Source organism: Leptidea sinapis, chromosome 6 (genome assembly GCF_905404315.1).
Source record: "Leptidea sinapis chromosome 6, ilLepSina1.1, whole genome shotgun sequence".
NCBI lineage: Eukaryota > Metazoa > Arthropoda > Insecta > Lepidoptera > Pieridae > Leptidea > Leptidea sinapis.
The window spans coordinates 8,872,982-9,083,480 of record NC_066270.1 but is presented as its reverse complement, the minus strand read 5'-3'; the positions used below and the strand labels follow the sequence as shown (position 1 = coordinate 9,083,480).

At 35.0% G+C, this 210,499-nt stretch overlaps 9 protein-coding genes across 17 annotated transcripts; 5 read left to right on the top strand and 4 right to left on the bottom strand.

Moving 5' to 3' along the window:
- Nucleotides 1-5,250: 5,250 nt before the first annotated feature.
- LOC126964985 (zinc finger protein 287-like) lies at nucleotides 5,251-30,441 on the bottom strand. 6 transcript variants are annotated; one of them, XM_050808366.1, is made up of 20 exons: nucleotides 30,239-30,441; nucleotides 29,941-30,066; nucleotides 28,879-29,008; nucleotides 27,981-28,081; nucleotides 27,324-27,402; nucleotides 25,400-25,500; nucleotides 22,726-22,801; nucleotides 21,248-21,327; nucleotides 20,838-20,937; nucleotides 19,830-19,933; nucleotides 17,297-17,491; nucleotides 15,720-15,814; nucleotides 12,796-12,930; nucleotides 11,602-11,688; nucleotides 10,364-10,466; nucleotides 9,135-9,244; nucleotides 7,231-7,342; nucleotides 6,793-6,891; nucleotides 6,525-6,641; nucleotides 5,251-5,414 (listed from the first exon to the last, which is right to left on the bottom strand). In XM_050808366.1, the coding sequence occupies exons 1-20, from the start codon at nucleotides 30,353-30,355 to the stop codon at nucleotides 5,271-5,273; spliced, it is 2,211 nt and encodes a 736-aa protein (XP_050664323.1). In that variant the 5' UTR covers nucleotides 30,356-30,441; the 3' UTR covers nucleotides 5,251-5,270. The 6 variants fall into 6 exon arrangements, with proteins under 6 accessions (XP_050664323.1, XP_050664320.1, XP_050664321.1 ...); XM_050808363.1 differs by having other exon boundaries at nucleotides 21,248-21,351; nucleotides 30,239-30,440; XM_050808364.1 differs by having other exon boundaries at nucleotides 19,830-19,930; nucleotides 21,248-21,351; nucleotides 30,239-30,440.
- Nucleotides 30,442-30,634: 193 nt separating this feature from the next.
- Nucleotides 30,635-31,287, top strand: LOC126965128 (NADH dehydrogenase [ubiquinone] 1 beta subcomplex subunit 11, mitochondrial). The gene has a single exon (XM_050808595.1). It carries the CDS (start codon nucleotides 30,765-30,767, stop codon nucleotides 31,200-31,202), a length of 438 nt encoding a protein of 145 aa, XP_050664552.1. The 5' UTR covers nucleotides 30,635-30,764; the 3' UTR covers nucleotides 31,203-31,287.
- A 4,874-nt stretch (nucleotides 31,288-36,161) lies between these two features.
- LOC126965089 (uncharacterized) lies at nucleotides 36,162-42,327 on the bottom strand. Its single transcript, XM_050808552.1, has 5 exons — nucleotides 42,117-42,327; nucleotides 41,353-41,580; nucleotides 39,334-39,466; nucleotides 38,782-38,942; nucleotides 36,162-37,988 (listed from the first exon to the last, which is right to left on the bottom strand). Exons 1-5 carry the CDS (start codon nucleotides 42,219-42,221, stop codon nucleotides 37,767-37,769), a joined length of 849 nt encoding a protein of 282 aa, XP_050664509.1. The 5' UTR covers nucleotides 42,222-42,327; the 3' UTR covers nucleotides 36,162-37,766.
- A 5,820-nt stretch (nucleotides 42,328-48,147) lies between these two features.
- LOC126965118 (uncharacterized) lies at nucleotides 48,148-54,900 on the bottom strand. The gene is made up of 3 exons (XM_050808584.1): nucleotides 54,772-54,900; nucleotides 54,274-54,702; nucleotides 48,148-49,340 (listed from the first exon to the last, which is right to left on the bottom strand). Exons 1-3 carry the CDS (start codon nucleotides 54,796-54,798, stop codon nucleotides 49,251-49,253), a joined length of 546 nt encoding a protein of 181 aa, XP_050664541.1. The 5' UTR covers nucleotides 54,799-54,900; the 3' UTR covers nucleotides 48,148-49,250.
- A 3,360-nt stretch (nucleotides 54,901-58,260) lies between these two features.
- Nucleotides 58,261-106,356, top strand: LOC126964993 (sodium-coupled monocarboxylate transporter 1-like). The gene is made up of 13 exons (XM_050808385.1): nucleotides 58,261-58,538; nucleotides 70,982-71,268; nucleotides 72,270-72,435; nucleotides 74,161-74,272; nucleotides 85,781-85,848; nucleotides 88,117-88,271; nucleotides 91,966-92,209; nucleotides 93,407-93,522; nucleotides 94,841-94,940; nucleotides 96,358-96,528; nucleotides 97,413-97,567; nucleotides 102,476-102,674; nucleotides 103,528-106,356. The coding sequence occupies exons 1-13, from the start codon at nucleotides 58,503-58,505 to the stop codon at nucleotides 103,804-103,806; spliced, it is 2,088 nt and encodes a 695-aa protein (XP_050664342.1). The 5' UTR covers nucleotides 58,261-58,502; the 3' UTR covers nucleotides 103,807-106,356.
- Nucleotides 106,357-113,124: 6,768 nt separating this feature from the next.
- LOC126965038 (Golgi reassembly-stacking protein 2) lies at nucleotides 113,125-123,722 on the bottom strand. Its single transcript, XM_050808466.1, has 5 exons — nucleotides 123,556-123,722; nucleotides 123,187-123,471; nucleotides 122,785-123,102; nucleotides 121,880-122,129; nucleotides 113,125-114,223 (listed from the first exon to the last, which is right to left on the bottom strand). Exons 1-5 carry the CDS (start codon nucleotides 123,616-123,618, stop codon nucleotides 113,838-113,840), a joined length of 1,302 nt encoding a protein of 433 aa, XP_050664423.1. The 5' UTR covers nucleotides 123,619-123,722; the 3' UTR covers nucleotides 113,125-113,837.
- A 390-nt stretch (nucleotides 123,723-124,112) lies between these two features.
- Nucleotides 124,113-132,438, top strand: LOC126965024 (hyccin). The gene is made up of 8 exons (XM_050808447.1): nucleotides 124,113-124,386; nucleotides 124,475-124,697; nucleotides 126,265-126,430; nucleotides 126,797-126,891; nucleotides 127,218-127,435; nucleotides 129,033-129,280; nucleotides 130,077-130,193; nucleotides 131,449-132,438. The coding sequence occupies exons 2-8, from the start codon at nucleotides 124,506-124,508 to the stop codon at nucleotides 131,934-131,936; spliced, it is 1,524 nt and encodes a 507-aa protein (XP_050664404.1). The 5' UTR covers nucleotides 124,113-124,386; nucleotides 124,475-124,505; the 3' UTR covers nucleotides 131,937-132,438.
- An 8,541-nt stretch (nucleotides 132,439-140,979) lies between these two features.
- On the top strand, nucleotides 140,980-202,064 carry LOC126965029 (4-aminobutyrate aminotransferase, mitochondrial). 2 transcript variants are annotated; one of them, XM_050808453.1, is made up of 10 exons: nucleotides 140,980-141,199; nucleotides 142,173-142,282; nucleotides 147,334-147,501; nucleotides 148,717-148,995; nucleotides 150,928-151,088; nucleotides 153,857-154,007; nucleotides 158,123-158,280; nucleotides 170,657-170,925; nucleotides 172,690-172,826; nucleotides 202,055-202,064. In XM_050808453.1, exons 1-9 carry the CDS (start codon nucleotides 141,139-141,141, stop codon nucleotides 172,812-172,814), a joined length of 1,482 nt encoding a protein of 493 aa, XP_050664410.1. In that variant the 5' UTR covers nucleotides 140,980-141,138; the 3' UTR covers nucleotides 172,815-172,826; nucleotides 202,055-202,064. The 2 variants fall into 2 exon arrangements, with proteins under 2 accessions (XP_050664410.1, XP_050664409.1); XM_050808452.1 differs by lacking the exon at nucleotides 202,055-202,064 and having other exon boundaries at nucleotides 140,981-141,199; nucleotides 172,690-173,612.
- Nucleotides 179,823-198,120, top strand: LOC126965088 (dnaJ homolog subfamily B member 6). 3 transcript variants are annotated; one of them, XM_050808548.1, is made up of 7 exons: nucleotides 179,823-180,157; nucleotides 181,431-181,526; nucleotides 182,744-182,853; nucleotides 183,484-183,621; nucleotides 185,238-185,426; nucleotides 190,494-190,749; nucleotides 193,903-198,120. In XM_050808548.1, the coding sequence occupies exons 2-7, from the start codon at nucleotides 181,462-181,464 to the stop codon at nucleotides 194,000-194,002; spliced, it is 858 nt and encodes a 285-aa protein (XP_050664505.1). In that variant the 5' UTR covers nucleotides 179,823-180,157; nucleotides 181,431-181,461; the 3' UTR covers nucleotides 194,003-198,120. The 3 variants fall into 3 exon arrangements, with proteins under 3 accessions (XP_050664505.1, XP_050664508.1, XP_050664507.1); XM_050808550.1 differs by lacking the exon at nucleotides 179,823-180,157 and adding an exon at nucleotides 180,334-180,371; XM_050808551.1 differs by lacking the exon at nucleotides 183,484-183,621 and having other exon boundaries at nucleotides 179,825-180,157.
- Nucleotides 202,065-210,499: the final 8,435 nt, after the last annotated feature.

Sequence of the window (210,499 nt, the reverse complement as noted above, 5' to 3'; positions counted from 1 at the left end):
CTACGATCTATAATGCTACGTTACAAGTTAGGTATTAGACATTTGTATTAATTGATATTATTGGTTGTAGGTACAGCTACAGGAGTCCCCTTCAAGTGAAACGCACCGGCAACTTGATGAGTCGGCCTGTCCTTGACATTTTGATAGGCTGGGACGTCAAGTTGTTCGTAGGATCCGGTAACGTGGTATTTTGGGTATTGGTGGTATGTTTGTTAGGTATGGTATCGATAAGGTTTTGGGTAGCTTGTACAGGTAAAGGTAATGAATATAATGTATTGTTTACTTCAGTTTCATTTATTAAATATGCAGGTTTTAAACGGTCGATCGATATGTTTGTTTGTCGACCTGGTAACTGAATGGTATAAACTTTACCGCTTCGTTTGATAACACGGTACGGTCCTTCATATGGTGTTTGTAATGGTGGTTTTACTGAATCTATTCACTATCTATTCACATTACTGCATGTATGTAAGTCTTGATGAACAAATATGTGTTTGTTATTACGATGTGAAGTAGGTGAGTGTGGTTTATTAGCTGCGATATGGGTACGTAATTTATCAACGTAGGTATGATCCAATGAGATAGATGATGTTTGTATGTTTATGTCGAAGAAATCACTTGGTAGACGAATGTTATAGCCGTATGTTAGTTCGGCGGCGCTAACGCCTGTGTCCGATCGTAGAACTGCGCGCAGGCCTAATAATACGGTTGGTAGTTCATTGACCCATGCACAGGTGTTCGTTAACCTTGAACGAAGGGCTGTCTTCAAGCAACGATGAAAGCGTTCTACCTTTCCGTTACTCTTTGGGTTATAGCTAGTACTTCGTATCCGTTTAACTCCCATAGTTTTCATGAGGTTTGTAAACAGAGAGCTTTCGAATTGTCGACCTTGATCGCTTGTTAGTGTCGCTGGGCATCCAAATCTTGAGATCCAGTGATTGTATATGATATCTGCAATTGACTCGGCTGTAATATTGTCGCTAGGGATTGCCTCAGGCCAACCAGTGTGTCTGTCGATCATTGTTATCAGATAACGATGTCCTTGAGCAGAGGTAGGTAGAGGCCCAACAATATCTATGCTGAAAACGATCGCTTGCGTCAAAACATTGAATTTTGCTGACTGTGTGGCGTTGTATTTTACTTTTCTGACAATTTATACAAGATTTACTCCACTTCCCGATGTCGATATTCATTGATGGCCAAAAGAATTTTTGAGATATTAATTTACGTGATGTTCGTATTCCTGGGTGAGTTATATTATGTACACTATTAAAAATTTGTTTGCGGAATTCTGTAGGTATGTAAGGACGTACATGAGTTGTTGATGTTTCGCAATATAATTCTAGGTTCGTGTTAGGTACATTTATTTTCTTGAAGGTTAAGTTTGGTTGTTGAATGAGTTGTGTTATGCTGCTGTCACTCTCTTGTGCATTTGCTATCTAGTAGTAATGTAGTGTAGTCGATCGTAGGTGATGAGGTTATTGTATCTATGCGACTTAATGCGTCGGCAATAATATTGTATTTCCACGCACCGATATTCGACACATCAGTGTCGAATATCGGTGTCGAATATCGGTTGTGAATTCACTGATGAATAATAATTGGCGCGTTCGGCGTGGCGTTTCGCTTGCAGTATGTGTTTTATTCATAGCGAATGTGAGGGGTAACCGAGTGGTTGCCAATTATTTTCGATGTATTGTTGTAGGACTGCACCTACTGCATTGTCAGACGCATCGCAGAATATTGCGATAGGGGCATCATGTGATGGGTGAGCGAGTAAGGTAGCTTTGGATATACTATTCTTGCACTCTTCGAATGATTGTGATGCTTCGTCGGTCCATTCAATTATTGTTTTATCACGTTTCTTGACATGGTGTAGGTAAGCGTTTAGCGGAGCTTGTATTGATGCAGCATTCGGTATGTGGTCACGATAGAAATTAAACATGCCTAGAAATCGTCTTAAACCTTCTATAGTTTTCGGTTTTGAATATTTGGTAATGGCTTTAATCTTCTCTTCTGGTGGCTGTATACCGTTTTTTTGATACGATGTATCCAAGAAATTTGACTTCCGTTTTGCCTAAGTTACACTTCGCGGGGTTGATAGTGATACCGTTTTCTTCCAATCTTCTGAGACCTAAGAACAGTAGGTGATCGCGATGCTCAGTCTCGCTTGCTGAGGCTATGAGCAAATCGTCGATGAATGGGAAAACGTAGTCTAATCCACGGAGCACTTCGTGAATAAATCGCTGAAATGTTTGTCCCGCATTCTTCAAACCAGGACACATGCGAGGAAATTCGAATAAACCCATTGGTGTGATGATAGCTGTTTTCTCTATGTCCTGTTCCCTGGTCTTCAATTGTTGGTAAGCGCGGTTGAGGTCGATTGTGGAGAATATTGTTTTGCCAGACAGATGATGGGTGAAGTCCTTGACTCTCGGCACTGGATAACGGTCGGGTTTGGTTATGCTGTTCAATCGTCTATAATCACCGCATACCCGTATATTGCGTGGTACGGGGCGTGTATATCGATACTTCGTATTGTGGGTGAGGTCGTTGACATTATTGGCGCGTTAATTTTAAGACTTGTGACAGCATCAATTAATCTTCGATTTTTTAAATCTACGATAAGTTGATGGTGGTTGCGAAAATCGGCACCTAATATTGGTTTCGTGACGTCAGCTACAATAAACTTCCACTTGTATGGTCGACGGAGGTTGAGATCGAGTTCTAATGTTTTCTCACCATAAGTTGAAATTGTTGTATTGTTTGCAGCGTACAATTTAAATGGTAGAGGCGTTGCTTTCAGGCCTAGTTTTCTTGGTAGGACGGATATATTAGCACCGGTATCTACTAAGAATGACATCTTTGTTTTCTTGTCTGTGACAAAAAGGCGGTATGAAGTGTGAAGGACGCCGGGTTCCGCCGCAGCTAACGTCCGTTCTAGTTTCCCGATGGCTCTTTCTTGAAGCTGCAGGGCGTAGTACAACGTCGTGCTTCACTACCAAATCGGCGATGGTAATAATAATGGTAATAATAATAATAATAATAACAGTAAAGTGTTGGTGAGCTATTGTGTGTGCGGGAACGGTGTTGTGACGAAGTTTTATTGCGAGATGACGAGCGAAATCGGTGGCGATCATAGTGTTGAGATGGCCTTGACTTGAGTTCGGCGACTTCTAGTGATAGTTTTCGTATCTCGTTAATAAGGAATTGTGAGTGATCTACCTGATTTGACGTCGATGATTCTGGACCTGGCTGGCTGGAGACGGCTGCTACCTCCTGGATTTGCTCCATCATCGTGTCAGCAAGCAACGCTAGTTCCTCCAGCGTGGACTTCGCGCTGAATGACTCGCTGACGGCGAGCACGGAGCGGACGTGGGCTGGCAGCAGCTTACTCCACATCATGCGGAGGGTGGAGTCGGTAACCTTGCAAGGTTACGCATGCAGTAGCTGTAAAGGCTTCTGGTCTCCGAGCTCCATCCCGGCGAGTAGCTTCTGGAACTTGCGGCTGTCGGATTCTTCATACACCGATATGAGACTTTCCTTGATTGCTGAATATTGTTTGTCTCACGGTATGTTAAATAGGATGTCGGAGATTTGTTCGATATCAGCCTTTTCTCATTGGACGAGCACCATCTGTGTCAGCTGGGCTTGACTCCTCTTGAGATCATTGGTGGCGGCTTCAAAGCTGTGATACCACAATCGCGGATTTTCCCGCCAAAATGGTGGTATGCGCATCGACAATGAAGTGGTAGATTTCTGTCACGGTGGGCGCTGGGAGTGGCTGAGCCTAGTCTTCGAGCAGAGATTCGTCGAACAGGAATTCGTCGTTTCGGCGAGCTGGTGAATCTGTTCTTCGATGTGTAGCCGGGCAGAGGTTCGGTGTTCTTCTGTTCTGGCTTCCTTATTATTTTTATCGACTATCCATCGCGCTTTTTTTAAAGTTGTCGAAAAGCCGATTCTATTCATGAAGCCATTAGATTAATAGAATTTCCTAGTTTAGGTCAAAATATGAGTTAACCTAATTATGGATACTGCAGATCAAGTTCATAAGCGAACCTATGCTAGGTGGAAATGAAAACGTACTTAATTAAATAAAAAACTTTTTAAAGGATTAAAATACGTGTATTTGTAATTTTGTTTTAACATTAGCATTTTGCGTAAAAGTTACATTTTTATTATTATTTTAGTTAACCTGACGTTTCAAGACCTTTCCAGACCTCGTTTTCAGTGGGACTGAAACCGGTTCCCCCTGTTCTGCGTTCTGTTTATCGATAAGATGACATAGAAGGAGTTCTTCTCTTTTTTTTGACTAAGTGAAGGCGTTGAGTAGTTTTGTTGCATCCCTTTAACTGAAATGATTTGTAAAAAGATGATTCTCATTAAAGCTCAACCCCTTCCGAAGTGGCGGTAAATACAAAAAGAAAAGAAAACTTTTGACATTCATAAGTGTCATATCCTTGACCTACATGATTAAAGAGATAATGATTTGATTTATTATCTTGATGACAAAGCTGACCAAAAAATATGTTGTGGATGACTTGACGCAAGTGATGGCCAACATATAGTACAGCAGTATCACTGCGATCTAAAACCTATCATTTGAATTCAATGAAACAATGGTCGCAGACAAAAATAATAATCAACCAGAAAAATATCTAATCCGACGGTGGGGGTGGGATGCTCAAAATTCATATTCCACACACAGTCAAAGAGTAACCAGGTTTCTACCGCTGTCATATTCCAGATTGCTGGTCGGCGTTTCTAGGCACTTATATATACAGCCTAGCAGCGCTGCCTCGCGTTAGTTTTCCGTGCGAAATCATTACGATGGGTCGAGTCGCTTGTTCTCCTGTGACTCTCCCACAACTACGGGCGTGCATATCATATAGGAAATAAGCAGTGGCTACCTCACTATGAACCTAAATAAATTTAGCACTAGTGTTAAACTTAATTTAGTTTAATTTGGTTCCGTTATTTTATGACCAAAGTTCTATTTAACACCCACTCATAAATTTTTTCCTTACGCTAGATACCAAATACCTACGGTAAGTAATCTTTTCATATCCAAAGCTCAAATACGACTAGTTAGATCCACAGTGCCTTACCAGTAAACCAATGCACGCCCCTGCCCACAACTTAAAGCTGTTAGTTTCCTTTTACAATACCCATAGACATAATATAGCCTGGGACATCCCTTTCCTTTTTAGGCCGTGTGAATGCACAGGTTGCAACAATAAAACAAATATGTTATATTTATCTTTATATTTTCATATTGAAAAGACACTATCTGGTAAAGCCATGTATTGTATTAAGGCAATTGGTATTGATGGATCTTCATGACTTGTAGTTCCATGACATTCCTCTTTGGTTCTCTTTACAACAGCCTTCTTCTTTTTAATATTCTGATGGACCTGTCAATTCAATAATGTAAAATTAATATTAATACAATAACCATTAAGCCATTTCAAATTCAATCTTAACACATTCCCGGCTAACCTCAGAACGAAAAACTACTGCGATGCGGCATGGGACATGTTTTTAGCAACACTTGCGGCTATTCGCAAATACCAAGCCAACCCTGAAGCCTATCTCTCCTACGTAGGTCAACAAGTAATAGTATCATAAGTGTTTTAATAAAATATATTAATCATGGAAGATTCCTTGTTTTATTTTTCCATTTGAAATTAATAAAAGTTTGAATATATTAGTGATGTTCAAAAACGCTATGAGGTATTTATTACTTTCATTTAAAAACATAAGATCATGCTGTACAGCACAGTATTACTGCAGTAATTATTTTCATCATCAATATACAATTAAAAACGTATACCGTGTACAAAAAAAATGCAATTTATTCACGTAATTCTTCTGTAAATGAGTACGCTATCTTAGATTTAATTATTAGGTTAAAATGTTGAAATAAAGATGTGTTTTAATGGTAAATTTGAAGCATGGTTTCAATTTATCGAAAAACTCATTATAGTCATCAATTATAATTAAGTCACAACACTATCGCAATACTAAACTCTGCATTCAACTCGCGCGTTATCTGTACTATAATCGCATCTTATTCTAAATAATAACTAAAGTTTGCAAAATATTTGGCGGTATAAAAGAGAAATAAAAAAAGCGCAGATCCTTTATTTTTAAAAATAAACTTTATATTTATTTAAGTTTCATTCAATAACCAGACCGGTACAAGTTACTGGTATCGATTTACCTGTTCATACCTGGAAACCCATGAGTTGTGACAGGAAAAAAATAGGCAACCTAACTTTTGTATATACCATGGACTGCATACTTTCAATTGGTATAGAATTTGTCCATTAAACAAACCGGTCAATAGTTAAAAAAATTAATTAATAATTAATCGTATCCTTGACTGAAATTTGCTAGGCAACATATGCAATATACTTATTGACATATTAAATTTCATTAAAAAATATGTTTCATCCAATAACCAGCTCGGTGAAGGTCGTTTTATATCGGGATCTTAGGACTATATGGAACCTGCGTTATACCTGTCTGTGATGTTTGTAGAGGTTCGACTGTTGAGAGAATGTTGTGGGACAGTATTCACATATGAAAGGCCGTTCACCAGTGTGGGTGCGTATGTGAGATTCTAACTGCACCTTCGTCTGAAACAAAGTATCATTCAATGATTATGAAGAGAACATTGTTTAATGAACACAATATAAGAAATAATAAATAGATTTAATTGCCAGGCGTTGATGGTGTTGCTAGAGGTGGTTCAAGAAAGATAAGCGTTAGTCTATGGTTATATCTCACCGGAAAACCCTTGCCACAGTAATGGCATATTTTATTATTCGGTCTGCCCTTGTGTACATTTCGTATGTGTTGATCCAACCCCACCCGGCTCTTCGATGGCTGAAACAATAGTAAAATTTTAATCCAGAATGTTTAATAAGACCAGACATAATTATGACGTCACCAAGATGGCGGCCTGTCCCCATCTAATCGTGCGGGAATATCACTAACTACCTAGTTACTATGATCGGTCGTGCAGCTCCGGAAGTAATTAAAAAGTATTTCCGGTCTTTATGGAGGAAGCAGGAATCTTGATGGTGTTCTCGTTTCTTGATAGCCGCTAAAAGTCTTCAATTGGGGTGTTTTCAGTGCTATAAAATTCCGTCAATACAAACAAATCACCATTCACACAGCTCTGTTCGTTCAATGCTAAAACAACTCTTACATAACAATATTTACTTTGTGACAAATGTAGCACTGGTATGTAGTCCTGTTCAGATGTTTATCCTCGATATGGTCTCTTAGTTTTGTCTTATCCGCGAACCGGCGTTTGCAGTGGTCGCATATAAATCTGAAAATTATAATACATTAATTATGAGGTCATAATAGGTACTTTGATATGCTTTTTATATGTCATTTATCAAGATCAATCTAGGATAAATCGATGCAAGATGACCACCCCAGGTTATTACGTCAATACCGCGCCGAGTTTTATTTTTATCTTCGAGTATTAAGGAGATTCGCAATTAAGTTAGGACATCATTCCCACTATCTGGATGTGTGGCGATCCTCCACAGTGCGGTTTTCAAGGAGCTTTCTTCCACGTACTACAAAGCTTTGGAATGAGCTTCCTTGTGCGGTGTTTACGACATGGGTACCTTCAAAAAAGCGCGTACACCTTCCTTAAAGGCCGGCAACGCTCCTGTGGTTCCTCTGGTGTTGCAAGAGATTGTGGGCGGCGGTGGTCATTTCAACACCAGGTGACCCGTACGCTTTATTGTCCTCCTATTCCTCCAAAGAAAAGAGGAGATTTGTAATGCATAACTATCCAAGCTAGGAAGTCGCAAGCTAGCAAGAAATAAGGATATTATGTGCCTCCCTGGGGCTTAAAAAGAACAGGGAAGTCCCAGGCCAAAGGGCGTCGCAACCACTTTTAGTAAACGTATAAAAGAATGGACGCACGCTTGCCTTTCTTTTGGAATGATTGTCAAAATTACAAGTGTCATAAATAACCCCTCCAAAGTTAATGGGTGGGAGGTGAAACACGCGGATGAGAGTTAACAGCTTTGACACACAGTTGGGTGGACGATCTCGTCAGCCTAGCGAAACTCTCTAAGAATAAAGCGATTCACTCGATTGTATGAAACGTGCAGTCATTGATAGATTGACAGATGACGATTATAATCTTCTTTAAAACGGAGATCTGTTCGTTTTCAAAGCTATCCGGATAATACTTCGCCGCCAATCGCCATAATGCACTGACTACTATTTCAAACATAAGTCAAATCACTGCACGTTTCATACTAAACTAAATTTCAATTTTTACTTAGGCCGCCACGCCTCTTATTACGTAGTATTTACATCCTCTTTGGATCTCGTAAAGAGAAGACTTTTAAGAATGATGCTGTAAAGGTGAAACCCGTCTGTCTCATTTCCTTTGACTTTAAAAAATTCATATCTGTTTTAATTTTACACAATTAGTACAAAATCATAAGGTACGTGTTTCACGTTCAAGCCATCTACCTGAGCCCCGGTTAGTATATTCACGGTAGAGTGTTATAAGCATGCTAGCAATGAATGTGTTAAACTAGACTCAACATGAATTATTTAGAGAAATTGCTAGAGATATCGCGCGAGTTGAATGCAGAATTCAGGAATGCGATAGTGCTGTGACCTAATTACAACTGATGACCATACAAAATATATACATCATAATTTAAACAATGCTTCAAGTTTACAATCTCACACTAGATTAAAACGATGAAATCAATAATTTATTAGTTATTTCATCATTTTAACCTAATACCTAATTAAATGCCAAATGTTTGTTCTGCCTTTCATCGACACACGTCATGTCTAATATATTTTTCGCCATTTCTCGGGCTTGGCTCGTTTTTGGAACTTAACCTGATGGACTCGGATCAGTCATTATTAAAATAAAAATAAAATAACACAGGATCGCAACTTTAGTATTAACGCGATAACACGGTAAGCGCCGACTACGGCACAGCACTACAACTACAGGTACGCGAGACGAAGCTTGCGGAAATCGGGGGGAGATGCCCCCGCTCTTTATAGGAATGCATTCAACTCGCGCGCTAGTTGTAGATAGATGATAAATTTAAATAGCGCGCTGATAATACCTCAATTGGTCTGGCGTGACGTGTTTCAAGCTGTTCCTGAGATGCCTTTGTAGCGAGGACACAGACGAAAATCCGATGCCACACGCAGAGCAGTACCCACCCGAACCTTCCTAAACATCCAAATATCACCAATAATCATAAAAAAATACCTATAGATACATATACATTAACTTATTCAGATAACATTAAAACATTCAACATTCAAATTAACACCTTATTTCGTGGCAGTAATGTACAAAGTCTATTATTGTATACGCTCATTAGAAGTAGTAACACTACGTCACGCGCGAGACGGACGCGAACACGAGGCAAGAACATTTTGTCTGAGCAATTGAAATGTTATTATTTAGCAAAATGATTAAAAACGAAAAGATTATTTAAAGATTACACAATTTTGTTAATTTAAGGGGGCCACCGAAATACGAAAATCGGAATACTGGGTCTCGAAATCTCGAGCGATTGCCAATTCCGTGTAATCTGGACGGCAAAGCCAAATTGGTTTCGAAGAAGCTGGGCGTCATTAATAGAGCACGGCAATACTTCAAGCCGGCCCACATTCTAGCGCTCTATAAAGCGCAGGTCCGGCCACACATGGAGTATTGCTGTCATCTCTGGTCTAGCGCACCCCAGTATCAGCTCGATCCATTTGACCGCGTGCAACGCAGAGCAGCTCGAATTGTCGGGGACCCAGTGCTCTGTGAACGGCTGGATGCCTTGGCGTTGCGTAGAGCTGTTTAACCTGATTCCTGCCGCCGAATTCCACCTTCGCACGACACGCCACAAGTTAGGATATCATCCCCACCATCTGGATGTGTGGCGGTCCTCCACAGTGTGGTTTTCAAGGATCTTTCTTTCTCGTACTACAAAGCTGTGGAATGAGCTTGTGCGGTGTTTCCGGGATGATACGACATGGGTACCTTCACAAAAAGCGCGTACACTTTCCTTAAAGGCCGGCAACGCTCTTGTGATTCCTCTGGTGTTGCAAGAGAATGTGGGCAGCGGTGATCACTTAACACCAGGTGACCCGTACGCTCGTTTGTCCTCCTATTCCATTAAAAAAAAATCCTAACCAGGAGATCATAAAAAATATGCTAACCACATGACCGGCCTTGCCCGTATCATATATTACTATACAATCGTCTCTCCTTGGATGTATTCAATACGGAAAGTGATATTAAGCATGCCAGAAAGATAACAATATTACAAAAATATTCAACAGAACCACTCACATTAGTTGTGTGCTTCTCCAGATGTCGCTTAAGACTGTTCTTCCACCTGAACACCTTCTTGCATACATTACAAGGAAATTCATTTTTGTATTCGTGTACAACTCTAAAATAAGATCAAATATGTAAGTTTCATTAATAGAACATATTTTAAAAATGTACAAATGCAGTAATGAAACCATTAAAACTGTTTCTTAAGTTATATTCATACATTCATTCTTCTGACTGAACTCAAGCAAAAGCGTGTCACAGATTGGATAGCAAAGGACTGCAATACAGACTGTAATGCAGTCCTTTGCTATCCTTCGCTGATAAACTCTGCGCTTATTAGCTGTGGCTGTGACGTCATCAAGACATATCTTGCTAAGTAATATTATGAAATACTAGCTGCTGCTCGCGACGTCGTCAGACGTTTGGACGCTTTAAAGCAGCAAAAATATATCTATGCCTGCATCTAGTGTGACAATATGTAGTCTATATGTTGTCTTGACCTCTTGTTAAAATTGCATATTTGAATTAAATTTAATCAGTAGTTCGCCCGCTGCCGGACCGCACCATAGTATCGCGCACTCGGTTGGTCGTCGTTGTAACTATTAAAAATATTTGTCCAAATGATGTACCGTGAACGGCAAAGTTTATCCACTTTAAATAACAGAATCCATACAAGTTTTTATTTGGATAAAATAATTAATTTAAAACTATCAAATGTGCATTAAAATATATTATTGTTCACTATTTTGGCGATAATGGCTTACACATAAAAGAAAATTAGTTTCTGTAGCGGTCTTCTTTGTAGAACTATTTAAATTAAACATTTCCATTATACATTATACGTCGTACAAAAGCCCGCAGATGGTTGATTCTTCCCTTAGCCTGTCAAAAATACTTTAAATAGCTATGTATTCAACTCGTATCGTCATTTCAAAGTGATATCTACAATATACTTGCTAAATTTAATAATAATATGTTTGTATTTTCCTTTTGGATGTAATTTAGGACTGTGGGAGAAAGAGATTCCACTATAGTTTACAAAAAAATGCAACCTCGTTAAAAATTGCCGTTGAAAGTAAACCTATATGTTGAGCAATGCACGCACACTAACATAGAGCGACATACAAACCGCGAGTATAAGATGTTGCTTGTCTGTGTAACTTAAATAATAAACCTGGCCTGTCTTCATCGCTTGTCCAGCAGCCATAGACTCTATCTAGACGCATAAATTATCTATGGTTCTTACTTACATTCTATGGTTCATAAGTCCAGCTCGATGACTGAATGTTTTATCACAATCGCTACACTGCATTCTGGTCTTGTGCGTCTCCAACGATCTAAAAAATTAATTATTGAATAAATAACCGTAAATATATATATATAGCGGTAGTACAAAGTACATACACACTCTGCCAAAACTTCAGCTGTATAATAAATAAACTGTCAGACATTGGAATCACAATAGCTAATCAGTGGTTCCCGTAGGTTACTATTGGTTACGAAGGCCGGCAGAGGTCATTTGAAGCCTCTAGTCCTTCAAAAAATAACAAATTAATATCAGCGTAATAAATTTAATATATATTATGCTTTACTTAATAAAAATGTAATGCAACACCAGGGTTGGGTTTCGAACTCACGAGGCGCCTTAGAACAGTCGGCCAACCTGACTTGAAAGTAGTAGTGCAAATTAATTATTCAACTCCGCGTCCGGCTGTGTTGCGCCATGCAATTGATGGACGAAAGAATTGGGGGTGATGTTATAAAACTTTCACTTTATCAGCGCGCGTATTACAACGCCGAACACCACTTCCGCGCTAAGCCGGCCACGATCTACTTGTAGTTCACATATTACCTATATGAGAGATTATGGTTACTGCAATTCCAATTTTTATGTTATTTAATTAAAAAAAAAAACATTTTCCTTCATCATTCTCCAATCTCAATTGCGCTCCAAAATGTTAAAAAAAAATATAAGAATTCTTAGTCGATTTTCAACTGTTCCAGATTTAGTATTTTAGTTGAGAATGATCAGTTAGGACGAACAATTTTATGGGTAAATTGTTTCTGGTAATAACAATACTATTAAATTACTCTTGCAATTTACTTTTCCAGTGTGGGGCTCCTTTGCACAGGTTGCCGGCTAGATTATAGATTGTGGTACAACGGCGCTTATTTCTGCCACTAAGCAGTAATGTGTAAGCATTATTGTGTTTCGATCTGAAGGGCGCCGTAGCTAGTGAATTTACTGGACAAATGAGACTTAATTTGCAATTGAAGTGCCGCTCAGAATTTTTGGGTTTTTCGAGTATCCTGAGTACGGCACTGCATTGTAATGGGCAAGGTCTCGTCCCTTATTTTCATAAAAAAAAAAATCGAAGAAACAGACAAAGTCGAACGCTTTTTATTTGCTCACGTCCAACATGTATATTTATGGAGATACTTACACAGACACGTCGGCGCATTTCCCTGTTTCACTTTCAGTTTCGCGTGGATCTGGCAAATGTGTGTGAGTGGTGTCGTGATGTTCACAGATAGTGTCAACATCCAGTGACCGCTCCTGACAAACACCGCAGTCGTATCTAATAAAAAGTGAAATCAAATCACAAAATCACTTTATTCATGTAGGTCACGGAAATGACACTTGTGAATGTCAAAAAAGTATTTTTCTTATTAAATCTACCGCTACTTCGTAAAGGGTTGAGCTTATGAGAAGAAGTAGCAAGAAACTCATTGCTACTCTTTTATATCAAGATTTACATTTCCATCGATTTACAAATCATTTCAATTACAATATAATATGTAAAATGATGCAACAAACATACTCAAACGTCAAATAGTCAATGCCTTACACGAGTAAGTAAAAAAAGTACTGTACTTTGGTTCAACTGGATTATCAGTGTTTTGTTAGATTCTGTACCCAAAAGGTGAACCGGTACTATCTGTGTTTATCAGTGTGCAGCCGTATCTTATAAACCGCCGATATTTTTGCAGCCGATATTAATATATAAAGTTTGTTCCCTGTTAAAAACAAACCGAAATCTTTTATATTAGAAAAACAAAAGTGTTCAGAGGCTTAAAAATAATAATAATCAGAAAATAAACAGCTTCAATATATAAAAAATCAAAAATATCCTATTTAATATAATAAAAAAAAATCTTTCAAAACTCCCATTACAATTCAATATTTTTAGTTCCTTCTCTTTATGTACTATTTTGAGACGGTCCCTTTTAAGACCTATAACAAATGGATAGCTTATCTGACTACAATTTTATTAGACTGTTATTTCTTTATGTACTAACTTTGTAAGTTTTAATTGTTCGCTTTTCCTAATAAGAACAAAAAAAGGAACCGTGTTGTCTACGGCTGCTGTCAACGGGTCGACTTGGTAGGTACTTTTAAAACCTATAACAAGGAGTTCTTATCCGCATATAAGAACTCATTGTTCTATGGTTGGCCGAAAAGCTAAGGTTAAAGAAAAATAAATGATTCAAAATAGAATAGTAACGCAAATATGAAGACAATTGAAGAACGAGTCAGATAAGAGAATGAAGTAAAGTGAGAACGTTCGGCCTTCGGCCTAAAATTTATAATTAACTAGCTCACCCTACAGACGTTCTGTACATAATAATAAACAAAATAATGTTTTTTATGAATTTGTCAAAAAAATTTCATAACATCAAGAATTCGTAAAAAATGCTCCCTGTTGTTATGTTTCACAGCGGAACTGTCAAACCATGCGTCAATAAATTCTCTCACAGAAATATGTCCATACAAAACAAATAATGGAAATCACAATAATTATGTGTCCCAAATCGAAATAAAAACTATCCTATCTCTCAAGTTGGACTAAACTGCACTCCATGAAGTAATCCCCATTAAAATCCGTTCATTAGTTTAGGAGTCCATCGCGGACAAACAACTTGTCACGTAATTTATATATATTAAGATATGTTCAGTAGAAAGTGAAACAATAAGAATATAAAAGTAACAGAATTTAATAGATTGTTTTAATTTTACAAACAATACATTTCTACAACGATCCCGCGTGTCAGGGAGTACTCACTCGCTACAGTACCTACTGAAAATCAGTGTTGGAATTGGGATGATCCTTATTTCAATTCCAAAAATGCTGAGTGGGTGTCCTTTTCATGACATCCTATTTTTAATCTGTATATAACTTTACTATGTATATAATATATTTTGTGTTTTCATGAATTAATGCATACTTCTATATACTTTACTTTAACTTTGTGCTGCAGAAGAGAGCTATTCACGCTATTTGTAACATAGGTCCTAAAAAAATCATTGAAAGCAAAATTAAAAGAATCTTGACAATGTTCTTTATATTCATAATAAGAAACTGTGACAATCATAATGTTAACACGAATAACAAACATAAACTTTTTTTTGCCTACTACTCGGTTAAGTCGAGTTAGTAAGTCTTTTTATGCTGATACAATGTTCGCAGAAAATGTACAAAACAAATGTGTTACAAAATTTAAATTTTTGTGTGGGAAATAACATAAATGATTTTCTTAATGACACCACAGACTGGGAATGTAGCAGACACCCTCAGGCTCTGTAATTATAAATGTTTATTGTACGATCCAAATTTTTATATATTAAAAAAGCCCGCTGAGTTTCTTGCGCCCGTTCTCCTCAAGGTCTGAGGCAGTATATTTTGAATGGGTTTTGACGTTCAATAAGTGATTTTGAATCCTATTCTAAATATTTGAAATTTAATTTTGAGCCTGTATATAACTATTTCCGCTAAAACAACAATTAAGAGGTTCTGAGCGGCACTACAATTATTGTGCTCGTCACCATAAGACAAAATATATTAAGTCTCATTTGCCCAGTATTTTCACTAGCTACGGCGCCCGAGACCGAAACACAATAATGCTCACACATTACTGCTTCACGGCAGAAATAGACGCCGTTGTGGTACCCATAATCTAGCCGGCATTCTGTGCAAAGGAGTCTCCCACTAGTAAGTGATGCAATTATGTAATAACATCATTAACATTCATTTACATACACTAGCTGACCCAGCAAACAATCGCGATACAAAAGTAACTGTTGATGTATTTTTTAATACTCATAATCAAACAAATTTAAAAAAAAAATGTCAAAAAAATAAAAAATAAATTTCGTGGACCACCCTTAACATTTAGGGGGATGAAAAATAGATGTTGTCCGATTCTCAGACCTTCCGAATATGCACTCAAAATTTCTTGAGAATCGGCCAAGCCGTTTCGGGGGAGTTCAAAGTTTAACACCATGACACGAGAATTTTATATATTAGATTAAAACGACGTTGATTTTGCTATTACATACAGACAAACAAGAACTTAAACTATAGTTTACCTTGTCATAATATGTCCTTTGTAGTGCGACGTTGACATTTCCAATGGTGGAGTTACTGTATTGCAAATCTTGTCGAGTTTATATTTGTCTATGTCCTGTAGAGATACATAAACAGCTTTATTACCTACTATAAATAAGCAAACTATATAGAAACACATATAATTACTAGCTGAACCGACAGACGCTGTTCTGTACATAATAAATAAAACACTGTTTTTTTATGAATCTGTCAATAATATTTTATAACATCAATAATTATTTCGTAAAATTCACGGAGCGTTCCCTGTTGTTATAATGAAATTGTTTTACAGCAGAACTGTCAAACTGTGCATCAATAAATTCTCTCATAGAAAATATAAAATATTGGAAATAAAAATAATTATAGATCCGAAATCGAAATAAAAACTATCTCCCATCTCTCAAATTTGGACTAAACTGCACTAAATAAAGTAATTAATCCCCATTAAAATCTGTTCATTAGTTTAAGTTCACTGGAAACAAACATCAGGATACCGGATTTACATGATATTTTGAGATAACGTTGCAGGACTTATGGGTTCCGAAAACACCAGTAGGTATAGTTCCGAAAATATTTTTAGATCATTTAGACAGTCACGATCACTAATATAAGTACCTATATACTTTATAGTATTTGAAAAAGTCTATACTGTGTGGCTTAATAGTATATTACGAACCTAGGGAGAAAAGTAGGTCATTCGCACCCGCGGAATATTGACAATCACTGGTGGCAATGTCCTACTTATCTCAAGTGGTGCGTATACGATTTTTTTCCCACCTGGATGAAAAGCTCGCTTTTAGTCCCTGTTACGAGGGACAAAAGTCGTCTTGCCGGGAGAGAATCGGCCACTTAGGTCCCCCGTACCGGGGACTAAGAGACAGCTTTTCATCGAGGTGGGGAAAAAAGCATTGTTTATCGTACTATCGTATCGCTAAAAAAACACAGTTTCTTTGGTTCCACAAACAACTAAATCTAGGTTACAACAAAAGAGAAACGAATTCGAATGAACATATCTAATATTCGATTTAAATCAATTCAACATTGGAAGCAAAGATGGCGAAAGTTGAAGAATTCTGGGAGTGTGAAATTAATAATTATATTGTTTTACCAGAACCAATAAGATTGTAAAGGGGAAGATCTCGAAAAAACGCCTTTTTGGGTTCGTGACTCTGGATGTCGATAGACTTAGATCGGGAGCATCGAAAAGAAATTGGCTAAAGAGGATAGTTTGAAAGTAAAAACTAACTATGAATAACAGATTTTTATGGTAACATTATTAACTAACAGTTACTAACTTCATGCGATGGTAAGTGATAGGCACTGAGGTTCCTTTGTAATATAACACTTAATAACAAAAACTTAGTTTACAAAAACCGACTTCCAAAAACTGAAAAGTATCAAATAACTAAAAATTTATCTATAACTATATTGGACATAACTATGGATAGATAAGATCTTGTCATTGAGCTGTGAAAGCAATGTATCCGTTAAGTTAAATTAAGGATAGATAGGTTATTGAAAACGGCCGTAAATTAAACTGAAATATTCGTAGACTTACCGATGAATGTTTGCTAATCATGTGTGCCTTATACGACGAAAATGATAAAAACCCGATAGTACAACTGTCACACTTGTAATCAGAGTTTATATAGATTTCATCTTGAGTCTGTTTCTTTCTCTTTTCCAACACTGCTCCTTGTGACATTACTTTCGATACAATTTGTTTATGAACTGACTTTGGAATATCATGCCGCTGGAAAGAAATACAATGACCAAACAAATATTTAATTGATGAACATACAATCCAAAGCACGCCACTGCTAGCCAATGTTCTGACAAAATTGACTCGCAATACGATCAGGCCTGTCTCATTTCCCGTGTAGGTATCGAAATCGTAAGCATGTGCGGCGGCCTCTATAGAGTACGCCAGTAGAGTTGAGACGTACTAGGCAAAATGCAATACTAGGTACGACGGTGACTGTGACTCAAAAGTAACAGCGACAAATACCTGTCACAAAATACTAGCTGTTATTTTAATACTATCTGTGATAATATACTAGCTACTGTAGTGAGGCGTATATTTTTCGTTGTTTAGTGTTACTTGTTAGCGCCATCTATACGTATTACATAGTACTTTCTCTTGTGGTAACTTCGAATTTCAAAAGTTCTGTTCAGGTAAAGCTGTACAGACCTATTAATTATTTTTATAGTTTTGATGTTATAAAAATAATCATTATACTTTCGTATTCAATATGTTTCAATACTACCTATGCTTAAAAAGTAATCCTTACCTAGTACACAATTAAAATGTGCCCTTATCATACGAATAATTCAACAATAAAGTAGAAATAAACAACATAAAAATATATTATTCAGTAGGTACTATCAAATTACCAATATAGGTTTTTTCTTTCGAAGAGGTGAGCCGTATTTTCCTGCTCGTAGGCACAATATAACTGTGAATAAATACGATTACGAAAAATGATATCAGAGACAGGGTCTTCCATTTGAAATTTACTTCAATATTTTAATTAGGTACCTATCTATCTTATCTTAACAATAGTATGTTAAATAAATATATGAAAGTGATGTATCTATTATTTACAAATGTGTCTAAAAGAAAAATATTCAGTAAACAATAAAAGTAAACAGGGTTTTTCTTATCCCACATATTTTAAAAGAATAGTTGAACCATAACTATTTTATTACCTATTGAATTAAAAATAATATAACAGACCTACAAATCAAACAATTATAGCTGTATCAAAATACTGTTAAAAAAATACCTACTAAATACTCCTAATTATTTGTTCAATAACAGGTATTACTCAAATATCAGTTGCTACTAAAATACTAGCTGTTATTAAATACTTGTTCAGTAACAGTTGTTACTAAAATACTAGTTGTTATCAAATACTTGTTCAGTAACAGGTGTTACTCAAATAACAGTCGTTACTAAAATACTAGGTGTTATAAAATACTAGTTGTTACAAAATACTAGGTGTTACAAAATACTCCTAATACTTGTCACTGTTATTTTTGATATCTTGTCACAGTGACAACCGGTGATATTTTAATACCAGTTACAAATACCTGTGACGATAAATACGTCTCACCCCTATACGCCAGCCAGTAGGGAGTCACGAGCGAGCAGTGACACACGCGCGCTTTTTATTGTCACCTACTTCACAGTCCCGACCGATATTTGAAAAATGAAGATACATAAATAAAGCAATGCATATCAAAGGTTATTGCGATCGAATTTTATTTTTTTAAGCTTCCTAACGACGCTGAAACAATCTTATTTAAAGTGATTATTATTATAATGAAATTACTATTCATGATACCTATTTAATTCGTATATACTAAGTAGGTTTGACTATGTCGTGGTTTTCCAACGCATACCTACATTACTATCTGCAGCTAATATAATAATGGTTTGACAACGAAAGAAAATTGATTTTAAATTACGATTACATACTCGTATTTATATTATAGAAAAAACTGTGCTATTTTTATAACATGACCCTATACTAGGTAGGTAGACATTTAGGGAAAGAAGTCAACCCTAATGTCGTCAGAAGATGTAAGAGTCACGCGATAGAAAGAGAGGCAACTTCTAGGTGAATAAAAATGTAGGTTAATAGCGCTGTGCGTTCTGAATTACACTTTATTGTATGACCGCAAGAGTCCCTATTTCATAAATTGATTTTGAGGAGTGAGACTTCCGTATTTGTACTAATTTATATTCTTAAACAGAAAAGGAGGTTCTATGAAAATCTGACCAAAGAATATAAATTAGTACAAAATACTAGGTTTATCAATTGATAAATGTTACAAAAACGGAGAATAGGGCGGGGCATAACTGTTTATTCTGTAAAATATTTAATCGATTCAGTTGCCCGAAACTAACTATAATATTTAAACGATTGTAATATTGACAGTCGTATTTTTCCTGACCTGGCCAAGTATATTCCTTTCCTTATAGTATATTCCTTTGTTTAAATCAGGGAGCACTTCAGAACCTTGTTATTTTAGAACTATATCTATTTATCCGACGTTTAGTAAAATAAACTGTGTGTAATATTTACCTTAAATTCAATATTTTTGTTCAGTTTCCTCCTGTGCTTTCTGTCTCTGTTGCAAATCTGTTGTTCTGTGATGCGAGTCTTTCTCTTTTTCGAAACGTGTTCTTCTTGAAATAAAAATCTATGTTACACAGATAAAAATATCATCATTTTACATAAGCTTTAAACATTCAGAAGTTGTAGACATAAACTGTGGCGGAAACAGTTTATAATTTTTTTTTAAGTTATAACTAGAAATAATATAGCTACCATAAGCCAATTGTTACTTTTATAGGATTAAATAATGATATTAATTATTATCTAATGTACAAACTCAATATTCTAATCTACATATGTATTGAAAAATTGTAATGGATCAGTCATTATTAAAATAAAAGTAATACGGAATCACAACTTTAGTATTAGGGTTTGCACACAAAACTGCGATGCGACGCGATGCGAATTCTCTACGCAGAAAATTACGACACGAATTGCTGCGATGCGATTTCGTGCGGCAAGGCGTCTCCCAGGGTGACCATTCCATCGACGTACGTTAACCGTACTAAACGTATTTTAAATTGAAAACTAGGTCGTGACATGGATCGTAAAAAGAAGTGTGCACTTTTATTATTGCTTAGGAGATACACGAAAAAGAAACAAAGAAGATTTTGAGTTCATCCATTTATTACTATTATGAATCCCGATGGAAACTATTCTCTTCAAAAATATAAAGCTTTGAAAAGAGACGAAAAAAAAATTTTCGAATAAATGGAAAATGGCGTCAACACGTTTGACGCAACATCCCAGGAATGCGCGATGCGAATCAATTCGCAAGTTCTTGCGATGCGTAGAGGGAGCTCGCAGATTTTTTTATTAAGCCCTTAACGCGATAACGCGTAAGCGACTACTACGGCACAGCACTACACTCTAGGCGCGATAGGCGTGCCGTGCGGACAGCGGGGGGAGGGGCTCCCGCTCTTTACCTCAGGCCCCGACTGCATTCAACTTTTATAATACGACTATAGATATTACCTTCAGTATCATATTTCCCTATTATTTTCCCATTTTTTCTACCTTTTTGTGCCTTTTTATGTGAACCTGGTTTATCCCGATGTTTCTTATTGCTATATGCCTAAAAAAAGGAGAATTTTACTGTGTGTAAAAAAACATGTATAATAATAAAATAACCCTCGCTTCTGGGATTAATTACACAAATTGAATATATAAACAAAATTGATGAACGATGTGGGACTAAAAAACACGACCTCTCGCGATCCGTGCGAGTACTCTACCAATGAGCCAACCGTTCGAGTGACGTGTCATTAATATATTTTGTATATGTCTTGTTCAACTCTCAGGTTGTCTCAGATGAAGCCATAATTTGTGTATGTACTTAAATGTTACACATGCTTAGCAAGATTGAATTAAAATGAATTACTCACGCTGTCATGACAATAATTTTGTGACTTAATGTATCCAGTTTCAGTAGATTCTGTTTCGTTGGTCATCAAAATATCAGTTTCTGTAAATATATCATCTTTAATATCTGGAACAACGAATTACATTAACTTTTTGTAATAACTTTGTACTTATCTATACTAATATTATAAAGAGGAAAGATTTGATTGTTTGTTTGTTTGCATTGAATAGGCTCCGCAACTACTGAACCGATTTGAATAATTCTTTCGCTGTTGGGAATCTACTTTATCACCGAGTGTTATAGGCTATATTACATTTTCAAAAAAATAGGGATCTCTACTAAAAGTCCAGTAATGTAACCCAAAAACGTACGCGAACGACGACGCGGGATATCAGCTATCTATATGACGACCTGTATAGCCGAGTGGTTAGCGATCCTACCTACTAAGCTAGCGGTCCCGGGTTCGAATCCCGGTAGGTGCAAGCATTTATATGATGAATATGGATGTTTGTTTCCGAGTCATGGATGTTTAAATGTATTTATGTATGTTTATATGTATTTATGTATGTTTAAGTAAGTGTATTGTATTAAATATATCGTTGTCTTGCAACCCATAACACAGGCTATTTATGCTTAATTTGGGGCAAGATAATTTGTGTAAAAAGTGTATCAATATATATAAAAGAGAATGTATGTTTGTATGTTCCCTAATAACTCCTAAACTATTCGACCGATCTCAATGATATCTTTTATAATAGATTCGTTGAAGCTCAAGGAAGGTTTACATATATAGTTTGTCGTGTCACGATCCCACCCTCGCATTTACCATATCTCTCGAACAGCTGTATAGGCTTATTACCTCTCTACCTTTTTTTATTTACTTAAAGAGTATTCTTTCAGATCTGGTCTCATTATATAAAGTTTAAATGCCGCTTTAAGTCTACATCTCTATATATATATTTAGAAATCTTATGTTCGTTTGTACAAAATCGCTAATGTCCTCAAGTTATTTTACCGATGATTTCAAATTATCAGACAATGTATTCATATCGGAGCACGTTTTCATTAAAAAAATTACGTTCTGAATTATGTAGTAGTATTTATATAGGTGCAAATAATGTTTGCTGACTATGTATTTATAATGTTAATTGTTTTACAATTTATGCATTTTTTTCTGGGACTACACAGTATGCGCATTCAGCCAACACAATTTTTAATTACATATTAATTGCAATATTGTTCTTGACTCAGTCTGATTTATCATTTATTTAAAATTTAGCTGTTGGGAATAAATTTGATAAATTAACCCAATTTTTTTTTTATGTAATAGGAGGACAAACGAGCGTACGGGTCACCTGTTGTTAAGTGATCACCGCCGCCCACAATCTCTTGCAACACCAGAGGAATCACAGGAGCGTTATTATATTATTAATTATAAACAACATGTCTTTAAATGCACTTTATTTAACTGTTAAGTAAAGTATTATAAATTCTCCTCACCTTCATGGCACAGTTTCGTAATATTTTCACCGCCATTTCCAATACCACCTCTATCACTGTATTCATTTCTTAAATTCTGAAAAAATATCATTGAATAATTTATGGCATAATGAATAATTATTTAGCAATAAATCCTAATTCCATTCTTCATTGAGTTTTCTTATTTTGGCGCTCAAACATTGTACAATATTTTGCGATATTAAAATGGAGTGGGGTGATAAAGAGAACCGAATCGCTGTGATTGCATTAAACAAAGAAGGTATGGAGCCAAATGCAATTTTTAAAACTCCATACGCTTGGTATTAGTAAAATGTTTGTGGACCGGGATATTCATAGGTACAATGAGACCTCTTCTGTTTGTGACAGAAAAAGATCTGGCCGTCCACGTAGTGTTCTTACGAAAAAGGGAAAAAATTCGAAGAAATCCTGTCCGAAAGCAAAAGATCTTATCTCGGGAGATGAAGATAGCACCAAGAACCATGTCGCGTATTTTAAAAGATGACTTCGGACTTACAGCTTATAAGAGACGTACTGGTCATTTCTTAACTGATTATTTGAAAGAGAATAGGGCGGTAAAATCGAAAGAACTACTGAAGCTGTACGCAAAGGAAGGTTACAGAATTTTTTCGTTAACGGATGAGATTTTTTTTACAATTGAGCAACAATATATCAAATAAAATGATCGTATTTATGCTCAAAGCTTTAAGGAAGCTTCCCAATTAGTCGACAGAGTGCAACGTGGCACTATCCAACTTCAGTAATGGTTTGGTGGGGTATCAACTATGAAGGAGTGACTGAGCCATACTTTTGTGAAAATGGTATCAAAACATCGGCGCAAGTGTATCAACATAGCATTCTTGAGAAGGTTGTGAAGCCCCTTAACTTCTTAAGTCTTCTTTCAGTAAAATAGCCTAATCTTACTTGGTACTTTCCCTTCATGTCCCATAAATTTGGGACACCTGAATACTGATGTCAAATACGATACGAATTCAACGTGCTAGTACGACAGAAAAAACATTGGAGTTTTTCAAGTTTGTATTGAATACAATCAAAAATTGTATCTACGGTTCAATAGTTTAAACTTCGCGATACAAACAGCACGGTTTTTTATGTCCATAACAAATATATTATAAGCTTTCTGCTGCACGTGCGTAAATAAGGGTATTCTTCGATTTTTTTTAATATATTCTCAAACCACCGTAAAGATTCGATAGCCAACTGATATTTTTATTTCCTCAAATTCCACTTTATTTAAAAAAAGATATTTTAACTTAGATTAAGGATTAAGGCGTAGTCGCAAAGTGCGGCAAGTTTTACTACGCCCAAATGGACGCACTCGAGACAGTCTCGAACAATGTGTGACATTGACGTGCCACATGTCCTGTTAAACTTTGCTAAAAATTGAAACTCAAATGGTGATTTTTAAAGTTTACGTCATAATATCAGTTAGACGTCACTAAGATAAAGTTTAGTCCTCTCTTTATGAGTGTGGACTTGTTGAAGGATCTCCTAATCACATCATTTTCTCTTGCCCTCGACTGTCTTCTTCTCTTTATGATCTCCTTCCACCGGATAACCCTCGCCCCACTGATTTCAAATCCTTACTTTCCTTTGTCTATTCCCCTTTTATTTATATTTGATGTTCATTCATTAACCAAAATAATATAAAACTTTAGTTTATTTCTCTTTTAACCAACTAACCCTTTGTATATATTGTGTGTGTCTTTTTTGTCTTAGATACAACAACAGTGTTCTTTGCGGTAAATAATCTCAGCAGTAACAAATTTCTAAGTTTCTGAAGACCTTGTTTATTCACTTGGAAAGTATGAGAGTGATATTGAAAGAAGAGTGAATGCAGGAAACATGGTGAATGGAGCTTTGCACTCCTTTATGAACAGGCAGAAGGTGTCTAATAAGGCTCGTTTGGCTGTGCATGAGGGGGTGTTGGTTAAAACACTCATTTGCGGAAGTGAAAGTTGGGTATGGCAGAAGAAACATGAAAGCAGAATAAATGCAGTTGAGATGAGAGCGTTGAGAAGTATGATAGGAGTTAAACTGAGTGACAGGATAAGAAATAGTGAGATAAGGAAACGTTGTGGTCTGAAAGATGTTGTGACAAAAATTGAGAAAGGTATGCTGAGATGGTTTCGACATGTCGAGAGAATGAATGAAGAACGATTGACGAAAAAAGTGTATAAGACCAGTGTGAATGAAAGTGTTGGAAGGGGTAGACCTAGGCGGACGTTTCAAGATCTAATTAGAGACGTCTTGGAAAAAGGCCAGGTCAAGAGTACCCTACACCGGAGAGCATGTAAGAAAGGAATAATGAAAATGGACGAAGCGAAACTAGTATGTAAGGATCGTAGCAAGTTGAATGAAGTGGTCTCTGCCTACCCCTACGGGAAAGAGACGTGATTTTATGTACATACATGTATGTATTGTTTATTCACGAAGCCATATATAGCAGAGTTTGAAATTTGAATTTGAATTTGATACGCCATCAAGCCAAACAATAATAATAATAAGTTTAGTCCCCATATCAACGCGCGGGGATTCTATTATGCTTTATGTAAGATTTTAAATGTAAACAACAGAAATCAAGCTGTAGGTTTTAGATTACTTGTATCCGTCTATACACCGTTCAATGGCTTTCTCAATAAAATTCTCAACTTACATACTCCGGTTTGACATCACATGTTACTGTTTGTATCTCTCCTCTAAACAAATTTTCATCAGATCCGTACAGTTGAGATGCTTTATCTTCTGAATATGTGCCTGAAAAAGATGCGATTTGTTATTAATGTGTAATGTGTAACTAATTCTAGTAGGCTTCATAAGATACATAATAGCTTTAAGGGTAAATGTATACACTTCTATAATAAAGTCCCAGCCACTGTTCAGGCATTACCTATAAATAAATTTAAATGTTTTATAAAAAAAATGGCTCTGTCGTAAATCCTATTACTCGACTGCTGGATATCTAAATGATCGGACAGCCTGGGACTGTGATTATTTTATAGCGATAGAAATGACTGTACAATATTGTATATTTTTATTGAAAAAAGAGCAAAAAAAGAATGCTGGGAGAGTTTCTTGCGCCGCTAATTCTCTCTCAGAGCGCCATTTGTTTCCGGAGCGGTAGTAGTATCTAGTAGTTCTTAGAAATGACATCAAAAATAATTCTAAAGGAATCAATTTTGAGAAAATAAATGCCTTTTATGTGTACACATAGACACATGATTGCCCAGACTCTCACATTATGGGATTCCATGAGTAACATTGGTTTATTTTCAAATTTAAATGTTGTTATACAATATTCGATATAAATATTTTACTTATTGAATATTGCCCATTCCCCAATTTGCCTCACACCGGAGAGTATCTAAGACAATGACGTTCTATACCTATAGAGAATACAAGTCGTATAAAACAAAGCCAAAATATGGAAATTGTCACAAATTATATTAATCTACACATTGCGGCATTTACTCCAGTTGTTTAAAATATTCTTGTTCAATAAGAAGCAATGTAAAACATTTCATAAGTTCAGGTTACATATGTTGAATTTAGAACCCTATTCGGACAGTGACAGTTGACACACGACTAACGGCCGTTCCCAATATACTATCTATAGATAGAGAAAAATTACTACAATCTACTGTCAGTAATTACAGCTGTCAATAATCTGAAGCTGTTCCAATTTACCCGATAAGTCATTCTTATCGCCTTATATTGGGGCGCGTGAATTGCAATTTCCATACAAACTTCTATCGCTGGTAATAAGTCATCCCATTGAGAGACAGCGTGCGGATAAGGTGAGTTACCGTCGATAAGTTTATTGGAACAGAAAAGTCAACGATAGTTATGATTTTTATCTCAAGATAAACTGAATATTGGGAACGGCCGTAAGAAGAAAAGTGTGCTTACATTGTCTTTAAGCACACTTTTGCCGTTCCGCTAGTGGACTGCGAGTGATATCTCCTTATATGTATAGAACCTCATTGATATAAAGACTAAATAGATTTAAATCTTAATTGTCAGACATGCTGTGCATTGCCAGTAGAGCAGATGGCTGTTTATACAAGGGTGCTTCTTCTTCAGGTACCATTAACTTCCTGTTTGCTCACGTTGCCATGGCAATGGCATGAGACCACCGTGTATTATGCTGTTATGAAGTTACTTAGTCAAAAAGAAGTAAGTTACTTGTGTAAGGCATTAAATATACAATGTTTGAGTATTTTTGTTGCACCACTTTACATATTAAATTTGATATGTTTTGTAAAACGATGAATTTATAACTGTTGAATTAAGTTTGAGTGCAGGCAATAAGTTTCTTGCCACTCACTTCTTCTCATTAAAGCTCAACTTTTTCCAAGAAGTTGTGGCAAAGGCAAAAAAAAACTTTTGACATTTCCTTGACCTACCAAAGTGATTTTGATTTGATTGGCGCGCAATTGGCTGCGAATCGCATTCCTCTACACCTTTGATCGTTTTGTGATATTGTCAATGTTATGGTACCCATATCATATTAACTATCCCGGATAAAAACACAATATGCTTATAGTAATAAAAACTCTAAGACCAACAGTTGAACTCACCATCAACATTTTGTTTGTCACCAATATATCTACTGATAAAACAAGTTGTATGTTCGTCCTCATTTGTGTCTTTAATATTCTGCAATAAGAATAGGTTATTATTAAAATGTGTTTTACACATTTACATATTTCTAAGATCATTTATACCTCTATTTTAAGCAATGCATACACACTAACACATACTGTCATACAAATCGCGAGTGTAGGATGTAGCTTGTCATGCAAAATAAACTAATATTCCTGGCCTGTTTTTATCAAGACGAGCTGGACGTTCAGCTAATGGTAATTGATACGCCCTGCCCATTACAATGCAGTGCCGCTCAGGATTCTTGAAAAACCCAAATATTCTAAGCGGCACTACAATTGCGCTCGTCATCTTGAGACATAAGATGTTAAGTCTCATTTGCCAAGTAATTTCACTAGCTACAACACCCTCAGACCGAAACAATAATGTTTACACATTACTGATTCACGGTAGAAATAGATCATCCTGGCAAAGGAGCCTTCCACTGGTTGGTTTTCTAACAGCAAGAGACTCTATGCATAAATTATCTAAGCTAAATATATTTTTGTCTGTCACACATACCTAATTTGAGGCTAGACAATTTATGTGATAGTGTCCTAACTATTATTATTATATATGAATAATCTACTTACATACTCCGACTTGACATCATAAACAACAGTTGGAACTTCTTCTTTATTTATGTCATTATCAGATTCCGATTGTTGAGACTCTTTGTCATCCAAGTTTGTCACTAAGTATTAAAAATAATTAACTATTATTTAAATTGCTATACAAAACCACTTATGAGACTAATAATTTAAATATGAATATCAGTATATTATCATAATAGTATAAATTTCATGCATAATAAAATATTGAATAATTATAATAGAATCCAGGGATTCCCAAACTATTTTGGGCACGAGACTCCATTTCCAAAATGAACTGTTATTACAAAGTTCAAACCCTCCCACAACTTAAAAAATCCTAGTTTTTATTCTATATTTATGTGCTCAGTTTTTCATCTTTTACAAACATGTGCACAGTTTTTGACATGTTCAGTTTTTTTAAATTACAACAATGATACTTCCTACTAAAATATTAATTAACAAGTTTGTTCATGTAACACAACTTATATGTATATGTATCTTGAAAGTTTTAAATATGAACTTGAACTTGAATGTGTAGCAGGAATGTGTAAACATTATTGTGTTTCGGTCTGACGGTTGCCGTAGCTAGTGAAATCACTGGGCAATTGAGGGTTATCATCTTATATCTCAAGTTGACGAGCACAATTATAGTAATGTTTCAGATTTTTTGAGTTATTCAAGAATCCTTAGTGGCATTGACATGGGCAGGGGGTATCAATAACTATCAGCTGAATGTCCGGATCGCCTCCTCCATCCGATTTGTTTAATTAATAGTGATTGATTTTTATTTAGATGTCACCCCCAAAATCAGAGTTCGAAATAGTGTCAACCCCAAAGGGTTCAGGATAGCAAACACTTTGGGAATCCCTGCTGTAAGCAATAATAATATGTTAATTACCATCTTTGTATTCAATCTTAATTTCATCGTGTTCATCATGAGTATCGGGTAATATCAGAACTGGCTTATTATGACAAACTTTTAATCTTGGTGGACGAGATACATCACTCAGGAGATAGTCTCGGAGACTCTGTAATTTAGTATTCATCTTCATATATTTAGTCATAGTTCGAATATAAAACATTGGATACATATGAGAGCGTCTTGGTGATTGTAATTTAGTATTCATGTATAAATATTACTAGTGAATGATGAGGGTCACTGTTTTTTATCAAACATTGTGCTACAAATACTCTTTTCTTCCATAGCTTTCTTTCGCAGATGTTAATTATCCCAAAGTTGTACTTAGACTGGCCATAAATACTGTTTCAATAAAAAAAAAATAAGTTTGAATTTGGAACCTGTCATTCAATCAATCTGTGTATTATATTCTTGTGATATTAAAATTGAGTGGGATGGTGAAAGTGTTATACAAACTAGATATATAGCCAAATGCAACTTTTCAAATACTTCATCTGCTTGGTATCAAAACTTATTAATAAATACAAGTGAATACAGAAGAAATCTTACACACCACATAGTTGGTATTCATACTAAGAATACAGGTTGTTGTCTACAAATATTGCTTGAAACTGAAGCCCATGAATGCTAGAGCTCCCCAAGGCTGTGTGCCATCTCATACACTGTATCTTATGCATGTTCCACACCTCCAACATCCATTGCTATGCAGATGATAGTACTGGTGATGCTGGGATTGGGGTTATAAATACTTCAAACCCACCCACATACCAGAGGCTCTACAAAGCCCAGTTCTGGCCATTTATGGAGATGCACTCATTTCTGGTTTGGTGGACCCTACTGGTTTCACTGGGACTTTTAATATAAATTGCAGAAGAACTTTACTTCAGTAGAGGAGGAACGAAGCCCAGAGTCAATCTACCACAACTACAACCTAGCTTACTTAATCTGTAAGCCAGTGAGGTCAATACAGTTACAGTCACAATGCTGACATGGTTATCTAAAGAATCAAAGAAACTGCCTTTATATAAAAAATAAACTCACCTCTATGGTGTAGGTCTGTAATATTCTATATGAATCTTTCACTTGTTCACGAAATCTTAATGACTTCTTAATAATAGCTTCACATTCCCAACAAATTTCTGGAGCCAAACAATTCAAATTTGCTAGCTGAAAAATAAAAAATAAAATTAGAATATAACTGCTCTTAACTATACTTTGTGTGTAATAAAATTAATCTAATAAAAGTCACCGATTTTAAGGTTTAAAGTTCAATGAGTGGATAGGTCGTAAAGTACGGTAATTAAAAAAATATAACAATGTGAAAAATAACTATCCTTACAGGAACCTCTCTCAAAACGTCAATAAAAAATTTCTTTAACTCCCCATCATGAAGCACTTTTAAGGTACGGCCTACACACAAACAACTAATACACAATAAACTTTCTCGTTCTTCCATATTGTGAAAAGAACATTGGTATGACAAATCAATGACTTTGTTTATTTACGGTAAAAACTAAAAATAATAACAGTTTCACAAGAATAGCGATAAGCGACCGAGATTTGTTTTGGGATGTTTTATATAGTCTGTGGTTATCAACAATCACTATTTTTTTTAATTGCCACTACTTTTTGGCTTGCACGTTCCGTACATCCGCTCGCTTCAAGTTTTATTATAATATGCCAAGTTTGCAGCCCGTGGACTTTGAATCCGTGCAAATATATAAATTAAAAAAAAAAATCGTTTCGTAATTTTCATAGATGGTTCTTCACATTGAATGATTGGAGAAATAAACTATATTTCTTAGTACGAATTAAAAATTATTATATAATAACAAATTAACAAGAATCTAATCTAGTAGTCGACAATGGCAAGTTTGATTAAATTTCGGAATATGACTGTAATACAGAAGTCAGTTTGGAATCACTTGATGAAGGTGAACCGAACAATAACAACATCCAAGAAAAATAGCGACACTGCTACTGTCGCGCCTTCAGCCAATACTAGTACAGAAAACAAGAACTGGGTGAGTTATGGGTTTGATTATAAGGATCAACAAGAAGATACTAATGTACATCATGCTTCCTATTTCTTCTCAATCACATTGTGCTTAGTATTTGGTGGTTTCGCATGGGCATATGCTCCTGATGTTCATATGAGAGACTGGGCTCAGCGTGAAGCATACCTAGAATTATACCGTCGCGAGAAAGCAGGCCTGCCAGTCATTGATCCAAACTATGTCAATCCGAAGACTATGAAGCTTCCATCAGACAGCTCACTAGGTGAATGTGAAATTATCATTTAATTTAAACTAAAACTACACCAATTGTTGTTAATTGTAGTATCTTTTTAAATATGTACAATATAAATAAATGAATTTGTTAGTATTATTTATTATTTTAAAAAATTATGGTTATTTATTATTATTACTAACTTAGTCCAAGAAAAATTGTTACTAACTTAATAACTAATACTTACGGATGTATAGTGTCTGAAATAAAATGATCAATAATAATAATAATTTCGAAAGGTTAGCTATTAGTCTGTGCGACTATAGTGTTTCCCACACTATAGCTCATCATGAATTCTTGCAGCATTTACTACCTTTAGTATCTGCTTGACATAAGTATTGTAAATATCACATTGGAAGTTGGGTGTTTTTTCCAATGATGGTGTTACATTTATGCATTATTTGGCCATAATCACAGAGGTGATGCAGAGATGTTTCATAGGCAAGACAATATCTGCAAGTTTTTTCAAATTTGATACCAACCAGACTGAGGTGCGTATTTAGCCAACAGTGCAACAGTATTCTTAGTTTTTTTATGCATAGGTTTTTTTTTGTTCAGTGATAGGGATATGTTTGCGTTCCTGCTTTTGATTGCAATGTTTGGAATGGTTTGATAATATTAGTTCCTGTGCGTGACAAATTGTGCTCTTAGGCAGCCCACATATAGGTTCAGGACCATGATAAAATGTTTTAAATTGATGCATAATAAAAGTCAAAATGTATGAGTACTTTTGTATTGCACTAATTCCCTTAGATTGTATTTTAAATATTTTCTCAATTTTTCATTGAATAATTTCTCATATTTAACTCAACACTACATCTACAGAAATGTGGAGGTAACTTTGACATTTATAAATGGGATTTTTGACCTACATTAGTAAATAAATTTTGTTGTAATTTGGTATGTCTGGGTATAGCAAATGAAGGTCTATAAACTCAGCCTACCCTGTTTATAGACATGTCATACATATAACAAACTGTATACATTATTGAAGAAATAATGTACATTATTGCAATAATAAACATTATTGTGTTTCGGTCTGAAGAGAGCCATAGCTAGTGAAATTACTGGGCAAATGAGACTTAACATCTTAGGTTTCAAGTTGATGAGCGCAATTGTAGTGCCATTTAGTTTTTTTGGGATTTTCAAGAATCTTGAGCGGCATTGAATGGGTAGGGTGTATCAATTACCATCAGCAGATTGTCCTGCTTGTCTCATCCCTTATTTTCATAAAAAAAATGTGGAACCAGGCATTCTTATACTTGAGTAATCATTGGGTGATAGAGTTGTATTGCTAGATTATCACTACACAAGTAGGATTTTTGTATGGAAGAGGAGGACGAACATGTGTATGGTTCACCTGATTTTAGCGAACTCCGTCACCCACATTGTCTTACATTCCACAGTTTGGTTGTACAGCAGAAAGTTCCTTCAAAATACTGTGGAAGACTCATTCCAATGGTAAGGAAGTTCTGGCAAAAATGTGGTTGTGAAATGCCTCTTCATCATTCATAATGCATGCGATGGAATTCGGCTGCTAGTATGAACCAGAATAACTTATCTAAAACTCCCCTTGATATAAGTGTTAGAGATCGAAATCTCTATGGAACACCAAAGAACTAAGCCAATTGGGCACGATTTGATGGTAGTAGTACTGGGGAACCCCACTCAGAATTTTTTAGTTTATAGTTGCAGGTAGTGGCATGAATTGATACCAGTGGGAGGCTCCTTTGCACAGGATGCCGGCTAGATTATGGCTACAACAACGGCGCCTATTTCTGCCGTGAAGCAGAAGTGTGTAAATAGCACTGTGTTTCAGTCTGAAGGGCGCCGTAGCTAGTGAAATTACTGGGCAAATGAGACTTGATATCTTATGTCTCAAGGTGAGGAACGCAATTGTAGTGTCTCTCAGAATTATTGGGTTTTTCAAGAATCCTGAGTGGCACTACATTGCAATGTGCGTATCAATTATCATCAGCTGAACGTCCTGCTCGTCTGGTCCCTTATTTTCATAAAAAAAAGTGAAGTATTGTCTGGTCTTACTGAGCACATCAAGCTTCTCAGAGGCCAGTATGTCCTCCTCAGCGAAGTGAACATGTCTACAGGAACGCCAGTTGATCAATGACCAACAAGTACGTCTTTCGCCATGCTCAATCAGCTGGTGATCTTCTAGTTGGTGCTCAGACCCTATGCCCGTGAACGCTGCGGAACAAGGCTGTGTATTATCTCCAACACTGTTTCTATATATCTACATATCATTGTTATGCTGTAAGCCTCCAACATGTATTGATATGCAGATTGCAGTATTGAATATGCTGTCGTATACATGGGCCAAGCAGGTCCCTCGGGAAATCGTTAACCAGTGCCGGAAGAAACATATCTTCTATCGGGGCCTCTCATAGGAGTCGTGGAATAGCAGAACATTTTTGAATTTAAGACGAAGACTCAAGTTGAGTTTTTGTAGAATAACGCGCAAACGTGTTACAAAAAAAAACTCCAAACTCATTTATTACGGGAAGTGTTCCGATAACCTGTTTGACTTCATTCCTGCCTCCTTTCCACCCACTCAATTCCACCTTCTCACGACACCACAAACCTGGATACCATACTCACCACTTGGATGTGTGGAGTTATCCACAGTACGGTTTTCAAGGAACCATAGGTAGTGCGATAGGTTGAACCGGTGACTCTTACCACGGAGCCCTCAGTTCAACGTCGCCCTCGACATGCCTTCGGATTTTGAATTAATATGTACATTACATATATATTCGACGCTTTATAAGGTTGGCAACGCTGTTCTGTGGGCTGACGATATGACTAAAGAAGCGCGTACACGCAGATGTGCATTGGTTTTCTAGCAATATATATAGATCTAACTTGTCGTAGTTGAGCTTGAAATATGCAATCTGGAGATTGCTTACGGTAGGTATTTAGTATCTAGTGTAAGGAAAAATTGTATGAGTTGGAGTTCAAAAGAAATTTGGTTATAAAATAATAGAACATAATTAAACTAAATTAACTTTAACACTATATTTATTTAGGTTCATAACAATGTATGCACTGCCTAATTGCCTATATGATATGCACGCCCTTGCGCGTACACCTCCCTAAAAGGGCGGCAATACTCCTAGATTCCTCTGGCGTTGCAGGAGCGTGTTAATATGTTGTGAACCGTACAATGTATCAACTCGAACTTTGATAGCGTGCAACGCAGGGCTGCTAGAATAGTCGGGATCCATTTCTTTGTGAATAGCTCAACCAGCTAAAGGAGAGGTCGAGAGACGCACTAAATAACTAAACTAAGTAAATGTCTTTGCTATGTATCTGAAACCGATCCGATACTGACCAAACCGGTGTACCGAGCGAAAAAATGTCTTTTCTCTCACTCGCTCATACTCTACAAAATCAACCTATTCTTGTCTCGTGTAAACAACATATGGGCTTGAGCCACGGTCAGGTAGTAAATAGTAACCATCCATTCTGTCTTTAGTCGTATTTACTCTTTTTGTATCTCAATAACTTCGTAGTGGTATTAAATAAAATGATGTATTATACCATTTTGTATACTGTATGAACTGCGCATTTTTTTAAAATATCAGGCCACTTACGTTTTCATACTTTTTTTTTACATGAAACACTTATCAAATTTCATGTCAAAAACTCAAGTTCTTATTTTGTTTTTGAAAAAGTATCATAGATATTTATATTATTTAATGTATTTCTAGTAGTATAGTCTTATCAGGAATAAGATGACACCAAAAACGCCACAAATTTCATTACTTTGTGGGCGTTGTGCACATGAAAGTAAAAAAAACATATTTTGGGTATCACTTGGAATTATTTTTTTCTGAGCTGGAGAGCTGTCCCGTGCGGGGTTCAAGGATTATCCATTATTTCTGGAACACCTGTATATTATGATTGTAACACAATTTTATAAAAAAGAAAAAGCCCGCTGAGTTTCTTGCATCCGTTCTCAGGTATGAGGCATAAATATTCGAAAGGCTGGTACTTTTTGTCGTTTCATAAGTGATTTCAAATACTATTTTTAACTGACTTCAAAAAAGGAGGAGGTTCTCATTTCGTCGGTTTTTTTATGTTTGTTCCTCCGAACTTTCGACTGTGTGAAACGATTTTAAGTTGATTTTTTATTTGAAAGGTGGTGCTACAATTTTGTCCGTGTCCCGTTGCAATTTGGTCCAGATCTAACAATGGCATCCACGAGAAAACCATAAGAGTCTTAAATTTGCTATAAGTATGTGCGCGAGAAATGAACGAATAACTCAATATCGCGCCAACCGATTTCGATGATTCTTTTGTATATAGGAAAGTTTGGTTAGATTAAACAAATTATTATTTAGTTTACTTCAGATTCACTAAAAATAAAAAATAATTAAAAAAAAAACACCGACTTCAGAAACACTATTCCAACCAATAGATATAAATATAATATGCACGAAAAAGTATCAAAATAATTGCGTATTTTTTATACATTCTAATTCTAGTTACTATTATTGTTATTTTTAAAGTCTGTGTCAGCCAAGGTAGGTTTGTAACTACATACATAGTTATAGGTAAGATGTGCTTGTGTCGCACGCGCGACGCAAGGAGGTGAGAGGCGAAAGCGGGTCCGTGGCGGGAGGACACCGATTCCAAAAATAACAATAATCGTAACTAGAATTATATTAATTAATTAGATTATTTTTATACTTTTTAGTGCTATATCTATTATTTTGGAATAGTGTTTTTGAAGTCGCTTGTTTTTTTGTGAATAAAAATATTTAAATTTGATCTATGCGTGCTTAACTTCTGGTTGGCCTGTAGGTATTTTGTTTTAAGTAGTTTAATGGTTTTAATAGGTATAATAAAAAAAAACTAGAAGGTAGGAAAGGAAGGAAGGAAACTATTAGTTTTCATTATTTATGATAAGTATATACTTTTTTACAAGCAGAATACCATAAATGAATAATAACCAATTAAGTTGATACAAAATTTACTCAAAAATATAAAAATACAAATATCGAAACAGAACTCAAAAGTAAACACGACAAAATGTTTGAAATACCGAACAAAAAATCGCTGGTTTCATGGTACAGTATATTATGTAATAATATACTCCACCTGGTATTTTCTTCCCGTGACAGTTGGGTCACGTGATTGGGCTAAGAATACGTCATCAGTTGCGATGCGGTTCTCGAACAATTTTCAAGTGAAACAACGCTATAAATGAGCCACGCGACTAGCGATGAACTATATTTATAAAGGTCAGTGAATGAAATGGTGAGCTGTTAGTATGACACGTCTTGTCAATGCGATGTCTTACCACTGTGTGTGATTGAATTACCCCAGAAAAATGTGTTTTTGAAGTGAAAACTTCTTGGGTATGTGTATAAAATGTTAAACTCGCGTCAGGACACGTGACATGATCGAAAATTCGTAAGACGGTCGTTGAAATAATGGATGAAAGTTGATTTTTCTGAGAGATAAACTTTTTAAGGTAAAATAATTGTAATAGATCTGAATTGTTAAAATTTTGAATGTAATTTAAATTGTCAATTTTGTGTACGATAGTGCAACAAATTAATATTGTATTTAACCACATTAATGCTAGTACTTTTATATTAATAAATAAAGCAATTCGTGCAAAATTATTCCCTTACCATTCCAAATTATTCAAAACTGCACAACGTTAATGTTCAAGTTTTCACTTCTGCCGGCACTCCAACCCGTATTTTTTTCTCTTAATTAAGCAATTATAAACCAACAATTCAATACGTAAGTTGATTTAAATCTAAATAGATGAATCACACGACTTACTAATTAGTTAAGCTAGTTAGTAATTTATTTTATTTTCATTAATTCAACGAGGACGTAACTAAATTTACTGAAAAGGACAATCAATAGTAACACGTATCTTGGTGACGTAGTCTTAGGCTGTTGTGGGAAGAGACTACCAGGCGGTGTATATACATGATGGTTGGTTTCATGCCTCCTCTCCACTATCGGCGATGATCGTTACTTGTATAATCGTCTGTCATCGGCAAGTAAATCGTTGATCATCGTGTAAGCATCCACACGATCGTCCGTGATCATTTATTGAGCAGCAGTCCTTCAAGATGGACGTGTGGAGTTTATAGCTGCTGCTACCAATCAATTAATTTCAGTATACAATATTTATGTTTGGGATTCCATATTTCTGGGTAGTTCTGATAAAGTTCTATGAATTTAAATGTTTCTTCATTTGACCAATCAGTAGTCACTGTATCGCACTTGCGCTATGTAAATAAAAGGAAAAGAAAACAACGCGACGAGGCGAAGTACGCATGGCTTCGCTTACTGTCCAGTGTCTTCCAGTGAAAAAATGACAGGCGATCGTGTGGGCACGCGCACGCAACTACACGCGAATTCCCTTTGATGCGTGCCCGAAAAACCGACGATCACTATGACGATGATCGGCGACTAGAAGCGAATAAGCCCTCCATTCGATCGTGCTCGCGTCTAATCGCCGATTGTGAAGAGGTGCCATCAGATTTCATAAATGTTAGATTATTCTAGATTCTAAACAGACGATAGTTGAGATCTTATTCTGATTTAACATGAACTATTCGTCCTCCTGTCAGGATGGCATAGGCATCTTCGGCTGTGGTTGCAACTAACGCATTAACACAACATCCAAGATTGATTTCTCCAGCTGCTTCTATCTTGTTATCCGCTATCTTCCAACGGCGAACTATACCGTCCCAGCCTCCAGTCCACGCAAATGTGTCAATTGCTGACAGAGACGTTACTATCATGTCGCTTGCCTAAAAACAAATAGATATGAATAATGATTTACATAAAACATCCCACAAAAGTTTCGGCAGGGAGTACGACCCTTTATTAGGCTCTTCTCCTACCGCCGGCGATGATATATCCGAATTCAATAGAATAGAACTCGACGCTGTTACGAAATTTATAAAAAGAATATCTGAAGAATGTGTATCGTAATCGATTCTAATCCAAATGAATGTCTTACAACATAATGCGCGCACAAACAATCGAATAAACTTTCAAATATATCAAATTTAAAATAAATCTTTTTGCTTTTTTCTGCTTATGTCTCCACTCCACGAGTTATAATTTAGCGGAAACCTTTAATGTACAAATTTAGAAATTCTATGATTTTATTATATCTATGAAAAATCACGGACGAGTAAAAAAAGAAGGACTCCGCGCCGTGATATTATCAAGTGAAGCATCGTTATGCTAGTGTGTGTGCGGTTACGGGGGATACTAGTTACACAATTTTTTCTCCTTTAAATAAACATATATGACCACAAAATAATACTTTTATAGTATTGTTTCTACAGTTTTTCACAACGCACGACGGCATTTTAAAAATATTTTATTGAGACGCAAATTGATCTGTCACAGACGATGACAATTCTCATAATGGCCGCCTAGTAGTAGTGTAAGTGTGTGCGTGGGGCTATGTATTTACACGTTAACCGGCTTGTTTTGGTGCTACACTGTTATGTAAGGTGACACGGAGTCCTTAGTTTTTTACTAGTCCGTGTGAAAAATGGGTAATTATACCAATGACCATGTATTAATTACCTTAATTTCATGAAGCTTCTTAAATCTTGATTCAAAAGATAAATCGTGTAATTGCAAGTTATAACCACCTCTGGCCACCGTCAGAAGATATGGCTGTAGCAGGGCTAACGGAGCTCGTCCTTCCATTACATGCCGAGTGACGAAACGATCTTTTGATTCTTCTGTGGTTTAAAAAAAACTATCATTTAATCTCATGTCAAAAACACAGCATGAACCAGAGGGAGGCTCCTTTGCACAGGATGCCGGCTAGATTATGGGTAGGTACCACAACGGCGCCTATTTCTGCCGTGCAGCAATAATGTGTAAGCATTGGTATTGTGTTTCGGTCTGAAGGGCGCCGTAGCTAGTGAAATTACTGGGCAAATAAGACTGAACAACTTATGTCTCAAGGTGACGAGCGCAAGAGTAGTGTCGCTCAGCATTTTTGAGTTTTTCAAGAATCGTGAGTGGCACTGCATTGAAATGGGCAGTGCGTATCAATTACCATCAGCTGAACATCCTGCTCGTCTCGTCCCTTATTTCCATTAAGAAAAAAAAAAATTTCATACACACCAGGTTTAATTTCCGTTACGGTAACGTAAAGGTCTCGAGCAGTGAACATATAGGGTAGGTTCACTTTGATATCTTTTACTTCTTCTAATACACTGTAAGCGGCTTTTGGCTCATTATTCTCAAAAACAAACACCTATAAAATAATAATATTATAATTAAATAAATTATGTTTAACTACACACAAGAAATGCGTCTACTCACATGCGATTCTTACGTTCATAATGTTTAATTTTTTTTTTATCAAGCATTATCGAAGTGTTCATAATGTATAGTATATTAGTACCTCATCCTCATTTCGGTTCTAATGAATTTTATACATAACATTTTAGAAGTGACTATTAAAATTTAGCGCCTTTCGCTTTTTTAATAGCAAATTTTTGCTCATCAAAATTTGCTACTAAAAAGAAACATGTTCTACACAATTTGCTGCTGATATTTATGATTTATTTATGTATTTTTTTATTTAAAGACCTTTTATTTAAAAGCCATCGTACAAAACTCACAAAGATATCTAATGCATAATACATAATTAGCATTTATATAATTAATATTTTTCTTTCTTTATAAATCCTTATTTTCCATTGATTGAATTAGTTATTAAAACATAAATAAATAAGTTGAGTTGCCCATAAATTGGATCAACATGGTAATTCAAAAAATTTGTAGACCCTTATAAAAGCTTTCGTGTAAATCAGTTGGCAAACGATTTAGTAAATATATATTTATATATATATAAATAAAAATTTGAAATCGGAAACTACGTAAGTACTGTTTCGCAGCCATTTATTGAGTTGAATATTTTGTTGGGTTGAGTTAGTAAATTCTGTTATGAATATCAAAAGAATAACTAAGTACCACAAAACAGGTAAAAGAGATCTGTTTAAACTGATCTCTGGTTACTATAACATAAAAGATTTTCCTAATGATACCATATCCTGATAATGGAGCGTCTCCAGGCTCTTTTATTACAATATTTTATTGCAACGAAAATTTAGCAAAAAAGAAGGGGCCCGCTGAGTTTCTTGTCCACGTTCTTCTAAGGCATGAGGAAAGTATGTATATATTTTCGATTATATAGATTATTATATAGATTTTGACGTTTAATAACTGATCTAGTCTTAGGTTATTAAGCATTTAAATTTCGGTGGTACATGTGAAAAGTGAAAACAACTAACAACGTACAAAAGTATCTAAATGTCAATCAAACAAAATTAAGAAGATCACTAAAACACATCCAGGGTAAATATGTAGTATGAGATACTTGTACTTTTTAAAGTTTTTGTCGCCAATGTTACGTTTGGAGGTTTTTCTTGAAATAGCTATTTTTTTATCGATGACAATGATAGCGATATAATATCTGGGATAGAAGAAAATCATAAAAGTGACAATTCAGCATGATAATAAAAATATAATTTTAATAAAAGTAAATAAATAAATCTATTGCAAAAATACGATTAACTATTTGTTTTTGTTTAATTTCCATAATGTAATCGAATGACAACTACACGTTACTACCTAAAACCAATACATCGATGTAATTCAATAAAATGCATAAGAGGCACGGCCTAGTAAAAAAAGAAGGACTCCGCGGACACCTTTATGCTAATGTGTGTGCGGTTAAAGGGTATACCAGTTACACAATTTTTTCTCCCTTAGATAATCATATATCGACAAATACTTTTATATTGTTGTTTTTACACTTTATCACAATGCGCAACGGCATTTTTAAAATATTTTAATACGACGCAAACTGATCTGTCACTGACGATGGCAAATCTCACAATGGCGGCCGATCGGCTTTTATTAGTGTAAGTGTATGCGTAGGGCTATGTATTTACACGTTTACCGGCTTGTTTTGGTGCCTCACTGTTATGTAAGGTGACACGGAGTCCTTATTTTTTTACTCGTCCGTGATAAGAGGTTTAAAAAATTGAAATATTATTCGTTTTCGTACGAGAAAGCGAAATGGAAACAAAAACTTTTTTTTACACTGTACCTTGTGCTTAGTTTATTACTTACGTTTCCTGCTTCATCTCCTGAATATAAATTTTTTCCATGGATAAATAAAGATTCAATATCTGAACCAGATGTTGGAATCTCTTTGATTTTTTCACCATTCGTATTCCATACTCTTATGTTGCCATCATTTGAAGCGGAGAAGACGCTAGAATCATTTGCAGCTAGTGCAAATATTTGAACTTCGTGAGCTGCCCATTTTGTGGCTGGAGATAAATCCGGGTTAAAAGACTTGTAAAGAAAAAAATGAAGCTCATGTTAACTATTCAATGGCTTAAATAATAATAAAAATTAAATTAAATAAAAAGCCTTTTATTTTTCGCATTATGAAAGTAAAATTACAAATTTTTTTTAGATTGTTTACATTTAGATTTTAGTTGGTATAGTAATGCGTATAATATAAGTTAAATTACTTGAAAAAATAAATTATATATTATAATATTTAAAAAGGTACCTATAATTTAACATGCAGGCATGCAAGAACTCCTCTTATGTGAGGGTGAAGGTTTCTTCTAGACTTTTAATCGGATTTAATTTGATCTTCCAGTTTTAACCAGCTATTTTTATTATTTCGTTACCCCAACGACAATGGGTTAAATATTTTAATATAGGTAATAAATTTTTTAAAATATCTACTTAATCGCGATTGGATAGAAATGAGGCATACAAATATATTGTACAATTACGTGATAATATCAGATACTTAGTTATAAATCTTTAATTTTTAACACTTCAACATGTTATATGAAAAATATCTGATAACTTACGGCAATAAATCCATTTTCTGTGCCCACAAACAATTTATTGCTCCACGCAGCGACGCATGGCTCGCTATCACCATAATTAGTTTCGGCATTTATTTTAAGAGTCATAGTTATAATTATTCTTATTTAACTGTAATATAATCACGATTAAAACATATAAAAAGTATCGTGAAACTAGCAACGACTCGGACGAAATACAGTGAGAGATTAAGACCAAAATAAACTTGTTTATGAACGTTTGTTATTTTTGGAAACATATTTAGAGTTATTCTAGATCAATCTAGCTCTGTCTAAACTGAAATCATGCGTTGTGATGGCAATGTGTGGACTAAAATAATATTTTAGGCGGCAATATTCATTCATATTATATTATTATAGATATTAGATGTGTGCGTTGATAGGTTCTAATAGTTACTTTACTTGTTATATAACGTCACTAGCTGACCCGGCAAACGTTTTTTCCATATAAATTATTTTAAGTGGTCGACCATTTTTTCTCCGACTTACTTAACAAATCCGACTTCTTCGAAAAAGGCTTTTCATTCTTCGGATTAATATATTAAAATAAATACAAATTCAAATATTGTTATTCAAAGTAGGATTTAATATCATTTATTGAATGTCAAAGACTACCACTATGATACTCAAATAACCGTAGTTTTCTATTGGTAACAGAATTTTCAATGAATTATAAACGCTTTTATAATAAAAGTTTTCATTTGTATAGATCTTTTGCTTGCTAGTCGATAAGAGATGGCGCTAGTTGTATTCATTAGTAACAATCACACTTCTTTTATATTTTGTATAATCCACACATAGTTTTATAAATTATAGCCTATTTGTTATTCTAGTGTGTAAGCTATATTATTGTAAAGTTTCATCAAAATCTATTCAGTATATTTTGCGTTAAAGAAGTTCAAACATACATCCAGACATACAAACTTTCACATTTATAATATTAGTAGGATTTATATTGCAATGATTAGAATATTAGTGAAGTAACAATGTCGCAACTAAAAATTTGCCGGACTATAATCGCTTTTTATATTCCATGCGTGTATTGTATCGTAATATAATACAGCCGTCATACAAGATATAGGTCAGACGTGATTTACAATACAAATTATACCTCCGACAACCGCGGTTGGCGCGAAAACACAATGCTGAATGCACATCTACAATTATTTTTGTGAGGATGGTTCATGGTACCCGTGAAAGTGAAAATGCAGATACAGTAGAATAATGATGCCGTGGGATAGCTCATAATATCTTTGTGTTCGCATTACATCATAACGGAACTCAATGTGTTTGTTACAAACATTTGTACAACTTATTATACTCGTGGTTCGACATAATTTACTAAATGTGTGCTTAATGTACTTACTAAAATATAGTATATCTTAATCCGGCTTTAGATAAGTCTCATGAGACATGAGATTGTTTTAAGTACATTATTATATATTTAATTTTAATTTAAAAAGAAAACCATTCGTTACCACTATACATATAAGCTTTAATCGTCGGTAGCTGTTATGAAAATATCGTTCATATTTAAATTGTTCAAGTTTCCACTTTCTGTCTTTTAAAATTAAATTTCCGATTATACTTTCTTTCCAATTATAAGTGGAATAGTCAAATAGCAAGATTTTACTGTTCCTAGACTTAACATTTAGTAATAGATTATTGTATACTATCGTAGGTAGGAAACATTTTGAACGGAAACATACGGAAAAAAAGATGGGAAAAAATTATGTTGATTTCGTACAATTTTAAAAGATGTGCTAAAATACTTTGGAAATTAAACATTCTTCCTTCGCCAATCAAATACAACAGTTATTTGCCAAATTTGCCTTTATAATTAGATCAACATTGAGCCCCTATAGGACGTAGAACTTAAACCGCCGTTGTTTTGAGATATGAGATATAAATACATAAGTAGCTGCCAACTGGTAGGGTTATGGAATTGACCCCTGTATGGGGTATTTTCGTGGATGAAATAGTTTATAGTTAGTTAGTTTTATAACTAGGTACATGCCGGGACACATAATTATGATAAAAATAAAAATAGAGAAGTATGGGTCATCAAGTCGTGAGTGAATATCGGCCTGCTTTATCTGACCTGCGTAATGTTAAAATAGATTGGAAGAGAAGAGAATTCAACGTGCAGAAGAAGAAGGGACGTCTACCTAGTTTTCAGAGCAAACAGCGCAAATGGCGCACCCCAGTATCAGCCTACCGCGTGCAACGCAAAGCAGCGCGAATTGTCGGGGACCCAGTACTCTTTGAACGGCTGGATCACTTGGCGTTGCGTAGAGACGTCGCTTCATTGTGTGTCTTCTACCGCATTTATCACGGGGAGTGTTCCGAAGAGCTGTTTTACCTAATTCCTGCCGCCGAATTCCACGTTCGCACGACACGCCACAAGTTAGGATATCATCCTCACCATCTGGATGTGTGGCGGTCCTCCACAGTGCGGTTTACAAGGAGCTTTCTTCCACGTACTACAAAGCTGTGGAATGAACTTCCTTGTGCGGTGTTTCCGGGACGATACGACATGGGTACCTTCAAAAAAAGCGCGTACACCTTCCTTAAAGGCCGGCAACGCTCCTGTGATTCCTCTGGTGTTGCAAGAGAGTATGGGCGGCGGTGATCACTTAACAACAGGTGACCCGTACGCTCGTTTGTCCTCCTATTCCATAAAAAAAAAAACAGGTCTTGATAGACCGACAGGCAGACAACGAAGTGTTAATTATTAATCTCAACATCCGTTCCAAATTTATTTTTCTACATTTAGCTTTGATAATAGACAAACGATTTTATACATTGACTAGAATCTCGCTAAAAAATTAACGCCTTGCTGTTTTTAACAGCAATCTGTTGCAAATGAATGTTCGATTCCATGTTTCACATCTCTATTTATTCTAACACAGTCAGTGATAATATAACCACTCAAGAGCTGTAATAATTTTTAAAAGTATCTACTTATATCAGCAGCGGTGGATTTCCACTAGGGGCAGTTGGGGCAAGTGCCCAGGGCGGCAAAATTTTGAAACCAAAAAAATACTTTTTTAGTCTTATCAAGATTGCACAATATAATTAATTAATTATTTTAATTAATAATTTTTGGTTTAATTGATAATTCAAGAATTTCAATTTATCCATTATTTGTAAATTATATTTTTTGCACGTTTAGTAAAAAATAATAATAAAACGATTTAATCAATTTATTTCCTAGCAGACAAATATTTATTCATGTTTTTAGAATATATAGCATATATTAAAGATTCAGCAATAAATTAGTTATTTTAGTTTTAAAAAATAAAGTATAATATGAACTATAAGTTTACGTAAAATTCCAGTATTGGGGCAGATTTTTTTTAATCAGCCCAGGGGCGGCGTTAAGTTTAAATCCGGCCCTGCTTATATGAATAGTTTTTTAGTTTATTTATCATAATGTAAATACAGGAATGCAAATATTATCTTGTTATATCAGTAATATTATTAAAAGTCTCTTGTCAGATCCGCCTCTTATTACGTAGTATTTACATCCTCTTTGCCATTTTGAATAAATGCTCTTAACGGCGTATAACAATAGGGGCAAATACATTCCGTAGAGAAAATCGTGACAGACGTACCGATAGTCAGCAAACTCCATAGAAATCTAAATACCTTCCATAGATAATGAATACGTCTAGATAGTCTCTCGCTGTTTGACAACCGACAAAATCAGGCCAGGAATATTAGAAGTGTGCGTGAAAAGCTACGTTTTACACTCGCGATTTGTATGACACTTTGTGTTAGTGTACATGAATTGCTCAAATTAGAGGTTAGTTCTAAAGTCTATTTTTTTCGACGTTTTCACAGCTGTCATAGTCTATCTAGACGTATATATGATCTATAAAAATACTGCTGCACGCATTTAAATAAGAAATGTCGAAAGCACAATACAATCGCTGTGAGTGTGCCTCAGATAATTCTCTAGGAACACAGATGTTCACATGTGATATTTATATTTTGTTTAATGTTTTTGTTTTATTTATTATCGAGATAGTAGATACAACTAAAAGTCGTTAACCTGATCTTTCCAACAATTCTTATTAGATGGAGCGGTTGAAAAAATAGAAGAAATGTAACCGTAAGAATAATAAAAACGTGAATTAAATGAATCGTTAATGTATACAAAAACTACTATAACAAATTATGTACTCTTCTTTCCTCGAGAATCACACTATCCTTGGTGAAAACTGCATGGCAATCGGTGCAAGTACGTTTTAAGTTTATCGCGAACAGACAAACAGACAGATGCGGCAGAGGACTTTGTCTTAAAGTGAATATGACTTATAAAATATTGCATAAGAACTGGGTATACTAAATTTAATTTACAGGTTTCATTTTTAGCGTGTCTCTAACTGCTCTCTCCGTGTGAGCTATTTATTAGCACTGTACTTTGTAGTATGTTACGAAATATCAACAATACTGAAATATTTACCTTGTCCCCGCGACCTTTATATAATTTACGTTTCAGTAACGGCTCTCTACAATTTACATTTGTGCACCTTCTCGAAAAGTGCTTTCGTGTCAGATGGGCCGAAACTACGTCATTTATTATTTACAAATACACAGATATACAGGTAGGGAAGTTACACTAAAATGCATTTCTTAACTACTGCCTTTTATTTAATTACTTTCGTTTTAATTGTTCTCGTAGTTATAGTAAATAAAGTACTAGGTGTGCATAACTTACGAGAAAGTTCGTTCCCCCTACACATGTACATCGAAGCAATCGGAGTATGTTTACTGCCTTTGTACACCTGAGTAGAATATACTCACTAGACAAATATATTATTTATCTCGAAGTGACTAAAGAATTGTAACGTTAATTCTGATGAGTTTGATGAAATGATGGGTGATGACTGTCAGTTCCATGCTCATGTTGCGTTGTTAATGACACAATGAGTTAAGCTATGAAAAATGCATGAAAAAGTAAATATACCTACGGTCGTCTTATCGATGGAAATCGACTTAATATTATGCACTTAAGTCTTTACTGGAGAGGGCTATGCTCGGAGTTTCCCTGCGAGATCGTATTAGAAAGAGGAGCGAGGAGATCCGTAGGAGTACCAAAGTCACCGACAAAGGACAAATGAGTGCGAGACTGAAGTGTCAGTGGGCAGGGCACATAGTTCGACGGACAGATGGCCGTTGGCGTAGTAAAGTCCTCGAATGGCGACCACGTACCGGAAGACGCAATGTTGGTAGGCCCCCCACAAAATAGACCGACGATTTGGTCAAGATCGCCGGAATACGTTGGATGAGGGCAGCGTAGGACCGATCGTCGTGGAAATCTTTGGGGGAGGCCTTTGTCCAGCAGTGGACGTCTTCCGGCTGATGTTGGTGATGATGAAATATTTACATCTCTGCATAAAACAGAGAAAACATGTCTTTAATATTTATTCCTTATTGGTGTATTAAAGCACTTTGGGTGTGTGATCGAAAATGGCCACTCCTTGAAGGTACTGGAAAAACTTGGGTTAAAACTATTCAACTAATATAATATAGAATAGACATATTACTAGAATTGGCCCAACTTTCTTTTTATTTTTAAATATTTTCACGTCTGTACGAAGTATTTCTCCCAAATAAAAATATGCCATATCCTCCAAAAAAAAAATCTCGTGTCATCGTGTTAAACTTTGAAATCCTCCGAAACAGCTTGACCGATTCTCATGAAATTTTGAGTGCATATTAGGTAGGTCTGAGAATCGGACAACATCTATTTTTCATCCCCCTAAATGTTAAGGGTGGTCAACACGATTTTTTTTTTTGATTTTTTTGACTTTTTTTTTAAATTGTTTGATTATGAGTCAGCATTAAAAAATACATACAACTTCAAATTTTCACCCGTCTACGATCAACAGTTACTTTTGTATCGCGATTTTAATATCGGCAATACAACGTTTGCTGGGTCAGCTAGTATGTATATATAAAATGTGGGATATAATATTGTTCAATATGCAGAAATAAAAAATAAATATATTTATTATAACTTTTAATGATACGTATAAAAATTATTTACAAATCCACATCAATTTGATGTAAATAACAATAAAATAAAGATGCAATGCTGGTCACTATTACGCTCAATAAATCCATCTATTTAAACATAATTGAGGTGAAAATTTATTGAAGTAGGCGTTACGTTGTGGAAATCCATAATTATTCAAATGAGTTGATTTTTCTTTAGTGTTAATTCCGCCAATATTTGTCTTTAAACAATTCGACACGCGTTTCGCATCCTCACGACATGTTGGGTCGCCAAAATCTGGCACGAGACTAGGTCTTTGAGCCTAGTGTAGAGGCGAAACACGTGTCGAATTGTTTAAAGATATATATTGGCGGAATTAACACTAAAGAAAAATGAAATCATTTGAATAATTGAGGTGTTCTAAATCTTCACAGTTTGTTTACAGTAAGCCAGTGCCTGTAGATGTCTACGCAATGTTGACATAAATGTTTGACAACATTTCATTGTTATAAATTCGCAGTTAAAATCCGCAGTGTTGTTAAAGTCTTGAAAACTCGAAACTACATCTCTAAGAAAAAAGCGATTCACTCGATTGTATGAAATGCAGTCATTGATAGATTGACAGATGACGGCTATAATCTTGAAAAAAACGGAGATAGCCGAAATCCACTAGGTTTTAAGTTCGTTTTCAAACTTAGCCGGATTATACTTCGTCGCCGATCGCCATACTGCAATAAGTACTAATTCAAACTTATGTCAAATCACTGCTCGTTTCATACTAAACTAAATTTCAATTTTAATTTAGGCAATCCCGCCTCTCATTACGTAGTATTTACATCCTCTTTGCCAAATGTTATTAAAAAAGAAAAAGGTTGGGAATCGTGATACACCGTAAAATTACGCATATGAATTTAGTTTATTTTTGTATAGTTTCTGTTTTCTGTCCGACTGTCTGCAACGGTTTACGTCTTTTTGAATTAAGGCAGTTTGTTGGGTTGTTTTTTAGATCTACGGTGTACCTTCATGTGGACGATAAGGCCTTTATTAGACCAAGCACGCATCTTTAAGTAATTTTTGGTTATAACTCGATTATACTATTCGTGTTTAGGTAATTAAGGGGCACCGTATGATGATGAAGGGGCTGATGCTGGGGCTCCATATTGAGGCGCGGGTGGAACTGCGTCGGGGTAACCTTCCTGTTTCTGAAAATTAAAAAGAAATTAACATTGATGACGAGATGACACAAACTATGTGGTCTTTAAAACCTTATTTAAAAAAACAAAACTATTGGTAAAATAAAGTAGCCGATTGATATTCGAATTCGAATATTTTTATGCAAAATAGGATATGAAATCACTCATTGCACGTCAAAATCTGCCATACATTTGAAAATTTATTTATTTACTTACGTACCTAACGTTTATCAATTTGTTTTTGCATTCATTTTTCAAATACAAAGTAGCTACATATCAAAATACATTTTTATTTTTTTTATGACAATAAGGGACGAGACGAGCAGGACGTTCAGCTGACCGTTACAATGCAGTGCCGCTCAGGATACTTGAGACATAAGATGTTAAGTCTCGTTTGCCCAGTAATTTCACTAGCTACGGCGCCCTTCAGACCGAAACATAATAATGATTGCACATAACTGCTTCACGGCATAAATATGTAGGTTACGTTGTGGTACCCATAATCTAGCCGGCATCCTGTGCAAAGGAGCCTCCCACTGGTAAAACAAGTAACATATCTATGTTTTGAAATTGATTACGAATTAACGATAAAACCCCAGCACATGAAAATTCTGAAGAGCCAGAATAATCGAAGCATCTTATGCCCGCTTAGTTTGGAACATAACGCATTAGTAGAGAATTCTCTACATGAGGCAGGAATCCTAGTTTTTGTGAAGAAATATAAGATGAATTCAGAATGTAACACGGTAGCACGGACGAGTAAAAAAAGAAGGACTCCGTGTCACCTTACATATTAGTGAGGCACCAAAACAAGCCGGAAAACGTGTGAATACATAGCCCCACGCATACACTTACACTAATACAAGCCGATCGGCCGCCATTATTAGATTTGCCATCGTCTGTGACAAATCAGTTTGCGTCGCAATAAAATATTTTAAAAATGCCGTCGTGCGCTATGAAAAAGTGTAAAAACAATACTATAAAAGTATTAGTGGATATATCTTATATCTTTAAACGAGCAATTCTTGTATATATATATATATATATATATATATATATATATATAATCTGAATCTCGGAAACGGCTCCAACGATTTTCATAAAATTAAGTATGCAGGGGATTTCGGGGGTGATAAATCGATCTAGCTAGGTTTCAATTTAAAAAAAAAATGGTTTTATCCATGTTTGAATGAGAAACAGCTACAATAACATTAGAATACAAAGGTAAATTTCGCCACTATATACAAGACTATTATAGCTCAGATGGGACATTGGGTGATCCGGAAAGCAGAAGACCCCGGTTCGAATCCAGATGTCCTATTAGTTTTTTTTTTGTTCAAGTTTTGTACATTCTTAAAAATCCGAGCAAGGCTCGGTCGTCCGGATATTGATTATTTAAGTGAGGAAAAATTGTGTAACTGGTACACCCCGTAACCGCACACACACTAGCATAAAGGTGCTACACTTGCTATTAATATCACGGCGCGGAGTCCTTCTTTTTTTACTAGTCCGTGCACGGTAGATATGATTTCACAATTCATGAGACGTATGTGGCTATCATTATGTTGAAAGACAACATGTAACAATCAACGTTTAGTAGAATGTGCCTCCATTAAATGGAGATTATTATGCATACATGTTATTATTATTTAAAACCCCACATTGTTATGAAACCGACTATTTGAACTGAGAACAATTTGGAGTTTCCTAAATATACTTTGATTGTCTATGGCTCGTCGTAGTTTTTGAAATCGACGTACGTTTATTAAAGAGTTTTTATTTAAATTTAGAATAACTACGAATAACTGTTCGTCAATAATTTTAAAATACGTAGAGTGATTAAGCTTATTTATTAAATCCTAGATGGCTGATGTTTTGTACCAATTAAAAAAAATGTTTGAGTCTCGGGACGTCCGACGGAAGTGATAACTTAAAGTAATCTAAGTTAATTAAACTATTTTGGATTTAACTTGAAAAAAAGAATTTGGCTGCATGGGCTTAAACCCTTATCATCATAATGCTTACATATTACTGCTTCACGGTAGATATAGGCGCCGTTGTGGTACCCATAATCTAGCAGGCATCCTTGAGGACTTGAAGACGGACGGATATAATATTAATTCTGAACGGTTATAGAGGCTGAGATGTATTTTTATAAGCACGTAAGGAATTTTCTAGAAACTGTTACATTCATAATGTTAACACGAGGAACAAACATAAACTTGTTATGCCTACTACTCGGTTGGGTCGAGCTAGTAAGTCTTTTATTGGGCGATGTATATGCTTCTACAATATAATCCCAGAAAATGTACAAAACAAATGTGTTACGAAATTTAAAAGAATTGTTAAGAAACGTTTGTGTGGGAAAAGTTACTATAGCATTAACGATTTTCTTAATGCCACTACAGACTGGGAATGGAGCGAACACCTTCAGGCTCTTTAATTATAAATGTTTATTGTATGATATCACATTGTAATCCATATTTTTATATCAAAAAAAAAACCCGCTGAGTTTCTTGCGCCCATTCTTCTCAGGTCTGAGGCAGTCTTTTTTTGAATGGGTGGTAGTTTTTGACGTTCAATAAGTGATTTTTAATAAATGTAATTTGAATTTGATTTTGAGATTTACAAAGCATACTTAGACTTTTCTCACACTTTACTCACGTAAAAGTTGGTTGAGTGTACGCTTAGCATGATCTTTGATTTCGTTTTTACAGTCATTTTACAGCTGAAATTATGCTGATCGTGAAGGTCGCGTTTTATCACACTTATATACTTTATAGACTTAGATTTAGAATACTTATTTGAGATCTATCTCAGCCTTACACTTTAATTCATACAATCTCTTTCAGCTTATTCAGCCAATTTGAAAATCCTATATCATCAGTAAATCTTTGTAGGTACTTATATTAATAGTATTGAGATATCTGTTTTTTGTTTCAAATAATAGTTTCGTACTAATATTTAAATAAAATTTCCATTCTAGAATAATGCATAGTAGAATATTACATTCTAGAATAATCAAGTGCATTCTTGAGGAGTACAATTTAATAAATGGTCGCATTGAGTTGGACGTGTTTCATGACTATTTATATAGTTTTAAACTAAAGATTTGGGAGCATTTAAGAATTTAGTTTATGTTATTGTTATGAGTTATTATAAATGTAACGTCATTTAGTATTAGTATTTTTTAAGTGTTTTGGCAATGCTATGTACACCGTAATTGTTCCACATATCAGACACCTTAACCTGTATGTTTAAAACTAGTTTGTAAGGATAATATGTGTAAAGTGGTTGTACTGAATAAATAAATAAAAAAAACATATATAAGTGTTGTACCAGCTAATAGAACCATATATAACACATGTTGCAAGAAGTGACTAAGGTGTTCGCAGTTGGTTTCGGTTCCGGAAAACCATGAAAATTTGAACAAAATGATGCGCGATTGGCGATCAAATGGCCGCCATGTTAAATGTTTGCTGTGATATAAATAGTACAAGGTCCGGTACAAAATATTCTATTTTTAATAGGTTCTTGCGGAGGATCTACATTAAACTAGAAATATGCTAAAATATCAAGCGGAATTTATTTTGCCGCCATTTTTCCTCGCTCCGCTCAGATTCAATCGGATTTGTTAGAACTTTAAGTATATGACCAGTGTAAAAAGAATAGTATATAATTTTTATATGTTCAAACATTAAATATGTTAAAAAAAGAAAAAATATCATAAGTATCCTATTTTTTTCTACTTTTGACCACTACGTATACTAAATAGACCGAACGTGTCTAATAATATAAATTAAATTAAATCACTTCATATAGGTGTTAATTTTTTTTAAGCAAAAGGCTTATTATTGTAGAAAAATCGTGAATTTGTGTATATATCGGGTAGGTCTGAGAATCGGCCAACATCTATTTTTCATGCCCCAAGGGTCACCTACCCCTAAATATTTTTTTTTACATTTTTTTTAATTTTTCTTTTCTGAATCAGCATTCAAAATACATGTAACTTCAAATTTTCACCCGATCACACAAACAACACCTATTTTATATTTGTATCGCGATTTTAATATTATTTTATTCCATCTACAGATACGCAATAGAGTTACAAGATGGCAATGGACTATACTGATTATTGCAGTACTATAAATTTTATGTACGATATATTTGGTAGGTCTGAGAATAGGTCGTCATCTATTTTTTATACCCAAAAAATTTTAATAATTTTTTTTACTACTTTATATGGCAATACAACGTTTGCTGAGTCAACTAGTTTAACTATAGATTTCTGAGTTGATTAATTAGTTACTTTATAAAATTATTCTCAAATTTATCACCAGCTTTTTGGATAAAAACGGTATAGGTACGAATACAACGAAAACAATATTTTTTGCCCGAAACTGAAGTAAAGTAAACGCAAAGCACTTCCACACTTTACTAAATAATGTCTACTACTCTTCAAATCGGTCACTAAACTAGGTGACAATAATTTTAGGTCAATACTTTTAAGCCAATTTTCAATATAATTCAAGATATATATATAACTACTAGCTGACACGACAGACGTTGTTCTGTAGATAATTAAAAAATACTGTTTTATAGGAATTTGCCAATAATATTTCAAAACATCAAGAATTATTTCGTAAAGAATGCTCCCTGTTGTTATCATGAGATTGTTTCACAGCAGAACTGTCAAACCGTGCGTCACTGAAGCCCTCATAGAAAATATGTCAATACAAAACAAACATTGAAAATAAAAATAATTATGGGTTATAATTCGAAATAAAAACTATCCTATCTCTCAAGTTGGATCAAACTGCACTCCATGAAGTAATCCCCATTAAAATCCGTTCATTAGTATAGGAGTCCATCGAGGACAAACAACGTGTCACGTAATTTATATATAACTATTTTTATTATATTATTATAACTATTTACGCACCTGTGTTTTATATCTGATGAAATATACTTCCGGCTTAGAGGGTTGCGTGGGCGCTGGAGTTGGAATCACAATATCAGGTTGTTCATCAGGCTTCTTCACCAGCACGTATACAAGAGTCTTTTCTTCATTCTGCGGCTGAACTGGGATAACCGGAGCTGTGGGTGTTGGTGGCGTAGGTGCCTTGATGAAGACTATCTTGTAATGTTTCTGCGGAGGTGGCACATAGATCTGCTTGGCTGGAGCTGGTGGTTCATTGTCTGGCGGCGGCACGTGTACATAGACGTGTTTATGAACAATCGGTTGCTGTGGAGGTCCGTACTGCGGCGCTGGGACTCCGTACGAGGTAGCCGGAGGACCGTAAGACCTGGGAGGTTCCGGGCGTGCCACTGTACTTCCGACAACCGCGATTAACATCAATGACCGCAACATCTGCAGAAAAGTTTAAGAAAATTATGTTTGTTCGACGTCCACCTCGTGTCAAGTACAACGCTCACATACCATTTTATCACACATCCTCATGTACATGTGTTCGCGATATGTCCAGTGTGTAGTTGCCACCGAGTATATAAGGTAAGCGCATTACATCCGGGGGTGGTGGGGACACTTTCGATGCTTCTCATCATTTGCGCAACTCTTGGCTGTTGACGCGAGGTGCCCTCCCATAAAATACTCTGCAACAACACACATAATTAATTCATATCTATTGAAATTTTCGGAATCGGAATGCAAAGTGGCTACCTATACTAATTATCAGTCGCTGTGTTAAGCTTATAGGTATGGCGGCTTAGTGAGTGGTTTTAATTAATGATAATGCAACAACTTTTACAATTAGAAATATATTTTATAATGTCAAAAAAGATTAAAACGAAATATACCGGCTTCTGGCCACGATCTTGTCCGCGTTCAATAAATAATTCTAAATCTTAGAACTATTAATAAAAAGTTGTAGAAAATTACATCACTTTTAGCTATGAAATCAAATACATTCTCTGTGACAAAAAATGAAACGTCAAACGAAATGAATGTCAAATGTTTTTTTTAGATTTACCACGACTTTGGAAAAAATTGAGCTTTAATGAGAAGAAGTGGCAAGAGAGTCATTGTCACTCTTTTAAATGAACATTTACAGTTTCATCGATTTACAAATAATTTCAATTACAGTACATGTACAGTAGATACATCAATCCAAACACACATGATAAATAAATAAAGGTATTCTGGTCACAGGATCATTCAGCCACGTAGTGGGAGGCTCCTTTGCACAGGATGCCGGCTCGATTATGGGTACCACAACGGCGCCTATTTATGCCGCGAAGCAGTAATGTGTTAACATTACTGTGTTTCGGACTGAAGGGCGCCGTAGCTAGTGAAATTACTAATGAAAATTAACATCTTATGTCTCAAGGTGACGAGCGCAATTGTAGTGCCGTTCAGAATTTTTGGGTTTTTCAAGAATCCTGAGCGGCACTGAATTGCAATGGGCAGAACGTATCAATTACCATCAGCTGAACGTGCAGTTCGTCTCGTCCCTTATTTTCCTTAAAAAAAGTAGCGCCCGTTCATGAGCATGGTGCATAAATTAGCCATCGCCACCCTCGACCAAATTATAGGGAAAGTAACGACCCGCCCCACGTCGCTACCACAAGCAGTAACATTTAGGCGAGCATGACGAATCCTGTCACGAGAACTCAACCAAATAACAAAAAATTATGTTCATCTATATATGTCCCTATTAGAACACGGAGTAATTACCATTCACAGGGATTCTTTATCGATATAATATAAGCTGGTATGAAAATCTGAATCTTAATCTCATTTGAGTGTGTGACATGTATCTCGAAGGCATCGACCATGCAACCAAATTCCTGAGAGCGAATCCGAGGAATGGAGGACTGAGGGAAAAATAAAAAAAAGGGTAGAAATTTTCCTTCTAGCTTGCTCTTGTTCTAGTAGGAAGCATAATTATAGTGCTCGAAGCAGATACTTAAGTACTTCCTAGTAAAATTCCCCTAAATTTGAACATTCATAACACGCTAATTAAATTTGAAAACAAAAATTATGAACGATGCGGGGACTCGAATCGGCGACCTCTCGCGTTCCGTGCGATCGCTCTTCCACTGAGCCAACCGTTCGGAAGACGTATAATTGATAAATCTTGTATGTCTGGTTCAACTGCCACAACCAGAGAGTTTCCAGAAGTGTCACTTTAAAAAAAATAACCAAATTCATATTATGTCGGAGAACAGTCTTTTCGTATAAAGTATGCATAAATTTTGTAATAAAATCTCTATGACCCTACTATTTGTATCCGGCACGTTTTGATAACAATAAAAAGATTACATTAAAAAAAATAAGTTATTCAAATGTTTTTATCCAGCTATTAGAAATTCTTTTTTCTTTCTTGTTGAAAGTGACCGGAATTGAACTTTAGAAAGGGCTGTAGTCTTTCATCTCTAAACTTAACGCTAGAACATACACAATATCTTTAGCCAATAATCTAATCCGGCAGTGACAGATTGTTACACCTTCAAAAAAAAAGAAATGAACGAAAGATTAGATAGCTTAAAAACAGATGAAGAAGAGTCCCACTGTTGCTAGATACACACACAAAATTTCTTTCTATCTAGGATTAAGAAGAAGTCCTAAAACTTCTACAGCAACGAGATTATGTCATTACCTCCAAAATGGCAACAAGTCATCGAATAAATTAACACATATTATAACAGTGTAATTAAAAGTATAAAAAAAATAAAAAAAATCATAGTTTGAATTTTCATATAAAATGCGAAAAACTCTTTCCCCTTGGTATTGATAAGATTTAATTTTTTGACAAAGATCACAGACGTATCGACTTTTTTATTTTATTATTTATTTATTTATTAAGATTCACCAGTTGTAGTTACAACAACAGTGGTATAACATATTCGAAAATATGTGTGAAATAGTTATTAAGCGTCAAAACAACCATTCTATGATCTAACGAAAGTAAAGAAATGAACAAAGTCAACCAAACAAGTCGACAATTATACTAAAAAAGTCAAGATTTTTTTTATAATTATTTGTATGGACCACTAGATAGGGAGATAAGCTTATTAGCTAACAGCTACATTGCTTCGTTTAGTCACAAATACTAATTATTTTTTTATGTAAGAAACGGACAAGCAATTTTACGGGTAACCTGATGTTAAGTGATCACTGCCGCCCACATCTCTTGAGCGTTGCCGACGTTTCAGAAATTTTAACGCGCTTTTTTTGAAGGTACCCATGTCGAATCGTCGTGGAAACACCGAACAAGGAAGCTCATTCTACAACTTGGATGAACGTAGAAGAAAGGTCCTGAAAAACCGCACTGTGGTGAAACGCCACACATCCAAATGGTGGGGATGATATCCTAAAGTGTGGGGCGAAAGTAGAATTCAGCGGCAGGAATCACTTCAAACAGCTCTTCGGAACACCCTCCGTGATAAATGCGGTAGAAGACATAGATATTGTGAAGCAACGTCTCTACGTAACACGAAATTGTCTAACCGTTCTATAAAGTTTATTTCCACCAACAAACAAATGCAAAATGGGAATACGGAACCGTAAGACTTGAAAAATAAATTCTAGAAATTACTACAATATCCGCTTCTCGTAAACATTCGAAATTCAAAGAGTTATCATGATGTCGAAGCCGATTGATTCTACGCACGACCAATTGTTGCTGATATCACGGGTTTATTACGCTTAGATTCTTTGAATTGCATATATTGTTAGTTAAGGTTATTATAGTGTTACTAGATTGCAGCAAAAACTCAATAAGTAATAATAATTGATGTAGAATAACGGTCGCTCTTATTTAGCTCGCTCGTGTTTAAAGACATTATATAACCTACATCCATTGTGTCATTTTTAGTGTTATAATCACCGATTTAAATTATTGCAGATGTTTTAATATATAAATACATTTACATAAATACTTATACGTGTTAGAGTCAAATCGTAAAGTTTTAATTGGTTTGTTTGTTTTGTTAGATCTCAATGAATTAAAAAATGTGTGGTAAATTAACTGTTCCATGTCATTCATAGTCTTAATTACTTTTTATTGGTGCACGGGACTTTGTGTAGCGTACTTCCGAGGCTGTGTAGGGCCTGCAGTCTGTCGGAGCTTTAACACAACAGAACATCTTCCGTGTTAGGACATGTAAAGGAAATCAGATACGTTTTTTTTTTTTTCAAATAAACAAGTTATGGCACTGTTTGGATTAAGGATGGTGACAAATATGGTAAGTAATAGATTAGTTACTATTGACTATTTGATTAATTATTATTGCATAATTCACCATTAATAATTGATAGAAATATTATATTTGTATAGGAGATCATATTTTACAGCACAGTTTATTTTTACTACTATTTTACACACTTTTTATTAGCTTCACCTGTATGTATGTTTGTTTGTAACCGACTCATTTGGGCGCGATTTTGACCCACTTTTTGGCCAGATTTCGTTCAAACTTCGTAGATTTATCGATGACATTACAGTAATTTGATAAAATTATCCCATTTACAATTTGCAAAAGAGTTTTGCTAATTTATATAATTTTTTTCGGAAATTTTCGAATAGGTACCAAAGAGAATTTTTAATTTAACAATACAAATTATATTTAATAAAAAAACATAATAATCACGCTTTTATAAATAAACCACACTAAAAAGTAGGAAATATTTTCTATTTTTTAGTTCGATTTTTTATAAAATGTTTAGTTTCTTTTTAACTACTATTTATTTTTACAATTAAATATTAAGTAATGAATATCAAATCTTGTCAAAATAAAACGTGGATTTCTAAAAGCATGGACCAGGTAGACTTGGAATGCACGGCATTGCCTCCACAAGGAAGTGCTAAAAAAGGAGGGGTACTACATTCTTTTTCTGATATTTTCAGACCCTAATAGTTTTGGTCCAGGTGAAGCCATAGAGCTGTTCTTTAGACTTATCAAACATTCTAACGGCCGTTCCCAATATACTATCTACAGATAGAGATAAATTACTACCTTCTACTGTCACTTATTAGCTGTCAATAATCTGAACCTGTCCCAATACATCCGATAAGTCATTCTTACCGCCTTATATTGGGACGCGTGAATTGAAATTTCCATACAAACTTCTATCGCTGGTAAGCTATACGACATTGACCGACAGCGTGCGGATAAGGTGAGTTACCGTCGATAAGTTTATTGGGACAGAAAAGTCAGCGATAGTTACGATTTTTATCTCAAGTAAGAGATAGACTGAATATTGGGAACGGCTGTAAGTGTATAATCTAACCATCATGGTTTTAAATTGATTGTCATCTAAAATAAGTCGCTTTCAGAACTAAATCACTGACCGATGATCAAAAATGACTTCAGGGTGCTTTCTGCAGTCGAAGAAAAGTAAAGTTTTAAACATTTCTTTGGTTGTTTTAGTGTTTAAGGTTGTGAGATCTTAAGTACAGCCAGTTTCAATCCTGATCCTATAAACTCTACATCTTGGTAAATAGTTTACTTAGTCTTGTTCGTGGGTGGTGCTAAAATATTATTACATAACATTTAAGTCTATCGTCAATTGTGCAACTAAGGATACTTAAGTTCTTAGGTCACGTCTCTAGAAATGAGAACTCGATGGAGAGACTGGTAGTTCAGGGCCAGGTGGAAGGCAAGAGAGCACGCGGTCGATTGCCAAGACCCCATCACAAAGGCTACTGAGTCCACCATGGTCCAGTGTACTCGCAACGCCTCTAACCGTCAGAAATGGAAGCACATCGCCAGGAGAGCTACCCTCAGAAAAGATATCGACCCACCGAACACTCCAACGTGTACCTCGTGAGCGTAACCACGACCACTCTGACAAGAGTGCCCGACTAAGAAGAGGAAGAAGAAGAACATTTAAGTTCACAAGGAATTAGTTTGTGTGATAATCATGACACGACCTAGCCATCCTTCTCTAACAAGTTGTAGAATTTGTAACAATAGTGGTTATGATCTACAATCAGTAAAATGATTATGAACTGTAAAATTAGCAACAACTTATGAATCGGTATAATATATTCAATTTGTTTGTTTAACAAGAAACTTCTAATGAATTATGTAATTGCTTTTATCCAACAGCTGTTGATCTTTTAATTCTATCCATACTTAACATTAATATGTTATGTATATATAATATAATTATTATGTTAATATAGCTGAACTTTGTATTGCCATACAATGTAATTTAAAAAAAATCAATAGTTTAAATTTTTACGGTATAAAAAATAGATGCAACCGACTGTTTCTCAGACCTACCAAATATATCGTACTATAAGTATTGTATTCGATTGCCATCTTGCAACCCGCCGATCTGTTCATGGAACGGAATAATATAAAAAATTCCCGATTAAAAAACCAGGGGTTGTTCGTAGAAAGGTGAAAATTTTAAATTGTATGTATTTTTTAATGCTGAATCATAAAAACATTACGTCCAAAAAAATAAAAAAATAGGGGTGGACATTATTAACATTATTAACCCTTAACATTTAGGGGGATGAAATATAGATGTTGTCCGATTCTCCACCCTAGCCGATATGCACGCTAAGATTCACGAAAATCGGACGAGCCGTTTCGGAGGGTTTCAATTACGTACACCATGACACGAGAATTTTATATATTAAATAAAAATAAATGGTACATACGGAATGGCTATTAGATATTATATGTGCCGACGTAAGATCAAGAAGTCTGGGAGAAATTGGAGTGAATTTTTATCGAAATTCATCCCACAACCCGTTCCAACGGAGACCAGAATGATATCAACAACGAATGGATAGGTTTTCGGAAAAACGTTAGCACGGATGGCAACTAATGAGTTTATAATCTTGTAATATAATATGAGAATTAAAAAAACATAATTTAATATGTTGGAGAATTCTCCTCTTTCTTCTTTCTCTTCTTCTTGCACTAGCCACCATCGGGGAAGATAGAAAACAATTGGAAAACAGTTCTTTTACTTTAATGAAATTAAATACTATTAATTACTGTACTATTAATTATAATAAAAATAATTTATGCAAATACTCAATTTTGTAACCCTCGCTATTTTTATTCAAATTTAGGCTCAATATAAAGACGCTTAAAGAAGTGGCAATAAAAGTATAAACTTTCGCACATCATATGTATATAAAGAAGGCGTAATCGCTAAGCCTTAATTATTCATTATTATTGGTGAAAGCCTACTGAGAAATATTTTTATAGCGATCAAATAATGAATAACACTGTTTATATAATAAATAATAAAATAAAACTTAACTAATGTAATAAAATTTATTAATTACAAATAGTAAATATCATTAAAAACGCTGTCGGAGGTAAGGTGCCCATGAAGGTGGCAACGTTACCTCTTTGTATGGCCAAACTTATCCTTTGACAGAGATACGTACCAGATCTTGGGTAACCTATTAAATCGGTTAGACGCCTGGATAATTCTGTTATGAGTTTTTGTGCCGATGAAACCCAAGGACCCATCGTCTCCACCCCAAAGAGAACAAATATGTATCCGATCCGAAGCGGAGGAAATATGCATCACCATTTCCTCCGCTTTAGGCTTTCGGCAGTTTCCGCCGCTGCACCTGCCACTCTAGATGAATGTTCAATATGAGAGGGCGCTAGCGTGTCCAAATCGCATCCCACACCAGCGGCTTTCCACGACTCCAAGGAATCAACGTCATGCCATCAGGCCTTTTACCATCGTCACGTGAAATAATATATCTACTTAGCAATAATGTTAGTTATTCAGCATTCTGGTTGAATCATTGGCGTTGGTTTAATTTATCTTCTCCAATATAGCTGTGACTATAGTCTTCGATCGTTTAAAACATTAGCCGAGAATGTTATGGTGAGATCTTTGATGATTGTTTCCACGCCCGACTAATCAATCTATTTTGATACGACTTTTTTAATTGGCTAATTTTGAACTTCGTTCGAACAATCGTTCGAGAATCGAATTAATAGACTATTTTTCGTTGTTAAGTTTTAAGAAGATTTTATGAAGAGTTAAGTAGTCCTAGATATGATTCATATGAAATAACTAAGCCTAACTAATAATTGGATATAGGTCCAACTTAAACACGTAGGCACTCAGGTCATTCTGTAAGTTTCTGGATTTTCGTAAGTAATGCCACATATTTTTGATTATGATATATTTAAAATAAATAACATAACTTGTAAATAAAAAAAATTAACAAAAAATCACCCGACTTCAAAAACACTATTCCAAAACAATAGATATAATATGCACTAAAAAGTATAAAAATAATTGCGTATTTTTATACAATCTAATTAATTAATCTAATTCTAATTACGATTATTGTAATTTTTGGAATCGGTGTCCTTCCGCCGCGACCCGCTCTCGCCTCTCACCTCCTCACAACTCAAGCACATCTCACCTATAACTATGTATGTAGTTTCAAACCTATCTTGGATGATACCGACTCCAAAAATTTATAGAATTATACCTATATATAAATTTTAATATAAATAAAAAAGAATTATCAAAATCGGTTGACCCAGTCGAAAGTTTTGAGGTAACAAACATAAAAAAAACATACCGACGAATTGAGAATCTCCTCCTTTTTTGAACTAAGACTAGGTTAAAAAACCTAGTCTCGCAACTGAACTGAATTGCGAGACTAGGTAGGTACTACCGTAATAAGTTGTGACATCCGTATAATACCAAGTCAGTCAATTTATTCAGTCTCAATTTAGGGTCCTTCTATCATAAGTTACTAGATTTTACATATCAGTAGGGATTACTTAATTAACTAACCTAGCATTATCTTTTAGTGACCATATCAATTTAAAAAACCATTTCGGCCTTACAAATAAACTTGGTATAAAGTTATAACTGATGATAAACAAAGAAAATGCAAAATGTTTACATTATTGTTGACAACACTGTCAATACAATGATAATTCTGAAGTTTTCCGAATGACAAGCTGCCTTGCAAATAAACGCGGGAAACGTTATACGTCCGAACAAATCATTCGTAAGCAAAATGTCTATTTATAAACATTTTACATATTTTTGGTTTATGCTTTATGCCAATTTTATTTTTAAGGCCGTTTATGTTTAAAATAAATAGATTATCTTGGCTCGCGCATGACAAAATATCTTTTTTACGCGCTTTTATTAGCTTCAACTGTATGTATGTTTGTTTGTAACCGACTCATTTGGGTGCGATTTTGACCCACTTTAAACGGCCACGTTCAAACCTCGTAGATTTATCGATAAGCGATGACAATACATTAATTTGATAAAATTATTATATTTTTTACTATGTTGTATTGAAAAAATAAATATTATAATTGTTCAACATATTATGCATATATTTGGGCCAGGATTAGGTGAATTGCTATGAAATTACATTCTTATATAGGTAGGTAGGTAGGTATATACCTAATTTTATTCGATAATTATCATCATTAGGTAGTAATGCTCATTAAGCATAATATTACTTAAATTACATGAAAATATAAATTATATACTAAAATATTTAAAAAGTTACATATAATTTAACGTGCAAGGCATGCAAGAACCCCTCCTGACTTTTCCATATGTCTTTATTTTGGCAACTGTCTGCAAGTTTTTACCAGCAATTTTTTATTATATCTCAACGAAAATGGGTTAAATATTTTACTAGGCGGTAAAAATTTAAAAATATCTACTTAATCTACGACGATCGGTCCTGCGCTGCCCTCATCCAACGTTCCGGCGATCTTGACCAGATCGTCAGTCCATCTTGTGGGGGCCTACCAACACTACCAACACTGCGTCTTCCGGTGCATGGACGCCATTCGAGGACTTTCCTGCCCCAACGGCCATCTGTCAACATATCCTGAAGATGCCTCGTGTAGAGTAGAAACTCTTGTCTAATTGATTAAAGACAAAACTTAGCGGAATTTACTTATGGATTTCCGCAAAATATTAATAAAAGCCTAATTCAATCAATTTTACCCATGTGTGGGTAATGTAGGTAGGTAATGTGGTGGTAATTTTAGTGGGTAGAAACAGAAGAAACTTTTATTTGTTCTAAATGAAATGTTACCTTGGGCTTGTTAGGTACAAAAAATGACAGTAATACTGATTACTAATGCCTAATTTTTCATATATTATATTATCTAATTGCTTTCAAGTTCTCAGAAGCCAACACATCATCCAATTAATATGTTTATTGTAAGGAATGCGGTATGACCCATAGCTGAGTCGAAACCTCATGAGTTCTTGTTGATCGCTTCATCACGTATTTGTGTCCGGACATTACCGCCTCAAAGAAGATTTAATGAGGACCAAACCGGATTTTACCGCTTTTATTGTATCGTACTCATATCGCAATAGTACCATAACGTACGCTAACGTCCATAGAGTACGCATTATAGTAATTGGCCATCGTATGGAATGGTTTCATTATTTAATCGTTCTTAAATCATTATACATTGGAACATTATTAGAGATATTAACTCCTATTAAAACAATTTATTATATATTCGTCTTAAACTTTTCATTTCTAATAAACTTTGTGTAACTTTATACCTGAGAATAAACCTAAACCGAGAATATGCAAAATGTTTATGGAGGGCAAGGAGAATGACCTGTGTATATGAAAAAGTGTCTGTCAAAATGCGTTAAATTAGGGTGGCGCTACAGTAGCATCAGGGTAATTCTTAAAAGAAGCGCCAAATATAAAATAATACTAATCACTCTAGCTACACGTTTTATCATAATAACTCTTTAAGGTTATATTGACTACATTATTTTGTACAGCGTAAGTTGTTGAAATTTTCAATAATTAACTACTTTAGACGACAATACTATTATTTTTTTAACTCGACATACTTCAATTCATTTACAATTGCTACATTCACCATATTTCCAATACCCTGTGCCTACACTAGCGCCGTAGTGGAAGCTTTTTGAACTATTATTTACTACATAAGCTGCACACTTTTTCAACTTTTCTTTCAATCAATCAACTTTTCATTCAAGAAATTAGAACATACATAAAAAAAATACCGATCGAATTGATAACCTCCTCCTTTTTGAAGTCGGTTAAAAAATACTTAATTTGGCGGACCTTTGAAGTTGACATCTACCTACCAGCATCATTCTGTTAAATCAATAAAACAGGTGATTTATTAAAAAAAAACTAGCTCGTACAAAAGGTCGGTTAATTCATACAGGAAATTGAACGTTTAAGAACAATTAATCAATCGACCACTTCAGCAGGCAATTGAAAAATCACTTAAACAAGCTCTCCATTGACACTGCAATCAAACTAGATACCCAAGTGTTGGTACAAGTATGTCCGGTTGGTGTAATCCACTACTCTAGATGTGGATGCTAAGTGCTGATATAATCTTAATATAAATAAATTACGTGACACGTTGTTTGTCCGCGATGGACTCCTAAACTAATGAACGGATTTTAATGGGGATTACTTCATGGAGCGCAGTTTAGGTCAACTTGAGAGATAGGATTAGGATAGGATATTTTTATTTCCAATATTTGTTGTGTATGGACATATGTTCTATGAGAGAATTTATTGACGCACGGTGTGACAGTTCTGTTGTGAAATAATTTCGTTATAGTTAACAACAGGGAGCAATGACGTTCTATACATAATATAGAACGTGATTAGTTACTGACAGGGAGCATATTTTAAAAAATAATTCTTGGTGTTATGAAATATTACTGACAAGTTCATAAAAAACCGTATTTTATTTATTACACACACAGAACAACGTCTGTAGGGTCAGCTAGTATATACAGGATGTCCCAAAGTTATGGGACATGAAGGGAAAGTACCTTAAATATCGAAGATAGGCTATTTTACTGAATGAAAACTTTATGTTATTTTTAAAAGTTAGTAATTCTGTATTAAAACCTTTTCTAAAAATTACTTGCCTCGTCTGGGAATCGAACCGAATTAATGCAGAAGTACTAACTTTTAAAAATAACATAAAGTCTTCTTTCAGTAAAATAGCCTATCTTCGATATTTAAGGTACTTTCCCTCAATGTCCCATAACTTTGGGACACCCTGTATATATAATACTGATGTTTCAAAAAGATACACCAACGGGTATCATATTACTAACACCCCGTTGTCCGTTCTTTCATCCTTTAAAGTGAAAGTCAAGTACTTAATCTTTATTGAAATAGAATAAAACATAAATGTTTTTACTAGCTGATACCCGCAACTTTGTCCGCGTACACACATGACTAAGCACGTACCTAGTACTTATAAAAATCTTTATTTTTAAAAACTTTATTGACTTCATATTGAATGAAGATTTATCAATTTATATAAAAAATATCCGGACAACCGAGCCTTGCTCGGATTTTTAAGAATGTACAAACTTGAATTTAAAAAAAAACTAATAGGACATCTGGATTCGAACCGGGTCTTCTGCTTTCCGGATCACCCAATGTCCTTTGTATTCTAAAGTTATTGTAGCTGTTTCTCATTAAAACGGATAAAACTACATTTTTTTAAATTGAAACCTAGCTAGATCGATTTATCGCCCCCGAAACCCCCTATATACTAAATTTTATGAAAATCGTTGGAGCCGATTCCGAGATTCCAATTATATATATATATATACAAGAATTGCTCATTTAAAGATATAAGATAAACTGATAGATAGTTCACAACTATAGTTTCTACCAAGAATATTTAGCTAAAATGAACTTTCTTTTATACCTCCTGAGAGGGTTGGAAAGATATAAAAATTCTAAATAGTTATTAATTTTACACTATTCTTTCAATTTGATTTCTGCACAACACATCAAAGGAAAATCGAAATTGTTGTTTTTATTTAATTCCAAGCGTTTTAATATTTATTCACCTTTTAAACCTTCTCTGGACTTCCACAAGTAATTCAAGACCAACATTAGCTTCAGTCCAGCCGTTCTCGAGTTTTAGCTTGACTAACGAACAGCAATTTATTTTTATATATAGACTAGCTGACCCAGCAAACGTTGTATTGCCGATATTAAAATCGCGAGACAAAAGTAACTGTTGATCGTAGATGAGTGAACATTTGAAGTTGTGTGTATTTTTTAATGCTGACTAATCAAACAAATTAAAAAAAAAATGGCGTGGAATAAATAGATGTTGTCCGATTCTCAGACCTACCTTATGAAATTTTGAGTGTATATTGACACTCAAAATTTCATGAGAATCGGTGAAACCGTTTCGAAGTAGTTAAACTGCACACACCGCGACATGAGAATTTTAAATATTAGATAATCTACTACCATGCTCAAGCTACCATTTTCAGATAAAGTGGATAGAGCTCTGAATCAGAATTTAATATCTATACTAATATTATAAAGCTGCAGTGTTGTTTTGTTTGTTTGTTTGAACGCGCTAATCTCTGGTACTACTGGTCCGATTTGAATGATTCTTTCAGTGTTGGGTAGTCCATTTATCGAGGAAGGCTATAGGCTATGTTTTTTTTTTCAAAATTAGGGATCCGTAATAAAAATTGCTATTTTGTAACACAAGGTGTAAAATCGAAAACCTATTTTTGCGTGCGCTGCAAAAACTATTGACAATAGAACAAAATGATGTACAGGCTATAATATAGGCAATATTTTATTACTTATAAAACTATCGCGTGAATTATACTTTATATGGCAAAACAACGTTTGCCGGGTCAGTTAGTAATAATATAAAATGTTAGGTGGCCTGGGCAGAACCAGACAAGAAACATGCATCCTTCTTTACTATACTACAGTAAGCGTTCTTTGTCAAAGAAGCTTTAATATATTTTTATAATATATATATATGTATGAGCTATTAAAAAAATTTAATGTATCGTAAAAAGTAAATTAACATCTAAGGCCTATTATAATGTGAAAGATTATTTGAATGATGAAGATAGTTGGAAGTAATGTTCTAAATTTTGTTAATGAATATTGTTATACTCATTTGAATGCTATTGTAACTTTTGTACTTCATCCTGACTTGCACTAAATAACTTATAAAGTTTTACAGTGAATAAAGATTTTTTTGACTTTGACTTGACGAAAAGGGCCCTATTGCTACGTGAAAACTCGCAGCATAAACGCTTTTTGCTGCGAGCGTGAGGCAAAGTGATTTAAATTTCAAACCCCACATGACCAAACATCCGGGAATTACTCCGCGTGAAAAAAAGGAACAATGCGATCCGGTGCGTTCCGAAACTCATTTAAGCCTAGCGTATTATCTCATTGTTACAAACATTTATATGTTACTTATCGAAAATTAGATTTATAAATACTATTGCCTTTGTAAAGACTTAATACTTAAAATAAATACTAGTAATGATGTTTATAATAAACACTATTCTTTCTATTGTTAAATATTATCAAAATTTTCTCTTACCCTATAACACTTTTCTCGCTAGTCGAGGCGAAAAGTTGTTATTTAGACGAGAGCAAATTTTTTTTTGTCTCCTGCCTTTAAATCACTCACTACCTCAGTGGTCTATATTACTACTACTTCACCAATTCGTTATTTAGAGTCAGCACTCACAGCAAAAAATAACTTTGCTCACTTGTTGAACAAATAACTATTTTGAATTTGTGTTCAGTGAGACCTAGTAAAAATCCAAGATGGCCGACATGCGTAATATAATGTTTCCTGTACAAAAATATTTCAAAGTTATATATTGTACGGTGGCACGGAACCCAACGTGTCGGGCCGCATTTGATTGGCTCTTTAAATAATTTTATGAAGATTATTAGACTCCTTACAACAGGTTCATTGACTTGCCATCTACTAGCAACGCACTCTGTTATTGATGTGCCTTCATTTAAAGAACTCAAGGAGCTTCAAATCAAATCATTTTTTTTATTGCAAGTCTTACAAAAGGTGTTATATTAGATAGGTAGACAATATGTGACTACTTTTAAAGAAACAGCAATGTTTAATTTTAAATTAAAATTTTAAACAAAATAATATTTAGAATTAAGAACTTTAGTTAACGCCGAATCAAATTATAGAAGGACTAGTGGACCCGACAGACATTGTCCTGTTCGCAGGTCTTAAATTTGAAAAATCGGTCCAGCCGTTAGGAGGAGTTCACTAACATACACATGAGCAGGAGAATTATATTATATTGATGGAATTGAGAATCTAGACCAATCTCAAATTCACTGGAACACATAAGAATATTATCAAAATCGGTCCAGCCGTTTAGGAGGAGTTCAGTTACAACAGTCGTCGTATAATATATATAATATAATATTGACACACTTCTTACACAAATTTTCTTGCCCCAAGTTAAGCTTATATAGCCTGTGTTATGGGTTACAATATACTTAGTTAAACATACATAAATTCATATAAACATACATAAATACATTTAAATATCCATGACTCGGAAACAAACATCCATATTCAACATATGCGCCTACCGGGATTCGAACCCGGGACCTCTAGCTTAGTAGGTAGGATCGCTAACCACTCGGCTATACAGGTCGTCGATATATTAAGACTAGCTGACCCAGCAAAAGTAACTGTTGATCGTAGATGGGTGAAAATTTGAAGTTGTATGTATTTTTTAATGCTGACTTATAATCAAAAATATTTAAAAAAAAAATCAAAATGATAAAAATTGGCGTGGACATCCCTTTACATTTAGGGGGATGAAAATTAGATGTTGTCCAATTCTCAGACCTACCCATATGTACTCAAAATTTCATGAGAATCGGTCAAGCCGTTTCGAAGTAGTTTGACTACAAACACCGCGACGTGAGAATTTTATATATTAGATATGAGTGTTTTAAAGTAGTTTTAAAAATTTGTTTTGTTTGTAAAGTGAGGCAAAATTCAAGCTCTTGAAATCTATTTTTATTGCAAAATCATAGGTCCGTAAGGGACTTTACACCCGATATTTAGCTCCTAACCGTTAACGCCTAAAACGCCACAAGCTGTGGGGTCCTTTCACGCTTGATAATCCTCCTCTTACATAAAAAAGCCCGTGCGCTCGTCACATTGAGACAGATGACAAGTCTCATTTGCCCAGTAATATCACTAGCTACGGCGGCCGTCAGACCGAAACACAGTAATGCTTACACATTACCGCTTCAAGGCAGAAATAGGCGCCGTTGTGGTACCCATAATCTAGCCGGCATCCGCGGCAAGGAGCCTCCCACTGGTAATAATAATAATAAAAAAGCCTTTTTATTTTATATCCTTGTACTTTTCAGAATTTGTAATTTGTGTTAGTTAATATCTTACTTAATATCTAGATGTTAGTGCGTGTAACTTATTTGTATGTTTTATTTTTGGATATGAACCCCTCCTCGGGTGAACACCTCCTCCAACTTTTACCACGAGTCTCTGTCTTTACCCATTATTTGCCAGTCTTTCCCGGCTATTTCTATTATTTCATCAGCCTACCTTCTTTCCGGTCTGCCAACTCGTAGTTTTCCTGTAGGTCCCTTCCACTGCGTGGTTCTGAGTGTCCACCTTCTGTCTTTATAGCGAGTTGCGTGACCAGCCCATTGCTATTTCAATTTAAGGGCTTGATCTTGGTTTTCTCTCTAATTTCTTCAGTTCAGACTTTGTTATTTTCCCTATTTTTAATATACTGGCTCTTTGTGTTGTCCTGATCCTCTGTTTTGCTCGTCGTACTAATAATACTTATAAAATTTTATTTTTAGGTACAATGGATACCACTACTAATGTTATTAGTACCGCCCGCGTCACCAAGTTTACTACCAACACCTAACACAACTCAAACATCGACTTTAATTATTAGCAATGGCACAAATTCATCAGAATTGTTTCATTGGGAAGACTACACAGTCCTTGGTGCTATGCTGCTAATATCGTGTGCTATTGGAGTGTTCTATGGCTACTGTGGGGAGAAGCAAACGACCGGAGATGATTTTCTTCTGGGTGGTTCGTCAATGGGAACATTTCCTATGGCTTTGAGTTTAGGAGCAAGGTAAGACGTTGGTAGAACTATGATACAATCCTGGTAAATTAAGTCACAGATTTTACCGCAATAATAATATTATGTAATACCTTTATTTATTTACAGTGTGATGTGGATTGATGCATCTATTTAATTAATTGATTAATCAATAACTCTTGTGTTTTCATTTTTTAATTTACTTTTGACTTTTTTGACTACCTCGTGTAAGGCATTGAAGGTATTCAACGTTTGAGTATTTTTTACTTAACATAAATTCTAATTGAAATAATTTGTAAAACGATGAATTGTAAATGTTGATTTAAAAGTGTTGCAATGAGTTCCTTGCTACCTCTTCTCATTAAAACTCTACCTTTTCCGAAATAGTGATAATTGGTAAAAAGAAAAAAAACGAGTATTATCGACGCATATTGATTGACAATAGTTTTCTCCACTAGAGCCTATAAAATCTTAAAATTATGTGGAATATAAAATTTGTATGTTATCAATATTACTCATCAAAATCGTAAGTATCTATAGTAACACAGTTGAAAAGATTCTTATAATCTTAGTTTTCTGCTTAAAACCTTAAGTATATAAGGCCTAAATACCTTTTTGAAGATAAAGAAATCATGAAAGATGTCAAAAGTGGTTTGTATGAGCGGTTTTGCATTGGTAGTATTTACATCCTCTTTGGCAATGGACAGTTGGAGTGAAATATATTTTTATGTAGAATAAATTTTTCAGCAAGAAATTACATGCGACAATAAGAGAAAAAACCTATTATTTTAAGAAAGCATAGTTTGAGTAGTTTATGAACACTGAATCATAGATTATTATTCAATAGTAGGTATTTATTTTTATTGCGAAATAGGTCACAGACTAGAATCATTGCAAGTCGTGTGATAGTCTTAACAAATTTGTTTCGCGACCACCAGTCAATTGGCCAACACGATATTGCAGTTATTGATATTGAAATGGCAACCCATTACAAAATGTTATTTAATATATTTAATAATGTGCATTCCTTGCAGTTTTATAACAGCTATCGAGCTCTTGGGAAATCCAGCGGAGATGTATATGGCTGGCGCACAGTTTTGGATGATATGTTTTGCCTTTGTATTGGTTGTTCCTGTCACAAGTCAACTATTTCTACCTGTTTTCATGAGGCTACGGTTGACATCCTGTTATGAATACTTGGTAAATCTATATATTGAAATAACCGTTAATTACTACATGCATATGAATACATACAGTACATACACCAAAATAACATTTTTGTCTGTCTGTCTAATCTCTAAAATGCCTGGACCAATTTTGGCGTAACTTTTATTGGCAGGTAGCTTTGGTAGTAGATTATAATTTAGCCGTTTATTAAAAAAAAATAAAGTAATGTTGCAATTTTCTAGAAACTCTAAAAATAATTCATATGGCAAATCAACTTTTGCCAAGTTAGTATAAAATGAAATCAAATTGGGTCATAATAGCCTAAACACATGGTCGGATTTGGTGGGCGCCTCGCACCAATTGGTACGGCGTCGTACTCGGTATGGTCCGGATGGTATAAATAATAATTTGTGCGATGGATAATATGACATACCATCGAATATGGTCCGCTACGTCCCATCCAATGAATCTGTATTTATGTAATGTTCAAGAATTTAATGGATAACAATAAATTATATAAGAGACTGAGGATTTTTCTAGGATTTATTGCTCTGCAAGATTCTAAAGTAAAGTTTGAAGACTTAGCCCCATTATAGATAGTCTTTTTAGTCCCGTTAAAAACTAAAAACTTTTTTGATTTTTCGTTAAAGATGTCAAGTACAGCAACAATAAGGTTTACGTTTACTGCGATTTTTAATTAACTGTAGAAATCATATTCAAAGATGTCTGCGACTGATTTATTATACCAAAATTTAAATACTAATATTATTTATGAGAAAAGTGTCGAGACGCTCACCTAATATATCCTGCCCATTACAATGGAGTGTCGCTCAGGATTGAACCTAAAATACTAAGGCTGACATCCATAGAGCGGTGACTTATCTGAGTGTCATAAAACGCAAACGTGACTTTGTCTGTCTCAGCTCAAGCTCAGCAAAATTTCAGCTATAAAAACAAAATTAAAGATTTTGCTAAACTTACACTCGGCAAGTTTTACGTAAGTAAAGTCTGAGCGAAGTCTAAATGCGCTCTGATCTCAGCCGAAGTGGCGTATCCATTATGCATATCACTTTCAGACAAAAGATGTTAAATCTGAATTTCTCAGTAACTCAACTAATGTTTGCAACATGACTGCTTCACGAGAGTATATGGCACCGTATTGCACCTATCTAGCCCACATCCTCCCATAAAATAGTTATAATATACTTGTTTTTACCAAACTGTACGTCAATCCCCAAATTTAACCTATCTTTACTTTTTGAGAAGCCTTTAATTTGAGTCACTGTTGATCAGATTTGCATTCCCCTCAACACCAGGGGAAGTAGATCAACTACATACAGCGTGTCTATCCGTGTGTTTATGCAATGTCGCCATTGAAACACCACGCTGCATAAAATTTACCAGTGGGAGACTGCTTTGCACAGGATGCCGGCTAGAATCTAGATTATGGGTACCACAACAGCCTCTATTTCTGCAGTGAAGCAGTAATGTGTAAGCATAATTGTGTTTCGGTATGAAGGGCGCCGTATCTAATGAAATTACTGGGCAAATGACACTTAACATCTTATTTCTCAAGGTGACGAGTGCAATTGTAATGCCACTCAGAATTTTTGGGGTTTTTCAAGAATCTTGAGCGGCACTGCATTGTAATGGACAGGGCAATTACCATCAGCTGAACGTCCAGCTCGTCTCGTCCCTTATTTTAATAAAAAAATGTTTTGGTAAGTTGTTTCGATATTAATTTGATCGCTTTTTCAGGAATTACGCTTCTGCAAGTCCATGCGCGTTTATGCAAGTGTTTTGTACATGCTGCAAATGATACTGTACACGGCGGTGGCTGTGTATGCACCAGCTCTAGCGTTGTCCGACGGTAATTGAACAATATCATTATAATTCATCATCATCAGCCGGAAGACGTCCACTGCTGGACGAAGGCCTCCTCCAAAGATTTTGGAAGAGGAGATTTTACAGAGCTTCCTGAACGCTGCCCATCCGAGTTGGATTCGACGAGTGACCTCTTTCCCGAAATTGATTTAAAAAATATTTATTTATTGGAAAAAAATTACAAAGTTTTGCAATATCGCTAATATATCGAGGAGTACAAATATCCGAATGCATATAATCCGATGTCTCGTTACAACATAAGCATGCTGACCTTTCTAAGGATTGTGGGTATGCCCGCGCCCCGCGCCCTGGAAGTACAGACAACGGGAATGTACAAAAATTTACATTTATAAATTGCTTCATAAATAAGTATTTGCCCTGTACTTTTCCCGGGGCGTAAAAAGAATAGGGGAGTCCCAGGCCCATAGGTGTCGTAAGAGGCGACTAAGGGCTTTTTAGAAGTGGGAGAGTCACGCTGCCGTCTCTTGACGTCAGCACAATCGGGCCAGACTTGTCCGGGTTCATTACCACACTCGCACAGAATACCGGCGTGAAGTAGCGGCCTAGTGCCGCTATGTTTCGCATAGGTTAGTGTCGAGGACCGGTGGCCATTTCAACCCCCCCCCCCCCCCCCTCCATCCGAATATGACAGCGGTACTAAAAAAGATTTTACCCCAGGAGGGTACCGGCTCTACCAGAGTTGGAGAATCCCTCCCCGGGCACTCTAGCTCGGGCTGCCCTTCGTATTCTGGGGAGGGCACAGAACCGCGCAGGACCAAGGACAAACGAGGCAGTATCACCACGGCACCCCGCTCCACACTCAACGTGGACTTTTGCAATATCAGGGGAATTCACTCCAATTTAAACGCCGTCCACCACCACCTTGAGACGGCGCAGCCGGCCTTGTGTTTCCTTACTGAGACGCAGATATCTCGACCTAGCGATACGTCATATTTAACGTACCCCGCGTACAAAATTGAGCACAATTTTTTGCCTCATGCCGGGGTATGTGTGTACGTTAGGGAGGATATCTGCTGTCGCCGTCTCGGCAATTTTGAGGGTAGGAACCTGTCCACTCCCTGGCTCCGCGTAGATTTAGAGGACCGCGTCCGCATCTATGCGTATGTCTACAGGTCCCATAGTGGTAACGCAGAAACCGATCATCTCATGGGCTGCGTTCAAGCGGCAATTGACGACGTACTTGCACAGATCCCGTCCGCTGAAATAGTAGTCTTGAGTGATTTCAACGGGCACAATGCCGAATGGCTTGGATCACGTACCACATACTACGCAGGGTGGTGTGTGCATAATTTTGCATTGGCGTATGGTCTGTCCCAATTGGTTGAGTCGCCAACGCGGCTCCCGGATGTGGATAACCACATGCCGTCCTTATTGGATTTTCTGCTGACTACACATCCTGATGGTTACCAGGTCTTACGCCCCTCTCGGAACGTCCGATCATTGCCTGGTCAGGAGTGTAGTGCCTATCCGACGCCAACGTAGCAGACCACCAGCGACCCGCCGCGTTTGGCACTACAAGTCAGCAGATTGGGACAGGATGCGTTCCTTTTTTGCATCCTACCCTTGGGGCAGGGTTTGTTTCCCTTCGGATGATCCTAGTACCTGCACCGTTGCAGTAGCCGATGTGATACTACAGGGTATGGATATTTTTATACCAAACTCTGTAGTACCCATCGGTGGCAGATCACAGCCCTGGTTCGATGCGTCAGTTAAAGCAGCATCTGACTGCAAAAAACAGGCGTATCGAACTTGGGTTGCGGCGCTGGGCACAAAGGATCCGAACTGCACAGTTCTTAAGAGGAAATACAACCGTGCCTCCGGATTTTTTAAGCGGCAAATCGCCCGTGCAAAGTCAAAACACGTCGTCAAAATCGGCGAGCAGCTTTCCGGTTACCCGACCGGAACACGCAAGTTCTGGTCGTTGTTGAAAGCTGCTCTTGGTAACTTCAGCCAGCCGTCCATGCCGCCGTTGCACATGAGGAATGACACCCTGTCCCATACGGCAAAAGAGAAAGCCGATCTCTTGTGCACTCTTTTCGCCTCCAACTCGACTCTTGACGACAACGGAAAAACACCGCCGACCATCCAGCGGTGTCAGAGCTCTATGCCTGAAGTACAGTTCAGACAGAAAACTGTTAGGCGAGCTCTGTTTTCGTTGGACGTCAGGAAGTCGAGCGGGCCGGATGGCATTTCTCCAATCGTGCTTAGAACGTGTGCCCCTGAGTTGACGCCGGTGCTAACGCGTTTATTCCGGTACTCTTATTCTAAAGGCGTAGTCCCTGACTCATGGAAGTCTGCCCTTGTCCATCCGATCCAAAAAAAGGAGACAGTTCGGATCCGGCAAACTACAGGCCTATTGCTATTACCTCCCTGCTCTCCAAAATCATGGAGAGCATAATAAGCCGTCGGCTCTTGGTATAACTAGAGGGTAACCAGTTGATCAACGACCGACAATACGGGTTTCGCCATGGTCGGTCGGCAGGTGATCTTCTGGTATACCTGACACATAGATGGGCTGTGGCTATTGAAAGCAAGGGGGAAGGCCTGGCAGTTAGCCTGGATATAGCGAAGGCCTTTGATCGTGTATGGCACAAGGCGCTCCTCTCCAAACTTCCATCATTTGGGCTTCCCGAGAGCTTGTGCAAGTGGACCTCCAGCTTCCTCACTGGGCGTAGCATACAGGTCGTTGTCGACGGATATTGCTCGAACCCGAAGCCCGTGAATTCTGGAGTGCCCCAAGGCTGTGTGCTGTCTCTCACGCTGTTTCTTCTGCATATCAATGATATGTTGGACACCTCCAACATTCATTGCTATGCAGACGACAGCACTGGTGATGCCATATACACGGGCCATGCAGGTCTCTCTCGGGAAATCGTCGACCAGTGCCGGGAGAAACTTGTTTCTTCTATCGAGTCCTCTCTTGAGAAGGTCGCGGAATGGGGAATATTGAACCTTGTCCAATTTAACCCCCAGAAGACTCAAGTTTGCGCGTTTACCACTAAAAAAACCCCATTTGTCGTAAGGGATAAAAAAAACATAGGAGTGTTGTTATGAAATTCAGTACAACATTACAACACTCTTTTGGATGATGTAATGGTTATTAGAACATTGGGTGTTTTAATGTTGGCAATAAGCTAACTGTTTCAGAATCTTTAATAGAGGATTTAAAGCATGGGTTTAGATAAATAATATTTCATTACATCAAGAATTATTTCGTAAAATATGCTCCCTGTTGTTGTCATGAAATTGTTTCACAGCAGAACTGTCAAACCGTGTGTCAATAATTTATCTGATAGAAAATATGTCCATACAAAACAAATATTGGAAATTATAATAATTATGGGTCCCAAATAGAAATAAAAACTATTCTCTCAATTGGACTAAAGTGAACTCCATGAAGTAATTGCCATTAAAACCGTTCATTAGTTTACGAGTTCACTGGAAACAAACATCAGGACGCTGGAATTATATATATACTAGCTAACTCGACAGACGTTGTACTGCACATCATAAATAAAATACTGTTTTTTATGTATTTGTCAATAATTTTTCATAACATCAAGAATTATTTCGTAACGTATGCTCCTTGTGGTTATAATGAAATTGTTTCACAGCAGAACTGTCAAACCGTGCGTCCTTAAATTCTCTCACAGAAAATATGTCCATACAAAACAAATATTGGAAATAAAAATAATTATGGGTCCCAAATCGAAATAAAAAGGATCCTATCTCTCAAGTTGGACCTAACTGCACTCCATGAAGTAATCCCCATTTAAATCCGTTCATTAGTTTAGGAGTCCATCGCGGACAAACAACGTGTCACGTAGTTTATATATGATTAAGATTTACACAGTCCCTATATAAGAATACCAATATCCTAAGAATTTGTATTTGCCTGCCCGTCTGTTCAGTCTAATCTTCTAAACGACCTATATTAACGGGATTTATAGATAGCTCATGTTATAAGAATTAACATAGAAATAAAACGGTATGTACTTAAGGTGATTGATTACAAAAAGCCATACAGCCTACTTCAATATTAAAATATTAGTGATAAAATGCATTTATTTTATAACAAATTATTGTGAATTGTAAGTAATTTGATAATAAAATCATGTAATAAATGTATTTTCGTCTTACTTAGGGACACATTTAATTATTCCAAAAATGTAAATGTATTTGCAGCGGCTTAAAACCTCTTTATTTTTATAAAAAAAATGTATCACCGGTTAAATTGTAAAAGCTCTGTTTGCTCTCATATCATTTGCATTAAGTTACTAACTTAACTTTGTAGGGATAATACTAGCACTAGAGTACAATATTATTATGCATGTGTGTGTTATTGTTTCGGTTTATGGCCCTAAGAATGATCTAATAAGGCTTTCTTTACAAGCAAGTGTGTTGAAAATATTTGTTATTTACTTATTTAATAAATTCCGCCAACAAGTAAAATAAAAAAGAAAATTTTAACAAAAAACCCACCGACTTCAAAACCACTATTCCAAAACAATAGATATAATATGCACTAAAAAGTATTAAAATAATTGCGTATTTTTATACAATCTTATTCTAGTTACGATTATTGTTATTTTTGGAATCGGTGTCCTTCCGCCGCGATATGGTTGTATAATAATACGCAATTATTTATATACTTGTTAGTGCATATAATATCTATTGTATTGGAATTTTTTTGAAGAAGGTGTTTTTTTTTTAATTTTTTTTTTAGTTTTTGATTTTTAGTGAATTTGAAGTACACCGTTCTCCGTAATCAGAACCTAACCAAACTATCTTTGAAGTATATACTTTCCAATAAAAAAAAGAATAATCGAGATCAGTTGGCGTAATATTGAGTTTTTCGTAAATTTATCATCCACTTTGCTATACGTATGTACAGCAAATTTAAGACTTTTATGGTTTTCTCATGGATGTCAGATCTGGACCAAATTACAATGGGACCACACGGGAAGCACAAGCTTTCAAATAAAAAAAGTATTATCAAAATGGGTTCACCCAGTCGAAAGTTTTGAGTTAACAAACATAAAAAAAACATACCGACGAATTGAGAACCTCCTCCTGTTTTGAAGTTGGTTAAAAAACAATGACATTCATAATATCGTAAGTGATGCCTCAAATATAGGCGAAAATGATATGGTATTCAATTAAATTAAGCCACAAAATAAAAAAATAACTGTAATAAATTAAATATTGACGAACATAATCATAATATAAATTAACACAAAAATAGATCAAGGTCATCCCACTGTTGAAAGAACCGTTATTATATATTTTTTAAAATTGTGTATGTTACTGTAATGAATTTAATTTAAGAAGGCAAAGATGAAAGGTGATTTGAAGGTACATAATATTATAATTACTCTACGGCGCGTTACGAAACAAGTGTGTGTGCGGCAATTATTCATATATTTAAGTTCTATGTAATTATTTTAATAGGCTCGTAATAATTATGCAATATTAATTTCTCTTTAACTATGTCATACTTTAATAACTATCATTATCCAGTCTTTTTGATAACGTATTGTATTGCCGGACATTGAGTTAATTTCATGTTGTGTTTTATGTACGAGTGCTACTAATAGCCTAAAGTTTAGGCCCTAAACACATGACCGGATCTGGTACGACCGTGGGCGCCTTATACTAATTGGTCCGCCGTCGTACTCGGTATGATCTGGATGGTTATAATATAATCAGTAGTAAAATTTTATGCGATGGACAATGCGACATACCACCGAATATGGTCGGCCGGACCAAATCCGAACATGTGTTTAGGCTATTACTACAGACGGTTTAACTTGTTTGTAACACGAGTTGTGCCCAGCTGTAGTCAACTCGCTTAGTCTATGCTAAGCGTTTGTAGGAATAACACGCATGATTGCTGGGTTTTGTTTAAAATATGCTTTTTTGTGTATTGATATGCCGGTTTAAAAAAAATAATTTACAAAAAACAACCGACTTCAAAAACAATAGATATAATATGCACTAAAAAGTATGAAAAAAATTGCGTATTTTTATACAATCTAATTCTAGTTACGATTATTGTCATTTTTGGAATCGGTGTCCTTCCGCCGCGACTCGCTCTCGCCATCGCCTCCTCACAACTCAAGCACATCTCACCTATAACTATGTATGTAGTTACAAACCTATCTTGGATGACACCGACTCCAAAAATTACAATAAACGTAACTAGAATTAGATTAATTAATTAGATTGTATAAAAATACGCAATTATTTTTATACTTTTTAGTGCATATTATATCTATTGATTTGAAATAGTGTTTTTGAAGTCGGAGAAAACCATAACTTTTTATGATAATTTACGAATATCTCAATATCACGCCAACCGATTTACATAATTCTGTTTTTATGGGAAAGGACACTTCAAAGATAGTTTGGTGAGAGTTTGGTTAGGTTCTGATTACGGAATCCATGACAAAATAACGAAACTCTTCAATTCTTAGGATCAACGATACTCGGCCGAATCTTTTTTATGCTATCCGGATATTTAAGTCATCTACCATAACATTGTTATGGTCAAGTAATTGTCGTAGTCGGGTATGATGATCAATTCAGGGACTCCTTAACGACTTACAGTAAGAGTGCAATGTGTGGCAGAATTTCTAACTGTCTATTATCAAATTGCAAAGCGTTTACGTTCATTACTGCATTCAAAAATTTAGACTACTACTAGATATGTGTAGATACACATATTTAGGCAAATTGCTAGTAAGTGCATATCAAAATCACTAAATATCAAATAATAAAACAAAAATAACAAAAACACTATTTCAAAACAATAGATATAATATGCACTAAAAAGTATAAAAATAATTGCGTATTTTTATACAATCTAATTAATTATTCTAACTCTACTTACGATTATTGTAATTTTTGGAGTCGGTGTCATCCTAGATGGGTTTGTAACTACATACATAGTTATAGGTGAGATGTGCTTGAGTCGTGAGGAGGCAAGAGTCGAGAGTGGGTCGCGGCGAAAGGAGACCGATTCCAAAAATAACAATAATCGATAATCGAATAGATTAATTAATTAGATTGTAAATAACTCTGAAAACACAAGCTAATGTCAAGCTCAAGATTGCACGACAAGGCATCTCACTTTAAAAAAAAATAGTATCATTTGTAGTCAAAAAAGACTAAGGGTGAAATCTTTAGGGCGTACTTAGACTTTGCTCAGACTTTACTTACGTAAAACTCAGCTGAATGTAAGCTTAGCATAAACAAAGATAACGGTTTTATTGTCATTTGACAGCTGAAATTATGCAGAGCTTAAGCTAAGACAACAAGCGCTAAGGCGTTTCCCAAGAGAAGCGGTCGCGTATTAGGTTTGGTATAAATTAAATTTTTATATTTAAACCCCAACATTGAGGCATATCACTTAAAAATAACAAATAATTGAGTCAAGACTCGTCAAATATGTGTCCAGTAGTTATTTTATACGAGTAGGAATGAAGTTTTTTATGTAGTTAATCTGGTTAAAATGACTTTCTGATACCACATGTTGGGAATTTTTGGAGCGACCGCCCTCACTACTCAATATTTATTAATAAATTATAAATTAAATAATGAAAATTCACTTTTTTTTATGGAATAGGAGGGCAAACGAGCGTACGGGTCACCTGTTGTTAAGTGATCACCGCCGCCCATAATCTCTTGCGACGGAGCGTTGCCGGCCTTTAAGGAAGATGTACGCGCTTTTTTTGAAGGTACCCATGTCGTATCGTCCCGGAAACACCGCACAAGGAAGTTCATTTCACAGTGGAAGAAAGCTCCTTGAAAACCGCACTGTGGAAGACCGCCACACATCCAGATGGTGGGGATGATATCCTAACTTGTGGCGTGTCGTGCGAAGGTGGAATTCGGCGGCAGGAATCAGGTTAAACAGCTCTTCGGAACACTCCCCGTGATAAATGCGGTAGAAGACACACAATGAAGCATCATCTCTACGCAACACCAATTGATCCAGCCGTTCACTTTAAATTGTTTGATATTACATTGTGACGAAATTTTATTAAAAAAAAGAAGCCCGAAATCTCAATTTTGCGCCCGTTCGTCTCTAATCCAAGTCATTAATTTTAGAATTGGTGCTAATTTTTACCGTTTGATAAGAAGTGTTATTAAATCATTTTTTGAATAAATATATTTAAATCAGAATAACAAAGACATATAGACGTGCAAATATATTACTTATGCGCCATATACTGATGACATAATATAAAAGTTTGTAACCCACACAGAATACCAATTCATTTATAATGGGAACAACTGGTATCTACATTATCATTCGAACAATGTAATTGGACACAATAATCGTATCGTAAAAACTATGACCCAATCCAATTATTTTATAGATATTTCATAACTATTGCTACAGATTATGAAGACTATAATTAAAAATCACTTAGCATTTGGCACAAGCGTGGCATTGTCGTGTAGGCACAATTAATATAGTCTTGCAACCACGGACTAGTAAAAAAATAAGGACTCCGTGACACCTTACATAACAGTGTAGCACCAAAACAAAGCCGATTAACGTGTAAACACATAGCCCTACGCACACACTTACACTACTACAGGCCGATAGGCGGCCATTATGTAAATTGTCATCGTCTGTGACAGATCAGTTTGCGTCACAATAAAATATTTTAAAAATGCCGTCGTGCGTTGGGAAAAAGTGTAAGAATGATACTAAGTAAGTATTTGTGGCCATATATGATTATTTAAGGGAGAAAAAATTGTGTAACTAGTATCCCCCGTAACCGCACACTCACTAGCATAACGGTGCTTCACTTGCTAATATCACGGCGCGGAGTCCTTCTTTTTTTACTCGTCCGTGCTTGCAACGTGATATAATATAATGTACCTAGTAAAGTCAAAGAAAATATTTAGTGCTCAATACGTAGCTTCCTTTTGAATGACCTGCTCGAATTTTCGGTGCTTTGTGAACAGCTGGATCACTTGGCGTTCAAGTCAAATTAAATCAAAAATATTTGTATTACATACGTAAATATTACACTTGAAATATGTAATTTTTTTTCATTCGTTTCAAACTCTAAGGTTGCTCTTTTCAAAACAGATTAGGTATTACAAGTTCGTATTTTTAATGCAATTTACAAATCATTTCAATTACAAAATTAAAAATTATAAACAATTATAAACGTTGCGTAGAGACGTCGCTTTATTGTGTGTCTTCTACCGCATTTATTCCACCTTCGCATGACACGCCACAAATAAGGGTATGATCCCTACCATCTGGATGAATGGCGTTCCTCCACAGTGTGGTTCTTAAGAAACTTTATTTCACGTACAAACAAGCCGTGGAATGAGCTTAGTGCGGTATTTCCAGGACAATACGACGACGAAGCGCGTACACCTGTCTAAAAGGCCGGTAACGCTCCTGTGATTCCTCTGTGTTGCTAGAGAATGTTGGGCGGCGGTGATCACTTCATATCAGGTGTGCACGCTCGTTTGTCCTCTCTTCCATAAAAAAGAATTTATAAAATGTAAATATAGTTACAGATAAAGTATATCTGGGTCAATTTTTAAGGTTCTATTCTGAAATGATAAAAGGAGGCATTTTTGCGTGGGTTTTCAGAGTAAATCTAAATAAGAAGGTATCTAACATTATTTATACGTCTACACAGACTATGACAGCTGTGAAAAGATCGAAAAAATAGACTTTAAAACTAACCTCTATTTTGAACAATTCACGCACACTAACACAAAGTGTCATACAAATCGCGAGTGTAAGACGTAGCGTGTCACGCACACTAAACTAATATTCCTAACCTTCATTTGTCGGTTGTCAAACAGCAAGAGAATATAGATTTCTATGGGGTTTGCTGACTCTCGTTACGTCTGTCACGATTTTCTCTACTGAATGATTTTGCCCCTATTGTTATACGTCATTGAGAGCATACATTCAAAATGGCAAAGAGGATGTAAATACTACTTAAAAAGCGGCGGGACTGCCTTAGTAAAAATTGAAATTTAGTTTAGTATGAATCGTGCATAGATTTGACATAAGTTTTAAGTAGTAGTAATTACGGTATGGCGATTGGCGACGATGTATTATCCGACTAAGTTTGAAAGCGAACAGTTGCTTATAACGTAGTGGATTTCGGTCTGTCAATCTATCAATGACTGCACGTTTCATACAATCGATGGAATCGCATTTTTCTTAGAGAGTTTCGCTAGGCTGCAAAATGGATTGAAACCGTGGGGAAAACCCCTTTTTGAATGTTACACACTTTTTAAATGTAGAATATTTTAGCTGTTGTTAGAAATAGTATAACTCTGAAATCTCGCACCAAATAGGTTTTATTTTAACTTCCTTATCCCTTGTTACTTGATCATTGCGTGTGCTCGACCATGTTATCGTGTCTTCCTTTCACCACCTACTTATCCTGAGAATAACAAAGTTATACGAGAGTAATTTTATAATAAATAAATAACTGAGTTATTCTTCAGATAAAATTAAAATGGTGTCAAATTCTTTGTGTCAGCTGAGCGCACAGAGTACATTTTAACTGAGCGACCATTCATTGCGTACATTGATTGACAATTCAGAGAAAATATTATTAAACATGCAGTGTTTGTGATGAATATTATCGGACAGAAAGTGATAGTGAAGATTATAATTACATTATGAAACGTCCGAGGTGATTTGGAGAAAGAAATTAACATTTATGACGCAAGTTCAAAGTGACGATCTTAGACACTGGCCTGTATAAATACCACTGGACAGGCTGTTCCATATGTTTCACAGCAAATTTTTTGTGCCTATTTGAAGCACCACTCGCGAGCGTCCAGAGAACTAATTTTAACGTATAATACAAATGGCTGCGAAGGAACGTACAATACTCTGAAGTATTTTTGCATTTTGAATTAATTTCGTTTGTTTTCCGTGTTACTTATACTTCAAGAATCAACGTAGTAAAGTACACATTTTTTTTTGTAAATAGTTTCCCACCATCTATCGATATTTGCTGAGGTTGGCATCACTAGTTTTAGTTCCGCAGACTCTCGCTACATGACCAACAGCGCCAAAATGGCGAATATCAAACAGGCACAAAAGCACTTTAACAGCCGCCAGTCCAGTGGTATATAGTAGAGGTCAGTGAGCTTAGATCACTTATACGTCTAGACAGTCTATGACAGTTGTGAAAACGTCGAAAAAATTGAGTTTAGAACTAACCTCTATGTCTCTCAAAACACACACGTGTATGAAGTGAAACTTTGTAATGATAAATAAGTCATTGTTATAAATAAATAAATTTTAAATTTTCTTTCTACAAGTATCTTAATTAATTTTAGATTTACTAATTTGAAACTTTTAATGATATATTAGTTATTTTTATTAATAAATTTAAATTTTCTTTATATATTTTAATTATTTCTATATTTATTTTTCATTAATGAGTTCTTAGTTTTGTTTTAGTGACTGGGCTGAATACATATCTGGCGGTTACGTTGGTCTACGTAGTATGCATTTTTTACGCGTCTCAAGTAAGTACAGAAAAAAGAAAAAACAAAATTTTTATAACACGTGACCGTATTTTGGCTTTTAACATGTTTAGTTAGTTCTGTAGATGTTCATTTTATGACAATTCTGTTCCTGTTCCAACCACATGTTATATTTGCCTTAGTGGCGTGTTGAACTTAGAGTTGCCAACCTTACTATATAATATAGTATACTACTGTATTAGAGACCCGACTACTATATTTACAGCAAGCTCTCAGCCATGCTTTATAATAGGGTAAACAAGGAAATATGTATCCATTCAAAACAACTTTATGAATGTAAAACAATGCTAGTAAGTTGGATAAATTCACTCACTCATACAGAAACTGAAGAACTTTTAACACAATCATATTAATTTAACAGTAACATCAAACATTTCATTATAGACATACTTATACAAGATTCATTCATTTGATCACAAACACACATTGACTCACACACACTTTATAATACCTCTCACACCTTACTTATCACTCACAACACACCCAATGCACACACCTTACACACCTTATTTCTTACTATACATACTTTTTAGATATACTTCTTAGTAGTTAGAGTTTGATTGTCTGTAAATCTATGGAAGAGTCTTCTAACACTGGCGCTATAGTGCTTAAAAGGAGGCTCCAATCATGAATATTGATTTATGTACATATTTGCTAAAAAAAATAAACATTTTGTATTTGTATTTTGTATATTTCTAAAAGAAGTATACAGCAGGTGAAACTACCATATTTCTATCTCTTCCACAAAAGCCATTAACGAAGAGTTGAAGTTGAATATTTTTTATTTCTAAAATGAATAACATTGGAAATTATAATAATGGTACCTACTACTCACGGACTAGTAAAAAAAGAAAGACTCCACGCCGTGATATAAGCAAGTGAAGCACCTTTATGCTAGTGTGTGTGAAGTTACGGGGTATACCAGTTACACAATTTTTTCTCCCTTAAATAATCATATATCCACAAATACTTTTATATTATTGTTTTTACACTTTTTCACAACGCGCGACGGCATTTTTTAAATAATTTATTGCAACGCAAACTGATCTGTCACAGACGCTGGTAAATCTCATAATGACGGCCGATCGGCTTGTATTAGTGCCTCACTGTAATGTAAGGTGGCACGGAGTCCTTATTTTTTTACTCGTCCGTGCTACTACTATACAACTACAGTTGAAGAATGGCGACTATAAGTAATAATTTCACAAATATTTTAAAAATAAAATCATTTCTTCTCTCAATTCGGGCAACATCCGCCTATATTTTCTGATAAGTAACAAATGGCAAGATAGAGCCAGTCCAAAATTAATGAAAGCTGAGCTGCATAATTGAATTTTGTAATTTAAATTTAAACTGCAAAAATAGCTACGCGGAATTATTTAAAAATAAAAATTTAATAAATAAAGAGGTAAAGTATCAAAAATATTCTTTTAATAAATATAGTAGGTACCTATTTTGTAACCTACTATATTTTTTTTCTTTCGCTATCTATTTTTTTTAACTACTTATTTTTGACGGCCAAAGAGTTGGCAACCCTAGTTGTGCTATGATGGAATTTGGAAATTGAATGGAATCAAGTCAAGTAGCTCTACGGAACACTCCCAGTAATAGATACGAATAATTCGTCAATCCGATGTTTGCTAATTGTATGTTGGTCAAGCGGCGGGATATAATTATTATATTACAAACGCTTCTACTGTTAAGGTGATTAAGAGTGAACTTCGCGTTTAATTCTCAGTTAATTTTCTATATATTTTTTTTTGTTCATTGCTATCTCCATAGAGTAAAAATAAAAAAGATAGACGCGCGGCGTATTATAAATATTATTTTGATATGAAACAATTTTTTTAGTATTTTTATATGTATACCGAAAAGTTATTAACTTTATCATCATCATCATCAGCCGGAAGACGTCCACTGCTGGACAAAGGCCTCCCCCAAAGATTTCCACGACGATTGGTCCTGCGCTGCCCGCATCCTACGTATTCAGGCGATTTTGGCCATATCGTGAGTCCATTCTACCAAAACCAAGTCTTCCGGTATGTGGTCGCCATTCGAGGACTTTTCTGCCCCAGCGGCCATCTGTCCGTCGAACTATGTGCCCTGCCCACTGCCACTTAAGTGTCGCAATAATTTCGGCTATGTCGGTGAATTTGGCTCTCCTACTACTTTATATTGCATACTAAATTAAATTCAATATGTTTAATTTATCCTAAGCTGACTGTGTATATTATTATATTTTTATTTAAGGGTGGTATGAAAGCAGTTATTATGACGGACTCGTTTCAAACGGCTGTATTACTCGGGTCATTAGCAACAATCCTTGCATTGGGCGCCGCCCAAGTAGGTGGGTTCGATGCAGTCTGGGACAACGCTAGAAAAACAGATCGACTGCACTTCTTCAAGTAAGTATAGCACATAGTACAATATAAGTAACAATAATGGTTTAAGCTTACTCATCACTTAATCAGCACCTTTTCATAAACGGTGTAACGGAAAGGCCTAAGTGCAGAACTGCAGAGGTGAGAGGATGTCTGGCTGAGGATGAAATGATCACTCAGGTAAATTCAATTTTAAATTAAAATATTTTTATTCAAAATAGGATTTCAAATCCCTTCTTGAAAGGTCTAAAACTACCTTCCATTCAAAATAGAGTGCCTCAGACCTGAGAAGAACGGACGCTAGAAACTCACTGGGCCCTTTTTTTATAAAAATACTAGCCGACCCAACGTCGTATATATAACGCCATATAACATATTAAAAAAAAAAAACAATTATTAAAATTTTGATGCAACCGATTCTCAGACCTACCAAATATATTATCGTACTACAATTATTGTATTCGATTGCCATCTTGCAATCCTATATCGGTTTGGTGGATGGAACAGAATAATATAAAAATCGTGATATAAAAATAGTTGTAGATTGTAGAAAGGCGAAAATTTAAATTTGTATGTATTTTTCAATACTGAATCACAATAAAATAAAAATAAAAAGAATTGTCAAAAAAATAATAAAATAATTTTTGGGGTGGCCTACCCTTAACATTTAGGGGGATGAAAATTAGCCGATTCTCAGACCTACTAAATATGCATATAAAATTTGGTAAAAATAATTTCGCATGAATTGCTTTATTTATCAGTATAAAAGTACTAGCATTTATGTAGTTAAATAAAGTATTCATTTATTGCGTTATCGTACACAAAAATGACAATTTATGGTACATAATTATATTTTTTTAATAAATTTATTTTATTATATATAGTTTATAATCATAAAAGACTCAAGTCCCTCTGTCTTACGAATTTTCAATCAGGTCACCTGACGCGAGTTTATCATTTTATACCCATCCCAAGAAAAGTGCTCACCGCCGCTAAAGAAGTTTTGGCTTCAAAAAGGAATGGCTCTGTTGACCTATATCTTATACTAATCTGCATATTATTTAAAATCTAAACGATCGCCACCAGAGTATTGATTTTGAATGTCTTCAGCAGTAACTCGTGTGAAATATTATATTACGGATTGAAAAAGGCCAAAACAGAATACCGGGTTAGTTTCATTTGCTGTTTCTTCTCTTTCAGTGCGTCATTAGTTCGGTGTTATTAAAACGAATTGTATAGGAATCACTTTTAAGTAGTAATTCCACCTTCACACGACACGCCACAAGTTAATATATCATCCCCACCATCTGGATGTGTGGCGGTCCTCCACAGTGCGGTTTTCAAGGAGCTTTCTTCCTCGTACTACGAAGCTGTGGAATGAGCTTCCTTGTGCGGTGTTTCCGGGACAATACGACTTGGGTACATTCAAAAAAAGCGCGTACACCTTCCTTAAAGGCCGGCAACGCTCTTGTGATTCCTACGTGTTGCAAGAGAATGTGGGCGGCGGTGATCACTTAACACCAGGTGACCCGTACGCTCGTTTGTCCTCCTATTCCATAAAAAAAAAACATTTTTAAGTAAATAAATTATTTGTACCTATGACTTTTATTAGTTTATTGGGCGTGACCGCTACTACTTCGGCAGCTTCGACTTAAATCTATTAAATATATTAATAAATTTGGAGCCGTTTCCCCTTCGGTTATACTGCGTAAACGACTGAACCAATCGGAATAATACTTATACCAAAAGATGCAGCATTTTTCGGAGAATACTTTAGTATATAATTTATGGTGATTACTTATCCGGAACTTATATTTTTCACTCAGAAATACCTATACATTCGTAATACAAATAATTCAATAAAATTAGATTACATATGACAATTCAAACAATGAGCGGGCGCGGGCATTTAATTTACTCCTATTTGCAAAATAATATTTGCCGATTCGTGTACTAGTGTAAAAATGCTACATATCTTTGTTAGTCTGTATAAATACAACCCGGAAAACGATAATATATTGTTAAGTTACAATTTATATATAAAGAAAGTACCTATGTGAGTTACTTCTTTTATTTTTTTTGAAAAGTCAGCCTTTTTTCATACAATTTTATTTTCCAGCAATAAGAAATAGATCTGTCCTGTTAATTTTAAATGATATTTGCCTTAGATAATTTATACGTATAGGTAGAGACCTCTTGCTACTAGACAATCGATGAAAACAGGCCAGGTTTATTACTTTAGTGTGCGTGACAAGCTACCTCTTACACTCGCGATTTGTATATCATCTTGTGTTAGTGTGCGTGCATTGCTCAAAATAGATATTAACAGACAACCTTAAATTTTTTTTTCAACGTTTTCACAGCTGTCCATTTAGACGTATAACGACCGTATTCAATAACGTATCTCTAGTTACGGATACATTGGTGTCACCGTTTCATGACAAGATCATATCTATCCATAGTTATATCTAATATAGTTATAGTCCAATGCTTTATGTCTATAGGTTATTGAAATGTAAGTAAGCGTAAAAGGATAGATTTGTCTACCTGTAGTAAGTTAAACTAAGGGTAGATCGGTTTTTGAAAACGGCCGTTAATGATCAAATATATTTGCAATTCGTTGTCTTATTATAATCATTTGTTTTTTTATTTTTGTAAAGACTATGTATCGTTTACTACTCGGCTGTATTGAGGTCATAGTTATTTATGCAACTGTTTTGTAATAAGGGGTATTAAAACACGAATGTGGATTCGGCTGCGCCTCGTGTGATAATAGTATCTCATGAGTGTTTTAATACCTAATTATCAACGCATACAATATTTTATCTACACCCAGAATATGAATCCTCTAAAAGATTCTGGAACAGTTAGCTTACTGCTAACATTTAACATATTATTTCATTTGTGTAATTTGCATTGTAAAAAAAAAGTCAAAATTATATTTTTATTAGTTAACTTTTACATGTATGAATAACTCTTAAGTATAATGTAATTTTGTTTGTCATAAGTAAAGGTTAAAGAGCGGTGACTCCCAACACAGCGATAAGCTTAACGGGAGACACCTGCCCCTAGTTTTTAAGTACTTTTTGTTAAAGAAATAAACAATTTATTATTATTATTTATTATTATTAAAACACCAGTCCTAGTAGTAACCTAATATCATTCATTACTGATTATAATATACAAATAAACTAAGTATTAATGTATCAATTATTTATTTTAGTATAGTAATTTACATTTTGTATTGTGCAATAATTAAAATACACTCGAATATTCAGCGTTTAAAATGATTCGCTCATTTTTTGTAAACAAAACAATAAAAATATCGAAGAAAAATGGCGGGGATTCGAATAACCTCCTTTTTTTTATGGCGCGCGATGTCCTGTAGTGTGGAACGCGCATAGGTAAACGAAAATGTTCTTTTTTTGAAATTCATACAGATACCACGCATCGAGCAATAAGAATGTGGCTGTCTGTTGAAACTCTTTGCGCATGAAGGGATCGAAAAAAAAACATAGGAGTGTTGTTATGAAATTCAGTACAACATTACAACACTCGTTTGGATGATGTAATGGAACTAGAACATTGGGTGTTTTAATGTTGGCAATAAGCTAACTGTTTCAGAATCTTTAATAGAGGACTTAAAGCATTGGTGTAGATAAAAGTATAAACAGCACCATCAAAGAAAACGCAAACTAACAACTATGATTATTTTTAGAATGGACCCGGACCCCACCGTGCGTCACTCCTTCTGGTCAGTGGTTGTAGGTGGGACCATGTACTGGATCAGCATGTTCTGTGCCAACCAGGCCTCCATACAGAAGTATCTGTCAGTAGAGAGGTTGAGCCAAGCTCGCGTCGCGCTCTGGATCGCCGCCGTCGGTCTGATCGGCGTCTACTCCGTCAATTTCATCACCGGTGCCGTACTTGCAGCGCATTATCAAGGCTGCGATCCTATCGAGGTATTTATCTCAAATACAAAATATTTAGACCAAGGGAAAGCGTTATGAGGCGCCGTTTGCAGTGCCTGATTACCCACGAGCAAGAGTAGCGATTGCTAGGGGCCCCACGTGAAAGGGGATCCGCATATTCAAACCCAATCTCTTTCAATCAATCTCTGCCTAAAGTGAGTTTTGAGTTTGAGTGAAACTTATTAAGATGTGGTATATTCAAATTACTCGGTAACTGAATATTTCCAATATAAATAAAGGGGCACAGGGCCCATTGAAAAAACTAGCTACGGGCCCCGCGCTTGCCTAATCCGGCGCAGCCTAGATGTGTAGCGTTTATACACAGTTCGATTTTCAAGGAACTATCTTCGACGTAAAACCAAATTGAGGAATGAACTACCGGGTTGTTATGTATCCGGTCACGCTCCTGTGATGCCTCCGGTGTTGCAAAAGCGGCGCGATCACCAACCTTCAGATGATCTGTACGCTGTTTTGAACTCGAAACGTCCATGCGGACATTATAGATTTACTTGAAGCTACTCAATTTGTTTCAAATTTAATTCAATATTTTACATGACATGCCTGTATTATATTTTGATAGATTGGTTATATTTATCACGGAGTCAGAGAATTTGTTCGGGTTGCTTCCAGCTTCCCAATTTCAATTTCACGTCAAAATCTGAAATTCCCCCCGGATCATATTCTGGCATTCTACAGCCGCGCGTTTTGTGCAGAACTTCTTGCCTCGTATAGCGTTCTCTTGTACTCAATTACCGTTTGTAGTATATTATCGAATCCATACGACTTACGAACCTTCAAGACTAAAGCATACTCCAACTTAGATATACCAGTGGGAGGCACCTTTGCACAGGATGCCGGCTAGATTATGGGTACTACAACGGCGCCTATTTCTGCCGTGAAGCAGTGTAAGTATTACTTACTGTATTTCGATCTGAAGGGTGCCGTAGCTAATGAGATTACTGGGCAAATGAGACTTAACATCTTATGTCTCAAGGTGACGAGCGCAGCTGTAGTGTCATTCAGAATTTTTGGGGTTTCAAGAATCCTGAGCGGCACTCCATTGTAATGGGCAGGGCGTATCAATTACCATCAGCTGAACGTCCTGCTCGTCTTGCCCCTTATTATCTAATAATTATATTTTCCAGCAATAAATGACTTACCTGATGAATCTTGAATGCTTCATTTTAGGCTGGTCTCATAAACGCCTCCGACCGCCTCCTCCCACTGTATGTTGTTAGAGAATTTGGACAATACCGAGGAGTTCCTGGCTTCTTCGTCGCAGGCATCTTCGCTGCCAGTCTTGGGTATGATCGTAATACACACACAAGGCTGAAATCTAAACAGCGCACTTAGACTTTACATAGGTACGTAAAACTTAGCTGAGTGTAAGGCATAAAAAAGGCATATAAGGCATTTATTTTCTCAAAATTGATTCCTTTAGAATTCTATTTGATGTCATTTCTAATATATTCATAATTCAGCTTTTTTTTTTTGCGCTCTTTTCAATTATTTTATTTTTATTTATTTATACTATTAATCATTTACAGAATGAATCTTAAAAGCTAACATAGTCCCGCAAAACTGTTTGGACAGTTTGTCTGCAGGATCAAGTCTCTTGTAATAGATTAATGCTTATTAGAACTTAAAAATATACAATATTGTACAGTCATTTCTATCTCTATAAAACAAAGTCCCACGCTGTCCGATCACTTAGATATTCAGCTGTGGAGTATTAGGATTTACGACAAAGCAATTTTTTAATAAAACACTAGCTGACCCAGCAAACGTTGCATTGCCGATATTAAAATCGCGATACAAAAGTAACTGTTGATCGTAGATGGGTGAAAATTTGAAGTTGTATGTATTTTTTAATGCTGACTCATAATCAAACAAATTGAAAAAAAAAAATGTCAAAAAAAATTAAAAAACAAAATTTCGTGTGGACAAATTAACATTTAGGGAGATGAAAAATAGATGTTGTCTGATTCTCAGACCTACCCAATATGCACTCAAAATTTCATGAGAAGCAGTCAAGCCGTTTCGGAAGAGTTCAAAGTTTAACACCATGACACGAGAATTTTATATATTAGAAAGAATTTAAATTTAATCTTAGCGTAATCCTTAATTTCGTTTTTATAGTCATTTGACAGCTGAAATTATACTCAGCTTAAGCTAAGACAGTCCAATGCAAAAGTCAAGTTCGCGTTTATCACACTCAGCTAAGTTTTACGTAAGTAAAGTCTGAGCAAAGTCTTAGTACGCTTTATAGATCTAAGTATTATTTACGTTATATTTTGTTTGAACACACCATTGCACTTTTTTTACAGAAATTACAATCCAGAGCGTATGAAGTCACTGTAATAACTGAATCGGATTCCTTGTTAGACCTAGAATTAAAGTAATAACCAGAAATGACCAGCCAACATACCGGTTCCAATTTGAGGATCGCGTCCCACAAATTAGGATCTCAATTTATACATCATTTAGTATTTATCTACAATCGACGACAGAGTTAGAGGTTTTATTACATGAACACATTTCGCAACGATAATATTGATTAACATTTAAAATACTTGCAAATTTATTTCAAAATTAATAATGATGCCATTGTTTGTTTAACAGGACAGTTGCATCAGCGCTAAATTCATTAGCCGCTGTCGCATGTCAAGATTTAGCAAATGGACTTTTAGGTTGGACATTGCCTGAAGATAAAGGAGCTATTGTAAGTAAATGCTATTTTTGTGTTAAAACCAGTTTCCACTACACCGATCTGTGTACGAAAATTGAGCTGAGATCTTTATTTTAATGAAAATAAGGGACGAGACGAGCAGGACGTTCATCTGATGGTAATTGATACGCCCTGCCCATTAAAATGCAGTGCTATATTCTGAGCGGCACTACAACTGCGCTCGTCACCTTGAGACATAAGATGTTAAGTCTCATTTGCCCAGTAATATCATTAACTCTTCAGACCGAAACATAATAATGCTTACACATTACTGCTTCACAGCAGAAATAGGCGCCGTTGTGGTACCCATAATCTAGCCGGCATCTTGTGCATAGGTGCCTCCCACTGGTTAAATTTAAAGAATAAATTCGCCGTACCTGACCTTTTTTTCAATTAGGTACTGTCAGGCGGTTTTTATTTACAATGAAGCTAAATGTATCCATCTTTAGTCAACGCGTCACCTACGTTTGGTGTCGACACAGAGGTCATGTAATATCGCAACAGTTGGCTCGAGTTCAGGACCATATAGATTACTTATTTCAAATTTTTAAACAGAATCCTCATACAAATTAAATTTAAAACTAAAATTATGAACGATGCGGGGCTCCAACTGCGACCCTGAGCTCTCCCTCTGAGCGCTGTTACCAACTGAGCGAACTTCTTAGTGAGTGTAATCGATTGATAATGTAAACAGATCGATTTAAAACTCTTTTTATTGAAAAGAGCGCAAAAAAAGAATGCTGGGAGAGTTTCTTGCGCCGTTTCTTCTCTCTCTCCATTTGTTTCTGAAGCGGTAGTAGTATCTAATAGTTATTAGAAATGACATCAAAAAGAATTCTAAAGGATCAATTTTGATAAAATAAATGCCTTTTATGCCTTTATTAACTCAATTCATTTCAACTGTCAGATTACCACGTAAACAAAAACTAGGTGAATAAATTCCCGGGGACCTACCCCTATTTTTAACCGACTTCAAAAAGGAGGAGGTTCTCAATTCGATCGGTATTTGTTTTACAGTTTGGCCCAGTTTTTTTCATTTTATGAACATTTTAATGAAAATTTTTGTTTCCGTGGATGATGTAATTGTAGTTTGTGTACAGTTTTTTTAGGAGTTCTCATTCAGGTTGATTATATATTATTATTATTAACTGACACAAAGGTAAAAAATAAAAAAAAACTTAGATTAAAAAAACCGACTTCAAAAATAAAAATGTATAATATAACTTTAAAAAAAATATTTAATACACATCTTATGCAAAACTTTACCTACCTTTAATATTAATAAAATAGGTATTATTTATATATTATGCTACCTATTGATAGGTTTTAAGACGGTGCCAAGCCAAATGTAATAGTAGGCATTTACACTCGCATCTCCGTATCTCATAACAATTATTAAATCATGTTTCAGATTGCGAAATGGGTTTGCTTGGCTTGTGGGGCCATATCGTTTGCTCTAGTGTTCTTGGTAGAGCGACTTGGCCCAGTTCTACAACTGGCGTTATCGTTCAACGGCATGACTGGAGGTGTTTCATTGGGGCTCTTCAGTCTAGGAATGCTGTTCCCTTGGGCCAACTCCAAGGTTAGTATCAGTCATGGTGGGAGGATGTAGCCGTTTGCATGTTATAGTCACGTATTGCGGTCCAATTTGACAGGAGACTAATGGACACTAAATAAAGTATACTATGTTTATGGTTGTAATAGATTGATATGGAAGAGCGGTGTCTTCTGTCATAGGTGTTACTCCCATAACAGAAAATCATAGGTTGGTACCATTTTTGTTACTACTATAAATATTTTTCCTTTTTAAATGACTGAAGTCTTAAACATTATTGGAATAGTAGAAGAGTCCCTGAGAGAAGTGTAGCACATTCAAGGAAATTACACTTCACAAGCTACTTACTGCTTTTAAAAGCGATTTCTATTGATTAGATATTATAGAATCTATAAAGATCGGTCATTATAACTTTACTCCATACATCCATAATATTGATTTTTGCGATTTCAGTAACCGACCTATAATAATGTTTTGGTGATCTCTCTTATTTATCGTTTCGTGGTTGGACGTGTGTAGTACGGATGCACTAGGAATACATTTGGTGGTGCTAGTTTTTGACGTTGAATAAGTGATTATAAATCCTATTTTAAATAAAAATATTTGAATTTGAATCCATTTATGGAATTATTATAGGTATTGTAGCGTGGTATTTGTATGAATTATACACATTAGCGTTTTCTACACTATAATATGGATTCGGACACGGCACAGAAAAAACTAGTTTTCTGTTCTATGGATTCGGATAATATTATGGACCTGACAGAGGTTTTTATTATTTTATGAATAAGTAAAACATTATATATATATTAGTTTTTTATTCTTTCGGATATTATGCTGATGCTGCATCGTGGTTCCATATAATTACACATTTGCTCTTTATTATTCGCTTTCCTCTGGTTTGCTTACAGGGTGCCACGGCGGGTGGGGTGTTTGGATTATTGGTGGTGGTGGCGGCCGGGGGAGGAGCACAGGTCGCTCAGCTCCCCTTGCCCAGACTGCCGGCTTCCATCGACTCGTGCCCAGCTTCCTACAATCTCACATCTGACATATCAGCTATATCAAGGTAAAACAACAGAGTGGGGATGGATACTTACGTGTAAAACCACAGAGCAGATATGGATACTTACGTGTAAAACAACAGAGTAGAGAGGTATACATACGTGTAACACCACAGAGCAGGTATGGATACTTACGTGTAAAACCACAGAGTAGAGAGGGATACTTACGTGTAAAACCACAGAATAGGGATGGATACTTACGTATAAAACCACAGAGTAGAGATGGATACTTACGTGCAAAACCACAGAATAGGGATGGATACTTACGTGTAAAACCACAGAATAGGGATGGATACTTACGTGTAAAACCACAGAGTAGGGATGGATACTTACGTGTAAAACCACAGAGTAGAGATGGATACTTACGTGCAAAACCACAGAATAGAGAGGGATACTTACGTATAAAACCACAGAATAGGGATGGATACTTACGTATAAAACCACAGAGTAGAGATGGATACTTACGTGCAAAACCACAGAATAGGGATGGATACTTACGTGTAAAACCACAGAATAGGGATGGATACTTACGTGTAAAACCACAGAGTAGGGATGGATACTTACGTGTAAAACCACAGAGTAGAGATGGATACTTACGTGCAAAACCACAGAATAGGGATGGATACTTACGTGTAAAACCACAGAATAGGGATGGATACTTACGTGTAAAACCACAGAGTAGGGATGGATACTTACGTGTAAAACCACAGAGTAGGGATGGATACTTACGTATAAAACAACAGAGTAGAGATGGATACTTATGTGTAAAACCACAGAGTAAAAAGGCATAAAAGGCATTTATTTTCTCAAAATTGATTCCTTTAGAATTCTTTTTGATGTCATTTCTTATACTACTAGATACTACTACCGCTTTGGAAACAAATGGCGCTCTGAGAGAGAAGAAGCGGCGCAAGAAACTCTCCCAGCATTCTTTTCTTTGCGCTCTTTTCAATAAAAATATACAATATTGTACAGTCATTTCTATCGCTATAAAATAATCACAATCTAGTCCCAGGCTGTCCGATCATTTAGATATTCAACAGTGGAGTAATAGGACAGAGCCATTTTTTTATAAAACATTTAAATTTATTTATAGATAATGCCTGAACAGTGGCTGGGACTTTATTGTAGAAGTGTATACATTTACCCTTAAAGCTATTATGTATCTTATGAAGCCTACTAGAATTAGTTACAAGCAATCCCTTATTTCTAGTATTATAATAATGAAAATCACTATTAAGAGCAAAAAGGTGACGATTTTTGTGAACATATATTAAATTTTCATAAATGTACTGACAATGAACAGTCATAATATTTATTTCTTTAAATTTTTCTTTGAGAGACTGTCTATAACCAAGCTGATATATAGCACGAACAGCTCTCTTTTGCAGTGCAAACACTATATCAATGTCAGCAGCATGACCCCATATTAATATACCGTACGTCATGATGCTGTGAAAATAACTAAAGTACACTAATCTAGCGGTCGCAACATTCGTGTACTCTCTAATCTTTCTAACTGCATATGCCGCAGAGCTGAGTCTATCTGCTAGATGGGTAATATGTGGACCCCACTGAAGCTTTTTATCTAACGTGATACCCAAGAAGACCGTAGTGTCCACAAGTTCCAATCTCTGGTCATTTAAAAGTACGTTGGTTTGTACCTCCGCTGTGTTTGGTGCAATAAACCGTAAACACTGTGTTTTTTTACTGTTTAAGTGCAGATTATTCGTCTCAAACCAACGCACTATCTTTGAGAGTGCATTGCTTACCTCGTCATCAATATCTGCACGTCGCTTCACCTTAAAAATAAGTGAAGTATCATCAGCAAACAATACAATCTCATGGCTATCATCTACCACAAACGGTAGATCGTTAATATATATAAGAAACAAGAAAGGACAGAGAATAGAACCCTGTGGAACACCTATTTCCACAGGTTTACCCGAAGACCGTTTGCCATTTACATCGACTATCTGAACTCTTTCGCTTAAATATGATTTTAACAGATTTAGGGCTCTATTTGTCACTCCATAATGCTTTAGTTTTAGGAGTAAAGTGTCATGGTGGACGCAGTCAAATGCTTTTGACAAATCACAAAAAATGCCCAATGCATCCTGTGACTCTTCCCAGGCGTCAAAGATGTGCTCAATGAGTCTAGTACCCGCATTAATTGTTGATAAGCCCCTAGTGAAACCAAACTGATTTTTGTTCATTAATTTACAAAAATACATTTGTAGCTGTTGAAGTAGAGATGGATACTTACGTGTAAAACCACAGAATAGGGATGGACACTTACGTGTACGGTAATGATAAGAAGAAGGCGACCAAAGACAATTTACAAATTTTTAAAAAGTACTTAAAATGCACTATGGCACGGAAAATTAGAATGCTGGTCACCGTATTTCTTTTAGTTGTACCTAAGTATCCATTCCTACTCTGTGGCTTAGACGTAAGTATCCATCCCTACCCTGTGGTATGTGTGATGTGTCATCAAGTATTATGATCGTCTGAGGCGTTAATGAGTGAAGGCATAACAAACAAACAAACAAACATACCAAAAATACTTAATATATAATATTAAATATTTTGAGTTCTGTTTTTCACTGTTATTATTTGAAGGTACGCGTATAGTAACCAGCCCAGGCCCAATAAAAAAAAATGTTGTACGTGTGTGTGTACCAACATATTGGGAATTAAAGATAAAAAGAAATTATTGGCGTAGGTATAGTAGTAAATCAAACATCATTGCCGACTGACGTAACGAACGTTATTTAGATTTGACGTACTAAAAAACTACGTTTAAAAAAACCGACTTCAAAAATTGAATTTATTTAAAACACCTCTTATGCAAACCTTTAATATTAATTAATAAATAAAAATTTATATGTTTTAGTTATTTATATGTAGTTGTTTCGATTTTACCACCATGTTCTTTTTTAAATTATCCGTTTAGAAATGACCAGTACTTGTCTTATAGGCTGCAAGTCCTAGGTCATCTTTTAAAATACGCGACATGGTTCTAGGCTTGTTCTAGGTGCTATCTTCATCTACCGAGATAAAATCTTTTGCTTTTGGACAGGATTTTTTCGAATTCTTTCCCTTACTGCTTTGACCACCTTTCGTTCGAACAATACGTGGACGGCCAGATCTTTCTTTTAATATTTATTTTCTTTCTTATATTTTATGTCACAAACAAAGGAGGTCTCATTGTACCTATTAATAGCCCGGCACACAAACATTTTACTAATACCAAGCGTATGGAGAGTTTTAAAAATTTCACCCCACTCCATTTTAATATCGCAAAATAATGTCACAATAATATGTCTACAGTGATATTGTACAATGTATTGGCGCCAAAATGAGAAAAGTCAATGAACAATCATAAAAAAAAAATGACAGTTTCCAAATTCAAATGTAATATTGTGTTTATTTTTAATTGTAATTTGTAACAGTACTTATGGCCAGACTAAGTATATGTGTCACTTTTGTAATCACTAAGGAGTATTTGAACAATAAATTAAATTACATAACGTAACGTGATCCAGGTATAAATTGTCGGGTTATATTATAATGAATATTAACAACTTCGATTGCACCACAGAGCCTTTTCGGATCCAAATCGACAATTAACCTCCGAGTTAAACGTCGGTTTCTTAAGAGCACTTGATACTGCCAACAGTGATGTAACTACATAGTTATATTATATATATACATAGGTATATAGAACAAAATATAATAATTAATTGCATTTAATATTTTATTGCTCGTCCTAGTTTAAATGTTTTAAAAAGTTGAATATTAAATTTGCCTTTCTGTAAATATCGGCTCATCGTCGTTAGTTTCGTAAAGTTATCTTCCGTAGTCGGAACCTTTGTAGGTCTACTCCAAAGACTATTCACTATCACACATTTGTTGAAACGATCACGCAATTCAGCGGATACTTTAACTAGAAATAAACGAAATTTCGCTATCGAAACCTTATTAGATTAGAAATTTTCTTTCCTAGTGGGTTTCCGATATGAAGGAAAGTAATGAGTTTCAATAAGGTGCATGTGTGTGTGTATATATGTTTTTATAGAGATAGGAAAATACGTAGTCAGTGCCTTGATGCTGTGGCTCGGTATCTGACTCAGAATTGCCTCTTCTGACGTCAGCCTCTGTTTCCCCCGCGGTACCACTGTTAGACATCGCTTCACGCTCTTCCTTGGTGATATAGTTAGTCTCAGAGTCCTATCCTTGCATAGCATTACAGCAGCATTGCAGCATTTCTGTCAAGTATAAGCTTCACGTGCCCCACGCTGCCTTTGATGACAGTATCGCTCTTACAAAAGGTCTCTGGCAGATTTGGTTGTTCTAGAACAATCTTCCAAGTCATGCGTAAGGAGTTGAAACGAGCATGCGAAAAACACGTGCTCTGAGTCTTTGTTGGCTCCAGGGCAGGATGGGCACTCTGTAGACACATAATGAAATGGAAACAGTACAGATAAGTACGAAAGTATCCATGTCCAGTGAGCATTTTAGTAAGATAGTAACTCATCTTACCATACTTGTGGTTCAGCCACTTCTATAGGTAGAAGCGCAGCATCTCCAGACACAAACACATTGGTGCGATTTTTCTTCGAGCGCGTTGGGCTCTAATGGAAACTTCATATTATGTGAGCACAAATGTGACGCCTGTAATGCCCTCCTCCTTGTTTTCTCCTCCTATGTTAGGCATTAGTCTTGCTAAAGGCGCTTAAACTAACGTCGCTTACGTGTTCAGCTTACTGTTATAATGGAGTCGAGCATCGGTGGTGGTGGGAGCTTCACTCCTGTGGTGTATTTGTCGTGTGCGCGGGCGCGTATTTGTCGTCGATTAGTTAGTAAACTGAACATTTCAATTTGGGTTCTAAATGATATTCTTTTTGCAGAGAAAACCATGATGAAGCTGTGTTCTGGCTCTTCAGGATATCATACTTATGGTACTCGGGTTTGGGCTGCTTAGTGACACTAGTGGTTGGCATGTTGGTCTCCGTGATAACCGGGGTGACAGACCCCGCGCAAGTGCCCATTGACATGATCTCACCACCTGTGATCTCGTTTCTCAATTCGTTACCAACGAAGGTCAAGGTAAGATGTGATTATCCTAACGCTTTTATGCGTAATTTTATATGTAGGCAGAGGCTTCGATGCTCTATTGCATGTCAATAGTGAATTATTGAGGACAGTAAAATATTCCTACGTTAGTAATGGTGCCTCCGTACTTAGAGGTTACATTATTTTATTTGTACATCCGCTTTAATCATAATATGAGATCCTACTAGAGTTATATGATAGACTGCCATGGATGGTCTTTTGAGAAGACCAGAGGTATCTAAGGAGGATCCGGTTTTGATATGACTATACAAACCAACCAAGATTGTGTAGGGTAATATAATATTCTATAATACATACATAGAAAAAAATACTTCTATGTAGTATACATACACAAGAAGATTGGAATAACAATTTTGAATTGCGTGGGCAGGCAGAGAATGAGCATGCATGGTGAATATGCCTTGCAAACGCAGATGTATTAATACATGGCATACATTAAATTATTAATAATGATGACAATGTTTTATAGGTCACTTTAAACAATATCGGTGTTAGTTTGATTAAAACAACGTTCACGGCTTACAAAACAGTGCACGGGTCTTCTCGCTTGCTCGCAGACTAAACCAAAGAGAATTTAAATACTAGACTAAACGGCGTCGGAACCGAAACTCAGTGAGCAGAAATTTAAGACCACAGAGCTTGTCTAGTAGTAGGATACATAGAAGTCTAGTAGTGTGCATAGAAACGGATAATTCGATTACACTCGCTTGCTCTGAAACATTACTATGCTGCCGGGAATACAAAATAGATGCATGGTTCATTATTCACAACCCTGAACTTGTTTACATATTAGTAATATTGGTTAACAACACAATTTGTGATGCAGAAAGCATTGCGTGTGCCAACACGAATGGGGATAGAAAGGCGGCGAAGTTCGAGCGTGCGACCTCCGACCATCGCTGACGACAAGGACACGAGGAGACGACGGCGCCTCTCCGAGCTCGCTGGCGGAGTGTTCTACAGCGACGCACAAGCCCTCACTCACGGACACGACAATCCTGCGCTTGATAACGACGCCAAAGAACCAGGAGATCATAGCCGACGCACTAGTTTTAAGCTAGAACCGCTGTCGGGGTCCCAGTTTATACGCACCTCTACTTGCTAAATGTTTTAGGTTAGAAAAGCTGTTACACTAGACAACAATTTAATTTATTTTTAACACATTTGTCATGATTTTGTATGAGAAGCATAAAATTGTTTCGCGCATAATTGACTTGGTGAAAAATATTTTTTCTAATACTAGGACTAGATAAGTATTAAATAATGTAAAAGTGTTCTTTTATACCATGAATTTACTGATTAATAGAACTTCAGTTACTCTGAATAGGTAGGATTTTGAATTGCTTTAATTTCAGATAAACTTATATTCTACCAAACTGAAATTAAACACCAGGTTATTTTTTAATGCTTTTACCGATTCGAATGAAATTTAAGTGCTTAAGTATTTATACAAATCTAGGTAATACAGAGCTAGGTTTTTTTAACTTAATTATGCATATTATATTATTAAAATAACAATAATTCTTAGCTTTAAGTAGAAAGGTTAAATCAGATAATATTATTTTGCGTACCTATTGATTTTCTCAATATTAATATGTAGCTATGTCAAATAGAGACTTATAATTCTTTATGTAAGACATTTGCAATAATTTCCAAAATGTTGTCTGATAATCTAGAATTCTAGATTCAATTTTTTTTTAATAATATTAATACTTATTTTTTACACGCTTTTTATTAGCTTCACCTGTATGTATGTTTGTTTGAAACCGACTCATTTGGGCGCGATTTTGATCCAATTTAAACGGCCAGATTTCATTCAAACTTCGTAGATTTATCGAGGACCGTTGACAATACATTAATTTGATAAATTTATTCCATTTTTCAATTTGCAAAATAAGATTTTTGTTAATTTATATAATTTTTTCATCTATTGTCGATAAGGCAGAAATTGATGTTCATTTTAAATTTCAACCATTATCTTTAAAGCCAAAGCGTGTTTTTTAGTTTTTTTTTAAACTATTTTTATTACTAATTCGTTTAGGGCTTGCCTACCTGCACAATGTCACAATATGTAGGTACCTACACGCAAGCCGGTCAACCTAACTAAGAACCCAGGGGGCCTACTCCTAAAATCGATATTCGATAAATCGTCGCATTAGTCGTGTCGAATCCTACTCTTAGTTACATCGTAATCAATGTCGAAACGATGATTGAACGAACGAAACATTATTCGATATTATCGGCTACCCCTACTCTTAGTTGAAAATGTCAGAGACGAATATTCGAATTTCACAAATAATCAAACGTCACATTTACGTTAATCTCAACGACACCTTCTAGGCTGTCTGTGCTATTATCGTTTCAAGTTGTATAGATATATTTGCCATACAATATACATACTTAATAAATATTATTGAAATAATTATATGTTTTTTACTATTCAACAGGATTTTTTTACTACTAAGTCTTTTTGATGATCGTTTATTGCGTAGAAATAATGCAAATGGCCGCCTGTGAAATAGGAAGTCGACGAGAAGGGTTGAGTTACTTTTTTTTATTATCCGCAAGTTTTGTATTATTTATTCAATTTAAAATGGTCATATTATATTAATTACATATTTTTTTAACATTTACATTATGTGTAAATGATACCAAATTGGTAATGCAGAGTCTGGCATGGTCCTTAGCGCCTTGACTATGTTTTGACTTTTGGATACTTAACAGCGACATAGCACAGATAATATTTAGGTTTAAACATATTTCATTCACACTAACATCGTAAAAAAATAAAAATATTAGTCTATCAGTATTATTGTATCGTTGTCGATTTCGCAAGTAGATCTCCTGAGTCGAGAAGCGACCATTCTCCCTCTCCGCATTCCCCACCCCGCCGTCGTCATGTTAGTAACGTTAGCATCTTAGCACACTGAGCACCCATAGATTATTATTCATTATTATACTGTTCTGTATCTGAACAAAACATAATTAATATTTGTAATTATTCAATATTTTTACTTGTATGGAATACACTAAAATGAGATATAAAAAAGTTCGTTACTAGTTCCGGTAACGAAAAGTACTATTAATTTTAAGGACACAACAATCGGGATAATATTCTAAATTTGTTTCTTGAATTTGTAACATTATTTTGTATGCGTCCTTGATATTTTTGACTTAACGCCCGGTATTGGCCAAAAACTTTTTTCAAGAGCTCCACCGAGCATCAAGCAGTATTTTGTGATTTTATGCTCACCTTTCAATAAAAATTGAACGATAATTAAGTGCGAGGTTAAATTCTATTTTTACTAGCCCAGTTGATTTAAACGGCTTTTGTTGATTTTGTCTTGCTGACCGTACTTCCTAGAACTGTCATTCGAGCCAGGTCGCGAGTTAAGTTGACGGACTTTTAGGTAATCATGATATCCTACGCTTTAATTTTTAATTATGATTATTTTAGGACCTTGTTATAATCTCCATTCTTATTACAATTAATATTTAAAAATGTTTAAGGTTTAAATGGTTGTGCTATTGCTACTGCAGTCTTCTTTACTTTTTAAATTATAATAATTTCTAATAAAGCATGAATAAATATATATATTTTATGGATTATTATCTATCGACTTCATGTCTGAAATAAATGATTTATTATTATATCTTTTTCTCGTTTAATTTAAGACTTATTAAATCCCAAACATTTTATTCATAAATAATACATAATACTTACCAAAATAAGTGAATTTCTAACCTACAAATAGCCGTTATTATTTTAAAATACCTATATCGTTATTCTTAAATAAATACATTGGTATCATAAGTAGGTATTTTTTAAGAGATTTCCCTCGACCCTAGTTTTTGCCTTAATTTTCTATTTGTGGCTTTTTTTGCTGTGTTGTTCCCGCATTTTTTAGGGTTCCGTACCACAATAGGAAAAACGGAATCTTTAAAGGATCAGTATGGTGCCCGTCAGTCCGTCCATCTGTCAGCCAAGGCCCTTTAACAGCCTACCGTAACTCTTAGAAAAAAGCGATTGGCTTGTATGAAACGTGCAGTCATGGAAAGATTGACAGATGACGGCTATAATCTTGTAAAAACGGATAAAGCTGAAATCCACTACGTTATAAGCAACTGTTCGCTTTCAAACTTACCCGGATTATACTTCGTCGCCAATCGCCATACTGTAATTACTATTATTTCAAACTTATGTCAAATGACTGCACGTTTTATACTAAACTAAATTTGTTTAATATTAATTATTATATTAATTATATGTATAGTTGAAATTAAAACTATATACAAAAATCAAACTTCTAATATAACAAAAAGATACGGCCGGTTTTCCACAACAATCATATATTTCGACATTCTGAAGGGAATCAAAATTTGTAGGATATATTCTGTTGACATAAAAGAATGAAATTTGGCAAGTAATAACGACTTATAGGTCCTATTAATTACTCATAGGAAAATGTCTGAAAACTATACAATTGTAATTAAATCATAAAAACCATGATCTTCATGCAAGGAACGACGATCCAACACTTTTTTATTTTTATGATGTTATAGTTTTCGATTTATGACCAAGAATGGAAGAAAACCTATTTCTCCTGTACTTAATAATACCTACCGATTCGTAATTGTCGTTTTTTTTTAAATCATCCTCCCGTCCTATTCTTTACCGCCCTTTATTTTTTTCTCATGTCCCACATAGTACCTACATCTTTTTTACCAACAATTATTTTTGTTTCTCTCATGTGATCCATCACAATTCAACCTTACACTTATTGTATCTTTTGTTTTATATTGGGAAATTCATATTGCGCAAATTAAATTTGAAAACAAAGCTTATGAACGATGCGAGACTCGAACCCGCGACCTCTCACATTCACTGCGAGCGCTCTTCCACTGAGCCAACCGTTCGAGTGATTTCATGTTCATAAATCTTGATATGTCTTGTTCAACTCCAGGTTGTGACTTCATCTACAGGATCTACTTTACAGTTGATCCTGCTCAACCCCAATATTTGTATTTGTCGGCGTTACGCCAGGGTTTCCTTGAATTGTCCATCATGAAGAAATACAACACTAAGCATTTCTCGGTTTATTGAAGCACAACTGCTAGAATAGATATGAACCGTCTTTACATAAAACAACCGGATTTATAGCTTCCGTACAATAGATGAAACAGAGTAGATACAACTTATTTTAAAACACAAATACAATTAGGTATTGTAAAATAATTCCTAAATACAGCTCAATAAATGTATTAGTGAATTTATATAACTTCAAATGATTTATATAATAGTTTGTTCATTTAATTTGAACAAACATTACGAAGTAAGAAGATGGCGCTGCAAGCAAATTTCGAAATACAATTAAGAAACACTTAATGCAAAAAATAATAAAGTTTGCTACAGAATAACGATATTAATTCTAATACAATTTAATTTGAACATTTTCACATTCAATTAAGTATTTTAACAATAAATGAAACATGAAATATCTACAATCAATTCAAATAGTCAAAACAGTGTCTATTAAATTAGTTAGACCTTAATAAATAACAGTTTTATGTTTACAAATAGCTATGTGTATTTAAATCTTATATATTTCAGATATATCTATAATAATATATTAATTTTAACGAATAACTAAAACATAAATATCAATAGTTGCAAACAATTGACGGTAGGTGGCGATTTGCGCCCATATATACATATTGTATTAGCATATTGTTTTCAGATTTGAAATTGTGCTATTCAGAATACTTCTATTCAAACATACACCTAGGTATGACTGTTGGTAAAAGCTCAGAATGGTGATCCATAAGGTTATCATGGCAAAATAGGTACTAACAAGAGTTGAATACTGTACCTTATACTTGTTCTTTAAAATTTATTTGAGCAGCTGAATTTCTCGTCTATTTGGTGTGCAATTGAGCGAATAATGATTCTAACCGTTCTCAAGCGTAGCACCTATATATACCTAAATAACAACTAAAATCGATTTATCGCACTTTTGAATTGACACTCAGGGCACTCGCAGAAAATCCGCATATTATTCAATTGATAAATAATGTAACTACATTCAAAGATTTTTACGCTCAGTATTTTTACAGTTTTACCCACGTTTTAACTATCTATATCGTAATTTGTACCTAATTGGTAACTGTAAAAGTAGGTAGTTTTTTATTTTAAATTTCGTAATTGACTATCTAATAATGTTAGTTAATATATATAAATATATATTGTCATGTGTATATAATATGTATTATATGCAGCTTAAACCAGTTTGTTAGAATTAGGCAAAGTTATCAACGTTACCCGACGGATAACCCACGGGAATGTATCTCATAAATCGGGACACTGAAATAACTGAAATTTTAACATATTTTTTTATTTTTTTATTTATGTAATAGGTACACACAACAGATTAACAACAAATACATAATAAACAAAAAAAACTATCGGCTACATACAAGATAGGCTGCAACTCCACGAGGGTGTGTACTCAGCATGTTTAGCATAAATTAATAACTATGAAAATACAACAATAATAGCGATTTTAAAACTAGCTTTAGGTGATGTAGTATTACAAAAGAAAAAGACAGAGAAAATTTATATTTGGACAAATAGAAGTGAATAATTATGGTAATAATATTAAGATTAAAAAAAATAAACTAATTAAGGAATCTATATAAACTAGATTTCCATTTACAAACAGATGAACTGTGGATGTCAGGTACTTCACTGATTTCAAGTAGTAGTGCATTGTATTGACGACAAATTCTATAGATAGGGTTATGGAAGGACACGTTATTATTGCAGAACGGAATGATAAAAGGCTGATCATGTCTTGAAGACCGATTGGGAACCCTTAGATGAATATCCGACAAGAGGGTAGTAGAAATTGTGCCATCGAGTATTTTGTATAAAGTCGTTACGCCATGCAATTTGCGACGACTCTCGAGGCTCAGTAACTTGAAGTGAGATAGCCGTTCCTCATATGTAGTTAGCTCCCTTTTTAGACCAAACCTAATCGTCAATACGCGAAGAAGACGTCTTTGAATAGACTCAAGCATATCAGTATATGTATTATATTGAGGTGACCAGACAATGGAGGCGTACTCGATTTGGCTCAGGATTAGCGACTTATAGAGTAACAGTAAACTATTTGGTGACTTGAATTCTTTTGTAGCTCTACATATGAAGCCAGATAGCTTATAACATTTCTTGGCTATTGCTTCATATTGATATTTAAAAGTTAGTTTCGAGTCAAAAGCAACACCTAGATCCCGTAAAACAAACTTCCGCTCAAGTGGCATATTATCAATTTTATAGTCAAACAAAATTGGGTTTTTAATAAGAGTGAAAGATATTATGGAGCATTTTTTTATATTCAAACTCATACTATTAGCACTACACCAATCAAGTAGAGTATCAAGATCCAATTGTAGGTCAATACAGTCACTAACAGTTTTAATTCGACTAAAAATTTTAAGGTCATCCGCATAAAGTAGGGAAACATTTCTTAGCCTAGGGATCAGATCATTAATATATATAATAAACATCAATGGGCCGAGATGGGATCCCTGAGGGACGCCGGGTATGATAGAGACTCGTCGTGAGTAGAATCCCTTTAGAGAGCTACTAATTGACTACGATTGGATATATAAGATTTTATCCAACGTAAGAGGCAGCCATGCACACCCATAGTCTCCAATTTACAGGTCAATATTCTATGATTTACTCTATCAAAAGCCTTTTGAAAGTCAGTATAGATAGAGTCAACTTGACCATGATCGTTGAAAGCTCTACAAATAAAGTCTGTATACTCCATCAAGTTACTGGCAGTTGACCTTCCTTTTAAGAAAACGTGTTGCTTCTGAGTGATATGCGGGATAAAGTGGTGGTATAGGTGGTCGTAAACTAAGGACTCTAATATTTTGGCAAAACTGGATAAGATGCTTATAGGCCTATAATTAGTACAGTCGCTAGGGTCACCCGATTTGTGTATTGGTATGATATGTGCTTCTTTCCAAACATGAGGAAAAACACCAGTTTGTAAAGATTTGTTAAAAATCAAGTAAAGAGGGTCTATGAGAGCCTCTGAGCAATGCTTAATAAAGTAGGGAGGAATGCCATCAGGCCCAGCTCCTTTGTTGGGATCCAATGCATTGAGTTTCTTTAAAATATCCTCTTTAGATATGTGCACTGAAAATGGAGGATAATTAAGGCTGACTTGATAAAGAATCGTTCATGTGCCTATCTGGTTCAAATACTGATGAAAAATACTCGGATTTCATTAAAGTTACAAACAATCGGCATAAGCCGTGTGCTTAACTTTAAAAAAAGAGGCTTTTATTTTCTCAAAATTCCTTTAGAACTCTTTTTGATGTCACTTCAAACACTACCACCGCTTCGGGAACAAATGGCGCTCTGAGAGAAAGCGCAAGAAACTCTCACAGCATTCCTTTTTGCGCCCTTTTTAATAAAATATATAATAATGTACTGTCATTGTTATTGCAATAAAATACTCATAATCTGGTCCCAGCCTGTTCGATCACTTAGATATTCAGCTGTAGAGTAGTAGGATTTACGAAAGAGACATTTTTTTTAAACCTTTTAATTTATTTATAGATAATGCCTGAACAGAAGCTGGGACTTTATTTTAAAATATATACATTTTCTCTTAAATCTGTTATGTCTCTTATGAAGCCTACTAGAATTAGTTATCAAAAGTAGTTACTTTTACTATGTTAATAAAAACTTTTTTTTAGTCTGCTTTTTTTTTAATGAACAGATACTCAACTAGCTGTTTAGACTCTGGAATTATGTTTCATTAATTCCATCGAAATGTAATGACGAAATTGGTGTTAAACTACTTTTTGGTTATTTATTTGAAGTATTGTAATGATACAAGCTACCTAGAATTATGAATTAATCTGAAAATGCCAGTGAAACAGGTTATTTACCAAGGTGCCCGTTTTTTTTTTGCAAAAGAGTGTATTTCATGGCCCGACTAGCCACATACCTACTTTATAAGATCGGAGAAGTCTTTTTGCATAACCTACGTAAGGTTCAGTTTTTATCTGTTGGTTTTCATGACATTATAAAGAAAAAAAGCGACCAGTTCGAGTCGGACTCTCCTATGAAGGGTTCCGTAGCAGCAAGTAACATAATAGTAATATTCAGTTTAGAAAAAATGATATTAGAAACCTCAATATCATTTTGAACACCTATCCATAGATACCCCACACGTACGGGTCTCATGAACAAATATTTTGAGTTTCAGTTCTAAGTATGGGGAACCACCAAAAATTTTTTTTTGTGTGAAAATTTTAATGCGGTTCATAGAATACATCTTTTTAACAACTTTCAACAGTATAGTTCTCATAGTTTCGAAAAAATTGTGACTGTGACATACGGACGGACATACAAATAATGATACCTATATAAACGATGCAATAATAAAACAGGAAAGGCATCGAATTTACGACATCCAAACACCCGTGATGTACGTAGTATTTTCATGTCGAAATTGAGTTTGCAAAATAATCATGGGACCTTCAAAAAAAGCGCGTACACCTTCCTTAAAGGCCGGCAACGCTCCTGTGATTCCTCTGGTGTTGCAAGAGATTGTGGGCGGCGGTGATCACTTAACAACAGGTGACCCGTACGCTCGCTCGTCCTCCTATTCCATAAAAAAAAAATTAAAAATAAATCTTAATGTGTTATCCTTAGATACGAAATTGGAGTCTGTGTCCCTAGAGCCTAGAGGCTATCGATCTACGCACTTATCCTCTTAATTGGACCATTAATACGAGTCGAGTATTGTATTTTGATCTATTAAATAATTAAATTTTCTAACCAAAAATTATGAACGATGCGGGACTCATACCCGCGACCTCTCTGGTTCCGTCCGAACGCTCTTACCAACTGAGTCAACCATTCGAGTGACGCATGGATCATAAATCTTGGCATGTCTTATTCAACTCTCAGGTTTTTTTATGGAAATAAGGGACGAGACGAGCAGGTCATTCAGCGGATGGTAATTGATACGCCCTGCCCAATGCAGTGCCGCTCAGGATTCTTGAAAAATCCAAAAATTCTGAGCGGCACTACAATTGCGCTCGTCTTGAGACATAAGAATGTTAAATCTCATTTGCCCAGTAATTTCACTAGCATACTGCAAACATAACTGCTTCACGGCAGAAATAGGCTGTTGTGCAAAGGAGCCTCCCACTGGTAATTGTTAGTTGTTGCTCAATATGGTTATAAATTCAATTTGTATCATATATATATAATCACAGAAATGAGCGATATCATTTTAAAAATAACAAATTGTCTATTAAATACTAAGCTTTTTTTTTTTCAATGAAACTGAAAAAGGTGAGACAATATGAGTAAAAATAATAAATAAACTAATTATAAGTCACTTTAATTTATTATTAACAAACAAAATAGAATTTCTTTAATAATATAAATGCTAAGACCTATCATACATCATTATAATACAATTTTTGTATTGCAATATATTTTATTATATTCAACATGATAGAATAGATAATTTGAAATTCTGTGCTTCGCTTACAGTTTATTATGTAGATTATTAGATAATTTATATGTGTAGATAGAGCCTCGCTTGCTGAGAGACAACCGATGAAAACAGGCCAAGTTTATTACTTTAGTGTGCGTGACAGGCTACTCAAGCTACTCTTGCACTCGCGACTTGTATGTCACTTTGTGTTGGCACTTGACGATGGCAGATGTCATAATGGCGGCTGATCGGCTTATATTAGTGTAAGTGTGTGCGTGGAGCTATGTATTTACACGTTAACTGGCTTGTTTTGATGCTTCACTGTTATGTAGGTGACACGGAGTCCTTATTTTTTACTAGTCCGTGGTATAGACAGAGCTTCTTGCTGCTAGACAACCGATGAAAACAGGCCAGGTTTATTACTTTAGTGTGCGTGACAAGCTACGTCTTACACTCGCGATTCGTATGTCACTTTGTGTTAGTGTGCGTGCATTCCCCAAAATAGAGGTTAACTCTCAATCTCAATTTTTTTAAACTATTCACAGCTGTCACAGTCTATCTAAACATATAAATGATCTAAGTTATTATAAGTGATTATTATCTAAGACAGAAGATCCTGTTTCTGTTGCATCTGCTGTTGATGAATCTCTTGCATAGTGGAGACAGGTAGGGTGGCACTAACGTTGATAGGTGGCATGCCTGGCAGGGAGACAGGAGTTACAACTGGCAGGCCACTTGAGAATGGCGGGGGGTTGATTTGTGTTTGATTGAAGCTACTCATATCGAATGTTGGCACTAAATTTTCTTGAGACTGTGGGTATGACGGCGCAGTTGGGACGTGGGGCTGGGTATAACTGGGCATTATTGGTATATAAGGCTGTGGCTGGTTCATGGGAATACCAGGCAAGTTAGGCAGTGGAGCAGGTGGCTGCATCGTAGACACTGATGGGATACTGCCCAGGTTCGTTAGAGTTGCATCGGCAAAATCTGGAAATTTAAATTATTCTATACTAGCTGACCCGACAGAAGTTGTTCTGTTCATTATAAAATAAAATCTTAAGTTTAAACGCAGCAGTCGAATAATATTGCAGTTTCTGATTCAGAAGTTTATAGGTTGAATATATAAATTGTGCATTTTAGTTGTTCTGTTCATTATAAAATAAACTCTTTCAGGTAGAATTTGGTAAAATCTGTACTTAGCTGACCTCTTCTCGGCAAAAAGAATATTCCTACCAAATTTCAAGTCTCTAGGTATTATGGTTCCAGAGATATCGTGATGAGTGACTATATACGAGGAAATCTCTTATATATAGATTAAACTAGCTGACCCAGCAAACGTTGTATTGCCGATATTAAAATCGCGATACAAAAGTAACTGTTGATCGTAGATGGGTGAAAATTTGAAGTTGGATGTATTTTTTAATGCTGACTCATAATCAAACAAATTAAAAAAAATGTCAAAAAAAATAAAAAAATCGTGTGGACCACCCTTAACCTTTAGGGGAATGAAAAATAGATGTTGGCCGATTCTCAGACCTCAGACCGGGAACGAACATTGTGACACGAGAATTTTATATATAAGATTATACTAAATATTGTTATTCTGTCATTTTAGCTAATTAGGCAAATGCTTTTTGGTAAAAGGCCTCAGTTGCGAAAAAAGAGCATCACAATTTACATACGGTCGCCTGGAGGTCGTCTCCTGGCGCTAGTGCGTGAGGGCGTGAGTCCATTGAGCGCCTTGTTGTGCAGGGCAAAGTGGAGGACACCATAGGGCGCCCATCCGATGGACCGACTAAATTAAGCCTGCTGTGGGCGGTCCATTGAACGAGTGCACCAGACTGTCTTCCAGCAGGGAAAAGTGGCGAATGCCCGTGGGGCGAATTACATCTGCCCCAAAAGATTTCACATCGTGATGACCACGACCGCTCTGTCAAGAGACGACGAAGAAGAAGAGGTCGTTATTCGACCATACTACATAAAAAAAAATAAGAATCTTAAGTTTAAACGCAGCAGTCGAATAATATTGCAGTTTCTGATTCAGAAGTTTATAGGTTAAATATATAAATTGTGCATTTTAGTGCGAATTTTAGAAGAAAGTCAGTTCACTTGTGCATATTTTAAATTAAGATAATTTATATACGCTTGATCAGTGTTAGGTACTCGTATACTCATTCAAAAACTCACTGGATGCCAATCTTGTAATTTCTAAAATTCTGATGATTTAAAACGGTTTAGTGGATCTAAAATATGGAATGGCGTTTGATATAGTCTTTTTTTTATGATAATAAGGGACGAGACGAGCAGGACGTTCAGCTGATGGTAATTGGTACGCCCTGTCCATTACAATGCAGTGCCGCTCAGGATTCTTGAAAAACTCAAAAATTCTGAGCGGCACCACAATTGCGCTCGTCACCTTGAGACTAAGATGTTAAGTCTCATTTGCCCAGTAATTTCACTAGCTACGGCGCCCTTCAGACCGAAACGCAGTAATGGTTTACACATTACTTTTACGTGATGCTTCACGGCAGCAATAGGCGCCGTTGAAGTACCCATAGTCTTTAATCGACTTCAAAAAAGAGAAGGTTCTCAATTAGATCGGTATTTTTTTATGTATGTACACCGATTACGCTGAGATTTATAATATTAATTAGATGCGAAATGTTTGCCATATGGTCCCATAAATATTTGACATAGTTTGGCCCGGTACTTTTCATTATATGAACATTTTTTATGAAAATTTTTGTTTACGTGGATGATATAATTACAGTTTGTGTGCTGCTTTTTTAAGTTTTCATTTACCTTGATTGTATATTCTTATTAACCCGTGCCCTGATAAGTGGGGATTAGGCTACCTGTCATTCATAGCTCACAAGAACGCTTCACGATATTTCACTATCTCACAAGAACGTGAAATACGGTTTCTACGTTAAACTACATTAATTTAATGATTTTGTTTTTTGCCTATGTATCTACGTTTATTACTTCATTCAGTTTGTTAATAACTTATGTCACACGTGAATGTTTGATATAAAAAATTTAACAAAAAAAACAACCGCCTTCAAAAACACAATTCCAAAACAATAGATATAATGTGCACTAAAAAGTATAAAAATAATTGCGTATTTAAATACAATCTTATAAATTCATCTTATTGTAATTACGATTATTGTAATTTTTGGAATCGGTGTCCTTCCGCTGCAACCCGCTCTCGTCTCTCACCTCCTCACAACTCAAGCACATCTCACCTATAACTATGTATGTAGTAACAAACCTATCTTGGATGACACCGACTCCAAAAATTACAATAATCGTAACTAGAATACGATTTGAGGTAACAAACATAAAAAAAAATACCGACTAATTGAGAACCTCCTCCTTTTTTGAAGTCGGTTAAAAAGCCGAGCCACTTAAAGTATAATTAAGAAAATATTAAGATATGAATGTTAATGTGAACATATTTGAAATATTATATGTTTTAATAAACTATTATCATCACGGAGCATTAAAATTGTAATTATTATGACGAGTAGGTACTCACGATATATCTAATATATAAAATTCTCGTGTCATGGTGTTAAACTATGAACTCCTCCGAAACGACTTGACCGATTCTCATGAAATTTTGAGTGCATATTGGGTAGGTCTGAGAATCGGACATCTATTTTTCATTACACGAATTTTTTTTTTACTTTATTGACATTTTTTTTTTAAATTTTGATTATGAGTCAGCATTAAAAAATACAAACAAATTCAAATTTTCACCCATCTACGATCAACAGTTACTTTTGTATCGCGATTTTAATATCGGCAATACCCTCACTGGCCGCCTAGACAGGCTATGGCATTGTCTAAAATTTGTATATTATTTTTTTTATAAAACGGATACTTTCTGATTATATAGAACAAGAAAAAAAAATTAAGTTGTAGCTTCTAAATATTAATTGAAGGAGGCGTTATTTTGCGGAAATCCATAATCCTCCAAAGTGTTAATTCCACCGCAGGAGACAGTCACGTGTCGAATTGTTTGAAGACGAATATTGGCGAAAATAACACTCAAGAAAACTCAAAACATTTGCTTCTAAATATAATTGCATATGCATACATTATGAGTAGTGATGGGCCGAACATGGGTTTCACCGAATACGAACATTCGGCCGAATATTCGGTTCGGTAAAAGTTTTACCGAATACATTTATTTTCCTTCAATTAAGACCTGATTATAATATATTATTCTAAAGAGTTTACACAGCAGCATAATCCCAAAACAGCTAGATAGTCGATACCTATATTTTGCACTAAGTTATTATCTTTTTACCAACCTACTTTAATTGAAAATAAAGCTTCAGTGACGACAAAAACAGAAAGCTATACTCTAAAATACTTACCTCATTACACTGTACACTCAAATCATGATAATACACGGGTCAATAACAGTAAAAAGTTTGAGTATCACTTTGCCGAATATTAGGTGATTCAGCCGAATATTCGGTAAAGCTGCCGAATATGCCGAATACCGAATATAAAACGAATATTCGGCCCATCTCTAATTATGAGCGCCAATAAATCACATAATAATTTTGTTAGGTAACATTTAATTACAATACTGTAATTGAGATTACATTTATTTACTTATAACTTTTTACTAGAAACAATTATATTTTTTTAGTAATTTGTGTAGCCACCAACAAACCATTAAGAAGTAATTAGTTTATCGATGTCTGATTGTAATATTAGTTTGTTATCACAATTGTCGTTCATAATTATTTACTTATCAAGTAGAAAAAGAAAAAAAGATAGCTACGGAAGAAGCAACATAAATTTAAAAGAATTTTGTACCGCTAGTAAGCAGTAATCAATAGAATGCCGAAACGTATCTAAAGAACGATAAAAAAAATTAAAAGTAATACTGTCCTTCGCTTTTATCACAAATCGGTTTGCATGTGCCTGCCTTCAATTGTCAGCTTAGTACTTTTTCCCAAATGCACATTAAATTCCACCAAAGTAATTATGGCTTAAACTCTCCTCTACAGCTAATGTTACAATTATATAATTGTATTTTTAATATAGATGAAAACACTGATATCTTCTTTTCAAACTTTCTTAATTTTAAAAAACAAATTTATATTGCTCTCCAAAATTTATAGATTTTAGATTTTAAAATATCACATGTATTTTTTATAGTAATGTTGTGCCTACCTATAATTTAAATACATTTAAACTATTTTATTATATTTGTTTAATTCTTAGTGCATAAGTTAATAAATTGTATTTAGTTGGTAAAATTTATTGAATTAGGCGCCACCTTGCGGAAATCCATAATTATACAAATGATTTAAGTTTTCTTTAGTGTTAATTCCGCCAATATTTGTTTTTTAAAACAATTCGCCACGTGTTTCGCCTCTACACGAGGCATAAAGGCATAAAAAGGCATAAAAGGCATTAATTTTCTCAAAATTGATTCCTTTAGAATTCTTTTTGATGTCATTTCTTATACTACTAGATACTACTACCGCTTCGGAAACAAATGGCGCTCTGAGAGAGAAGAAGCGGCGCAAGAAACTCTCCCAGCATTCTTTTTTTTTGCGCTCTTTTCAATAAAAAAATCAGGCATCCTCAGGACTCAAGACTCAATGAGTCTCGTGCCAGATTTTGGCGAGACAACACGTCCTGAGGATGCCTCGTGTAGAGGCGAAACACGTGTCGAATTGTTTTAAAAATCAAATATTGGCGGAATTAGCACTAAAGAAAACTTAAATCATTTGTATAATTTAGTTGGTAAGCCTTTATGAATAAATAAAAAAAAAAAAGTTAGTAAACATGTTATATAACTAGTAGTATGACTTGAGGGAAGGAGAAGTGGAACAAAAAGGCCACAGAATGGTATCCTAGGAATGGCAAAAGAAACAGGGGAAGACCCCGCCAAAGATGGGAGGACGACCGGGGCTAATTGGCAGGAGTGACCTGGAGCCCGGTTGCCTAACATAGAACTGAGTGGAAAAGGTTGGAGGAGTTCTATGACAATTGGCAATCAGCAGAAGACTACCTGGATTTTATATAAGTTAGATATAAGAAATTGTATTCATTATTGTTGAATAAAAGGCTTTAATATTTATAATGGTGAAATGAAATTTTCCTTACTTGCAAAATATGGACAATTAGGCAAATTATACCTCATTTGAATAAAAGGCCGTTGCATTTTTTTTTATAAAAATAAGGGACGAGACGCACAGGACGTGCAATGCAGTGCCACTCAGATTTCTAGAAAACCATAAAAATTCTGAGCGGCACTATAATTGCACCGGTCACCTGGAGATAAGATGTTAAGTCTCATTTGCCCAGTAATTTCACTAGCTACGGCGCCCTTCAGACCGAAATACAAAAATGTTTACATATTATTGCTTCACGGCGAAATAGGCACCGTTGTGGTAGCCATAATCTACCCGGAATCCTGTGCAAAGGAGCCTCCCACTGGTTAACGTGTTGCAACAAATTTCACACATACAATACATGAAAGGTTTAAGGATCGCTGCCTTAACGGAAAACATATCTGATTACATTCTCTGCAGTAGTAGTATAAGAACTCTGAAATACACAAATAAAATTTCTCTCTTCTCTTGCAACTGAGCTAACCGTACGAATGACGTATCGTATAGTCCGAGACAAGTTTATTGTAAAGATATTAACGTTTTTAATAATATTTTACAGTATTTCAAATTAATTTTAATCTACCTGTGGCAACTGATGTGTAAAACTGAATTCTTATCATAATAAATTTGCATATCGTCGGCGAACTTAAGTTTTTTTTTCAGTGGGAAGAATATTTAATATGGCTGCAATAATTGTCCATAAAACATTGTTTTTGATAACTATTTTCGCTACTAAAAGGATACGTTTTCAATGACCAACTTTTTTTACCAACAAGAGTTAGATCTCTAAAGAACAAATCAAATTGAATTCACTATATTCGTTAGTCAAGGAAATGACTGTTATGAATGTCTTAAATTATTAATTAGTTTTACCATTTAACCAATTCGGAAAATGCTGAGAATTAATGAGAATAAGAAATTGAAAGAACAAGTTGATTTGAATATGATCGACAACAACAGACATCCATAAGAAACTCTCTCATAAAGTTCTCACACAGCTAACAAAACTCTTCACGTGTGTAAATTCCACAAGGAGTTGATTTTGTTCCTTTAAAATCAATAAATCTTATAAATAAAATTTTCGTGTCACAATGCTAGTTACCTTACTCCTCCGAAACAGCTTTTACGATTTTTACCAAAGTTTATATGCATATTCAGTAGGTCTGAGAATCAGCTACTATCTATTTTTCATCCCCCTAAATGTTAAGGGTCCACCCCTAATTTTTTTTTTTATAATTTGGACGTAATTTTTTTGTTTTTATTTTTTTATGATACAACATTAAAAAATACATACAACCCTAAATTTTCAACCCTCTACGAACAACCCCTATTTTTGTATCGCGATTTTTATATTATTCTGTTCCATCCACAAATCCGCTATAGAGTTGCAATATGGCAATGGATCAATACTGACAATAATTGTAGTACGATAAATTTGGTAGGTCTGAGAATCTACTTTTACTTACTTTACTTACTACGTTGCATCTACTTTTTACACCCCAAAAATTTTTTTATTACTTTATATGGGAATACGTTTACGGGGTCAGCTAGTAAATAAAAAAAAAAAGTTGGGAGACTGGCGTAGCTAAAACTTAATCGGCTTACAAAGAAACTTGGTATAAAGTTATACCTGAGAATAAACCAAGAGTATGCAAAAAGTTGACTACATCATTGACAACACTGTCAAAACAATGATAATTCTGAAGTTTTCCAAATGTCAGGCAACCTTGGAAATAAACGCGATAAACATACGTCCGAATAAACCAATCATATGCGAAATGTTAGGGTCACCACTGGACTATATTGGTTGTCATATTAATAAACATTTTATTACATTTGGAATAACAACATCTCAAGTCTATTTCTTAATATGCAAAATTATTACAGTTGAGCAGGTTGTATCAGCTTGCTTATGGGTCATATGTCATTCATATGATGTGAGACAATTTAGGCACATACAAAATTTGTATATTAAACATCAGAAGTAAGGAAGAATATTTCTTTTAGTCATTTTATTCAATACTAGCTGATACCCCTCGACTTTGTCCACTTACACACAGGACTGAGCACAAAGTAGAGGCATTTCCATTTAATATTTTAAAATAAAAGAATACTAGTCTTATGATATAAGCTGTTGCGACACTTTTCGTAAAAATAACGTGTTCTGCAAAATTGTAGCATATTTTTTTTTCTATCATCAAAAGTTTTCGCAGCACACACAATGTAAAGAATATTTTAGGTATTTTTTTATACCTTGGGTTACATTATTGGAGTTTTAGTAAGAATCCCTAATTTTTTGAAAATATAATATAGCCCTATGTCTACCCAGGAATAGTGTAGCGTCCCAACATTTTTCAAATCGTTTCAGTAGTTTTGGAGCCTATTCAATGCAAACAAACAAACAATCAAATATTTCCTCTTTATAATAGTGGTATAGATTTTACAGGGTGTATGTACCATTAAAATTATTATTAATATAGAGAAGTATACTTACTGGTAGAATATGTAGCCATACTAGATACAATAGATGTTCCTTGAGATAGTGCGGGTTCAATAACCACAGGCTCTTGCAATGGAACTGTCGGCGCAGTGCTAGCAGGAGTGGGTGGAACTGTTCCAGGGTTTACCATTGGCACTCCTGACAGGAACTGAGGTGCAGCCATCACTTGTTGTTCAACAGGAGTTGGAGTAGCTGTTGCAATTATTTCTTGTTTTGGAGATGATGCATTGCCATGCGGATGAACCTGAATATAAAATTAATTGCCAATTAAATATGGAATCAAATTTATGTACATGTTTGGTGTCATTCAATTTATTCTCTATACAGAAATTTTTCAAAGTTTGATATTGGAAAAGGTTGTACTGCAAATAATTCAGCTAAGTATATTTATAGATCCATCATGTTTTAAACACTGAATTATGTTCACTTTATATTGTATTATATAATATTTTTTTAACTCTTGGACATTCTGTGTTAATGACTAAAAATGTATTTTATGAATTTTTGCCCAACCGTAATGGATCTAACACCAAGCATCTGGAGCTCACTGGATGAATAAGAATGAACCCCTGTTTGCAACCATAGTTATTGATGAAAGCTGTGTTTTCACTATCCAAGTGCATTCAGACCACATGCAAGAGAAAAACATTTAAAAGTAGTAACTTATGGTAATCATAAGAAATAAATTCCAACATAAAAGACCATCGTTTGTGCAATCACTTATTCTTACAACAAATTTTCATGAAAATTTATTGTTGAGTTATATTTTAAGGACAAACAGATGGTCTATGGATGTATACAGTAATACAGATTATATTTCTCATCAGTTGAATTAAATAAGCTTCTTTTGTTTTTTCTTTATTTGCAAAACAAATAATACTGTTGACAATTATACATACCATCAGACTTGGTTGGCTAATTTCATTAGGTTGTGTAAGATTTTGCCCATTCCGAATTGGAATCCTATGAAGGTATCCATAGCCTATACCACATCCAAGACTGCCTTCACCACCCCAGTTATGATTTGGAGTGATCACAACCTCTCTGCAAAGATCCTCAGATACATTATAAACATATAATTTTAATGGTCTTCCTTCATGTGCCTCTATTAATGTATATAGATCTTCACTTTCATGCATCACGGAATCTGCACCAATTATATAATCTGTGAAAGGTCTTAAGCCTGCTAATTCAGCAGGTGAAGATGGGTGTACTTCCTGAAAAGCATTATAAATACACAATTTTCTAAAAATCTTATAAGAACAATTCAATTATGTAAAATATTACTAAGAAGTACTCACCAAAATGTGCCATACATTTTCTGTGGCTCCTTCAAAAGAACAAAACCGTATACTAACACCTATTAGACCTTCACCACCCCAACTTGCATTAGGTGTTATCATCACTTCTCTGACTGACTGAGTTTTACTGCTGTACACAAGCATCTTAATGGTGTTGTCAGTATTTTTCTTAAGTATTTCCTTCAAGGTATCATTGTCTTGGTCTAATCTTATATTATCTATGGCCACAATAAAGTCGAAAAATGGTTCTAGATTAGCTTTTTGACCAGGGGATCCGTCTTGAACCTGCAATAATATTGACGTGGACCGTTTAATAGCACAAAACATTGTGTTAAAATTTAAAACCGGATGCTTCGAAACACTACTCACTCGCAGAACATGGTATCCCTCGGATCCGCCTCCCGGCACTCCTAGACTCTGAGAAGATCCCATTGGGATCACAATATACAGTAAATGTTTTAAAACATTAAATAAATTAAGAGCTTATGTTTTGCTCTGCAGTACGATGGAAATTCTAAAATCCAAATGTCATAACATTGACAATGGCAATGACATATTTACGTGGCAGTGGCACTTGGCAGATGTCTCTTTTTTGATATTGATCATGATATTTTGTGATGTGTCTTCCATAGAATCCACAGACAGTAGGAAAATAATTAAATAGATTCACCGATCTTGGATGAAATGGATCGTCAGTACCGTAAAGTTACGCTGTAAAGAAATTCGTTAAAACTGATCAAATACATATTCTAAGCTTAAGTTTGCGGTGGATATCCCTTCAACAGAAGGAATAGAACAAATAATGAATTTTTGCCTAATACATAGGTACTAGCACCCCGAGCCGCTAATACCTACCTATTTGAACCTTAGAATTGAACTTTGGAAGATGTCACTTGTCAGATGTTGAAGGTAGTGTTTAATTTAAATTCTCTGTGTCAGATGTGTTCATCCTCATCCTACATATTTACAGACATGTAGCAAAAAGAAATCCAAAATAAAAATTCGTTTAGCTATATAATGTTTTTGTATATTTTGTAGCATATCCTAGTCATAATCTAATAAAAATCATATGTGCAGTGATGAATATGTAGAGTGTTGTCTTATAGATGGAAAGTGATACGTAATTAACTATGGTTACAAAAGTAATTTTGGATAATAAATTATTATTTTAGAGAATACTTTGTCATATATAAACAGCAGGTACTGATCTTTCTTACCCTATATTTTGAATTTAATCATCATAAATATCCACTTATTATAACGAGGTTTGTTTAAAAATATTTTACAGGTTTCAATTATTAGAATAATTTACTAAAATAATGTCTGATTTGAGACAATTGATTAGAGAATGGTTAAATGAGTATACAGCATTACAAGAAAATGAAATAAAAAGTTTTGCAGCAGAACATGAGCATAATCATGAAATTGCTACAGCTATCTTTAATTTGTTCTTTAAAGAAGAAGAAGAACTTAATGACTACTTAAGTGGGACCCAAGATATTGATGAAGAGGTAAACAAGTGTGGTATTGTTAGTGAGCTAGTGTTAGTAATGTTCCATCATAAATTTAGTAAGATCATTAATAAGATCAAAAAGATGAAAATTCCATCAAATTATTAAGTCCTGCATTATATGGTTTATTATATTTTATATAAAAAATGAGCTCTGCTATTTACTGGTAATTTTATATAATTGTACTATATATACTTGGTTTGTCTATGCAGCCCCAAAACAAGATCCTTGCTACACCCTTGGCTGCAGTATTTTTTTTAGTATGTATGTATGTAATCTAAGAAAGTATGTCAGTACATACATAAGTGGAAAACAATAAAATAAAGAAATTTGAAAACAGAATATCTTCTTAATATACATAACTGTATGATAGATATGTATTTTTTGTTTTTAATAAACACAACATTATGTACTATGTGTATATATAAATACTGCTTTTCTTTAAACACACATTCGTTTATCCCAACACCTAGCAACAACAATTAGTCTGGTTAATCAAGTTTCAACTTGTTTGTCGACCTGTATAGCCGAGTGGTTCGCAACCCTACCTACTAAGCTAGAGGTTCCGGGTTCGAATCCCGGTAGGTGCAAGCATTTATATGATGGATATGGATGTTTGTTTCTGAGTCATGGATGTTTAAATGTATTTATGTATGTTTATATAAATTTATGTATGTTTAAGTAAGTATATTGTATTAAATATATCATTGTCTTGAACCCATAACACAGGCTTTATATGCTTAATTTGGGGCAAGATAATTTGTGTCAAAAGTGTGTCAATATTATTTATTAATTAATAACTGTAGTGAAAGAGTTTACACATTAAATTACTCACAAGCACACAAGTCTGAGAACCACTCTCCATTATTTTTTATTACCAATGTCTCTATATGCTTCATAACCATCAATTAATTTCTTTCAAAAGAGTGTTGAAAAATTTTGTGAAATGTGTGTTCAATGACCAATTGGCCACTTTCTGGCCCGTATTGGGCCATTTGTAAAGGCTATAGGAAATTTAAACTGTATCCATCTACTAAAAATATATTAGCTATCATACAGAGTAGCAGTGGCTACCTGATGGTTCACTCCGATCTAACCTCACCTGCTTATTCTATAAATATTAAAATCGCGATACAAAAGTAACTGTTGATCATAGATGGGTGAAAATTTGAAGTTGTATGTATTTTTTAATGTTGACTCATAATCAAACAAATTAAAAAAAAATGTCAAAATAATAATCCTAAGTACACCTTCCTTAAAGGCCGGCAACGCTCTTGTGATTCCTCTGGTGTTGCAGGAGAGTGTGGGCGGCGGTGATCACTTAACACCAGGTGACCCGTACGCTCGTTTGTCCTCCTATTCCATAAAAAAAAAATCGTTTACAACCCTTTACATTTAGGGGGATGAAAAATAGATGTTGTCCGATTCTCAGACGTACCCAATATGCACTCAAAATTTCATGAGAGTTCAAAGTTTAACACCATGACATGAGAATTGTATATATTAGATTTATTAAATTTGGAACACAATATTGCTTTCATTGATTTTCATATAATTTTATTTTCAGTTACTTGAGAATGTCTGCATACAGTTATTTAGCTTCTATAGATCTAAAGAAGTTGAACTACAAAGATTTACATTACAATTCATTCCAACTCTCATTAACAACTATTTAAGCTCGATTGCAGTTGGAAACTCAAAAGCAGTGAGATGTATAGAAACTCTACTCATTGGTATGTATATAAGAATAATAATAGTGGCAAAATATCCTGTTTTGATCATCAATCTCTTATACAAATGATTTAAGTTTTCTTTAGTGTTAATTCCGCCAATATTTGTTTTTAAAACAATTCGACACGTGTTTCGCCTTTACACGACACAAGACTCAGTCTCGTGCCAGATTTTGGCGAGACAGCGCGTCCTGAGGATGCCTCGTGTAGAGGCGATACACGTGTCGAATTGTTTTAAAAACAAATATTGGCGGAATTAACTCCAAAGAAAACTTAAATCATTTGTATAATTTTGGATTTCCGCAAAGTAACGCCTAATTCAATAAATTTTCATTAATCTCTTATAACAACAGTGACATTATGTTGTAGGTGTATATAACTTTGAGGTTGTAGACGAAAATGGAAAACCGAAAGTTGTGTCATTCCGATTACCATCCCTTGCACAATCGTCCATCTATCACGAGGTAATTGATAAATTAAGTAATTGTTACGCAAGTGGGAGGCTCCTTTGCACAGGATGCCGGCTAGATTATGGGTACCACAACGTCGCCTATTTCTGCCGTGAAGCAGTAATGTGTAAGCATTACTGTGTTTCGTGTCTCGTGACGAGCGCAGTTGTAGTGCCGCTCAGAATTTTTGGGGTTTCAAGAATCCTGAGCGGCACTGCATTGTAATGGGCAGGGCGTATCAATTACCATCAGCTGAACGTCCTGCTCGTCTTGTCCCTTATTTTCATAACAAAAAAAAAGTAGTTTATCATAGTATATACTTAAATTTAAAAAAATTGCAGCCTTTAAGTTTGGGATCACAATTTTTGACTGAGGCATCACTGCGGAGGTGGGAAGAATGCAATACAAAACTTGTGAGCTGGGGTCCCCTACCACAAGTTGACATTTTAAATGCACAGAATCGTTTAAAAGTAATGGCTGCTTTGTTATTTATTTACAACTGTCAACTCAGCCTATTGCCAAAGTTATCCTTAAGGCATTTTTGCATCGCAGCATCAAGGTATAATTTTAACTATATAACTTATTTATAAAATTTATACACTTGTATTCTTATGTGTTTTTTTTTAGAAGAAGAGATGAGTATGACATTCATCTGATGGTAAATGACACAGCCTGCCCATTAAAATACAGTTGTATGCTTGTGTACATTAGTTGTTGCTCTGTAAAGAACACAAGAAGAAGTGCTTATTTATAATTAACTAGCTGACCCGACAGACGTTGTTCTGTATATAATAAATAAAATAATGTTTTTATATGAATTTGTCAGTAATATATCATAACATCAAGAATTACTTCGTAAAATATGCACCCTGCTGTCGTTAAGAAATTGTTTCACAGCAGAACTGTCAAACCATGTGTCAATAAATTCTCTCATAGAAATTATAGTATGGACACATCAAAGGAAAAACAAATTTGTTGTTTTTATTTAATTTAGCAGCATTTTTCACCATTTATTCACTTTTAAACCTTCCCTGGACTTCCACAATGAATTCAAGACCTAAATTAGCCAAATCGGTCCTGTCGTTCTCGAGTTTTAGCGAGACTAACGAACAGCAATTCTTTTTTATGTATATAGATTACTTAAGTACACAAATTTAAGATAATTATTCATTGTTGTACCGCACATCTCTCCAGCTGTTTGACCCTATCTTATCTATTGGTGCGGACTCATGGTGACAGCGACATTATTCCTTTAATCCGGACATCCACCACATGTACTACACTGTCTAGAATAGGATACATAACTAGGACTCCCTTGCACCATGGTTCAGCTGAACCGTCATTTCCATGAGGTTTTGAAATCAAATACAATAAAATTATTTATTTTGCTTTGGAATAGGTTATGTCCAGGTCTTAAATATTACAATTTGTCCTCTATCCAGCTTATATTAAAAGCATGCAAAAACTTAACACTATAAATTAGTGATATACACATATTCATTGAATCTATAAAAATTATTTTCAATCAGCCATTTAAAGAGTTTTGGTATAAACATTTTATTTGACAGTTTGGTTCGAACAATGTTTCAAAACCAGTCTATGCGGCTGTCTTGTTGCTCTAGCATTCACCTCAACAGCTGACGTGAATCTGTGGTCACGGACAAATTTAAAAGCATTTTTTTTCTTTGACTAGAGATCCGGTAGCCTCAGAGCAGCTTGCCACGTAGACCTGTAGATGTTGTCTTGCTCATTATGGCTCACGTCCTCATCCACGAAATAGAAGTTGATTGGGTGCTAGTGTATATAGGTCTTCAGGGCTGATGGAAATATGTGTCAGCGATCGACTGTTTACTGTGTATTCAACGTCGGTTATCAGTGCCGGCAGCACTTCTTCGCGTAAGATTTCGATAGTATAGCTGTGAGTGCTATATGTATGGTACGTACCATTCGTTCCCACGGCTCGTCCATGAAAGAGTCCTCGAGGATGTAACGCCAGACAATCAAGTTAAAATAATAGCACCTGTTATCCAATCAAATCATACTAAACGGCATAACTACAGAATCTGTATGTACTGAAGGAATATTACACTCCTTTCATTTCATATCTCACTGGTTTAATTAAATATGCATTTAATATTCTGTTTTTTTTCTTCTAGAATAGTGAATCAAGGGTTTTATAAAAAACAAGGAACACCTAAGAGTAAGCCTATACAAAGAGTTCCTGTTTCATCAAATTTTCTACTGGAAATGATTGAGGGTGCTTATTTTTCTATGTTTAATGAATTTTACACTCTTGCCTTTCAAGCTATTAAGGATATTGATCAAAGGGCACAATATGAACTACTGCCGGAGGTTATGCTGGTCACCAGTGCTGTCATTAATTCGTTAAAAAATAATCCTTCAGGTAAACCTATTATTTTCTATTTAAAAGTCTATTGCTGTGGCCCTAAATGTTAATATAATACATAAAATTATAATAGATAAATTGCTTTTATTACTATCAGAATAATTAAAACAAAACATTATTTTAGGACCTTCTGAGTGAAATAACAAGTCACAACACACTGCAGTTTGAATTTTATATTAAAAAATCAGTCAGTTAGTTTCTTTTTATATTTCCATTTATGTTATTTTCGATACTTTATTCAGCCGAATTTCGCGTGGTCTTCAACTTGGATAGGACATAATGGAAAAAACCGTTTCCTTTGTCTGGTTGTGATTGAATGAACAATCAAATAATTTTCAATAGAGGGGCGAATGGGTAAAGGCACCAATTTTCCCCACAATGGCAGTTTAATTTATCTGTTGTGCAGGAAGCATCGGCTATCAATCTTACTCCAACAATCAGCAAAAAGTTTCCTATGGATTTCACAGTCATATATGAGTCTTGTGAATTTGCACATTAATTTAGCTTTGTAAACTTCACGCCCCATTGCCAAAAAAAATAGCTAGGTATGCATATTCTAGTGGCATTGGCGATTGTTTTATATGTAGAGAGTCATACTCAATCATTTTTATTAAGTAACAGTGATTCAAGAGGAAAATGTTGTTGATAACAAAGAATAGGATGTCTCTCAATAAGTCTTTTCTGCTCATAATAGTAGTAAAACACTAACTAAATTAGTTATTATATTTTAAGCTAGAGTATTTGGATCTAATGTAAGGGCTACTTACAGCTACCATTTGCTTTTACATTGCAGGTCAACCATGTGATGGACCAATGGGCATAAGTGTGGCACTCTCCCCCGCCACAACAACTGTCACAATGTCCAAATCAATGATTACAAACGCATCTTTTCGTACTAAAAAATTACCAGGTAACGTGACATCTTCGGGTCAACTTATATTTAACTCAGATTTACATTTGAAATGTGCTAGAATTGTCGAGGACTAAGTGCTCTGTGAAGATCTAGATAAATTGGCGTTGCGTAGAGACGTCGCTTCATTATTGTGTGTCTTCTGCCGCATTTATCACGTGGAGTGTTCCGAAGAGCTGTTTCACCTGATTCCTGCCGCCGAATCCCACCTGCGCACGACACGCCACAAGTTAGGATATCATCCCCACCACATGCATGTGTGGCGTTCCTCCACAGTGCGGTTTTCAAGGAACTTTCTTTCACATACGACTAAGCTGTAGAGTGAGCTTCCTTCTGCGGTGTTTCCATGACGACCAGGACTTAAAAAAAATCTCTTAAATCTCCAATCGTCATATAATATACACTACTAGTTGCTAAATTTAATTTTTCAAGGTAAACTTTTTAGGATTTCGCTCATTTCTTCCGTCAACTGCTTTTTTGCATTTTAGTACATTAATCCGTGAAGAGCTAGATCTGTTTCTGTCACATACGTAGAACACATAAATAATTAATATTTAAAATGTCAAAATCAGAACACATATTTTTCCATCTAGTTCCAATTCCTATATTTAGCGCTCTCACATCTTTGTAATAGGTCTTACATTTATATGCAACTACCATCACTTTCTCATTCTTCTTCTTCGCGTCCTCTCCGACTAGCGAAGGTTGGCAGTCAGCTTTGTAATTTTAATTTTTTGTCCTTCGCGAGGCGAAATAGTTCTGCCGCACTCGCGATGCCAGTCCACTCTCGGATGTTGCACAGCCAAGACTTTTTTCTGCGACCTACGCCTCTTCTTCCGGCAACTTTTCCCGTCATGATGAGTTGTAGAAGTTCGTAACTCTCCTGCCTAAGCACGTGCCCCAAATATGCGACTTTCATCATCTGGATGGTTTGCATGAGTTCGCGTTTTTGATTGACGCGGCGCAGAATTTCCACATTTGTGACCTTGTGAGTCCAACTTTTTCAAGGTGTATACAATTTAATTGACTATTTAGCACTGGAGAGTGCGGTAAAACTGTTATGTATTTTTCTAATATTATTGGTAACATGTTTCGTAACGATTGAAATTACATGTCATAGAAAACAGCTAATCGCGACTGCACCTATGTAGCAGACCTAAGCATAATTGTGACAAAAACGCGATACACTAGCTGTGTATCATTTATATTTTCTATGGTATCACAAATATTCTCACATAAATGAATAATTTTACAGATGACATTCCAATACAACCCGGACAAGCAGTAGCACCTGATACAACAGATATACTGACAGCAATATCAGAAGAAGTCGAGGCTGAAAGTGCTACACATATACAAAGAGGAATTGCCGGACGAAACTCTAAACCAAAACTCACCAGCGCCTTCCCTGTTCTGGGCAAAAAACCGAAGGATTCTAAAGATAAAATAGCAGAAAAGAAAGTAACATTAAAGGAATCTTCTTCAACAGAGAAGAAAATAACATTGAAGGAGTCTTCTAAAAGCATTTGGGGTACGATTAGTGGAGGTGGTGATAGTATGGTAGAGGCTCAGCAAAAAACAACAGATTCACATGATGGTAGTGGGAGTCAAAAAGATGAAATATCTATGACCTCGGTGCTTAACAGCACTGAAACATCAGACTCAAGGTCTCAAGTTACAACGGATTCACTGGACACAGAAACAAGTTCTCGAATTGCAGGGATGCAAGTCAGTTCAGTGTAATTTACAATCATTTGTAAAAGTATTATGTATTTGGTGTTGTCTCGGAAGGTCACAATAGGTCTTCTATTATGTTATGGCTAGGTTCACAAGAAACTTACTAATTCCTACAAGAACATGTTGTTATTAATGTAAACCATGATGTGTTGAAGTTCTTCCCGCCACAACACAAAATTTAACTTTTGTTGCCTATGTCAGCAAAGCTGTTGTCATTCCTCTGTTGAAGTATATACTCCAAAAAATAATCTACTTGCATTTAGTGCATATTTGATTAATCACATGTTGGGATATAGTTGTATTATTTGTGATTGCGGCTTCCTTTTTATTTTGTAGGTGCTGGCTCATATATTCATAATATTTCATGTTACAAACGTAACACTTGTCATATTCTATATTAAAGACAAATTTGATGTTACTGTTTGTTACTTAAAAATGTATTTAATGGTGAAAGCAAATGTTATATCTTAAATTAATTTGTATCAAGTTTAAATAAATATTAAAATTAGTTGCTGCTTTTAGCTTTGAAACCTCGTGAATTATATTTGTTTAAGTATAAGACGGACGAATAAAAAAAAGGACTCCTCGGCGTGATATTAACAAGTGCAGAAGCACCTTTAAGCTAGTGTGTGTGCAGTTACGGGGGATACCAGTAACACAAATTATTTCCTATTGTTAGTCATAGTATTATATTATAGCCACAATGACGATCTATACATATAGACAATGGACCTCATATAAAATCAAAGCCGAAATATGGCACATGCCACAAATGACACCATATTAAGCTTCGACTGCTATGTCTATACATTTCTGCGTTTACTCCAGTTTTTAAAAATACACTGGCCTTCAAAAGTAAGTATCACATTTTTAAAATTGGGATAACGTTTTAAGTTCACAAGATATACTTTCGAAATAAAAAGGACTCCAAAGAGAATTTAATTTTGTACATAAAAACTTTACCTTCTTTTAAGAATTGGCTGAAAAAAAACTTCAAAAACAAAACCATTCCTTTTTCAAAGTGGACGTTTCCGAATTACAATTTTACCATTCACATTTTTCTTTCTGTTTTCAAGATCGATAGGTCTTGTTTTAAAAATTTATGCTAAAAAGCACAACATTTATTTATCATGCCTCTTTCAGTTGAAGAATGTGCTAGGATCATGGCTTTTCTGGAACTAGGCATCAGTATGCGTCGCACTGCAAGAATGGTGGGTGTGACGGTACGAACGGTCCAGAAGGTAAAGCGAAAGTACGAAGAGACTGGACACCATCTGAGGAGACCTTGTAATGGCGAGACCCAAGTGTACCAGTGCCCGAGAAGATCGTTATATTATTTCCACTGTGTTAAGTAATCGTCACCAAAATGCAGTTGAAGTCCAGCAACAGCTACTTCAGACCCGGAGGGACTACATTAGTGACAGTACAGTGAGAAGAAGACTTGCTGAAGCAAATTTGAAACCCCGAAGACCAGCGAGTGGCTCAAAATTCGAGAGACAGCATCGAGTAGCGAGACTGCGATACGCCCGTGAACACATGCAGTGGGATGAATTCATATTCATCCCACTGAGAACGAATGAATGAGAGAGAACATAGAAAATAGCACCCTCACTGGGCAAAGATATGCTCAAGAGTTTCTCAATAAGTATGCAGGGCCGTATTTAGCAAATATGGGTGATGGATCGATAATGCCCGGCCATACACGGCTCATATCGTACAAGAGTATATTCAGGAGGTCGGTATCAGCGTGATGGCTTGGCCATCAAGAAGTCCTGATCTCAAGCCGATTGAACACGCCTGGGATGAGCTTGGGAGGCTAGTCAGAAATCGCAGACCACCACCTACTACCCTAAGGGCACTAAAGTAGGCCCTGGTAGAAGAATGGGAGAATATTCCCCAACATCGGCTCCGAAACCTAGTGTTCAGTATGCCAAACCGGCTCGAAGCTGTAATCAGAGCTCGAGGAGGCAATACTAGTTATTAAAAATTAAATAACATGTAATACATTTCAGTTGAATTTTTTTACACTAAACTAAAAATGTCTATTTTCATTGTTTTATCTTTTTTTAAGTTAAAAATGTTACTAATGTATAACTTTAGTTTCTAAGAATTAAAACCTTTAAAATTTGCAACAAAACGTTTTTAATCTTAAATCTCTACCTTCTATAGTTAAGAAAAAAGTGTAATTTGAAAAGTGTGATACTTACTTTTGCAGGCCAGTGTATTATTGGTCCATAGGCAGCAATGTAAACAATATTTCAGTTTTAACTGCGTATTTTGATTTTTAAACCTAGACGAAAAAGAGGGATACCTACTCTAAGTATTACGTTCGTCTGTCTGTCCCTATTTTCCGATCAAGATGAAGAAGTTCAGTCGGAGGTTGTTAATCAAAAATCTCTTTCATATCATAAAGGGGAAAGTTTGTATGTTTATTTTATTTATTGGCATGTGTTTATATTTGTTACTTCTTTACGTTCTAAAGTGATTTAGATTTAATAAGTAAAGGTTACCTTTAATGAGAGAAACTAATACTCAAATATAATATTTTTATTGACATAAAATAATTAGTTAAACTAGTTATTTTAATGTGAGGTTCCTTGAATTAAATGAAATTTGTCTTTTAGACTTAGATATCTTTTCCAGGGTTTGTGTATGTAGTGTAAGCGGACATCAACATATATTTGTATGACTGGTTTTGTCAAATTTTAAATGGTGTTAAATCCGAAAAACTTAAATACTTTAGTGATGAAATATAAATATGCTTATTGGGTCTGTAAATGTCTTTTAGTATCTCGTGTACGGGAAAGCTGAAAAATATTAGCTTTTACATATTTGCGATGTAAATAAGCATTGATTATCACTAGGTAGCGATACTTCCGTGATAACGTGTAAATAGCACTAGTATGTAATTGTTCACGTTCTTGTAACCCGTTCACAAAATACTCTATTGCTAATCATTGTTCACTAGGCCTTTAAAAAAAATCTTAACAAAAAAACAACCGATTTCAAAAACACTAGTCCAAAACAATAGATATAATATGCACTAAAAAGTATAAAAATAATTGCATATTTTTATACAATCTAATTAATTAATCTAACTCTAGGAACGATTTTTGTTATTTTTGAATCGGTGTCCTCCTGCTGCGGCCCCACTATCGCCTCCTCAAGTCGCGCGTGTGACTCAAGCACATCCCACCTATAACTATGTAAAACCTACCTTGACTGACATCGACTCCAAAAATAACAGTAATCGTTACTAGAATTAGATTTATAAATTATATTGTATAAAAATACGCAATTATTTTTATACTTTTTATTGCATCTTATATCTATTGTTTTGAAAGTGTTTTTGAAATCGGTTGTATTTTTGTTTTTTTTTTTTATTTTTTGTGAATTTCAACTACACTTACTAATGATTTGTCTAAATTTGTGTAGATCTACAAAACTTGCAATGCAAATGAACGTAAGCGTTTTGCAATATTATTACAAACTGTTTGAAATTCTGCCACAGATCGCACCCTTACTGTAAGTCGTTAAGAGTTCCATTGATCATCATATTTTACAACGACAATTCCTTGACCATAACGACGTTACGGTAGGTGACTCAAATATTCGGATAGCATATAAAAGATTCGGCCTAGTATCGCTGATCCTAAGAATTGAAGAGTTCCGTTACTTTGTCATAGATCCCATAACCAGAACCTAACCAAACTACCTTTGAATGGAGAGGATATACCTCTCCAAAAATGTAATTACCGAAATCGGTTGGCGCGATATTGAGTGATTCGTAAATTTGTTGCGCACATACTTTACGCAAATTTAAGACTTATGGTTTTCTCATGGTTGCTATTGTCAGATCTGGACCAAATTGCAATGGGACCACACGGGAAGCACCAGCTATTTTCAATAAAAGCTTCAGCTATATTCAAATAAAAAAAGAATTATGAAAATCGGTTTACTTACCCAGTCGAAAGCTCTGAGGTAACAAACATAAAAAAACATACCGACGAATTAAGAACCTCCTCCTTTTTTGAAGTCCGTTAAAAATAGCGACTCTATTGCTTTCATTTCTGACTGTGTGCCATTCTGACAAGTGGATCTTGTCACAGGACTTATCAATAATTTTACCGTATTTAATAGTAGTACCGTGTTTATTAAATTACTTACGCTTTTTGCATATCAATCTTATATTAATAAAATAACCTTACCAGCCACATTAATTTTAACTCCGAATAAATACATTACATAAAAAAACAGTTACACCTTGAAAGTAAGGATTTTAAGTAATTACTAGTGGACCCGACAGACGTTGTTCTGTACACACGTCTTAAATTTGAAAAATCGGTCCAGTCGTTAGGAGGAGTTCACTAACATACACATGAGCAGGAGAATTATATTATATGGACGGAATTGAGAATCTAAACCAATCTCAAATACACTGAAACACACAAAAAATCATCCAAATCGGTCCAGCCGTTTGGGAGGTAGTTCAATTGTGAATCTAAACCATTCTCGAATCCACCTGAAGACACACACAGAAAGTTTCATTTAAATTGGACCAGCCGTTTAGGAGGAGTTCAGTTACAACAGACGCACAAAAGAAATGTATATATATTCTTAATAAGTAATTTCTTATTTTTAAGAATATTTGTTTGCGTTTAAATACACATATAGTAACACTTATATTATAAATGGTAAATATACTAAGGTTCTATTCTCGGTATAGCGTCATCTCCCTAGAAAGACAAAATAACAATTCATACTTTTATGTCTGTGAATTTGTCATCAGCAGTCTGCCATCTGTCAGTCATTTTGTGTCTTCTTAGACGCCACGTGTCTGCACAACGCCAAGTGATGGAAATTTTCACAGAGCACTGGATCCCCGACGATTCGAGCTGCTCTACGTTGCACGCAGTCACATGGATCGAGCTGATACTGGGGTGCGCTTCACCAGTGATGACAGAAATACTCCATATGTGGCCGGACCTGCGCTTAGTACAGCGCTAGAATGTGGGCCGGCTGGAAGTATTGCCATGCTCTATTTATGACGCCCAGTTTCTTCAAGGCCAATTTCGCTTTGCTCTCCAGATGGCAGCGGAATAGGCAATCGCTCGAGATTTCAAGACCCAGAATTCCGATACTAGGCGAGGCTGTGGTGTTGTCGAAGAAGCGGTGATACCACAAATGTCTTTTTTTTTAGTGGTAAACGCGCAATTTTGAGTCTTTTGGGGATTAAATTGGACAAGGTTCAATCTACCCATTCCGCGACTGAGAAGAGAGGACTTGATAGAAGACACAAGTTTCTCCCGGACTGGCCGACGATTTCCCTAGAGAGACCTGCATGGCCCGTGTACGGGCATACAGCATGGTTGAAGCTACCAAGAGCAGCTTTCGACAACGACCAGAACTTGCGGTCCCGGTCGGGTAACTCGAAAACTGGTCGCCGATTTTGACAACATGCTTCGATTACGAACGGGCGATTGGCCGCTTAAAAAATCTGGAGGCACTTATATTTCCTCTTCGCACTCTCCTCGCCGCAACCCAAGTTCGATACGCCTGTTTTTTGCAGTCATATGCTACTTTAACTAACGCATCGAACCAGTGCTGTGATCTGCCACCGAGCTTGTCATAAAAATATCCATGCTCTGTAGTATCACATTGGTTACTGCAACGGCGCATGAACAAGGATCAAGGGTAGGATGCAAAAACGGAACGTATCCTATCCCAATCTGCTGACTTGTAGTGCCCAACGCGGCGGGTCGCTGGTGGTCTGCGACGTGGGCGTCGGATAGGCACTACACTCCTGACCAGGCAATGGTTAGACGTTCAGAGAGGGGCGGCGATGGAGACCTGGTAACTTTCGGAATGTGTAGTCAGCTGAAGATCTAATAAGGATGGCATGTGGCTATCCACATCCGGGAGCCGCTTTGGCGACAAAACCAATTGGGACAGACCATACACCAATGCAAAATTATGCACAGATACGCTGCGTAGACTGTGGTACGTGACGGCTTGGCTATTCGGCATTGTGCCCGTTGAAATTACCCAAGACTATGATTTCAGCGGAGCAGATCTGTGCAAGCCCTTCGTCAATTGCCGCTTGAATACAGCCAGCCTATGAGATGATCCGTTTCTGCGTTACCGGTATGGGACCTGTAGACACACGCATAGATACGGACTCGGTCCTCAAAATCTACACGGAACCAGAGAGTACACAGGTCCCTACCCTTGAAATTGCCGAGACGGCGACAGTAGATATCCTCCCTAGTGTACACACATACCCCGGCATGAGGCAAAAAATCGTGCTCAATTTTGTACCCGGGGTACGTTAAATATGACGTATCGCTAGGTCGAGATATCTGCGTCTCCGTAAGGAAACACAAGGATGGCTGCGCCGTCTCAAGGTAGTGGTGGACGGCGTTTAAATTGGAGTGAATTCCCCTGTTATTGCAAAAGTCCACGCTGAGCGGGATGCCGTGGTGTTACTACCTCATTTGTCCTCGGACATGCGTTGTTTTGTGCCCTCCCAGAATACGACGGACAGCTCGAGGAGGGATTCTCCGACTCTGTTAGAGCCGGTACCCTACTGGAGTAACCTATGCGAAACATAGAGGCACTAGGCCGCTATTTCGCGCCGGTATTTAATCAGAAAGGCCGAGTCTGGCCCGATTGTGCTGACTTCATGAGACGGCAGCGTGACTATCTCACTTCTAAAGACTTAGCCCTTAGTCGCCTCTTTCGACACCCTTGGGCCTAGGACTCTCCTTTTCTTTTTACGCCCTGAGGAAGCACAGGGCAAATTTATGCCACCTATTATGCCTTTAAAGAGGATGTAAATAGTACCTACGTAATAAAAAGCGGGACTACCTAAGTAAAAATTGAAATTTAGTTTAGTATGAAATGAGCAGTGATATAAGTTTAAAATAGTAGTATTATGGCAACGAAGTATAATCCGGCTAAGTTTGAAATCTAACAGTTGCATAAAGTACTTGATTAATGCTCGGTTTCTGAAGTACTTTTATCGGCAGTTTATCTATTCGATAGCGCTATTGGTTCGATAACCCACAAAATTGTGTTTCTGAACGACGCAACACTAGTTAAACTTCGTTTAAACTACAGTCAACTTAACTGACCAATGTGTGCCGTTTAACTGTTCCATAACTTTATTTGACGTTTCATTTCAGTTTTAGGTTATAATATAAATAATAAAGTACCTACCTCTGTGTTTCAAATATATTAGCAGTATTGTTATTCGTGAAAGTTAAATATTTTTTATTATTCGGATTACGGCATAATAGATTTTCCGAGTAGTTCCTCAGAATCTGATTTAGAATTACTGGAGTTTATTTCTAATATATCTGTACCAAGACACTTAAGACTTAGGTATTATGAAGATACTACGGATGTTAAAGCACAATTTTTTTAAATTGCTGGATTGGTCTCCACGGTAGTCCCGTCCGTCTTTTTGTTGTCACTAATGAATAGAAATTCTTTGGCTACTTCGATGAGAAGCACCTTCTCTCCTTCGGTGCAGTTTTTGCTACGTTTGATTGATTCCATCTTTCAATTTTAATTTACCAGTGGGAGGCTCCTTTGCACCGGTTGCCGGCTAGATTATGGGTACCACAACGGCGTCTATTTCTGCCGTGAAGCAGTAATGTGTAAGCATTGCTGTGTTTCGGTCTGAAGGGCGCCGTAGCTAGTGAAATTACTGGGAAAAAACAAATGAGACTTAACAACTTATGTCTCAAGGTGAAGAGCGCAGTTGTAGTGCCGCTCAGAATTTTTGGGTCTTTCAAGAATCCTGAGCGGCACTGCATTGTAATGGGCAGGGCGTATCTATTACCATCAGCTGAACGTCCAGCTCGTCTCGTCCCTTATAAAAAAATACAGAAAAAAAAAACAAGAAACAAAATATTATATTGAATGTTAAACGAAATACACACTACGAAGTTCGAAATACGAATAACGAATCGAAAACAATTGAATTTCGAAAATTCTTTTCGAAAAAGTTTCATATTGACATCTTTTTTAAAAAATAATCATAATCATTTTTTATCAGAGAGCTTCAGAAACCGGGCATTAGTAGATTATAGCCGTCATCTGTTATTATATTAATGATGCAGCTGTACGTTTCATACAACCGCTTTTTTCAGAGTTTCACTAGGCGGTTTTTACTCATCAGTAGACTCTCGGCTTGTACTATAAATAATATATATACTTGTATTGGAACGCTATTTGTCAATATGCGTATCACTCCGGCTAGGTATAAAACTGAATGAACCACATCAATGTAGATGTGGCGTTCAGGTAGATGCTCTTGGACGTTACGGGTTATCCTGCCTAAAATCGGTAGGCTGCATCAGTCGTCACGCCAGCATTAATGAAGTCATCCGCAGGGCATTTTCTTAATATACCAGCTGTTTTAGAGCCAACTGGTACTACCCGCCGCGATGGCAAGCGTCCTGATGGAATGACGCTGGTGGCTTGGGCACGGGGAAGGGCGCTGGTGTGGGACGCTACTTGCGTGGACACTCTGGCTCCTTCTCATGTCCAAGTTACGTCAGTTGGTGCTGGGGCTGCTGCTTCGACTGCCGAAGACAGCAAGCGTTGCAAATATGTTGGTCTCAGTGAGTCATACATCTTTGTGCCTTTTGGTGTCGAGACACTTGGCCCGTGGGGCCCAGAGGCGCGGAGAATGTTCAATATACTATCTTCACGCCTCAATTAGGCTACTGGAAACCCAAGCGCTGGCAGCTATTTCGGTCAACGGATCAGCCTTGCTATCCAACTTGGTAATGCTGCCAGTATTCTTGGTACGCTTCCACGTAATAATAGTTTTAATTTTATGTAGTCATAGTACTGTAAATACAGTTATAAGATTTATACTTGTAATAAATATATTCTTTGCTCTCAGTAGAGAGTGGATCCAAAGAGAATTTAAACACTCGTTCAAGTAGTTCTTACATCTTTGTCAATAGCTATAATAAAAGTCTCACTATATTCTAAGATCAAAGATGGAGGTAGTGCTTACATTCTCTTTGATCAAAGTAATGAATTGGTACCTAGTGAACTGGATAGGTACTGCTGAACAGAGTTTGAAGTAATATTAATTATTTGATCAATATTTTATTATCATTAAATATTATTATTCTTCTGATAATTGGAAGTTATTATCATTGCGACATAGTGATAAAATTTAGTAGGTATGTTGCGTCGAGGGTGCAAATCTTTAATTGAAAAAAACATTAAGACATCAGTTTTACAACGTAAGTAGTAAATTTAAATCCATATACTATTCGCTTAAATTATTTTAGTGCAATTGGCACGAATTCGGAAAAAAAAGTATGCTACTAAATAAGAAATAAAATCTAAAATCCAATGGTGCTATTATTTTTCCTGGGAAACGTCTACTTTACGAGATATGTATTTTTAAATTTCATTATTTTAATCGATTTTTCTTAATATATTTACACAAAATAATATAGACAAATGGAGTAAAAACCAAGATGAGATTCAATAAAGTAGGAGCGACTATTTCAAGAGATAATCATAATTTTAAAGAATATATTAATGGTCCATGTTTCCCTCATCGTTTTTTTTGAGTTTACACAAAACAATTGGAGTACAGGCAGCTCTTGAAAAAAAAACGTCCAATTGCTCCCTTGTTTGTTTGCATTGGGCATCATTTGTGTCTCCCAAAGTTGGAAGGCTAAGGTCATTTCTGTTCGGGGTGTTTCCGCTTGTGGCCAAAAATAGCTCCCAACCTTTGGCCTTCCACTGTGTGTTATCAATTCGGTACATCAACAGGATATATCAACATCCAGCTGTTGCGTGTTTCCTATAGGCCCAGATATTCCTGGTCAATTAGGGTTGCTTGAATGGATGGATTGGGTGGGCTGTTCACAGGTGGTTGTGGAACTATTTTTTCATATTATGTTGATATAGAAAAATTTTAACTCTGAAATTTAAATTGATTAAAAAGAACCTGTATACAATCAAATATGTGGGATGAGGGCAGCACAGAACAGTCATGGGTATGTTTGTGGGAGGCGTTTGACCAGCAGTGGATGTCTTCCGGCTTATGATGATGATATTTTATACCATTTCTTATTTATAATATCCTTAAAAAACTAAGTTATGGTACTTATGTATATTATAATAAGACCCTGCTACTTATAAAATATAAAGAAATATAAGTAACTGAAATGAAGAGTATTCTAAGTATTGTTATAATTATAGGTGCCCAAAATCGTTCTACTTTAGCTCAAGAACCTCAGAAGCCATGCATTGTAACAGAAGTGCCAGGACCGAAGACGAAGGAATTGCTAAGTCAGCTGTCTTCTATGCAAGTAAGTTGAACGAAACAATTGATTTTAAAGTCAAATTAATGTTGTTGTATCCAAGAGGTTGCACGTGGAGCCAGAGGAGACCTCGAACAAGATAGGAGGATGAACTCAAACTCACAGTGGGCCCGAACTGGAGAAGAGTGACCCATAACAGACTCCAATGGAAAGAGCTAGAAGAGGCCTTTGCCAAGCGGCATACCGAGTTAAGAGACATCCTCTAACTCAGAATAAAAAGGGCTTAATAGAATAATAGAATGTTGATATTTTATTTATTTAAAATAATAATTTTATATAACATAAGTGATAGTGACTGATTAGGCAGTTTATTAAGACAAATTATTACTTTAGAAATAGGACATCATTCTTTTCTAAAAAATAATTTTTTGGTGAGATCTGCGTTGTTAATCTCTATATGTATGCCAGACAGGGTATATGAAAATAAAATATTAATTAAATCTTTTCAACATGCCATGGATAAAATATCTTAAAACTTTTTACTAATAAAAATACTCAAATCAAATAAACATAATACATACTTTAAAACAAATTGACGTGCTTCTGTCCCAAAAGCATTTTGAAGACGAGCGGCACAGTTTTGCGGAGAGAAAGAACTTTTAAAATCATAAAAAAATATCGCTCTAAAATCTTTTCGACTTAATTCCATTTTCTTTGCGTACGTATTATATATGTGATAAAAAACAATTGACAAATGATTTCCCGCCAATTTTTTTTTTATTACTAAGAAGGTTGCAACGTTTCAAAAAATATAACATTCGAAATTCCAATAGTTCCGATTAGCTAGAAGTGCAATACTTTTAGTGTGCCCCATGTATTATTGTTTTTTTTTGTTCCAGTAATTATATGATTAGACTAGCTGACCCGGCAAACGTTGTTTTGCCATATAAAGTATAATTCACGCGATAGTTTTATAAGTAATAAAATATTGCCTATATTATAGCCTGTACATCATTTTGTCCTATTGTCAATAGTTTTTGCAGCGCACGCAAAAATAGAACAATAAAAATACATTGCTGACCCAGAGTACTTCCAGCCCCCGTTGGGATACTCAGAGCCAGCAGTGTGCACTGCTCAGAATTGTTTTGAATAATTTAAACGCATTCTTACGGAAATATAATTTTTGCATGTCACGACTGTCTTCTCACTATCTCGCCCCCGCCTCTCAGTTATAGTTTTCGATTTTACACCTTGTGTTACAAAATAGCAATTTTATTACGGATCCCTAATTTTGAAAAAAAAAACATAGCCTATAGCCTTCCTCGATAAATGGACTACCCAACAATGAAAGAATCATTCAAATCGGACCAGTAGTACCAGAGATTAGCGCGTTCAAACAAACAAACAAACACTGCAGCTTTATAATATTAGTATAGATTAAACATGTAAGTCAAATAGAGGGGACAACAGGAACATAATCGAAATCCATTTATTACTACTATGTTAATCACGAATGTATTATGTGTTACGGCTGGTCATATTTATTTTCGAAAGTATAATATCTAGATACGTTAATAGTTGAATGGTCTCTTAGGTTATAGAGAATTAATAATTTTCAAGGAATTTTCTTCCACACACAACTAAGTTACCTGGGTACCTTCAAAATAAGCGCGTACACCTTTCATAAAGGCCTCCTGTGTTTCCTCTGGTGTTGCAAGAGAATGTGGACGGCGGTGATCACTTAACATCAGGTGACCCGTACGCCCGTTTGTCCTCCTATTCCATAAAGTAAAAGAATATTAATTAGGGTATGAAAATAATTTTTAACCGACTTCAAAAAAGGAGGAGGTTCTCAATTCGTCGGTTTTTTATGTTTGTTTTTCTCAGAACTTTTGACTGGGTGAATCGATTTTGATAATTCTTTTTTTGTTGTAAAGAATATACTTCAAAGATAGTTTGGTTGGGTTCTGATTTTGGGATCCATGATAAAGTAACGGAACTCTTCAATTCTTAGGAGAAAATAAACGATACTCGGCCGAACTTTTTTTATTCAACATTCACAACAACACAACTCCCCCTTTTCTTTATTCCTAAGCTAGTTTTTAGATTGATAGTGATATTATATTTTATTTTTTATTTAATCGAAGTACATAATATGCGGTGACGTTTGATTTAGTATCGTGTCGCAAGAGTTGAGATGTCAATGATATTAAAGCTGGTAGATATTGGATCGTTGATCATAACGCTACCATTATTATTAATAGGTAATGCATATTTTTTGAGAAATTACAATAAGATGTTTCTGATCTCAAATCAGATAAAAAGTGAAAATTAAGTGCACAGAAGTCTGAACCAACACCGTAAACGATTGACAGAGGTAAATGACACAATGGGCATATGGGGGTCGAATACTGATAGCCATTACTTAATAGAATTCAATGACGAGCGATCGAGTTTTGAAGTGAAAATAATCGTGAAAAATTGACGTGTTTGAAAGTTAAATATGTTTAAATTCGAGGGGTCGTGTCTCAAGAATTGATCCCAGGATACCATTTTCGACATATTATTATGTGTTTGTTTTTATAACAACCTAGAAATGTGGTTAGAAGAAAGTTAGTGTACTTAGTTATCGTGGGCGTGTATAAGACGCCACTAGAAGAACTTAGGATGTAAAAGTGTGCGGAGTGAGCTTCAGACTTGAATTATACCCCGGGCCATGCCCGCCATTCCCTACGTGTTTTTTTTTTTCAAATATGAGCCCCGGAGCGGCACTTCTGCTTGGCCTTTAAGCAACTTTTATGTTTTGAGGTTAGGTTACATAGATTTGATTTTCCAAAGTGCTTATGCCAGACGACACCTCCAAACTGTCTCTAATCGTAAATTGCAATGTGCTCATGTTCATTGCTGCATTGCAAAATTTAGTAGATCTGAACATATTCAGACAAATTAGTTAGTGTACCTACGTCTTCTTTTTAATGTTCTTTTGTATGAGAAAGGAGATTTTATTTTATTTAAATTAGCGAATACGCTAAAACGGCAAATGCATACTTCAACGCACGGAAAAGTCCAAACAAGTTGATCCAAAAGTTACACATTTAAAAATCAAAATGTATTTATAATACACAGAAAACAATGGTTGGCTACAACGTAATCTTACATTTTTTACTTAGATGTTACTTTTGTTATAATGTTATTATTATGTTATCGTTTTATTGAATAGTAAACAATTAATTTGACCACTTGCCACTAGAGAGTGCGGTAAACAGATTACCCTACAGTTAGCACTTATGTCATATCCGCATTTAGCGGTTAAATAACTTTAAATCACGAGTTACATATCTATACTAATATTATAAAGCTGCAGTGTTTGTTTGTTTGTTTGTTTGTTTGTTTGTTTGAACGCGCTAATCTCTGGTACTACTGGTCCGATTTGAATGATTATTTCAGTGTTGGGTAGTCCATTTATCGAGGAAGGCTATGTTTTTTTTTTCAAAATTAGGGATCCATAATAAAATTGCTATTTTGTAACACAAGGTGTAAAATCGAAAATCTATTTTTGCGTGCGCTGCAAAAACTATTGACAATAGAACAAAATGATGTACAGGCTATAATATAGGCAATATTTTATTACTTATAAAACTATCGCGTGAATTATACTTTATATGGCAAAACAACGTTTGCCGGGTCAGCTAGTTGAAGAACTATTTTGACTTCAATGCCAGAGGACACTGTAACCAATTTATTTCAATTTAGAAACTAATATAGATATCATATTCGCATGCAGTTGTTATAATTTTTTTCAATAATAGTAGTAATGATTGAACTGAGAAATTGATTTTTTTTTTTTTAATTTTACATATTTATTTAATCTAGTTAATTACCATTATTATCTATACATTGCTGCCATCTAATAGGAAGGGTTATGCCTTTGCCATAGATCACTACGATCGAGATTCTACAAACTGTATGAAATTGCAAAACTGCATTTTGTACTGCCTCCTGAGAAGAAAACTTTTTATCACGTTGTAAATTGTCCAAACTACGAAAAAAATGGTAGTCCGTTGGAGCAAGGTCTGGCGAATACGGAGGGTGACGAATGGTTTCTAAAATTCTAATCGATTCATGAGTCGGGGCTGTTTCGCTGTTAGTTTTGCTATCATTGTTCGGAGTTCGGCACAGTAGACATCTGCCGTTATTGCTTGACCAGATCGAAGAAAGCTTTAGTAAATAACACCATACTGAGACCACCAAACAGTTACTATTAGCTTTTTATTGGGAAGCTTTGCTTTAGGACATTGTTGCGGCGTTTGGCCTGAGGTCAGCCATTGCATTTTTCGCTTGCGGTTATCGTAAAGAATCCACTTTTCATCGCATGTCACAATTCGATTCAATATTCCTCCATTTCTGTATCGATTCAACAAGGTAACAAAAGTTTCAACACGCGTTTCTTCACCCATTCTTCAATATCCCTATTACAATAAACCGGCAAATTCATATACTTTAACCCCTATTAAGTTTCTTTACGATCCAGACGTCATAACACATTACGATCACACATAGTAACACATCGCGACTGCGCTAGTGACCAGTGTTGCCAACCTTAGCTTCTTGTAGTTCCTATTTCGTGCACCCTTACTACTTCAGAAATAAACTTTGGTATAGAGTTATACCTGAGAATAAACAAAAAATATGCAAAATGTTGCTATGTCGCTGATAACACTGTCAAAACAATAATAATTCTGTATTTTTCCGAAGGTCAAGCTGCCTTGCAAATAAAAGCGGGAAACATTATACGTCCGAAAAAAACCAAATATAAGCATTTATTTGTAAACAATTTGCATATTCTCAGTTTATAGTCAGATATAACTTTATACCAAGTTTAATTGAAAGGCCGTTGAGGCTGAGTTTCTTGCGGCCGTTCTTCTCAGGTCTGAGGCAGTCTATTTTGAATGGGTGATAGTTTTTGACGTTCAATAAGTGATTATGAATCCTATTTTGAATAAAAATATTTTAGTTTGAATTTGAATTGTTTTATTATACCCAGCTGCCGTCGGCATGAACGCTTTTATTTAAATTAAACGCTGTTATTATTCTTGCAGCAAGCTGGCTCAGTTCAGCTTTTCGCTGATTACGACAAGAGCATTGGAAATTATTTTGTGGATGCAGATAGCAACGTATTCTTAGATGCCTTCACTCAAATATCATCCATGCCTCTTGGCTATAACCACCCTGAGTTATTAAGTGCATTTGATGACGAACATAATTTAGTAAGTATTTTTAAATGTAATATAAATTAAACTAGGTATTAATTACATAAATTTACCGTCTGTTGTTCATCTACAATGGTACATCATTTATTGAAAAGTGATAATGTTTGACTTTCACTATGGGCTTTTACCGCCGATCAGAACCATCCATTCCGATCTCTACAGTCAACAACTGATGAGTTTCAAGCAAGAAGATGAATAAAAGCGGCGGGAATTGATCAATAGAAACATCTTTAGCTACTCAGCAAAAAATAAGAGTGATTGGCTTGGGGGTGTTAATGCAGCCTTCAGATTTCCACCTGTTTTCCTCTCTCCAGAATTCTTAAGGGAGTGTCAGAATAACATCAAAAGAGGACCGCCAAAACTACTTCTCGGGTTTCTTCATCAGAAGCCCTAATATCTACAGCAACGGGATCATGTTACCAACCACAAAATGACAAAGTCTTACGTAAAGTTACCAACCAAAAAATAATGGCACATATACAGTAGGACCTGATTAATACGATCACGTTTAATACGATTTCTCTTATAAAACGATATTTAAGTGATTTAAGACGCCTTTGCAGCTTTTTTAAATCAAAGCAAAGACTCACTGCAAAAGTTAAATTATGTTGAAAATCTTGTAATTGGTACTGCATCAAAATGTTTCTGACAAACCAAAGTGATTAAAGTAACAAAATGTATTTAATTTAATTTTCCTAGTATAGTGCGCAAAGTTCGATTTTGCGCATGCATTTGCGTTCGCAAAGTACCACTTTCCCACACGTTGACACGAGCGTGCGGGAATGTTTGAAAATAATTATAGTGGTCGAACTTTGCGCAACTTAATAGGCAAAATAGTATACGATACTTGTGCGCACGTAGGTCACCCTGCACTCGCGTCGCTCGTGCGGGAACGACCTACTTTGCGCATTTGTATCGTAATGTACTATTATAGTTATATAATTTAGTACCTACATATACGATTTTAAAACATAATATCATGTATTATTATTATTATGTGTAGTAGGTACGTTTTATTTCCCTATCCCTCATATTTCGCTTTGTCGCTTAAGATGCGTTGTTGGTTGCCCTGTGAAATCGTCTTAAGTGGATTTTACTGAATAATCAACCAATTATATTGTATTAATCCTGTTAGCTGAACCTAGTCTTATGTTGAAATACTTCTAAATAGTTTGCGACATTTGCATTAAAACTAATAAATTTCATTTTTAGAAAGAATTAATCAATCGGCCAGCCTTAGGTGTTTTCCCTTCAACTCAATATCCAGATAGACTCAGAAAGGTTTTGATGTCTGTGGCACCACCCGGCCTGGAAGAAGTTTCGACGATGATGTGTGGTTCATGTTCAAATGAAAATGCTTTTAAGGCAGTGTTCTTCTGGTACCGTACAAAGCAACGGGGAGGTCGCTTGGACTTTACCCCGGAAGAGATGAGTTCTTGCATGTTGAATCAGGTGCCTGGGTCACCAAAGCTGTCAATTTTATCATTTATGGTAAGTTATAATAAGATAATTCATCTTAGTAATATTATACTGCCAACTCGGCATATGAAATAGGAATGTAGGAAATTTAAAGAATAAATGCATAATTATTTTTAATTTCTATGTGTATTTTAATAAAATTCCAACATGATAATTGACGGCGGCGCCTTTTTCTGCCATCAATCTGTAGTGTGCAAACTTTTTTGTAATCAAGCTGGTAAAATGACCTACTGGCTTAACTTTTTCTCAAAGTCCCAACTTGCACCGTGACTGCTATTATGAACTGCTAGAACATACCATAAGGCCCTACGCTGATGTGTTAGCTAGGCTCAATTATCTGGGCTAGGCCCCTCACATTTTTTATTATAAGGGGAGGGGGGGGGGGGACTGGCAACGGCGTACGTGATGGGGAATGGTGAGGCAACCGCCCATGGACACACCAGGGTTCAAGAGATGCGTTGCCGCCCTTTAAGGTCCCTAAGACATGAACCTTGTCCTGTGATGGTTGATATAATGAGGCTATGCATAGATTACCTAAATATAGATATTATAGACTCCTCATAATTAAGGTTTAGAGATGATAAGTTAAACACAATACTTGGGCAGGGAAAGGTTCATTGATATGCACATGAGCTATGAACAAATACAAAATTTAAACTACATTATTAGGAATTGTGAAACTCGCTTGTACTCTACAAAGTCAATTTGATCATTTATGTTCTTGGGGACCTCACTTATCTACCATCACATATCTTTTAAATAAATGGGTTTATCGATGTATATGCTTTTACAACATATGTGTTACCAAATTCATAAGAATTGTTAAAAACATTTGTTGTGGTAAAGGTTACTATAACATAAATGATTTTCTTAATGATACAGCAGACTGGGAATGGAGCGAACGCCCTCTGGCTATTTATTTATAAATTTATTCTACTATACTACATATATTGTAACTAAATTAAGTAGAACAAAAAAGCCCGCCGAGTCTTGCCTCTCTCCTCCTCTTCTCAGGTCTGAGGCATACTATATTGAATAGATGGGTAGTTTCTGAGATTCAATAAGTGATTTTAAATCCTATTTTGAATAAAAATATTTGAATTTGAAAATTCAATACACGTGAATCTTCTATCATTTGGCACTATCAAGACTTTCTGTTAGATAATTGCCACTCATTGTGCTAAACCCTTACCACATATGTGTTAGGGGTTGGTAATTTGAACGCACATCTGTATTTTACACTTTCCACTTATAACTATTATATTTACTTAATACAATTTGGGCAGCGTTACCGCTTACAATTAACAATGTCTAATGTTCTCTCGATTTTTTTTTTTTTTTTGGGCCCAAGCAAGGGAATGGGCTACCCTCCGGGATAACGACGGGAGGGAGGTGGTGAATGCTCATGCATACCAACGCAGCCTAAGTCTGCGTTGGTTATGTGGGACTCACGTGAAAACCTAGGTGCCTACCCACTAAACACCACCTGCAGTTGGCTTTGGGCAGGTGCCCTCTAAGCCTACATCGAAGGCGACCTTCTCATGGGGGGAGAGAGGCGCAAGCGGCACTCCCTATGGAGTTTCTGCTGGGATTATTCTCTCGAACTAAGCGCTCTGGCTTATATAGGGCACGACCGTCACAGTGATGATGATACCAACTTTTAGTTGGCACTACTGTAGTGCCAACTAACTTACAGAATCAAGTTAACCAAAGATCTGTATATAATATGTTATTATAGTTATTTCTTCAATTATAGTTATAATTATATTAAAAAAGTACTAACACAGTCAGTAGTTAAATAATTGGGATGTCTAATCTAGTCAATCATATATCGTGAACTTGAAATGTCAAAAATGTCAAATGTCTTATGACAGTTCATGACGTTTGTAGCGCTTGTAAACACATCAAGCTGACACATGTAACATGGATTTGTTTTTCATTTAGGGAGGTTTTCATGGGCGGACGCTCGGTGCTCTCTCAACAACAAGGTCGAAAGCCATTCATAAATTGGACAGCCCTGCTTTTGATTGGCCAGTCGCTCCCTTCCCGAGATATAAATATCCACTTGATCAACATCAAACCGAAAATCATCAAGAAGATAACAAGTATTGAACATAATATTACAGTTTCTTTTTGTCCATTCGTTTACTTTTGCTTTTCTTTTTTACTTTTGCACTTATTTTAATTTATATTTTTCTTCTAGTGCTATTGGTTAAACATTAATACCAATCTGCAGAATTTCTCCAATAAATTTGGCAGTTTAGGTAGGCATGAGTTGTGTTATTATTTTTACCCACGAATTTATTTCGTATTTTATATTATTTAGTGCATATCCATTATAGATATATATAATAAACAAATAAAATTTGAAAAACAAATTATGAACGATGCGGGATTCGAACCCAAGGTTATGAATTGTAAAGTAGATCCTGTAGATGAAGCCACAAACTGAGAGTTAAACAAAGCAAACAGAATTTTATAACGAGGCGGTACTCTAACGGTTAGCTCAGTTGGTTAGAGCACCGGCACGGAACGCCGGAGGTCGTGCGTTCGAATCCCGCATCGTTCATAAAATTTTGTATTTCAAATTTTATTTGTGTATTAATCCTAGAAGTGAGGGTTATCACTTTAAAAACATAACATTTTGTTTATATATAATAAAGTCGAGTTAAATGTAGTTTGTATTATTTCTTTTTCAATCAAAATTGTCGATATGTAATATAGAAATAAATATATCAGAGCTGTAGTAATCATTTATGTTTGCTTAACTTTAATTTGGTGTCTCGCTTAAATATAATCATCTGTCATATTAATAAACGCGATGTAAAGTTACTCCAAGTGTAAAGTACTTCTGTCTGTCAAGTAATTCTGCAGTGACAAGGGTAAAGGAAAAAGACTGTGTTATTACAAAAAAATAAACATGGCTTAGACACGTGTTTAGTTAGACAGTGACCTAACAATAACGACGCCTAAAATTTAGATTATCTTTTTCTACTACAAAACAGTGTTTAGCTTGTGTTTAACTATAACATCGTTAAGCACAACATAAAATGAAGTATACAGGAACAATGATAGCTTAGCGCTCTTAGAGATATTAAATCATTTAGAGAACATCAATCTAAGCAATAATAACTTGACTATTGATCCACAATTATTCGTTAACAACCCCAAATTGCATCAATTAAAGGAAGCGAACGCAATTTTTGACAGCTGTCATCTTTCTGTCATCATATAATCTTATAGCCGTTTTTAATAACCTATCTATCCTAAGTTTAAACATACAAGAGGTAGACAAATCTATCCTTTACGCTTACTTACATTTCAATAACCTATCGACAGATAGCGTTGGACTATAACTAATAATATAACTATATTGGACATAACTATGGCTAGATAAGATCTTGTCATTAAACGGTGATACGAGGGGCGGTCAAAAAGTTCGCGGAATGGCGGGGTTGGCGGGGGTGAGGTCGCTCCTCCAGGTAGCCGCTACTTGAGTAACTCATAATTACTATATATGCCAATTTCTAGCCTAATTGGGTCATTAGCTTTCGAGTTACAAACGAGTGAACAAGTAAATCGGGAACAAACTAGCCACTATGGAGAAAATTGAACATCGCGCCGTCGTAAAGTTCCTCACCAAACAAGGAAAAACGCCTCAAACTATTTTGCAAGAGATGTTAGCTGTTTACGGAGACTCTGCTCCTGGTAAAACCATGATTTACAAATGGCACGGCCTTTTCAAGCAAGGAAGGGAGTCAATTGAAGATGATCCTCGACCTGGACGGCCCATTGAGGCCACTACGCCGGAAATCATTGAAAAAGTTGAAAAACTTGTATTGGAAGACGGAAGGTTGAAGAAGAAACAACTTGCAGCATCAGTTGGAGTATCAGAAACCACAATTTTAAATATTCTTCATCAACATCTTGGCATGAGTAAAGTGTGTTCAAGGTGGGTCCCGAGAATGCTCACGCCGCTGCAAAAACGTGAGCGCGTCAACTGTTCCCGCGAGTATTTGGACCGCTGTGGAGAAGTTAGGGAAGAAATTATGGCCCGAATTGTAACCGGTGATGAAACTTGGGTTCACCACTATGAGCCTGAGTCAAAGCAGGAGTCGATGCAGTGGCACAAAAAAGGCACACCACCCCCAAAAAAATTTAAAGTGTCGCAATCGGCCGGAAAGATCATGGCGACTATTTTTTGGGATACTGAAGGTATTCTTTTGATCGATTATAAAGAACGTGGTGTTTCTATAACGGGAGAGTACTACGCTTCCCTATTGGACCGATTAAAAGAAGCTATTAAAGAAAAAAGAAGAGGAAAACTGACAAAAGGTGTACTCCTTTTGCACGACAACGCGCCCGTTCACACGAGTCATGTTGCGACGGCTGCCATTCATCGATGCGGTTTTGAACAACTACGCCATCCACCCTACAGTCCAGACCTGGCCCCTAGCGATTTTTATTTATTCCCAAAGATGAAGAAAGAGCTGCGTGGAAAAAAATTTAGAGACGATGATGAAGTTAAGTCGGCGATTTCGGCGTATTTTGACGCCCAAGACAAAACCTATTTTTTCGACGGTATTAATAAGTTATATGCCAGATCCCAAAAATGTATTCGTGTTAAGGGGGAATATATTGAAAAGGAAAAATAACATAATGTATCATTTCATCTTTTTTCCCAGTCATTCCGCGAACTTTTTGACCTCCCCTCGTAGCAATATATCCGTAACTAGAGGTACGTTATTGAAAACGACCGTAAATCTTCTTAAATATGATCTAGATATAATTACATCGCGTTTATTAATAACACAGTTTATCCTTCTTTGAATAGTTTTATTTTGTTGATTCTGATATATTTTGTTTATTCTAGATGTCTTGAACAAGTTGCTGACGTTATACAGCAATATAGCAAAAAGCCTAACCCAGTTGCCGGCGTTCTGGTAGAGCCAATTCAGTCTGAAGGTGGCGATTACGAAGCTTCACCCGAATTCTTCCGGGGCTTGCAGAAGATTTGCAAAGAGGTAATTCCGTAAAGCTAAGATCATTTGTGACTGGTGACAGGTGTGAAAACGTCGAAAAAAAATGAGGTTGACAGTTGAGTAAGTAATGTGACATACAAATCGCGAGTGTAAGACGTAGCTTGTCACGCACACTTAAGTATTAAGCCTGGCCTGTTTTCATCGAATGTTTAGCAGCAAGAGGATCTATCTAGAGGTATTATATATCTATGCCTTAAATAATTATGACTTCTAGTTTCAACTATAGAAGTTTACTTAAACAGCTTTTACATTAACGCTTATTAATTGCCAATTTTTTAAAGTATTAAAATGGATATATATATGTTATCCTTAAGATATTGACATAATATGCTATCGCGGACTTTTCTGTAGATCTATATAATAATAATAATATTGACACACTTTTCACAAATTATCTTGCCCCAAGTTAAGCATATATAGCCTGTGTTATGGGTTACAAGACAATGATATATTTAATACAATATACTTACTTAAACATACATAAATTCATATAAACATTCATAAATACATTTAAACATCCATGACTCGGAAACAAACATCCATATTCATCATATAAATGCTTGCACCTACCGGGATTCGAACCCGGGACCTGTAGCTTTGTAGATAGGATCGCTAACTACTCACACCACACATTATTTTGTTATATCTCAAAGGGTTTACACAGCGTTTTTATTTAAAGCTCCCAGACGGCTTACTTTTTCCGACACCTCCAACAAATATCGTTAATGTACCGCATGCAATCCATTGGTGGAAACAGCAGGAAAATCGGTGCAGTAGTTTTTGAGTTTATCGTGAACAGACAGACAGACAGACGCGGCGGAGGACTTTGTTTTGTAATATGTAGTGAAGCTTGTAACGAATCAATTTATTTGATTGTATGCCCTGGCCTTGCTGTTTAAATTGATTTATTATACCTATGTCGGCGGATGCTCTCAATTCTCCTACAATATGAGCTAGTCGGAACAAGACGTTACGGCGAAAGTATCCAATTCAGTGGGATTACCAGTGGGAGGCACCTTTGCTCAGGATACCGGCAAGATTATGGGTATCACAACGGCGGCTATTTCTGCCGTGAAGCAGTAATGTGTTAAGATTATTGTTTCGGTCTGAAAGCCGCCGAAGCTAGTGAAATAACTGGGCAAATAAGACTTAACATCTTATGTCTCAAGGTGACGAGCGCAATTGTAGTGCCGCTTATTTTAATGGGCAGGGGGTATCAATTACCATAAACTGAACGTCCTACTCGTCCCGTACCTTATTTTCGTAAAAAAAAATATGATAATTATTTTCATATTTTCATGAAAACAATGCAGATTTTCGATCAAGTTAACCCTTAACACAAATGGATGATAGTTGGACTTATTAAAAATGTAAATTTCATCGAAATACCTGTAGAATGGTTGTCTTTCGTAGTAAAAACCATCAGCTAGGTGTCCATTTTAATATTTCAATCGCTTATAATGTCCTTTACTTATAAGTATATTTATATAATATGAATGATAATAATATGCATATAACACCACACGTATTAAATTATAGTTCCCTTATTAAATTGTAAATTATTGCATCACTTTACATAAATGTGAAATTTATATAAGTAAGTGTTTACTTACTACTATCTATCGACGATCTGTATAGCCGAGTGGTTAGCGATCCTACCTACTAAGCTAGAGGTCCCGGGTTCGAATCCCGGTAGGTACAAGCATTTATATGATGAATATGAATGTTTGTTTCCGAGTCATGGATGTTTAAATGTATTTATGTATGTTTATATGAATTTATGTATGTTTAAGTAAGTATATTGTATTAAATATATCATTGTCTTGTAACCCATAACACAGGCTATATATGCTATAGCCGGGGCGAGATAATTTATGTAAAAAGTGTGTCAATATTATCTAAGAGGCTTTGAGATGATGAGAGTGCGAATTTATATTATTACATCAAGTTATTATTAAATAATAAAAATAATGATACTAAAAATATCTGTTATCGTTATCTTTGATAATTCACAATAGGTATTGTATATAGTTTATCACTTGCCTTGATTTGTATAACATCGACAATGCTATACTCACTTTTATCTTGTAAATTGTAATGTAAGATCTCCTCACTATAAACATATATTGTGGCCAAGAGTCGGCTCTTATCAATTGACAATTGACCTCTGCCTGTTGTAAGGCTGGCTTGTATCATACTAGCTGTTATATTTAAGATTTAAGTCAAATTTAACGTTACCAGTTACGCTGACTTTAACATAGACTGCGGGATGTGTTGTACCACCATATTCCTAGGCATAGTTAAAGTCAATATGTTATGTTTTTCACTTCTAGGGTTAATACACAAATCAAATTTGAAAAACAAAATTTTATGAACGATGCGGGATTCGAACCCACGACCTCCGGCGTTCCGTGCCGGTGCTCTAACCAACTGAGCTAACCGTTCGAGTACCGCATCGTTATAATATTCTGTTTGCTTTGTTCAACTCTCAGGTTGTGGCTTCATCTACAGTATCCACTTTACAGTTGATAACCTACTCAACCCCAATATTTGCATATCAGGAAATTGACTTGAGATGTCGCTCTTGTAAATCTAAACAATATGTTATGTTTTTAAAGTGATAACCCTCACTTCTAGGATTAATACACAAATAATATTTGAAAATCGGTACTCGAACGGTTAGCTCAGTATGTTAGAGAACCGGCACGGAACGCCGGAGGTCGTGGGTTCGAAACCCGCATCGATTATAAAATTTTGTTTTTCAAATTTTATTTGTGTAAAGTTAAATATCTAGTGAATCGACTAGAAGGGATACATCTAGTAATATCGGCCAAGATTTCAATAATAATTAAATATTGTAATTATAAATACTGTATACTCTGTTACTGAATACGATTATTGTTTATCAAAGACGGTGGTTTACCTTTTTTTCCATAAAATTTGCTCAGGGTGTATAAAAGTCTTCTCATGGATCTTATTAAGCTTAGAGAGGAGCATCATGTTGACTTGGAGGGAAGTAGAGGTTTGGGGAGGCCTATAATAATAATATAATAATATTGACACACTTTTTACACAAATTGTCTTGCCCCAAGTTAAGCATATATAGCCTGTGTTATGGGTTACAAGACAATGATATATTTAATACAATATACTTACTTAAACATACATATATTCATATAAACATACATAAATACATTTAAACATCCATGACTCGGAAACAAACATCCATATTCATCATAATTGCTTGCACCTACCGGGATTAGAACCCGGGACCTCTAGCTTAGTAGGTAGGATCGCTAACCACTCTGCTATACAGGCCTATGGTAAACAATCAACCATTGTTTAATAAACCTGGTACATATTATTGTAACAACTGGTCGCCAAGAGGTCGAAACTCGAGAATAATTCATTTAATGTTTAATTAATGATTAATTTTGAACTTAATTAGAGTTTCTTTGTCAAAGACTATGTCTCTGTAATGTGTGTGTGTCATTCAAGTATTGTTTGGAATATTTCTTTGAATGAATTTAATATATTTATATGGCATTTTATGAAAGAAAGATAGCTTTATGCACTTCTTCTCCATATAAACGTTAACTGTCTTAATACCTTTCGTTCATACCTTCGCGCTATTTTTTATAAAAAGGGGTACTTTTATTTTATTTATTCGATGATCAAAATTATCTTAATATATATAATAATAAAGACATACTCGCAAAACCTCTAAGGTTTATGTGCGAGCGGTAAGTTCGCATTACAATAATTGTTTACTTAATATAACACATATTAGTATTTATTAAAAATATACAAATTCAAATTCAAATATTTTTATTCAAAATAGTATTTATAATCACTTATTGAACGTCAAAATCTACCACCCATTCAAAAGAGACTGCCTCAGACCTGAGAAGAATGGGCGCAAGAAACTCAGCGGGCTTACATCATAGGTATTCCAGGTTATTAGCTTTTAGATAGAATTTTTTTAGCTTTACTTTGAAATTTTTCTTTTTCAAATTTAACATTAACTTCGATAAAACGGCATGTTCTTTGCTATACAAATAATGGGACCTAAAATGTGTTTTCTTTATTCTGTCCAGAACGGCGTGGCTCTAATAATTGACGAGGTGCAGACGGGCTGTGGTCCCACGGGAAAGATGTGGTGCTATGAACACTTCAACTTGCCGTCGCCCCCGGATCTGCTCACTTTTAGCAAGAAAATGTTAACTGGAGGTTTCTACTATCATACCGATTTTAGGTATGTATGTTTTTATATTAAATCACTTTATTCATGTAGGTCAAGGAAATGGCACTTATGAGTGTCGAGAGTTTTTATATATACCGCCACTTCGGAAAGGATTGGATGCTTTAATGAGAAGAAGTGGCAAGAAACTGATTGATTTTTTTACAATTCATTTTAGTTACAATATATGTAAAGTGATGCAACAAAAAATACTCTAACGTCAAATACTCGATGCCTTACATGAGTACCTATCATAAATATTGTTCACCAGAATATACAAGGTATCTCAAGTAAGGAATTAGAAATTGAACTGTTTTTGAGCTGCTGTAATATAGATATATTATGTATTACAGAACATTGGCGTAAGAGTCATCAGCTCCAGTTTAGTTTTAGAGAACATAAAGTAGTCAGTTCGTTTTGTAGAAGTAGGGCAATACATGGAGGTTCCCTAATTATTATTAATAATAGATTAAAATGTAAAAATAGAAGAGATATTGTTAATCTCTCTATAGAACAACTAATTGAGATAGCTTGTATAGAACTAGAGCAATTTATTATTGTAAGTGTATACCGTCCCCCCACTGCATCATATGAACAATTCCAACATAGAATGGAGGAGGTACTATCAAAATTTAGCAAAACTAGCAAGTCAATTATAGTGTGTGGAGATTTTAATATAAACTTGCTTGAACCTTCGGCCAATTGTACTAGCCTTAAAAATTTATTTCAAAGTTTTAATTTGTTCAATGTATTTTGGGAACCTACTAGAATCACTTCTACAACAGCAACCTGTTTAGATAATATTTTTACAGATGTTACTATTACTAGTAAACTCATAATTAATAATCTTCAGTCCGACCATAGTGGGCAACTTATAAAAGTAAATACAAGATTGGACAATGTCAGACCAAAAAAGGTGACGATTATACCAGTTACGGGTAGCCGTCTTGAGAGGTTTAGAAATAATTTGGTAAATACGATACCATTTTTACACTGTGGTGAAACTGCTAATTTTCACTATAACTTAGTCTTCAATTCCTTCTGTGAGGAATTTGACAGGATTTTTACTCCAGTAACGGTGACAGTAAACAACAAACATAGTTTTAATGATTGGGCAACAATGGGTATCCACAAAAGTCGTAAACGCTTATATGACCTTTATTATGAGAAACATTACAATAATAGTGAAGAATTTAAAATATATGTAAAAAAATACTCCAAGCTTTTTAAAATAGTTTGTCATGAAGCGAAAACACGTTTCATTGCAGATAAAATTAAAAACAGTAATAATAAAGTAAAAGCGACTTGGAGTGTAATTAACAATGAAACTGGTAGATCGAATTGCCGTAACACCTCTATCTGTTTAAATATTAATAATCGCGTTATAAATTCGGAAATAGAAATTGCAAATGAATTTGATAAATACTTCTCCGAAATCCCGATTGTCACGACCAAATACCTTAACGCTTCGCCAAAAGCAGCATATGATATGCTTAAATTACACGTACCAGTATCTTCTACTGACTTGAAATTTAAGTATGTTACAGGTAGCGATATAATAAAAATCTTCAAATTAATTAACCTAAAAAATACAAAAGACCTATGGGGCCATTTGACTAATATTGTTAAATACATACTTGACATTATAGCACCTGAATTAGCAATAATATTTAATGAATGCATAGATGAGGGTGTGTTCCCTGACCTCATGAAATACAGCAAAGTTATACCTTTGTTTAAATCGGGCAGTTCTTTTGACCCTGCTAATTTCAGACCTATTTCAGTGCTGCCTGTTTTTAGTAAAATTTTTGAAAAACTTTTGCTTCAACAGCTACAAATGCATTTTTGTAAATTAATGAACAAAAATCAGTTTGGTTTCACTAGGGGTTTATCAACAATTAATGCGGGTACTAGACTCATTGAGCACATCTTTGACGCCTGGGAAGAGTCACAGGATGCATTGGGCATTTTTTGTGATTTGTCAAAAGCATTTGACTGCGTCCACCATGAAACTTTACTCCTAAAACTAAAGCATTATGGAGTGAAAAATAGAGCCCTAAATCTGTCAAAATCATATTTAAGCGAAAGAGTTCAGATAGTCGATGTAAATGGCAAACGGTCTTCGGGTAAACTTGTGCGAATAGGTGTTCCACAGGGTTCTATTCTCGGTCCTTTCTTGTTTCTTATATATATTAACGATCTACCGTTTGTGGTGGATGATAACCATGAGATTGTATTGTTTGCTGATGATACTTCACTTATTTTTAAAGTGAAGCGACGTGCGGATATTGATGACGAGGTAAGCAATGCACTCTCAAAGATAGTGCGTTGGTTTGAGACGAATAATCTGCACTTAAACAGTAAAAAAAACAAAGTGTTTACGGTTCATTACACCAAACACAGCGGAGGTACAAACCAACGTACTTATAAATGACCCATCTAGCAGATAGACTCAGCTCTGCGGCATATGCAGTTAGAAAGATTAGAGAGTACACGAATGTTGCGACCGCTAGATTAGTGTACTTTAGTTATTTTCACAGCATCATGACGTACGGTATATTACTATGGGGTCATGCTGCTGACATTGATATAGTGTTTGCTCTGCAAAAGAGAGCTGTTCGTGCTATATATCAGCTTGGTTATAGACAGTCTCTCAAAGAAAAATTTAAAGAAATAAATATTATGACTGTTTATTGTCAGTACATTTATGAAAATTTAATATATGTTCACAAAAATCGTCACCTTTTTGCTCTTAATAGTGATTTTCATTATTATAACACTAGAAATAAGGGATTGCTTGTAACTAATTCTAGTAGACTTCATAAGATACATAATAGCTTTAAGGGTAAATGTATACACTTCTACAATAAAGTCCCAGCCACTGTTCAGGCATTGTCTATAAATAAATTTAAATGTTTTATAAAAAAATGGCTCTGTCGTAAATCCTATTACTCCACTGCTGAATATCTAAATGATCGGACAGCCTGGGACTAGATTGTGATTATTTTATAGCAACTGTACAATATTGTATATTTTTATTGAAAAGAGCGCAAAAAAAAAGAATGCTGGGAGAGTTTCTTGCGCCGCTTCTTCTCTCTCAGAGCGCCATTTGTTTCCGAAGCGGTAGTAGTATCTAGTAGTATAAGAAATGACATCAAAAAGAATTCTAAAGGAATCAATTTTGAGAAAATAAATGCCTTTTATGCCTTTTTATGCCTTTTATGTCAATTATAAAAAAAATGGAGCAGAGTTTCTGGTAACTGGTTTTTAAATATTTTTTAATATTACTGAAGAACTAACTTCCCTTAAGTCTCTTTCACTCGCCCTGTCACATAATATAGTCTACTCTTTCTTTTTTTATGAAAATAAGGCACGAGACGAGCAGGACGTTCAGCTGATGATAATTGATACGCCCTACCCATTACAATGCAGTACCGCTCAGGATTCTTGAAAAACCCAAAATTTCTGAGTGGCGCTACAATTGCGCTCGTCACCTTGAGACATGAGATGTTAAGTCTCATTTTCCCAGTACTTTCACTAGCTACGGCGCCCTTCAGACCGAAACACAGTAAAGGCTACATATAGCCGGCTTCCTGTGCAAATGAGCCTCCCACTGGTATTTATGCCTTTCTTTCGTCGAAGTCGTTACTCTGGACCGGTCTGTGCGGTAAGTAGGCCCCTAGACGGCGTCCATAAATTACGGGAGGTGATTTGGGTGATTTTTGCATCTTCTTCTCCTAGTGGTGAAATTTTGTGTGATTTTGCTCGACCACTTTACACCAGCACCGACCCTTATAATATATAAATGCATGTTCATAAACTAAAAAATTAATTTATTTATTCTTGATTGTAGTAGATCAGTTTAAATTTATTTGCGTAATTATTATTAAATGAATCGTTTTGGAATTATATTTCTTTTGGCGCATTAGGGAAAAAATATCAGAGTGAACTATTACGATGCGTGCGGACACCATCACGAAAATCCGACACACTGACATTAGCGTGTCAACTAGACCAATTTGTATCATACTTCAGCTACCATTTACCAAACGAATATATTATACATAGGATTATACCAAGATATAATATATGCTTGAGTCGCCACTACTATTTTAGTTAGCCACTACATTATTGCTATTGAAAATATTAAAAGAATAAATTTTATCTAGTTTCGAAATAGAAGATAGATAATTATAAACCGCCAAAGTACCGTTGCCTTCCTTGATCCCTCTTTCAAGATTCCCTTTTCAATGACTATCTCCAGAGCAACTTCTGCGAATTCAGTGTCTTTCTTATATTGATACTCAATATTTTACGAGTATGACAATGTTCTTGTGGGAACTTCTTTGATTTTAAAATATAGAAATGCTTTTTAAACGATTAAGAGGAAAAATTAAAAGTTATCCATCACCTGGGAGTCAATAATCTCCTAATTTAAACCCGTAGTTTTGGGTTATTAAAAAAGAAGAGGAAATTTTGCCTAAAACCATCTGTCTACAGCAAAATACCACCTCCAAAGCAACAAATGGCACTAAACTTCACTGTGACAAATACTAATTTCGACTGACTTCTGTCAACCACAGTCCCCCTGAAAACGTACTCTTCGAAGGTCACAAAACGACAGGTTAAATAAAATAATAATAAAAAAAATACGCCAAAACCTAATGTACCAAATTGGTTATTGGTTTATTTAAATACTAGCTGAACTGACAGGCGTTGTTCTGTACATAATAAATAAAATGCTTTTTTTCATAAATTTGTCAAGAATTATTTCGTAAAATATGATCCCTGTTGTTATAAAGAAATTTTCAAACCCTGTCACCCTTTATGTGAAACCCTGCGTCAATAGATTCTCTCATAGAAAATATGTCGAAAAATATTCGAAATAAAATTAATTTTAGGTCCCAAATCGAAATAAATATATTCTATCTCTCAAGTTAGACTAAATTGCACTCTATGAAGTAATCCCCATTGAAATCCGTTCATTAGTTTAGGAGTTGACTGGAAACAAACATCAGGACACTGGATTTATATATATTAAGATTAATGTAACATTGATTGAGTGATCGTAGTATTTGTAAGTAAGTGTATTATGTTGATAACATTGTTATTGATAGTTGGTTGTAGTTGTTATAACAGATATAAAACACGCCCGTATTTATTGTGAGTTGTTCAAGTGGATAGGGTCACATCGAGGCCATGCGTCTCCCTTCGTGCTACGAGTCATTTTCAATTAATAGCCTGAGCCCCTATTCATTGGAGCGAACGAGTCGCAGCCAATACTTCAATAGAATATTAATGAATTGACAGATAGTCCAACAACAATAGCGGTGGCGTCATATAATTTTGTCTCAATATGGCGATAGTCTACGCGGCCACACTATTCTTGTCCATTCGTCTTTTTTGAACTACCCGCTTAAAAATTTTCAAAAATCGGGAAGTTATTATATTAGTTTTTCATCAGATCTCGACGTTTTAAGGTCCTAGGAAGCTTTCCTGACTATTCCTGCAATGGTGTCTGTACATCTGTATGTACATATATGTGTGTGTGTGTGTGTATGGATATATGTAAACCTCTTGAAACTTTTGAATTAATTTCATCCCAGTTGGCATTACAATTCGGACCGGTAGATTTTGAGAAACCTCAAAACAAATACGCAAAAAAAAATTATTAAAAATGTGGTTTTTATGGAATAGTTTTTAATTGGCTTTACCGATTGACTGAAAAGTGCGTGAAAATCGGGTTATTCATTCAAAAGTAATGACGGTTTAAAAATTTATAAAATGGGGCTTAATTTAACTTTTATCAGACTTTTGAGCACGAAGAGTACGATTTGAAGCGTTTAGGTATAGTCAACCGTTTTCCTATTTTTTTATAGAAAAGAGAGTGGAAAGAGTCTCCCGTAAGGGAAGTGGTGCGACGGCTTTTAATATGGGTGTATGCTCTTTGTTGTAATTCCCTGAGTCGGATCGTTTCGGGAAAACGGCATTCTCTATTTTTGTGTCTGCAGTCTTTATTCTGACTTAAACTTTAGAACCGTTTTGTGTGATTTCGGAATGAGGCTTGTTAAGTTATTATTAGACAACAGCCGTAATAAATCGCCATAAATTTGAATGCGGTTTTCACAAAAAGCCAATGACTCGTTAGCAAGAGTCTAATCTTGAGGAGAACAGTCATATGATAATGGACAGGCTAATTATGATGACATTAAACTGGTCGCATCTTCGTCCGCTATCAATAAGTATGAATCTAAAAATTCGATACAAAATGTATCGTATGTCTTCCTACCCAAAAATTGTCACACTAACGGACAACAAATACATATATATATTACACTAGCTGACCCGACAGACGTTGTTCTGTAGATAGTAAAAAAACAACTGTTTTATATTTCAAAACATCAAAAATTATTTCGTAAATATGCTCCCTGTTGTTACAATGAAATTGTTTCACAGCGGAACTGTCAAACCGTGCGTCACTAAATTCTCTCATAGAAAATATGTCCATACAAAACAAATATTGAAAATAAAAATATTTATGGGTCCCAAATCGTAATAAAAACTACCCTATCTCTCAAGTTGGACCAAACTGCACTCCATGAAGTAATCACCATTAAAATCCGTTCATTAGTTTAGGAGTCCATTGAGGACAAACATTGTGACACGAGATTTATATATATTAAGATTATACTAACGTGCCGAGTCACTTCGTCAAGGTGAATTTATAACTATAAATTCACCTTGACGAAGTATCATAGCTAACCCCTGACCTGACAGACGTTGTTCTGTTCATTAAAAAAAAACTCTGTAAAAATGGAGTTTCGTAAAATCCTAAAAAAATGAATATTCCTACCAAATTTCAAGTCTACGTGTCATGGTTCCACAGACATCGTGATGAATCCAAACATAAGTGGAAATCTCTCATGTATGTATAAGGATATTATATAGACATCTTAATATATATAAATCTAGTGTCCTGATGTTTGTTTCCAGTGAACTCTTAAACTAACCGATTTTAATGGGGATTACTTCATGGGGTGCAGTTTAGTCCAACTTGCGAGATAGGATAGTTTTTATTATTTTGATTTGAGACCCACAATTATTTTTATTTCCAATATTTGTTTCGTAAGGACATATTTTCTATGAGAGAATTTATTGACGCACGTTTTGACAGTTCTGCTGTGAAACAATTTTTATATAACAACAAGGAGCATATTTTACGAAATATTTTTTTATGTTCTGAAATATTATTGACAAATTCATAATAAACAGTATTTTATTTATTACTAGCTGACCCGACAGACGTTGTACTGTACATAATAAATAAAATACTGTTTTATATGGATTTGCCAATAATATTTCAAACCTCAAGAATTATTTCGTAAAAAATGCTCCCTGTTGTAATAATGAAATTGTTCCACAGAGGAACTGTCAAACCATGCGTCACTAAATTATTTCATAGAAAATATGTCCATGCAAAACAAATATTGAAAATAAAAATAACCATGGGTCCCAAATCGAAATAAAAACTATCCTATCTCTCAAGTTAGTCTTAACTGCACTCCATGAAATTATCCCTATTAAAATCCGTTCATTAGTTTAGGAGTCCATCGCGGACAAACAACAATCGGGTAAGCTAGTTAATATATATAATACTAAGAACACAAACTAAGTACTATGAGAATTTGTATTCAATAAGAATGGAACACGTTAGAACCCCCAGTGCTCATAACTACGTAATACTCCATAATGACGTAGGTAGTTCAAGTTTGTCTCCCACCGCGTGTATTTATAATTACGCATGTGCTATTACTATTCGAGTGTTTAGATTAAGTACCTATTATTAAACCATTGACATTCCCGTAGCGAAAGAGTTACCAACGGGAACCATATATGATACTACCAAGACTCCAAAGTTCTATTTGTCGACAAGCTGTATGTTATAACGCACAATAGCTAGACATCTGGAAAAAAATCAATGAGGACAAATTCCAATATGGCTGCCGTGCAAATAAAAAGTATATTTCTTTTAAAGAAGTATTTAAAATTTACACAGAGTTTTTTAATACAGTAACCGTAGGTACCTAAAAAGTGTAATAATAGGACCCTTTACCGAGTTATGATTTCAGGAACGATAGCAACGTATACGTGAAATAAAACTAATTGTTCGAGTCCAGCATTAATTAATCCCAGAAATTAGGGTTATCACTTTAAAAAAGAATTGCGTGTGTACAAAGTACACATGTCAGAAGTGAAACCTGCATTGTGCATGAACCTCTAAACTGCATATGAAGTCCTGATACATGTTGCTAGGATGACACATGATTTCAACCGCTATGAAAGACATTACTAACACCGCTACCATATTTATGTTCTCCTGGTGTATATGCAGTTATAAGTCTTGCGTATGATATAAGAATATATTAAGGTATACCTACTCGCGTCATACATAAAAATAAAGTAGTATGCATATTTCTGTCTCATTCTTTGCCGGCTTCATCCTACACATTTTTGTATATTTGTGTCTCTTACCTGTCGTTTTTTCCGTTGCATCCGGTTTGAAATCACAACGATTCTAAAGAGGTTTCACTTCAATAACAAATTGTTTATAGTTATTTTAAGTTGTTAGATAAGGACCACTTCTTGTTGGAATTCTCTCACTCAATTCAATTAAATTTTTGTATTATGGCGCGCGGCTGCACCAGTCTGGTGCAAATTACTTCGCCAATGACGTGTGGAATTGAAGAGACACATTATGAATGATTGGTTGGTGGCTGGGAATTTTGACTTTCTTTTTATTTGGATAATTTATAAGTGCCTGGTTCTTTAAGAGTATAGCATTATTTTATAGTTTAGTTCACCAATAACAAGATTAGTACAACTGTCAGTGCTCAGTACCGTCATGGAAGGTCTCTCTCTATCTCTGGGATCGGTCCCTCATGTCTGAGGAATGTGGTGTGGGTTGCAACGGGAGAGGATGATCTGCTTCCACCGGTTTCTATCCATGGAGAATTTGGATGACGAGTCTTTAATTTGGTCAGTCCATCTTGTTGGAGAACGACGGCGCGATATTTTATCTTCGGTATTTCCAACCACAATTATCTTTTCCAAACTTTTGTCGCCTTTATGCATTGTATGACCAATTAGGATATCATCCCTACCATCTTTGAAGCTTTGGAATGAGCTTTCTTGTGCGGTGTTTCGAGGACGATACGACATGGGTACCTTCAAAAAAAGCGCGTGCACCTTAAAGATCGGCAACGCTCCTGTGATTCCTCTGGTGTTGCAGGAGAATATGCACGGTGGTGATCACCAGGTGACCTGTACGCTTATTTGTCCTATCTTTCCATAAAAAAAATTTGAAAAAATACTTTGATTGCATATTGGTGGTTGTTTGCGTTGGTGGACAATAAGTTGGTTCAGGATCCATGCATGGGTGCGTTTCGCCTTCCAAGGCATTCTCAACAATCGCCTCCATGCTTCATCCACACATCCTTTGCCTTTCTCGGCCCAATATTTTCCACGTTTCTACTCTATTAGGAAGATAGGGAAAACCAGTTATCAACGCTATTTCATTGAAATTAGCGGGTATTCTGTCGAATAGCACTTTGGTTTTCTTAAATGCGAGGAAAAATTTGGATGGTTACCAGAAAAGTCTGACACCCTTAGTTACAGGATTTGTCGATTTGTCTTATTTGGGCCGGGATAATATCATGTGTCTTATAATAAAATTATCCGGACGACCGAGCACTGCTCGGATTTTTAAGAATGTACAATACTTGTAAAAAAAAAGCAATACAACATCTGGATTCGAACCGGGGTCTTCTGCTTTCCGGATCACCCAATGTCCCATCTGAGCTATTACAGTCTTGTATACAGGGTGTCCCGTAATCAGTGGACCAACGGGATACCCGTGATAGGGGTGGTCATCATCTCTCGAAAACACCAAATTTTACTGTTCTAGGGCCAGTAGTTCAAAAGATATGATTTTTTAAGCATTATTTTGAAAATTCTACCCTTATCAACACAAAAGTTGAAAAAAAATATTTTTTATTTTTATTTTGCCCTGTTTCTTAACTTAAGGTGGCTGAGGAAACATGTGTCTTCACAATTAAATCCATTTTTGTGAATAAATATTGCCAAATTAAAAATTAAAAACCAAAACATGCGCAAATATCAAATAACTAAATTTGCAACGTGATGTTTGAAGCAAGCTAGTGCAAAAAAAATGTATGACAGCCTTGCGGACCATTATTTAAAAAACATCTGCAGTTCATACTGATTCCAAAAAGGTATAACAATATTACATTTTACAAAAAAAATAACTTAATAACCAATTTTAGACTCCAATTGCGAGAAACATTTAAGCGCAGAATTATTTTGTTATCGAGAGAGAGATAACACAATATGCTATCTCTTTCTCGCTCAGGTACCTTTTTCGTTTACGGGGTCCTATTGGCCGACGCCTATGATCCCCACACCCTAATTTTTCAAATTATTCTTAGTTTCATCAGAGACTTGCTCATAGCTCGTAGCTGCACACGTGTTTTTTACTTCGCTACCATTACGACTCTTTTTTTTGGTGACTGACGCTTGAATTGGACCTTGTTTGTCTTTGTGATTTGGATACTGTTTGCCCGGATTTTATAAAATGCCTAATACCTATACTCCTCGTGAATATGCTGAGATGTATTTTATTTACGGTCTGTGTAATGCAAACGCTCGGCAAGCAGCCCGTACGTATCGTGAGCGCTATCCTAATCGCGACCGCTATCCGGATCATCGAATTTTTCTCCGTGTAAATAACGCGTATTTAGAAGGCAGAATTCCCGGAGCTGCAAACAACGTGGGAAGACCTAGAAGAGTCGATGAACTTCAAATACTGGCCGAAGTGACAGAAGAACCTTCTACGAGTGTTCGTCGTATTTCAAGACGTACTGGTATAGCAAAAACAACAGTACATCGCATTTTAAAAAGAAACAGTTTATACCCTTATCATATTCAACGAGTGCAGGCACTATTACCTGCTGATTATCAACGGAGGATAGATTTTTGTGCAGAGATGCTTCGCCGATGCCGACAAGATCCACTATTTTTCAATTCAATATTATGGAGCGATGAATCGTGTTTTAAAAGAGTTGGAGTGTTTAACATTCATAATTTACATGAATGGGCTGTTGTGAATCCACGTATTGTACGAGAAGATAGATTCCAGCACCAGTTTGGAGTCAATTTGTGGGCTGGAATCTTAGATGGTAAACTTATTGGTCCATTTGAGCTCCCACCGAGGCTTAATGGTGCTCGGTACTTGCAATTTTTAAGAAATGACTTAAGTAATTTATTAGCAAATGTACCACAGGAGGTATGTGAGAGGATGTGGTTACAGCATGATGGCGCACCCGCTCATTATTGCAGACAAGTGAGGGAATATTTAAACGAGTCTTACCCAAGTAGGTGGATTGGACGAGGAGGTACAATCCCATGGCCAGCTCGATCACCTGATCTTAATCCATTGGATTATTTTTTATGGGGATATTTTAAAGAATCCGTATATGAAACCGTTAACGATAACGAAAGACAGCTAAGACAAAAACTGAATGTGGTGAGTGAAAAAGTCAAAAATAATGAAAGGGCGTTAAAAAGTTTAAAAAGAAATTTTATAAGAAGATGCCGGCTATGCCTTAGAGTAAGAGGAAGACATTTCGAACATTTATTATAAGAAATAAATAAAAAAATTCTAACTATTTACTTTTGTTTTATTGTAAATTCCGCCAAGAAATTGCTATCTAATGTTGATTTAAAATAATTATTGTCTTTTATTGTTTCACAATAATGATTAATTATACCTTTTTGGAATCAGTATGAACTGCAGATGTTTTTTAAATAATGGTCCGCAAGGCTGTCATACATTTTTTTTGCACTAGCTTGCTTCAAACATCACGTTGCAAATTTAGTTATTTGATATTTGCGCATGTTTTGGTTTTTAATTTTTAATTTGGCAATATTTATTCACAAAAATGGATTTAATTGTGAAGACACATGTTTCCTCAGCCACCTTAAGTTAAGAAACAGGGCAAAATAAAAATAAAAAATATTTTTTTTCAACTTTTGTGTTGATAAGGGTAGAATTTTCAAAATAATGCTTAAAAAATCATATCTTTTGAACTACTGGCCCTAGAACAGTAAAATTTGGTGTTTTCGATAGATGATGACCACCCCTATCACGGGTATCCCGTTGGTCCACTGATTACGGGACACCCTGTATAGTGGCGAAACTTACCTTTGTATCTATTTATGTATCGATTTATCGCCCCCGTAATCCCCTGTATACAAAATTTTATGAAAATCATTGGAGCCGTGTCTGCGATTATAAGACTTCTGTTTGTTGCAGAGCTCCGCAGCCGTATCGCATCTTCAACACGTGGATGGGCGATCCAGGAAAGCTTATCCTCCTCGAGAGAGTATTAAACTTGATCAAAACGCAAAAACTGCTCGACCTTGTCAATGAAAGCGGCAAAGTGCTCAAGTCCGGCCTTCATCAGTTGGAGAGTGAATATCCGCATCTCATAAATAGCGTGCGGGGGCGGGGGACATTTTTAGCTTTCAATGCTCCGAGCACGGAGTGTAGAGACGCGATTACTACACAATTAAAGAAGAATGGTGAGTAATCTATATTTAGTTGTTATTACATAATGTTATGATATTTATAATGTTAATAACTGGGTTTCTAGTTGTATTAACTATTAACAGATGAAATTTGTAATATCTGACGAGCCTTAATGGAGTGGAATACACTTAATTTTTTTTATGAATATACGGGACGAGACGAGCAGGACGTTCAGCTGATGTTAATTGATACGCCCTGACCATTACAACGCAGCGCTGGTCCGGATTCTTGAAATGCCCAAAAATTATGAGCGACACTGCAATGGCGTTTGTCACCTTGAGACATAATATGTTAAGTCTCATTTGACCAGTAATTTCACTAGCTACGGCGCCCTTCAGACCTATACACAGTAATGTTAACACATTACTGCTTCACGGCAAATAATACGCCGTCTGGTACCCATAATCTAGCCGGCATCCTGTGCAAAGGAGCCTCCCACTGGTAATATTTAAAATTAGTGTTTAATGTGCTGGCAATACCGCTCACCCGATTGTGGTGAAACTTCGGCAACTTTTTGCATTTGTGGGAAGGTTATACACAAGAATCTAATACTTATATAAAAATCAATCTTTGCGTGGCTCTGAGTCAGGAAGGGGTTCGCAAAAGCGATCTCAAACTTGCCTAGAGATTTATGAATGACATTGTGAATAATATTAAAATCTGTTAATTAATGATTTGTTATTTTCGTACGATAATTTTAAAACATATTTTTGTATTCATGTATTTGTTTAATTACCTAACTGTTAAAAGGCATATAAGACATTTATTTTCTCACAATTGATTCATTTAGAATTTTGATGTCATTTCTAATATACTAGACACTATTACCGCTTCGGAAACGAATGGCGCTCTGAGAGAAAAGAAGCGGCGCGGTGTTAAGCATACAAGATTTTATGACGATACGTCACTTGAACGGTTGGCTCAGTTGGAAGATCACTCGCACGGAACCCGAGAGGTCGTGGGTTCGAGTCTCGCATCGTTCATAACTTTTGTTTTCAAATTTTATTTGTGTATTAATCCTAGAAGTAGGTGTTATCACTTTAAAACAACAAATTGTTTAGATGCTTACACTGTTGAATGAACAACCAGATTTGGTCTCATCGCCGTTGTTACGTATAAACATTTTCTACACACACATCGAAAAACATACCAATCAAAAGTACCGTTTGCAAATTAATGAAGTCACGCAGTCGTTAAGGTTCCGACCCCGTTCCCACGAGCGGGGCTTATATCAAAGAACGATTTAAGAGATTTTTATTTTGTTTGTGGCGTGATACTTAATTAATTTTATGATTCTATGTACTTTTCAACTGGGAAAGTACCCTAAAGTTTATCAAATTTGAGGCCTTAATGTCTGTAGTTGATTGGTTTAATTTACTAGCTTAATTGTAGAACACAGATGTAAAGTTTTTCTTTTTAATGACAATAAGGGACGAGACGAGCAGGACGTTCAGCTGATTGTAATTGATACGTCCTGCCCATTACAATGCAGTGCCGCTCAGGATTCTTGAAAAACCCAAAAATTCTGAGAAGCACTCGTTACAAATTGCACTCGTCACCTTGTTAAGTCTCATTTGCCCAGTAATTGCACTATGTACGGCGCCCTTCAGACCGAAACACAGTTACACATTTGTCACACACATGTCGTTATGATACCCATAATCTAGCCGAGCGTTCTTGAGTTAAATGTTAATGAACTGGAAAAAATGAGCCTGTTCTATTCGATTCTTGATTACTTACCATTTTATTAATTCCAGGTGTTATCGGCGGAGGATGTGGTGATAACGCCATTCGGCTAAGACCAGCGCTAATATTCGAGCCGAAACATGCCAATATCTATTTGGATATATTGCGAAAATCGTTGAAAAATATTTCCAAATAAAACATTCCTTTTCTATGTGCATTATTTAGTCTAGAACTTAGATCATTTATACGTCTAGATAGATTATGACAGCTGAGAAAACGTCGAAAAATATTGAGTTTAGAGTTAACCTCCATTTTGAGCAATGCACTCACACTAACACAGTGTTATACTTAACGAGAGTGTAAGACGTAGCTTGTCACGCACACTAAAATACCTGTTTTTATCTTTTTCTAACACCCAGATAGTAAAAAAAAAATATTGAAGTAGGCGTTACTTTGCGGAAATCCATAATTATACAAATGATTTAAGTTTTCTTTAGTGTTAATTCCGCCAATATTTGTTTTTAAACAACACGTGTTTCGCCTCTACCAGTGGCACTAGACCAGTGGTCTCGTGCCAGATTTTGGCGATACAATACGTCCTGAGGATGCCTCGTGTAGAGGCGAAACGTGTCGAATTGTTTAAAAACAAATATTGGCGGAATTAACACTAAAGAAAACTTAAATCAATTGTATAACCAAGATAGTACGACGATCTAGACGTATAAATTATCTATGATCTATTGTGCCATATTATTTTGTTATATTGTTTATTTTATCTTTGTTAAGTTTAATTTATTTATTTAATATAATATTTATGTAGAATATCGGCTACGAGTTAATAATAAGCAATCCACAATTCATAATAATATGTGGTGACTCATTCCTTAGAGTCATATTTATAATCATTGTCAATGTGCCACGATAATGTCTTCCATTTATACTTATGCATTCTTGTTATTTATTATAGATATTAAAGTATGTATATGTGACTACATCAATGCGTTTTAATTTTTCTCCATACATTTCAGGCTATCTCTCAGTTATATATGTCAGGGAGATCTCAATATATTATTTCTGGAAGCGCCATGACATTGGTTTTGGAGAGATTATTTAGTGTTTTGTAGACTATACGTAGGTGACACTAAAAGTTAACCAAAATATTATGTATGTTGCTTTTCAAAATATTCTCCTTTACATTTTAAACATTATTTCATACGATTGAACCATTTTTTAAAACAGGAGGACCACAGATCTAAAGGCATGTTTTCTACGTGCTGATTGAAATCCTGCAATCACTGCCACTTCGGAATTGTTAAAAGTGAAACCTCTTATCAAATCTTTGATATTGGGGATTTTACAGATATCACAGGGTGCTAGTCGGGGCTATGTGCAGGATGTGTGACGAGTTGTACTTTTTCGGAAGCCAAAAATGTCGATGTAGGAGAACGCGGCTTTTTGGTAATCTTTCGCGACCATTTTTTAATACCCTGAGAAACAAATGGTAAAATACCACTCGGCATTAACACTCTTTTGATCTTCAAGTGGAATTGTGCAGATGGGATCCGTAGCTGAGAAAAAAAATGCTATAAACAGCATTAGAATTTCCGTGGTCGTACTTAACATCTGTGAGCAGGGTTTTCTTCAATTAGCCGCTTAACAGTAGCCACATTATTTTTGTTGAAGGCCGCCCTTCACGAAATTCGTCATGTAAAGAAACCCGACCTCTCTCAAATTCAGCTTACCATCGCCTCAATATGCTCAAGCACGATGCTTCTCTCTCAAAAGCATTTTGAAGACGAGCGGCACAGTCTTGTGGAGAGAGAGAACTTTTAAAATCATAAAAAATCATCGCTTTTAAATCTTTTAGTTTTATATTTTTGTTAGGTTAATAAACAGTTTCCTTTAATAAACTTTATAACCTTAAATAACCTTTTAAAATAAGGAAAGTAAAACCGTTCTACTAAATACTAAATGTATGGGAGTGTTGAGTGTTTACTTTCAACCAAATATTAACTGTGTCGAAGCCAGTTTGAGCCAATGTGAAGGCGTAGTTCCGAGAGAAAGCGTTTAAAGGTAAAACAGTGTCATCGGCGTGCGAGATATTTATTAAGTTGAGAAGGGATTCATGTTAAGGTCGCATAAATAAATGAGAAATAAAATGGCCCCTAGAATACTTCCTTGAAGGACACCATATTCAACATACAAGTCATCACTCGTGACACTTTCTATTTAAACACGTTGAGCGCTAGGTAAAAAAGGTAGGAAAAGGATCGTATGGAATCCCACGAATTCCTACGTCATTTGGTTTATGTAGGAGCATGGGAATTTAAACAGAGCCTTAGCAAGAGCTAGAAAATTACACTTAGTTTGGGAGACCATGTTTCTTACTATATAGCCCGTAAGTATATGTACTGCGACATTTATCAACCTAAGAACCTATTTTTTTAGTAAGTAGGTACTCTACAAGTCGTCTGTAAATAATTCTTTCAAGAACTTTGGATATACTGGATAAAATTGCAATTGCGTGTTAATTACAGACTGCTGGTTGCGTATTCATTTCTTAGTTTTTATGAATTTGAATTTAAATAATGCAACGGGGTGTAAGCTTTGAGAGTAAAGTCTTAGTCAATAGTGTCGGTCAAAGGTGTCATTGCTATTTGATGTTTCGGCTAATTTTGTCCAATGTTATCGAGATAATGAGCTGGTTTAGTTAAAAATTAACTCAGAAACCTACAAATAATATTCACACGAGGCGTCTATTTCATTGAATAAGTCTTGTTGTAGCGCCTTTTTCACTAAGTTTATGCTATAAACTAATATATAGGCACCATCATAATCGATATCACCTGCACCTTCTTTGCTGGGCACTGTGATCCGATGTTTTATTATAGCGGACACGGACTTTGGGTTAAGTTAAAAATATTTAATATTATTGCTGATTAAAGTAGTTGATTTCTACAACTTACGTTGTACAAAATATCGTAGTGAATAATAATTTAAATAATTATTATAGGGAAACGTGCACCTATAGTGATTAGTATTATTTTATATTTGGCGCTTCTTGATTTACCTTGATGTGGTGCCACCCTAATTTAATGCATTTTACGGACACTTTTCACATATACACAGATGATTCTCCTTACCTGTACCCTCCATAGAAATATTTCATTAAGTATTTTGAATCTAGGTAGATTGAAGAAAATCGGAACATAATTCGGTTAATTCGTGTAAAGGTTAGGAAATTTTAATATTTACAAATAACATGTGCCATTTCAATTTGCCACTCGTCGTTTGAGAATTTAATATAACATTTTTCATTCAATATAAACTAAAAAATATTTCATAAGTTCTTTTTTTAAATTATAATTAAAAAAAAAAAATCTAATATTGACAAAACCGTAATTAGGCTTAGAGAACAGATACCAAAGTATAAATATAAACGAGATTTAAAAATTAATTTGCCAAAAAAGTTTTACTTCTGACGTGTTTCTTTTTTTCAATTGTTTATATTTTCAATATTTACTTAATCTACATTCAAGTTAGCTCAATCAATATCAAGCCCAGAGAAGTAAGAATAAGTTGAGCTGTACAGCACTGGCTTGACTCTTGAGTTTTCTAACCTTCACGAAACGCAATGCAGTGAAAAGAGACAGACATATCTCACCATGTCTGTCTTGAAATGCAAAACAAAAACTTGCAGCCATTTTATTTCATATTGATCACCAGTCTGGTGACCATTGCGTGTGTGTTTTAAAGTAAGGATTTAAAGCGGGAAAAAAAAGTATTTTTGTTTATATTGTTTGTTTCCGAAAATGCATTTAAATCAAAAACTACATCTCAAAAGCAACATCTTTTGCTGTAAAAGCCGTAGCAGTGAGAAATCATAATATTAGGGCGGGATTTGTCATTTCACAATTCACATGGTAGTGCTTTGAGCTTATTTTGATTTATGTGTTATAAAATATTGGATTTTTAATTTACTTTGTGAAAGACATAAACGGTTTCGGTATTTATATAAATAAACTGATATTATAGCCATTTTTTTGAAAAATATGCTAAATATTGGTTTCATAGTATTGTGCAGTCTGAAAGTGAATATGACTGCTCCTTATTTCTTTCTCATATTCACACTTTTTTATTTATCGATATTATAGACTGAAGTACTACCTTACTGCAATAAAAAACGGCTTTATATGGATTTGAATTGAATCGGACTACTAGGTGTATTTGATGAAAACGCACTTAGAAAATGTTGAATAAAATGCGCGCTCTCCAGGCTTTATATTATTGCTCCGAGCTTCATAGTATACATATACTCACACACTATCCATTGGTCAAATTATCCATGTGTAATATCACCTAATGACATGTGTTATTGTAATAACTTTATACAAAAAATATTTCAAAAGTAGTTTTTTGAGACGTGTATACAGGACATCGTCTGTCAGGTCCACTAGTAATATATATATATATTTTTTATATATTTATATAATATACTTGTTTAGCTGTACCGATATCTCGATCTATTGAAACTCGTTATTTTGAGAATAATTATGAGTTTTGTAATAAAAATATCCACATTTTATTGAGTTGTTATAATATTAGGAATTTTGAACCAAAATCGATAATTAAATTCGTTTTTTTGGTAATAATTAGGGTATAAATTGATTGCATGTGTGTTAAGACGATGACTGGTGAATGAAGCCTTTAAGTTCAAGTTCAAGTTAGCTATCTGGAAACCGTTTCCAAGGTTCTCAGGGTAGCTTAGAATAAACTTGGAACCATATTTCAAATACAAGATGGTCGCTGTGCAAAATTTAAATTACGTAGGTATTAAGTTATATGGTTTAATTTTCCTAGCCTCTGGGTGTGGCAAAGAACGAATAATTTTTTTTAAAGGTTCTTAAGGGAGCGTGATATAAGTTAGACGCAGGCCAAAGTTAAGAAATACATATATTTCAAGAACTTTTTAGACATCCTAAAATTATCATTTAAAATTTTACCTTCTTCTTTCTTAATTTCACCTTGACGTTAGCAAGCATTTGTAGTATACTTCAGCTACCACGCCTCTTATAACTCACAATAACAACAAATTCTACTGAACCACAACCAATGGACGAGAATTAAATAAATTTCAATTTATATACAAGTTTTAAAATAAACCAATAATTTCGCTCATTGTAATAAAATAATTTAATAATAATTAATTACACGTTATTTCACGAAATTAAGCGGGATAATAATATTTTCATGGGTTGTATTTAGTTCCTTATTTATTGCAATATTGTTTTTTCTGCAAACATAAAATAGCACGAGAAATAAAATATGGATTTCATTTTTATCACGCCAAAAAAGAATACGTGCGTACATAAGTACACACACACTTTTTTAGATTATTCCTTGCTAATAAGCGTATATCTAGTAATAATAATAATATGTCATTTATTTCAGGCATTTTAAACCCATTACAGTAAATTGAATAAAATGGAATAAGATGTACTTAAAAATAAAATTGTATACATCACAGTACTTAATAATTAAATAACTTAAAACTAAGATTGCCCCAAAGGGGGGTTCGTACAAAAAGTAATGTACTGATAATACTATTTCCGGTTAATGTCACGATGCACTGAAAGCCAGTAATGGAGTATAGGATTCTCTGGGTGCTCAGAGCATACACTGAGAATTTCGTTTTCGGATTCGCGAATGCGAGACCAAAAAGCAGCAACTCGTGATCTTATCACTGCGAAATAATCGGGGACTCTGGCGTCGGCAAACATGCCCGACGCACTGCAATATTTGGGCAGTCTCATCAGAATACGGTATGCATTATTCAAATTCAAATTCAAATATTTTTATTCAAAATAGGATTTATAATCACTTATTGAACGTCAAAATCTACCAACCATTCAAAAGAGACTGCCTCAGATCTGAGAAGAATGGGCGCAAGAACCTCAGCGGGCTTTTTTTTTATATAAAATATGGATTACAATGTAATATCGTACAATAAACATTAATAATTAAAGAGCCTGAGGGTGTTCGCTTTAATCCCAGTCCGTGGTGTCATTAAGAAAATCGTTTATGCTATAATAACCTTTCCCACACAAACGTTTTTTAGCAATTCTTTTAAATTTCGTAATACATTTGTTTTGTACATTTTCTGGGATCATATTGTAGAAACATATACATCGCCCAACAAAAGACTTACTAACTCGACCCAACCGAGTAGTAGGCATAACAAGTTTATGTTTGTTCCTCGTGTTAACATTATGAATGTCACAGTTTCTAGAAAATTCCTCAATGTGCTTATGAACATACAAAACATTATCAAAAATGTATTGAGAAGCAACAGTCAAAATGTTTATTTCTTTAAATTTTTCTCTTAATGATTCTTTAGGACCTAGGTTATAAATCGCGCGAATAGCCCTCTTCTGCAGCACAAATATAGTATTAATATCGGCCGCACTGCCCCATAACAATATACCATAGGACATAATACTATGAAAATAACTAAAGTATACTAATCTCGCCGTATCTATGTCAGTTAACCGTCTGATTTTCTTAACCGCATATGCTGCAGAACTAAGCCTATTCGCCAATCCTTCAATATGGGGGCCCCACTGCAATTTGGAATCAAGAGTAATGCCAAGAAATATAGCAGATTCCACTGGTTTTACCACCTCTCCATTTAATAAAATATTCGCATCTACATTTTCGACATTTGGCGCGGTGAATTTAATATATTTGGTTTTATGATTATTTAACAATTACAATATTATACTGCACTCTGATGCTGCTTCGTGCAGTTTTAGTGCAGTTGATCCAAAGTGGTTCTAGTGGTTCAAAAAGTCCATGTTTGTTAAATATAGCAATAAATTTTATCAAACTAAACTGAATATAAAATATTTAGTGTTTTCGCTTGTTAAGATTTAGTTTTTTATGATTTAATTGTATTACTAGTATCAGATTGATAGTGTAACGGACCGCTTAAGGTTTGTCTTGCGCTCTTCAAATAAGGACTCTATACACTCTACGAGCGAGCAAGGTTAGAGCAGTTATACTACACAGAGTACTTAGAGTTCACTATTTACTGCTCATCTACGAGTCAAGTACAAGAGTGAAGCTTGTCTGTAGTCATTACCTACAGGCTACAAGTCAAATCATTTGTATTTTGGATATTGATTTCAAATTACATAGTATTTACATCCTCTTTGGATTCAAATTCAATTGATTGCAGAAATGAGAACAGAATCGCGAGTGCTTTTATATTACCTACAGTAAATATTCTGGATACTTGTGAAAGTAGTCCTTGACATACAGAAATATATTCATCATTATTATAATACAATTAATACTAAGTGAGCCCAATAATTTCCATGTTACATTGGTATTCGTGCTGAGCAAAATATATCGTTCTGTGAGATAAAGCTATCATCTGATTTGTGTCACTTTGTGACATTTGAAATTTTCCTCAAGAAGCATCGGTTAATTTCGGGAATCGAGTATCGACTATTCACGCGATAAACAAATGCTTGAAAGGTATGTAATTTAATTTATTTTAATTTTTTGCTGTTGAAGTTGCAATTTTAACTTACTCGAATCATTGTTCTAGTTTCAAAATATTTAACCGTCTCTCATAACAGAATTTTTTCATAGTGTGCATCATGTTCTGTGTGTAGGTGTATGTAAAAGTTCAATACTTTTAGATTTGCGAAATTGCAAACTTAAATCTCAATAGTTTAAATACAAATAAGTAAGTTTGTTAATCTCGTAATTTGTAGTTAATTACAACAATTGTCTATGTTCATGTTTGTAACATGAGATTTGTTTTGAACAACAACAATAACAGCATTGAAAAAATAAACAATTGCATTACAGTGTGTCATACCAATACTAGTGAAAGTCCTGTTGCTGTTCATATAAAGATAATATTTCCTTAGTCTGTTGAGTTCAAAAATTTTACCTAATTACTGCATCTTGTATTAAATTTTTGTTGCCTTTGTGTTAATAGTAAAGGTGTTGTGTAATAATAAATTGATGGTTACCTTAGCAATCAAAATAATTATACATATACATTTAGTGTTTTATAAATGATATTAAATATAACAATATGAATCAGCTAATTTAAAAATGGAAAAATTAGGTACCTAATAAATATATTTTTAATCTTTATATTTTCTAGAGAGTGATTACAATGTGAATATGCTACCTTCATGCTACCACCCACATGTTAAAGCTAGATAAATATAGTTTTAAATAAGAAAACACAAATAAATTTGTTTTTTTTACTTATAATTATTTTGAATCTCTTTTTTAAGTATGTGTTCAGCTATGATTCATTTTATTAGTTTTATTAATCTTTCCATGAATGTGATATTATATATACATGATATGAATTCAATATACATATTATTTTTATAAATGTCTAGATATATAGCCTGCATTGTATTAAGACTTCTATGGCTCTGACATGATATTATTTAAAAAAAAGAACTGTCACAGGTAATCAAGTTAAATTCTGGTTTGATAAGAGAGATTTCATGGTACCTAATTTTTATGAGCCAAGTATTAATTTTTATTGGTATATTAATTTAACTTTGACATAGGTCTTATAGGTTTCTAAATAAATTTTAATTAAAGAATAAAAATGGTATAATATGAGTATAATGAAAATGTTTTCTAAATAAAAGTCTGCACTACTTATAAGCTCCCAAAGTATTATTTTGTGGTCAATATTTTGATTCTGCATCATAAAGGTAAATCACATAATATTTTTATTTTACTTAATTATTATTTCTAAACCATATTTTAGGTCACTGTAAGTCCCTTGGGGGGTTTCAAAGATGGTTGATTACTATAGAACACTTGGTGTGACAAGGACTGCAACAGATGTAGAGATTAAAAAAGCGTAAGTACTTTTTGCCTATGATTTAATATAGTATGGTGTGGTTTTGGAGAATTGTGAAAGCAAGAAAAGTTGCCTATCTAAGAGAAATCTGGCATCAAATAGTACTTTTTGGCAGAAAGTTGTTTCATTATAATGCTAAATTATGTACAGCTTTTACAAGAAATGTATTGTATTTCACAATTTAAAAGAAATGTTATAAGATCTGTGATAACTGCCCTAGGGTGTTAAAACTATAAATTTTACTGTAGCAAAACTTTATTAAAATGAAAAGAAGCCCACTGAGTTTCTTGCACCCTTTCTTCTCAGGTCTGAGGCATCAATTTTTGAATGGTGATAGTTTTTGATGTTTAATAAGTTATTTCAAATCCTATTAAGAAACAAATTTACAAATTATCATTAGTTTAGCTACACTACTAGGGTTGCCAACCGTTCTCTAAAATAGTTTATCATACTTTATATCATGTAGGTGTACTCCTTAATCTATAACACTAAAAGAGTATGCTAAAATACTGTATTTTACACAATATTTACTATACTATTGCCAGTCATGTCATATTGTGCAAAACCATTTTATTTTTATAATTATATTATATTTAAAAATAAAAGATACTCCTTTTTTGGAAGTTGGTAACCCTATACACTTTTAACAGTGGGAGGCTGCTTTGCACCGGATTATAGGTACCACAATGGCACCTATTTCTGCCGTGAAGCAGTTATGTGTACAGCATTACTGTGTTTCGGTCTGAAGGGCGCCGTAGCTAGTGAAATTACTGGGCAAATGAGACTTGACAACTTATGTCTCAAGGTGACGAGCGCAGTTGTAGTGCCACTCAGAATTTTTGGATTTTTCAATATTGATACGCCCATCAATTACCAACAGCTGAATGTGCTGCTCGTCTTGTCCCTTATTTTCATAAAAACACACACCATGTACTGCTTACTATATAGTTATTTTTTATGACAATCCAAAATCCATTTAAAATCTTTGAACATTCTGAGGTTCTTATTTAAAAAAAAATCTAACTGAAAGTTTCTGCAAGCTGTTAATGGAAGAGGTGCTAGGGAAAACTTCCACCCTGCAATTTCACCATCTCCAGACTTTCTTTAAATTCACTCCAGCATATACTAAATTTTTACCTCATTTTTTATTTTGTTGAAATCTCTCTACGAAATGAACAGTGGTAATCTAGAATTGAAAGTAAATTTGATAATTACAGTTACAGGAAACTAGCATTAAAATGGCATCCTGATAAAAATCCCGATAATGCTGATGAATCAAACAGGAGGTTCAAAGAAATTTCTGAGGCTTATGAAGTACTTTCAGACGGTAAGAAGAAGTGCAACTTTATTTAATTCATATTATTATTATTCCACCTTATTATTGTTGACTAAACTTTATCCCTTCACCTGACACAATATACTAACCCCCTTATTCATAATGGTCCGCTAACTTTAAACAGCCGCTTAGGAGTGTTTTTTCTCATTCTGACTTAGGTCAATAGAAGAAGACAGAGTGAGAATTAGCAATGCTTTAAGTTAGCAGACTATTAAGAATAAGGGGGTAAGAATTTGATAATATATTTTTTCATTTGTCTTCAAGCTTCCAACAAAGTTGTAGTAGTGAATTAAAAAAACTCTTCAACAATAATATTATAAGCATTAATTTGCTGAATATATAAAAATAAATCTTTTTTTATAAAATTTTATGTTTATAAAATAGTATTATTTGGTCCAGTCTTTTGTACTTAATCAAGATGAATTAAAATATTAACAATAGTTCCAAAGCAACATGATTTTTTTTTAGTTTTTGTGATTGAATTTCATTATTTTGTACTTTTGTCAAAGAACTCAGATTTGTATCTTTAACATTGTCATGTAAAATTATAAACTTATCTGAAACACTATAGATTTTAAAATGAATGGGTAAAACAGAGTATTCAATTTTATTGTTGGGTAGAAAGCAAGCGGAAACTGTATGATGCACGTGGATCCAGTCATCACAGTCACAGATATCAAAACAAGAATGGAGTTAATGGCCATCGTCACTTTAGCTTCAAGGGTTTCTTTGGAGAAACACCATTTCATCGCTATTTTGGTAGATGTCCTATTTTGTAGGGAGATCTTTTTACTATGATTATGTGAAGTATTAACCCATGGATCTAGGCTTTGAAATCCTATAAATAATTTATTACATTTTATAATATTTTTGATGCTTTTTAACTTGTTTAATTAATTAATAATAATGTTTTGAGTTTTAAGAAATATCAATGCTTTAAGCATATTATTGTTGCATGTTGTGATTTATTTAAATATGCTAAAATAACATGTGACTTTTATTATTTTGTTTTTCATAACATTTCACTAACAATGGATTTTGTGGATCAACATGCCTTTTGATGTATTTAAGTAATTCTTTAATTTTTATATTTAAATATACAGATTGCTGTTTGATGTATTTTTTTTTCAACATTGAATATTTGTGTCAATCTAATAAGAGAACATTTTGCGGAAATCCATAATTATTAAATAAAAATGAGTTATTTTGAGTGTAAATTCCGCTTATATTTGTCTTAAATCAGTTCGACACGTGTTTTGCCTCTTTACTAGGCATCCTCAAGAGATGTTGCTTCGCCAAATTCTGGCACGAGACTCTATTTTTTAATTTTTCGTTCGTATTATTTCTGATACTGGCTTTTTTTTTAAAAGATTCGGAATTTGAAATCAAACGGTCATATCTTGTTGACTTCTAACACTGAAATTTTGAATCTACTGCCAATGTATCTAGGGATTTTTGGTTAAGAGCCAGCCTGATATTGTATTTAAGGCCTTTTTGTAGTAATATTTCGGGGGAAGAAATTTGTGCTGTTGAATGATTTTTGACGTGAGTTTGGAATTGGTTGACTATCCCTTAACTACAGTGCCAACTTCCTAGACTGTATTTGATGTTTTTCCTGTACTAGTCTAATGGCTTAAACCCGCGCTTTATTGCCAAAAATGTCTCGATATAATGTAATTTGAATGTTAATTTAGAATATATTATATAACTCTCTCAAGTGAAACTTAAGATTGTCCCTAACTGATGAAAACCAATATGAACACTCTTCATTCAACCATATTTGTTTACACTTATTTACGGGTATTGTACTTGCGGGTGAATGTGTGTTGGAACGGATGTTGATGTCATTAGAAATGACTTAAATGTTTACATTGTTGATTGAACCTCACGTTTGGGGCTGACAGATGCTGAAGCTTGGTCAACTTATTTTGCGAAAATGCATAATCCATATTGAGCATCGTGTCAGAATTTGACGAGTCAACATCTAAGAATGCCTCGTGTAGAGGTGAAACACGTGTCGAATTGATGGAAGACTGAATTAGCGGAATTTACACTCAAGATAACTAAAAAAAATTGAGTATTCCATTCATTTATTTGTTGTTTTTCTAACTTTGTTACCCCATGGTAAAAGTTTATAAATCTTTACCCGATCTTTGAAAAAAAAAATATGTTAAGAATCACTCGCAACCTGGTAACTGTATATTCCTTTAAAGATATTGAAATGGGTTTGTGGGTCGCGTAACATTAGTCGCACACTACGTGGTAATATTTTCCGTATATATTCCGTACTTATTTTATAGTTCGTGAAAAATCGTGATTTTTTGTTTGAAAAATCCCTTTTGGTACCAATAACGAATTAGAAAAATACTTTTCAGAGAGAAAACGCCGAGTATATGACCAGTATGGAAAGGAAGGTCTGAATAACAGTAGAGGACGGCGCTCGGCTGCAGACGAGGATTACGACTTTGGCTATCAAAGTTTCCCTTTCACATTCCGCGACCCAGAGGAAGTGTTTAGAGAATTCTTTGGAGGATCTCCTTTTAGTGCATTATTTAATTTTGGAGGTATAGTACTAATCTACTTATTTATAGTAGTTATAGATGTGCCAATAATGTTTTAACATAATCTTCTAATATATAAAATTCTCATGTCATGGTGTTAAACTTTGAACTCCTCCGAAACAGCTTGACCGATTCTCATGAAATTTTGAGTGCATATTGGGGTAGGTCTGTGAATCGGACAACATCTATTTTTCATCCCCCTAAATGTTAAGGGTGGTCCACACGAATTTTTTTTTTAATTTTTTTGACATTTTTTTAAAAATTTGTTTTATTATCAGCCAGCATTAAAAAATATGTACAACTTCAAATTTTCCCCCATCTACGATCAACAGTTACTTTTGTATCGCGATTTTAATATCGGCAATACAATGTTTGCTGGGTCAGCTAGTAATATATATAAATTACGTGACACGTTGTTTGTCCGCGATGGACTCCTAAACTAACGAACGGATTTAAATGGGGATTACTTCATGGAGTGCAGTTTAGTCCAACTTGAGAGATAGGATAGTTTTTATTTCGATTTGGGACCCATAATTATTTTTTTGCCAATATTTGTTTTGTATGGACATTTTATCTATGAGAGAATTTAGTGAGGCACGGTTTGATAGTTCCACTGTGAAACAATTTCATTATAACAACCCGTTTTTTTTTTATGGAATAGGAGGACAAACGAGCGTACGGGTCACCTGTTGTTAAGTGATCATCGCCGCCCACAATCTCTTGCAACACCAGAGGAATCACAGGAGCGTTGCCGGCCTTTAAGGAAGGTGTACGCGCTTTTTTTGAAGGTACCCATGTCGTATCGTCCCTGAAACACCGCACAAGGAAGCTCATTCCACAGCTTTGTAGTACGTGGAAGAAAGCTCCTTGAAAACCGCACTGTGGAGGACCGCCACACATCCAGATGGTGAGGATGATATCCTAACTTGTGGCGTGTCGTGCGAAGGTGGAATTCGGTCGCAGGAATCAGGTTAAACAGCGGAACACTCCCCGTGATAAATGCAGTAGAAGACACACAATGAAGCGACGTCTCCACGCACCGCCAAGTGATCCAGCCGTTCACAGAGCACTGGGTCCCCGACAATTCGAGCTGCTCTGCGTTGCACGCGGTCAAATGGATCGAGCTGATACTGGGGTGCGCCAGACCAGAGATGACAGCAATACTCCATGTGTGGCCGGACCTGCGCTTTGTAGAGGGCTAGAATGTGGGCCGGCTTGAAGTATTGCCGTGCTCTATTAATGACGCCCAGTTTCATTGAAGCCAATTTGGCTTTGCCTTCCAGATCACCACGAAATTGGCAATCGCTCGAGATGTCGGTGCATTTATTACGAAATAATTCTTGATTACTACATTATTATATAATATCCGGACGACCGAGCCTTGCTCGGATTTTTAAGAATGTACAAAACTTGAACAAAAAAAAAAACTAATAGGGCATCTGGATTCGAACCGGGGTCTTCTGCTTTCCGGATCACCCAATGTCCCATCTGAGCTATAATAGTCTTGTATATAGTGGCGAAATTTACCTTTGTATTCTAATGTTATTGTAGCTGTTTCTCATTCAAACATGGATAAAACATATATATATATATATATATGTTTTACAAGAATTGCTCGTTTAAAGATATAAGATTATAGCAAGGTAGGCACTGTGGATCTGATAAGTCGTAATTGAGCTTTCGAATAAGCAAAGATAGCTTACCGTAGGTATTTAGTATCTAGCGTAAGGAAAAGTATTATGAGTGGGTATTCAATAGAAGTTTGGTAATAAAATAGCGGAACCAAACTAAACTATCATTAACTCTAGTGCTATATTTATTTAGGTTTATAAAGAGGTAGGCACTGCCTAATTGCCTATACAGGATGGCCGAGAAGTTGACGTCCAAAGCTAAAATTTGAAAGCCTCATGGTGATGAGTATCCGAATCACCCCTATGTATGTTCTACGATTTTGCGTAGTTTAGGAGATAATATTTTTATCCGCTTTTTTCATCTAATTGTGGTTTAGTACTTTTTTGTAATTTTTTTGGAACACTTTTAGTTAATTTTATTGTTGATAATTATTAACTACAGTTGCAATAACCACATAAGAAACTATGAATAGTTTAGACAATGCGGAACTAGTTTAGAATTGAGTCGTAAGTTCAAGATAACTTATCCACCTTAATTCATGAAAATGTTCAAGGTATCAAAAATATAAGAAATGGGGACTCCCCAATAAAATGAGCCAAATTCAAATTTTAGCTTAGGACGTCAACTTCTCGGCCACCTTCTCGGAACCAAACTAAATAAATTATCAATGACGTTCTATACATATAGACAATGCACCTCATACAAAATCAAAGCCGAAATATGGCACATGTCACAAATGACACCATATTAAGGTTCGACTGCTATGTCTATACATTTCTGATTGTGCCTTTTCATCTGTCCCATTCTGACAACCGGGTCTTGTCTGGGGACTTGTCAATAACATTGTACCATGTTTAATGAGAAAATATTCGTTTTATTAAATTACTTCCGCTTTTTGCATATCAATCTTATATAATAAAATAATCTTACCGATGATAAGTCCCACCATCTTTTTTTTGAGTTGTTAATGTATTATTTAAGCACTTTTTATAGCACACTTAGGCTTGTTGATTGACACACGACTAAGGAGAAAAGTGTGCTTACATTGGCTTTGAGCACACTTTTGCCGTTCCGTTATCAGACTGCGAATGATATGTCCATACGTATAGAACGCCATTGTTAACATTAAAATTAACATTAACTCTAGTGCTATATTTATTTAATTTCATAACAAGGTAGGCACTGCCTAATTGCCTATATGATATGCACGTCTCTGCAACACACTCACCCAAACACATACACACAGAAAACATGATACTATGTGTACGTATTTTTTCCTTTCTCGCTTTGCTATAAAACATATAGTTTTATCTCGAGTAGTTTATTTATGAATTTTTGATTGTTTTGCCTATATAAAATCACTGTTACCCAATGTTTTGTACTTTATTACCTAGCTAATAACGGCCGTTCCAAATATTCAGTCTATCTCTTACTTGAGATAAATTTCGTAAATATAGTTGACTTTTCTGCCCCAACTCCCAATAGACTTATCGACGGTAACTCACCTTATCACGAATTGCAATTCACGCGTCCCAATATAAGACAATAAGAATGACATCGAATATATTGGGACAACTTCAGATTATTGATAGCTAATTACTGACAGTAGAAGGTAGTAATTTATCTCTATCTGTTGATAGTATATTGGGAACGACTGTAAGAGATGTGCTGTAGATTTTATCAGATAAATAAATAAACGTTTTTATGGTGGAAGAGGACAAAAAAGCTTTCATATCAATTAAATTATTAAAACTTTCGTGAGACTACACAATGTCCACTACGTAATCATCGGCACTGTGGGTCTTAATCCGAGATGCGTTTAACACCACGGGATTCCAATTAGGTGGCAGAGACCAACCCTTGTCTCTATTAAAATTAGGTCGTCGGTAGATTTCGATGGCTTCCAAAAGCTTGCGAACTTTGTGTCTCGCAAGCCTTTTTATGAAAATAAGGGAAGAGACGAGCAGGACGTTCAGCTGATAGAAATTGATACGCCATGCCCATTACAGTGCAGTGCCACTCAGTATTTTTGAAAAACCCAAAAATTCTGACCGGCTCCACAGTTGCGCTCGTCACCTTGAGACGGTAGATGTTAAGTCTCATTTGCCCAGTAATTTCACTAGCTACGGGGTCCTTCTGACCGAAAGACAGTATTGTTTACACATAACTGCTTCACGGCAGAAGTAGGCGCCGTTGTGGTACCCACAATCTAGCTGGCATCCTGTGCAAAGGCTTGAAATCGAGGCTCGATGTCAAGCCGCGCACTGCGAGCGCAAATCCGCAGCTTGAGACGGATCAGTGCCGAGAACTCGATCAGTGCCGAGAACTCACTACACTCATTCTGATAGAGAACTTCCGAATGGTCCGAAACTAGTCGGTACCAACAAGTCGACAAGCTGGGTCTGCTTATGGTAGGTGATCACTGCAGCGCATATTCTCTTATAACACCAGAAGCATCACTAAAGTGTTGCAGACCTTAAAAAGTGTCGAATAAATGATTTCGGAAACCGAAAACGCATTGATATGTGCCAGGTGACCAGAGGATCAAAATGCCGGCCATTTTATAAGTGTACTCGCTTTTTTTCAAGGAACCCATGTCATATCGTCTTGGAAACACCGCAGAAGGAAGCTAATTCCATAACTCAGTGGAAAGTGGAAGAAAGTTCCTTGAAAGCCGCACTGTGGAGGAACGCCACATATCCAGATGGTGGTTTTAATTATCTCTTTTTGCCTGTGTTAAGTGAAATTCAACCATTTCACTATGATTGATCTTAATACAGCATCACCCCAACACCGGAATGTCCGGCACCTCTCTACAGTGCGATTCAAATCAATTTCTTCTACTTTCACTAAGCTATGGAATGAGCTACCTTCTGCGGTGTTTCCAAGACGATATGACATGGGTCCCTTCAAAAAAAACACATACACTCTAAAAGGCCGCTATTGTGATTCCTCTGGTGTTGCAAGAGAATGTGGGCTTGCAATTGGGTGACCTTGGTTTTCCTCCTCTACTATAAAAGCATGTCATGGTTTTCAACAAATTTCGCCAGAAGTATACGCTGTGTTATTCTTCTGCTACATAAATTGGTTATGAATGAAATGTAACTATTATATATAATATTATATCTTCCACCTACATTTTATCATTGTAAATTTTACAAATTAAATTTATAACCAAAATTTATGAACGATGCGACGAACTCGTACCCTTGACCTCTCGGGTTCCGTCCGAGCGCTCTTACCAACTGAGTCAATCGTTCGAGTGACGAATCGAACGTTAATCTTAGCATGTCTTGTTCAACTCTCAGGTTGTGACTCTATACACAGGATCTAGTTAACAGTTGATAACCGGCTCAACCCCAAAAGTTGCATATTAGGAAATTGGCTTGAGATGTCCATCTTTCAAATCTAAAATAATTGTATATTTTTTTATTACAGATGAGAATGGGCATAGCCACAACCGACATGGACGCCGGAGTCATCCAAGTACATCACTCACCTCCTCGCTGTTCAGTCCGTTTGGGTTTGGAATGCAAGGCTTAGACGACATATTTGCTCACGCGACCTCCAATGGGAATAATTTCACATCATTCTCAACATTTAACAGCTCACTGGCAGGGCCGGGCAGCGCGAATATGAGGAGCACCACAACCACAACTCGGATTGTAAATGGAAAGAAGATTACCACCAAAAAGTATGTAGTGCATTTACTAACAACTTATTTGGTTAACGCGAGTGTTACACATTTGAATATAAAATATGTTTTGAATGATTAAAACGTGCGTAATGGAAACGGTATACGATTATGGGTACCAGAATGGCGCCTATTTCTGCCGTGAAGCAGTAATGTTTAAGCATTATTGTGTTTCGGTCTGAAGGGCGCCGTAGCTAGTGAAATTACTGGGCAAATGAGACTTTATTTATTTATTTATACTATTAATCATTTACAGAAAGAATCTTAAAAGCTAACATAGTCCCGCAAAACTGCTTGGACAGTTTGTCTGCAGGATCAACTTAACATCTTATATTTCAAGGTGACGAGCGCAATTGTAGTGCCGCTCAGAAGTTTTGGATTTTTCAAGAATCCTGAGTGGCACTGCATTGTAATGGGCATGGTGTATCAATTACCATCAGCTGAACGTCCTGCTCGTCTCGTCCCTTACTGTCATAAGAATGTCAAGAAACGTCGGGTTGAAAAAAATAATAATAAAAATGTAACTTTTACGCAAAAATCAGTCTAGCGAAACTAAGAAAAAAGCGTAAACTCGATTTTATGAATGCAGTCATTGATAGATTGACAGATGACGGCTGTAATCGTGTAAAAAACGAAGATAGCCGGAATCCACCACCATATTGTAGTTACTATTTGAAACATGTGAAATCACTGCATGTTTCATACTAAATTTCCATTTTAACTGAGGCAGTATTACATAGTATTTACATCCTCTTTGTCAAAAACCTTATGGTAAATTACAGTTGCAATAACTCGCATTTTAATCCATAAAAAAAGCTTATTAAAATTAACAAAAAAGGGTACAAACGAGGAATCATACTGGTCAACTGATGGTATAATATGATCACTGTATTATAATATATATAATATTTGTCTTTACACCACACGAGATGCATGAGCGTATAATCGAACATACAAAGTATGGGAATGGAGCGAACACCTTCACACTATTTCATTATAAAATTTAGTCTACAATACTACATATATGTGATTATATTCTATAATTTAGAATGGGTTGTAGATTTTTGAGTGTAATAAGTAATTTTAAATCCGATTTTGAATAAAAAAATTGCATAAATGGTCAATGCAGTAATATTATATTGTAATGTACATTTTACTAAAAAGAGCAGAATCTATTTTAAAATCAATACTTAAAACTTTAAAAAATTACAATTATTTTAATTGCAATCTATATTAAGTGATACAAAAAATAGTCAATGATAAAAAGTATGTTAGGTTAAAAAACACGTGATACATAATCTGATAATAAGTAAAGGTTTAATGTGAGCATTATATTAAAAAAAAGCTGACCCGGCAAACATTGTTTTGCCATATAAATTATTTTAGAGTTAGACCATTTCTTGGACATTGCAATATTACTTTATTTTTCTAAAATAAAAGATTTTTTCTAAAACAAATATAGCCTTAAGTTACTCGTTATTACATCAGCTACCTGCCAATAAAAGTCCTGTCAAAATCAGTCCAGCCATTTCAGAGATTAGCCGAAACAAACAGACAGACAGAGAAATTGTAATAAATTTTGTTTTGGTGTATATATATTCATATACATGCAGTAAAAAACGGTTATTTCAATATTACAAACAGACACTCCAATTTTATTTAAATGTATAGATTATAAAGATAACATTAAATTTCAACAACATGAAGTTCTACGATGTTAGGATCAGCCAGCCACTATAAGGACCGCCTGTTCACGAGCATGACGCATGGACTAGCCATCCTTTAGGGAAGGGAACGCAAGCCTCGAAACAAGCGCTCTTCAATCGGAATTTGTTGCGTTTATCGACATGTACCGAGCATATGTTTTGTTTAGTAATAAACGAGAGAATATTAGCGAGAATATCATTTCTCGTGATTAATATTGGATTCTTAATTGACAATTGACTTATTCTGCCTTTAAAAGCTTTGATAGTATTTTATTTGTAGGAGTTCAAGGTCGCCCAGAACTATTTTGGCCTTCTAAAGCAGGTATATTCATTCATCTGTTTAGGCTAGAGATTGAGTTGGAGGAATAGGCACTGTGCCCATCCCTCCACCAGAATATGGTCCTCCAAGAGAATTCTCGTTTGGGCTGCCCATCGAACTCTAAGAAGACAATATACAACCACTTGCAAGAGTGTGACTCTTGTGCTTTTTTTTACTATTCCCACCCATAGTTGGGGGATCTTTACTAATTAATCCTGCCTGGGCCTGACTTATTAATCAAGTAATTGCGGTTATTTCAATATATATTCTTAATATTGTCCAATTTAATGGGTCCTGAGGGCCTTTATATCCACGTGGCCCTAAGCTGCAGCCCATTAACGGCCGTTCCCAATATTCAGTCTATCTCCGGTTGTGGCGTGCTTGAGATAAAAATCGTAAATATCGTTGACTTTTCTGGCCCAATATACTTATCGACGGTAACTCACCTTATCCGTACACGCTGTCTGTCAATGGGATGACGTATAGCCTACCAGCGATAGAAGTTTGTATGGAATATGCAATTCACGCGTCCCAATGTAAGGCGATAAAATGACTAATCGGGTATATTCACCAGTGGGAGGCTCCTTTGCACAGGATGCCGGCTAGATTATAGGTACCACAACGGTGCCTATTTCTGCCGTGAAGCAGTAATGTGTAAGCATTACTGTGTTTCGGTCTGAAGGGCGCCGTAGCTAGTGAAATTACTGGGCAAATGAGACTTAACAACTTATGTCTCAAGGTGACGAGCGCAGTTGTATTGCCGCTCAGAATTTTTGGGTCTTTCAAGAATCCTGAGCGGCACTGCATTGTTATGGGCAGGGCGTATCAATTACCATCACGAACGTCTGGCTCGTCTCGTCCCTTATTTTCATAAAAAAAATATTGGGACAGCTGAAGTAGAACTGACAGTAGAAGGTAGTAATTTATCTCTATCTGTAGATAGTATATTGGTAACGGCCGTAAGTCACATAGATCCACCTCTGTGCCATAACGTTATTTTAATAATTTTCATTAAAAAAAAAAACGGTAACTCCCATAAGAGTGGCACACACTCCGTAAGGATTTTTTGAATGAATATCACCTTTAATTTTTATGTTATTTAGTAATACTATTAATATTTCATTACAGAGTATCGGAGAATGGTCGAGAGACCGTAATGTCGTACGAAAATGGAGTACTGAAATCGAAGACAGTCAACGGAATACCTCAGTCGCTCACCTACAGTTAAATATAAACTTTGACATATGACCAAACATAATCCAAATGACAACTCACTCAATAGACGCGTAACAAGTTCCAGTTTAGTTGAGTTTTGCTTATTAATTTAATTTAGTTCTCGATTTCTGTAAATTTACACGGTGATTATTAGTACTTTAATGATATAATGTATCTTATTAAACTATCTTTAATTACTTTAGTTATTTTTGGACAATTTCTCGTCAAATTTTATCATTAAAATGAAAACTTGCACTTATTTGCTCATGTCGGCGTTGTAAGTCGCTGTTTGATCTCTTTTCAAATGCGTCGTAGGTGCGTTGGGATCTAATAAAAAAAAATCAAAATTAGATAGATGTTGAAATGGCTCAATGCATGCGATCGAGTGGTAATTTTTTAAATAAACATTTTTACATCGCTTTGTAGCGTTTTTTCTTAGAATAGATTTCAGTATTTTCTTGCTTTATTCAATGAAAAATTCGCTTTTTATATAAAAATGATAAATTAACAAACTCGTGGTGAATTCAAACACCAAAAGAAAGTGATGTGTACTTATTGACATGTTTGAAAACTATTAAAATAAAATTATTACTTAACATACTATTATTCTTTCAAGAGTAAAATTTTCAAAATATACACATGGGCCAGCTTAGCGGAACTCTAAGAAAAAAGCAATTGTATCAGATTGTTTGAAACGTGCAGTCATTGATAGATTCACAGATGACGAATATAATCTTGTAAAAACAGAGATAGCTGTAGATCGCAGCGTTCTGTTAATACGTCTTATTTTACGTGTATTAATATTTTGGTTATTATTAGGATGATTTGAGTGAATTTATCTGAAAGCTGTTAAAACAAGCTATAAGACTATGCAAAATAAACCATCTTATCTAAACAAAATAAGGGTACTTGGTGAGGGAATAGCGTGCTGTATAGCACTTTCGATTTTCGTGTATCTAAAAAATCTTGTACTCTGGGGCACTTGCCGATTTCGAGAGTAAGCAACTGTTCGCTTTCATACTTAGCCGGATTATACTTCGTCGCCAATCGCCATTCTGTAATGACTACTATTTAAAACTTATGTCATATCACTGCACGTTTCTTACTAAATTTAAATTTTTCTTAGACAGTCCCGTCTCTGTAGCTCCTCTAAGCGTAATCTAATCTGCTTATTTGATGAAATAATTTTTGATGTAACAAAAGACATCTGTCAAAATAACCATCTGACAAGAGATTAAATTATAACCTCAAAATTAATTATTTACATAAAACTATAATTATTTCTTTGATTCTTTGTGTGGTTTTTCAAATTAGAAAACCATGTACAATAAGATGTATTTAAGATTAATAATTTAGTTATTCTCATGGATTTGTACTTTTTATGTTTTACTATTGTGTCCTACTATTTTCTTTTGGTCATACTATTTCTATAAATTGATAATTTTGATCTGTAAAATGGTGATGTATCAGTTGCTAAATAAAATTATATAATTTTGCCAATTTCAGAGTTTTTTAAAGGAAATCATAGATAGTTAAATAATAAAATTTTATATCTAGTCTTTGTACGGTACTACATTTCTAACCACGTTATACTTCGTGAATATCTAAGAAAAAATTTAAGGTAACACATTCTTTCAACATTAAATATAGATGCGATAATTTTATATTTATTTGATTGGCAGAGAGCCGAAAAATGTCGGAGGAATAAAATTTTACATTTATAAACATTTTTAACCTAAACTAGAATAAACTTTTGCAAACTCACTGCCCTCGGATTGTAATATTCAACTTTAAGTAGGTTATAGTTTTTTTTTTATTTAAATGGCTACGTCTACTTTATGTCGACGATTCAGCCCACGTCAAAGTCGGGAGATTTATTATTTTTATTTAGCTGATTGAAGTACAGAAAGAAATGTTAGAGGTTCCCGATGTTTAACTGTTAGCAAAATAATAAGATAGTGAGTATAATCCCCGCGGATTGGAACCTGGACCGAATAATGTCATTTTAACGTCACCCTTACATCAGCCAGCAGTCATAGAATTGATTAATGAAGTTACTTCATGGACCTGACGTTTAAAATGGCGCCTTCTCTTTATTTCGTTCGGGCGCATTGCTAAGCTCCGCCGCGGCACAAAGACTAGGCTGAGATCTATAGAGGGTACTTAGACTTTACTTAAAACTTGCTGAGTGGGATAAACGCAGACTTGGCCTTTGCATTGGGCTGTCATAGCTTAAACTAAGTATAATTTCAGCTTCCAAATTACTATAAATACGAAATCAAAGATCATGCTAATTATTAAAAATAAGGCGATTGATTTATTCATTTCACCCTCAGCGTTTTTTTTTATTTAGTGGCACGGGATACGAGTCCATAGGCCAAAACTTAATACCGCTCTCAGCGTGCTCCACCAGCAAGACCCTTTTTTAGAGTTTTGTACGCTCAATGACACCGGCTACGAAATCTGAGACGGGTGTATACATTTAAATATGTAGAACCAACAGAGATTTCCTTCATAGTAATAATGATAAAGTATGTAGGTCCATGAGAAGACTAAAGATATCTAAATAAAACAAAAAGTACCTTGAATGTTAGCTGAAACTCATGAAATTGTGTAAATAGGTTGTTCTAAAACAGCCACTTTGAAAGATTATATTTTGGTAAGTAGGATCTATAAATTTAGTTATAAATTGTATCACAATTATTGCTTCGCTTTATTTAGTACCTATTTGCGTTCTAGTGAAATAATTATAGTAATAACATATAATATTAATGATGACATTAGCAGCATAAGATATCTACCGAAATTCGTTTATGGTCATCAGCGGTGGATTTTTTTTTTATAAATTGATGTGAATATGTAGTTTACTCACTGACCCATACTATTTACCACTAGACTGGCGGCTGTCAAAGTGCTTTTGTGCCTGTTTTGATATTCGCCATTTTGGCACTGTTGGTCATGTAGCGAGAGTCTGCGGTACTAAAACTAGTGATGACAACCTCAGCTAAACAAACAACGATAGAACAATTGTTTACAAAAAAAAATGTGTACTTTATTACGTTCATTCCTGAAGTATAAATAACACGGAAAACGACCGAAATTAATTCGACATGCAAAAATATTTCAGAGTATTGTACGCTTCACTGACAGCCATTTGTATTATACGTCAAAATTAGTCCTCTGGACGCCTGCAAGTGGTGCTTCAAATAGGTACAAAAAAATTTCTGTCAAACAGATGGAACAACCTGTCCAGTGGTATTTATATGGTTGAGTGAGCTTACTGTTTCGCTTATTTTTTCCCAGTCACGAAGTCCAACTGACATTGAATGACATGACTATAATATGTATTTTTAGGTTTTGTATATCTGTGGCTCACTTGATATATCGCGCACAATACCCTGTGATGTCAAATCGTCGGCGTGCTAGGGATAGACGTTACGTTGTAGTATACTAATTTCAATTTTTTTTATAAACCATATTCCGTCGTCCCCAGTGCGCCGGTAATTTATTGCATCACAACCTTTGTGAAGCAATGCCAAATGTTTGTATAAAAATTAGTTCACAACTATTAGAAATTTATTTATACACATAATTAGTTTGCTAACGAACACTGTAACAGGTGCGGTATTGTGTGACAGATTCCGCATTGACATTTGACAGTTGTCATTTTATTACAATATTGACTCTGTCTACCTATGTTTTAGTCATTATTATTATAATACCACAGCCAACCCTTATTTAAATGACCATGTACAAGCAAATTCATATTATATTATGCCTACAGCAGAATGTAAACGACGATGTAAAAATATCAATTAACACAATTAGTTTGTATTAAAGGAATAAATTGCAGTTTATTTTTAATATTACGTACGAACCGTTCCGTTACCGGAATAATTTTAATATTTACTTAATACAAATCATTAACAAAAAGTTTGTAATGTATCTCCGACAAACATTAACAGCAATTTATTCCATTTTTTTTTTTTTTTTTGCATTCGTAACTATTGGTGTGGTACGTAGGTACTTTTCCACTCTTGTACAATAGATTTTATACCGTTTCACTGTATAAGGGCTGTCTTATTGAAAATTTGAATTCACTTTTAAATTTAAATAAACTACCTAATTAAACGTTTGTTTTATTTATCTTACACTATTATTTAAAATTGACTAATCCTTCATTTGTAATTGTTAATATTTTTGCGTTATATTAGAATCACTTATTTATTAATTATTTTTTATGAATGTCAAAAGTTTTATTTTCTTTTTATATTGAATACCACCACTTCGGAGAAGGTTGTGATTTAATGAGAAGAAGTGGCAAGAAAATGAGTTTCTTTATCATCAACATTTACAGCTGCATCAATAGATGGGCGAGTTTCTACAAACGTTAGACTATTACCAACACAGACTATTGATGTAATTGTTGCCTACATTATAACATCGATCGAATTAAATCTTTAAGCCCGTTTATGAACATATTGATGTTGAACTTAAATGCGGTGAAGGATATATATCCTTCTATTGCTTTGTATTGCCATAAGGAAAGTATGTAATACTTTTGTTGTGGGATATTTGTGTTAAACGTTTTCGGGAATAACTAAAAATGGCAATGTGCGAGGTCGGGTGACCCAGTAATTCCACGTGTAACGTCGCCGATTAGTCGATCGTTCGCCTGATGGTGTGGGACGAGGCGTTATCGTGGTGAACAATGATTTTACTGCAAGGTGACAAAAAATTTTTAGTGCACCACTCTGGAGTAACTTTTTCGATTATCTAAAACAATTATCGCGTAATGACCTTAAACCCAATGCTAAAACCTCACTTCGCTTTAGTAAGCAACAAACACCTACTGGGCAGACTATCTCGGTTCCGGAATCATAACAGTAAATCCAGCTTCACCTCCGTTAAATCTTTTAACCATTTCATGGCACTGATCAACGCGTTGGAGTTTTGGTTTTTTTATTTGCCGCCAAATCGTCAAATAATAGTGACATTGACAAATGGATAAAATACTTATCGACCTAGGTACCTACCTACCTATATTTTTAATTAGACGAAGCCAACTGACAGTAGCTAATGTCACTTTGTAAAATAATGTTGCCATATTTAAAGTAATATGCGTTCAGTCCTCGTTCAATCAGATGAATGAACAATGAGTGTGAATAGTCATTTTAAACTATAAAAGAATATTATATTTTCTATTTTACAATAAAAGTGCTCTGATATAAGTGACTAGTAGTATGTAACTACAATCAGTTTTTAGACGTCTTATTACAAAGCGCGGTGCGGCAACTACTGCCAACGCCGCGCGCGTCGGTGCCATTCAGGCTCCCGAAAAAAAGAATGTTTCGACAACAGCTGACATTTTGGGAATTCGTGTGACCTCAGTTTACAATACAAAGAAAATGAACAGTTTAAGTCTCCCGAGAAACGTGGACCGAAACTCAGTTTTTACTTTTGCCACTATAAGGCGAAATAGACATCATTTTTTTCTTGGAGTACATTAAAAAATGTTAAAAAACATTTAAATTTCAAACTTCACAAAATCAAGACAAAGCATTTTAATTGACAGACGGTACACTATTTTATGGCGCCAGCAATACCTTCGAAAAATTAAAGAAGGAAGGAAGATATATTTATTACCAAGATGAAACCTGGATCAATGAAGGTACTAACAATTTTCTATTTTCTTTACATTAAAATGTACTTTCAATAATTAATTGATATTTTTCACAATCTTGAAGGTCATGCACTGAAGAAGGCATGGATTGACCAGGCAGTGTTATCGTCCCACCAGGCCTTCCCATGTAGCTAGACCACTGGCTTAAAACAGCCTTCAGGAAAGGGCAAACGATTAATTATCGGCCATGTAGGCGGGGAAGAAGGATTCGTAGAAGACGCAGGCTAAAGGATATGTTGCAAGAACTAACAAAACCTTCAAAATGACAGAAGTAAAAAATCTTCTTGAAGGACTTCAACATATCACACCTGAAAAATGGAGTAGTTAGCTGCGTGTCTCATATAATTAAAGAAGAAGACAAAATGTATGGTCTCTACCACATGATCGACAATGTTTCAGACAGATTTACAATTAATGTCTCGGAAAGCGATAGTGATTATTTTTTATCTGATGATGACTTAAAACAAATTATATAATAAGCGATGTTTTTTATTTTACTTACTGAGATCACAAACTGAAAAACAAAAATGGCTTATTACAGGGCTAAGAAGATCGAGCGTCAATAAACGACGTTTGTACCTAAAACTGAAATTTAGTAAGGAAAATAAAAATAAATATCACTATAAAAATTGTGATGTTAGATTTAAAAAATGTTTATCCAAGGCACGACACATAAAAAATACCAAATTTTACAAAACAGTATAAGTAAATAAATGTAAAGCTACATGGGCGACCATTAAAGAAGACACAAACCCGAAACCTCCTTACAGTAACATTAAGACTTGTGTTGCCTCTATTTACTATGCCTTTTAGTGCACTCACTTTCCAACCATCTGTAATTTTAAACTTAGGTATAGATAAGTTTTCCATAGAAGCCAATAAAACTTTTTCTCAGATAATGTACTCTGATTTTCAAAATTGGCATAAAATCTACACTGATGCTTCAAAAACAGACATGAGCCCTGTTGGTGCTGCAGCATGGATTCCTTCAACAAGAATTATACTCAGTTACAGCTGCCCATCTATCACTTCTGTTTTCACTGGGGAATCAATTGCCATTCTTGAAGCAATTTTATTTGTTAAGGCTCATGGCATGAACAACTCTATTATTCTTTCAGACTCCAAAAGTTGCCTTCAATCAATACTGTCAAATCCATTTAGGTCTAAAAGTCATTTTCCAATTATATTTAAAATAAGGGAATCTTTGAAAGAATGCTATGACCTCAATATTAACATCGTTTTAGCATGGATTCCAGGTCATTCAGGCATTCTTGGTAACGAAAATGCAGATGCCTGTGCGAAGACAGCTATTGCAACAGGTTCCCTCCAATACTCAAAAATTTTCTCCCATGACTTGCGCACCATCCTGAAACCCACATTGCATGAGAGTTGGTCCAGCATTTGGCAAGTTTCCAAAAACTCTAAAGGCAAATTTTATGGAGATCTACAACCCGTAATTCCTCAGAAACCTTGGTTCTCGAAATTTAAAATTCCCAACAAGTCAGTGATTTCAACTATTTGTCGTCTACGTTTTAATCATGCTTGTACCCCAGTATTTTTGGCTAAAATAAGAATTAGGGACAATTCCTTGTGTGAATGTGGTCTAGATGAGGGAAACGTGGATCTTTTATTCTTCAATTGCCCTTTAACACAACCTTCTTTATACAATTTTATACCTCCTGAAATTCCCCGCCCAACTACCTTTAAATGTCTCCTCTCCCTAGTTTTCACTCCTTTTGTATATATTTTGTGTAAATATATTAAAATAAATAAGACTAAGTTGTAAATAGCACTAAGTACTTATATCAAATAATTTAAGTAATTATATTTGTGTTTGTCCATAGCCCTAACAGCATGTATATTTGTTTCAGGTATAAGAAAATAAAACTTGTTTCAATCTTAAGCACCGATCAATACCATTAAAATTAGTAAAAAAATACTCTAAGCTTGGTGGTCTACCTTAACGTGACATTGGCAAACTTGTGGTATACCTTCCACAGGAGCCATAGTAGGAAGAATAGAATAGAATAGAACTATAAAAATGACAAGTACAAAGTACACATCCAAAAAAAATAGCGGGTATTTTTAATAATTATTTTTAAAAAATAGTAAATCTATCTACTGCGTCCTCGCATCTAGAGCGGCTTTTTTCTTTAGACAGTCAAACGTCCAGGCAACCAGTGTCCCAGTCGACTTGCGTATTTATTTTGTGTTTTAATCTGTAGTATGAGTGAATTAGCTTGTCAAATACGATTTTTTAAGACTCTATGGTAAGTAATTGTAATAGGCTTATCTTTAAATATCAAGTACAACTACATTAGCCTCAGATAAATTATATGAGAGAGAGATAAACACGTACATCTATATAAACAAAAAATAAAATTTATGTGCTTAGTAACAATTAAAATAGAAAAGACAAAAAAAGATCATCATAATAAATATTATTGTTTATAACTATGTATCGGTTAGAAGCTTTCATTTACTATATCTATTTAAATTAAATTATACTCTAACATAAAGTTGAATAACTAATTTAAACTTTTCAATCTTACTAAGTGGTTATCTTTTAATCATACTACTTATTTATTTTTAAAACATCTATAACTTCTACTCTAAAAGAGGAAGCACGATTACTGAAAATATCTATGTGTGTAAAGTACTCATTAAAATTTTTAAGGAGTCTAAATAACGGTGCATGGAAACCAGCGTTTGTGGAGCATCTATTATTTGCAAATAAGTATTTCTTTCTTATAGCACGCACATGTGTGCGAACCGGCACTAAATAGCGTATTTTATTAATAAGATCAATACAATCGTAGCGATTTTGACAAATGTCATATAATAGCATCACTTCAAGATAAATTCTTCTAGATTTTAGATCCAAAATGCAATACTTTTTTAACAGTTCATCATAAGAGACGTGACTGTTATGGCATTTATACTGCAAGCATTTTGAAAACTTTTTCTGTATACGTTCTATACTATGAATATACTTTTCATAAAAAGGATTCCATATAGAGACTGCGTATTCTAGCTGAGACCTTACCAACGTTTTATATAGATAAAGATAAGTACTTTTTACTAGGTTTTTTAAACTGCTTACTCGATCTTATAACAAAGCCATACATCTTAAAAGCTTTATCAGAAACAATATTAATGTGAGTATTTAGGGTCAATTGACCCTAAATACTGGGTGTGCATCTGGACTGTAAATTTACAGTCCAAATGCACACCCAGGTCTCTAACGATGTCTACTTTTTTCAGAACAGAAGCATTAAGTTTGTAGCAATAGTTTGACTTATAAGAGAAGAATATTTAAGAAAGGTGATAAATGTTATGTAAATAATTACAGGCAATTACTGTCATTAAGTCATCGGTAATTAGTGTCATAACACTCATCCCAATATTTTCAAAAGTTATAGAGAAAGCGATGAACAGTCGAATCTGATCTTTCTTCAATGAAAACAATATAATACGACAAGAACAATTTGGCTTTCGAAAAAATAGTTCCACACAATGATTTTATATACAATAAAGAGGTAGACAAATTCAGACAATTGTCGTAATTTCATTTAGTCGGCTAATAGCAGCGAGCTAAGCGGAACGTTTTCATGGCATGACAATAATAATCTAAAATGCCAACCTGTGTGTTAAGCAAATGTAAATACTATGTTTTCAAGATATATAAGAGTGAAGGCATTTCGGACCATACGAAATACGATTTTATTTCTTATTTATAAATAAATCTCGAATTATTAACGTGGTGGTTCGAGCAAGATAGAGAATATGATGTCAACTGCAGCGCGACAAGGACAAATAGTATGTGTCATAGATTAATCAAGCAGAAGTGAAATCATAGGCAGAATACATAGCGTTCGTTCCCGCTTGATTGCAGAACTTGAGTTTTCTTGTTAGTTAGTGAGCGTCTTTCTTAAATAATATTATGATGATTATAATAAGTTCTGGCTTTCAAAGTCTTATGATAAAGGTGGTATAGAATGAGATTAGTAATAGCAGGCTATTTGATATTTTATTAACACTTAATCTTGGAATGTATGTAACGTACCAGGAGGTCTACTCGCAAATCGACACATTTGGAACGATACGATAATACTCCGAATATACCGCAACTACCTTGTCTGCTGCACGATGATCGAGAAAATGATGTAAAAAGGCATTGTTGCAGTGAATGTAATACGATATTTAATATTTTTCAATCAACAAGTACGTATAGCTGAACTCTCAAACTACAAAAACAGTTTTAGGGTAGGTAGCGGACGTAGATAGTAAGTGCTATCTGCTTGCGTAGGAGTTTTTTCAGTAACACTGCCTTTTCGGTATATCCCTTGCTAACTGCAGAAGAATCAATGGATCATTTTCTGTTTCTCCTATTATCTTATTGTAATAAACCCTCAATAGAAATACATGCATAAATAATATAATATACAAGATATAATAATTGTAAAATTAAAACTTTTTGGGAGCCGTCGTTAGTAAAATTGTTAAAATGGAACCCTTATTGTTTATACATTACATTTCATTTGATATGTCTATCAAAACAAAACGGAAATGTATGTCTTTTATTATTTTATGTACAAATAATTTATATCATCATTATGGCTATATATTATAATCAATATTATTTTTTTTAAAATCAATAACACCTAATTTACCTAAAATGTAGTTTTACCACTTTAAAACTTTTATTACATGAACTCATGAATTAATCGTATTTTAGGGATAAATCACGGTGTACGGTAAAAAATCATATCTGGTGAATGATTCTGTGTTTTTGCCATGCAAATACGAAGTAATTAGCAAATTAGACTTATCTCTTTTTCACTTGCGATAATTGCATTTACTATCCTTCTTTGACGTGTAATCGTAATGTAGTGTGCTATTGCAATGTTAAATTATTCATGTTTGCGTTTGTGTATCATTTTACAAACACCGAATGTTGTCTAGGATACCTATCTATACTTTTAAATATCTTTGGTTCCACAACGTTAGGTTCATTTAACCTTATTAAAAGTATAATAAGTTATCCGACAATTTAAAAGACATGACATGTAATCTTCTTATAAATAGATTAACAACATGGCAAATAAAAAATTGTTTTTATTCAATAAATGACTATTTAAATTTAAGGAAAATTGACACATAAATTTGACATGAATATTACTGTTTTATTTGAATGATAATTGTATTGCTTAGTTTATAATACTTAATGGTTAGGTTCAATTTTGTATAAAATAAAAGTTTATACTACATATACGCATGCCTTATAGGTAGAATAAGAGAAACGTAATCTAAATAAAATAAGACCTATTGCAAAACTGACCTTACTTAAATGCAAATTAAGATTATTGACACGAGAGTGGGTAAGGGATGGGAAATAATACTCCGCTTATAGGAACGAGTCTTTATTTGGGGTTCACTTTTTCTGAACTTGCACTTCACCGGTCTGCCGCTGTTCCTCTTGTGGGCGGCGGTACCTTCAACGCGTCACACCGCGCCGAACACTTAGTCTCTTCTATCTTCTTCTTCACCTGGATCACTTTCCACTTTTCACTACTTCTTCTTTTCTTCTTCCTTTACACTTTTGAGTCAGAACTAGAGTCTAGAACTGCCGTAGGCCACGCTTAGTACGGCTTATATACCCCTGGATCTGTTCTATTTTCAAAAATGATTCTCCAATTCCATCTTAAAATTTAAATTGTACTAGAAAATTCTTTTAACTATTTTTATCCTGCTTACACGTTTTCCATCCCTTTTTTTCTGTTTGATTTGATCCTGAACTTACTAGAAATTTCCATTAACTTACAAAACCCAAAAAAATCTATACACTGGTAGGTGTATCGAACCCGTAAAGTAAACACTCTTACGCTAAAGCTACGAGTATTGCTGACGGAGCTGTTGAAATTATCAATGTCTTGAAGTTTGACAACTCTCGTCATGTACTTTGCTGCAAGATATGACGTTTGACATTACTCTTGTCATATACGTCGAAGCGTTGCTACGCGACATTATTATTATTACAAGTTTCTTCCCAATGTTTTCCTTAATGTCTACAACACTAGGTATTCAGTATAGGTACTATATGAATATAGTCGTCGAAAACTCGATGGTATGTACAAAGCACGACTAAAATTCGAAACTCTAACCCGATATCGGCAGTTCGGCACACCAACTATTCACTAGACTTTTATGACATTTATGAGTTTTTTCAATAATTCACTTTACAACTCAATATTATTACTTTTTTATTTTCATAGTTGTTTCTGAACCCAGAAATTCAAAAAGAAAAAAAAACAAAGGAAAAAAATACTGCATATAAAATAAATAAATAATTATATTTGCATAAGTTGATAAAAAATGCTAAGCAATAGCTTTACCGCGGCAGTCCCCGAGTGCCACACGTCTTTTTTTATTAATTTATTTGACACACAAAAAAGTATTTCACAATTCTACTTAAATTTAAGTACAAATAAAGACCCATTCGGATTTTACCGTGTACTACACTCGTCGCATGTTATAAATAACTAAGAGAAGACTAAAAATCAACTAAGTATATGACTATATATTATGTATCTGATAATAATCAGTAGGTACTTCAAACTAATTACAATATGACTTCAAAACATTTATTACAATTATTAACATAAAACACTACTTCTAATTGTTACAAACTTATTAAATTAAATTTGAAACAATGACGCCATAATAAATTTCTATACATATCTGCGTTTACTCCAGTTGCTTAAAATATTATTGGCAGCAATGTAAACACTGTTTCTTTTGCTGTGTATTTTGAATTTAGAACCCGATTTGGACAGTGACATCAGTGGAGTAGAAGTTAGGTATTTTTTTAAACCCTGACGAAGAAGAGGCTTGTTAGTATGTTTTACGTTTGTCAGTCTGTCCCTATTTTCTGATGAAGATCTGTTCAGTCGGAGGTTTTTTACGTTTTTAATCAAAAATCACACTCATATTACGCAAGCGAAAGTTTGTATGTCTATTTATTGGTTTGTGCGTATATTTGTTACTCCTTAACGCTCTAAATCTATTTGGATCTAATAAGTTAAGTTAACCTATAATGACAGAGATAAACACGCAAATATAATATTTTTATTTACACAAAATCATTCGGGAAACTGGTTATTAAAATGTTACGTTCCCTGAAATAAATTTAAATTAAATTTTGTTTGTGCTTTGAGCCATAGAAATCTATTCCATCTTTTTGGAATTTTTTGTATGAGCGTACACCAACATAACTTGGTATAACAGCTTTTATCAAGTTATAAGTATAAGCTATATGTTATGTTTTTAAAGTGATAACCCTCACTTCTAGGATTAAATCACCGCCGGAGGTCTTGGGTTCGAGGCCCGCATCGTTCACAAAATTTTGTTTTTCAAATTTTATTTGTGTAAGTTATAAATATATTTAATTTGACTTTTGCATGTGCGTCAATTTGACTAAATTTACAAAATAAATTTAGTTTCGAAAGAGATTTCTATACTTTAAAACTAAAAAAGTTTTATCATGCTTTATGAGCATGAATTTTTAAACGCTTAAACCTTTTAGTGGACTTATTTGATTTGTAAAATTCTTCGCATCTCTCTCTTGCTATCAACTGGCGCCAATTCTCTTTCACTATGAAGTGTACAGAAAAGCTGAAAATGATCAGCTTTTACGAATTTGGAGTGTAAATAAGTATCAATTATCACTAGGTTACGATACGTCTGTTCTTGTAAGCCTTTTATATTCACTGGCACTGACTTTCTGTGCACAAAATACAATATTTATCTAAGGGCCTTTAGAAAAAGTGACACTCTCGGCAATGACTTTCCGTACACAAAATACAATATTCTTAATCATTGTTCACTGGGCCTTTAAAAAGAGCGACTCTTTAGTTTTCATTTCTGACCGCGTCCTAACATCTGTCTCATTCTGACAAGCGGGAGAGCAAGGGATGTGAATAATTGTCAATAATTGTACCATATATTTTAATGAAAAAATTTTCGTTTTACTAAATTATTTATGCTTTTTGCCAACCCATCATAAGATCATATAAATGAATGAAATAAACTTACCGATGATAAGTCACACCATCTTTTTTGTGTCGTTAACGTATTATTTGAGCACTTTTTTAAAGCACACTTAGACTTGGTTATTGACACACACTACTAAGGAGAAAAGTGTGCTTACATCGTCTTTTAGTACACTTTTGCCATTCCACTATCAGACTGCGAATGATATTTCCATATGTTTAGTTCGTCATTGCTTGTTACACTAATTTTCGGCTAGGTTCCGATTGTGATGAAGTTACGTTCCGACGAAGGGAAATCATATGATGCGTGTTCTCGTAACAAGCTCGAATGTAAATTGTTTGGAGATGAGTATTCCACAAAATTCTTATATCTCAATCTGAATCATTTATTATAGCTTATATAACCCTTTTAATAGTAGTACAAATATTTTAGATTTGGTAGAACGGTGGTAGCTTCGAGCGAGCTTGTCGTTCAAATGACATAGACTTGCAACTCCGTTTCAGTTAAAGGAGAATACAAATCTAAAGCGAAACTTAACGTCAACTATTTTGAAATTACCTGAATAGCACCACAGAGGTCGGGAAGTGGAAGAGTGGGCGTATTTAAGGCTTACATAAGTCCTATGGAAAAAAGTAAAATAGCAAAGTCTCAAAGATCTATAAACTTTGGTTTTTACACAGTTTTCACCAAACCTCAAAATTTATGTGAAAAATTCAAATAACCAACTTTTTGGTTTTTTATTTTTATCCTTTCCAAAAAAAAATAATTTTCAAAAAATTTGGTGAAAAGTTTCCTTATTATATTTCAGATACACTGTAATTTTTTGAGTAGAAATATTTATTTTTTCACCTTATTTTGTCCCAACATCTAAAAATTTCTCATGTCAAAATATCAGCCTGTATAAAAAAGTTAGTGGGCTTTCTGTTTGTTGAAATCTCTACCTTTTGCTAGTGTTCAAAAAGCATACATTACTATGGTAAATGTTCTTAAAACTGCAAAGAAATGAAATAAACTTGAATATGTTTTTTTTTAAATGTACATCTTTGAGGTATTTATTAAAATTTACACTTTAATTACTCGGAAAACGTAAAATTCCATGTAACATTGAAAAAAAAATTGGAAATCTAAACAAACCAACGAACCTATAAATGACCAGAGATTGGAACTTGTGGACACTATGTTCTTCTTGGGTATCACGTTAGATAAAAAGCTTCAGTAGGGTCCACATATTGCCCAACTAGCTAACTAGATAAACTCAGCTCTGCGGCATATGCCGTTAGAAAGGTTAGAGGTACACGAATGTTGCGACCATGTTGTAGATTAGTGTACTTCAGTTATTTTCACAGCATCATGACGTACGGTCTTTTACTGTGGGGTCATGCTGCTGACATTGATATAGATAGTGATAAAAGAAAGCTGTTCGTGCTATATATTAGCTTGGTTATAGATACTCACTCAAAGAAAAATTTAAAGAAATAAATATTATGACTGTTCATTGTCAGTACATATATGAAAATTTAATATACGTTCACGAAAATTGTCACCTTTCTGCTCTTAATAGTGATTTTCGTTATTATAACACTAGAAACATAGGTTTGCTTGTTAATTCTAGTAGGCTTCATAAGATACATACTAACTAGCTTTAAGGGTAAATGTATAGACCTTAAAGTCCCAGCTACTGTTCAGGCATTATCTATACATAAATTTAAATGTTTTATTAAAAAATGGCTCTGTCGAAAATCCTATTACTCCACAGCTGAATGGCTAAGTCGGAAAGCCTGGGACTAGATTATGATTATTTTATAGCAATAGCAATGACAGTACAATATTGTATATCTATCTATCCATCTATAAATATAAAAATGAATTGCTGTTCGTTAGTCTCGCTAAAACTCGAGAACGGCTGGACCGATTTGGCTAATTTTGATCTTAAATTAATTGTGGAAGTTCAGAGAATGTTTAAAATGTGAATAAATATGAAAATGCTCGGAATTAAATAAAACAACGATTTTGATTTTCCTTTGATGTGCCCCGTCGTTCAGAAATCAAATTGAAATATAGTTAAAAATGAATAAAATAATAATTAGAATCTTTGTTTCTAAGGAGGTAAAAATTGAACATTATTCTAGCTACCTATACTTAGTGGATTCTACAGCTGTTATTTATGAGGGCAATACGACGTTTGCTGGGTCACCTAGTTTTTAATAAAAATCGCAAAAAAAAAGAATGCTGGGAGAGTTTCTTGCGATGCTTCTTCTCTCTCTGAGCGCCATTTGATACCAAAGCGGTAGTAGTATCTAGTATATTAAAAATGATATCAAAAAGAATACTAAAGGAATCAATTTTTAGAAAATAAATACCTTTTATGCCTTTTTACCAATAATGCTAATTTATTATTATACTGTTATGCTCGTTTTCTTACATTTTATTCTAGCATCTCAGTTGTATGGAATATTATAACATAGGATATAAAGTTAGTTACTATTATATAAAAGCATAAAATGCAGGTAAGGAAATGATTGATTTTTGAGGAAATAAACAATCGGAATATTTTTTTAATTTGCTTGTTGAATTTGTAAAAACCGGTTCATTTAATAGGGCATAAATCGATAAAAGTACGTATTTTAAAAAAGTGTACAGGAAATAAAATATGCGAAATTCTTTCTTCTACAGTAATGTTTCTCATAACTTAACACTAAAGTGTATAGTTTCCGAGATATCGGCCAAAACCTTTTTTTGAAGAGCTCCACCTCGATTTGGCAGCAATTTGTGCGT

Coding starts and splice junctions, on each gene's coding strand:
- LOC126965128 (XM_050808595.1), top strand. CDS start 30,765: ATGGCAAGTTTGATTAAATTTCGGAATATGACTGTAATACAGAAGTCA.
- LOC126965088 (XM_050808548.1), top strand. CDS start 181,462: ATGGTTGATTACTATAGAACACTTGGTGTGACAAGGACTGCAACAGAT. Junction 185,427..190,493: donor TGCATTATTTAATTTTGGAG/GTATAGTACTAA, acceptor TTTTTATTACAG/ATGAGAATGGGCATAGCCAC. Junction 190,750..193,902: donor AAGAAGATTACCACCAAAAA/GTATGTAGTGCA, acceptor ATTTCATTACAG/AGTATCGGAGAATGGTCGAG.
- LOC126964985 (XM_050808363.1), bottom strand. CDS start 30,355: ATGGAAGAACGAGAAAGTTTATTGTGTATTAGTTGTTTGTGTGTAGGC. Junction 15,815..17,296: donor TGATTAGCAAACATTCATCG/GTAAGTCTACGA, acceptor GTATCTCTACAG/GACATAGACAAATATAAACT. Junction 5,415..6,524: donor TCTACAAACATCACAGACAG/GTATAACGCAGG, acceptor TTGAATTGACAG/GTCCATCAGAATATTAAAAA.
- LOC126965038 (XM_050808466.1), bottom strand. CDS start 123,618: ATGGGATCTTCTCAGAGTCTAGGAGTGCCGGGAGGCGGATCCGAGGGA. Junction 123,472..123,555: donor AGGGATACCATGTTCTGCGA/GTGAGTAGTGTT, acceptor ATATTATTGCAG/GTTCAAGACGGATCCCCTGG. Junction 123,103..123,186: donor AAAATGTATGGCACATTTTG/GTGAGTACTTCT, acceptor AATGCTTTTCAG/GAAGTACACCCATCTTCACC.
- LOC126965024 (XM_050808447.1), top strand. CDS start 124,506: ATGTCTGATTTGAGACAATTGATTAGAGAATGGTTAAATGAGTATACA. Junction 127,436..129,032: donor TTTTGCATCGCAGCATCAAG/GTATAATTTTAA, acceptor TTTTTCTTCTAG/AATAGTGAATCAAGGGTTTT. Junction 130,194..131,448: donor TCGTACTAAAAAATTACCAG/GTAACGTGACAT, acceptor ATAATTTTACAG/ATGACATTCCAATACAACCC.
- LOC126965118 (XM_050808584.1), bottom strand. CDS start 54,798: ATGTACATGAGGATGTGTGATAAAATG. Junction 54,703..54,771: donor TGAGGATGTGTGATAAAATG/GTATGTGAGCGT, acceptor ACTTTTCTGCAG/ATGTTGCGGTCATTGATGTT. Junction 49,341..54,273: donor TCATCAGATATAAAACACAG/GTGCGTAAATAG, acceptor TTTAATTTTCAG/AAACAGGAAGGTTACCCCGA.
- LOC126964993 (XM_050808385.1), top strand. CDS start 58,503: ATGGCACTGTTTGGATTAAGGATGGTGACAAATATG. Junction 85,849..88,116: donor GCATTTTTTACGCGTCTCAA/GTAAGTACAGAA, acceptor TTTTTATTTAAG/GGTGGTATGAAAGCAGTTAT. Junction 102,675..103,527: donor CGTTACCAACGAAGGTCAAG/GTAAGATGTGAT, acceptor TTTGTGATGCAG/AAAGCATTGCGTGTGCCAAC.
- LOC126965029 (XM_050808453.1), top strand. CDS start 141,139: ATGTTGCGTCGAGGGTGCAAATCTTTAATTGAAAAAAACATTAAGACA. Junction 154,008..158,122: donor TGCAGAAGATTTGCAAAGAG/GTAATTCCGTAA, acceptor TATTCTGTCCAG/AACGGCGTGGCTCTAATAAT. Junction 170,926..172,689: donor TACACAATTAAAGAAGAATG/GTGAGTAATCTA, acceptor TATTAATTCCAG/GTGTTATCGGCGGAGGATGT.
- LOC126965089 (XM_050808552.1), bottom strand. CDS start 42,221: ATGACTCTTAAAATAAATGCCGAAACTAATTATGGTGATAGCGAGCCA. Junction 41,581..42,116: donor CAGAAAATGGATTTATTGCC/GTAAGTTATCAG, acceptor TTTCTTTACAAG/TCTTTTAACCCGGATTTATC. Junction 39,467..41,352: donor CAGGAGATGAAGCAGGAAAC/GTAAGTAATAAA, acceptor ATTATTTTATAG/GTGTTTGTTTTTGAGAATAA.